This window comes from Hypanus sabinus, chromosome 16 (assembly GCF_030144855.1).
Source record: "Hypanus sabinus isolate sHypSab1 chromosome 16, sHypSab1.hap1, whole genome shotgun sequence".
Lineage (NCBI taxonomy): Eukaryota > Metazoa > Chordata > Chondrichthyes > Myliobatiformes > Dasyatidae > Hypanus > Hypanus sabinus.
Genome location: NC_082721.1, coordinates 4,338,586 through 4,626,943, shown reverse-complemented (window position 1 = coordinate 4,626,943; position 288,358 = coordinate 4,338,586). Strand labels below are relative to the sequence as shown.

At 42.2% G+C, this 288,358-nt stretch overlaps 2 protein-coding genes across 12 annotated transcripts; one reads left to right on the top strand and one right to left on the bottom strand.

The window, feature by feature from the left end:
- Positions 1–98,147: 98,147 nt before the first annotated feature.
- LOC132405960 (leucine-rich repeat and immunoglobulin-like domain-containing nogo receptor-interacting protein 3) lies at positions 98,148–270,283 on the bottom strand. Of its 11 annotated transcripts, none has more exons than XM_059991001.1 (4): positions 269,673–270,283; positions 205,493–205,529; positions 199,627–199,757; positions 98,148–104,583 (listed from the first exon to the last, which is right to left on the bottom strand). In XM_059991001.1, the coding sequence occupies exon 4, from the start codon at positions 104,569–104,571 to the stop codon at positions 102,727–102,729; it is 1,845 nt and encodes a 614-aa protein (XP_059846984.1). In that variant the 5' UTR covers positions 104,572–104,583; positions 199,627–199,757; positions 205,493–205,529; positions 269,673–270,283; the 3' UTR covers positions 98,148–102,726. The 11 variants fall into 11 exon arrangements, with proteins under 11 accessions (XP_059846984.1, XP_059846981.1, XP_059846978.1 ...); XM_059990998.1 differs by lacking the exons at positions 205,493–205,529; positions 269,673–270,283 and adding exons at positions 219,235–219,320; positions 219,424–219,441; XM_059990995.1 differs by lacking the exon at positions 205,493–205,529.
- On the top strand, positions 105,315–106,475 carry LOC132405774 (general transcription factor II-I repeat domain-containing protein 2-like). The gene is made up of 2 exons (XM_059990785.1): positions 105,315–106,087; positions 106,173–106,475. The coding sequence occupies exon 1, from the start codon at positions 105,481–105,483 to the stop codon at positions 106,081–106,083; it is 603 nt and encodes a 200-aa protein (XP_059846768.1). The 5' UTR covers positions 105,315–105,480; the 3' UTR covers positions 106,084–106,087; positions 106,173–106,475.
- Positions 270,284–288,358: the final 18,075 nt, after the last annotated feature.

Sequence of the window (288,358 nt, the reverse complement as noted above, 5' to 3'; positions counted from 1 at the left end):
TTAGTGGAGAACATTCTGAATGGTTTAGTGGAGAACATTCTGAATGGTTTAGTGAAGAAGATTCTGTATGGTTTAGTGGAGAACTTTTGGAGTGGTTGATTGAGAATATTCTGACTGATTTAGTGGAGAACATTCTGACTGGTTTAGTGGGGAACATTCTGACTGATTTAGTGGAGAACATTCTGACTGGTTTAGTGGAGAACATTCTGACTGTGTTAGTGGTGAACAATCTGAAAGGTTTAGAGGAGAACATTCTGACTGTTTTAGTGCAGAACATCCTGAATGGTTCAGTGGAGAACATTCTGACTGGTTTATGGAGAACATTCTGACTGGGTTAGTGGAGAACATCCTGACTGGTTTAGCCGAGAACATTCTGAACGTTTTAGTGGAGAGCATTCTGACTCGGTTAGTGGAGAACATTCTGAATGGTTTATGGAGAACAATCTGAATGGTTCATTGGAGAACATTCTGATTGGTTTAGTAGAGAACATTCTGAATGGTTTATGGAGAACACTCTGAATTGTTTAGTGGAGAACATTCTGATTGGTTTAGTAGAGAACATTCTGATTGGTTTATGGAGAACATTCTGACTGGTTTAGTGGAGAACATTCTGAATGGTTTCTGGAGATCATTCGGACTGGTTAAGTGGAACACATTCTGACTGGTTTATTGGAGAACGTTATGAATAGTTTATGGAGAACATTCTGAATGGTTTAGTTGAGAGGATTCTGAATAGTTTAGTGGAGAACATTCTGAATGGTTTGGTGGAGAAGATTCTGAAAGGTTCAGTGGAGAACATTCTGACTGGTTTATTGGAGAACATTCTGAATGGTTTAGTGGAGAACACTCCGAATGGTTTATTGGAGAACATTCTGAATGGTTTAGTGGAGAACACTCTGAATGGGTTAGTGGAGAACATTCTGAATGGTTTAGTGGAGAACATCCTGACTGGTTTAGTGGAGAACAATATGAATAGTTTATGGAGAACATTCTGAATGGTTTAGTGGAGAACATTCTGATTGGTTTAGTAGAGAACATTCTGAATGGTTTATGGAGAACATTCTGACTGGTTTAGTGGAGAACATTCTGAATGGTTTCTGGAGAACATTCGGACTGGTTAAGTGGAGCACATTCTGACTGGTTTATTGTAGAACGTTTTGAATAGTTTATGGAGAACATTCTGAATGGTTTAGTTGAGAGGATTCTGAATGGTTTAGTGGAGAACATTCTGAATGGTTTGGTGGAGAAGATTCTGAAAGGTTCAGTGGAGAACATTCTGAATGGTTTATTGGAGAACATTCTGAATGGTTTATGGAGAACAATCTGAATGGTTCATTGGAGAACATTCTGAATGGTTTAGTGGAGAACATCCTGACTGGTTTAGTGGAGAACAATATGAATAGTTTATGGAGAACATACTGAATGGTTTAGTGGAGAACATTCTGATTGGTTTAGTAGAGAACATTCTGAATGTTTTATGGAGAACATTCTGACTGGTTTAGTGGAGAACATTCTGAATGGTTTCTGGAGATCATTCGGACTGGTTAAGTGGAGCACATTCTGACTGGTTTATTGGAGAACGTTATGAATAGTTTATGGAGAACATTCTGAATGGTTTAGTTGAGAGGATTCTGAATGGTTTAGTGGAGAACATTCTGAATGGTTTGGTGGAGAAGATTCTGAAAGGTTCAGTGGAGAACATTCTGAGTGGTTTATTGAAGAACATTCTGAATGGTTTATGGAGTACAATCTGAATGGTTCATTGGAGAACATTCTGATTGGTTTAGTAGAGAACATTCTGAATGGTTTATGGAGAACACTCTGAATTGTTTAGTGGAGAACATTCTGATTGGTTTAGTAGAGAACATTCTGAATGGTTTATGGAGAACATTCTGAATGGTTTAGTGGAGAACATTCTGAATGGTGTATGGAGAACATTCTGACTGATTTAGTGGAGAACATTCTGACTGGTTTAGTGGAGAACATTCTGACTGTGTTAGTGGTGAACAATCTGAAAGGTTTAGAGGAGAACATTCTGACTGTTTTAGTGGAGAACATCCTGACTGGTGCAGTGGAGAACATTCTGACTGGTTTATGAAGAACATTCTGATTGGTTTATGGAGAACATTGTGAATGGTTTATGGAGAACCTCCTGACTGGTTTCGTGGAGAACATACTGAATGGTTTAGCGAAGAACATTCTGATTGGTTTAATAGAGAACATTCTGAATTGTTTATGGAGAACATTCTGAATGGTTTAGTGGAGAACATCCTGACTGGTTTAGTGGAGATCATTCTGAATGATTTAGTGGAGAACACTCTGAATGGTTAAGTGGAGAACATTCTGAATGGTTTAGTGGAGAACATTCTGAATGGTTTAGTGGAGAACATTCTGACTGTTTTAGTGAAGAAGATTCTGTATGGTTTAGTGGAGAACTTTTGGAGTGGTTGATTGAGAATATTCTGACTGATTTAGTGGAGAACATTCTGACTGGTTTAGTGGGGAACATTCTGACTGATTTAGTGGAGAACATTCTGACTGGTTTAGTGGAGAACATTCTGACTGTGTTAGTGGTGAACAATCTGAAAGGTTTAGAGGAGAACATTCTGACTGTTTTAGTGCAGAACATCCTGAATGGTTCAGTGGAGAACATTCTGACTGGTTTATGGAGAACATTCTGACTGGGTTAGTGGAGAACATCCTGACTGGTTTAGCCGAGAACATTCTGAACGTTTTAGTGGAGAGCATTCTGACTCGGTTAGTGGAGAACATTCTGAATGGTTTATGGAGAACAATCTGAATGGTTCATTGGAGAACATTCTGATTGGTTTAGTAGAGAACATTCTGAATGGTTTATGGAGAACACTCTGAATTGTTTAGTGGAGAACATTCTGATTGGTTTAGTAGAGAACATTCTGATTGGTTTATGGAGAACATTCTGACTGGTTTAGTGGAGAACATTCTGAATGGTTTCTGGAGATCATTCGGACTGGTTAAGTGGAACACATTCTGACTGGTTTATTGGAGAACGTTATGAATAGTTTATGGAGAACATTCTGAATGGTTTAGTTGAGAGGATTCTGAATAGTTTAGTGGAGAACATTCTGAATGGTTTGGTGGAGAAGATTCTGAAAGGTTCAGTGGAGAACATTCTGAGTGGTTTATTGGAGAACATTCTGAATGGTTTATGGAGAACAATCTGAATGGTTCATTGGAGAACATTCTGATTGGTTTAGTAGAGAACATTCTGAATGGTTTATGGAGAACACTCTGAATTGTTTAGTGGAGAACATTCTGATTGGTTTAGTAGAGAACATTCTGAATGGTTTATGGAGAACATTCTGAATGGTTTAGTGGAGAACATTCTGAATGGTGTATGGAGAACATTCTGACTGATTTATTGGAGAACATTCTGACTGGTTTAGTGGAGAACATTCTGACTGTGTTAGTGGTGAACAATCTGAAAGGTTTAGAGGAGAACATTCTGACTGTTTTAGTGGAGAACATCCTGACTGGTTCAGTGGAGAACATTCTGACTGGTTTATGGAGAACATTCTGATTGGTTTATGGAGAACATTGTGAATGGTTTATGGAGAACCTCCTGACTGGTTTCGTGGAGAACATACTGAATGGTTTAGTGGAGAACATTCTGATTGGTTTAATAGAGAACATTCTGAATTGTTTATGGAGAACATTCTGAATGGTTTCGTGGAGAACATCCTGACTGGTTTAGTGGAGATCATTCTGAATGATTTAGTGGAGAACATTCTGAATGCTTTAGTGGAGAACACTCTGAATGGTTTAGTGGAGAACATTCTGAATGGTTTAGTGGAGAACATTCTGAATGGTTTAGTGGAAACATTCTGACTGTTTTAGTGAAGAAGATTCTGTATGGTTTAGTGGAGAACTTTCGGAGTGGTTGATAGAGAATATTCTGACTGATTTAGTGGAGAACATTCTTACTGGTTTAGTGGAGAACAGCCTGACTGGTTCAGTGGAGAACATTCTGACTGGTTTATGGAGAACATTCTGACTGGGTGAGTGGAGAACATCCTGACTGGTTTAGCCGAGAACATTCTGAACGTTTTAGTGGAGAGCATTCTGACTCGGTTAGTGGAGAACATTCTGAATGGTTTATGGAGTACAATCTGAATGGTTCATTGGAGAACATTCTGATTGGTTTAGTAGAGAACATTCTGAATGGTTTATGGAGAACATTCTGAATGGTTTAGTGGAGAACATTCTGAATGGTGTATGGAGAACATTCTGACTGATTTAGTGGAGAACATTCTGACTGGTTTAGTGGAGAACATTCTGACTGTGTTAGTGGTGAACAATCTGAAAGGTTTAGAGGAGAACATTCTGACTGTTTTAGTGGAGAACATCCTGACTGGTGCAGTGGAGAACATTCTGACTGGTTTATGAAGAACATTCTGATTGGTTTATGGAGAACATTGTGAATGGTTTATGGAGAACCTCCTGACTGGTTTCGTGGAGAACATACTGAATGGTTTAGCGAAGAACATTCTGATTGGTTTAATAGAGAACATTCTGAATTGTTTATGGAGAACATTCTGAATGGTTTAGTGGAGAACATCCTGACTGGTTTAGTGGAGATCATTCTGAATGATTTAGTGGAGAACACTCTGAATGGTTTAGTGGAGAACATTCTGAATGGTTTAGTGGAGAACATTCTGAATGGTTTAGTGGAGAACATTCTGACTGTTTTAGTGAAGAAGATTCTGTATGGTTTAGTGGAGAACTTTTGGAGTGGTTGATTGAGAATATTCTGACTGATTTAGTGGAGAACATTCTGACTGGTTTAGTGGGGAACATTCTGACTGATTTAGTGGAGAACATTCTGACTGGTTTAGTGGAGAACATTCTGACTGTGTTAGTGGTGAACAATCTGAAAGGTTTAGAGGAGAACATTCTGACTGTTTTAGTGCAGAACATCCTGAATGGTTCAGTGGAGAACATTCTGACTGGTTTATGGAGAACATTCTGACTGGGTTAGTGGAGAACATCCTGACTGGTTTAGCCGAGAACATTCTGAACGTTTTAGTGGAGAGCATTCTGACTCGGTTAGTGGAGAACATTCTGAATGGTTTATGGAGAACAATCTGAATGGTTCATTGGAGAACATTCTGATTGGTTTAGTAGAGAACATTCTGAATGGTTTATGGAGAACACTCTGAATTGTTTAGTGGAGAACATTCTGATTGGTTTAGTAGAGAACATTCTGATTGGTTTATGGAGAACATTCTGACTGGTTTAGTGGAGAACATTCTGAATGGTTTCTGGAGATCATTCGGACTGGTTAAGTGGAACACATTCTGACTGGTTTATTGGAGAACGTTATGAATAGTTTATGGAGAACATTCTGAATGGTTTAGTTGAGAGGATTCTGAATAGTTTAGTGGAGAACATTCTGAATGGTTTGGTGGAGAAGATTCTGAAAGGTTCAGTGGAGAACATTCTGAGTGGTTTATTGGAGAACATTCTGAATGGTTTATGGAGAACAATCTGAATGGTTCATTGGAGAACATTCTGATTGGTTTAGTAGAGAACATTCTGAATGGTTTATGGAGAACACTCTGAATTGTTTAGTGGAGAACATTCTGATTGGTTTAGTAGAGAACATTCTGAATGGTTTATGGAGAACATTCTGAATGGTTTAGTGGAGAACATTCTGAATGGTGTATGGAGAACATTCTGACTGATTTATTGGAGAACATTCTGACTGGTTTAGTGGAGAACATTCTGACTGTGTTAGTGGTGAACAATCTGAAAGGTTTAGAGGAGAACATTCTGACTGTTTTAGTGGAGAACATCCTGACTGGTTCAGTGGAGAACATTCTGACTGGTTTATGGAGAACATTCTGATTGGTTTATGGAGAACATTGTGAATGGTTTATGGAGAACCTCCTGACTGGTTTCGTGTAGAACATACTGAATGGTTTAGTGGAGAACATTCTGATTGGTTTAATAGAGAACATTCTGAATTGTTTATGGAGAACATTCTGAATGGTTTCGTGGAGAACATCCTGACTGGTTTAGTGGAGATCATTCTGAATGATTTAGTGGAGAACATTCTGAATGCTTTAGTGGAGAACACTCTGAATGGTTTAGTGGAGAACATTCTGAATGGTTTAGTGGAGAACATTCTGAATGGTTTAGTGGAAACATTCTGACTGTTTTAGTGAAGAAGATTCTGTATGGTTTAGTGGAGAACTTTCGGAGTGGTTGATAGAGAATATTCTGACTGATTTAGTGGAGAACATTCTTACTGGTTTAGTGGAGAACATCCTGACTGGTTCAGTGGAGAACATTCTGACTGGTTTATGGAGAACATTCTGACTGGGTTAGTGGAGAACATCCTGACTGGTTTAGCCGAGAACATTCTGAACGTTTTAGTGGAGAGCATTCTGACTCGGTTAGTGGAGAACATTCTGAATGGTTTGGTGGAGAAGATTCTGAAAGGTTCAGTGGAGAACATTCTGAGTGGTTTATTGGAGAACATTCTGAATGGTTTATGGAGAACAATCTGAATGGTTCATTGGAGAACATTCTGATTGGTTTAGTAGAGAACATTCTGAATGGTTTATGGAGAACACTCTGAATTGTTTAGTGGAGAACATTCTGATTGGTTTAGTAGAGAACATTCTGAATGGTTTATGGAGAACATTCTGAATGGTTTAGTGGAGAACATTCTGAATGGTGTATGGAGAACATTCTGACTGATTTATTGGAGAACATTCTGACTGGTTTAGTGGAGAACATTCTGACTGTGTTAGTGGTGAACAATCTGAAAGGTTTAGAGGAGAACATTCTGACTGTTTTAGTGGAGAACATCCTGACTGGTTCAGTGGAGAACATTCTGACTGGTTTATGGAGAACATTCTGATTGGTTTATGGAGAACATTGTGAATGGTTTATGGAGAACCTCCTGACTGGTTTCGTGGAGAACATACTGAATGGTTTAGTGGAGAACATTCTGATTGGTTTAATAGAGAACATTCTGAATTGTTTATGGAGAACATTCTGAATGGTTTCGTGGAGAACATCCTGACTGGTTTAGTGGAGATCATTCTGAATGATTTAGTGGAGAACATTCTGAATGCTTTAGTGGAGAACACTCTGAATGGTTTAGTGGAGAACATTCTGAATGGTTTAGTGGAGAACATTCTGAATGGTTTAGTGGAAACATTCTGACTGTTTTAGTGAAGAAGATTCTGTATGGTTTAGTGGAGAACTTTCGGAGTGGTTGATAGAGAATATTCTGACTGATTTAGTGGAGAACATTCTTACTGGTTTAGTGGAGAACATCCTGACTGGTTCAGTGGAGAACATTCTGACTGGTTTATGGAGAACATTCTGACTGGGTTAGTGGAGAACATCCTGACTGGTTTAGCCGAGAACATTCTGAACGTTTTAGTGGAGAGCATTCTGACTCGGTTAGTGGAGAACATTCTGAATGGTTCATTGGAGAACATTCTGATTGGTTTAGTAGAGAACATTCTGAATGGTTTATGGAGAAGACTCTGAATTGTTTAGTGGAGAACATTCTGATTGGTTTAGTAGAGAACATTCTGATTGGTTTATGGAGAACATTCTGACTGGTTTAGTGGAGAACATTCTGAATGGTTTATGGAGAACATTCTGAATGGTGTATGGAGAACATTTTGAATGGTTTAGTGGAGAACATTCTGACTGGTTCATGGAGAACATTCTGACTGGTTTATGGAGAACATTCTGAATGGTTTAGTGGAGAACATTCTGAATGGTGTATGGAGAACATTTTGAATGGTTTAGTGGAGAACATTCTGACTGGTTCATGGAGAACATTCTGACTGGTTTAGTGGAGAACATTCTGATTGGTTTAGTGGAGAACATTCTGACTGATTTAGTGGAGAACATCCTGACTGGTTTAATGGAGAACATTTGGAATGCTTTATGGAGAACATTCTGAATGGTTCATGGAGAACATTCTGACTGGTTTAGTGGAGAACATTTGGAATGCTTTATGGAGAACATTCTGAATGGTTCATGGAGAACATTCTGACTGTTTTAGTGGAGAACATTCTGATGGGTTTAGTGGAGAATATTATGAATGGTTTGGTGGCGAACATTCTGACTGGGGGTTGAATCACAGCCTGGTATGGAGGCTTCAATGCACAGGATCATAAGAGGTTTCAGCAGGTTGTGGGCACTGCGAATTTCATTAGAGGCACAACCATCAGAGATCCTCACCACCCAGGCGGTGATCTCTTCTTACTGCTGCCATCAAGTAGAAGGTAGAAGAGCCTCCGGTCTCACACCACCAAGTTTGAAGAACAGTGACTCCCTCTCAACCATCAGGCTCTTGAATAAATGGGGGCACTACACTCACTTGTCACATCCTCGAGATTTTCCCACAACCAATGATTTCACTTTCAGCACTTCTTATCTCATTATCTCATGTTCTCATTATTTATTGCAAATTATTGATATTTACATTTGCGCTGTTTGTTATCTTCTGCACTGTGTTTGATCTTTCATTGACCCTATTATAGTTATTTTTTTTCGGTTTGCTGAATATGCCCACAGGAAAATAAATCTCATATGGTGGTCACCTATGTGTATTTATATATATATACATACATACACACACTCACATATATATATCTATGTACTTTGATAATCAGATTTACTTGGAGCTTTGAGCCTTCCTGCCATCTTCCAGAGGCACTCCATGAAGAAGGCAGCATCGATCACTGAGGACCTTCATTGTTTGGGATGTTCCCTCTTCTCATTACTACCATCAGAGAGGAGGTAGGTGCATAACTGTGAAGGCCCACGATCAATAATTCAGAAACCGATTCTTCCCCTCCACTATCAGATTTCTGACTGAACAATGAACTCACGAACACTACCTTGTTATTCCTTCTTTATCCACTACCCTGTACTTATTTATTTCTGTGACTTATAGGAATTCTATGTAATGCCGCCGCAAAACAACAAATTTCTCACCATGTACTGTAATCAGTGATAATAAATATGATTGTGATTCTGAATGGAGTTAAAGCAGTGTGCACGAATGTATAAATTACTCATTCGCAAATAGTGTTTCATATATGGGATACCTCCTACTAACTATTAAATTGTCCTGCTGGTGTGCACTTCCAATAGCCTCTGATAATCAAGTCCAGCTCCTGGTCTTTACTGAGCCCAGCAGAACTGTTTCTACTGATAGGAGAATGGCAAACGGATGCCTCAAATCCAGTCGCTTTGGGCAGATGGGGCTCATCAGCCACAGTTGGCAGCTCATCTGGGAGGAGGGAAACTCTGATCTCAAACCACCACTGCCTTGTAGCTATATCCACTCACAGGGAAGGGTTTGGGAGCAAACCCTGAGGAGGAATCTAGGGCTGGAGTCCGTAAGGCAGTCCTATGTTGAGTCCAACAGTGACTGGCAACTCCTGCGACATGGCTGCTGCCAAACTGTATCAGTCTCTGCCGTTCCTTTGGATTTATCAGCTGTGTGGAGAGGGGAGTATGGACAACAGCTGCTTCTCACATTGTTTATCCCTGGTTGCGTATCAACCAGTGTACGCATGTCTGTGTCTGTGTGTGATGTCTGTGTGTGTATGTCTGTGTCTGCAAATGAATGCCTGTACCTGTCAAAGTGTGTGTGTGTGTGTGTGTGTGTGTGTGTGTGTGTGTGTGTGTGTGTGGTTGTGTGTAAGTGGAGGGATGGGTGACTGTGTGTGCCTCTGTGTGTGTGTGTGTGTGTGTGTGTCTGTGTGTGTGTGTCTCTGTGTGTGTGTGTGTGTGTCTGTGTGTGTGTGTATGTGTGTGTGTGTCTGTGTCTGTGTGTGTCTGTGTGTGCATGTGTGCTCTGTGTGTGTGTGTGTGTGTCTGTGTGTGCATGTGTGCTCTGTGTGTGTGTGTGTGTGTGTGTGTGTGTGTGTGTCTATGTCTGTGTCGGTGTGTGTATGAATATCTGTGTCTGCAAATGAAAGCCTGTGCCTGTCAAAGTGCGTCTGTGTGTGTGTGTGTGTCTGTGTGTGTGTGTGCGCGCATCTGTGTGTGTCTGTGTGTATATGTGTGTGTGTCTGTGTGTCTGTGTCTGTGTGTGCTCTGTGTGTGTGTGTGTGTGTCTGTGTGTCTGTGTCTGTGTGTGCTCTGTGTGTGTGTGTGTGTGTGTGTGTGTGTGTGTCTGTGTCTGTGTGTGCTGTGTCTGTGTGTCTGTGTCTGTGTGTGCTCTGTGTGTGTGTGTGTGTGTGTGTGTGTGTGTGTGTGTGTGTGTGTCTGTGTGTGTGTGTGTGTGTGTGTGTGTCTGTGTGTCTGTGTCTGTGTGTGCTCTGTGTGTGTGTGTGTGTGTGTGTGTGTGTGTGTGTGTGTGTGTGTGTGTCTGTGTGTGTGTGTGTCTGTGTGTGTGTGTGTGCGCGCGCGCGCTCTGTAATCCAGAACGACCCGTGTTTGGAGTACTGCCTGTACTGCCCAGTTGGTGAAGTGAAGTTCTCAGATGGGGATTGGATAAGCACTTGTGACAAAATAATTCCCGAAGCCACTGGGAAAGAGAGGGGAATGTGCGATGAATAGCTTTATGCCCTCAATAATCCACTAAGCTTCTCCTGCTCAATAACAGTCCTGAGTTTTCACTCTGTGTCTCTACAAATTCCCATCGATGTGGTGCTTTTCACTGCAACAGTTTTCTCAGCCTGTGTACACTGGGAAGCCAGTTCTCCATAAAATAAGCTCTTCAGGAAATGTCTGTTAGCCTTCAGGGTCTTGTACTAAATCTTTAACATCAGCATGCCTGCTGTGTTAATGTGCTTCTAATTAATTCTCTTGAACATAATGTTCCATTGTCCACAACCTTGACAAAAGTTTCACAAATGTGCTTCCACATAACGCTCTCCAGATCTGACTCTCTGTGCGTATCATCAGACTAATTATCAATCAGGTGACAGAGCTTATTTGCTTCATTAGCCACGCCATTCCAAAGTCAGTACCTGGACACTAAGGTCCACTGGTGTGGAGCATCAATGTGTGGATGAAAGAAGAATGGACATAGGAGGGAAACGTTAGATTGATCTTGGAGTAGGTTACAAGCTCAGCTCTGCATTGTGGACTAAGGGCCTGTACTGTTAATGAAGTGAAATTTCTTTCAGCTTCCCATTACTGCGCCTCTACCTACCCAACCCACCAAGCACATTTTGGGCCTGTGATCAAGGTAGAACATAGAGCACAGAACATGGAAGATTACAGCACAGGAACACACTGTTCGGCCCAGAGTGATGTGCCAAGCCATTTAAATTAGTAATCAACTGGCCAACTAAAGTAATCCCCTCTGCCTCCCCAACATCCCTTTCCACTTCCCTCCATCTTCCTCACAGTCAGTGTCTCCAGCGTATATAGGGCTTTGGTCTCCGGATCCCAGACGGAGACCCTGGCAGCTGTCCAAAGCTCAGGCATTCCCTCACCTGGGCCAGCCCGGGATTGCTGCACAGCGGGAGAGCTCCCTGAAGTGCCGCCATCAGTGCTTGCTCCTGGTTCTGCTGAGTTGTGTTGGGCCACTGTGGGGTTATGCTGTACTGTGGCGGGCCGCTGGGAGACCAGTGGTGGTTGTTGCTGTGGCTGCCCGGCCCGTTTCCTGGAGCTGCCCCGCCGGAGAGCCATGGCTTCAGCACCGAGGTAGAGTGTTGCCCCCCGACACATCCACATGGGCCACCCGGCAGCACAGCAGGCCCAGCCCGATGATGCAGGACTCCCGATTGTCGGTGAGCTACACCTCATGGTCTGCTGACTTCTCCCCAGTGTGACGTGCAGCCGTTGCTTCCGCCAACGGCCCCTGCTCAAAACGCCACTCCAGCACCGCTACAAGGGCCCTGTAGTCAGGCTGCTCTGCTGGCGTTAGGTCGATTCACCACCATCACTGGAGGGAGGGTGGGCTCCATCATTGTGCCATGCGGCAAGTTTTACTTGCGCCAGGTAAAACTTCAGGTGGCTGGCATTGTTGTATCTGGGGAGCTAGAGAGTGGACCTTGTGGAATTAATAGCTGGGCCCCGTTGGTCCTCCTCTTTCTCTTTCTCTGGTGACACATTGCCCGTCCTCCAATGACTGTGGTGTCTTGGGTTCCCCTGCGAGGAAGGTGAGTGAGGTGCTGCACTGTGTCCCCTGGGTACGCTCACCTCATTGGAGTTCCCGGCAAGGCACAATGCTCGGTCCCTGGGTTCTCCCTTCGGCTCGGCATCCCATCTTCAGGAGTCCCGGCCCAGGGGTGTTGGGGAGGCATACTGCTTGCTCCCTCGACTTGTTCCCTGGTTCTTAAGGTGCTCCCTCCATCGCTGTTGATTTCTAATCCCTCTCCTGATACCTATGTCATTCAGTCCACGATTACAGATAAGAAAAGCTCGTTTATCGGGACTGCCGGTTTTATTTCAACAAGCACATTAACACACAGAGTGCCATCGCTCGGTGAGAACCAATCCAGTCACATACAGAAGGGGAGGTGATTATTACACACTCCGGTTACAGTCAGGGTGACCCCCAAACACTCAAGCGAATAACTGTATAACCCAAACAAAAATATAACAAATGAACTGGAACATTCCTGGGATGAGCTGTTACCCACTACCCTCTCCAGAGCTCCATAATATTCACAACATTATTCAAATATTAATGCACAACATCCTTCCTGCTTAGCTATAAACTCCAACTCAATAGAGAATGCACCTCAACTATATACACAGTACACTATATAATACAACCACTATAATGACATCCACAGCATAGTAAATTTTAATTTGTCCCCTTCAGGCCTAAAGATTTAATTGCTGTGGAGAATTTCTTACTCCTGTGGGATAGTGTCTCTTCTGACAAGGTGGTGGGGGTGGGGTCACTCTGCAAAGCACGTGAGACTTGTGGCTGTGAAGGTTCTCTGTTCTCCTCCATGCTGGCTGCGGGATTTGACTCTGGGTCTGCAGGAGGAGGTTCTGACAGCTCTGAACACCAGTCTTTGAGAAGAGCTGCTCAGCACATCAGCAGTGCGCGAGGCTGCAGTGGAGGCTATTGGGAACACCTCCGGCCACTACTGCCCACGAATGGCCTGGCAAAATCCACACGGATCCCCTGCCGGGGGAATGCAGTTCATTCTCCAGGATAGGGTGGCACTGCTCTTGGCATCTTCTGGACACGTTGGTATCCAAAGCAAGCTGCTCAATTGACTGATCTATCTCGGGCCACAGGACAAAGGTTTGAGCCAATGTTTTCGTTTTGACCATGACTAGATAACCAGCATGTAGCTCCTCCAACACTTCAGCTTGGATGGTACGACTCTCATCTCCCACATAAAAGCAATGCCACCGTTGGGATTTCCTTATGTCCCTAATGTATCTGCTTCTACCACTAGACTGGTTCTCCCCGTGACAGTGTGTGTTCCCACCGGCTACTGCGGTTTCCTCCCACAGTACGATGACATGCTGGTTGATAGTTTAATCGGTCATTGTCCCGTGATTAGGCTGGGTTTAAATCGGAGGGGCGGGGGTGGAATTGCTGTGTGGTGTGGCTCAAAGGTTGAATCTCAACAAATAATACTAAATTATTTAATATTTAATAATAGGTGAGGAAGGAAAATGGCGGCGTGACGCAGCGCGCGCGGCCTCTCCAGAGAATGGACATCTGTTCCGTGTTAAGTAGGGGATCCGTGCACAATCCTGATTTGATGGAGGCAGATGTGACAACGTGGAGGAACATTTGGAGAAACTTCTGAAATGCCCGCTTTGCTGCCGCTGCTACTGTGCAGTCCGGAATCTCCGGAGGAGAAGGCCTCCGAGACCTCGGCTTTGCTTGTTTCGGTGGCTGGGACGAGGTGGAAGGCGCTCGGCAGAGGATGGCACTCAGGAGGCTGTATCGGAGGGGCTGGTCGGAGGCTCGAAGTTTTCGGACGGACTCAGAGTCTGCTGTGGTCGGGTGCTTCCGAGGCATTGGCGGTGCCTGGAAGTTTATGGCAGGGAGAGTTCTCCCGTTTGCTGCCTGATTGGACTATTGGCCGATTAGAGTCAATCGAGACTTGAGACTTTTAAACCATGTCGATGGTCCGCATTTATCGAATTACGGTATTGTTTTGAACTGTATGCTATAATGATGTGGTTTTGTCAGTGTGGGTCTTGGTTTGTTCTTTTTTAAATTTTGGGATATCACTCCCGAGGAACATTGTATCATTTTTTAATGCATGTATGCATTTCTAAATGACAATAATCTAAATATAAATAAATAAATGTCCAAGGCGCTGTTGAACTATGCTAGGTCCATTGATCATGGGGCCCCTCTGTCACAGTGCACACTGGAGTTACAAAACATTACAACATGCAGACAGCTGCCTCGAGCCACAGGTGAAAGCTGAGTGTCCAGGTGGGTCCAAAGGTGAGTGAGTTGCCCCAGAAAGGGCACGGCAAGCCCCTTCACCAGGGCACCCCATACACCCTACACTGAGGTAAAACAACAGAATAAAACGTAAGTGTTGCAGAGAAAGTGCCGTGAAGACTGAAGATAATGTATAAAGTCATTTAAATAAGCTAAATGCAGAAAGGCATGGTAAATCCTTCCTCCATATGTAGCTACTGGAAAGGACAGGGGTAAAGGGATCTGTATGGAGTGAAGAGAGCTAATAAGATCTTTCAGGACCTAACTGTCTAGTTACAGGAAAGTTAGGCTGTTTCAACTTCCACACTAGGACTTCCATTTGAAAAAATGTTGTGGCTGATTTGTTTCAGATTCAGATTTATTTATGGAATGTACAATGAAACATACAGTGAAATGCATCATTTTCATTAACAACCAACACAATGTGATGGAGGCAGCCCTCAAGTGTCACCACACAGTCCTCCAACCCCAGGACAGGCCACCTTCAGCAGGTTTGTGGATTTGCAGACAAATGGGCTTTGACTTCCCCAGTGGACTCACAGATCTAGACCACCGCAGACTTCTGGACTCTTGACTGACCTTTGAACTTTGATCTTTGGTATCAATGCCAAGATTTACTGATGACAGCGAGGGAGGATCCTGGATGAGAACACTGATCACTAGGCCTCAATCTCCATATTCACCAATGACAGGACTCCAAACACAGGCCTCAAATTCCAGATATGTCAATGACAAGACCCCAAACACTAGGCCTCAAACTTCAGATTTGCCAATGACAGCCCAAACAGAAGGGCTTGAGCTCCAGAATTGCCTGATGACAGTGTCCCAGACACTGGGCCTTGAACCCTGGTCTTACTGATGTGCTTACCTTGGGTTACCTCATATTTCCAGGATAAACCAGGAGCTATATCGGGAGAGGGGATCATTTGGGTAGAAAACAGTGTCTTATTGAGTCTGGCCTTACTATGGGCCTTAAGTTTTTGTCACTGAGAGTTGGAATTCCATCGATGAGTTTCTATTACATGTGATTGGATGTTTTTGATTCTAACAGAAAGGATGCAGAGAATTTGAGACTTCAAGCTCAATTGTAGAAGACTTTAGCCAAAGAGTAGCAAAACTGTGGAATTCATTGCCATGGATGGCAATGGAGGCCAAGTCATTGAGTATATTTAAAGTGGAGGTTGAAAGGTTCTTGATTAGTTAGGATGTCTTGATTAGAATGGGATTGAGAAGGAAAATAAATGATGGAATGGTGGAACAAACTCAAAGGGCCAAATGCCTAATTCTACTCCTATGACTTATAGTCAACAGTCAAAGTAACAAACCCATGTCTAAGTCCTGAAGATTCAAATGGGCAGTAGAACAGGATGCATGGAATAGGCTCCTTCGACCTGAATGTTTTTGTTTCATCTCAGTACAGATTGTATCTGGAATTTAAAGTCAATTAAACCATTGTCTTTAACACAGCAAGAAGAATACCTTGTAGATAATTTCTAGATGACAAATTATAAAAGCCATTAACTCCAGTGTCCAGTGCTCCTGAAGCAGCCTCCTCTAGAACGGTGAGACCCGTCGCAGCACCACACCATCTGCCAGAAGTGGAAATTCCCAGAGACCAAACCTCTGAATTCCCATTCCCATTCCGATACGTCATGGTGAGGCCACCTTCTTTGTATATTCTGTCTGGGTACCCTCCAACCTGATGGCATGAATATTGATTTCTCCTTCTGGTAAAAAAAATTCACTCCCCCCCCCCACTTTCTTTATTCCCCACTCTAGCCTCTTGCCTCTCCGCACCTGCCTATCACCTCCCCCCTGGGTCCCCGCCTCCTTCCCTTTCTCCTATGGTCCACTCTCCTCTCCTATCAGGTTCCTTCTCCAGCCCTTTACCTTTCCCACCCACACAGTTTTACCTCTCTCCTTTGAGATATTCTCCTTCCTCTTCCCACACTTTTTCATTCTGGCATCTTCCCCTTCCTTTCCAGTCCTGAAGAAAGGTCTCGGCCTGAAATGTTGACTCTTTTTTCATTTCCATAGATGCTGCCTGACCTGCTGAGTTCCTCCAGCGGTTTGTGTGTGTAATAAATTATGGCATATTTTCTGTATTGATATTAAACCTGATTTTGAATCTGTTTGCCTTCCTTCCTCCTTCATCCTGACACCACACAAGGCAAGGTATCTGAAGGGTAGGCAGCCTTCCTGATGTTGCTTCAAGTCGTTAAGCTGAGAGTGAGATAATATGAATTAGAGGTTAAACTGGGATAATTTCACAGATCTCTGTCACTAACCACAACAGGCTTCACGATTCAGTGCTGGAAAAGCAATATGACCAGAGCTAACTGTCTATATCAGATTTAAACCAAACTGTGGTGTGATTCCAGGATCTTTAAAACATTTCTTAATTTATGAAGCTGATTAAAGCCAGCAGATGAATCAAACCATATATTTTATTTGCTTTGGTTTCAAGTCCAGCAGCTATTGAGGATATGGATCTGAAAGTAAACTGATCTGACACATCTCCAGAAGGTAAACAGTTCCCTTTGCCCTCACCGGATTTGTGATTGGCCTTAAACTTTTTGATTAATTCTTCGGCCCACCTATCAATCTAACCCTTCCTTCCCATACTGCCTTCCATTCTTTTACCATCCATATACCTATCCAAGAGTCTCTAAAATGTCCCTAATGGATCTACCTCTACCACCACCCTGACAGGGCATTCTATGCACCCACCGTCTCTTGTGTAAAAAAAATTCATCTCTGACAGCCCCCCCCAAACTTTCCTCAGATCATCTTAAAATTGTGCCTCCGCATTTTAGTCAGTTCCATCCCAGGAAAAACTCTGTCTATGCCTCTTACCATCTTCAACGCTTCTATCAAGTCACTTCTCAACCTCCTTCGCTCGAAAAAGAAAAGACTTAGCTCACTCAAACTATCCTCATAAGACACGCTCTCCAGTCTAGACAGCATCCTAGTAGATCTCTTCTGCATCTTCTCTAAAGTTTCCACATCCTTCCTATAACGAGGCGACTGAAACTGAACAGAATATTAATTGATCAATAATAATTTTTGGAGATCACCTGAACATCAAATAGAAATATGACAATGAGTCTTGTTTTTGCCTTATTAAACCACGGATGAGCTGAAAGGCAGTAAATTTGAAATGCTTTTCAAGGAGTGCAGAGCCAGTGTTCATAGAGAGGGGAATGGAAACAATAACTAAATGTTAAATTTTCATTCAATGTGACTGAAATAAAAGACAAACATGATTTACCATCTTCGCACATCTGGAATGTCTTGCTGGAAGAGATTCAGTGATGCATTAGTGACAGTGCCAAAGCTACATAAACATCCTTTCTTGGCCGAACTCCCAGTGGCAGCTTGACTCGACTGGACTGTCTACAGCAGGAGATCAGCTCACAGATGAATTAACCTGCAACTGACTACAGCCAAGTCAAGACAGTAAAGACAATGTTTTTCAGAACAGATAGAAAATGAAAGGAAATGGTGAAATAGATGAGTATATCATGGCCATGGAAGGAGATGCTGTAACTGGCTGTGTGCCTCTGGATTCTGTACTGGGTGGAGGCAGACCTCTCCCATTGGAGTGACCCTCCAGTTTTCCCTCAGTGGAAGATAAGCTGTATTGCGTTCATCCGCAGCTGCATTGTGCGATATGAGAAACTGCAGCTCATCTGTTCTTGCAGAAATGTGTCTCCAGTACAAAGGTTCAAAGGTTCATTTTGTACGCAGAATACACCTCTGAGATTTGTCTTCTCCAGGGAGCCATGAAACAGAAAAACCATGGACGACATTGCAAGAAAAGACATCAACCCCCCCACCCCAATAAAAAAGAAACAAAAACTTGCAAGTCCCAAACCCCAACCCCCAACCCCTTCCCTGGCGCTAAAAGTAGTATATTGCCCAAGCAGAAAATAAAAACAAAAACAATACCATCAAATCCCTTTGCCCTCTCTCGCACAGAAAAAAAGCTAATGGATTGTCCACATGGAAAACACCAACAAAAACATAAACCCCCAAATCCCCAACCCTTCCCTCACACAAAAAAACAGCAAATCACCCATCCGGAAAACGATGGCAAGAACATCAAACCCCACCGCCATCCCCCCACCCCAACATGCCAATCAGCAACTTGAAAAGAAACACAGAAAACTGAAGGAGACCAATGTGGCCTATCATCCTCACCAATAATCACATAAATCTTATAAACCGTCATATATAATCACACCAATAATCACATAAATCTTCGTTAACATCGCCTGTCAGCATTCAGGAAAGAGACTGCTTGAACACAGGCCTTCCATAGAGAGCAACACAGCGGCAAGGCCTTCTGGAGAGAATGACACAATGGCACGGCCTTCTGGACTGTTGGTACTGTGTTTTGTACCTTACCCCCGAGGAACACATTTGGTTAGCTGTATTCATGTACACTCAGACCCCACTTAATGCTCAGGATGCGTTTCTCGGAGGTGGAGTGCTTTGTAAATCAGCGCTACACCGGGTCACTATAACATTTCATGTGTGCCTGACTAAGAAAAATCAAACTCGAGATATATGATTTATTGTTTTATTTATACACTAATTCATGGAGTTACAAACATGCAAACAGGCCTAATCTGTACATCAGTGGAGCAGCAGCAGAGGGAAGTGGGTGGCAGTTACATCTTAGATGGAGGGCCAGACTGTGGATCCACCTCGAACTTTGGCTTCTTCTTCAAGTAGGTATCAAGATTTGACTACCTTTTCTTAGATTGCCTCTCATGAAGCAGTTTTCGGTAGCAGGGAATCATGTCGAGAACACCTCTCTTTGCCTTATTGCTTTGCTCCCAGACAGGATCATTATCGATGAACTGGTCCATGATTTGTGTGATCTGGTGACACTAGTGCTGAGGAAATTTGAGGTGAGGTTTCTTGCTGGTGTTTCCTCTTCTCCATCCATAAGGACATAAGACATAGAAGCAGAATTAGGGCATCTGGCCCATCGAGTCTGCTCTGCCATTCAATCATGGCTGATCCTTTTTTTAATCTCCTCCTCAACCCCAGTTCCTGGATTTCTCCCCATAACCTTCAATGCTATGACCAATCAAGAACCTATCAATCTTTGCCTTAAATACACCCAACAACCTGGCATCCACACCTTCATATGGCAACAAATTCCACAAATTCACCACCACTTGACTAAAGAAATTTCTCTGCATCTCTGTTTGAAAGGGCACCCCTCTATCCTGAGATTCTGCCCTCTTGTCCTAGACTCTTCCACCATGGGAAACATCCTTTCCACATCTACTCAGTCTAGGTCTTTGAACGTTCGGAAGGTTTCAATGAGATTCCCCCTCATCCTTCTTAATTCCAGCGAGTACAGACCCAGAGCCATCAAATGTTCCTCGTATGATAACCCTTTCATTCCAGGAATCATCCTTGTGAACTTCCCCTGGACCCTCTCCAATACCAGCACATGTCTTCCTAGATGAGGAGCCCAAAACTGTTCACAATACTCAAGATGAGGCCTCACCAGTGCCTTATAAAGCCTCAGCATCACATCCTTGCTCTTGTATTCTAGACCTCTTGAAATGAATACTAACATTACATTTGCCTTCCTCACTGTTTAGAAAATAGTCTGTACATTTATTTCTACTACCAAACTGCATGACATTGTATTTCATTTGCCACATTCTTGCCCATTCTCCTAATCTGTCTAATTCCTTCTGCATACTATCTGTTTCCTCAACACTATCTGCCCCTCCACCAATCTTTGTATCACCTGCAAACTTGGCTACAAAACTATCCATTCTATCATCTAAATCATTTATATACAGCATTAAAAGAAGTGGTCCCAACACCGACCCCTGTGGAACACTACTAGCCATTGGCAGCCAACCAGAAAAGGATCCTTTTATTCCCACTCACTGCCCCCTACCAATCAGCCAATGCTCTAACCATATTTAGTCAATTTCCAGTAATACCATGGGCTCTGAACTTGGGAAGCAGCCTCATGTGTGGCACCTTGTCAAAGGCCTTCTGAAAGTCCAAATATACAACATTCTCTGCATCCCCTTTATATATCCTATTTGTTATCTCCTCAAAGAATTCCAACAGGTTCATCAGGTAAGGTTTTCCCTTAAGGAAACCATGCTGACTTTGTCCTATCTTGTCTCGTGTCACCAAGTACCCCACAACCTCCCCCTTAACAATTGAATCCAACATCTTCCCAACCACTGAGGTCAGACTAACTGGTCTCATCCGTGCTCTCAGATTCATCCAGGATGTGTTGCTTTGCCAGTTCTTGAAGTTCCTGGGCTGCCTTGCTGTCTGCACTAGCTGCTTCACCAGATGCATATGCTATGGAGGTTACTGCGCTGTTTAAATTTATCAAACCAAACTCTGCTGGCTGTGAACGTTACCAACGTACCTTCTTCTTCTTCCTGAACATGCTTCCTGAAGAAGCTTCTTGCCTTTTCCATTATTATCAGCTGGCTCAGGGGCATGTTTCATTCTGTTTGGTCATCCACCCAGATATTGAGACTATTTCCCGTTTTTTCAAGCAAGTGGCTCCTTGAAGGAGCCACCTTTGTTCATGATAAGTTTGAGGTCATTGTTGCAGAACCTTTTAGTTTGTCTGTGTTTTTTATAATTGTTCTGGTCATTGATGTAGCCAATTTCAAAGAAGCGCCAACGTCATGGTCAACAGACGGTCACCAGCTTCCAAAAGCCATATCACCTGCAGTTTCACAACCATACTATTGATTTTCCTGGACATCTTAAACGCATTACGCTTACTGGAAGTTGCAGGTCACTTTCCAGACGTTACAGGTGAAAAAATGGAATAAATTGGCAACAGAGCAACAACGTTTACACGCACACGAGAGGCAGTGCGTGAACTAATATGTGATTGGCTGTGAGTGGCTCAGAGTGTATTAAAGCACTCTCATTGGCTGATTGAGTGTTTACTGTAATGGTGGCCACTCCTGAGAAGTTTTAAGTGTTGTTTAGAATGATTTTTTGTCATTTAAAAATAAATTCAATAAAGAATTGAATAACCACGTTGTAACAAATCAGAGCTACGCAGTGTCTGAGTGCATGTGTATATTCATGTAAACATCCTGTCAAAATGGCGCCAGTCAACGATTACTTCGGCCACATCTTCCAGATAGTCAATCATATCAGTTTTTCTACATCTCCTACTTACTCTTTTAATCTTAATTTTGCCCAGTCACGACAACATGCGCGCACTCACTTTCAGATATAGAGGTATTCATTTTAACAGCTCGCAAAACACTGTCAATAAGGCTTTACTCTCCTCAGAGTCTGATTGCCTGCACTCTCACAGTACATTCGTAGCAGGCCTCCAGCGGGTAATAGAGGATTTTCTCCCAGGAGCTTTCGCCCATCGTCCAAATGTGATTTGTTTGCTAAATTATGTTTTAAAAGTCAAGTTTCCAAATATCACTCCGCCTCTTCCCACTTGAAAGTTCTTCAGCAAATTTTGCATTGCGACAATACACACAGGAAATGCCAGCTTCTGTATTGCATAAATATTTCTGGTAGCTGCATGCTCCTAACCTTATGAGCTTTTGCTGAAGCAGTTTCTACTGTTTCATTAAGCCATTCTGCTTTAAATGAACTAACAGTTCCTTTGTGCTTCATGCCCTTTGCTTCTTTAGAATTTGATATGGTGCATCAATAAGTTCTTCAATAAAAACATATAAATAAGCGAATTCTAAAATTCACAGACAAATCATCGTAAATTCCATGTTGTCAACACCACCTGCATCAGGAACCAGAAAAGGAAACATGATTGTGTATGATCATGAAATATACTTAATGTGCCAACGAGGTAGAAGATGACAACCTTTTGTTCACAGTTTTAACTCTTTCGTGTGCTGGTAGCAAAAGACGTGTGCACGCACGCACACACCTCGAAGGAAACATTTGTCGCTTCCCTTGGAGAGGCTGCTTGGTCCAGGTGCTTCCGGACGGGCCATTGGGACCCAATGCTCTCAGAGATGTTATCGAAATTCTGAAATGAATGGATTGGACTGTAGTTTGTATTGGCTTCTTTCAGTTCTGTGTTTTTTTTTTGTGTCCTTGCCGTTTCTTTCTTGTTGCTGATTGGTGGGCTAGGTTTGGGTGATCTTTTCATTTTCGTGCAAGGGCGGGTTCGGGGGTTTGGGGTTTGTGAGTTTTTGTGTCTTTTTCTTTTTGTGTGAGTTGGGTTGGTATCTTTCTTTCAACTACTTATATTGTTTATATACTCATGGAGTTATACAGGGACAGAATCAGAGTCAGATTTACTATCACTGACATAAACTCAATGGCCACTTTATTAGGTACACCTGTGCACTTGCTTGTTAATGCAAATATCTAATCAGCCAATCATGGCAGTAATTCAATGCATGAAGTTCACGCAGACATGGTCAAGAGGTTCAGTTGTTCAGATCAGACATCAGAATGGGGAAGAGATGTGATCTCAGTGACTTTCACTGTGGAATGATTGTTGGTGCCAGACAGGGTGGTTTGAGTATCTCAGGAACTGCTGATGTGCTAGGACTTTCAGGCACAACAGTCTCTGGAGTTTACAGAGAATAATGTGAAACACACGATAAAAATCCAGTGAGCAGCTGTTTTGTAGATGAAAATGTGTTGTTAATGAGAGAGGTCAGAGGAAAATGGCCAGACTAATTCAAACTGACAGGAAGGTGACAGTGACACACATAACCACATTTTACAACAATGGTGTGCAGAAGAGCATCTCTGAACACACAATGTGTAGAAACTTGATGTGGATGGGCTACAGCAACAGAAGACCATGAATATACACTCAGTGGCCACTTTATTAGGTACAGAAGGCCACTGAGTGTATCTTAACTCCCAATTCAGCAATAAGTACAAAGAATTTGATTGCGAAAGAGCCTGCAATACTTATTGAGGAAGAGAGTGTCTGTGAAAATGCCTTTCCAAAAGTGGCCCATCTTACATGCACCCCTATTTAAGCAGCTAGTGCTTAAGGACAGGAGCATCTGTTAGATCTGGGGCCCAGTTTCCTGTTCTTTTCTAACAACACATAATCAGATGGGAAATTAGAAAAAAAAGAAAGGCATGTAGATATGGAGGTAGGTAAAGGAAAAGGGCACAGATTGAAGGAAAAAGATTGAGAGGGGATCTGAGGTGGGGTAACCTCACCGAGAGAGTGGTGAATACCTGGAACACACTTCTTGAGAGAGAGTTGGAAGGAGATTTGCTCACACCATTTAGGAGGTATCTAGACAAGTAGCTGAGCCACCCAAGCTTTGAAGGCGATGGGCAAAGTGCTGGAAGGTGGGATTCTTATGGATGAGTGTTCCCTGATCGTTGTTGCTATGGTGTGTAAAGAAACATGCTTCTATGTTATAGTTCTCCATTTAGTAGACAGTTTAAATGGTTTGGCACAGACTAGATGGGCTGAAGGGCCTGTTTCTATGCTGTACTTTTCTATGACTCAATGACTCTAGGTCTCTGGGTGTGCAAAATTTAGTAAAGGGCATATAGCATGGAGAAGGATGAGGCTTTTCATTTTATTAGGGCTAATGGCAAGCATGGAGATTTTTTAAAATGTGGAGGAATATTAATTATTGGTGTTAGGGACAAATTGGATATTTTTATAGAGAAAACAGAAAATTAATGTGCAGATATTGAACAGAAGGCAAATATAATGGCTGTTATTATAATGTAGCTGGGTTGAAGAATAGGAAACTCATTTTACTTACGCAAGCATTTAGGGCAGCAGTGGAGGCCGAGTAGTAACCATTATGTTTTGAGCCAAATAGTCACATCATGGTGAATGGTGTATACACTTCATAGTAGAATCTGCATCAAGAGTTAAATATACAAGATGGCACCAGTGACCAATGGTAACGTTCTGCAGACAGTTCACAAAACTACTTCTGCTTCTCCTTCTTCTTTTAAATATTATTCTGCTACTAATCTGTGCATGATTGGAGTCCATAATTTACATTCTGATAATCTCTTTTTTGGCCAAGTGAGCGACCTGGCGTTTTTCCTGTCTCCGAGAGAACTCAGCACCGTTGAGACTGGCGTGTGGGGCCTAATGGCAAAGTGAAAACCCATGATTGGCTCCAATTCTCAGCCACTTCACCAATTAAAGTGATTGAAATTAACGAGAACAATAGAGGACGGCATCTGACTGGTGTCCCTCTCCCTCTCGCTTGATGCTGCCAAAGGCAGGTACAAGAATCTTGGGTCTCGGGCAAGGTTTGTTTGGCGCAGTTTGTGGATTGGACTTGTTCTCTGAGGGCTCTGCAGTTCATGTTTTATGTGTTTCTGGTTTCTCGTTACTCCTTTTTCTCATTGCTTCTTGCACAATTTTGATCGAGGCGGACTGGCTCTGTAGCCTGCAGTCAATGAATGACACAGCGCTAAACTGAACGGAACTGAACGTTCACGGGCAACACACACGAAATGCTGCAGGAGCTCAGCCGGCCAGGGAAAGAGTAAACAGTCGATGTTTTGGACGGAGACCCTTCGTCAGAACTGGAAATGAAGGGGAAAAGTCAGAGAAAGAAGATGGGGGTAAGGGAAGAAGAAGTAAAACGTGGCAGGTGATGAGTGAAAGCAGGGGAGGGTTTGAATTAAAGAGTTGGAAGTTGATTGGTGAAAGAGATAAAGGGCTGGAAAAGGTCTGATGGGAGAGGACAGAAGACCATGGAAGAAAGGGAAGAGGGAGGAGCACAAGAGGGGGGTGTTGAGCAGTTAAGGAGATAAGGTGAGAGAGGGAAACAGGAATGGGGAAAGGTGAAGGGGGGTGGGAAAATTACCGAACGTTCGAGAAATCGATGTCCAGGCCATTGGGTCGGAGGCTATCCAGATGGAATACAAGGTTTGCCCCCTAACCTGAGTGTGGCTGCATTGTGGTAGTTGAGGAAGCAATGGACAGACATGTCGGGGAGTATCAAGGAAGTGACGTATGAGCAATGAAAATTATGACTGAGAAGGTGCTCAGGAAGCTTAATGGTCTGAGGGTGGATAAATCTCCTGGACCTGATGGAATGCACCCTTGGGTTCTGAAGGAAGTAGCTGGAGAGATTATGGAGGCATTAACGAAGATCTTTCAAGATTCGATATGTTCTGTTATTGTACCGGATGACTGGAAAATTGCAAATGTTACTCCACTATTTAAGAAGAGTGGGAGGCAGCAGAAAGGAAACCATAGACCTGTTAGCCTAATATCAGTGGTTGGAAAGTTGTTGGAATCGATTGTTAGAGATGAGATTACAGAGTACCTGGAGGCACATGACAAGATAGGCCAAAGGAACGGAAAATCCTGCCTGACTAACCTACTGAAATTTTTTTAGGAAATTACAAGCAGGGTAGACAAATGAGAGGCAGTAAATGTGGTGTTCTTGGATTTTCAGAAGGCCTTTGACAAGGTGTCACATACGAGGCTGCTTAGCAAGATAAATGCTCATGGAATTATAGGAAAGTTACTAGTGTGGGTGGAGCATTGGCTGATTGGCAGAAAACGGAGAGTGAATAAAGGGATCCTATTCTGGCTGGCTGCCGGTTACCAGTGGAGTTCACAGGGGTCAGTGTTGGGACCGCTGGTTTTTATGATGTATGGCAATGATTTGAACAACGGTATTAATGGATTTGTGGCTAAATTTGCTGATGATACAAAGATAGGTGGAGGAGTGGGTAGTGTTGAAGAAACAGAGAGCCTGCATAGAGACTTAGATAGTTTAGGGGAATGGGCAAAGAAGTGGCAAATGAAATACAATGTTGGAAAGTGTATGGTCATGCACTTTGTGGAAGAAATAAATGGGCAGACTATTATTTAGATGAGGAGAGAATCCAAAATGCAGAGATGCAAAAGGATTTGGGAGTCCTTGTGCAGGATACCCTAAAGGTTGACCTCCAGGTTGAGTCAGTGGTGAAGAAGGCAATTGCAATGTTGACATTCATTTCTAGAGGTATAGAATATAAGAGCAAGGATGTGATGTTGAGGCTCTATAAGGCATTCGTGAGACCCCACTTGGAGTATTGTGTGCAGTCTTGGGCTCCTTATTTTAAAAAGGATATAATGACATTGAAGAGGGTTCAGAGAAGATTCACAAGAATGATTCCAGGAATGAAAGGGTTACTGCATGAGGAACGTCTGGCAGCTCATGGGCTGTATTCCCTGAAGTTCAGGAGAATGGAGGGGGGGGGGGATCTCATAGAATCATTCCAAATGACAAAAGACCTGAACAGATTAGATATGGCAAAATTATTTCCCACAGTAGGGGAGTCTAGGACAAGAGGACATGACTTCAGAGATGCGGAGAAATTACTTTGGTCAGAGGGTGGTAAATCTGTGGAATTTGTTGCCATGAGTGGCTGTGGAGGCCAAGTCGTTGGGTGCATTTTAAGGCAGAGATAGATAAGTTCTAGATTAGCCAGGTCATCAAAGGGTGTGGGGTGAAAACAGGGGAATAGGGATGACTGGAAGAATTGGATCAGCCCATGATTGAATGGCGGAGCAGACTTGATGGACTGAATGGCCTACTTCTGCTCCTATATCTTATGGTCTTATGGAATAGAATGGGAAGTAGAAATGAAATGGGTGGCCACTGGGAGATCCTGCTTTTTGTGGTGGATGGAGCGAAAGTGCTAGGCAAAGTGGTCTCCTAATCTACGTCGAGTCTGACACCACACCAGGAGTACCAGGTACAGTAGACGACCCAAACAGACTCACAGGGGAAGTGTCACCTCACCTGGAAGGACTGTTTGGGTCCCTGAATGGTAGTGAGGGAAGAGGCGTAGAGGAAGGTGTAGCACCTGTTCTGCTAGAAGGGATAAGTGCCAAGAGGGAGATCAGTGGGGAGGGACGAGTGGACAAGGGAGCTGCATAGGGAGTGATCCCTGTAGAAAGTGCAAGTGGAAGGGAGGGGAAGTTGTGCTTGGTGTGGGATCTCAGTGGAGATGGAGGAAGTTCCGGAGAATTATGTGCTGGATGCGGAGGCTGGTGGGGTGGTAGGTAAGGACAAGAGGAACCCTATCCCTAGTGTGGTGGCAGGAGGATGGGATGAGGGCTGATGTGTGCGAAATGGAAGAGAAGTGAGTGAGGGCAGAATTGATGGTGGAGGAAGTGAAGCCCCTTCCTTCGAAGAAAGAGGACATCTCAGTTGTTCTGGAATGAAAAGCTTTATCCTAAGAGAAGACTCGGCTGAGACAGAGGAACTGAGAGAATGGGTTGGTATTTTTATAAGTAACAAGGTGGGAAGAGGAATAGTCCAGATAGCGGTGAGAGTCAGTGGGTTTATGAAAGTTATCAGCAGGTAGACTGTCTCCAGAGATCGAGAAAGGGGAAGTGTCGAAAATGGACCAAGTAAATTTGAGAGCAGGGTGGAAATTGCAGGCAAATTTGATGAAGTTAATGAGCTCAACATTGGCGCAGGAAGCAGCACCAATGCAGTCATTGATGTAGCGCAGGAAGAGTTGGGGCATGCTGCCGGTGTAGGTTTGGAACATAGACTGTTCCATGTAGCTGTATAAAAGGCCGGTGTGGCTGGGACCCCTGCCAGTGCCCTTGGCTGCACCTTGTTTTGAAGGAAGTGAGCGGAGCCGAAGAAGAAGTTATTGAAGGTGAAGACCAATTCTGCCAGATGGAGGGGAACTGGCTGCATCTGCTGTCCAAAAAGAAGCAGAGAGCTTTAAGGCCCTTCTGATGGCACATGCAGGTCTATAGGAACTGGACATCCATAGTGAAAATGAATCGATCGGGGCCAGGGAATTTAAAGTCATTGAAAGGATCAAAAGCGTGTGAGGTGTCACGGATATAGGTAGGAAGGGACTGAACCAGGGGGATAAAACAGCAGATACAGTATACAGTAAGGTTGGTGGGGCAGGAACAGGCAGAAACAATAGGTCTATCTGGGTAGGCAGGTTTATGGATCTTGGGTAGGAGGTAGAGATGGGAGGTGTGGGGCAAGGGGACTATGAGGTTGGTAGCAGTGGATGGGAGTGTCCAAGAGTTGCTGGCTAGACTGTTTTAAGGACCTTGCAGTTTGTTGGTCAATATTGTGTGTATTATTTGCTCGCTTTTTCCCATTTGCGTGATTTGTTCTTTTTTTGCATGTTAAGTAGGTCATGTTTTCTTTCAACCGGATCCATTGTGTTTTTTTGTTTTGTAAGCATCTGTGGAAATTAAAATCTCAGGATTGTATACTGCATACGTACATTGATAACATGTGTACTTTGAACTTCGAAATCTGTACCCTTCAACATTCTGAAAAGTTGTGAGGTCCAGACCTGAAATCGTGTTGTCTAATCTCATGGGTTAACCAAAAGTATATAGACGCAGAGAAATATCAAAGAAATCATCGATACCAGTTTCATTTAGAGCATTACATCGTATCCTGTCTTTCTTTGGTCTCGGAGTTCTGCTGCCTTCCTGTGCCGTTAATTTATAGTGTTTTAAGTGCCTGAAATTACTATCTTAACTAAAAGCCAAATTATTTTGGTGCCTGTCTGCAGTTTGGTATTTATTGTTCACGCATGAATTCATCTGAGCACTGCTTTCCTTCAGTTCGATTCCTTTGTTAAAACTGGAATATCGATCAGGATAATGGCTTTAGACATAAGGCAGAAACAATTAAAAGGAAGTTAAGAAATTCAGTACTTTCCTAAAAGTGGAAAGGTGACATTTACCTTTTCCATCTCATTTCTTTGTCCTTTTGAGGAAATAAACAATAACGACCAGAAGAAAAGGTGTGGGGTATAAATGGGCAAATCTGCAGCAGGAAAGAGAATGCTCTCAGATCATAAGATATAGGGGCAGAATGAGGCCACTCGGCCCATCGAGTCTGCCCTGCATTTCATCATGGCTGATCCATTTTCCTCTCAGCCCCAATCTCCAGCCTTCTCCCTGTGTCTCTTAAAGACCTGACTGATCAAGAATCTATCAATTGCTGTCTTAAAAATACCCAAATGGCCTTTTCATCATGTTGTGCAGAGATACTCTTCTGCACACCTCTGTGGTTATTTGAGTTACTGTTGCCTTCCTGTCAGCTTGAACCAGTCTCCTCTGATCTCTCTCAGTACCAAGGCATTTTCGACAACAGGACTGCTTCTCTCTGGATAATTTGTATTTTTTGACCCAAACTCCAGAGATAGTTGTGCACGCAAATTCCAGGAGATCAGCAGTTTGTGAGATACTCAAACCAAACCCTCTGGCACTACAGTCATTTATTCCCCATTCTGATGTTTGGTCTGAACAACAACTGAACCTCTTGGCCATGTCTGCATGCTTTTATGAACTGAGTTGCTACCACATGATTAGCTGATTGGCTATTTGCATTAATAAACGGATGTACAGGTGTATAAAATAAAGAGGCCATTGAGTGTAGTTTTTGCCTAAGTGCATCTCCCTTTGGGAGTTTCTTTGCACATTGCATCCCCACGCACATTGAACATCGATGTAATGCCAATCGATGTAGATGACTAAGAATTAGCCAGAATCGGCTCTGAGCACACCAGCTCTGTGACAGATATTTCACATGTGTTGCAACTGTTTTAAATCCTTTTCTTGTTGACCTGCTGAAAATAAACCAAAACGCTGTGACGTAACTGTGGTGTAGGAGGAAACTTCAAGGTCACACAGAGTAGGTGTTTGAAACGGCAGAAGTTCAAAGTTCAAAGTAAATTTATTATCAAAGTACATTATTATCACCATATACAGCCCTGGGATTCATTTTCTTGCGGACATTCACAGTAACTACAACGAAACACAATAAACTCAATGAAAACTTCACTCAACAAACATAGACAACCAATGTGCAAAGACAACAAACTGAATTTTTAAAAAGTTAATAATAAATAAATAAAAATTTAGTATCAAGAGTATGAGATTGTAGAATTCTTGAAATTGAGTCTGTAGGATGTGGAATCAGTTTAGTGTTGTGTTGAGTGAAATTATTGAGTGAAATTGGGTTCAAGAGTCTCATCCAATCAGGTTTCTATTTTCCACCTTTGTTTACAATTGAATTCCAGTTCTTACTTAGAGCACGACTTTCATCTTGGTTAACATTCTTTTTCTCTAATTTTATTTCTATGGTTTCCTTCACCAGGCAGCCCCAAAAGCCATTGACAGGGCACAATAGTTTTGTGCCATCGAAGTCAATCCCACAGCCATTGTGAATGCAATGTTCTGCTTTTGCCGATTTCTCCGGGTAACCCAAATGGATACACCTCCTGTACTCCCTGATGTGGTTTTCCACTGTGTGTCCCGTCTAAATAATATACACTGCTCTGCCTTCACGGGAAATCATGTAAGTGCCAGCGTCTTGAGTCCCAGGTCATCTTTGACCCATATAAGCCTTGATTTGAGCTTCCTTACAGGTTTGTGGTATTAATCTGGTATTTCTTCAGAATCCTGGTGATCTTCTCAACTCCCTCTATACCTATGATGGTGTGGCTAGGTATAGCTCAAATACCATCTATAAATTAGCTGATGATACACATTGTTGGTAGAATCTCAGATGGAGATGAACAGGTGTACAGGAATGAGATATGCCAGCTAGTTGAGTGGTGTCACAGTTACCACTTTGCATTCAGTGTCAGTAAGATGAAAGAGCTGATTGTGGACTTCGGGAAGGGTAGGATGGGGGAACATGAGCCAATCTTTATCGAGGGATCTGAAGTGGAAGGAGTGAGCAATTTCAAGTTCCTGGGTGTCAAAATCTCTGAGGATCTAACCTGGTCCCAACATATCGATGCTGCTATAAAGAAGGCAAGACAGCGGCTATATTTCACAAGGAGTTTGAAGAGATTTGGTTTGTCACCTAAAACACTTGAAAACTTCTATGGATGTAAACTGTGGAGGGCATTCTGACAGGCTGCGTCACTGTCTGGTATGTGGAGGGAGGGGGTGTGGCTACTGCATAGGACTAAAAGAAGCTACAGAAAGTCATGAAATTAGTCAACTCCATCTTGAGTATGAGCCTCCATAGCATGCAAGACAACTTCAAGGAGCAGTGCCTCAGAAAGGCACGTCCATTATTAAGGAGCCCCACTACCCGGGGCATGTCCCCTTCTTATTGTTACAATCAGGAAGGAGGTGCAGAAGCCCTAAAGCACACACTCAGCAATTCAGGAACAGCTTCTTCCCCTCTGCCATCCGATTCCTAAATGGACATTGAACCCATGAACACTACCTCACTTGTTTGTAATAAATATTATTTCTGTTTTGGCACTTTTCAAAATCAATTTAATATAGATATGGATAATTGATTTACTTATTTATTTTTTCCTTTCTATATTATCATGTACTGCTGCTGTGAAGTTAACAAATTTCATGACACCTGCCGGTGATAATAAACCTGATACTGATTCTCAAATCCAGGAACTGATTGGACTAAATAAATACACTTAATTTATTTATTGAGACATTAATGTGGAACAGGCCCTTTCTGCCCAGCAATCCACCCATTAACTTCAGCCTAATCATGAGACAATTTACAATGAACAATTAACTTACTAACTGGTACAGCTTTGGTCTGTAGGAGGAAACCCACGTGGTCATGGGAAGAATGTACAAGCCCCTTACAGACTGTGTGAGAATTGAACTCTCAACTCCGAAAACCCAAGCTGTAATAGCACACGCTAAGTAAATATTTATTTGGTTGAAAGAATTGTGGCACGCAAATTAAGGATTAAAACATAAAAGTGGCAGGATGCATGTTGCTGAAGGTATTTAATTAAAGGTGTAAAGGATGACTACAGATTGCTTTCCTATCTCTAATTGTCCACAGAAATGAAGACCAACATTTGCCATCGCCCATTTCTTTGTCTGTCCCAGGGACATTTCGAGGACATAGTGGTGGGTCAAATCAGTTGTTAAGGAAGTAGATACAATGAATTATTGTAGGGGGGAAGAGACAATAGGCACAAGATTTGTCTTGAGACTCCACTGTAAAACCTGAAGAGAGATTATTACTCCATTCAGGGCAAGGTGACAAAACAAACTTTTGAAAGGATTAATGCATGAGGCACATTTGATGGCTCTGGGCCCCTGTTGACCATTTGTCAATGGAACTAGGTTGGGAAACTCACTACACAACTTGTAATTAATCAAAGCTTGCATTTTATTGTCTCAGCACAGAAAACAAAATAACTATGTTGACCCTGGACCATCAACTCAGAAGATGAATTCTACTGTTCCGTCTGTACTAATACTCACTCCAGCAAATTCTCCAATTTATAACACTGAAATTGATCCATTGGCCAGATGACCAATCCTCTCTTCTCCCAGCCTCTGCCATGGGGGTACTTCCTTGAGATTCTATGGAACATAGAACATAGAATAGTACAGCACATTACAGGCCCTTTGACCCATAATGTTGTGCTGTCCCTCAAACCCTGCCTCCCATATAACCCCCCCCCATCTTAAATTTCTCCATATACCTGTCTAGTAGTCTCTTAAACTTCACTAGTGTATCTGCCTCCAACACTGACTCAGGCAGTGCATTCCATGCACCAACCACTCTCTGAGTGAAAAACCTTCTTCTAATATCCCCCTTGAACTTCCCTCCCCTTACCTTAAAGCCATGTCCTCTTGTACTGAGCAGTGGTGCCCTGGGGAAGAGGCACTGGCTGTCCACTCTGTCTATTCCTCTTAATATCTTGTACACCTCTATCATGTATCCTCTCATCCTCCTTCTCTCCAAAGAGTAAAGCCCTAGCTCCCTTAATCTCTGATCATAATCCATACTTTCTAAACCAGGCAGCATCCTGGTAAATCTCCTCTATACCCTTTCCAATGCTTCCACATCCTTCCTATAGTGAGGCGACCAGAACTGGACACAGTACTCCAAGTGTGGCCTAACCAGAGTTTTATAGAGCAGCATCATTATATTGCGTCTCTTAAACTCTATTCCTCGACTTATGAAAGCTAACACCCCATAAGCTTTCTTAACCACCCTATCTACTTGTGAGGCAACTTTCAGGGATCTGTGGACATGTACCCCCAGATCCCTCTGCTCCTCCACACTACCAAGTCTCCTGCCATTTACTTTGTACTCTGCCTTGGAGTTCTCTGGAGTTCTCTGGAGTTATCGCTGATAGCGCAATCAAAATATCCACTTTTATATTCATTTCTTACCAATTCAAATATTGCATTCCAGTGTCATTGGCTGTAGGTCATGTGACTGATCTTTAACACCTCTTTATTGGCTCTACTTCAGACCAGCATCCGTGAATGCACTCTTCTCAACAAGTGACAATCGGTAATTCATGGCTCTTTGTTCTCATTTAGCAAAAAGCATGATTCACACAAAATAGATACTGACTCCAACAGTCAAAAAACAACATGTTATATCCAATCAAAGAACATCTCACCAATATCTTCTTATTCAGAAATGATCTTGTCCAGCAAATTACCTGAAGCATCATGATGTCTTCTTTAAAACTCTGATCAAACCAAACAACTAACACACTAATGGAAGATGAAAAACAGTTCCACAAAATGGCAGCCTCCACCTTCAAGCACATGGCAGGAGCAAAGAAATTGATCTCTCTGCTTCCACTGTCCTTGATTCATTTGAGTTCAACATTTTCTTCCATATTTTGAATCCGCCATGGCCAACACCCGGACATGAAAGGGATAATTTATGGGGAGCATTCAATGGCTCCGGGGCCAGGAATAAAAGTGTTGACACATGAGGAGCCTTGGATGGCTCAGGACCTGAGAATGAAAGGGTTAATGTGTGAAGAGTGTTTGAGGCTCTGAGTCCAAGAATGAAAGGGTTGACACATGAGGAGCATTTGATAGCTCTGGGCCTGGCAGTTAAAGGGTTAATGTATGAGTAGTGTTTGATGACTTTGGACCTTGGAATGTAAGGATTAATGTATGAGGAGCATTTGTTGGCTCTGGGCCCAGTAACAAAAGGCCAATGTATGAGGAGCCTTTAAAGGCTTACTCAAGTTTCGAAGAATGAGGACCAGACAGCACAGTCTCAGAATAGAGGGACATCAATTTAAAGCAGAGATGAGGAGTTATCTCTTCAGCCAGAGGGTTGTGACTCTGTGGAATTTATTACCACATATGTCTGTAGAGGCCTGGTTATTGTGTATATTTAAAGTGGAGGTTGATAGGTTCTTGATTAGTCAAGGTGTCAAAAGTTGCAGGCAGAAGCTAGAAGAGTGGGGTTGAGAGGGGTAATAGATCAGCCATGATGGAATGGTGTAACAGACTCACTGGGCTGAATGGCCTAATTATCCGCCTATGTCTAATGGTAAAATGGTCTAAGAGAAGCTTGCTAATGTTAGGGTGATTGATAATTAGTCTGCAGGTGGTGGGGTGGGAGTGCAAAACAAAATAGACATTATCATTTCATAAAGACAAGAGATTCTCCTGATACTGGAAATCCAGAGGAAAACATACAAAATGCTGGAGGAACTCAGCAGGTCAGCTAGTATCTATAGAGAGGAATAAAGGATTGACATTTTGGGCTAAGACCCTTCATCACCACTGGAAAGGAAGGGGGCAGAAGCCAGAATAATAAGGTGGGTGGAGGGGAAGGTGTATAAGCTGGCAGGTGATAGATGAGACCAGGTGAGGGGGAAGGTGAATGTCGGGGAGGGGGTGAAGTAAGAAGCTGAGAGAGGAAAGATGGAAAAGGTAAAGGCCTGGAGAAGAAGGAATCTGATAGGAGAGGAGAGTGGAACATGGGAGAAAGGGAAGGAGGAGGGGCACCAGAGGGAGTGATGGGCAGGTGCAGAGAAGAGAAGGGGTAAGAGAGGGGAGCCAGAATGAGGAATAGAAATTACCTTTTTTGTGTCCCCTCTGATATTCTTTTCAACATGTCATCCATTTGATACTGCTCGCTTTATGTATAGGGAATTAATGGTCACTGAAAGAGCAAGCCCTGCACCTGGATACTGAGTTACTGAACACCATGGTGTCAGGGAGGACATCTTGTCAATGCAGACGGACAGTGGTGAAGCTGCTGCACAAACCAAGTTCAGTCCTGACCACCAGCGCTATCGGCACAGAGCTTGTGTCCCTTCCTGGCACTGTGTGGAGGAAGTTCAAAGTACATTTATTATCAAATTGTGTATACATTATACAACCTTGAGATTCATCTCCTCACAGGCAGCCACAAAACAAGACACCAAAAAGAACTCATATATACAGTATAAAAAAGACTACCACTCAATGTGTAGAGAATAACAATCGCATCATGCCCATAAAAAAGAACTCATAAAAATAAAGGAATAAAATAACCCACAAAAAAAGAAGATTGCTGAATACCTAATGTACAGAGAAAAAACACAGCATGCAAACTATATCTGTGAACAAATAGCATTTCTGAACTGGAGTCCACAAAGAGAGTCCCATAGTTCAGCGCAGAGCAGAGAAAACATCATGGAGCAGCAATCTGAACCGGCAGGACCCTCGCCTCAGACCCCAAAACTCTGACCTTTTTAATTTGGGCCAGCACTTAAATCTTCATCTGAACATCAGACTCAGCTGCTTTGATTCGGCCTGTGCCTGATCTTTCCAATTTGGCATGGCACTTAAATTTCTGTCTGAACATCAAGTCCAGTTGCCCCGATCTTCCCTGATGCTTGGACCCCACTGCCTCAACTAGGCCTGCAACCAACTCCTCTGATTCGGCATGGCATTTAAAATGAGCAAACCTCAGATCTACCTAGCTCTTGGGGACATGCCAACGCCTCGCCTTGCTCGGTTCTGCCACATCAAATTGACTCCAAACCTTATGGGAAGTTACCTACTATTACTTATAATGATGGATCAGAAAAAAATGTGATTAACAAAGTATTTATTATTTGTTTTCCTTGTTTCATTAGCCACCAGGAAGAAGTTGCTGAGGTTCACTAGTGCCATTTTGGACTGGAAGTTAGACCGTAAAACCATAAGACACAAGAGAAGATCATTTGGCCCATTGAGTCTGCTCCCCATTTCCATCATGGCTGATTTATTATCCCCCTCAATCCATTTTCCCTGACTAATTAAGAACCTTCCAACTTCTTCTTTAAATACATTCAATGACTTGGCCTCCACAGCCGTCTGTGGCAATGAATTGCGCAGATTCACCATCCTCTGGTTGAAAAATTCCTCCTCATCTCAGTTCTAAATGGACCCCCTTCTATTCTGAGGCTGTGCCCTTTGGTCCTAGTATCCCCCACTATAGAAACATCTTCTCCATATCCACTCTATCTAAGCCTTTCAATATCCGATAGGTTTCAATAAGATCCAACTCTCATTCTTCTAAACTCCAGTGAGTACAGACCCAGAGCCATTAGATGCTTCTCATACATTAATCTGTTCATTCCTGTCATCATCCTAGTGAATCCCTCTCCACTGAGTTCCCTCAGAGTCAGTGAGAAACATGTCATCTGCTTGATATTGAACAATATCAAGCCCACATCATAAGATTTAAAGAATAGCTTCATTTGTCGCATGTGCATTGCAATATAAATGAGATGTGCCATTTTCATCAAATCAAACCAGTGAGAGTGTGCTGGGGACTTTGCCATGCTTCTGGCACCAACATAACATTCTCACAACTTACCAACCCTAAACCGTAGGTATTTGGTACATGGGAGGAAACAAGCATACCAGAGAAAATGCACAAGGACATGGGGGAAGTGCAAAAACTACTCATGGAGATGACAGGAAGTTAACCCCTGTCTTGCATCTGACGCCGTAAAATGTGATGCTACCATGTCAAGTTTGCATTTTCTTTCTGGCACTGCGCGGGGTTCACTCAGTTTGAGGGAAAAGCGTACGCTGGAAGTATATGAGAAGCAGGCTGTCTATTCGGTATTGAATTGAAGTTCCTCTCAAACCCACACCATCTCACCCGCAGCCCGGAATCAGAGGCACAGATCTTACAGTTTTGCAATACAGTCACATCTTTCAGTTACCTTGCAAATGTGGCTAACTTTCTAACTGGGAGAGATTGTCATCTTCTTGTATAAATGTACAGAAGCAACATCAGGCTGAAGTGTATAGAAAATCAGTCTTTTTGGTCTGTTATGCCTGTGAGACATTCGGATCTTCCACGGGGAATCTGCTGCAGCATTCCCTGCAACTCAGCGTTCTTTTACTTAGAGTTAAACAGAAGCTGAGATGGAGGTGTACAAGATTATGCGGGGCATTGATAGGGTAAATGCGAGTAAGTTTTTTCACTGAGGTTGAGTGAGACCATAGAGATCTCTATGACTGGAGATCATAGGCTAACGTGAAAGATGAAATGTTTAACAGGAACATAAGTATGAACTGCTTCACTCAGAGGATGGTGAAAGTGTGGATCTTCGTGCGATTTACTTATCTCAATCAATCAATAAATAAACAAATCTTCAGAGTTTCTTCTCCCAGGTAGTTAATCTGATCAACTATTCTAGTCAGCTCCCACTCCCCTCTTTTGTCCCTGTCACTGCCCTGTAAACACTTTAAACCACTTTTTATAGTGCAGCTTACACTGTAAATAAATGCTGGTGTTTATGTATTTATACAAATTTTATTCCCTATATGTACTTCTAACTTTATATAATTCTTTATTCTTTATAATTGTTGAATGTTGTTTTTTGTTGCATGTCACACCCTGATCAACACACCACAGCAGCTTCCTTATTATGTGTAAATGTCTATGGTGAATAAAATTAATCTTTAATAGGTGAAGGGTGAAAGGCGAATCGTTTAAAAAAATGTGAGGTGGAACTTCTTCGCCAGAGAGTGGTGAGAGTGTGGAACAAACTGCAGGAGGAAGAGATGGATGCAGGTTCAACTGCAACATTTAAGAGGATTTACATGGATGGGAGGGTCTGGTCCAGTTATGGGTTGATGTGAATACGCAGAATAACAGTTAAGCATGGACTAGATGGGCCAAAGGGCCTGTTTCTGTGCTGAGGTGCTCTATGATTCTGATGCTTAGAAGAGCATAGTGAACAGTTCCTAAGTTAATAAAATGCAGCTTCCTGAAATATGCACCACAGTCTTTATTCAGGTAAGCCCACTTCGACACTTGGAAGCAAATACAAGTAGAAAAATTAACGATTTCTAAGAATCTTATAATTAATAATCTAGGAGTAGTCTCATTACAGATTGGTCAAATCTATATCAGTAAGTTCACATTCATATTTAAGTTCAGGTTTATTGTCAGTCATCCACGCGTACGTATGTGCAAAGGTAGTCTGCTGTATGACAGGAGAACTGTGCGAAAGAGTCTTTAAAGTGGAAGGGTTGTTTCACTGTGACATTTCCTCTCCCGGGTCCAGTGGTACAAGTATTCATCACAAACTGGGGTCTTCCATGGTTGCATTGGGTGACCATGACTTTGTCTGTGCATCATCATGCCCTTCGCTCTCCACAAAGCATTGCAGAACCACCTTCCTGGCCATTGTAGATCTCATCCACCCAGTCCACCAGAGCTGACTTTGCACACTAGGACAGGGATGTCCCTATCTTATCAGGGTATGAGGCCTGTCTGCTACTCTTATCTGGGTTAGCCTGCCTGTCAATGCGGTATGCCATGATATGGGTGCTCTCACATGCAAACAGCTACTCAGAGCCATGGGTAAGGGCCGAGTGTCCAGTGGGGACCAAAGGTGAGTGAGTTGCCCAGAATGGACACAAGAAGAACTTTCACCAGGGGTGCTACCCCTCCATGGACTCCCCATACACATAATGCATGTATACAATTAAATAAAACAATGTCCTTCCGGGACAAAGATGCAAAATAAGTACTGTATATCACCTAGAGCAATAAAATAATAATATTAACAGATAAAGAAATAATCTGTAGAAGCACCAGCTGATATAAAGTGGATATATGACATAGAGATAAGTGTACTGGTGCTGTCATGTGTAATTAGGAAACAGGAATATTTCTTTGGAAACTAGTAAGAAATCTTATGTGTTAATAGAGTAGAGTAGATGAGTATATTGTGTATATTAGTAGTATATTGGGTTCAATTCTGGTCACATCATTATAGGAAGGATGTGGAAGCTGTGGAGAGGGTGCAGAGGAGATTTACCAGGATGTTGCCTGGTTTGGAGAACAAGTCATATGAAGAAAGGTTAGCAGAGCTGGGACTTCTCTCTTTGGAGTGTAGAAGAATGAGAGGGGACTTGATAGAGGTCTACAAGATTATGAGAGGCATAGATAGGGTGGATAGTCAGTTTCCCAGGGTTCCAATAGCAAACACCAGAGGGCATATGTACAAAATTAAGGGAGGGAAGTTTAGGGGAGACATCAGGGGTAAGTTTTTTACTCAGAGGGTTGTGAATGCCTGGAATGACTTGGAAGGGATGGTGGTGGAGGCTAAAACATTAGGGGTATTTAAGAGCCTCTTGGACAGGCACATGGATGAAAGAAAAATGGAGGGTTATGGGGTAGTGTGGGTTTAGTACGTTTTTAAAGGATTATATGGGTCGGCACAACATGGAGGGCTGAAGGGCCTGTACTGTGCTGTAGTGTTCTATAGTTCTATGGATCCAGTGCTGAATTGATAGCACTGAGTAGGTAGCGACTGGTTTGAAAACAGCTGGTCTTTCTAATGTACTGAACAGGATCAGAGAAAGCCGCAGAGAGTTGTAAACTCAGCCAGCTCCATCACGGGCACTAGCCTCCCCAGCATCGAGGACACCTTCAAAAGGTGATGTGTCAAAAAAGTGGCGTCTGTCATTAAGGACTCCCATCGCCTAGGACGTGCTCTCTTCTCATTGCTGCCATCAGGGAGGAGGTACAGAAATGTGAAGACACACACTCAATGCTTCAGGAACAGATTATTCCCCACCACCATCACATTTCTGAATGGACAATAAACCCACAACCACTACCTCAGTATTTTTTGTTCTCTTTTTGCACTACTTATTTTATATATATATACAGTATATAATTCTTATTCTAATGTTAGCTTTTTTATTATTCCACATTGCAATGCACCGTTGCTGCAAAACAACAAAAGTCAAGACATATGCCAGTGATATTAAACCTGACTCTGATTGTGAAACAGATGTTGATTGCACTGTGAATCATCTGCGAGAAGTATTGTATTTGATTATGTGAGTTCTCCGCAACTTGCAATCAGTATAAGCTTCTTTTGGAGAGGTTGTCATGGTTAATCTGAACTCAGGCACAAACAATATCCCTTCAGCTGTGAGGGCTTTGTCACAAATTTCCTTCGTATGGCACAGGAGAGAGCTGTCAGAATCAGAATTTCCAGAATCAGATTGATTATCACAGACATATGTCCTGGTGCCCCTCCTCCTTCCCTTTCTCCCATGCTCCACACTCCTATCTATCAAAATTACTTCTTCTTTCTTTATTTTTCAATCTTTTTATTAAGTTTTAAAAACATATAGATGGCAATCATAATAGTACAAAGAGAGTGGGATTACATTATTGGTAATTAATACATGTAAATATAAACTATAGGTAACACCAATATAGTTGACCTCCCAAACTCTTAATACAAACATGATATGAAGAAAGGAAAAGATGACAAAAAACCCCAAATTGAAAAATCAAAAACAAAGTAAAGTAAATGGAACTAAACTAAACTGAACAAAGCTGGGCTGTTTTATTATGTTGGATATAATCACTAATGTCGTCAACTCCTCTACCTATATTTAAGGTTAATACAAAGGAATCAGAAAAGGTCAAATTTCATTCTGTGAAAGTATTGAATAAATGGCCTCCAAGTTTCTTCAAATTTACCAAGGGATCAAAAGTAACACATCTAATTTTTTCTAAGTTTAAACAGGATATGGTTTGGGAGAACCTTTGAGATGTAGTCGGAGGATTAATCTCTTTCCAATTCAATAAACTGGATCTTCTAGCTATTAATGTAGCAAATGCAATCATCCAACAAGCTCAAGAGGGTAAATCCATCATTGGTAAACCAAAAATTGCAGTAATAAGATGAGGTTGTAAATCAATATGCAAAACTGTAGAAATAGTAGAATTCCTCCATCCCTTTATGTTTTCCATCTATCACCTCCCAGCTTTTCACCTTCCCCTCTCTTGGTCTCACCAATCACCTGCTACCTTGCAATTGCCCCCCTGCCCAACCTTCTTATTCTGGCTTCTTCCCCCTTACCTTCCAGTCCTGATAAAGGGCCTCAACCAAAACCATCGAAACATTGACTCTTTATTCCTCTCCATCCCTTCTCTTCTCTCCTGCCTATCATCTTCCACTGGTGCCCTTCCTCCCCTTTCTCTCATGGTTCACTCTCTCCTTTAATTTGATTCATTCTTCTCCAACCCTTCATTTTTTCCACCTTCACTTCCCAGCTTCTTATCTCATCCTCTCTCCCCCACCCACCTGGCCACCTTTCACCTTCTAACTTGTCCTTCTTCCTCTCTGCCCCTCCACCACCTTCTTATCCTGCATCTTCCCTCTTCTTTTCCAGTTCTGATGAAGGGTCCTGGCCTGAAATGTTGACTATTTATTCATTCCCATAGCTGCTGCCTGAGCTGCTGTGCTCCTCCAATATTCTGTGTGTGTTACTTTGAATTTCCAGCATCTGCAGAATTGCTTTATGTCATGAAATTTGTTGTTTTGCAGCAGCAGTAGAGTGCAGTACATAAAAATGCTATAAGTTAATGATAAAAAATATGAAAAAGAAATAAACAGTTGAAAAAGAGAGTGAACCTCCAACCCACCCATCTAGCCTAATCACCGGGCAATTTATGATGACCATTTCATCTACTAATGTCTTGGGACTGTGGGAGGAAAATGGAGAACTCGGAGGAACCCCATACATTCTCTGGGAGAGAATGCACAAATTCCTTACAGACAGCGCAGACAGCTCCCAACTTCAACGCCAAGTTGTAATGGTGTTGTGCTAACTGCTACGCTATTGTGGCTTTCTGTATGGCCTCTTCTGCGTGAGCTGGTGCATTTAATATTTTGTGAAGCTGTATCCCTCACAGAACATCCTGTTTTACCCCAATGGATCTTTCACTAAAACATCCCAGCAAGTTCCTCACAGTGTGCTAGACTGAAGATTCAGTCCAGATTATGACTTCTTACTGCCTTCCCGATGCAGAGCTGAGAGGGCTGCAATTGTGCCAAGCGGACACAGAGCCAGGCTGTGATACAGCAGAGACCGTGTTCATGTCTGCAGTGTGGGGGTTGGGGGGAGTGGTTCACAGTAACCACACGGAAAAACCAAATCCTAATAGTTAAATGCTAGAATATTAGGTTCCCATGAGGAAAATTAAAGCAAATATCATTATTTCCTCCTAATGTGTACTTTATGCTTCTATTTATATATTTAAATTCACTGTTGCTTTAACTTGAGAACCTCTCTGCATTTCTGCTGTACCAAAACCTCGACTCAAACAGCCACTGCCGTTTGCAGCCAGTGTTGGAAACCCTCTACCTGCCTCCAGCAATTAATTTTCTGAACCCTGTTTTGAGCAATTGGTTACAAAGCAGGACTCTTTCAATTTCAATTTCCTGTCGCACACTTTTATTCCATAGTAGTAAATATGTGGTTGTTTCAGATTTGTTTATCACATGCACATTGAAACATGCATGTGACATTTGTGACACCTGAGGATGTGCTGGGTCACTACATGTTCCAGTGCCAACGTACACATTCTTTGCCCTCAACGCTCAGCAGAACAACACAGAACACAACAAGCAGCAAAACACGATCAGCAAAACAGGTCCTTTTACTTCTTTGAACCCTCCCTCACTTCCGCCCACACAGTATTCCAACTCCAGGACAGGCCTTCAGGACTAGGCTTTGCCTTTCAGACTTCTGATTGGCCTTTGACTTCCAAATGACCTTTGACCTTTTGGCTTCTGTAGTACCGTTAGTTTATGAATGTATCAAAAACTGCCAAGAGGATTACCAGAGTCTCCCTCCCCCTATTTGTGACATTAACTGGGAGCATTGCAGATGAGGGGCCCAAAGCTTTGTTCATGATCCCCACCACCCTCCCTGGGTGGTGGTTGGAGATGCATCTCTACCAATGGAGGCATAAGTGCTCCTTCCCTCTGCCAGCCTGCAGATCACCCTTGGTCAAGGTGTAGCACCTGCTTAGCCCCCAGTCAGGGTCACATGAAGCCATGGGAGCTGGTGGTGGATGATCGTATGAGCCGCTGGTGCATATCACAAGTCCTGGTTATACGACCACTGGCACCAGGCAGATGACGGCAAAACACTTCTGTAGAAAGAATTTGCCCAGAACAAACATGGTCATGAAAGCCCATGATTGCCTATGTCATATAACACGGCACATAATGATGATGCCCACTCCTCCCACAATCTCTTTGACCCATCACCATCTGGAAGGAGGCACCAGAGCATCAGGACTAGAACTGCCAGACTGGGAAACAGCTTCTTCCCTCAGACTGTGAGATCAGTGATACCCTGTCACCACCGAGGTCTTGTCACTTGGACAGCGAGCTGTTTACTGTTTACCTGAGCTGAACACTCCATGCATTTTGAATGATGTTTTATTAACTTATTTGTAGTAATACAGTGAACTGGGGTTAATTCGGACACATTGGGACCAGTACATTTTGGCTCAATTAAGTGGCTATTCCAATTAGCCAAATATCCATGGAAATAGTTAAAAAGGAATAATTAAGCAGCTGCCCCAGTTAACCAATGGCCCAATTAACCAGAATCCACTGTATTTTGTTATGTGTTGTGTGAGATACATGTTGTGTGGGTACACCATGGTCCGGAGGAATGTTGTTTTGTTTGGTTGTATATATGTAGAGTCACATGACAATAAAGTTAAACTTGATACAAGATTTAAAGCCAGACCAGTACAGGAGACACTGGGCTCAAACATCCTTACATTTTTCAAGACACAAGGCACATACTCCTGATATCTGTGTCTGTGCATTGTAAACAGGGAGAACGTGCGAGGTTAGGAAATGTCTGTTTATTCAGACCACAAGACCACCTTGAATTTTTAGGGTTTTTTTTGATGTTGTTAAAGTCTCTCAAAATGCTTCCTTTAAAAAAAAGGCAGAAACCCAGTCCACAATGCCAGGGAGTCTGGCTCTCTGGTGTATTATAATGATTATATGGTGTGATATGACATAACTGAGTGCAGCAGAGGTTGTGTTTGTAACATTGAGGGTTTTTAAGTAGAACAGAATTGTGCATAAACCACATGCAGTTTCCCAAAAGAAAACCTTATTCATAAACGTAATTAATTCAACATGGCTCATGTTCTAAATACATCTTTGGCACTAATGAATATGTAAAGAGCTTTATTGCAGCTTAATGCTGGGCCGGTGGGTATTCCTGCTCCCAGTGGAGTCCCTTTTTAGAGGGGCAGATTTAACTTCAGCTGACAATGCCTGCCACACAGGGTTAGACCCGTCAGCTATTGCAGTTATTGAGATCAGGATCAGAATGAGATTCTGCCTCCAATTCAGATTCAGGATCAGAATCGGAATTGGAGTAGGACTTCGATTCGGATTCGGAAACAAAAACGAATTAGGATCAGAATCAGAAACAGGTTTAATATCATTGGTATATGTTGCAAAATTTGTTGCTTTGCAGGATTCTATCTGTTGGCTTATTTATTTATTTCCCCTATTTAGTTAATTGATTAATTTTATTAGAGTGAATTCATTTTATTTAAAGAATTAAAATTTGATGAATTTTATTCAATAAAATAAACATATTTATTTAATTATTATGAAATAAGATTAGGATTAGGATTTGGAAACTGGTTTATTATCACTGATGTATGTCATGAAATCTGTAGCTTTGTGCAGCAGCACAGTGTAATACATAACATATCCTGTAAGTTACAATAAAAATGAAGAAATCATGCAACAGAGGAACAGTGAGTGATATACAGGGAGATGATAAGATCGATAACCATAGCCATGCTGATCAATATCTGAATGATCATTTGCCAGTGTTGTAGGTCCAGTTCTGGGAAGCACTCATTCAAACAATTTGAGTCCCACTTATCCAAAATTCCCAAATCTGAAAACCTCCGAACTCTGAAATCTTTTTCGAGTACTGACATGTTGTCACAAACGGAAAAGTTCGACGAGGCGCTGGGAAGGTTCCTGGGTGATGTGCAAGTCTCTGTGCACCACGGGCAGGTCGGAGAATTGACCTCACGGAAGTAAACTGAAGTTAATGAAAAGCAGAAAAGCACTACATAAAGTGAAAAATGAAGCGCTCTCGTGATGCATTGAAGGAGTGGATTTGTCAGCATCGGAGTGAACATATGCCACATAAATGTATGCTGATTATGAAACAAGCTAAGATCTATCACGGCAAACTGAAAATTGAAGGTAATTGAGCAGGCAGGTTGCAGAAATTTTTAAAAATTTGTGGTGATAAAGTGTCTGCTGATCACGAAGCAGCAGAGAAATTCAACGATGAGTTTGCCAAGATCATCGCTGATGAAAACCTAACACGCTGAATGGCAGTGTGTACCAGTGTCGGATGAACAAGTGTAAGACAAAGACTTACTGATAACACGTAGTCAGGAATGATGACAATCATGCTATCTCATTATAAATTCCAAATCTGAAATCTGAAACACTTTGTTCTCAAGCATTTTGGATAAGGGGTGCTCAACCTGTATTATGACATATTAGATGTTGTCAAGTAAGTGCCATTTCATCTTGGTGCTCTATCAATATCACTCATATATAAATTTGAAGCAAGTAAAATAAGTGTTAGAAGTTTTGTTTACAAAATATCTAGATACGGAAAGGAGCGGGACCACAATGATTGTTCTTTGCTGAGGATTTGCATACAATTTGATTGCAATTAATTTATTATATTTTATGACAAGTTGATCCTTCAATTTTTGGTGAAGATCCTTGGAACACTAAAGGTGAGAATGTTCAACGGTGACTCAGTTTCTCTGTGAAAACAATCTGGTCCACATAACCCTATTCAACAAAAAACATTTTCTGCCAAATGTCTAGGCTCTATAAAAAATTTAACTTGTATTGATTTGAATTTACAATTTTGAGTTCTTGATGCCCTGAATTATCCATTTCTCACCTTAAATAGAAACTAGAAGCTCTTCACCAAAAATTATTTACTATAAAACAAAAACAATGAAGATAAATAAATAAAATAAAGCACATGGCTGATTGGAAAATGGAGGGCTATGGGGGAAGGAAGAGTTAGATTGATCTTAGAGTAAGGTCGGCACAGCATCATGGGCCAAAGGGCCTGTAACAGAATTAGAATCAGAATCAGGTTATTATCACCAGCATGGACATGAAATTTGTTAACTTAGCAGCAGCAGTTCAATGCAATACATAATTTAGCAGAAAGAATAAATAATAAATAAAAATTTTAAAATAATAAACAAACAAGCAATCAATTACATATATTGAATAGATTTTAAAAAATGCAAAAACAGAAATACTGTACTGTATATTAAAAAAGGTAGTGTCCAAAGATTCAATGTCCATTTAGGAATTGGATGACAGAGAGGAAGAAGCTGTTCCTGAATCGCTGAGTGTGTGCCTTCAGGCTTCTGTACCTCCTTTCTGGGACTTCGCTCCTTGAAGATGTCCTGGGTAGTTTGTAGGCTAGTACTCAAATGGATCTGACTAGATTTACAACCTTCTGCAGCTTCTTTCAGTCCTTTGCAGCAGTCCCTCCCTCCATACCAGACAGTGATGCAGCCTGTCAGAATGCTCTCCATGGTACAACAATAGAAGTTCTTGAGTGTATTTGTTGACATGCTAAATCTCTTCAAACTCCTAATAAAGTATAGCCGCTGTCTTGCCTTCTTTGTAACTACATTGATATGTTGGGACCAGGTTAGATCCTCAAAGATCTTGACACCCAGGAACTTGAAGCTGCTCACTCTCGTCACTTCTGATCCCTCTATGAGAATTGATTTGTGTTCCTTTGTCTTACCCTTCCTGCACTCCACAATCAGCTCTTTCATCTTACTGATATTGAGTGCCAGGTTGTTACTGTGACACCATTCCACTTGTTGGCATATCTCACCCCTGTATCTCACGCCCTCTCGTCATCACCTCAGACTCTACCAACAATGGTTGTATCGTCAGCAAATTTATAGATGGCATTTGAGCTACACCTAGCCACACAGTCATGTGTCTACAGAGCAGTAGGATAAGCACACACCCCTGAGGTGCACCAGAGTTGATCATCAGTGAGGAGGATATGTTATCACCAATCCACACAGATTGTGGTTTTCCTGTACTATACTGTAATGTCCAATGTTCTATAGTCTAAGATGTTAATTTTACATTTCAGTGAACACTCTTTATTGCTTCGTCAACTACCTTGGAAATTCATATTTATGAAATCATCCAATACTATCCCGTTTGTTCAGAATCAGAATCAGAACTATGTTTAATATCACTGGCATATGTTATGAATTTTGTTATTTTGTGGCCGCAGTATATTGCAATGCATAATAATAAAACTTATAAATTACAATAAGTATATATAAAAAATAAATTAAATAAGTTATGCAAAAAGAGATGAAAAAATGGTGATGAAGTGTTCATGGGTTCATTGTCCATTCAGAAATCTGATTTCTAAGGGTAAAAACCTTTTCCTGAAATATTGAGTGTCTTCATGCTCCTGTACTGCCTCCTTGATGGTGGTAATGAGAAGAGGGCATGTCCAGGGTGTTTGGTGTCCTTAATGATGGATGCTGTCTTCTTTTGGCACAGCTTTTTGAAAATGTCCTCACTGTCAGGGAGGCTAGTGCCCATGATGGAGTTGAATGTGTGTCTGCTCCTTTGTCTTATAGTCTTATGGTCTTCAGGCTTCTGTGCCTTGTCCCTGTTAGTAACAATGAGAAGGGGGTGTGGATTGGGTCATGGGGGGGGGGTTTAATGATGGATGCCATCTTTTTGAAGCATTGCTTTCTGAAGGTGTCCTCAATACTATTTCAGCTCGAGGTGTTGAAATTTGGTGTTCAATTCCGGCTTTCTCCTTAAGGACTCTGTATGCCCTCCCTTGTACAGAAAAAGTAATATATAACTAACTACTGACAAATCTTTAATCCCATTTGAGTTTGTCATCAAAGAAATTGTTCAAACCAGGGCAGAGTGATAATAAAGTGGTACCTTTACAGAAAAGAATTAACGTAGTGACCCGGACAAGATAACATCATAGGCTGAATAAAATGAATCTTGTGTGGTTTACAATCATGAACATTTTGAGCTGCTTTGTGTTCATTAAGCTCGTATTTATATTTCATTTAAATTCTAAAAACAAAAAAGATAAAATCCAGAGATTGGTTTAATAAGAGCACAGGCTGACTCCAGTCAGAGACAGAATCAGGTTGAATATCACTGACATATGTCGTGGAATTTGTTACCTTGTGGCAGCGGTACATTACAACACAATAGAAATTACCATGAGTTGTTATAACAAATATAAAAATTAAACAAATAGTGGAAAAAGAGAACAAAAAACTGTTCAGGGTTCATAGACCATTCAGATCCTTAGGTGGTGTTGGTTGTTAATGCAAATGATGCAGTTCTCTCCATGTTTTGATGTACATGTGATAAGTAAAACAATCTGAATGTGAATCGGGAGCTGAGTATCCTGTTCCAGATCAGGCAATGGGCTTCTGTTGGTCAGAGTCGACCATAGATGTTGCATCCTAGCTGTCTGTGTTTGGTACACAAGCCAGTGGGCGGTAGGATATGGAGAGCAAGCTGTGGTCCATGCAGCAGGCTCCCCCTCTCCACGCAGCTGATGGGGACAGCAGAGACCAATACAGTGGCATTGCAGGAGTTACCTGTCAGTGTTGAACTCAAAGTAGGACAGCCTTAGGAGCTCCAGCTCTGGACTTTCCTTCAGAGTTTACTCCCGAAGCTTTCCCCAGTTGTGGATACAGCCGGAAGGGAGCAGAGGTTTGAAATCAGAGGCTTTCTTCTCCTTGATGAGCTGCCAACCACGGCTGATGAGATCCTTCTGCCCGGATCTGGATCAGAGATACAGGAGATAATGAGTAGTGCCAGGCAATAACTCTGCTCTAACCTGTGAATCTAGTTTCAGCGCAATGTCTGAAGGCCACTGTACTATGCTGCATGACAAACCTAAGCAGTCCAACATCTGTGAGCAACATCAGAAACCGTAAGCTGCAGCCGTACAAGCTTGTACCCCAGAGCAGGGCCAGGGTTGCTTTGCTCATGATTATCAAGATAACTGTGGCCCATATCTCCAGTTCAATTACAGTAATCTTCAATATTATCCCCAAATTAAAGAAAAAAACACATTTCAAACATTTATGGTTAACTGAGAACCCAAATTAGAGTGAGTGGTTCAATCCAATATTTTATCTTTTAAGTTACTTTTTAGTAAAGATTTTAATTTTGTTAAATTATAGTTTTTGACAAAAGGCATATATTTTGATTTTCTCCAAAATTTGTAACAGATATTTCAGAGTTGTAACTGCCTGATGAATCAGGTCCGGTTGATCTAAAAATAATCCATAATTCTGGAAAGAAACTTCATCAAATGAGAGAATTCTACATTTTCACAAACCATCGCATATGAGGAACCATTCCTGTTTTATTTGTTTATTGAGAGATACAATGTGGAATAGCCCCTCCTGGCCCATTGAGCCGTGTTGCCCAGCAACCCCTGATTAAACCATAGCCTAATCACAACTTACAATGACCAATTAACCTACTAACCGGTACGTCTTTGGACTGTGGGAGAAAACTCACACTCTCCACGGAGAGGATGTCGGAATTAAACTCTGAGCTCCAATGCCCCAATAACTGCTGCACCACTGTGGTGTCCAAGGTGCTGCTCAGGAGGTTTCATTTCCCCTGATGTTGCTTAATAGCATCTGCAAAAATTGCACCTTTTAGAGCAGGGCTCCTTAAACTGGGGTCCATGGACCCTTCAGGGGTTTGTTTATAGAATCTAGGGGGTCTGTAAATCTAATGTGCTAATAAAGAAGCACATACATTACAATATCACAAATTTGTCTTTTAAATATTTTGGTAACTCTATTTCAATAGAATTGGTTTCTTTTGTAATCCCAGATACTTTATGTTATATATTTAAATATGTTATTCTGAGAAGGGTCCATAGGTTTCATCAGACTGACCAAGGGAGTCCATGACATAAAATAAGTTTATGAACCCCAGTTCTAGAGCATATCTAGCTGCCAGTTGGTCCAACTGGACCAACTATGTATGATAGGTCTGGAAGGAGTTGAGGTTAGTTGAGGTTGGGGCCAGAATGTGTCCATAGTGCTTCTGAGATTGACACATTTAATGTGCCAGTCAGGCCAGACATGGTAAGAATTATAAGACCACAATCTCGGGTTGGCTGCTTCTTGTGCATGTTCAGGTCAAGTCTGGGCACTCAAGAAGGGCACTGCGGTAGAGCAGCCATTAGTACAACACTATTACAGCACAGGGTGTCAGAATTTGGAGATCAATTCTGGTGCCCCTTTATTTGAGATAAAGCAATGAATAGGCCCTTCCAATCCTTCAAGCAACACCACGCAACAACCCTCGATATAATCCTAGCCTAAGCACAGAACAATTTACAATGATTGATTCACCTGTCCTTGGACTGTGGGAGGAAACTGGAGCACCTGGAGAAAACCCACACATTCCATGGGGAGGACATATAGACTCATTACAGATGATGTCAGAATTGAACTCCAAAGTCCCAAGCTGTAATAATGTTTACTAACCACCATGCCACCATGGTGCCCCTCTGTAAGAAAGTTAGAATGTCCTTCCTGTGTGAGCATAGTTTTTCACCAGGTGCTCTGGTTTCCTCCCATATTCCAAAGAGGTACCTGCTAGAAGGTTATTTGGTTATTGTAAGTTGTCCTGTGATCAGGCTAGGGTTAAATAGATGGCTCATTTGGCTGGAAGAGCCCAATCTCTAAATAAAAAAAATAAACATAAATAAAAGTTCAAATTCGACTCAGTAAGACATCGCTGGGTAATGTACAGTAGTTAAAGAGGATCTGTAGCTAGTTATGTCAATCGAATCTATTCATCAAACCAAGGCTTTGAAAAACAAATTACAGAGCTCATAGTTCACGCTTCATTAAAATGTGAGATTTACAGAATTTTGTGTTTGAACATACTGGAGGATTTCTGGTGGAGGCAGCATTATAATTCATAAAAGATCATAAATGGATTTGTGTGGTCTGCTAGCTTCCTAATGCACAATAAAAAGTACAGCAAATGTTCCTTTGCACAAATATTTATCGTTTTGTATTATACTCTTTTTTTCAGCTGGTTTCTCAGTTATATCTTTATCCTCCTTTATCTGAACAGTTGTAGCTTTAGACAATGGTGAAGTCCTGAAATTGAATGAATGAACTGAATTGAATGTGTTTAGTTCAGATGTCTGCAAAGTGCATATATATTTCAGCCGCTGAGCTCACGCTCCCAGTCATCTTCTTGTTCTTCTTAAGCCCATCACCCGTACTGGGGAGTAGGTCACCAACAGCAGCTCACCAGAGTCCCTGGTGCTGGGCTGACAAAAGATTGATCAGCCCTTTGACCTCTGCTTTCACCACATGACAGAGACCGTCGAGTTTAAAGAAAGGCAGAAAATGGAAGGATTCACAGGTTCGTACAGAGTGGTACCGAGTCATAGTAATCATATAAAGGCAGAATGGTTGGCTACTTTGGAAAGATGAATTTCACAATAGATAACTTGATTTTGTATAGTGAACAGGTTGGGCAGTATTTTGAAGCAAATGAAATAACCAATGAGAAGCAAGTATCGGTTTTGCTGAGAGCATTGGATTTTAAAGATATATAGTTTGCTTAGTGGTTTGACTGCTCCAACCAATCCAGCTGAAATGAGCTTTGCTGCTATTGTGAAAGTAATGCAGGAACATTTAGAACCAAAACCATTGAACAACACTCTAAGTTTCATAAATAGAATGAAACAGGACATCTATTTTAGTGTGGGCTTACTGATGTACTAAGAGATTGTTTTTTGTGGAATCTTATAAGAAAGCATTCAAAAATGGCTCCTAACTGAAGCAGGATTCACATTTAACAGAGCAGTTGAAATTGATATTCCATTCTCACACGACACCAGTGAGGAACTGGGTTGTCCATAGGGCTGCAAAGCTGCACTCCAAAGTTATGTGTCTTCCAAGCCATTCTTGGAGATATCTGATAATGTTGAGAGTGACACAGACTGGATAGCCTTAAGATCTACAATGTACAAGCTAACAACAGACAAGCAATACACCAGACAGGCATCCGTTAGTCTCCAGAGATTAGTCTCCATGTATTTGCGCCTTGGAAAGATTCCAGGACACAGGCCTGGGCAGGGTTGCATGGGAGACCAGCAGTTGCCTGTGCTGTAAGTCTCCCCTCTCCACACCATCAATGTTGTCCATGGGAAGGGCAAGGGCCCATACAGCTTGGCACCTATGTCGTCGTGGAGCAATGCGTGGTTAAGTGCCTTGCTCAAGGACAAAACACACTGCCTTAGCTGAGGCTTGAATGAGTGACTTTCAAATCACTAGACCGATGCCTTAACCACCTGGCCATGCCCCAACACTAATACATCAGAAGTGAATGGTAAATTAATTAAAATGGAATTGGACACTGGCTCAGCTGTTTTAGCCATTCCACAAAATGATTTTAAAGATGATGACCTGAAGCTGCAAATATCCAACAAAGAACTTCTTTGGAAGGGACATTTGTAACAGTGAAATATGATTACCAAAAAGCTATATTGAGCTTGTATATGGTAAAAACAGGAGGACCAGTATTGGGGGGACGTGATTGGCTGAGACAATGACAACGTGATTGGAGATCCATCTTCTATTTGCGTGATATATCCCCTGTAATAGAGTCAACTGAAATCGAATTAAGAAAGGGACTGGATGATGCCACAACTGCCTCCCCGCTGTATACCATGAACCGTTGCCCAGCAGTGTCTCTGTGCCTCTGCTTGGAAAGCATATTGGACCAAGAGAGGATAATACTGCTCAGAGCAATAATGAAAAGGATGAAAACTGGTCTGATTACCTGATTTTGTAGATATCTGACAAAGCTTCTGATATGTTAATCAGGCAGTTACTTGCAAAATGTGGCTGGGTTTTGAGCTGGAAGAGAGCTCAAGGAGTTCCAGAAAAGTTGCAAGCATTCGGCTTTTGTGGGTATAAAGAACCAGAATCTACTCTGTGTGCATTAAGGATATCGCATGAACTTCAAGTGGGAGGAAAAAAGCTGCTTGTAAAAGTAGATGCAAAGACCAAAGCTCAGCTGGATGAAAGGAAGGCCAAAAGGAAAGGAGGCAATGGGGATGCAAAAACAGGGGATTTGTCAGATGATGTTGTGGATGAGGGAACCAGATCGTAAAGGAAACAATGGAGGGGTGAATAATAGAATACTCCCAAGATCAAGATACACAAACTAGAAAGAAGAAAAATGAAAAGGAAGAGAAGGATGACATAAGAGCTAAGGAAATGGAAGAGAACAAATGAGACCTAATTTCTTGGGAAATTAATAAACTCAGATATACTCACAAGAAACTAAAAGAAGAAAGAGAAAGGCAAAAAAAGAAAGACAAGAATTTGAAGGGAAAGAAGAGATAAAGAGAAATAATGTGAGCAAGAAAGAAAAAGGCATGAAAAAGGGAAGGAACCTGAGAAAGAAAAACAGTGGGAATGAGAGCCTGAGTGGGACTGTGACAAGGATTGTGAGAGAAACAAGGATAAGGAAAAGGACCGCGATTGAGAAAGGGATCAAGAGTGAGATAAAGAGAGAGAAGGAAGCTGGGACTGGGAGAGAAGCAAGGATTGAAGTAGATCCACAGAGAAAGGACAAGAAAAGGAGAAGAAAGGTGTCCCGCGCTGTCAAAACCGCTTCCTGCAGTCATCTCCTGCAACCACAACGGAGGAGGCCAGGGAACCTGAGATAGCTTTCACAGCCACGTGTCTCACCTGCCAAGGAGATTGTCCCCATCTTGTCAGGGAAGAGTATTTCACAAGAGTAAGAAATCCCCCAAGAGTGTTAAATCTTTAGGCCTGAATGGGACAATTTAATATTTACTATGCTGTGGATGTGGGTACAGTAATTACCGTATGTAGTATTCTTTATATATAGAATAGTTGTACAAGTTGAGATACATTCTATATTGTGTTGGAGTTTATAGCTAAGCAGGGAGGAATGTTGTGCATATAATAACTCAGTAATATTTGAGTAATATTGTAAATACATTGTTTGATTAAGCATTCTGTGTTGTTTACATAATGCATTGCATTGCACTGTATACCTTTGCATGTGAAAAGTACATAAATAGCATAGTTCATCACGCCACTGCATGATATGTGCATGCCTTGTTTAAAGTAAAAATGAAGTTAAATTGTTATTACCAGCTTCATGTTTTTCTTCTAATTAGTTTTTATGTTCTGGAGTTACATAACATAGCAGACTTTGTGTGTCTTCTAGACAAAGATCCTTCTCCCAGGGTAAAGTGTTCGGAGATTCCATTGCATTTCTTTTCCTCTGTTTCTTTATGGGATGAGGTTGCTAGTCCTATGACCAACCTTCTTTTTGCAGCTGAACTTGGGACCGTCCGTTGTGGAACTCATGTTCCCAGTGACAGCAACATTTTCAGGAGAATATTTTTTTACCAACCAGTTTACCAACCTCAAATGGATTAGTGCCATATATACTGGCATGTAACATTACATTCTTATAAAGAAGAACTTCATTTGTCACATGTACATGAAAACGTACAGTGAAATGTGTAACTTGTGTCAATGGCCTACACAGTTTGAGGATGTGCTAGGGGCAGCCTACAAGAGTTACCATGCTTCTGGTACCAACGTAGCATGTGCACAATTTGCTAACCCTAACCTGCAATGTGGGAGGAAACTGGAGCACGCAGAGGAAATCCACACAGCGATGGGGAGAATGTAAAAACTCCTTACCGCGAGCAGTGGGAATTGAATCCTGATTGCTGATTACTGACAACGTGAAGTGTTGCACTAACTGCAATGCTCTCCACTGTGCTAACGAGTGCTGGTGACTGCAGGGCCTGTTCCTATGCTGAACTGAAGGTCATATGTTAAGGGTGAAAGGTGAAATATTTAGGGGGAACCTGAAGGGGGAGCTGCACTCAGAGATTGGCGAGAGAGTGGAATGAGCTTACAGCAGAAGTGGTAAACCTAAATTTGATTTCAACACTTAAGAAAAACTTAGGTATGTACATAGACGGTAGGGTATAAATTGAGGACTATGGTCCAGGGGTGGGTCAGTGAAACAAGGCAAAACTACAGCTCTGCATTGTCTAGTTGATGACAACATGACTCTATCATTCCACCCCACCTCGGTCAGGAGTGCAATTAGAAGTTCATTTTTCAAGCTAAATGCTCAGCCGATTGTAAGTATCCTTTTAATTCACACAAGCTTACGTCAACTGTTTTCACAGTTATCAGACCAATTAGGACATTCTATTTATACGATGCCCAGTATTGACCTAGAAACGTGACACTACCAGAAGTTTACCAGTTTTAGGATAAAATGGGCATTCATCCCAATATAAGCTGCCGAAAGAGAACTTTCTCGATCTTTAATCAACCTGTATAAATCATTTGTCACTTTAAATACTTTATAGTCATTACTCAAGTTTAAAGCAAGTTGATCAATAGTTGAAAAGAAGTTGCAAAGCTCAGCAGCTGTTCAAGAGGACGGTGTAGGAAACATTTTCTGAATGAGAAAGAATGGAATAAGTTATGAGTTTGTCATCAGCCTGCATGAGGACAGATTGCTCAGTGCTTGCGGGACTCGTTACACGGGGACTTGTCACATCAGTTACATCACACAAGGACAGGTTATGTAATGACACATCATGCGACTGATGGGCACTAATCAAGTTGCTTGTTAATCTCAGGGGACAAGGTATCGTTGTGGAGAGAGTGCAACTGCATGGCAGATAATAGCAAATTATTAAAGGTCAGCTTCAGTGTCCACAGAGCCCACTCCATCTGCTATTTCCCATTATGTATTTATTTTAAATCAATTAACATTTCCATGAATATTAACAGAAGTGTCTGTGCCCTAACATTGACCAATACTGCATCTGCTCAGACTGTGCATTATGTCCAGGAAAACCATGGGAAGTCAAGGTCAATCAAAGTAAATTTATTATCAACGTATACTCAGTACCCACTTTATTAGATACCCACTGTAGCCACAGAGTCTATGTTCATGGCCCTCTGCTGCTGCAGCACATCCACTTCAAGGTTTGACGTGCTGTGTGCTTAAAGATACTCTTCTGCACACCACTGTTGTTGACATGTGGTTATCTGAGTTACTATCACCTTCCTGTTAGCTTGAACCAGTCTGACCATTCTCCTCTGACCTCTCTCAGTAGCAAGGCATTTTCACCCACAGAACTGCCATTCACTGGATGCTTTTTGTTTCTCACACCATTCTCTGTAAACTCTAGAGACTGTTATACGCTGTTATAGGGCTGTCTTACGCAGAGAGATTGGAGAGATTGGGCTTGTACACGCTGGAATTGAGGAGATTGAGAGGGGATCTGATTGAAACGTTTAAGATAATTAAAGGATTTGATAGGATTGAGGCAGGAAATATGTTCCAGATGTTGGGAGAGTCCAGTACCAGAGGGCATGGATTGAGAATAAGAGGTCAGTTATTTAAAACAGAGTTGAGGAAGAGCTTCTTCTCCCAGAGAGTTGTGGAGGTGTGGAATGCACTGCCTCGGAAGACGGTGGAGGCCAATTCTCTGGATGCTTTCAAGAAGGAGCTGGATAGATATCTGATGGATAGGGGAATCAAGGGATATGGGGACAAGGCAGGGACTGGGTATTGATAGTGAATAATCAGCCATGATCTCAGAATGGCGGTGCAGACTCGAGGGGCCGAATGGTCTACTTCTGCACCTATTGTCTATTGTCTATTATGTGTTAAAATCCCAGGAGATCAGCAGTTTCTGAGATACTCAAAGCTCAATTATTACATGCTGAAAGTCACTTAGATCACATTTCTTCTCCTTTCAGATGTTTGGTCTGAAGAACAACTGAACCTCTTGACCATGTCTGCATGCTTTTATGCATTGAGTTGCTGCCACATGATTGGCTGATTAGATATTTGTATTAGTGAGCAGGTGCACAGGTGTACCTAATAAAGTACATTGAAATTCATTTTCTTGCAGGGATTTATAAGAAAATAAAGATATAAAACAGAATTTATGAAAAACTATACATAATAAAGACTGACAAACAACCAATGTGCAAACAAAAAGTAACACAGAGAACATGAGTTGTGGAGTCCTTGAAAGTGAGTCTGTAGGTTATGGAATCATTTCAGAGTTGAGGTGAGTGAAGTTATGGTTCAGGAGCTTGATGGTTATAGGATAATAATTGTTCCAGAACCTGGTGATGCGGGGCCTAATCCTTTCTTTAATAAGCTTTTTAAGTATTCTTTTTATGTATAACAGAAGACACTTCACCAATGGAGAGGTGTAAAAAATTATAAGAATCAGGTTTATTATCACTGACATATGTCATGAAATGTACTGTTTTGCAGCACTGGTACAATGCAAAGCATAATAATTTTTTTAAAAAACTGCAAATCACCATAAGAAATATATTAAAATATTAAATGAAACAAGTAATGCAAAAAGAGAGCAAAAAAAGAGGAAAGATTAGTGAGATGATATACGTGGATTCATTGACAATTCAGGGAGCTGATAGCAGCGGGGAAGAAGCATTGAGGCTTCTGTACCTCCTTCCTGATGGTAGCAATGAGAACAGGGGATGTCCGAGGTGATGCAGGTCCTTAATACTGGATGACGCCTCTTTGAGGCAGTGCCATTTGAAGGTGGCCTCGTTATGGGGACCCGTTTCCTAAGGCCAAGTTGCTGCTCACCCTATTGTCACCTTGTGGGACAGCTGGGGGCAGAGAGGCCTGGATGGAGCTTCAAGCTGCAGAATCTGTATGGGCTAGTGCAGAGGTCGGCAACCTGCGGCTCCAGAGCCACATGCGGCTCTTTGATCTCTGTGATGCGGCTCCCCGTGGTTTGTTAGCTTTTGAAATGTAATTCGAAATTTGAAGATTATGGTGATCTTGTACAATATGAAAACTTTGCGGAGACACCGTTTCCTGGCACATCCGAACCGGCTCACAATTAGCCACCGTTCCGGCTAAGGGAGATAGCCTACGGGGGTTTGTGAGTACGTGTCTTTTGGAGCATCCGCGCCCACGGGGACGGGTTGAGGGAGGCTTTAAAGCAAGGCTGTTTAGTTTGAATAAAGTTACCTTTGACTGCAGTCTTTATTTTAGCGCTGAGTGTAGCGCTACACCGCTACAACGTGTTTTTTATCGCTATTAATATACATCACAACTGCCAATGCCTGACACCCACCAGTGCGCGCTTTCTTTTAATTCTTCGATCCAAGGTAGGCTACCTATGTAGTAACCTTCAACCCAACGTCTTTTTTTCGGAGTTCAAAATGTTTTTGTTGCATGCAGAAATGTAATTTCGTTTTCTCTGCAAGAGTTCATCAATTTCAAAAATGCAACACATTATAGTTTGTTTATACATAGCATAAAGGCAAAAAAAAACCCGTTGTATGCAGTGTTATTTCATTTTGTGGCTCCCAGTGTTTTCTTTTCTGTGGGAAATGGGTCCATATTGGCTCTTTTAGTGGTAAACGTTGCCGACCCCTGGGCTAGTGGAAGCAAGGTATGGGCCATCACCCTCCATTAACCCAATCAGTTCAGAAGGTACTTTTTCCATAAACCAAAGCTGTACTGTTGTCCATACTGTCAAATCTATCACAAGCACACATCGCTTTCTGCTCCATAAGCACATTAGATATGTGTTTTTGATTTCACTCGGCTATTTCAAAATAAGATATTCAGGATTCAAGATTGTTTAATGTCATTTTCTGCACACAAGTGTAAAGGAGAACAAATTAAATTATTACTCCAGATTTGATGCAGCACAAGAAAAAACACAAATGGTAAAGAACACAGCAATAAAAAAAGAAAATCACAATAAATATAAATATGCAAGATAGCATACATATGTAGATTGATTGTATGTCCATAAAGTGACTGACAGGAAATGATAACATAGTGGTGGTTAGGAGTATGAAGGGGTAGGTTAGTGGGTGGAGGTGTTGATTAGGCTTATTGCCTGGGAAAAGTAACTGTTTGAGTCTGGTGGTCTTGATTGCTAGATGATAACATCATTACTATGAGAGTCATAGAACACTACAACAGAGAAACAGGCCCTTTGGCCCATCTAGTCCCTGCCAAACTGTTATTCTGGCTAGTCCATGGATCTGCATGTGGACCTTAGCCCTCCATCTCCCTCCCATCCATGCATTTATCTGAACTTCTCCTAACTGTTGCAACCAATCCTTTATCCGTTACTCCTGCTGGCATCTTGTTCTAAACTTGCACAATGTTCTGAGTGAGAAGTTTCCCCTCTGGTTCCCCTTAAACATTTCATCTTTCTCACTTAACTTTTGAACCTTCATTCTAGTCTCACCCTACCCCAGTGGAAAAAGCCTGCCTGCTTTTACCCTATCTATGCCCCTCATGATTTGGTTACCTCTATTAAGTCTCTCCTCATTCTCCAACAATCTAGTGAACAAAGTCTTAACTTATCCAACCTTTCCTCAGTCCCAGAGTCATCCTTGTAAATTTCCTCACCAGTAATGCCAGCAACCCTCAGCACCCTTTTAGATAATTAGATAAAAGTCAAGTTTATTGTCATTTAATTATGTACATGTATATTTATTCAATGTCAGTATGAAATCACTGCCCTTGTATTATCTGCCAAGGAGGAGTAATTAGACATGATTTGGGTGCCACAGTCACGTATTGGTTAGTGCAATACTATTAGATCTTGGGATGTTGGAATTCAGTGTTCATTTCTGGAGCTGTCTGTAAGGAGTTGGTATATACTCCCCATGAACATGTGGGTTTCTTCCTACAGTTTAAAGACATACTGCTTAGTAGACTAACTGGTCATTGTAAATCATCCTGTGATTAGGCTAAGGTTAAATCTGGGGGTTACTAGGTAGTGCAGCTCAAAAGGCTGGGGTGGCTTATTCTGAGCTATATCTCTAAATCAATAAATAGATAGACATGTCCTTAATTTCAGACCACTGCATTAGACCATGGGTGAATCTTTCAGTCTGGCTGTCTTTCAGTTTATTTCTCGTTTATTAATAGATGGAAGGAAACTTCATCAGGTTCTGTCATGTTTGACTTCGTCCTCATCCTCACAGATCTAAAAGTTTGGGATTTAGAACCGGTAATCCTAAACTCTTTATTTTAAATTCTTAAAACGAAAGATGCTTATCCTCAGTTTTAATTAAACAGCAAGTGACCTGATTATCAGGGAGCCGTGTCGAAACCAAGGTTTAATTTTGTTTGCAAGCATCCAAACAGCTGATCATCTTGTAAAGCTGACAACATGCTTGCAGGATAAATGAAATTCACTAGCCTTTAATAATGGAATTGTAGTCCCATATACCTTTGATTCATCTTTACTGGCTGTCCTGCGTTTAGTAATGAGAATCATCAGACTCTTTCCTATGAATGGCAGCCTGTTTCACTTTTTCCTGAACATCTGAAATCAGTTAACTTATCCTGGCTCTTAACAGGAATGGCAAAACAAATAGAAAACTAGTAGACCATCTTCCTGTGATGCAGTATATTTGACATTATGTGAATCAGTAGTCACAGAATTGTTCTAACATCTTCTGTTATAAATTACAATGAAGGCCTAAGAGACAGGTGTCCAGTTGTGCCAAAAGGCAAAGCCCATAGCAGCAACTTCAACTAATTATCCACAACATTTACAATTTAAGCTTATCAGAAACAATCATCCAAGAGAAGTTACAACTGTACGCTGGTACGTCAATTCCACATCAGATTAAAACAAGGTTTGCTTATTCATCAGTCTTGGCACAGCTGAGATGTGGCTGGATCTTGTTTAGTCACTATTTTCCCATGTCTTTGTGGCACAACTGCTAATCGGATACAGATCTGCAATATCTGATCTTCGGAAGGAAAACATTTCCAACTGAGAAGTTGGAACATGCATTAAAAGCACAGTAAAGTGGTGTGACATTAGTGTATGTGCTACTTTTACAATCTCCCCAGGGAAGATGTTCTGTTGTGCAAGAACCTCAAGTTACTTTTAATGATAGAACAGGAGATGATGCAAGGAACTGGCCCTATTGGGAGTGGAGGTTGAGGCAAGTGCCAACTGGCAAAAGGGGAGTGGAATTCGGAGCTGCCAGTAGCAGGGTCATTAACGACTGATCTAGATTGTGTGCACATGGAAGGATGCTTCTAGTAGAGGGCTTATGGGGCACAACCTCAGAACAGAAGGATGTCCTTTTAGAAAAGAGATGAGGAGGAATTTCTTTTGCAAGAGAATGATGAATCTGTGGAATTCATTGCCACAGGCAGCTGTGGAGGCCAAGTCTTTGAGTATGTTTAAAGTGGAGCTTGATAGGTTCTTGATTAGTCAGGGTGTCAAAGGTTAAACCACAAGGTCATAAGACATACAGCAGAAGAATTAGACCATTTGGCCATCGAGTCTGCTCCACCATATCACCATGGCTGACTTATTATCCCACTTAAACCCATTCTCCTCATAACGTTCAGGTTACAGGGAGGAGGCAGGTGAATGCTGTTGATAGATAAACAGATACTTTATTGATCCCAAAGGAAATTATACTGTCACAGTAACATTATACGTGTTATACAAAGATACAAATATTAGATGAGAAGTAAGGAAGAATAAAAATTAACTTAACCAGAATAGGATCCCTTTATTCCCACTCTCTGTTTTCTGCCAATCAGCCAATGCTCCAAGCATGCTGGTAACTTCCCTGTAATCTCATGGGTTCTTATCTTGCTAAGCAGCCCAATGTGCGGCACCTTGTCAAAGGCCTTCTGAAAATCCAAGTACACCACATCTACTTCATTCCTTTTCTCCACCCTGCTTGTAATTTCCTCAAAAAATTGCAGTAGGTTAGTCAGGCCGGATTTTCCTTTCAGGAAACAATGCTGGTTTTGGCCCATCTTGTCATGTGCCTCCAGGTACTCCGTAATCTGTTTCCTTTCTGCTGCCTCCCACCCTTCTTAAAGAAGTGTTTAAAGGAGGTCATATAAGAGTGTTTGATGGCTTTAGTCCTGTATTCATTAGAATTCAGAGGAATAACTTCATTGAAGCGTATTGAATGGTAAAAGACCTTGATAGCGTGGATGTGGAGAGGATGTTTCCTATGGTGAGAAGACGCAGCCTCAGAATAGAGGGTCATCCTTTTATTCTGAAATTTTTCTTTAGCCAAGGAGTGGTGAATCTGTAGAATTCCTTGCCACAGGCTGCTGTGGTGGCCAAATCTTTATGAAAATTTAAAGCAGAGTTGATAGATCGGTCAGAGTATGAAGGGGTATGGGGAGAAAGCAGTAGATTGGGACTGAGAGGAAAATTGGACCAGCCATGATGAAATGGTGGAGCAGACTTGATGGGCCAAATGGCCTAATTCTGTTCCTACATCTTACAGTCTTATGGTGTCATATGATGTAGGTGATCATGATCTTTCCATGACCATGATTGCTCTTGGCAAATTTTTCTACTGAAGTGTTTTGCCATTGCTCTCTTTTCAAGATGGATGACCCCAGCCATTATCAATATTCTTCAGAGATTGTCTGCCTGGTGTCAGTGGTCGCATAGCCAGGACTTGTGATATGCACCAGCTGCCTCATACGACCATCCCCCTCCTGCTCCCATGACCATGACCAGGCCAAGCAGGTGCTACACCTTGCCCAAAGGTAATGTTCAGGGAAGGAGAACCTTACAACATCCTCTGTTAGAGACGGATCTCTACAGCGCCATCCAAATACTCCCCATCATATCTTTAAAAATCTTGGTCAACTCAGAAGAGGAGTAAAGGGATAATTCATGACATTAATTACTTCAGTTATCAGTGGTCAGCAGTCTGTGCAAGTTGGAAATAACCTCCTCACTGACAATCAATGCTGGTGCACCTCAGGGATGTGTGCTTAGCCTACGGCTCTACTCTCTCTACACCCTGTGACCCTGTGACAACTCAAATGGTATCTAAAATCTCACTACTGACACAACTGTTGTCCGCAGACTCACCGATGGTACCAAGGTGGCAAAAAGAAGTGAGATAGATCACATATTTGAGTGATGTTGCAACTATAACCTCTTATTCAATGTCATTAAGTCAAAGGAATTGATTGTGGACCTCAGGAAAGGGAAGCCAGAATACACACCTGTTCTGACTGAGGGTCAGCAGTGGAAAGGGTGAGATGTTTCAGGTTCTTGGATGTCAATATCTCAGATGGTCTACCCTGGGCCCAACATGCTGATACAATTATCAAGAAGGTACAGCAGCAGTTATATTTCATTGGGATTTTGAGCTGATTTGGTACATCTCCAAAAACTCTTGCAAGTTTCTACAAATTTACCATGAAGACCATTCTGACTAGCTGCAGAGGAAGAATGAGCAACCGTCTTACAGCGGCAGAATTCAGCCTAAGTCACTGGTGCTGTAATATGCTAACCACTATGCTACTGTGCCACCATGTTGCTTGTGGACCCAACAACAACATGGAAAGCAGCCTCCTTTCCATGGTCTCAGTTTACACTTCTCACAGCAGACAGGCTAATCAAAGACCCTGCCCATCCAGACATTCTGCCTTCACTCCCCCCACTCCAATGGGCCAAGGAGCCTAATTCTGCTCCTATACCTTATGGTCTTTGGGAGCTATGGTTGCGTAGTGGAAAGCAGAACGCTAATACAACCTGGAGCGTGGGATTTCGGAGGTCAATTCCAATGTCCTCTGTAAAGAGTTTGTATGTCCTCCCCGCGAACTTGTGGGTTTCCTCTGGGTGCTCCAGTTTCCTCTCACAGTCGAAAGACGTGCCAGTCCATAGGTTAATTGGTCTTTGAAGACTGTCCTGTGATTAGACTAGGGTTGAATCAGTGGGTTGCTGATGGTGTGGCTCAAAGAGTCAGACAGACTTGTTCTGCGCCATGTCTCTAAATAAATAAATAAGTAGACATGCTTTCTAAGTTAATTCACACCATCCAATGGGAAGAAGTCTCTGACTATCTACCCTAACTATGGTTCTCATATATCTCTATCAAGTCTCCTCTCAGCCTCCACCATTCCAGGAAAACAATCCTAGTCTATCCAGTCTCTCCTGAAGCTCAAGCCATCCGATGGTCTCACAGCATTAAAATTCTCCTCAGGATCATTTGTTGTGTGACAGGCAGCGTGGAAGGTTTCACAATGGGCATGGGGGGACTTGTACTGCATTAAAACTCCTCACTATGTTCTAGAAGCATCTCCAAGAACACCCTGCAGCAGGGGGCCCAGGAATGAGATCCTTCTCACCACCTTGCCTCTCTCTTCAAACGCTCGGACCCAGACACATAGACCTTGGATGCAGCATCACTCGTTTCCTGTTCAACAATAAACTAAGGGAGGGCAGGAGCAGGGGAGGTAATATCAATGGAGCACATTGCGTCTGAATGGGATGCACCATGCATTTCCCATGGGCCTGAGGAAACAAGGGAAACAACTAGACTCGGGTGACAGAAACGAAAGCCCTGACCATGGACCACCATGATGGCCTGTTGATTACCAGGACTGGCTGATGCTATATTTATATATATATTTTTTTTAATATATATTTTTGGATGGCAAAGTGGAGATACATCTCTACTAAAGGAGGCGTAAGACACTCCTTCCCTCCACTACCCTGCAGGTCACCTTTGGGCAAGGTGTATAACATGTTTAGACCCCCGATCAGGGTCAGGTGAAGTCATGGGAGCAGCTGGTGGATTGTTGTATGAGTAGTTGGTGCATATTATAAGTCCTGGTTATGTGACCACTGACACTAGGCAGGCAATCTCTGAAGAGTATTGATAACAGCTGGGGTCACCCATCCTAAAAAGACGCTGCCCAGAAGAAGATAACGGCAAACTACTTCTGTAAAATCTTTGCCAAGACCAATCATGATCATGGATAAGACCACAATCGCCCATGTCATGCTGATGTACCTCCTGTACCTAATAAAGTGGCCACTGAGTGTATAAATGTTGTCTTCTACTACTGTAGCCTATCCACTTCAATATTTGACATGTCGTGCATTCAGAGATGCTCTGCTGCCCCACTGTTGTAACGTGTGGTTATTTGAGTTACTGTCACCTTCCTGTCCCCTTGCACCAGTCAGGCCATCTTCTCTGTCCTCTCTCATTAACAAGGTGTTTTTGCTCTTGGACCTGCTGGTCAGCTGATTTTTTTGTTTGTCACACCATTCTCTGTAAACTCTAGAGACTGTTGTGTATACAAATACCAGCAGATCAGCAATTTCTGAGCACCCTGTTTGGCACCAACAAACATTCCACAGTCAAAGTCACTTAGATCACATTTCTTCCCCATTCTGATGTTTGATCTGAACAACAACTGAACCTCTTGACCATGACTGCATGCTTTTATGCATTGAGTTGCTGCCACATGATTGGCTGATTAGATATTTCCATAAATGAGTAGGTGTACAAATCCTTGAAAGTAAGTTCATAGGTTGTGGAACCAGTTCAGAGTTATGGTGAGTGAAAATTATCCACTCTGGTTCAAAAGCCGCATGATTGAAGGGTATAACGGTTCATAATCCTGACGGTGTCTTCCATCTCTCCTGCCTGATGGTAGTAGCAAGAAGACAGCATGGTCTGGTTTGGATGGTAGGGATCCTTAACGATGAATGCTGCTTTTTGTGGCAGCACTCCATCAAATGTGCTCAATGATGGGGAAGTCTTTGCCTGCGATGGACTGGGCTAAAATGAAGAAGGGAGGCAGACTTCCTTCCCTAGTGGGTAGTCATACATCAGATGGGATAATTTTAATAATCTGAGGATTCACAGTCACTGTTACTGACACTAGTTTCTGATAATTGAATTGTTTAACTATGTTATTATTCCCTAAAAGTCCTGACAGGTCTCCCACCCGATGAGCCTTTAGATTCATCACCCAATAAGATAGCCACTACAGTACTGTGGCTCAGATGGTAGTAAGGTCACGCCCTCTTCTCACTGCTACCATCAGAAGAGAAGTACAGGAGTCTGGAGCCACACTCAATGTTTCAGGAACAGCTTCTTCACTCCACCATCAGATTTCTGAATGGACAATGAACTCGTCAACACCACCTCACTATTTCTTGCACTCATTTTGCAGTACTTATTTATTTTTATATATTTCTTCTTATTATTTATAGTATATATTATGAATTGCACTGTGCTGCTACCACAAAGCAACCAGTTTCACAACATATGTCAGTGATGTTTCCTGACTCGTGAAAATAACATACTAGATCAAGTCTACACAGTTTCACAACATATGTCAGTGATGTTTCCTGACTCGTGAAAATAACATACTAGATCAAGTCTACACAGTTTCACAACATATGTTAGTGATATTTCCCGACATGAGAAAATAACATACTTGACCAAGTCTACACAAGTATTCCAGGAGCATTCAAACCAACCCCTTCTCCACATCTAGGACAATCAGACCATATCTCCCTCACACTGAGCCCAGCTTACAGACCACAGACCTGCAGAGTAAAACAAGACAGTCCTTGTGTGGTCTGAGGAAGCCACCTCAGTGCTACAGGACTGTTTTGACAACACAGATCAGGGCTTGTTTGCAAAGGGAGCAGACCTGGAGGAATATGCTGGTTCAGTCTTGGGAAATATGAAATTTTGCACGGAAAATGTAAAAACACAAAAGACAATTAAGGTGTTTCCCAATCAAAAGCCGTGGATTAACAGCAATGTAAGATTCAGATTCAGATTCAGGAGACAAACAAGCCTACAGTGAAGCACGGGGGAATCTCTGCAGGGGCATCAGGGATGCAAAGCGCAAATACAAATTGTGCATTGAAGATCAGTTCAATAACAACAATCCCCGCAGGATGTGGAAAGACATCAAGGTGCTGACAGACTACAAAACCAATAATCTGCTGCCAGATGCTGAAGCCACACTGCCTGATGTCCTAAACCAGTTCTTTGCCCGCTCTGATACTCAGAGGGAGGAGGCTGCTCCACTCATCAACCCACCTGACGATGAGTCCACACTGGTCCTCAAGCAACATCCGGTGAGATCCACCCTGAGGAAAGTGAATGCAAGTACGACAGCCAGCCCAGACGGAGTGCCCGGCCGAGTACTGAAAGCACATGCCGACCAGCTTGCTGAGGTGTTTACAAGTATACTTAACCTCTCACTGTTCCAACATGCCTTAAAACCTCCACCATCATCCCAGTGCCCAAAAAAATCAGCTGTGAAGTGCCTGAATGACTATCGCCTTGTAGCGCTGACACCCATAGCCATGAAGTGCTTTGAGAGACTTGTGCTCTCACACATTAAGGCTACAATCCCACCTGATCTAGACAAACACCAGTTTGCCTACCGGGCAAACCACTCCACAGAGGATGCAGTCACAACAGCCCTCCGTATTGCTCTGACTCACTTAGAGGAACCGAATACTTATGTGAGGATGTTGTTTGTGGACTTCAGTTCTGCATTTAACACAGTCATCCCCCATGAACTGGTCAGCAAACTGAACACTCTTGGCCTTGGTTCCTCCCTGAGCTCGTGGGTCATGGACTTTCTCACAGACCGACCACAGCAAGTCAGAGTTAGTAAGCACACCTCCACCACCCACATCTTAAACACAGGTACCCTGCAGGGCTGTGTGCTGAGCCCTATGCTCTGCACACTCTTCACACATGGCTGCACCCCCATCTACACCTCCAACTCCATAATTAAATTTGTAGACGATACCACAGTGGTTGGCCTGATCTCGGACGAGGATGAAACAGCATACAGGCTCGAAGTGGATCATCTGATGGAGTGGTGTAAGGACAACGACCTGGTCCTTAACACTTCTAAAACAAAAGAGATTATCATTGACTTCAGGAGGTCAAAGGACAGAGTACACAGAGTGGAAAGTGTGGAAAACCTAAAGTTCCTTGGAGTTACGTTGACAAAACAGCTGACATGGACCACCAACACCTCGCCGACATGGACCACCAACACCTTGCTGACATGGACCACCAACACCTCACTGACATGGACCACCAACACCTCGCTGACATGGACCACCAACACCTGGCTGACATGGACCACCAACCCCTCGCTGACATGGACCACCAACACCTCGCTGACATGGACCACCAACCCCTCGCTGACATGGACCACCAACACCTCGCTGACATGGACCACCAACCCCTCACTGACATGGACCACCAACACCTCGCTGCTTGTAAAAAAGACACAACAAAGATTCTTCCTCCTCAGAAAGCTGAAACAGGACAAACTCCCACAAAAGCTATTGCTTAACTTCTACAGAAGCACAATTGAAACCATCCTGACCAACAGCGCCACCGTGCGGTATGCCAGCTGCTCAGCCGCTGAGTGACAAGACCTGCATCGCGTGGTGAAGGCGGCCCAGCGAATTGTCAGGATGGAGCTCCCAGGACTGGACACCATCTATTCCAGCAGACTCAGGAGGAAAACAATCAGCATAACCAGAGACACCACACACCCTGGCCACTCCTTGTTTGACCCACTGTCGTCCAGCAAAAGGTTCAGGACACTAAAAGCCAGAACAAATAGACTGAGGAACAGCTTCTACCCCAGAGCTGTGGCCTCCATCACACCACTTCCACAGAACAATGACTGAAACTGTGAGCACAGGCATGCACACACAAGGACTCAAATACTTGCACTAATGGCACTTTGTGCATTACTGTGATATTCTGGTGCTGCTGCAACTTGTTTTCTGCTACTTATCTATTTAATACTGTTTTTCTATCACTGTCTTGTTTTTATCTACCGCTTTATTTAATTGCCTGAGAAGAAGCCAAACAGAGTTTCATTTTATTTATGTATAATGACAATAAAGATCATTCAATTCAGTTCAATTCATATTAAACCTGATTCTGTTTCTGATTATTTTGGTGCCAGTAACCATGGACCCATGGTAGTCAAGCAAACAACACATGGAATATCAAACATCAATATTATTCAATTTAGTTCCATTCATAATATTAACAATAACAAATAAATAAGCAATAAATATTGAGAATATGAGATGAAATGAAATATGAGAAATGTGAGTCCATAGGTTGTGGGAACAGTTTAGTGATGGGGTGAGTGTAGCTATCCCCTCTGGTTTGGGAGCTTGATGGTTGAGGAGTAATAATTGTTCCTGAACCTGGTGGTGTGGGTCCTGAGGCTCCTGTACCTTCATCCTGATGGCAGCAGTGAGAAGAGAGCATGGGTTGGATGTTGCTTGGTGTAGATGTGCTCAATGGCAGGGAGAGTTATATCTGTGACAGACTGGGCCAATTCTGTTCAAGGGCTTTGGTGCTTTCATATCAGGGCGTGATGCAATTATTCAATATACATACCTCTCTACCACATATCTATTGAAGTTTTTCAAAGTTTTAGATGACGTGCTAGACCTTCACAAACGTTTAAGAAAGTAGAGATGATGCGGTGCTTTCTTTCTAATGGCACATTTGCTGAACCCATGACAGAACCTCTGAAATGATAACACCGAGGAGTTTAAAGTTGGTGACCCTCTCTCCCTTTGATCTCCTGATGAGGACTGGCTAATGGACCGCTGGCTTGCTCCTCCTGAAGACAATAATCAGCTTCTTGGTCCTATTGATATTGAATGAGAAGCTACTAGTGGCACCCCCATCGAGACTTTCGGTCTCCCTCATATGTGCTGATTCATCACCACCTTTGACTCGGCCTTTGATTGTGGTGTCATCCACAAATTTAAATATGTCCTTGGAGCTGTAGTTAGCAGCACAGTCATAAGTGTAAAGTGAATAGAGTAGGGGGCTGAGCACACAGCCTCATAGAAACATAGAAAACCTACAGCACAATACAGGACCTTCAGCCAACAAAGCTGTGCTGAACATGTCTTTACCTTAGAAATTACCTCGTGTTACCCATAGCCCTCGATTTTTCTAAACTCCATATACCTATCCACGAGTCCCTTAAAAGACCCTATTGTATCTGCCTCCACCACCGTCTCCGGCAGCCCATTCCATGCACTCACCACTCTCTGCATAAAAATACTTACCCCTGACATTTCCTCTGTACCTGCTTCCAAGCACCTTAAAACTGTGCCCTCTCATGCTAGCCATTTCAGCCCTGGGATAAAACCTCTGACTATCCACACGATCAATGCCTCTCATCACCTTATACACCTCTATCAGGTCACCTCTCATCCTCTGTCACTCCAAGGAAAAAAGGCCGAGTTCACTCAACCTATTCTCATAAGGCATGCTCCCCAATCCAGGCAACATCCTTATAAATCTCCTCTGCACCCTTTCTATGGTTTCCACATCCTTCCTGTAGTGAGGCAACCAGAACTGAGCACAGTACTCCAACTGGGGTCTGACCAGGGTCCTATATAGCTGCAACATTACCTCTCTAGTTTTCCCCATTATCCCCAGTTTTCTGTTCCTGGGCACTGGTGATTCATACCAGGCCATAATGAATCTGATCTTTTAATCGGATAACTGATATATTGTTTGTCAGTGCCAGTGGTTAGATCATTTTTTTTCACAGAAAGGATTTAAAAACAAGGAAAAGTGCAGGATATACGGATAGAGTTTTGTTGTCTGTCTTCAGACTGACCCACAAGCTGCATTGCTTCAGCGGGCATGGTTACAACATGGGACTGTTATCAACTGCAAGATGAAACCAAGCAATATAGATGACATCAAGGCTTCACTCCCTGATGCGTTCAGTGCCATTTATGCTCACTTTGACCCTCAAAAAATGGAGGCACCTTCACAATCTCCCACACACCCCGATGATCCAGTGATTTCAGTCTCTGAGGCTGACAAGAGAACATCTTTTACGAGGGTGAACCCATGGGAAGCATTGGCCCAGATGGGGTACCCGGCTGAGGTCTAAAGACCTGTGCTGATCAGCTGGCTAGAGTGTTCGCTCATATCTTTAACCTTCTGCTTCAGCAGTCTGAATTACCCATCTGCTTCAAGTAGAATTCACTTACACTCGTGCCTAAGAAGAACGTGATAAACTGCCTCAGTCGTATCACTTGCATCCACTGTGATGAAGGGCTTTGCAAGGCTGGTGATGAAACGTAAGAACAGCTGCCTGAGAAGTGACTTGGATTGGCTCCAGTTTGCCCACTGGTCAATAACATAACAGATGCCATTCCATTGGCTTTTCGCTCAACCCGACCATCTGGACAACAAAGACGCATACATCAGGATGCTCTTCATTGAGTACAGCTCAGCATTCAATACCATCACCCTCTCAGTACTAATCAATAAGCTTCAAGTACTTAATAAGCCTCAGCACCTCCTTGTGCAACTGGATACTCCGTTTCAAACAAGAAAAAATTTGCAGATGCTGGAAATCCAAGCAACACACACACACAAAATGCTGGAGGAACTTACCAGGCAGCATCTCTGGAAAAGAGTACAGTCGCCATTTCGAGCTGACATCCTTAGGCGATACATCCTCAAAGGGTCTCGGCCTAACACATTGACTTACTCTTTTCCATAGGTGCTGCCTGGCCTGCTGGATCCTCAAGTCTCTCACTTGCAGACCCCTGTCAATTCAGATTGGTAACAGCATTTCCTCCACAATCTCCATCAGCACAGGTGCAGCATGAGACCATAAGATATAGGAGGAGAATTAGGCCATTCAGCCCATCGAGAATGCTCCACCATTCAATCATGGCTGATCCTTTTTTCTTCTCCTCAACCCCATTTCTGAGCCTTCTCCCTGAAACCTTTGATGCCATGTCCAATCAAGAGCCTGTCAATCTTTGCCTTAAATACATCCAACGACCTGGCCTCCACAGCTGCATGCAGCAACCAATTCCACAAATTCACCACACTTTGGCTAAAGAAATTTCTCTGCACCTCTGTTTTGAAAGGGTGCCCCTCTATCCTGAGGCTGTGCCCCCATGTCCGAGATTCTCTTACCATGGGTAACATCCTTTTCACATTTACTCTGTCTAGGCCTTTCAACATTCAAACGATTTCAATCGGATCCCCGTCATCTTTCTGAATTCCAGCGAGTACAGACCCAGAGCTATCAAGCGTTCCTTGTATGATAAATCTTTCATTTTTAGAGTGAACCCCTTCTGGATCCTCTCTAATGCCAGTACATCATTTCTAAGATGAGGGCCCCCCCACCTACAAACTCACTGTCAAGGACTCTACAACTCATCTTAGTTTTACTTATTTATTATTAGTTATTTGCACTATTTGTCTTCTTTAGCACATTGATTATTTGCCAGTCTTTGTTTATGTACAGATGTTCATAAATTCCATTGTATTTCTTTAATTTCTGTAAGAAAATGAATCTCAGGTTTGTATAAGGTGATATATATACACACACACACTTTAATAATAAATTTGCTTTATTGTTGACTTTAGACTTTGAGGATTTTAAAAGAAAACTGTGTCCTTAACACAATGTTCCATCGATATCTGAGCTTCCTAAACCAGCCCGCCCTCAGCAAGAGGGGATGTTTCCTGTGGTTTCATCTTCACCACCCCTGGTAACACAGTAGCTGTCCACATGGACATCTGTATTCCACAAAATTGTCAGCAGGACTTGTCTGTTCTCTGGTTGATGTGGAGGATCCCATGGCACTAGATCACATGAATTGCATCCAGTGTCTACACCAATATTCATTCATCAAATACACTCATAAGCAATGAATTATCTGGCCATTAGCACATTGTAGTTTGGCTGCTAGGGTTTCCTGTAATCCATTCATGCCTTTCCTGTTAAATACTACTGAACACTTTGTATAGCGATGTAGGCCTTTCTTGTCCCATGTTGCCCAGCACCATTTCCTCTGGCTGTTCTGGTTTCCTCCTATAAAGATGTATTGTTAGTGGGTTTGCGATGTTGGTGCGGAGAAATTACTTTAGTCAGAGGGTGGTAAATCTGTGGAATTTGTTGCCAAGAGTGGCTGTGGAGGTGAAGTCATTGGGTGTATTTAAGGCAGAGATAGATAGGGTCTTGATTAGCCAGGGCATCAAAGGGTATGGGGAGAGGGCAGGGGAGTGGGGATGACTGGAAGAATTGGATCAGCCCATGATTGAATGGCAGAGCAGACTTGATGGGCCAAATGGCCTTCTTCTGCTCCTATATCTAATGGTCTGAAGCATGGCAACACATGGGATTTGTCCCCAGCACAATCCTCCACGATTTCATTTGATGCAAACAATGCATTCCACTGTGTGTTTCAATATTTCAATGTGAATTTGACAAATAAAATTAATATTTTCTTTCCTTTGAATAGAAACATATCAAAATGCTGAATATATGTAATTATTGACAGGGGCTTACACTTATACAGATTTTACAGAAACATGACCCCAGGATGACATCTCATGCACCATTAATCTTCAGGCCATGATACTCAGGGACTTGTGGTAATATTACTTTTATGACCTTATGTGCTATCATAACTATATGTGCTGTGTGTGACTGTAGGTGCTGTGTTTATGCACCGTGGTTCCAAAGGAACAATATTTTGTTTAGCAGTATGCATGTGTATGGTTGAATGACAATTAAGCTTGAACTTCAACTCAATTATTCTGACATTTCATTTTTTCTTCCCTGTTCACTTTCTCTAAACAGCACAAGTTCAAAGGTGGGCTTCTATTATACCTGTGCTATCTAGAGGAAGTTTGTGTCAAAATGAAGTGAAGTCTGAAAATGTCATTCCAAAAGTAACCCTCAGCAGGTTCATGGTCCACGTGGAATAGCCCTAATGTAAGGACGCATTGCCTAAAAGGGGAAGACAAGAGGCCAGAAGGATAAATGAAAACAAAATGGGAGAGTAATGACTGGAATTTCGAAAAGTTGTTAACAGGCCACCAGTTTTAAAGATGAGCTTTATTTGTCACATGTACATCAAAGCATTCAGTGGAGTGTATTGTTTCAGTCGATGACCATCACAGTCTGATGCCCATAACTCAATAACCTTAACCCGTACGTCTGTGGAATGTGGGAGGAAACCGGAGCACCAGGAAGAAACCTATGTGGTCATAGGGAGAACGTTCAAGCTCCTCACACACAGTGCAGGGGATTGAACCCAGGTCGCCGGTCGTGAAGTGTTATGCTAGCTGCTATGCTACTGTGCCCCCCGCCCCAGAGACTAGCGAGACGGAGCATGAGATGTCATTCTTCTCGTCCGTATCTCGCTGCACCTTGTTGTGAGAGGAGGCTGCTGATGTGAGAGTGGGGAGGGGATTTAAAATGGCTGGCCACCAGGAGATCACGGCCGCTGCAGCAGTGGAGACAGAGGGTGAAGTAATTTTGTATTTCATATTATCAGAGCATTGCTTGTGAAAATAAGTCAAATATTTCAGCTCAGCTGAGAAGCCAGCAGATGCCCTTGTGTTTCAGTGCATGGTCTGTGCTTGGGCTGAACCAACACCAGTGATAGGCACTCCGCAGCTGATGGATCCTGGCTGTGGAACTGATTCCCAGCCAAGAGAGGGCAGTGCTTTCCCTCTGCAAATGAACTAATGTTAACTCACCGTAAGCTCCCAACAATTTCACACAAATTGTTCATCAATATATACTGTATTGTGGTGTACAACTTACTTACCAATTACTGCTCAGGTCTGTAAACTGAGATTAAATCATCCGTATTAAATTATTTTCTCAGGAGTGCTCAGAACGGACTATCTCACCTGGTCCCTCAACACCACCACTTTGGTAAAGGAAGCACAGCAGCTTCCTGAGGAGATTGAGGTGAGTGAAGCTCTACCCCCCTCCCCACCCCTCCACTACCCATCCTAACCAATTTTTACAGGAGCACCAGCAAGAGTGTCCTGACCAAAAGCATCACCTCTGGTTCAAAGTCAGAGTACATCTTTTATCAAAGTATGTATACTACATCAAACCTTGAGACTTATTCCCTTACAGGCAGCCACAAAACGAAGAAACCCAACAGAACCACTTCAAAAAGAGACAGTCAAATATCCAATGTGCAGAAAAAAAAACAATCATGCAAATGATAAAAGAAAGCAAATAACATTCAGAACATAAGTTCAAGAAAGTGAGTTCACTGCCATGGAGCCAGTCATCACTGCAACTAATTCAGGAGCCCGTTAGTTGCAGGTCACAACCTCAGTTCAGTGCAGTGACAAGTAAACCTTGTGGATTAGTGAGGCCCTTGTGGATTAGTGAGGCCCTTCCCTTGCCTCCAGTCCCGACACCAGGCCCTTTTCAATCTGGCCTGGTACTTAACTCAGCCAAAAAGTGGGTCGTTCTTCTCTCTTGGACCTGGGCCCTGCTGTTTCAATACACTCTTGGGCCCAGGCCTCACTGCCTCAGTTCTGCCTATACTTGATCTTTATGATTTGGCCCAGTGCTTAAACTGGGCAAAACTTGGCTTGTTCCTTGCTCTCAGACCTGGGTCCCACTGCCTCGACTCAGCCTCATCTTGGTTCTGTCATGTCAAATCGTCTCCAAGTCCATACCAGCTACCAAACATTGTCTTGTTCCCCGCTTTCGGGCACAGGCTCTGGGACCTCAATTTGGCCCATACACACCTCACCACAATTTTGCGACTTCAATTCACACCTCAAAAATGGCAGATCATGCAGGAAGGTCAGAACCAGAACTCCCAAAGGGAAGGTACAGTCTATTGATTGCAGGGATCTTTTGCTGAACAAGTGAGATTAACTTTGTAGTTAACAGTTGTTTGTGCTGTCAGTAATTCATCACTGTGCTTCACTAGAAGCATCTTAAACTGGTCTGGTGTTGGAATTGCAAGGCATCCGATGGCAAGACCCTACAAATAATTGTGAGGTTTGCTGCCAGGATCGTTGGGATATCTCTTCCACCCGTTAGAGATAGTTATCAGGTGTGCTGCACACACAGAGTCCCTTAGCACTGTCACTGATCCCTCCCCCTCCTCCAATAGTCCCGCTGGCCCCCCTACCATCAGGCAGGAAGTACCGTAGCATTAGAACAAGGAGTATTAGGATGGAAAACAATTTCTTCCCCCAGGCCATAAGGCTACTGAACTCCCTGCCACCACCCAGGTCTCATCACGTATGAAGTGCCAGTAGCGTTATACTTTTTTTACTTTTTTAACCTGTGTCCTAAGTGCACACTATTATTTGTTAATTTATTTGTGGTGATATTACTTCATGTGTGTGAGTTTCATGTACCGTGTTGTGACCCTTGGTCTGGAGGAATGTGCTTTTGTTTGGCAGTATACATGTGTGCGGTTGAATGACAATAAACTGAACTTGAACTTGAACTAACCTTTCAACAATGATCACTTCTCGCTTTCTGTTTACTCTGATGTGTGATCTTTTACTTAACTAGATGTCCTACAAATCCTTCTCCTGTGAGTCTCACCAGAAATACTATACCCCAGGCTAACCACAGCTGTGCATGAACATCTCATTCTAAGCCTGCATGTGCATACTTTGTCTCACAATTATGAAATCACAGCTGCTCCCAAGACAGTACGTGTACACTGATTCTGGCCTGCGATCAAATTCAAGTTTGAGCTCAAGTTTATTGTCAGCTGACCGTACATTTATACATCCGATGAAACAACATTCCTCTGAACCATGGTGTACCCACACAACATATATCACACAGAGCACATTCAATAAAATATTACTACAAATATAATCCAGAATGCCTGTGTACAACACAGATAAACAGAAAACAGCTCACTGTCCCAGTGATTCGACGCTGGTGGTGGCATCATCATCATTATGTGCCTTGTCGTATGACATGGGTGATCATGGTCTTTCCATAATCATGATTGCTCTTGCCAAATGTTTCTACAGAAGCGGCTTGTTGTTGCCTTCTTCTGCCCAATGCCTTTCCAAGATGGGTGACCCAGTCACTATCAATACTCTTCAGAAATTGTCTGCCTGGCATCAGTGGTCACGCAACCTGGACTTGTGATATGCACCGACTGCTCATATGACCATCCACCACCTGCTCCCATGGCTTAATGTCACATCGATCGGGGGCTAAGCAGGTGCTACACCTTTCCCGAGGGTAACCTGCAGGCTAGTGGAGGGAAAGGAGTGCCTCACACCTCCTTTGGTGGAGGTGTCTCTCTGCCCCACTACCCCTCGGTGGTGACAGGGTATTCATTAGTCTCGCAGACTGAGGGAAGAAGCTGTTGCCCAGTCTGAGTCCTAGTCCTGATGCTCCTGTACCCACTTCCTGATGGTAGTGGGTCAAAGAGATTGTGGGATGGGTGGTAGGAACCCTCAACAAAGCTCTGTCTACAGTGCTCCCGGTAAATGTCACAAACAGGAGGGGAGCGAGACCTCACTGATCATTTTGGTGGTTTTACTATCCTTGGTAGGGTCTTTCAGCCCATTACCTTGCAGATTCACACAATGACGTGCGAGTGTGTTTGAGCGTACCTGAACCCTTACCGTGAGAGTCTAGGATCAGAGGGCACAGTCTCAGAATGGATGGATGTCCCACTAGATTTGAGTTGAGGAAGAAATTCTTTAGCCAGAGGAAGGTAATTCTGTTGAATTCATTGCCACAGATGGCTGTGGAGGCCAAGTCATTGGTGAAGGTCGATGGGTTCTTGATTTGTCAGGATGTCAATGATAGGAGAATGGGGTTGAGAGAGATAATAAATCATCCAGGATTGAATGGTAACGTGGACTTGATAAGCTAAATGGCCTAATTCTGCTCATATGGTCTAAAGGCTCCCTGTGGGGACCTGATCTCAGACCCATTGTACCCACAGGCACCAAACCAGTGGATGTGCCCTGGACTGATGCCTTTCCTGCTGAGAGCTTCAAATGGCTCCAGCACAAACCCAATGTCAGTGGGTTTCCCAAGCACTGGTCTGCAGTTTGAGAAGTTTCTGTGTGCCGTGGCAGCACAGCAGTTAATGCAACGGTATTGGACCTCAGGGTGCTGGAGTTCAGAGTTGAGTTCCAGCATCCTTTGTAAGGTTCTTGAACATCCTTCCCGAGTGCACAGGGGCTTCCTCCCACAGTCCAAAAACATACCAGTTAGCAGACTAAGTAGTCATTGTAAACTGTCCTATGTTTAGGCTAGGATTAAATCGGTGATTTCTAGGCAGCACGGCTTGAAAGACCAGTAGGCCCTGTTCTGTGCTGTATCTCTAAACAAATAAATAAACAGATGTTTCCAGAAGGCGAGAGCTCCAAACTCACACAGCGAGAGAAAATAATTCACCACACCTCTGACTTAGATGGACAGCCCCTTTTCTTTCAAATAGGAACCTCCTATTTCTAGACTCCCCCACAAGAGGAAGCATCCTTCCCACAGCCACTCTTCAGCATCCAGGTTCTTTAGCGTGAAAGCACGAGCCTACCCACGTTCAAGAACATATGTACAGAACGGTGCTGGAAAAAGGGCCAGAGACATCATGAGGTATCCCACCTACTCTACTCAGGGACTGTTTGTCCCACTCCCATCAGGGAGGAGGCTATGTCGCATCACCAGACTCAAAAACAGTTACTTTCCCCAAGCAGGTCAACACCACTAGCCCACCCCTCCACACCCCCCATCACTACCTTATCATTCCTGTCAGTCACATTATGTACAGACACTCCTGTGTCTAGCGTCACTTTATAAATATAATATCAAAGCTATCTTATGTTTAGTATTTATATTTATTATTCTTTTTTATTATTATGCTCTTTGTCTTATTGTGATTTTTGTCCTGCATCACATCTGGAGTAACAATTATTTCATTCTCCTTTATAGATGTTTATTGGGAATGGCATTAAACAATCTTGAATTTTGAATTTCAGATCGATTGCCCTTCCTTTAGCCTGAACAGGATAATTCTTCACCAGTGAAAGGTGTTCACAATTTACAACAAATTGGTTTTAATTCAATTTTGGCAGTAAGTTACACTCTACAGTATATGTACGGATTAGATTTGGAGCTTTGTGTGCATTGCAACATTAATCTTCTGCATTTGAAATTTATTTTTACCGAATCTTTTTATTTTACATTTGGTAACTTTAAACTAACTTAATTCTCCTGTTGTTTGGTGATGTTTCATTTAACAGAAGAATGTTTGGGTTCGAGTTCAAGCTGATGAGTCGGTGATACTCTAGAACTAGAATGGAAGTTAAGCTCTTATAAAAGACAGGAAAGGGTTAAATAATCTGAAATGAGTCAAAACAAAGACAAGAAAATTCAATGCAGTATATTGTAACATAATTTCACAGTTAAGCAGGGCAAGGCAAGGTTATTGGGCGTGAGTTGGAATAAAATTTAATTGGATAACATCTAACTCTCTGTCCCAATCCCTTCCAGTCAGATTACCAATCTCTCTTTACTTTATCATGGATGTAGATAAAGCCATTCTGTATTACCATCATTGGAGAGGAGGTACTGGAACCTGAAGGCATACACCCGTCCACCATCAGATTTTTGAACGGACAATGAACCCATGAACACCGCCTCAATATTTTTGTTCTCTTTTTGCACTACTTGTTCATATTTTAACATGCTGTATATTTCTTATTGTAGCATAATCTTGCACATCTTTACATCTTGCACTGTACTGATGCCACAAAACAAGACATTTCATGACATATGTCAGTGATAATTAACCTGATTCCAGTCTGATTCTGATAATACTCATAAGCAATTGTGAGCAGTTTCAACCAACTGGGAGTGCATACCTTGCATAAGCTCTCATGGTCCAAGAACTCATCCTACATAGTCAGGAAAACTCACCAATGCCTCTGCTTTGCGAGGAGGCTGAAGAAAGCTGGACTACACACATCATTCTACAGATGTGGAAGGTGTAGGATCAAAAAGTCTAGAGTTTCTATGGGCTGAGCTAAGAAATGGCAAGGGTAAAGGATCCTAATGGCAGTTATATACAGGTCTTCGAACAGCAGCTGGGATGTGGATCACAGATTACAGCAGGAGATAGGAAAGGCATGTCAGAAGGGCAATGTCATGATAATCGTTTAACATGAAAGTGGATTGGACAAACCAGGCCAGTACTGGACCTCAAGAAAGAGAATTTGTAGAATGTCTAAGAGATGGATTTCAGAACAGCTTGTTGTTGAGCCCACTAGGAGATCATCTCCTCTGGATTGGATGTTGTGAAATGGTCCAGAGTGATAAGAGAGGTTAAGGTTAAGGAATCCTTAGGGGACAGTGATCACAATATGATCCATTTCACTTTGAAATTTGAGAAGGAGAAACTAACTTCCAATGTGTCGGTATTTCAGTGGAATAAAGGAAATTAAAAACATAGAAACATAGAAAATAGGTGCAGGAGTAGGCCATTCGGCCCTTTGAGCCTGCACTGCCATTCAGTAGAATCATGGCTGATTATCCAACTCAGAACCCTGTACCTGCTTTCTCTCCATACCCCCCGATCCCTTTAGCCACAAGGGCCATATCTAACTTCCCCTTAAATATAGCCAATGAACCGGCCTCAACTGTTTCCTGTGGCAGAGAATTCCACAGATTCACTACTCTCTGTGTGAAGAAGTATTTCCTTATCTTGGACCTAAAAGGCTTCCCCTTTATCCTTAAACTGTGACCCCTCGTTCTGAACTTCCCCAACATCGGAAACAATCTTCCTGCATCTAACCTGTCCAATCCCTTTAGAATTTTACACGTTTTAATAAGATCCCCCCTCAATCTTCTAAATTCCAGTGAGTAAAATACAATGGCATGAGAGGGGAACTGGCCAAGGCTGACTGGAAAGGGACATTATCAGGAAGGACGGCAGAGCAGCAGTGGCTGGAGTTTCTGTGAAAAATGAGGGAAGTGCCAGACAGATATATTCCAAATAAGAAGAAATTTTTGAATGGAAGAAGGACACTACCGTGGCTGACAAGTGATGTCAGAACCAAAGCAAAAGCAAAAGAGAGGGCATACAAGGAAGCCAAAGCCAGTGGGAAGATAGAGGATTGAGAAGCTTTTAAAAACTTGCAGAAGGAAACTAAGAAGGTCATTAGGAAGGAAAAGATGAATTATGAAAGGAAGCTGGTGACTAATATCAAAGAAAATATTAAAAGCATTTTAAGTATATAAAGGGTAGAAGAGAGTTGAGGGTAGATATAGGACCAATAGAAAATAATGCTGAAGATATTGTACTGAGAGACACAGAGATGGCAGAGGAAATTTTGCATCAGTCTACAGTGTGGAAGACATCTGCAGTATACCGGACATTGAAGAGTGTCAGGGAAGTGAAGTATGTGCAGGGAAAATTATGACCGAGAAGGAGTTCAGGAAGCTTAATAGTCTGAGGGTGGATAAATCTCCTGGACCTGATGGAATGCACCTTCGGGTTCTGAAGGATGTAACTGGAGAGATTGTGAAGGCATTAACAATGATCTTTCAGGAATCGATAGATTCTGGCATTGTAGTGGATGACTGGAAAATGTTACTCTGCTATTTAAGAAAGGTGGGAGGCAGCAGAAAGGAAACTATAGACCTATTAGTCTGACATCAGTGGCCGGGAAGTTGTTGGAATCATTTGTTAGGGATGAGATTACAGAATACCTGGAGACACATGACAAGATAGGCCAAAGCCAGCAGGGTTTCCTGAAAGGAAAATCTTGTCTGATTAACCTACTGCAGTTTTTTGAGGAAATTACAAGCAGGGTGGACAAAGGAGATGTAGTAGATGTGATGTACTTGGATTTTCAGAAAGTCTTTGACAAGGTGCTGCACATGAGGTTGCTTAGCAAGGTAAGAGCCCATGGAATTACAGGAAAGTAACTAGCATGGGTGGAGCACTGGCTAGTCAGCAGAAAACAGAGAGTGGGAATAAAAGGATTCTATTCTGGCTAGCTGCCGGTTACCAGTGGAGTTCTACAGGGGTTGGTGTTGGGACCGCTGCTTTTTAAAATGTATGTCAATGATTTGCACTATGGGATTAGTGGATTTGTGGCTACATTTGCTGATGAAACAAAGATAGGTGGAGGAGCAGGTAGTGTTGAGGAAACAGAAAGCCTGCAGAGAGACTTGGAATGGGCAAAGAAGTGGCAAATGAAATACAATGTTGGAAAGTGTATGGTCATGCACTTTGGTGGAAGAAATAAATGGGCAGACTATTATTTAGATGGGGAGAGAATTCAAAATGCAGTGATGCAAAGGGACACAACTTCAGGATTGAAGGACGTCCATTTAGAACAGAGATTCAGAGAAATTATTTTAGTCAGAGTATGGTAAGTCTGTTGAATTGTTGCCATGAGCAACTGTGGCCAAATCATTGGGTGCATTTAAGGCAGAAATAAATAGGTTCTTGATTAGCCGGGGCATCAAAGGATATGGGGAGATGGCAGAGGAGTGGGCATGACTGGAAGAATTGTATCAGCCCATGATTGAATGGTGGAGCATACTCGATGGGATGAATGGCCTATATCTGCTCCTATATATTATGGTCTTATGGTCTTACATGCAGTAGAGAGCATCCTAACAAAATGCATCCTGCTTGGTATGTGATGGGCAAGAAGGCTCTACAATGGATCATCAAAACCGCTGAACGTATCACCAGCACCAGTGTACCCACCATCGAGAGCAGTTATACAGAAAGGTGCCAGAGAAAAGCCAGTAACATCATAAAGAATCTCACCCACCCTGCTCATGAACTGTTAGTCTCACTCCCATTAGTGAGGAGGCTATGTAGCATCCACACCCGGACCACCAGACTCAGAAACAGTGACTTTCCCAAAGCAGTAAGGCTGATCACCCACTAACCCACCCCTCCACACCCCAACCTCCACTACTTCATCATTTCCTGTCAGTCACATTATGTACAGACACTCCTGTGCCCAGCGTCACTTTATAGACAGACAGTCTATGTATATAAGCTATCTCACCTATTTATATTTGTTGTGTATTTTATCTTATTGTGTTTTTCTTGTGCTGCATCGGATCCTGAGTAACAATTATTTTGTTCTTCTTTACACTTGTGTATTGGAAATGACATTAAACAGCCTTGAGTTACACCCGGGAATCTAATGGTTTGTCAGTTTTTTCCTAAACTTATTGAGCTTTGGAAAGAAACCCAGATGGATTAGGGAGGTGGTGAAAGGTAGAAATGAATTCCGTTTAAAACTCCTTGGTAATGAAGGAAACAACTCCTGCCGTCTCCTGAGCTCAGGCCAGTCATTCGACACTCCTTTCTCCTTTGCTGCACTCAAAATCACAATGAAGATTAAGGAAATATGGAAGTCATTTACAATAGGGAAATAAATCACAAATACAAAGAAGCTGTTTGTGTTCTACACAATATTAATTTTGAGCTAAAAATGTCTGTAATCTACGGGTTTTCATCTCCTTGAGGAGGTTGTAATAGCTGGGGAGACTTTGGTGGGGAAAAACTCCCATTGCTTATTAAATGCTCCCTGTGGCGTGTATCTCAAATAGCCTCTGACAACCAAGTCCAGCTCCTGGCCTTCACGTGTGGCTTAGCTATTAAGTGACAAGTGAGGTTCATTGTCATTTAACTACATGCACGTATATTACGTTTACAATGTATATAGAAATGTTTGAACCATGGTGTAAAGCACATAGCACACAATAACTTAAGAAGATAGGGATAAAATCTACAGATGAATCACAGATAAATAACAAACTGAAGTGTGTTAGTATTAAATGATGTAAGTTATAGAACTAATTAACCAGTGACACTTCGAACATGATGCTACCGAGAGTTCAGGAGCATAATGGTCTGGGGGAAGAAATTGTTTCCATCCTGACTCTTCTTGTCTTTATGCATCACAGTCTCCTGCCTGATGGTAGAAAGTCAAAGAGGATGCTGGATAGATGGGTGGGATCCTAAGGGCCCTGTGTATATAGCGCTCTTGATGGTAGGGAGACCCCTATGATCCTCTCGGCCGTTCTCACAGTCCTTTGTTGGAACCTCAGATCCAATATTTGACTGCTCCCATACCAGGTGGAGATGCAACTTGTCAGGACACTCTCAATGGTGCTCCTGTAAAACACACTCAAGATGGGGCTGGGGAGCCTTGCTTGCCTCAGTCCTCTTAGGAAGTGAAGGAGCTGCTGACCCTTCCTGTTCAGGGGTGATAGTAAGTGACCAGATGAGGTCATCCATGTTGTGAACTCCCAGGAAGGTGGTGCACTTAACTCTCTCTACGAAGGACCCACGTATTCACAGAGGGAAATGGTTTATCTGCACCTTCCTGGAGTCCACAATGATTTCCTTTGTCTCCTTCACATTCAGGCTTGGGTTGTTCGACTCAACCAATCCACCAGCCACTCTACTTCCTCTCTATACTCCATCTCATCATCATTCTTGGTAAGGCCAACCACTGCTGTGTCACCCACAAACTGATGACACAGTTTGAGCTGGATCCTGTGACACGGTCATGCGTCAGCAGCGGGCTGAGCACACAGCCCTGAAGAGCATTAGTGTTCAGCGTAATGGGATGAGAGACATTGCTGCCCACACTCTCACATGACACACTGTGGCCTCCAGTATCCAATTGCAGAGGGAGGTGTTGAGACCAACGAGGACAGTTTCCCCATCAGCTTCCGGACTGTGATGGCATTGAATGCTGAACTGAAGTCTATAAACAGCAGTCTGCCATATGAGACCCCATTTTCCAGGTGGGACAGGACAGGAGGGCTGAGGCTATTGTATCATCAGTGGATTGATTTGAGCAATAAGTGAACTGGAAAAGGTTCAGTGTAGCCGGGAAAAGGCTTCAATTTGCTCCATAACCAACTGCTCAAATCATATCATAATTATTGATGTTAATGCCACTGGACGATAGTCATTTAGGCAGGCTACTGTTGCCTTCTTTGGCACTGGAATGATGGTTGCCACCTGTAAAACCAAGGGGACAATGGATTGTTCGAGATAGGTGTTAAATATATCCGTCATCACCTCTGTCAGCTGGGCCGTGCAGTCTCCAGACTCGACCTGGTAATTTATGAGGCCCTGCAGTTTTGCCTCGGTTGACTCTGGCCAGGGTCTCCCTCACCTCAGCTTTACCCAGAAAGTATTTGCTCCCCTGGGGGAAAGGGGGTGGAATTATTTCTACTGATCAGAGAAAGGGGCAAAGGTGGGCACTGGTGCCTTAAAACAAGCCACTCTGGCCAAATGGAGACCGTCAGCTGTGCTAGACAGCTCATCTCGAAGAACACAAACACTAATCTCAAACCTCCTCTGCCCTGTGGCAAAACCCACACGTGGGCTTTGGAAATAAACCCCGAGGAGAAGTGCAGAGCTGGAGTTCCTAAGGTAATTCTATGTTGAATTTCACGCCGACTGGCAACTCCTGCAACACAGCTGGCATTAAACTATACCAGTCTCTGCCGTTCCTTTGGATTCATCGACTGTGTGGAGAGGGGGAGTCTGCTGCACAGGCAACACTTTACTCTCCATATCAAACTGCGAGGACACAGCATCCATGGTTGACCCTGACTAACGGAGGACCTCACACTAGTCAGCTTGGAGAAGAGTTTATGAAACTTGCTGGTGACACCAAATTCTGTAGATCCTGGAATCTGAGCAAAGCAGAAGATGCTGAAGGAATTCAATGGGTCAAGCAGCATCTGTACAGGTGGGGAAAGAGATGCTTAATGTTTTGCAATGAGGCCCTTAACCTGGATTGAAAGATAGAAGTGAAGTAGCCAGTATATATAGTTTTGCAGTCCAAATGATGGTTCTCAACCCAAAATATTGACTGTTCATACCCTCCACAGATGCTACCTGATCAACTGAGTTCCTTCAGTTCCTTTATGCATTTCAAAATCAGGCTTAACATCAGGAGCATATGTCATGAAACTTGTTGCTATATAGCAGCAGTACAGTGTACAGTACAGTACATAATAATAAAAGCTGTAAATTACAATACAGAGTATATATTTAATGGTTAAATTTAACAAGTAGTGCAAAAAGAGAGTAAGAAAGTAGTAAGTTAGTGTTCATGGATTCATTGCCCATTCACAAATCTGATGACAGAGGGGTAGAAGCTGTTCTTGAATTATTGCCAACATGAAAGTATCTTTTCTTTTTCCAAGTGATTATTTCTTACCGAATACTTTGCGTGGTGATATCATCAGCCTCAGGAGGAAGAATGAAGATGTTGAAGAAGGCTGTAAGCCATCTGACAGGGGGATAGAGATCCCGGGCCTAGAACCATAGTTCAAATATCCTACAGGATTCTGCCAGAATAGGAATAGGATTTCAGATTAAAATGGTTGGACACTGGGAAGACGTGCTGGTGGTGGATGGTGCAGATGTACTTGATGGAATAGTCCCCCAATTTACAACGTGTCTCACCAATGTAGAGGAGGCTGCACCAGGAGCACCAGACACAATGAACGACTGCAGCAGATTCGCAGGTGATGTGTTGCCTCACTTAGAAGGACTGCCTGGGGCTCTGAGTGAAGGTGAGGGAGGAGGTGTACTCTTGCAGGGATAAGTGCCGGGAGGGAGATTAGTGAGGAGGGATGAATGGACAAGAAAATCGTGGAAAGAGCGATCCCTTCAGAAAATGAAGTGTGGGGGTATGATAAATATATGTTTAGTGGTAAGATCTGTTTTGGAAGTTGTGGAGGATGATGTATTGAATGCAGAGTTTGATTGGATGGTAGGTAAAGACAAGAGGAATTCTATCAGCATTAAGGCAGTGGGAAGATGGGGTGAGCAAGGAGGTCTGGGTATGGAGGAGGTGCAGTTGAGGGCAACATCAGCAGTGCACAAGATTTCAAACTGTGCAAATACAAAAAGAAACCAAAATAATAATAATAATTAAATAAATCATGACTATCAAGAACATGAGATGAAGAGTCTTTGAAAGTGAGTCCATGGGTTCTGGGAACAGTTCAGTGATGGAGTCAGTGAAGTTGAGTGAAGTTATCCTTTCTGGTTCAAAAGCCTGATGGTTGAGACCTTTCACCTGGACTAAAAGATTAGAGCTGGTATATATATATATATTTACAAACCAAATTGTTATCTATTCATCAATGGAACTATATTAGGAAATACATTACACAACTCATAATTAATTGAAGCTAAAACTTTATTGTCTCTGTACAAACATCAAAGTAACTATGTTGACCCCAGGCCACAAACTCAGAACATGACTTCTGCTGTTCCCTCTGCACCAATACTTTTCCAGTTTATAACAGTGAAATAGGGCATCTTCATTGGCCAGACAATTGATTCTTTTTTCTTCCAGCCTCTGGTGGAGTGTTCTTCATTTTGGTGGAGGGTCTCTGGAGAGAGTTATTGCTTTCTTGTGATATAAAAACTAAAGATAGAAAAAAGCATTCCTTACCAGTTGAAATGTTTCCTTTCAGTGCTGTTGGCTATGGGTCATTTAGCTGGACCCTGATCCAGAAGTGACAACTGGCAATTTATGGTTCTTTGTTCTCTTTGACTCTGACTAGTTTTAAACAGCAAACCAGGTAACACAGATCCTGAATCTAACGAGATTACTTCTACAAACCTGCCATTGTAGACAATACACAACTTTTCTCAGAATGATCTTGGGTTTAGTAGGTCAATAGCAGATTCTCCTTGTATCCATGTTCAATTACTCTGATTAGAGTACCCCAGAGCAAGAACCAGTTCTCAGAAAATTCACAAGATGAAGTCACAGAGCAGCTTCACAAAATGGTAGCCTCCATCTCCTTCAAACATGTGGCAAGAACAAAGATAACCAGCTTTGCCTGACTTTTTGTCGGATACGTGGAACAGTCTACGTCCAAGCCTTCACTGGTGTCCGTCTCTCACTTTTCCTACGCTACATCAATGACTGCATTGGTGCCGAGATCATTGACATTATCAACTTTGCCTCCAACTTCCACACTGCCCTCAAATATACCTGGCCATTTCCAACCCCTCCCTCCTCTTTCTCAATCTCAGTCTCTGTCTCTGGAGACAGCCTATGTACTGACATCTATAATAAAACACTGACTCTCACAGCTACCCGGACTAAACCTCCTCGCCCCCCATACCTGTAAAAACACCATTCCCTTCTCCCAATTCCTCCATCTGTGCCGCATCTGCTTTCATGATGAGCTTTTTCATTCCAGAAAAAAGGGGATGTCTTCCTTTTTCAAAGAAAGAGGCTTCCCTTCCTCCAGCATCAGCACTGCCCTCAACCACATCTCTTCCATTTCACGTACATCTACTCATACCCCATCATCCTGCCCCCTCAAGGGATAGGGTTCTTCTTGTCCTTGCCTACCACACCCACCAGCCTCCATATCCAGCACATAAATCTGCAGAAATCATGCCATCTCCAACGGGATCTCACCACTAAGCACATATTTCCCTTCCACTCTCTGCTTTCTGCGGGGATCACTCATTATGCGACACTTCTGTCCACTCATCCCTCCCCAATGATCTCCCCCCGGTACAGTGCTTATCCTTGTAAGCAGAACAAGTGCCCCTGCACCTCCTCCTTCTCTACCAGTCAGGGCCGCAACCAGTCCTTCCAGAACAGTTCTCGTTGCAGTTCATATTAGCCTCTTTCTGTCTGCAGTATGTTTTTTCTGATATTCTCACCCATTCTTTCTTGTTGCTGATTGGCGGGCTAAGGGGTCTGGGATTTGATGCTCTTGTTGCTGATTGGCGGGCTAAGGGGTCTGGGGTTTGATGTTCTTGCTGCTGATTGGTGGGCTAAGGGGTCTGGGGTTTGATGTTCTTGCTGCTGATTGGTGGGCTAAGGGGTCTGGGGTTTGATGTTCTTCTTGCTGATTGGTGGGCTGGGGGTTTGGGGTTTGATGTTCTTGTTGCCGATTTGTGGGTGGGGGAGTTGGGGTTTCAGGTCCTTGTTGTTTCTCCATGTGGGTGATCTGTTAGTTTTTGTGTGAGGGAGGGGTTGATTTTATTTTAATGCTATCTGGAGAAGAAATATCTCAGAGTTGTACTCTGCGTAAATACTTTGATAATAAATTGAACCTTTGAACCTTTGAACAAGAGCTTTTGCAGGTTCTGGCAAAAATGGCAGCCTGACTTCCGATCCTGAATGCAAAGTGTGCAAAACTTTTAAACACCCTCCCAACGGTCCAGGTCACATCTGTCAATCATTGACACCATGTTCCTATGGCCAAGGCTGAGGCTGGCGTCATTGGCCTTAGATTCAGCTGCCATGGACGCAACAGAGCCAAGGTCTGAGGCAGGTCAAGCAAAGGCCCCACCCACTACAGGCTGTCCATCATGCTGCATGAGGTGGAGCTTTGCTGTACCTAAACAAAACTGAGGGTCATTTGAATAGTGTAGTCTATCAATTAAAAGTTATTAAAATTGGAATAAATGAAGGTAGTTACAGAAAATGAAGTCATTTAAAGAAGCATGGAACAAACAATTGGGATTATGGCCAATATGAGCAGGCATAGCTTTACGGTGATTGGAGGAGAATATAAGTGGAATGCCAGAATACCAGAATACCAGAATACCAGAATACCAGAATATAAGTGGAATGCCAGAGAGTGGTGTGTGTGTGTGTGTGTGTGTGTGTGTGTGTGTGTGTGTGTGTGTGTGTGTGTGTGTGTGTGTGTGTGTGTGTGTGTGTGTGTGTGTGTGTGTGTGTGTGTGTGTGTGTGTGTGGAACATAATACCGAAGTGGTGGTAGAGGAAAATGTGTGCAGAATCAACTGGAAAATATGAGCAGAATTGGGTAAAAATAACTTATTTTGCTGAGGAAATGACAGCTCTGAGTTGGTGTTGGTTTGCAATGATTGATTTTATTTTCAGAGATCTTTTCCCAGTGCGGAAGTGGCTAATATGCAGGAATGTATACAGAGTATGTGAGAGGTGGGTTTTTTACACAGAGGATGGTGAATGTGTGGAATGCCCTGGCAGGGGTGATGGTAGAGGCAGGTACGTTAGGGATATGTAAGAGCCTCTTAGACACACGGAAGACAGAGAAGTGGAGGGATCTGTCTCTCTGTGGCCAAGTGTTACTTTGGGCATAAAACTTATCTTTGAAGGAAGTGCTCTGCAGCACATTTGGTGTTGCAAATATCGTGAAGGGACATCTCGTGGTCAGGTCTTACAATTACAGATAGATAGAACCCAGCATGGCAGGGTGTTTCCATTGAACCTGCCAGTAACAAACTGAGAAAAGATGAGCTCCAGTTTAATGTGCAGAAAGGATCAAGGATTAACTGTAGGGCACCACCATTGTACAGCAATTAATGCAATGCTATTACAACTCGGGGTATTGGAGTTCAAAGTTTGATTCCAGCAGACTCTGTAAGAAAGCTTGAATGTCTTCTCGTGCACACGTAGGTTTGCTCTGGGTGCTCCAGTTTCCTCCTAACTTCCAAAGATGTACCAGTTAATTGGACTTTGTAAATTGTCCTGTGGTTAGGTTAGGGTTAAGTCAGAGGCTTGCTGGGTGGCACGGCTCTTGGTCCTGAAGGGCCTGTTCTGTGCTATATCTCTAAATTTAAAAATATATTCGCCATATACATTTACATGTATTAGGGATTTGCTGTGGTGTGTTGGACAGGGCTCAGTACGCAATGAAAAACAACAAAATTCAACAATTATTTAAATGTAAAGTCAGAGATTAATGTTTAGATATGGAATAAAATGTGCTTAAATACATAAATATCAGCATGTACTTACAATGTAAACAGCATTATAAAAAGTGGTTGGAAGTGTTTATAGTGCAGTGACAGGGGTAATAGATAGAGGGGGAGGGGGACAACTAGAAGGGTTAATCAGATTAACTGCCAGGGGGAGGGGGCAGGAGAAAGTCTCAGATGGAGCGAAGTTTTTGTTTTAATAGCCCTGTAGCACTTCCAGGGGGAGATTTTAGAAAAAAAAATGATTTGCATCTGCTACAAAAATATACAAGATGTTTAGTAACAATAGCACAAATTACAATGGAGAGAATTTGATGGAAGTACCTTTTAACTTGTCAATATTATAAAATGTGTCACCTTGCATCAAGCAAATTCCTGAGTTGATCATGAAATAAAAATAGTGTGCAATTTAACAAAGCGCCAAATTGGATGTGTGATGTGTTTAACAGGACCCTTTCTGTGGTAAAATGGACTGAGGAAATCTGAAAATGTAGTGCATGGATCTATTTCTTTTTAAAGCAATAGCCACCCCACCCCCAGCACTATGTATTGATCTGCTATCTACGCATGTGCTTGTTTTCTCTCTCTCTCGTGGCAATGTGAATGTTAAGGCCATCTCCCACGTGCGTGCTCTTATTTAATTGATATGTAATTGTGCACAGGCACAATAAACTAGAAATGAGGATGGGATGGCTTTAACTGGTGATTCACATTGCAATGAGAGGGAGAGAGAGAGAACAACACACAGGCATAGATAACAGATCAATATGTAGTGCTAAGTGGGGAGATGCAGGAAGCAAAGAATGACCTGACATTGTCAAACGTCCATGCAAGGATGGCCAGTTCATGGTAACCATATGTTTCCAGAGCTCTCTGCAAGATGAGACCAACTGTTGGTATGTCAAAGAAAGCTGATGTGTGGATCTTGTGTAGTGGTTCCCTTTAACCTGCACACCAGAGTGTTAGAGAACCTGTATGAAGGACACTTGGGTACAGACAAGATGAAGGGTCTCATCCAGAGCTACATGTGGTGACTGGGAATAGATAGACAGGTTGAAGACTTGGCCAAAAGCTGTTGGGATGCCAAAAAGTTCATAAGCACCCCTACAGGCACTGTTACTCCTGTGAGAGTGGCTGTCGTCACCTTGGCAAAGAGTACCTATTGACTTTGCTGGGCCTTTCATGGACTCCCAAATTTCAGATTGCTGTGGATGCTCATTTGATGTGGCCTAAGGTCATACCAATGAAATCAATCACCTCAACAAAGACTGTATCTCCACCCTGAGGACTATCTTTTTCTAGAAATGGCTTACCAGAATAAATTGTGAGTGCAAATGACCACGATACATGTCAGCAGAATTCCGACTGTTTATGAAGAAAAATGGCATCGGAGATTTCAAGTCAGCATCTCACCACCTAGTAATGAATGGATTAGTTGAAATACAAGAGCAGGGATGTGATGCAGAGGGTTTAAAAGGCACTGGTATGGCTTCACCTTGAGTATTGTGAATAGTTTTGAGCTCCACATCTGAGAAAAGATGTGCTGACATTGGAGAGAGTTCAGAGAAGGTTCCCAAGATTATGATTCAGGGAGTGAAAGGGTTTTCATACAAAAAACGTTTAATGGCTCTGGGTCTGTACTCGCTGGTATTTAGAAGGATGAGGGGGGATCTCATTGAAACCTTTTGAAAGTTGAAAGGTCTAGACAGAGTAGATGCGGAAAAGATGTTTCCCATGGTGGGGGAGTCTAGAGCAAGAGGGCACAGCCTCAGGATTTAAACAGAGATGTGGAGAAATTTATTTAGACAGAAGGTGGTGAATTTGTGGAAATCATTACCACAGGCAGCCGAGGAGGCCAGATCATTGGGTATAATTAAGGCAGCGATTAATTGGTCCTTGATTGGACATGGCATGAAAGGTTACAGCGAGAAGGCTGGAGGTGAGGCTGAGGAAGGGAAAAATGGATGAGCCATGGTTTCATGGCAGAGCAGTTTCAATTGGCCAATGGCCTATTTCTGTTCCTATGTCTTATAGTCTTATGGTTCATCCAAATCTTCAAGAAGTCCATTAAAGTTATGGATAAGGAAGACATTTTTCTACAGCACAAGGTGGATAATATCCTTTTTGTGTATCAGAACTCTGTTTGTGCAACAACAAATCAAACACCTACAATGCTGTTCATGAACAGGAATCTGAGATCTCGTATAGACCTCCTGAAACCAGACCTCCGGAGGGAAGTGCAGAAGAAAGAGTTCAGCCAGTGGCTGAGTAAACCAGCAAGGAGCTTCAAGATTGGACAGGTAATTCATAATTACCGAGAAGACAAGGATAACTGCAAGATCTAGAGAACTGATGTACACAGTGGATGTTGGAGATCAGATGTGGAGATGTCATGTGGACCATAAGGTCTCCAGACTTACCCCTCAGTGATGATCATGTCACTGACATCAATATGACACTGGAAACTGAGGACGTTGTCTTATACAAGACACCTCAAGCTGTTGACCTTTGGGCTGAGACCCTGATGAAGACCAATCCATAAATGCTGCCTGGCCTGCTGAGTTCCTCCAGAATTTTGTATGTGTTTTGCTCTGGATTTTCAGCATCACCAGAATCTCTTATGTTTTTCAGAAAAAAGGAGATTTATTAGACAAGATGCAGAAGAATTCAAATCTAACAGAAGGAATGGATCAGTATTGCTAATGTTAAGATAGCTCTCTTTGTATATGTTCAAATAAATGATGATGATTGAGGATATTGCAAACATTAAAAGTGAACAGATGCAGCTGGTGATAGAAAGAGGGCCGAAATTTTCTCTGAAGTGTTTGACACTGTCACCATGGCATCAATGCAGGAGACTGCAAACCCCTATAATTCAGGCTAGCCCTCCTGGGGACATGAATCAGATTCTGAGAACCCAGAGAATGGTGTGATATTGGTAGAAGATGTGGCAGAAGTGGGTGTACAGAATCTAGACCCTAGACTTGATAGCGTATCTTCTGGAACTGTAAAGACTTTGGAAACTGAGACTGTGAGTGCTGATACAGGGTCAGATGTTGGTCGTCTTCCTGTTGCAGCACCCCTCAGGAGTAAAAGAGTCAATGCTGGACAGCACTCCAATCCACATCACCAACCAAGGTCAGTCCTAGATGTGGTCTCCATAACTCCTAAAGCAGTTTCACAGATACTGGCTAGTCTAAGTTCAGTTCTTGGCTAGTCTGAGATCCCTGTGCCTCAGGGATCTGTTCGGGGACCCCTACTCTTTGTGATTTTTATAAATGACCTGGATGAGGAAGTGGAGGGATAGGTTAGTAAATTTGCTAATGACACAAAGGTTGGGGGTGTTGTGGATAGTGTGGAGGGCTGTCAGAGGTTACAATGGGACATCGATAGAATGCAAAAGTGGGCTGAGAAGTGGCAGATGGAGTTCAACCCAGATAATTGTGTGGTGGTTCATTTTGGTAGGTCAAATATGATGGCAGAATATAGCATTAATGATAAGACTCTTGGCAGTGTGGAGGATCAGAGTGATCTTGGGGTCCGAGTCCATTGGACACTCAAAATTGCTACGCAGGTTGACTCTGTGGTTAAGAAGGCATACAGTGCATTGGCCTTCATCAACCGTGGGATTGAGTTTAAGAGCCGAGAGGTAATGTTGCAGCTATATAGGACCCTGGTCAGACCCCACTTAGAGTACTGTGCTCAGTTCTGGTCGCCTCACTACAGGAAGGATGTGGAAACCACAGAAAGGGTGCAGAGGAGATATACAAGAATGTTGTCTGGATTGGGGAGCATGCCTTATGAAAATAGGTTGAGTGAATTTGGCCTTTTCTCCTTGGAGCAATGGAGGATGAGAGGTGACCTGATAGAGGTGTGTAAGATGATGAGAGGCATTGATCATGTGGATAGTCAGAGGCTTTTTTCCAGGGCTGAAATAGTTGCCACAAGAGGACGCAGGTTTAAGGTGTTGGGGAGTAGGTACAGAGGAGATGTCAGGGGTAAGCTTTTTACGCAGAGAGTGGTGAGTGCATGGAATGGGCTGCCAGTGGTGGTGGTGGAGTCAGAAACGATAGGGTCTTTTAAGAGACTCCTGGATAGCTACATGAAGCTTAGAAAAGCAGAGGGCTATGTGTAAAGCCTAGTTAGTTCTATGGTAGGGCCTGTATTGTGCTGTAGGTTTTCTATGTTTCTATGTTTTCAGAGAAGCAGTTAATGAGGTTAAAATTAGTAATTGAGGGTGTCAAACATCGACAGTGCTTCTCCTTATAGATGCTGCCTGGCCTGCTGTGTTCCACCAGCATTTTGTGTGTGTTAATTAAGGGTGTTTATTTGTATTCAGGGGAGAATGTAACCAGGTGACCATTGAATATTATCTTTTGTTGTTAAAAGTGCACTTATGTATTCACCATGGTAATGCTAAAATAGCTGCCTGTGGCTTTAAGAGAGAACAATGATGTCAGATGCAAACACCGAGTAGAAAGCAAAAGTTACAATGTTCTAGAACAAACACAAGGAAATCTGCAGATGCTGGAAATTCAAACAACAACGCACACAAAATGCTGGTGGAACACAGCAGGCCAGGCAGCATCTATAGGGAGAAGCGCTGTCAACGTTTCAGGCCGAGACCCTTCGTAGGACTAGAAAGTCTAGAAAGGACTAGAAATGTTCTAGAAAGCTGAATTTGGAGAGCTGGGAGCTGCTTCTCCTGGGCCTACTGGTTGTATGATGAGAAAAGGTGAATAATATTTGGTAATATCCATGTAAACTTGTTTATGGTTTGTTTGTAAATTTAGAATATCTATAATTTGACATGTTTTACATGTGGATGCTTTAGATTTTCATGAGGAAGGTATCGGCGTTGGATAACGTGATTGTACGAGTTTCTTATCGGCCTTGTAGGTTAGTCTTTCTAGTAATTTAACTGCAAGGCAACATTGTTAAAGTTTTTGTAAAAGTTTTATTTGTCTTACTTCATTGTTTCATGACTGAATGTGAGTGTAATGAAATAATGTGAATGTGTTAACCTCCGTTCATGTGAGCAAGAGGAGAAGTCGTTTCAGCGTCTAAGTTAAGCATGTGTATGCCAAAGTGAGGTGTATTTATTTATATTTTTGATGTTGTGTATAAGGTACAGAGATGGTGGGATTCTAAAGTTATTTGTATTGTTTTTTTAGATTGCCACTACTGTATTGGTTTTGTATATTTTGGTTTGTTTATTTTCATACTGCATACATAACTAGTTGATACTCAAGTGTGTGGACCAAAATCGAGCTAAGATTGTCACAGCAGGAACTGATTTTTTTCAAAATCATTTTGTTGTTTTTATCTCGATATTCTCTTTCTGCATTAAAACATCTAAACCAGACAAAGCAATTAAAGACCCAAGAAAAGTATTTATTGCCCTGGGTGTATATTTTTCCCAGGCTACAAAATTTGGTGCCAGGCGTGGGGTAACTCCGAGCCAGTTTGGACGGTTTTTGATTTTTGTATGCAGTACATAATATGGTGGTGGTGAGGAGCAGGACAGCTGTTCCCATGGGACGGGAGGAGAGCCTGGCACTGCGTGAAGACTGTGGTAGAGCCTTGAGGCCAGGTTGGGACATCACAACCTGACACCAAGATGTAGAACAGCGACAGTGATCCAGAGCAACTGTCATTGTTTTTTTTCTGCAGGAGATGACAGCAAACACTTTTCCAGACTTGTTGTGAAGACTTTGAGTTTCACGATGTTATGTACAGAAGATGAACAAGCTAAAACTGATTTGAATGAACAAATTAGAGAGTTGCGTAGTAGGCATGAGGAAGCCATGGTGTCTATAGATAAATTAAGCAAAAGGTCCTATGTACATGTTCCAAGGGAAGGACACATTATTAATTGAGATACAGAACGGAGTAGGTCCTCCTGGCCCTTGGAGCTGTGATGCCCAGCAACCCTCAATTTAACCTCAGCCAAATCACGGGGCAATTTACAATGACCAATTAACCTATTAACTGGTACGTCTTTGGACTGTGGAAGGAAATTGGAGCACCTTGAATAAACTCTCATGGTCATGGGGAGAACATACAAGCTCCTTGCAGACAGTGGCAGGACATTCCAAAGTCATGCGAGTTAGGATTGGTGAGCTGTGGGAAAAGACCTCCAGGTGAACGGAGAAATAATTTGTGAAATTCCTCAAAATGCGAGAGGATAAAATGCAACATCTGCACTAACTGGTGAGAATCCCTCGGCCACGTCTGCCCAATATCAAGCATGAGATTTATGGCATTAACCCACCCCCAGTTTATATGAGAAATTAGCCCAGGGGGTCAAGAGTTCAGCCTTAATAGTCAAAAGCCTTAACTGCCTCCCAATTTAGCAGCCATCCGCCACATGGAGTACCTCCTGCTCCACGTTTGCCATGACTCTTCAGGCCGTTTATTGGCCTCATCAGATTCTGCAGGACCACTGAGGCAAAATGGCAACAACTCATCCTCTGACTCAAGAGACAATTTAGGAAGGAGATGTAAAATCCATGCCCAAAACCTACAGATTCACTTTCAAGGGCCCTACAACTCATGTTCTCATTATTATTTATATCTAATAATAATAGGAAGAACTTATTTATAGAGCACTTTTCACACAGTTAAGAGACTAGTGGCCTCCCTCTACATATCTATCTTCTGTCTGTCCATCTATAATTTGCCCTCTCTTGCACATTGGTTGTTTGTCAGTCTTTATAGTTTTTCACAAACTCTGTTGTATATCTTTATTTTCTCACAAGTGTCTGCAAGAAAATGAATCTCCAAGTATAACATGGTGACATATGTGTACCTTGATAATTATTTTGACTTAGTTTTCTAAGTGTGCTACAGGAATTTAATCTGGCAGCTGAAGGTATGCATGCATCATGTAGTTTATTGTTACCCTTCAGAGCTCTCTGTACCAATAGGATGGAGCATTCCATGCCTGTGTAGTCACGTCCGACCATTATCCGGGCCTCCACATGTCTACAATATTTGTCACATATTATTAAGTCACCTATTTTCCTTTGGTTCAATCAAAATAAAAGGCAAAGTTATGTCAGACTATTGAAAACACTGCATTTTATTCATAACAGTGCAATTAATTCACAATGATGCTTTATCGCACAATTAATCACCAGATGTTCCCAGAAATTAACCCATGTCCAGTTTACAGAAAGAACTACAGAATCCAATGGTTTAGAAAAAATAATAATCATTTTGTGTGACGAGTAATTTATTTTTCAAAAAAGTTTGCTCTCCTGTTACATTTTTACATATTTATATAGTTTGAACAAGTTTTGAAACAAAACAGATTATTGCCATTCGAGTTGGAAGCACAGGTGACATTGCAGCAGCGCTCGTTATTGATGATGTGAAGACCTCATTACTCTAACACGTTCATACCGCACACATTTGGCAGAACCACAGATATTACAGTGTATAAAAATGGTTAATTCTATCTAGATATTCCAGAAATTCATTCAGTCGAAAAACAGATGAGGATAAATGATTTAATTAATTCCAATATTGTTATTTTCAGCGCTATCTGAAAGCTACTTCGAAAGTTATATATTTTTAAAGCATTATGCGTCTGTTCACCTTAATATTTTTGTACTTTTTATCAATGATATATTCACACTATTTCTTCTTTTTCAAATTTCACAGCTTAAGTTGTTTCCTTACTTTTCATGTTGTGATTGGTGACTCTGGCCTTGTGCTGGGTAATCAGAGAATCCATAAGGGACAGTGGAAAGATATGGTGCCAATGTGCGCAATGGAGTTGGTGTACTTGGGCTAAAAGATCAGTATGAGCACGGTGGGCCAATGGACTGATTCTCTTCTCTACAAATCAGTAACACACTGAGGTTGGCTAATGATGAGGGTGGCCTCCTTTATGCAACACAAAAGACTGAAAGGCCTGGATGGAGTGGACATTTCCAATAGTGGGGTTTTCTAGGACCAGAAGGCATAGCCTCAGAATACGGGGACATCCAGTCAGACAAGAGATGGGGAGGAATCTCTTTAGCAAGATGGTGGTGAATCTGTGGAATTCAGAATCAGAATCAGGTTTGTTATCACCAGCATGTGTCATGAAATTTGTTAACATATCACATACGGTCATGGAGGCCAAGTCAATGGAATATTTAAAGCAGAGGTTGATAGGTTCATGGTAGGTCAGGGTAACAGGGGTTATGGGGTGAAGGCAGCAGAATGGGGTTGAAATGATAATAAATCAGCCATGATTGAATGGTGGAGCGGACTCGATGAACTAAATGGCCTAATTTTGCTCCTGTCTTTTGATCTTAGGGTCTTAAGACTAGGTGATCTTCAGCTGACTGCACATTGCAGCAACTGGCCAATTTATAGAATTGGATATGCATTCCTAAAGTTCCACTCTGAATCTACTGGTAGGACGACGACCAATGTTGGTAGCCTCTCCCAGGACAACATCCCTATCGTTGAGCTTTCTAACCAGACTCTGCTGAGCAATGGGGCTCCCCGTGACGGCCCAAGGTGGTGCATAAGTCTTCAGGGTGGCACCGAGAACATCGAGTCCAGCGTTAATGGCAAAAGGAGCACACTGATGCCACACTGCCACCCATGCAGTTCACCTGCCACAACTGTGGCAGAGTGTGCCCTTCCCTCAGTCTGGAGTGGAAGTCAATTATCCTCCATCACAGGAGAAAACACCATGCCTAGAAAAACTTTTCTATGTTAATTGAAAGAATTCTATCTGCTCTGCTGCATTTGGCTGGTGGAATGACAGGCTGGATGGCCAGGAGCTGTACTTTCATTTTTCATGTCACTCAGAGACTTGGACTATTGTGTGCTCTCTCTCGCTATTTGGCCCCAGAGAAACACTGTCTCCTTTGGCTGTATTCATGTATGGTTTAATGATAATTAAACTTGTTTTGATTTGACTTATCTATAAACAGAAGGCAAAGATAGATCACATTGTTTTACAGATGTTCAAGCCATCCTGTGCGCATGGCACAGAGGATGCCATAGCTGGGCCGTAATGTTCAGTTCATTTGGTCATCTGTAGCCCGTGAATGCTTCAGGTCTGTCACACAGATCCAAGCCTTAACTTTTCAGCTTGGGCCTGATTCTGAGCTAACTGTGGGAGATCGGCCTGTCTACTCCCGCCAGTATCAAACACCCCAACCTTCCCACTGGAGGGTTTCCTTTAGATCTTCTGGTTACTTGTGGCTTATGATTGTTCTGGGTCAGTCATGCAGATCCAGGCTTTGACCTGATTCTCTGCTAACTAAGGGAGACATGGCTAGTTCATGGCAGACAGTGCCAAACACCTCAACCTTCTGACAGCAGGTTTTCCATGTTCTGTTTTGTGTTGTTGTTCCTTGTGTTATTCTGTTGAATGTTGTAGGTGTGCTATGTTGGCCCTGGAATGTGTGTCGATACGTTTCAGGGCTGGTTGTTAATGCAAACAACACATTTCACTGTACGTTTTGATGTACATGTGATAAATAATTCTGATTCTGAATCCTGTTGACACCCTGGTTGCTGTTTCTAGGTTCGGTTCTCTGATCATTTCTCAGATGCTTTCCTACCCCCAGCACAACCTAGATGCATTAATCTTCCAACTCCCAACTAAAATATGTCCTCAACTCTTTAAATTCCTGCCTGAAGTCCAACACTGAGTTCCCCTCACTCCCCTCCAATGACATCCCCCAACCCCATCCCTCTAATTAAAGGCCTTTCTAGATGGGAGCAATTTCCAGCCTGAGCCTGCTCCAAAGCTACAGCATCATCAATAATGCAGGTTGGCTAATATGAAAGTCATGTTAGCCACCCCAAACATTTTGAGCATCTGCAGAATCTCGTGTTTATGACTTATTTCTGAGTTATTTTTTCCTGCAGTGAATTGTGTCCCATATGACAAGCTAGTCAGTTTTAAAGATGTATTTGCTTATTAGAGTATAATACTGTTTCAATATTGTGCGCTGTGTCTGTAAAGTGATGCGGAATTGATGGAACATACATAATAGCTTTAGGTGAAAGTTTTTTGATGAATGGGGAGCGGGAGGTATTTGTGGCGAAAGCATCTGAAAGACTCTGCAAGCCACTGGCAAAAGCTTAATATCTCAGCTGGGACATTTTTACAAAACAATAAAAACATTAAATTAAACAGTTTTGCACCTATTGCCATGGTAACATTTTGCTTGTCCCTTAAGATAAAATAAAAGGTCTAATTCAGACAGCTGACAAAGATTTATCTATTCAAAAAGTTGAGAATGGATCCTTATTTAAATCCAAATACAGTCAGATTTAATAAAAATGCAGAAAGAAAGTGTACAGTTGCATTACTTTCTGGTAACGATGGAACAACATGAGCAAGTTATCCATTTGATTGCCTGTTGAAGGAACTTCAAATTGAGATAATCATTGAAGTAGCATTTCATTATCGAAGGGGAGAATTAACTGAATTTTATCTCCAAGCAATGCTTCCAACATCTTTCCATCTCCCAGAGGAAGTGACAATGGATTCTCAAGGCCATGGTTGGCAGTATTTAGGGCCTGTACTTGCTTGTCACATGGAGATTATTTGTCCGAATAATCATCTGAATATTCAGTCAAGTAATACAGGGTGATGGATAACTAGAGGAGGATTCATTACTGGACTTTTTATGCTTCCTGGGCTTATGACGTTAGTTGGAAAGGTAAATTACCTGGATGGGATGCGTGGACAATGGATGCCATTGAAACTGGGCTTGAAGGGGACCCATATTGAAGAATTACCTTGCCGTGCTGACCAGCATTGGCCAACATCTGGTTGGGAGCAGCCAGCTTTTCCAGCCATCTGCCTGACTTGAGCACTTGGCCTGGGGTCTGTACGAATGAAGAGCCCACCACCACTCTCCACCCTTGGGCCATGTCTGACTGTGGCAGGCAGGCCCCAACAGCCTCCTCTTGTCCGGCCTGCACAAGCAGACACCTCCCAGTCTCCAGCCAGCTCACAGGAGTCACCTGCCACTTGTTCCCAATTCATCACCCGCAGCCTATTTAAACCCAGCTCACATCCACAGTCCTTGTTCACTTACACAAACCAGCCAGCCTCAACCAGTTGCTCCTAGCCTTCAATGTCCTTGTTGTCTTAAACATTCATTCCAGCTTGTTTAGTAGCCCCTCACAGCTTGGTATTTTGCAGTTTATTATCACGGTGATCCCTTACTGCTAAATCGTTTCCACTGCTCTGCATCTGGGTCAAGATTCTTCTAAGTTTCCTAACACCTTGTGCCTCAAAGCAATCGCTCAAAGGCGCTGTGTCCCACAGAATATCATCACCTTCATGTACAACCCGGAGGAACAGGAGTAGTTCTGCACAGTCCCCCTTTTAGTACATTCAAATTCAGTCACAAGTTCATTTCTACCCAGATGTGACAGAAAATAACTAATTTTTTTTTCAAATCAAGTTGGTGCCAATGATTGTGACAGTCTGAATCCATTCCGGCACTGAGTGACTATTTACAGCATGCATTTCCAGCTCTCTGAGCCAGAGTAACCCACACAACGCACTGTAGATTATGCTTATTATTTGAACATTATAAGCAAACGTCTGCATGAATCAGATGATCAACCATCTTATTGACCACAGGTAAACGTATAACCAGAGGGGTCCCAGCAACGGCTTATATCATCTTCATATTGAACTTTCTGGCACCTCCTTGTCCGCCACTGACTGTCGGCCCGTCCACCTTGCGAAAGGAGTACTCCACTGTGAAGTTGTTCTTGTGGTGCCCTCTCCCTCTGCTCCACACAAACAGGATCAGAAAGCAGAAGAGCACCACGCCCAGGAAGGTGATGCAGCCCATGGCAGTGGACACCAGGATGGTCTTCAGGTCCAGGGTAAACTTCAGGAGCACCTGCGTGTCATTGAGGGCAGTCTCGTTGAACTCTGGGAGGGGTGAGGTCCGGTTTGCATACAGGGATCCATCCGATCTCTGGCTCTTCACCGTCAGCACTGCGAAGGACGTGTCATTTCCGCCGGCGTTGCTGGCAATACAGATATGGGTGCCGCTGTCGTGCAGCTGGACGAAGCGAATCTCCAGGGTTCCTCCTGGCAGGATGGTGGCTCTGCCGTTGCTCTTGCTAGTGATCATCCTTCGCTGGGGAGACACCCACATTATCACTGGCGCCGGCTCCCCGTCCGCCCGGCAGGTGAAGTAGACCGTCTGCCCCTCGCCTGCCGTCACCCGCTGTGGTGTTCGGTCCCGTATTTTGGGCTTTTGGCAAGTGAAGTAGTCATGAAGGGCGGACTCCTCAAAGTCATTCAGCTGGCTGCCCTGGATGTCCGCTGGGGAGGCGCACACTGGCTGTTTATGGTCGAAACTTAGCGTTTTCCTCTTCTGCAGAAGCCACAGGAGGCGGCAGTCGCAGGAGAGGGGGTTGTTGTCGAGACGTAGCACAGCCAAGTTGGCCACCGAGTGCAAAGCGCTCTCTTCCAGCGTTGCCAAGAAATTGTTGGAAATGTTCAGCACTTGGAGTTGCTTCAGCCCCAGAAATGCATGTGGCTGGATGGTGGTGAGCATTGTACTTACCAAGTACAAGTGTTGAAGCCGGATTAAGTCACGGAAGGATCCAGATTCTATGGTGGTGATGGGGTTATAGGACAAGTTCAACAGCTTGAGATAGACCAGGTTTCTGAAGGCTCCGGAAGGAACGGAGGAGAGGTTGGTGCTGGTGATGGAGAGATACGTGAGGTTCAGACCATATAGGGTGGTGGGAGTTATGATCTCCAGAAGAGGCCAAGAGTCGATCTCCAGTTCCTTCAGGTTGTAAAGCTTCCTGAAGTTCTGCTCCTCTAGGAAGCTGATGCTGAGGTAACGCAGCCGGAGGGTGCCCAGGTTCTCCAGGTAGGAGAGGGATTCGGCAGAGATGGAGGTCAGGTTACACTTCTCAATGGTGAGCTGTTCCAGGCCGAGCAGGCCACTGAAGGCCCGCTGGGAGATGTAAACCAAGTCATTGTCACCCACCTCCAACTGCTTCAGGTTCTGCAAGTCCTGGAACATGTGGTCCAGCAAGATGACAATCTTGTTCTCACTGAGGTCCAGGCGGGTGAGGTTGGTGAGGCGCGAGAAGACACCGGTGGGGATGAGCTTGAGCTGGTTCCCCCGTAGTTGCAAGGAGCGCAGGTTGAAAAGGTTGCTGAAGGCGCCGGGTTCTATATTGGTGATGATGTTCTCACTCAGGTCAACCTCTTCCAAAAGAGGGAACGTCGACAGGTCACCGGAGCTGATACAACGAAGCCTGTTCTTGCTTAGGTCCAGGACTTTGGTTTCAATGGGAATACCTTCTGGAATGGCAGTCAGCCGCTTCCTGTGGCAAACCACTGACTTGATCTGGGGGGCGCACTCACACCGCGCCGGACAGCTGACGGTCGAACGTGTGACCAGAACCATCAGGGCGAGACCCAGAAACTGCTGGCAACATGATGACATGGTGGAAAACATGATGTTACTGGCACAATCTATCATTCTCCCATGTACCTGCGTAGAAAACACACACAGACCTTAGTGAGGGATAGGCATGCTTGATCTACACTTCATAAAGAGCTAAAATTTATAAATGCAGTTGGTAAAGTTCCACCTTCCCAAGAACATTCTGGTGCAATTCTAAGTGCTATCATAGAAAGCATTCTCAAATCTGCCGTTACAGTCTGATTGAAAACCACAGTGAACTGTCAGGTCAGCAGAAAAGGTCATTGGCTGAAGCCTACCATGACTGCAGGACAAGAACTGGGCAGGAAAAACCATTGCAGACACTACTCACCTTGAAAACTGCTTTTTCCAAAAGCTCCCTTCTGGAAAGTACTACAGGGCTATTAAAGCACAAATAAACCATACTATCTTAATAGTTTGTTCACCTAGGCCGGGGGTCGGCAACCTGCGGCTCCCGAGCCATTTGTGGCTCTTTCACCTCTGTGCTGCGGCTCCCTGTGGCTTTGGGAAATAATTGGTCAGTATTTAATTAAAATGTATTTTATGTTAGTTTGTTAGCTTTTGAAATGTAATTATGGTGATCTTGTACAACCTAAGTGTAGCGACACATTTCCTGCCACATCCGAAACGGCTCACAATTAGCCAGCATTCCGGCTAAGGGAGATAGCCTACGGGGGTTTGTGAGTACGCATCTTTTGCAGCATCTGCGTCCATGGGGGGCTGGGTTGAGGGAGGCTTAAAAGCAAGGCTGTTTAGTTCGAATAAAGCTATCTTTGACTGCAGTTTACTGACACCGCTACAACGTGTTTTTATCGCTGGCTGTCCAGACGGAAGGTGCTGAAACGCTTTGTCGCGTGTCTGGAAGAAGTGAAAACTTTCCTGGGCAGCAAAGGGCTCACCTTTCCTGAGCTGGAACAGCCAGAGTGGCTGGAAAAGCTACACTTCATGGTAGACATGACAGCGCACCTGAACACGCTGAACACAGCTCTTCAGGGGAAAGGACGTACAGCCCTGCACATGTTGGAGGATGTTTTGGCATTCGAGCGCAAGTTGACAGTGCTTGCCAGAGATTTACAGAAAGGCACTTTGTCTCACTTCCCCAATTTGAGAGAGTTCAAACAAGGTCACGACATGATAATTTCGGAGTATTTACATTCTGCAATCATCGCAATGCAAACATCGTTTGGGAAACGCTTCTGTGAGTTCAGAGAGGAAAAAAACACATTATCCTTCCCGGTCACTCCCTTAAGCATCGATCCTTCCCTACTGAATACGACTGCATTGGTAGGTGTGAGTCAGCCTGATCTTGAGATGGAACTGGCCGTCATAGCCGACAAAGACATATGGGTGTCCAAGTTTAGACGCTTGACAGCAGACCTTGAAGATGTTGCCCGTCAGAAGGCCGTTCTTGCTCAGAAACACAAATGGAGTGATATTGAAAACCTCACAGATGACAGCTTGCGATCCTCTGTAAAGATGAAGGTGACATCATACAGCCCTGATGTGCAGACGCTGTGCGCTGAGGTCCAGGAGCAGAAATCCCATTAACCAAGTATGATAAATATTTTAATTGCCTATTATTTTACTTATATTCATATTTTTTCATTGTTCAGTGAAATAGTCCTTTCATTTTTCAGGATGACAGCTGGCTGACGTTATTTTTGGTTTGCTGCTGGCGGAAAATTTAAGTTCGGCGTTTTTCATAAATACAAGAAGGACTCAAATAGACATTGAATATTTTACTTAAAAGTAACTTTCAACCCAACGTCTTTTTTTCAGAGTTCAAAATGTTTTTGTTGCATGCAGAAATGTAATTTCGTTTTCTCTGCAGGAGTTCATCAATTTCATAAATGCAACACATTATAGTTTGTTTATACATAGCATAAAGGCAAAAAAAACATTGTATGCAGTGTTATTTCATTTTAAATGTCAAACGGGTTTTGCGGCTCCCAGTGTTTTCTTTTCTGTGGGAAACGGGTCCAAGTGGCTCTTTCAGTGGTAAAGGTTGCTGACCCCTGACCTAGGCTGTCAATCTGTCCAGCCATCATAGTTAACCACCACCCGACTTTATTTCTTCCCACCCAACCCCCCCATTACCTCTGTCACTGCAGTACACTGTAAACTACTTTTTATAATGCTGTTTATATTGTAAATGTATGGTGTTATTTATGTATTGATGCACATTATATTCCACATCCAAACATTAAACTCTACCTTTAATTTTTTATGTTATTATTTGTTCTTTATAACTGTTGTTTGTTGAATGTTGCACCCTGACCAACACAGCAAATTGTTACTACATGTAAATGCATATGGCGAATAACATTGATCCTTGCTCCCCGAAACAGAGCAAGCAGGCAAATTAAGCAGGACAGAAACACAAGAGAGATGGAAGATGCTGGAATCTGTAGCAATGGAACAACACAAACAAAATGCTGGAGGAACCCAGCAGGTCAGGCAGCATCTGTGGAGTGGAATGAACTATCGCCATTTCAGGCCTAACCCAAAGGTCTTGCAACCAAAAAGTCAACTGTTCATTTCCCTCCATAGATGCTGCCTGACCTTCTGAGTTCCTCCAGCATTCCAGCATCTGCAGAATCTCTTGTACCTGCAGGAACTCAACAGGTCAAGCAGTGTTTCTGGAGGCAGAGAGGAAGTCAGTGGAGACCTTGCAGTAAGAGGGAACCAGGCCCTTGATATCCTTTTGCTCTTAATATATCTGTAGAAACCCTCAGGATTCTCTTTCATCTTGCTTGCTAGAGCAACCTAATGCCTTCTTTTAGCCCTCCAGATTTCTCTTGTATTTCTTATACTCCTCAAGTACCTCATTTTTTTCCTGCCTGCCTATACCAGCCATGCACCTCCCTCTATTTCTTGTCAAATCTCATCTTGAATGCCAAGCTACTGAACCTTCTTGATCAACTTCCTATGCAGATCTTGTCGACGGCCTTGCTGAAGTCCCTGTAGATAACATCCACTGCCTTGACTTCACAAATGTTCCTGGTAACTTCCTCAAAAAGCTCTATAAGATTGGTTAGACACGATTTACTACACACAAAGCCATTTTGACTATTCCGAAACAATCCCTGTCTATCCAAGTACTCATATACCCAGTCTCATAGAACAGCTTTGAATAACTTTCCCACTGCTGATGTCAGGCTCACTGGCCTATAATTTCTTGGCTTATTTTTAGACCCTTTCTTAAACAACAGAACAATATTAACTCTCCTCCAATCCTCCAGCACTTCACACGTGGCTAAGGATGTTCTATGTATTTCTGCTGGGGCCCCAACAATTTCTGCATTAGCCCCTCCCACAGAACTGAGAGAACACATTGTCAAGTTTGGGGATATATCCTCCCGAATTTGCTTCAAGCCAGCAAACACCTTCTCCTCTGTAATCTGTATAAGGTCCATGACCTCACTGATATATTCCCTCATATCTATAGTCTCTGTGTTCATCTCCCAAGTAAATACAGATGCAAAGATCCACTCAAGATCTCCTCCATTTCTTTCGGCTCCAGATTACCATTCTGATCATCTAGGATCATCCACCGAGGAGTGTGATGGAACAGAGGGATCTGGGAATATAGATCCATATTTCCCTGAAAGTAGCATCACAAGTAGTTAAGGTTGTAAAGAAAATGTTTGGTACATTGGCCTTCATAAATCGATAAACTGAGTTCAGGAGTTGGGATGTTAAATTGAAATTGTATAAGATGTTTAAGAGGCCTGATTTGGAGTATTATGAGCAGTTTTGGTCACCTACCTACAGAAAACAAGATTGAAAGAGTGCAGAGAAAATTTACAAGGATATTGCTGGGACTTGAGGGTCTGAGTTATAAGGAAAGTTTGAATAGCTTAGGACTTTATTCACTAGAACTTAGAAGAATGAGGGAGATTTAATTGAAATAAACAAAATTATGAGGGGGTGCCCATAGGGTAAAGGCAAACAGGCTTTTTCCACTGAGGTTGGGTGAAACTACAACTAGAAGTCATGGGTTAAGGGTGAAAGGTGAAATGTTGAAGGGGGACATGAGAAGGAAATTCACAAAGTGAGAGTGTGGAACCAGGGCAAGCGGTGGGCATAGGTTTGATTTCAATATTTAAGAAAAATTTGGATAGGTACTTGGATGGGAGGAGTGTGGAGGGCTATGCTTCTGGTGCAGGTTGATGGAACTAAGGAGATTAATGGCTTGGTACAGACTAGATGGGCTGAAGGGCCTGTTTTCCTGCTGTAGTGGGTTATGACTAAGAATCTAAATATAAAATTCAGAGTAATTTGCACAAAATAATTGGAGCAGGAGTCTGAAAATAATTTTAGCAGCATAATTAAATTCTTACTTTGGCCTCATTAAAGATAATTGGAGAATGTTCTGCCATTGACATATTTAGCTTTTTTTGCTCCCCAAGGACTCAGGAAACATAATGGGTTTCAACCTCTGTTAAAAGAATAAGCAAATCCAAATTATAAACCCAAGGGGTTCTGCAAATGCTGGAGGAACATCAACTGTTAATTCCCCTCCACAGATGCTGCCTGACATGCAGAGCTCCTGTGTATTGCTAAGGAAGTCCAGGAATTTGTTGTACTCTTTCAATTTGTGTTTTATATTCTGTGTTTTTTGCTGATGGGTTTGTTTTGGTGATGGCTTGATGTTTATTTTTTCTTTGAATAGGTTCCACGCTTTTCTTTGTTTTGTGGCTGTCTGCGGGAAGATGAATCTCAGGGTTGTACACTGCATACGTACTTTGATAATGGGTGTATATTAAACATTTTTGAACTTTGAATTCATTGTTCTGGACTCTGTTGACAGAAACTCTGCCTGCCCAAAGTTGTCATTCAGATTCTCTGTTGCCTGATGCTTAACTGGGTCTGATCATGAAGGATTAGTGTTTAGACAGAAGCCAGTCATAGGGGCTGTGCCTTTCACAATATAACTGAGTCACATGGGCGGCTCAGGAAATAGCAGAGCAAACATTTCACAGAAAGTAAACTCATACCCAGCTTTGTCAGCTGTCAAGCTTTTGGAGGACTTTGGGATATCATTGACATTTAGAAGAATTCAGAATGAATTGAATTGAATTGACTTTATTTCTTTCATCCTTCACATACATGAGGAGTAAAAATCTTTATATTATGTCTTGTCAAAATATGCAAAGTGCAATTTATAGCAATTTGTAATAAATAGCATGTACAACAGGACAGTCAATATAGCATAGAAATATAATTGTATCAGTGTGAATTAATCAGTCTGATGGCCAGGTAGAAGAAGCTGTCCTGGAGCCTGTTGGTCCTGGCTTTTATGTTGCAGTACCATTTCCCGGATGGTAGCAGCTGGAACAGATTGTGATTGGGGTGACTCAGGTCACCAATGATCCTCTGGGCCCTTTTTTTTGCACCTGTCTCTGTAAATGTCCTAGATAGTAGGAAGTTCACAACAACAGATGCACTGGGCAGTCTGCACCACTCTCTGCAGAGTCCCTGATTGAGAGAAGTACATTTCCCATACCAGGCAGTGATGCAGCCAGTCAGTATGCTTTCATTTATGCCCCTGTAGAAAGTCCTTAGGATTTGGGGGCCCATACCAAATTTCTTCAATTGTCTGAGGTGAAAGAGGCGCTGTTGTGCTTTTTTCACCACACAGCCGGTGTGTACAGACCACGTGAGATCCTCAGTGATGCTGTTCACCCTCTCAACCCCAGATCCATTGATGTCAATAGGGGTGAGTCTGTCTCCATTCCTCCTGTCTCCATTCTCCTTTGTTTTTGCGACATTGAGGGAAAGGTTGTTTTCTTGACACCATTGTGTCAAGGTGATAACTTCTCTGTAGGCTGCCTCGCTATTATTTGAGATAAGGCCATTCAATGTAGTATCATCAGCAAATTTAGTTAGCAGATTGGAGCTGTGGTTGGCGACACATTCATGGGTAATGAAGAAAGCATTTTACATTTGTTTATACTTGATATAAATATTATTTATGAAATTCTCAAGACATTTTAAACATAGGAATACAGGTCCATAATTTATTGAAAGTGGAGACACAGGTCAATAAAGAAAGCTTTTGGCACATTGGCCTTCATAGATCAAAGTTTTGAGTACAGGAGATGTGATGTTACGTTGAAGTTATATAAAACGTTGGCAAAGCCTAATTTGGAGTATTATGTGCAGTTTCGGTCACCTAAGGTTGAAAGAGTACAGAGAAAATTTACAAGGATGTTACCAGGACTGGAGGTCTGAGTTATAAGGAAAGTTTGAATAGTTTATGACATTATTCCTTGGAACATAGAAGACTGAGGGGAGATTTGACAGAGATATACAAAATTATGATGGGTATAGATTGGGTAAATGCAAACAGGCTTTTTCCACTGAAGTTGAGTGACACTACAACTAGTGGTCATGGATTATTGGTGGAAGGTGAAGCATTTAAGGGAAATATGAGGGGAACTTCTTCAGTCAAAGGGTCATAAGAGTGTGGAACAAGCTGCCAGCACAAGTGGTGCATGCGAGCTCAATTTCAACACTTAAGAGAAGTTTGGATAGGGGTATGGAGGGCAATGGCCCAGGTGCATCTATGGGAGCAGGCAGTTGAAATGGGAAAAGGCCGGCAACTGGGGTTGAGGAGGAGATAGAAAAAAGAATCAGCCATGATTGAATGATGGAGCAGACTCAATGGGCCAGATGGCCTAATTCTGCTCCTGTCCTATGGTCTTATGGTCTAAATGCTACACCTGCCCATTCATTTCCTCCTTTACCTCCATTCAGGGACCCAAAAAATTCTTCCAGATCTTTCAGGGTTGTCTAATGTAACTGGAAGCTCCTGATGTAGCCCCTTCTACATCAGTGAGACCCAGTGTAAACTGGGGGACCACTTTGTCGAGCATCTTTGCTCCAACTGCCAGGAGTGTAGTTTCCTGGTGGCAACTTCCTATCCTCGTTCCTTTCATTTCCGTTCTGACATGTCGGTCCAAAGCCTCCTCTTGTGCTACTATGGGGCCACTCTCAGGCCAGAGGAGCAAAGCCTCATATTCCATCTAGAAAGCTTCCAACCTGATGGCATGAATACCTTTCCTGGTGCACCTCCTTTCCTTTCTCCCATAGTCCGCTCTCCTCTCCTTTCAGATTCCTTCTTCTCCAGCTCTTTGTCTTTGCCATTTCCACCTAGCATCTAGGGACATTCCAGAGCTTGGAATTCAATTCTGCAGCCATCTTGTAAGGAGCTTCCATACATTCTTACTGTGGAATGCGTGTGTTTCCCTACATGATCCATTTCCTCCCACAGCCTGAAGACATGCCAGGTGGTGAATAGGTAATTGTAAATTATCCCATGATTAGGTTAGGATTAATTGGAGTCATGGGGTTGCATGACTCAAAAGGCCAGAAGGGCCTATCGCTAAATAAGTAAATGATTAGAGTTAGTGAGTTGTGGCATGTTATGGAAACATCGCAACACTTGCAGTTTGCCCCTGTGTTGGTCATTGACGCAAGTGATGCAATTCATGGTATGTTTTGATGTAACGTAACAAAGAAAGACAAACTTTAATCTTTAACTTTAGATGGAGTTTTATCCAGTTAAGCTGGGATATGCAATACATCATGAATGACAAGGTCAGGAAGTGCAGAGGAACCAGTCCGGAGGAGTACAAGTCGAAAGAGCAATGCAGGTGGATAATGTGGTTGAGAAGCTAGGTAGGATGCTGGCCTGCATCGCTAGGCAAATGAATGCAGAAGCAGGGAGGGTAGGCTCCAACTTTATAAACATTGGCCCAGACCTCAGTTGGAGTGCCACATGCAGCTCTGGTCACGACGCTGCAGAAAAGATGTGATAGCACTGGGGAAGGTGCAGAGGAGATTCACCTGGATGTTGCCTGGGATGGAGCAGTCCTGTTATGAGGAGACACTGAAGCAGCTGGCTCTGTTTGTTCCGGTGCAGTGGAGGTTAACGGGAGAAATGACTGAGGTGCATAAAATTATGAGGTGTATAGACAAGGCTGACAAGAAATTACTCCTCAGCTCAATAAACCTAGTAGACATGGACCCAGAGTAAGAGGCAGGAAATTTAGAGGCATCTAAGAAGGACCTTGTTCACCCAGAGAGCAGTGAGTAGCTGAGACACACTGCTGGAGACAGCAGTGGAAGCAGATTCAATTACAGCAGATAAGAAGTGTATACATGAACACTTTAACCATCTGGGTGTACAGGGCTTGGGCCAAGGTGTTGGAAGATGGGATTAACATTCAAGTTCAATTCCAAATTTATTGTCATTCAACTGTACATATGTATACCTTCAAATGAAACAATGTTCCTTCGGACCAAGGTGCACAATACATATAACTTATATACACACCACATAAAGAAACATTGCCACAAATAAATTAACAAATAATAAGATGCATTTATTACACAAATTGAAGAGTAAACAGTATAACGCTACTGGCACTTCATGTGAGGTGAGACCTTGGTGGTGGCAGAGTGTTCAGTAGTTTCCCGGCCTGTTTCCCATCCGAACAGTTTGACCTAACGTTATGTTATCTCTTGCGTGATGGTAGGGGGGTCAAAGTGATCGCTGGACAGATAGGATGGGATGGGATGACATGAGTGCATTGGGCCGAATGGCCTGTGCCTGTGCTGTATGATTATGGCGCCATAATGTGCCTTTTGCTTCGCCTCTTGCAAGACGCTGGTAAAGAAGTGCAGTGTAGCGGTGTCACCTCCAGCAGACCAGTCACCAGCACCATGCTAAGATATGCTCCACCCATTGCTTATCATTGTCCCACCAGTGAGGAGTTAAAGTTTACCAGGCTCTCTCTAGTTGGTTGGACTGTTGGAAGATTAGCATTTTATTTATTTATTTGGAGATACAGTGTGGAATAGGCCCTTCCGGCCCTTCAAGCCATGTCACCCAAAAAACACGGACAATCCTGATTTAACCCTAACCTAATCATGAGACAATTTTCATTGACCACTTAGCCTACGTGGTTTGTTGTTGGATTGAGGGTGGAAACCGATGCACCCAGAGAAAACCCATGCATTCCTCAGGGAGACTCCTCACAGTGGATGCTAGCATTGAACTCCAAACTCTGACACCCAGAGCTGCAATCGCATCCCACTAACTGCTGTGCTATCGCGCTGCCCCATATTAGTGCTTGCTGTAGATCCAAGGTTACGTAATTCGCTTTTTGAAGAGGATTTGTCAATTCAATGTTAAGTGGTCACAAGAAACAGAATAATGCCTATACTGTACATCAAACAGCAGATAGGATGTTGTAAACTCACTGCACAGGAATGCAGTGCCCCAGGAACCCAATGTCCACTTTATCAGGTACACCTGTACACCTGCTTGTTAATGCAAATATCTAATCTAAATGTGACAGCAACTTAATGCACAAAAGCATGCAGGCACGGTCAGGAGGTTCAGTTGCTCAGACCAAACATCAGAATGGGGAAGAAATGTGATCTCAGTGACTTAGACCATGGAATGATTGTTGATGCCAGGCGGTTGGTTTGAGCATCTCTGAAACTGCTGATCTCCTGAGATTCTCACGCACAGCAATCCCTAGAGTTTATGGAGAATGGTGAAAAAAACAAAAAAAAATCCCATGAGTGAGTGGCAGCTCTAAGGAGGAAAATGCCATGTTAATGAGAGAGGTCTGAGAAAAATGGCCAGACTGTTTAAAGCTGATGGGAAGGTGACAGTAACTCAAATACCTACACCGTAGAACAATGGCATAGAGAAGACCATCTCTGAATGCACAACGTGTCGATCCTTCAGTAACAGATGACCATGAACATACAGCTGATAGGATGATGTGAATTCAACACAAAGGTACACACAGGGACACAGGAGTACAGTAGGTCAACACCACAGTGAGAAAATGCTTTTCAGGAGAATGAGCTGTGTGCTAAACTCAATTGCACTCAATAAATCACAAGTTTCTGGAATTTACATCACTAATATGGAAGATGTTTTATAAAATGAAAATGAAATAAAATTTTGCCTCATAAAATTCTATTCCTTAAGGACTATATCTTTTAATTCAGCAGCAGTTTATTGTAGATCTATGGTTATAAAAGATATCTTCAAAGAAAATAGCACATTAAAAAATACATGTTAGCCAACTGGGAAATTAATCTACTAAATGTCTTTCAAACAGCTCCACTAGGTATTTGGTATATTTTTATTAATTGCCTGGCAAGAATCCTGAGGCATTCAGTGAATATCTAACATGACACACAGGCTGGATTTCAGTCTTCATTTGAAAGGCATCTGTGCGGTTTGACTGGAATTCTAAATGAAGGAAACAGACACACAAACTGCTGGAGGAACTCAGCAGGCCAGGCAGCATCGATGGAGAGGAGTAAAGAATCGGCTCTTCAGGCCGAGACCCTTCATCAGGAACTTTCCTCTGGCATTTTGTGCGTGTTACAATGGATTACCAGCATGAGGCGGTTTATTCCACTCATGCCCTATTGTATTCAGATTACACGTGTGCTCTTCCATTTGGTCATCTTGTTTGGATATTGGCTCTTCTGATTCGGGCCATTTCCAGTAACATTCCCTGGTAATTACCTCAAAGGATGCAAAATACATGTAAACCCCATAGTTTCTATGAACTGGAATAGGTAAGTTATCAGCACAAGAGATTCTGTCGAAGCTGGAAATCCAGAGTAACACACACAGCAAGTTGGAGGTACTCAGCAGGCCAGGCAGCATCAATGGAGAGGAATAAACAATCAACGTTTTGGGTTGAGACCCTTCATCAGTGAAAATGAACATGGAAGTTAATTTGTGCATGATTTACCTGGCTATATTGGGTCTTTCTGACTGCTGGGTATTTCAGGCTTTGATAATCTGCTGTCAAAATGTTTAAGGGGAGAGAGTCATAGAGTCATCAAGAGATACAGCATAGAAACAGGACTTCAGCCCAACTCGTTCATGCTGACCAGTGCCTACCTGAGCTAGTTCAATTTTCCCAAGCTGTGCCAATCCCCTCACAACCGTTCCTATCCATGGACCAGTCTAAATGCCTTTATGTGATGTATTTGTCTGCACCTCTGCCACTTCTGGCAATTTGTTCCATATTCCCCCTCCCTCTGATCAGGCCTGCTTTAAATCTTAACCCCCTCATTGCAAATCAGTGCCTCTGGCTTTAGACTGGCCTACCCTGAGGAACAGACTGACTATTCACCTTTACTATACCCCTCAAGATTTTATAAATCTCTGTCAAGGTCACTGTTGTGCATTTACTACTTCAGTAATATTTGAGTAATCTTGGAAATATATTATTTGACAAAGCATTCTTGTTCATTCCAATAATTTTTATGTAATTGCATACACCATCACACTACCATGTGATATGTGAAATCTATTGAAGCGGCAGGGCCTGTGTCTGTGACCAAGGAATGACCCTAGGTTTGGACGATTTACACACCAAGTCAGATTGGAAAGGTCAGGATATCGGGGCCAGAGGAGGGGGATTAGCCAGTTCAGCTCGCTGCCTTGTGAGGTCTACTCGTCTCTGCGCAGAACTGAGACTGCAGCCCGCAACTAATGGGTTTCTGTGGACTCACTTTCATGAATGACAGCTCTAAACGCTGCTTGCTTGATGTTATTGTTTGCACAGTTTTTTCCCTCTGCACATTGGAGTTCAATGGTCTTCAAGTCAAGTCGCTTTATTCTCATTTCGACCATATCTGCTGGTACAGTACATAGTAAGAATGAGACAATGTTTTTTCAGTACCACGGTGTTACATAACACAGTACAAAAACTAGACTGAACTATGTAAGAAAACAACACAGAGAAATAAAAAACTACACTAGACTACAGACCTACCCAGGACTGCATAAAGTGCACAAAACAGTGCAGGCATTACAATAAATAATAAACAAGATAATAGGGCAGTAAGGTGTCAGTCCAGGCTCTGGGTATTGAGGAGTCTGATAGCTTGGGGGAAGAAACTGTTACATAGTCTGGTCGTGAGAGCCCGAATGCTTCGGTGCCTTTTCCCAGACGGCAGGAAGGAGAAGAGTTTGTATGAGGGGTGCGTGGGGTCCTTCATAATGCTGTTTGCTTTGTGGATGCAGCGTGTGGTGTAAATGTCCGTAATGGCAGAAAGAGAGACCCCGATGATCTTCTCAGCTGACCTCTCTATCCACTGCAGGGTCTTGCGATCTGAGATGGTGCAATTCCCGAACCAGGCAGTGATGCAGCCGCTCAGGATGCTCTCAATACAACCCCTGTAGAATGTGATGAGGATTGGGAGGGGGGTTGGGAGATGGACTTTCCTCAGCCTTCCAGAAAGTAGAGACGCTGCTGGGCTTTCTTTCTTTGCTATGGAGATGGTGTTGAGGTACCAGGTGAGATTCTCCACCAGATGAACACCAAGAAATTTGGTGCTCTTAATGATCTCTATCGAGGAGCCATCGATGTTCAGTGGGGAGTGGTCGCTCTGTGCCCTCCTGAAGTCAACAATCATCTCTTTGGTTTTGTTCACATTCAGAGACAGGTTGTTGGCTCTGCACCAGTCTGTTAGCTGCTGCACTTCCTCTCTGTATGCTGACACATCATTCTTGCTGATGAGACCCACCATGGTCATATCATCGGTGAACTTGATGATATAATTGAGCTGTGTGTTGTAGCACAGTGGTGGGTCAGCAGAGTGAACAGCAGTGGACTGAGCACACAACCCTGGGGGGCCCCTGCGCTCAGAGTGATGGTGTTGGAGATGCTGCTCCCGATCCGGACTGACTGAGGTCTCCCAGTCAGGAAGTCTAGTATCCAGTTGCAGAGGGAGGTGTTCAGGCCCAGTAGGCTCAGCTTTCCAATCAGTTTCTGAGGGATGATTGTGTTGAATGCTGAACTGAAGTCTATGAACCGCATTCAAATGTACGTGTCTTTTTTGTCCAGGTGGGTTAGGGCCAGGTGGAGGGTGATGGCAATGGCGCTGTCTGCTGAGCGGTTGGGATGGTACGCGAACTGCAGGGGGTCCAGTGAGGGGGGCAGCAGGGTCTTGATGTAGCCTCATGATGAGCCTCTCGAAACACTTCATGATGATGGATGTGAGTGCAATGGGACGGTAGTCATTTAGGCAGGACACTGAAGATTTCTTTGGCACAGGGACGATGGTGACGGCCTTGAAGCACGTTGGAGTGGTGGTGCTGCTCAGGGAGATGTTGAAGATGTCAGTGAGAACATCTGCTAGCTGGTCTGCACATCCTCTAAGCACTCTACCAGGATTATTGTCTGGTCCAGAAGCCTTCCGTGGGTTGAGTGACCAGAACTACACACAATACTCCAAGTGTGGCCTCACCAATAGCTTGTGCGGCTATAACATGACATCCTATCACTTAACTCCAATGAAGGCAAGCCTGCCAATTATCTTCTTCACCACCCGCATTATGCATGTAGCACTTTCATGGGAAATATATACCTACACTCCTAAAACACCCCATGTCCCTGCAATTTCCTGTGAAAGTCCTGCCTTGGTTTAACTTCACAAAATCCAGCTTTGCACTTATCTGAATTAAATTCCATCTGTCACTCCTAGATGACCTAGGTCATGTTAAAACATTAGCCAACCTTCTTCATGTTCCACCACACCATCAGTGTTGGTGTCATCTGCCTTGTCACATTCTGTATCCAGTGAGACCATAAGACATGGGACTTGAATTAAGCCATTCAGCCCAGTGAGTCCTCTCCGCCATTCCATCACGGCTGATTTATTATCTCTCTCAACACCATTCTCCTGCCTTCTCCCCATAAACTTTCATGCACATCAATCAGGAACCCATCAGCCTCTGCTTTAAAAATACCCTCCTGGCTTTCCTAGCCATATGTGCCAATGAATTCCACAGATTCATCACCCTTTGGTTAAAGAAATTCCCTCTCACCTGTTACACTACACATAGTATACTGAACTAGAGAAAAAAGGAAAAGAAAATGCAGAATCTAGTGTCTTACAGTCTGAGAATTCCAATGTAAAACAGTGAACAATTATAGTAAATATACTGATTGGATCTGTTCGGGACAGATCTCCCTCCATTCTTGCTTCTAGCATCAGGTGGAAGGTGCAGGGATGCTGGGTCCTACATTGCCAACTTCAAGAATAGCAGTTGCCCTACAACCAGGACCAGCATGGTTGGCTTCACTCATCGCCACACTGAACAGTTTCCTTCCGGGAAATCTGCAGCTCATGTTTCAGTCTTACTTGTTTGCTTTTGTTTAATTATGTACATAATTTGTCATCTTTCAAATGTTTATCATTTCTTGTTATGTGTGGCTTTTCACGGATTATATTATATTTCTTTATTGTATAAAGAATTATATTGTAGGTGCTACAAGAAAGTGAATCTCACAGTTGTAAATGGTATGTATAGTTTGATTAATAAATTTAATTTGAACTTTGAACACCTTGCTCTGAATAAATGAAAGATTACAGAATGTTTACAGCATGGAAGGTGGCCATTCAGCTATCAGGTTCATACTAGCTCAATATTAGCTAGTATTAGTTCAGGTTCATAGTAGCCATCCAGCCAGTCCCCATTTCCCCACCACCCTTCAGCACCTTTCCTCACACACCCAGCTCCATTTAAGCTCTGCAGTAGAATTTGCCTTGATTGCTGGGGGAGTACAGAATTATGAGGGACATAGATAGGGTTAATACAGACAGACTTCTTCCCCTCAGTTTGTGTCAGACGAGAGCTAAAGGTCATGGGTTAAAAGTGAAAGGTGAAATGTTTAAGGAAAACCTGAGGGGAATTGCTTCACTCAGAGGGTGGTGTGAGTGTGGAATGAGCCACCAGTGGAAGTGATGCATGCGAGTTTTATTGCAACATTTAAGAGAAATTTGGATAGGTACATGGACGGGAGAGATGTGGAGGGTTATGCTCTAGGTGTAGGTCGCTAGGACTAGGTAGAGTAACTGTTTGACATGGACTAGATGGGCCGAAAGGCCTGTTTCTATACCGTAGTGTTCTATGACTCTATGACCCTGGTAATCTAGACCAAAGTCAGAAAATTAAATTTTAAAAAATTTAGACATCACTAAGTCCCTGAATGAGCCTCTATGGCTCGGTTATTGAATTGTATCGACGAAGAGAAACTTTATGATTTCAAAGCTGTTGTTGATCTTGAATCATTCAACATTGTGTGGTTAAAATTCCGACTTGATGCTCTTTGAACTGGTAATAATCAGTTGTTTTTCTGAATTAATACTCTCAGTTATTAATAATTGGAGCTTAAGAGACCCCAATCCTGGTTCAGCTGAAGCATTTTTATTGACATTTTGCTGAATTCTTTTATCAGCTGTAAGTAATGGAGTCAAATACTCGAAACAACATTTATGGCATGTTTCCTTAGGATGCTTCTGTGGAATGAGATTGGAACATAAAGCTATCATATAAAATATAGTCTGGCTTGAATAAGGATGAGCAAGTGTGTTCGGGTGGTTGGAAATGCATTTGCTCATTCCCTGGTTTATTAATCTGACACACATCACTTAGCTTGCTGTTGGCAACAATACATTGTTTGTACGTAGAGTTAGTCTATTGCACAAAAATGTATAACTGGAATAGTAAATCACCAAATGGACGATTGGCACAATGATAGGACAACTTCACAGACATTGTGAATGAAACAGCACATCAGACAAGCACCTCCACATAATCCTGATACTTATTTATTTAAATAAATAAATCAGAATCAGGTTTATTATCACCAGCATGTGATGTGAAATTTGTTAACTTAGCAGCAGCAGTTCAATGCAGTACATAATCTAGCAGAAGAAGAAAATAATAATAATAATAATGTAATAAATAAGTGAATCGTTTACAGTATACAGACAATAAATAGGTTAAAAATAATGCAAAAAACAGAAATACTATATATTAAAAAGGTGAGGTGGTGTTCTAGGGTTCAATGTCCATTTAGGAATCAGATGGCAGAGGGGAAGAAGCTGTTCCTGAATCGCTGATTGTGTGCCTTCAGGCTTCTGTACCTCCTACATGATGGTAACAGTGAGAAAAGGACATGCCCTGGGTGCTGGAGGTTCTTAATAATGGACACTAACTTTCTGAGACACTGCTCCCTGAAGATGACCTGGGTACTTTGTAGGCTAGTACCCAAGATGGAACTGACTAGATTTACAACCCTCTGCAGCTTCTTTTGGTCCTGTGCAGTAGCCCCTCCACACCAGCCAGTGATGCAGCCTGTCAGAATATTCTCCACAGTACATCTATAGAAGGTTTTAGGTGTATTTGTTGACATACCAAATCTCTTCAAACTCCTGATGAAGTATAGTCACTGCTTGCCTTCTTTATAACTGCATCAATATGTTGGGACCAGGTTAGATCCTCAGATACCCAGACACCCAGAAACTTGAAACTGCTCACTCTCCCATAGAATGCTTAGTTAAAGACTTTGGCTACATTTCTATGCCCAGTGTGGTGAATCTGTGTGATTCTTTGCCACAGGCGGCTGTGGAGGCCAAGCCTTTGGGTATATTTAAGGCAGAGGTTGATTGGTTCTTGATTAGTTGGGGATGAAGGGATATGGAGAGAAAGCAGGATTTTGGGGCTGAGAGGGAACTGGAACAGCCATGGTAAAAAATCAGAGCAGACTTCAATAGGTTTCAATAAGTTCAGAGAAATACATACAATATATATCCTGAAATTCTTTTTGATGGGCTGAATGGCCTAATTCTGCTTCTTCATCTTATGGTCTTATGGTTATGAAATATAGAACAAAAGAAAAACCAAAGATTTTGTATCAATGGTGACAGGAACCTTTTAATGGAAAAGGTCTTACAATGAAGTTCCTGCTTCTATTTTTTTTGTCTTTACAGGCAGTATAGGCCCTCTTGGCCCTTCAATCCACATCGCCCAGCAGTCCCTCCCAGTCCCTCCCAGCCTAATCATGTGACAGTTTACTGCAAAGCATTAACCTACTAACTAGAATGTCTTTGGACTGTGGGAGGAAACTGGAGTACCCTGAAGAAACCCACACATTCCTTGGGTCTGTAAGCACAGACTCCTTCCAGATGATGTTGGAATTGAACTCTGAACTCTGAATTGAACTCTGAATTGAACCCTAGTGTCACGCTACTACTAGTACTTGTGCGTATGACAAACACGAACTTAACTTTGACTCTGATAGAATATAGAACAAAAGATCATTCAGCTCATGGATAGGCCCTTTGGCCCACACTGTCTTGGCTAAACATGGTAGATGATACAAAAATGGAGGGCTAAGTACAGTTAAATTGATCTTACTGTAGATCAAAAGCTCGGCACAATGTCGTGGCTGAAGGGCCTGTACTTATTTTTTATTTTAAAAGTATAGACAGAGTAGGTCACACTTTCCGACAAATCCAATTGGCCCTAATCGAATCACAGGACAATTTACAATGACCAATTGATCTGCTGGGTATGTCTTTGGACTGTGGAAGGAAACCAGAGGACCCAGAGAAAACCGAAGCACTTCACATGAAAGACATACAGAGATTCCATCCAGAATGATGCCAGAATTGAACTCCGAACTGCAATGCCTGGAGCTGTAATAGCATCACACCAACTGCTACACTACCAAGGGCCTGTTCCTTGTATTATGTTTTGTCATGCTTTGGAGTGCTCTCCAGGGGGCGCCAGAGTCACTCCTCCTTGGAACAGATCCTTCCCTCAGGCTGTGAGACTAACAAACACTCTAGCACCACCACGGTCTCATCACTAGGACAGAGTGCTGTGCACTCTGCTGTTACTGTTCACCTGCACTGCGTACTACATGCATTTTGAAATATATTTTATTAACTTAATGGTGGTAATATTTAGCTTTATGTGCTGTGTGTGATATGTGTTTTGTGGTTGCACTGTGGTCCAGGGGAACATTGTTTCATCAGTCAGATGATAATATACTTAAACTTGAAATGCTGATCTTTCTTCACAAGAGTTTGAGTAATCCAAATGCCATTAGATTGTAGTCATGTTCACATAAAGTATCACTGCTTTCCTACTTTTGCTGTGTCTATTGTGTCTGCTGCAGTCACATTTAAACTGCTGGATACCAAACAAATGCTGGCGTTAAACACTTAAACAAATCGCCACTGACTGTTACAAACAGCAGTTAAGGGGATTAGATTCTCTGTAGTATGCATCAGCATTTTGAAATCTGTCTTTGTGCTTCTGCTCACATGAAGAATTATTACTTTTAGATCAAGGCAACCCAATTTTTAAGTCACTTGTGACCCTTGAAGTTGCATCTATTTAGTTACTTACAATGTAAGTGTTAAATTCTACTTGATTATAATGAACTTGAAGCGTGAAGGAATCTTACAAGGGGGAAATATCCAGAACTCTTGAGTAATCTTTCAAATATGCGCAGAGTCATTGGATAATTAGTGAAGATAATGATTCACAACAAACTCCTTAATGATTATTCTGTCCTGAACAGTTGGTAGAAGCCGAACAGGACTGCAAAACCACATGATTGACTGAGAGACTGACACAATTGGAAGGCCTAAATAGGGTGAGGAGGATGTTTCCTGTAGTGAGAAAGTCTAGGGCCAGATGACACAGCCTCAGAATAGAGGGGTGTTCATTTAGAACGCAGATTAGGAGGAATTTCTTTAGCCAGAGGGTGCTGAATCTATGGAATGCCAGAGTCTGCTGTGCAGGTCAGGTCACTGGGTATTTAAAGTAAAAGTTGATAGTCAGGGTGTCAAAGATTACGGGGAGAAGGCAGGAGAATGAGGTTGAGAGGGACCATAAATCAGCCATGATGGAATAGCAGATAAGTCTCCATGAATCAAATGGCCCAGTTTTGCTCCTAAGTCTTATGGTCTAACCTTTCGTAATAACTCAGATGAATACATCTTTATCGCATTACTGGCAAGATGAAGAATCATAACTGAGATAAGAGGGCCAGAATCGTTAACTTTTATCTCCATCTGAAATTTAAATTGACCCCAAGAATCGAATGCAGGATTACTGAACCAGCTCTGAAAGGCAATAACATTCCTGTCCTAGAGTGCATCTTCCTGACTAGATAATGTAAATCTTGTCTCCTGAAGAAAGTAGCAGGTCAGGGTAGATGTGATGAGATTAATTAATCTTGATTCCAATCCCTGTTAGTGGAAGCATAGGTCAGCCAAGTAACCACTCTCTGAAACAGCACAAAACATGTGATTTATAGCAATATGACATCATAGGTACATCTCTTAGAAGGCTTGTGCTCTTCTAGAACTTTGATCAAAACCACAGGAGAAAGTGTAGAGGTTAACATGGGGACGTTCCGAAGTTCAGAGTTCAATTCCAGTGTAAAGATTCTCTTTTTTTCTTCCTCATGGAACGCGTGGGTTCTCCCCGGATGCTGCGGTTTCCTCCCACAGTCCAAAGATGGACCGGGTAGGTTATCTGGTCATTGTAAATTGTCCGGTAAATCCAGGTTCTGGGGGTTTCTGGGACATCCTGGCTCGAAGGGCCAGAAGGGTCTACTGATAAAAAAGTAAAGGATTCAAAATACAAATAAATGATATAGCAGACTCAAAGCTCAGAGTATATTTACGATCGAAGTATGTATACATTATACTACCTTGAGATTTGTCTCCTAGGCAGCCACAAAACAAGAAACCCAAAGTGCCCATTAAAAAAATCCAGCAAACACCCAATGTTCAGAGAGAGAGAGAAAAAGCAAATCATGTAAACAATGAAAGCAAGCAAATGGCATTCAGAAGGAATGCGTATCTTTCGAACTGGGGTCCAGGGGTGGGTAGTACCTCTGGTGAAGGGGCTTGTTGTGTCCATTCTGGGGCAGCTCACTCACCTTGGATCCCACCGGACACTCAGCTCTCACCTGTGGCCCCGAGTAGTTGGCTGCATGCGACAGCGGCCACAGCCCGGTACACGGCTTTAACAGGCAGCTGAGGGTAGCAAACGGCTTCATACCCCAGTGAGATAGGGACATGCCTGTCCTGGTGTGTAAAGTCAGCTCCGGCGGACTGGGTGGATGGGATTTACAGTGAGCTCCAACAGCCAGGAAGGTGCTTCTACGATGCTCGGTGGAGAGCGAAGGCATGACAGGGCACAGAAGGAGTCATAGTTATGCACCACAACCAAGGAAAACCCCAGTTTGTGATGACTACTCATACCACTGGAGCCAGAATTCCGAGGATGACCGAGTGGAATGGCTTTTCCACACAGATTTCCTGTCATCGTTGCACACAATGCACAACCGCCATATCTTTCAAACTCTGCAGGAGAGTTAGTGATGTTTAAGTAATGTGTAGCATTACAAAACTTTAAAGCTTCTGAAACACTGTTCAGTTACTAGTAGAAACAAAAGATTTTCATCTTTTTTTGATTTTTCAGCATGATCTTCCATCTACTAATCCACTCCTCCCCTGACGAGCTATCTTAACTTGTTTTTAAAGTTCTTGATCTTATCAAACATAAATTCACCTCAGAAAAAGAAGGAAATTTCCTATGATTCCCTCAATGAAAATAAATGGGGAATTGTCAAATAGCATTTATCAGACAAATGGTAAGGAGTGAAACAAGCAAAAAGCAGTAATTTACAGTTAGGAAAACTCAATTAGATCCTGAAATATGCAGCAGGGAGAATGGAACACTGATCCCAATCAGGATGAGTGCTTGTGAGGTACTAATAACATTGCGCTACAAACAACCTACTGGAAGAACTCAGTGGCCAAGCAGCATCTAGGAGAGGAAATGAATTGCTGAAGTTTCAGATCATAATCCTGCATCATGTGTCCTGATGAAGAGTCTCGGCCCAAAATGTCGACTGCTTGTTTGCCTCCGTGGCCGCTGCCTGAACTACTGATTCCCTCCAGTAATTTTTGTTTGCTACTCCAAATTCCAGAACCTGTGGTACTTTTTGTGTCTTCATCATGTGATGTGAAATGTTGCCAATTCCTTTCCCCCCTCACACGCTGCTCTATCCGCTGGTTTATTTATTTATTTTATTGGCGATACAGTGTGGAACAGACCCTTCTGGCCTTCCATTCACACTCTACAGCAAGCTGCTGTTTTAACCATAGCCTCAACATGTGACAATTTACAGTGACCTCTCCTATCAGGTTCCCCCTTTAACTTTTCCTCTTTCACCAATCAACTTCGCAGCTTATTATTTCAGCCCCTTCCCTAAAGCAGAAACACCTTGTTAATGAGAGAGGGCAGAGGAGAATGGCCAGACTGGTTCAAGTCGACAGGAAGACGACAGTAAATCAAATAACTACGCGTTACAACAGCGGTGTGCAGAAGAGCATCTCTGAACACACAGCACATCAACCTTGAAGTGGACGTGCTGCAGCAACGGAAGACTACAGGCCACTTCATTACATACAGGAAGCACTGAATAAACTGGTCAGTGGGTGTACGTGGAGGCTCGTCCTCCCCAGTATTACTTAACAAGAGATCTGCGTCACAGGCAAATGCCAGCACTAATTTAGTACACTGGGGATACTTCCAGTTTCTAAGTAACGAATAGTCATGATTGTTCTTCCCTTGTGACTACTTCTTACTGGGAAATTCTGTCTACTGGGATTAGCAGTAATAGTCGCTCATGTCTCACTGCAAATCGTCTTTGCTATAATTAAATTGGCCTTTCACTACATAGCAATCATCTCTTAGTAATAAGCTTTTCCCCAGATCAGGATCATCTTTTTTTCATTTTTGTCTATTTTTATGGTTTCTAAGAATTGTAGGTCATCACTTGTGTGAATATTTTCTTAGTTACTTTAGCCAACTATTTTCTCAAAACTGGATTTATTATAGATAAAAATAGTGTGGCAGGGTGGAGATATGTCTCTGCCAAAGGAGGTGTAAGGTGCTCCTTCCCTCCACTAGCCTGCAGGTCACCCATAGGCAAGGTGTAGCACCAGCTTAGCATCCCCCACCCCCACCCCTGCATCCTGACCAGGGTCACATGAAACCATGGGAGCAAGTAACATAGAAACACAGACAACCTACAGCACAATACAGGGCCTTCGGCCCACAACACTGTGCCGACCATGTTCCCACCTTAGAAATTACCTAGGGTTACCCATAGTCCTCTACTTTTCTGAGCTCCTCGTACCTGTCCAGGAGTCTCTTAAAAGACCCTATCGTATCTGCCTCCACCACCATCATCGGCAGCCCTTGCACTCACCACTCCGCGTGAAAAACTTACCCCGACTTCTCCTCTGTGCTTACTTCCACAAGTCCAGGTTATATGACCACTGACACAGATAATCCCTGTAGAGATGAAGAAATTTGCAGATACTGGAAATACAAACAGCACACACAAAATGCTGGTGGAACGCAACAGGTCAGGCAGCATCTATAGGGGAGAAGCACTGTCGACGTTTCGGGCCGAGACCCTTCGTCAGGAATCTCTGTAGAGTATTGTTTCTGACTGTGGTTCACCCATGTTGCAAAGATGCTGCCCGGAAGGAGGCAATCGCAAGCCACTTCTCTAGAACAATCATGGTTGTGGAAAGGCCACGATCGCCCATGTCATACCAGTTAGCGCATTATGAACGAATAGGTAAAAAGGCAATCTAATTTATTAATAGTAACCACTTTAATCATTTATACCAGTATAAATTAAGTGATAAGATTTCACTTTTTTTTAACTTCACAAAAGAGTAGTGTTAATAGCCTATTCACAATTACTGTTGACAAGGTGATGAAGAGCGAACTTCTTGAACCTTAAGGGTCTTGATGAAGGGTCTTGGCCGGAAGCATTAACTGTTTATTCTTTTCCTTAGATGCTGCCTGACCTGCTGAGTTCCTCCAGATCTGTGTGTGTATGTTGTTGTTGGCTTTGTATTTCATCCTGAGAACATAATGACAGGAGTTGGCTAGTTGTCTAGTCCTCAGATGAAATCGCTGTAGCGATGGAGCTGCCTCTAAGATACAACCCAACCTGAGTAAAATAGACGGTTAGATAACAAGATAGGGAGTTTGTTGTGATGATGTCTGGTGCAATGGCACTTCACCAAAGAAAGAAAGTTATTAATTAGTAAAGCCCCAAAGTGCAGTTCTTTAACTAAGCAATTATACCTTTAATGAGAAAGTTATAAAGTATGCATTTTCAGAGGAATTTACAGTTAATTGACTTTGCTGATGCTTTCTAAATAATTAAATTTTACTACTATTGGCTAATTCAAGACCAGCAGTTATTGCAGACCTTCATTAAAACAAGGAGCAGGAATCAGCAGAGTTCCTCGGTTGAACAGCACAGAACAGGCTTTTCGGCTCACTGTGTTGTACCAATCTTCTAATATCAATCTAACCCTTCCTTCCCATATAGCCCTCCATTTTTCAATCATCCATGTTCTTAAATGCCCATAAATCTACCTCTACCACCATCCCTGGCAGCAAGTTCCACACCCCCACCACTCTCTGTGTAAAAAGCTACCTCTGACATCCCCTTGTACTTTCTTCAGTCACTTTAAAATTATGACTCCTTGTGTTAGCCAAAGAGTCTCTGGCTGTCTTCTCTATCTATGCCTCTTAGTGTCTTATACACCTTTCATCCTCTTTTGCTCCAAAGAGAAAATCCTATGCTCCTAGGACATGATCTCCGATCCAGACAACTGATAAATCTCCTCTGCATCCTCTCTAAAGCTTCCATATCCATCCTATAATGAGGTGACCAGAACAGAATTTAGTTGGGGAATGAAATCTGAAGAAATGAGATAATATATTGATTAGTCTCTGTTCGCAAGGTTTTAAGAATACTTCCTTCTTCCCCAGGAAGGGAGGGAGACAGAAACTGTTGGCTAACTAGGTGGAGCATCATGTTAATGTGGTGGTTAGCTTGATGATGCTACAGCTTGAGGCATTGCCCATATTTCTTTATTCTCATAACATACATTAATCTATTGATCTCAGCTCTGAGTAAAATCTATGACTCAGGTTCCAAAGCCATTGAAGGTAGAGAATTCCAAAGCTTCAATGCCCTCTGAGTGAAGACATCTCTCCTTGTCTCAGTCCAAAATGATATATCTCTTCTTCTTCAACAGTGACCCCTGGATTTAGACTCCTCCCCCACCTGCTCCTATGGCTTCGTGTGACCCTGATTGGGGGGTGTTGGATAAGCAGGTGCTACACCTTGCCTAAGGATGACCAGTAGGCTACTGGAGGGAAGGCGAGCCTTATACCTTCCTTGGTATCTCCACCCCATCACCCACTGAATTATAATATTGGTTAAACAATTTAGGAAAATAATGATACATTTATTGTTGCTATATTTGGTAACAAATTATTATGTATCTTATAGAAAGAAAGGAATTACCTCCAGCATTGGAACAATGATAATCCTAACTCCATTTTTCTGCATTAGATTGCATACTCATGGTCACTTAGACTGTGAACAGATCAGTCTAAATGTTAGATCATACTTGATGTTAAAAAGACAGCATACAAGAATTTTAGTTAAATAGTTAAGTGATTTCATTCCTGCTGTAGCTAATAACTGTAATGGCATCCTTCGTTACCGATAGACTTCAATTCCACAGACTTTAGAGATATAGAATGCTATCATATTTGTTTTGTGTAAATGTCAGACTGTAACCATTAACTATGGTTATGCACAATGCACCACAAGTATCTTTCAAATGGTTTCAATTCTTAATGATACTTTCTGCGACTATAACAGTTTCCTGATCAACTCAGAGAAAACTAGGCAGGACCATAATAGATGTGTGGACAGGTATCATGACACTGGGATGATAGTGTAGTCGATTGCTCGAAGGAATTATTGTTGAATACACTCAGTGGCTACTTTATTGGGTACACTTGTACACCTGTTCGTTAAGGCAAATATCTAATCAGCCAATCATATGGCAGCATCTCAATATATAAAAGCATGCAGACATAGTCAAGAGGTTCAGTAATTGTTCAGACCAAACATCAGAATGGGGAAGAAATGTTTTCTAGATGACTTTGAAAGGGGTAGTTTCAGTATTTCAGAAACTGCCCATCTCCTGGGATTTTCACACACAACATTCTCTAGAGTTTACAAAGAATGGTGCGAAAAGGGAAAAATATCCAGTGAGTAGCAGTTCTGAGGGTGAAAGCACCTTGTTAATGAGAGAGGCCAGAGTCTGTACATTCTCCCCATGACCACTTGGGTTTCCTCCAAGTGCTCCAGTTTCTTCCCACAGTCCAAAGATGTAAGTTAGTTGGTCATTGTAAATTGTCCTGTGATTGGGCTGGTATTAAATCGGGGGATTACTGGGTGGCACAGCTTGAAGGGCCTGATGGGCCTAGTCTGCACTATATCTCAATAAATAAAAAGAATAGAATAGTCAGACTGGTTCAAGGTGATAGTAGCTCAAAGAATCATGCATTGCAACAGTCATGCGCAGAAGACCATGTCTGATCACACAGCCTTGAGGTGAGTGGGCAGACACTGAACATACAGTCAGACGTCTCTTTATTAGAACCAGGAGCTGCCTAATAAAGTGGCCACTAAGTGTAGTTGAGGTATTGCTTTTAACTTTCCAAAACATTTTGGATTCAAGTAAGATTCCAGTGAATAGGAAAAAAAATAGAGCGAATGTAACCCTTAAAGAGAAAGCAGGAAGCTGCTGACAGTTAGCTTACTATATGTCAAATTGGTAAACTTATATATTGTTTTTTATAATTACACAGATACAGTGAAAAACTTGTCTTATGTACCGTTCATGCAGATCTATTGATCACAACATGCATTGAGGTAGGACAAGGTAAAACATTAGCAATGCAAAATAAAGTGGAACAAGTACAGAGAAAACATAATTGCCACAGACAGTAATGTGCCAGGTCTTAACAAGGAAATGGTCCATCTTATTATTCTAGGGAACCATTCAATAGTCTTATAACAGTGGTGTAGAAACTGTGGGATGGCTAGGTGGAGATACGTTTCTACCAGAGGAGGTGTAAGTTGCTCCTTCCCTCCGCTAGCCTGCAGGTCACCCTTGGGCAAGGTGAAGCACCTGCTTAGCCCCCGATCAGGGTCACGTGAAGCCATGGGAGCTGGTGATGGATGGTCGTATGAGCAGCTGGCGCAGATCACAAGTCCTGGTTATGTGACCACTGATGCCAGGCAGACAATCTCTGAGGAGTATTGATAATGGCTGGGGTCACCCATCTTTTAAGACACTGCCCAGAAGGCAATGGCAAACCACTTCTGTAGCTCTGTAACCCCAATCTTACAGCTGGCACTGTGAAGCATAGCACTAACTGCTACACTAATGTGCAGCTGTGAAGTTAAACTTTGATCATAACACAGTGCCAGGGTATTGTCTGGGACATTACTTCAAGTTCAAGTTCAAGCTTTTGTCATCTGACTGTACATATATGCAACCAGGTTGCACACACGAAACATATAATCACACACAACACATATTACCCCATAAATAAGTTAATAAAACACAGTTCAAAATGCATGTGGTGTGCAGCACAGGTAAACAGCTCGCCGTCCTAGTGACGAGCCCTCGAGGGTGCCTGCATATTCATTAGTCTCACAGCCTGAGGGAGGAAATTGTCACCCAGTCCGGAGGTCCTAGCCCTAATGCTCCTGTACCTTCCTGATGTAGTGGGTCAAAGAGATTGTGGGATGGGAGGTAGAGGGCTCTTCATCTACAACAGTCATATTGCTCTCCTTACTTAAAGAAGGGTGATAATATTCTAATAAAGTATCATTGATGTGAAATATTAACTCTGTTTCTCCCGACAGATGCTGAATATTTCTAGGTTTTCTGTTTTTATCTCATACCTTTACATCAACAGTGTTTTTCGTTTCTGTTTGTGGTTTAATTCACTGTCGCTTTCCAGAAGTGTCCACCCTAATATTTCTCTCTCCCCTTTTGTTTGACACTCCCATTTGTCAGTATTGCCTTGTTCACCCTCCACAGTTTGTTTCCCTTCTCGGTTACGATAATGTTTCGAACCCAGTCTTGTTTCCACAGCCACGTTTCTAAGCAAATGCTCTGACATGTTAATGATTGTCAAAGATTCCTCCCTTCTGGCAGGAAGTACTGCAGCATTAGGACAAGGACAGTTAGGGACCAGAATCGGAATCAGGTTTAACATCTCCAACTTGCAATGCAATGCATGATAATAGAGGAAAAAATGTGAATTCCAGTAAGTTTATCCAGTGCCTATAAAGAGTATTCATCCCCCTTGGAAGTTTTCATGTCTTATGATTTTAAACATTGAATCACAGTAGATTTAATTCAACTTTTTTGACACTGATCAACAGAAAAAGATGCTTTTGTGTCAAAGTGAAAACAAGATTTCTACAAAGTGATCTAAATTAATTATAAATATTATAGCGATGTGCTACACTCAGCGCTGAAATAATGACACACAGTCGGTAAGTCATTTCGAGACTAGTTTATTCAAACTTCACGGCGCTGGCATTTAATCCCTAGTGCCCGCCCTCTCCAGGCGGAAATGACATCAGATGTGCATTACCAAAGTCTCCCCCTGCATGCTGGCTATTTGTGAGCTGGTTCGCCTACGCAGAAACTGGATCGCCACATAACCCCACCTTCCCAGAAGCGGCGATACACCCCCCAATGTCTACAGTCTGGATCAGCCTCTGTTTGGGAGGTCTGCCTCTGCGCCGTGGTGCCTGAACCTTGACCGGCTGCGCCAAGTCCTCATGGGCTGGCTTGAGTCGGTCCACCGTGAAAACCTTCTCTTTCCCCCCAATGTCCAGAATGTACGTGGACCCGTTGTTGTTGATTTCCTTGAACGGCCCCTCGTACGGCCGCTGTAGCGGTGCTCGGTGTCCGCCCCTTCGTACAAACACAAACTTACAGTCCTGCAGGTCTTTGGGTACATGGGTCGGGGTCCGTCCATGCTGTGAAGTCCGTACGGGGGCCAGGTTGCCGAGCCTCAAGCATAGACTGTCCAGGACTGCTGCGGGTTCTTCCTTTTGCCCCCTTGGGGCTGGTGTGAACTCTCCTGGGACAGCCAGGGGTGCTCCGTACACCAACTCGGCCAACAAGGCGTGCAGATCCTTTTTGGGTGCTGTGCGAATTCCAAGCAGGACCCAGGGAAGCTCAGGCGGGCCATGAGAGCTGACTTCAAGTGATGGTGGAAGCGTTCCACTAGTCTGTTCGACTGTAGTTGGTAGGCAGTAGTGTGGTGCAGCTGTGTTCCCAACAGGCTGGCCACAGCTGACCACAGGCTGGAGGTGAACTGGGCGCCTCTGTCGGAGGTAAGGTGGGCCGGTACCCTGAAGCGTGCTACTCAGGTTGCGATCAGTGCTCGGGCGCAGGAATCAGCAGATGTGTCGGTGAGCGGGACTACCTCTGGCCACCTTGTGAACCAGTCTACCATAGTTAGGAGGTACCGCGCTCCTCGGGACACTGGTAGGGGGCCCACGATATCCACATGAATGTGGTCGAACCTCCGGTGGGTGGGTTCGAACTGCTGCGGCGGGGCTTTAGTGTGCCGCTGCACCTTGGCTGTTTGGCACTGCGCGCACGTTCTGGCCCATTCACTGACCTGATTGCGAAGTCCGTGCTACACGAACTTGCTGGAGACCAGCCAGACGGCTGTCCTGATAGATGGGTGCGTCAAACTGTGTATGGAGTCGAAAACTCGCCGCCTCCAGGCTGCCGGGACGATGGGGCGAGGTTGGCCGGTAGCCACGTTGCACAGGAGGGTCCTCTCACCTGGGCCTACGAGAAAGTCCTGCAGCTGCAAACCCGAGGCTGCAGTCCTGTAGCTGGGCATCTCAACGTCTGCCTGTTGCGCCTCCACTAGTGCTGCATAGTCCACCCCCAGGGACAGGGCCTGGACAGCTGGTCTGGAGAGTGCGTCTGCCACGACGTTGTCCTTCCCCAAGACATGCTGGATGTCCGTCATGTACTCGGAGATGTAGGACAGATGTCGCTGCTGGCGAGCCGACCAGGGATCGGACACCTTCGTGAACGCGAAGGTCAACGGTTTGTGGTCCGTGAACGCGGCGAACGGCCTGCCTTCTAAGAAGTACCTGAAATGCCGGATTGCCAGATACAGTGCCAACAGCTCCTGGTCAAAAGCACTGTACTTGAGTTCGGGTGGTCGTAGGTGCTTGCTGAAGAACGCCAGGGGTTGCCAGCGCCCCTCGATGAGCTGCTCCAGCACCCCACCGACTGCTGTGTCGGATGCGTCCACCGTGAGGGCGGTTGGAACATCCGTTCTGGGGTGCAACAGCATCGCAGCATCTGCCAAGGCTTCCTTGGCTTTAACGAAAGTGGCCGCGGCCTCCTCATCCCAAGTAATGTCCTTGCCTTTACCCGACATCAGGGTGTACAAAGGGTGCATGATATGGGCTGCTGAGGGGAGGAGACGGTGGTAGAAGTTCACCATACCAACGAACTCCTGCAGGCCTTTGACTGTGTTGGGCTGGGCAAAGTTGCAGATCGCGTCTACCTTGGCAGGCAGAGGTGTTGCCCCGTCTTTGGTAATCCTGTGGCCCAGGAAGTCGATGGTATCGAGACCGAACTGGCATTTGGCCGGGTTAATCATGAGGCTGAAATCACTCAGGCGGGAGTAGAGCTGGTGGAGGTGGAACAGATGCTCCTGGCAACTTCTGCTGGCTATAAGGATGTCGTCTAAATAGATGAATGAAAAGTCCAGGTCGCATTCCACCGCGTCCATTAGCCGCTGGAACATCTGTGTGGCATTCTTCAGGCAGAACGGCATTCGGAGGAACTCGAACAGGCCGAACAGGGTGATAAGTGCTGTTTTGGGGATGTCTTCAGTGTGCACCAGGATTTGACGGTATCCCCGGACGAGGTCTACTTTGGAAAAGATTCTTGCCCCGTGCAGGTTTGCTGCAAAGTCCTGTATGTGCGGCACAGGGTAGCGGTCTGGAGTTGTAGCCTCATTCAGTCTGCGGTAGTCGCCGCATGGTCTTCAACCCCCAGCTGCTTTGGGCACCATGTGCAGGGGGGAGGCCCATGGGCTGTCGGACCTCCGTACGATCCCCAATTCCTCCATCCTCTTGAACTCTTTTCCGGGGGGGAGCCTTCGTGTGCGAGCGTGGAGGGGCGGTCCCTTGATCGGGTTGTGGTGCTGAACCCCGTGAATGGGCATGGCCGCTGTGAACTGCGATGCCAGAATCGATGGAAAGTCCGCCAGGATTCTGGTGAATTCGTTGTCCGACAGCGTGATGGAGTCCAGGTGTGGGGCCGGCAACTTGGCTTCACCCAGGAAGAACGTCTGGAAAGTCTCGGCATGTACCAGTCTTTTCCCTTGCAAGTCGACCAGCAGGCTGTCAGCTCACAAGAAGTCCGCCCCCAGGAGTGGTTGGGCCACCGTGGCCAGTGTGAAGTCCCACGTGAACCGGCTGGCGCCGAACTGCAGCTGCACTGTGTGGGTGCCGTAGGTCCGTATCATACTGCTGTTTGCGGCCCTCAGGGTGGGTCCTGGCTTCCTGTTGTGGGTGTCGTACCCCGTCGGGGGCAAGATGCTGATCTCCGCTATGGTGCCGACCAAGAAGCGGCGTCCCGACTGTTTGTCCCAGACGTACAAGAGGCTTTCCTGGTGGCCAGCCGCCATAGTCATTAGCAGCAGCTGGCCCTGGCCTTTGCAGGGCCAGCGACAACGGCGGGCTTTTGTGCCCCACCGCTGGTGGTAGAAACACCACTGTTCACTGGCCTCCTCACTCCTGCCTCTGTGTTGTGTGCGCCCCCCTGCCGGGCCTGGTCCGGTGCGTTGTTGGGAGCGTGGTCTGGTAATCTGACCGACGGACGCCACGCTCTCCCTCTTGGCTTTCCACAGCACATCTGCCTGGGCTGCCACCTTCCGGGGGTCTCTGAAATCTGCATCGGCCAGCAGCAGATGTATGTTCTTGGGCAGCTGCTCTAGGAACGCTTGCTTGAACCTGAGGCAGGGCTTGTGTCTGTTGGCCAGGGCCAGCATCTCGTTCATCAATGCTGACGGCAGTCTGTCTCCCAAACCGTCCAGGTGAAGCAGGCAGGCACCCCGCTCACGCCGTGAGAGGCCAAAGGTCCCAATGAGCAGCGCTTTGGATGCTTCATATTTGCCTTTTTCCGGGGTCGACTGTATGAAATCCGCAACCTGGGCGGCTGTCTGCTGGTCAAGGGCGCTCACCACGTGGTAGTAACGTGTGGAATCAGAGGATATCTGCCGAATCTGGAACTGGGCTTCTGCTTGGCTAAACCACACGCGTGGGCGCAGCGTCCAGAAAGTCGGCAGTTTCAGCGAAACTGCGAGAACAGATGAAGAGTCGGTCACCTTTGGTCCAAATCCCGTTTGGACCGTCGGGGTCACCGATGTAGCGATGTGCTTACACACAGCGCTGAAATAATGACACACAGTCTGTAAGCCGTTTCGAGACTAGTTTATTCGAACTTCGCGGCGCTGGCATTTAATCCCTAGTGCCCGCCCTCCCCGGGTGGAAATGACATCAGAGGTGCATTACCAAAGTCTCCCCCTGCGCGCTGGCTATTTGTGAGCCGGTTCGCCTGCGCAGAAAGTGGGTCGCCACAATATAAAACACAAAATAATTGATTGCATAAGTATTCACCCCCTTTAATACGACACACCAAATCATCACTGGTGTAGCTAATTGGTTTTAGAAGTCACATAATTAGTTAAGGTAACACATACACAATGCTGGAGGAACTTGGCAGGCCAGGCAGCATCTGTGGAAAAGAGTATAGTTGATGTTTCGGGCATTGACTCTTCTGCAGGACTGGAGAGAAAAGGATGAGGAATAGATTTAAAAGGTGGGGGGAGGGGAGAGGGAAACACAAGGTGATAGGTGAAACGGGGAGGGGAGGAGTGAATAAGAGAGCTGGGAAGTTGATTGGTGAAAGAGATACAGGGCTGGAGAAGGAGAGGACAGAAACTCATGGAAGAAAGAAAAGAGGGGAGGAGCACCAAAGGGAGGCAATGGGCAGGCAAAGGAGAAAGGGGATGGGGAATGGTGAAGAAGAAGGGGCTATTGCCGGAAGTTCGAGAGATCGATGTAAATGCCATCACGTTTGATGCTACTTAGATGGAATATAAGATGTCGTTTTTCCAACCTGAGAGTGGCCTCATTGTGACCTTGGAGGCCTTGGGTTGACATATTGGAAAGGGAATGGGAATGGGAAGTGGAATTAAAATGGGTGGCCACTGGGAGATCCAGCTTCTTCTGGCAGATGAAGCATAGGTGCTCGGCGGAGCTGTCCCCCAGTCTACGTCGTCTCACCGATATACTGGAGGCCACACCGGGAGCACCAGACTCAGTATACGATCCCAACAGGTGAAGAGTCACCTTACCTGGAAGGACAGTTTGGAGATCTGAATAGTTGTGAAGGAGGACGTGCAGGGGCATGTGTACTTGCAAGGATAAATGCCAGGTGGGTGATCAGTGGGGAGGGATGAATAGACCAGGGAGTCAAGTAGGGAGTGATCCCTGCAGAAAGCAGGAAGTAAGGGGGAGGGAAAGATGTAGCTGGTAGTGGGATCCAATGGAGGTGGTCGAAGTTCCGGAGAATTATGTGCTGAACGTGGAGACTGCTGAGGTGGTAGGTGAGGACCAGAGGAACCCTATCCCTGATAGGGTGACAGAGGATGGGTTGGTGCCAAACTGCACCAGTCTCTGCCGTTCCTTTGGATTCAGCAGCTGTGTGGAGAGGGGGAGTCTGCTGCATGGACAACATCTTGCTCTCCTTGTCATACTGCCCTGGCTTGTGTATCATGTAGACAGCTGGAATGCATCCACAGTCGATCCTGACCAATTGACGGCCGCAGATGTGCATCTGAGACCAGTGGTGCTGGCACATTAAACGAATTGATTTCCATTCCTGGTATAAATGGGTTTTGTGACTGCTTCATTTGCTAGTGTTTTATTTTTGAGTAATGCGTGTCATTTCTTTTTGAGCTTGGGGCATCAGATAAATGGGATGGGAAAAGTGGTAAGCTCTCTGATGACGAACAGTCAGGGCTTGATTAATTGAGTCTCATGATAATGACAAATTATCAGGGAGAAACTGCCACCTGCCTGTTGTTTGCATTTGCACCTGTCGTGTTCTTCAAGAACGTCTGCTTGGCCTGGCAGTTCCGCTGTGAGCTTGGGAAATACTTTAGTCAAAAATTATAAAAGAGAAGGACTCCCAAATGTCAGCACCAGGACACAACTTCCTTCCTTCCCACTCCAGAAGATCAAGGAGAATAAAGGAGGGGATTAGATAAAAAGATGTTTATGACAAATAACAAATTAGAAATTAGATTAGCTTGATTTGTCACATGTACATAGAGGAGAAGGCGCCGTCTGTGCCACCTCAGCAAGGCTGTGCTGTGGGCCTCCTGCAGGCATCGCCACGGATCTGGTGCCAAGATAACATGCCCATAATTTACGAACCCGCATGCCTTTGGAATGTGGGAGAAAACCAGAGCACCCAGAGGAATCCCACACAGTCACAGGGAGAACGGACAATCGCCTTACAGGCGGTAGTAGGAATTGAACCATGAATGGAGATCACTGGCACTGTCATACGTTATGCTACCATGCAGGGCAATGATACAGGAAGTCTGTGGTTGGGGTTGGGGTTGAGGTGTTTAGAAACCGCAGGAATGAAATTTAAAAAGGCATTTATTATGTCTTAACAGAGTTTCTTATCATTAATGAGCAGAGGGATCTTGGGGTCCGAGTTCATAGCTCCCTGAAAGTGGCTAATAAGGTAATTAAGAAGGCATATGGCATGGTTGCCTTTATTAGATGAGGCATTTAATTCAAGAGTCAGGAAATTATGTTGCAACTTTATAAAACTGGTTAGGCTGCATCTGCATTATTGCATACAGTTCTGGTGACACCATCATAGGAAGAATGTCAAGGCTTCTGAGGGGGCGCAAAAGCGGCCTACCAGGATTTTGCCTGGACTAGAGGGACTTACTATAACAAGAAACTTGGGTTCTTTTCTCTGGAGTGGTGGGACTGACGGAAGATCAGACAGAAATGTATAAGATTATGAGAGATGTAGATAAAGAAGACAACGGTATCTTTTTCCCAGGGTTGAAATGTCTAATAACCAGAGGGCATGTATTTAAGTGAGGGGGGTAAGTTCAAAGGGGATGTGAGGGGTAAGTTTTACACAGAGAGTGGTGGGTGTCTGGAATTCACTGCTGGGCGGAGGGGATGGTAGATACAGAAACATTAGAGACTTCAGAAATGTTTAGATAAGCACATGAATGTGAGGAAAATGGAAGAATATGGACATTATGTGTATGGGAGGGGATTAGTTTAGTTGGCCACTTGATTCCTAATTTATTTGCCTGGGCAGATGCTGTGGGCTGAGGAACCTGTCCCTGCATTGTACTATTCCGTGTTTGATGTCATAGAGAGGGCAACAGAAAATACTGCCATGCAAAATCAAGGGAAAAAAAAGATTTTTAATAAATATGTAAAGGAAGTATTATGAAGCTCATTTAAGATGAGATAGGTCACTTGAATGTGGAGACGGAGGATATGGTTGTAGCTCCAAGTGAATACTCTGCATTCATCTTCTTGAGAGGAAGGAGTGATGCATTATCATTAATAAGGAAGTGTGTTAGACAGTAGAGAAATATCATCACTGCCATCATTACGTGCTGTGTCATATGATGTGGATGATCATAGTCTCACAACCATAACTGTTCTTGCCAAATTTTTCTACAGAAGTGGGGTCAGTGTCTTTACAAGATGGGTGACCCCAACCATGATCGATACTCTTCGGAGATTGTCTGCCTGGCGTCAGTGGTCGCAGAGCCAGGAGTTGTGATTTGCACCGGCTGCTCATAAGCCCATCCACCACCTGCTCCCGTGGCTTCATGTGACCCTTTTTGGGGGAGGGGGCTCAGAAGGTGCTACACCTCACCCAAGGGTGACCTGCAGGCTAGCAGAAGGAAGGGGTGCCTTACACCTCCTTTGCTAGAGATGTATCTCCACCCCGTCACCCCAAAGAGAAATATACCCCTATAAAAGCAAATAAATTTCCAGGCCTGATAAAATATGTCACAGCTCTTAAAATAACTGAGGAAGGGGAATAATGGAGGATTGGATTGGTCTATCATTTTCCAGTGAGCCCAACCTATGGACTCATTTTCCAGGGCTCTACAGCTCCCAGTATTATTTATTACTTACTTAACTATTATTATTATTTTGTTTTTCTTTTTGTATTTGCATAACTTGTGTCTTTGGCACGTTGCTTATTTGTTCACCTGTGTCAAAATCAGAATCAGAATCAAGTTTAATATCCCGACCACATGCCATGAAATTGGTTGTTATGCAGCAGCAATAGATTTCAATACATGATAAAAAAAAACTGCGAAGTACAGTAAGAAGTGTATATATACACTGGCGAGTCCTGGGTACTGGATACTGTGTATAGTTCTTCTTTGATTCTATTGCCTTTCTTTATATTTACTGTGAATGCCACAAGGAAATGAATGTATATAGGGTGACATATACAGCAGAGACTTCATAATGAATTTACCTTGGACTTTGAACCTTGATCTTTAGCTTGATCATGGTGCCAAAAGTGGTACTGTTGTGTGAAAAGGAAGAAAATAATCAATTAAATGATGTCGGCCCAGCAAATTTTTGGAAACAATGCTGAAATCGTGGTTGAGGGAAGGTGTTGTCTCGTGCTCTCTGGATTGGTGTGTTGCTGATATAGGCATCAACATAAATACACTGGCTGCCCTTGTCTGCTCATATACCTCTGTGACTGATTACAGTCACCATCAACCTGAACAAAAATTAATCTGACGTATCAGAGACACTTCAAGCTGTTTGTCATTTGTTGCAGCTCGGATTAATTCTAAACACCTGCAGATAAATGAGATTAATTGCATTTGCTGACACCTAGATTTGAAGAGTATAAGCAATAGATATTCCAAGCCTTTGGAATTTTCTGTATTTGGAATTATTTTTAGATCTTTAGAGAGCTACAAGAACCTGTGGTGAGAGGAAGATCAGCAATCCATTGTGACAACTTACAATGGCAAATTAACCTGATAATTGATACGTCTTTGGACTGGGGGAGGAAGACAGAGCTCTGGGAGGAAACCCACATGCACATGGGAAGGAACGTATGAACTTCTTACAGAGGATGTTGCAATTGAACTCAGCACTCCGACGTCCTGGGCTGTAATAGTGTTGTGCTAACCACCACACCACTGTGGTTTAGGAGCCTTAAGAGAGAAGATTTTAATTCTGAATTCAATATTTAAAATTTTATTCTTTGGACAGTATACATGGCCATGCTTTAGAAACTCAATGGATAGGTTCTCTGATGCCAGATATGCTCAATGTTGAGTGAATGACATTTGTCACAGCCTGGCAATGTATCATACCCTGGTTTTGCTGCGAGTAATATTCCTTTGGGTTTCCAATATCTGCAGAATCTCTTGTGATTATGCTACATTAGGTCAGGAGTTGTGAAAGGAATACTCCCTTACAGACTGAAGGAAAGCCATGAGTGAAGTGCAACACAGACAAAATGCTGGAGGAACTCAGCAAGTCAGGCAGCATCTACGGAAATGAGTCAGCAGTCGACGTTTCAGACCGAAACCTTTCTTCAGGACTGAGAAGGAAAGGGGAAGACACCAGAATGAAAAGATGGGGGGGGGGGGGGGGAGGGGAAGGAGGATAGCTAGAAGGTGTTAGGTGAAGTCAGATTGGTAGGAATGGTAAAGGGCTGGAGAGGAAGGAATCTGATAGGACAGGAAAGTGGATCACAGGAGAAAAGGAAGGAAGAGGGGACTCAGGCAGATGTGATAGGCAGGTGAGACCAGAGTGGGGAATGGAAGAAGCATTGACGATGGTTAGCGCTCAGACACCACCATCAAACTTTAAAGTTCAAAGTAAATTTATTACCAAAGTACATATATGTCACTACACAAAGCCCTGAGATTCATTTTCTGGCAGGCATTCACAGTAGAACAGAGAAGTACCATGGAAAAAATGAAAAACTACACACAAGCAAAGGGTTACAAACAACAACTGGGCAGGAGAAGTCAAACTGCTCAAATAATTAAATAAATAAAAAGATAATTAACAAACAACAAGTAAATAGATAAATAAATAGATGGGTAGATAGAGTAATAGATAAAATCAAAAATTCAAAATATACTTATTATCAAAGCACATATACAGAAGGCAGCTCTGTGATTTGTCTCCCACAGACAGCCACAAAACAAAGAAACATCATGGAACCCCTTCAAGAAAACATCAAACACCCAACATGAGAGAAAAAAATACATCAAATTGCACAAACAGCGAAATGTGAGCAAGCAATGCACAAAATATCAAGCATGAAACCAATATTCCATTTAGTTCAGCTCAGCTCAGTGCCGTGCCGCCAGCCAATGCAGGCTGCAGGGCCACTCTTCACCCACGTGCACATCAATCGCACTGATCAAACACAGGAAAAAACAGTCTGTCCACTGGTGAGTCCAATGGTTGTAAAATTAGCTTCAGAAGACTTCTTCAATGAAGTCCTGGGACCTGGATGATGGACTTCTGATAACGACAACCAATTCTCTTCTCCAAATACACTCAATGACCACTTTATTCTGTATATCCTGTATCTAATAATGTAGCCATTGAGCATATGTTCATGGTCTTCTGCTGCTGATGACATTTTGTGCATTCTGAGATACTCTTCTGCATACCACTGTCGAAATGTGTGGTTAATTGAGTTACTATCTTCTTCGTGTCAACTTTGTGACTCCCTATCTTGTTATTTCACGTTCTTGTTATTCGTTACTATTTTCTTATATTTGCATTTGCACAGTTTGTTGTCTTCTGCACTCGAGTTGATCATTCATTGATCCTGTAATAGCTACTATTCTATAGATTTCCTGAGTATGCCCATATGAACATGAATCTCAGTGTAGTATATGATGGGATATATGTACTTGGATAATACCATTGTCTTGTAGCGGTGTGCTACACACAGTGCTGAAATAATGACACGGAGTCGGTAAACTACAGTTAAAGAAGATCTTATTCAAACTTCGCGGCTTCGCTTTAAAGCCTCCCTGATCCCGCTCTCCCCGGGCGCAGATGCTGTAGGGGGCACATACTCACAGTCCCGCGCAGGCTTTTCCCTTTGTTGGTGAAGCAGACCTGGCGCCCTTTTGGGACTGGCCTTTGTGCTGGCGCACTGGCTATTTGTGAGCCAGTTCAAGTGTGCTAGGAAGTGGGACGCCACAGTCTGTAAATTTTGGAAACTTTTGTGCAAGAAAATCCCAGGAAATCAGCAATTTCTGAGATACTCAAACCACCCTGTCTGGCACCAACAATGATTTCACAGCCAAAGTCATGTAGATCACTTTTCTAAACAACAACTGAACCTCTTGCTTTCATGCATTGAGCTGCTGCCACATGATTGGCTGATTAGATTTTTGCATGAGCGAGCAGATGTACCTAATAAAGTGGACACAGACTGTAATATTCATCCAGGAGTATGACTCGTGACTCCAAGGGCAGCAAGAACTATCAGAAGCCTTCACTGAGTCTTTTTTGTATTGTATGTGACAGCAGTCACAAAGAATTGATCATGTTTTTCTCTAAATAACAACGCAGCACTCTCCCCTTCCTCCTTATCCAACCTGCACGTTATTTATCTACACTGCTGCCAGTATGTGTGGCAACTCTTGCTAGCTGCTCCCAGCATACTCTCCAATTGTTTTTGTAGTTAACATGAGCAACACACTTCACTGCATGTTTTAACCTGCATGTAATCAATAAATCTAATCTAATCTACTTAACTAATCTCAAATTTCAAAGCTCATATATGTCACCATGTACAACCCTGAGATTCATTTTCTGGCAGGCATATTCAATAAATCCAATAGCCATAATAGAAAGACTGCACTAACAGGTATGTTTTCAAGAATGAGCAGTTTGTATCTATTGCCTGCTTATCAAACAAATTATTGGCATTCTAGACAACAGAAATAAGCTAGTCAACACATCCAGATTTAAGAATCAGAATCAGGTTTACAATGCAATACATAATATAGAAGAAAAAAATAATAATAAATAAGTAAATCAATTACAGTATACGTATGCTGAATAGATTCAAAATCGTGCAAAAACCAGAAATAATATCCTAGCGGGGAGGTTTGCTCGGTCTACAGGGCAGACTTTAAACTAGTAAGATGGGGGGGGGGGGGGGGCAGGAATCAATTTGAGGAAACTATGGGAGAGGAGGTTAGTTCACCAGTAGAGCAAGTAAGTAGACAGTGTGTGAGGGAGGAAAGGCAGGTGATAGAGAAGGGATGCGCTCAGCCCGAAGATGTAGGGGAGAAGAAAGAAAAGGATAATAAATTTGAATGCATTGTTAGGGATGAAAAGAGAGGAGGAGGTGGAGAGTATCTTAAATGTATCTATTTTAATGCTAGGAGCATTGTAAGAAAGGTGGATGAGCTTAAAGTGTGGATTGATACCTGGAATTATGATGTTGTAGCTATTAGTGAAACATGGTTGCAGGAAGGGTGTGATTGGCAACTAAATATTCCTGGATTTAGTTGCTTCAGGTGTGATAGAGTAGGAGGGGCCAGAGGAGGAGGTGTTGCATTGCTTGTCCGAGAAAACCTTATGGCGGTGCTTTGGAAGGATAGATTAGAGAGCTCCTCTAGGGAGGCTATTTGGGTGTTGAGGAATGGGAAAGGTGCAGTAACACTGATAGGAGTGTATTATAGGCCACCTAATGGGGAGCGTGAGTTGGAAGAGCAAATGTGTAAGGAAATAGCAGATATTTGTAGTAAACACAAGGTGGTGATTGTGGGAGATTTTAATTTTCCACACGTAGACTGGGAAGCTCTCCTGTTAGGGAATGCGATAGGTCAGCTGACAGATGTATGTGTTGGGGAGCACTTCGGGTCCAGTGATCACAATAGCATTAGCTTCAATATAATTATGGAGAAGGGCAGGACTGGACCTAGAGTTGAGATTTTTGATTGGAGAAAGGCTAACTTTGAGGAGATGCGAAAGGATTTAGAGAGAGTGGATTGGGTCAAGTTGTTTTATGGGAAGGATGTAATAGAGAAATGGAGGTCATTTAAGGGTGAAATTATGAGGGTACAGAATCTTTATATTCCTGTTAGGTTGAAAGGAAAGGTTAAAGGTTTGAAAGCACCATGGTTTTCAAGGGATATTAGAAACTTGGTTCGGAAAAAGAGGGATGTCTACAATAGATATAGGCAGCATGGAGTAAAGGAATTGCTCGAGGAATATAAAGAATGTAAAAGGAATCTTAAGAAAGAGATTAGAAAAGCTGAAAGAAGATACAAGGGTGGTTTGGCAAATAAGGTAAAAGTAAATCCGAAAGGTTTCTACAGTTATATTAAAAGCAAGAGGATAGTGAGGGATAAAATTGGTCCCTTAGAGAATCAGGGTGGTCAGCTATGTGTGGAGCCAAGGGAGATGGGAGAGATTTTGAACAATTTCTTCTCTTTGGTATTCACTAAGGAGAAGGATATTGAATTGTGTAAGGTGTGGGAAACAAGTAAGGACGTTATGGAACCTATGACAATTAAAGAGGTGGAAGTATTGGCACTTTTAAGAAATTTAAAAGTGGATAAATCTCCGGGTCCTGACAGGATAATCTGCAGGACCTTGAGGGAAGTTTGTGTAGAGATAGCAGGAGCTCTGATGGAGATCTTTCAGATGTCATTAGAAACGGGGATTGAGCTGGAGGATTGGCGTATTGCTCATGTGGTTCCATTGTTTAAAAAGGGTTCTAGAAGTAAGCCTAGCAATTATAGACCTGTCAGTTTGACATCAGTGGTGGGTAAATTATCTGGATAGACAGGATCTGATTAGAAGTAGCCAGCATGGATTTGTGTGTGGAAGGTCATGTTTGACAAACCTTATTGAATTTTTTGAAGAAGTTACGAGGAATGTTGACGAGGGTAAGGCAGTGGATGTAGTCTATATGTACTTCAGCAAGGCCTTTGACAAAGTTCCACATGAATGGTTAGTTAAGAAGGTTCAGTCATTAGATATTAATGCTGGAGTAATAAAATGAATTCAACAGTGGTTAGATGGGAGATGCCAGAGAGTAGTGGTGGATAATTGTTTATCGGGATGGAGGCCTGTGACTAGCCTCAGGGATCTGTTTTGGGCTCAATGTTGTTTGTAATATACATAAATGATCTGGATGATGGGGTGGTAAATTGGATTAGTAAGTATGCCGATGATACTAAGGTAGGAGGTGTTGAGGATAATGAGGTGGATTTTCAAAGCTTGCAGGGAGATTTATGCCGGTTAGAAGAATGGGCTGAACGTTGGCAGATGGAGTTTAATGCTGAGAAGTGTGAGGTTCTACATTTTGGCAGGAATAATCCAAATAGAACATACAGGGTAAATGGTAAGGCATTGAGGAATGCAGTGGAACAGAGAGATCTAGGAATTACAGTGCATAGTTCCCTGAAGGTGGAGTCTCATGTAGATAGGGTGGTGAAGAAGGCTTTTGGAATGCTGGCCTTTATAAATCAGAGCATTGAGTACAGAAGTTGGGATGTAATGTTAAAATTGTACAAGGCATTGGTAAGGCCAAATTTGGAATATTGTGTACAGTTCTGGTCACCGAATTATAGGAAAGATATCAATAAATTAGAGAGAGTGCAGAGACGATTTACTAGGATGTTACCTGCGTTTCAGCACTTAAGTTACAGAGAAAGGTTGAACAAGTTAGGTCTCTATTCATTGGAGCGTAGAAGATTGAGGGGGGATTTGATCGAGGTATTTAAAATTTTGAGAGGGATAGATAGACGTGAATAGGCTGTTTCCATTGAGAGTAGGGGAGATTCAAACGAGAGGACATGATTTGAGAGTTAGGGGGCAAAAGTTTAAGGGAAACATGAGGGGGATTTCTTTACTCAGAGAGTGATAGCTGTGTGGAATGAGCTTCCTGTAGAAGTAGTAGAGGCCAGTTCAGTTGTGTCATTTAAGGTAAAATTGGATAGGTATATGGATAGGAAAGGAGTGGATGGTTATGGACTGATTGCGGGTAGGTGGGACTAGGTGAGATTAAGAGTTCGGCACAGACTAGGAGGGCCGAGATGACCTGTTTCCATGCTGTGATTGCTATATGGTTATAATATATGTATTAAAAAAGTGAAGTAGTGTTCAAGGGTTCAATGTCCATTTAGGAATCGGATGGCAGAGAGGAAGAAGCTGTTCCTGAATCGCTGAGTGTGTGTCTTCTGGCTTCTGTACCTCCTCCCTGATGGTAACAGTGAGAAAAGGGCATGCCCTGGGTGCTGGAGGTCCTTAATAATGAATGCTGCCTTTCTGAGACATCACTCCTTGAAGATGTCCTGGGTACTTTGTAGGCTAGTACCCCAGATGGAGCTGACTAGATTTACAACCCTCTGCAGCTTCTTTTGGTCCTGTCCAGTAGCCCCCCCCCCCCCCCCCACCCGACCAGACAGTTATGTCCAAGTATTCTTTCCCAGTACTCACCAGGTGGAATGCATTGATATACTGATAGCTGTCAGTCTTATGGATTTGAGGGAGAAGGTCTGTGTCTAAACTTCGATGACACGATACAACCATACAACAGGATTTCAAAGTAGGAAGTAAAATTTATTATCAAAGTACGTACAGTAATGTGCACATATATAAGACCATAAGGTATAGGAGCAGAATGAGGCCATTTGCCCATTGAGTCTGTTCCCTCATTTCATCATGGCTGATTCAATTTTCCTCTCTGCCCCAATTTGCTGCCCTCTCGCCATATCTACTGCCTTCTTCCCGTATCCCTTCATGCCCTAACCAATCAAGAATCTAAATAAATATAGAATAAATAGCTAGGGTGCCTAAGACTTTTGCATGGTACAGTATTTGTCAATGTGGAGCAGAACGTAAGTTTGTGAATCTGGCGGGAACAAAAGATGTTGTGAATGGCGAGGGTGGAATGCCACGGGAGTGGTGTGGGACAGGTGGTAGAGAAGGAGTGCCAGGGGCTGAGGGTGGTGTGGGTGCAGACACATCCAACTCTGAGACTGGTCATTTGATTCCAAGCAATTGTTTTATTGATCATTACAGAATGTCTTCTGATGCTTCCTGCTCCCTTCCCTCTCCCTGCCCCTTTTCCCAACCATGATTCCTCTCCTCTGGCCCTCTTCCCACTCTCAATCCACAATAAAAATCAAAACCTGAAGATGAAAGAGAAATTTTAAGAAAGGGTGGTGGGATCTGCCTGTATTTGCAATAATCATGAAAGAGAAGTTACTTTAGTAGCTTGTGAGCTTTTTCAAGTTAGAAAAGCAGAATAAAAGGGGATCTCATTGAAACCTACTAAATATCATAAGGCCTAAATAGAGTGGGTTGCTAAGGTTGTCATAGCCGGGGGTGCACCAAACGGTGTGCAGCTCTACCAGCCTCTAACAACTGTCCAACTCTTGGCCTTCATGTATGACTTAGCTACTAGGTCCAGCAGAACTGTTTCTACTGACAAGAGAAGGGGCAAAGGCATCTCAAAACCAGTTGCTTTGGGCAGGTGGGGCTCATCGGCCTTGGACAGCAGCCCGCCTAGGAGAAGAAAAACTCTGATTTTAAACCTCCGCTGCCTTGCGCCCAAACCCACCCACGGGAAAGGCTTCGGGAGGAAACCCCGAGGAAGAAATCCGGAGCCGGGGTCCCTAAGGCAGGTTGATGTTGTTTACAACTTCACTCTGACAGCCTCTGCGATGACACTGGTGCCAAGTTCTATTGGCGCTTGTTCTTCCCTTGGACTACATCAGTGATGTGGAGATGGGGAACCCACTGCATGGGCAACAGGGGTTTTTCAAATCTTTTCACCCTTGAGAGGACACAGTCCACCAGAGGCACAAACCCATGATCCCCTGGGATCAATGGCTGACTAGCAGAGATAGAGTGGATGTGGAGAGGAGGTGGGGAAGTTTAGGATCAGAGGGCACAGCCTCAGAATGAGGACATCCCTTCAGAACAGAGGTGAGAAAGGATTTCTTTAGCCAGGGAGTGGCGGATCTATGGAATTCATTGCCACAAATGGCTAAGTCAATGGATATATTTAAAGTGAAGGTTGAAGGGCTCTTGATTAGTCAGAGCATCAAAGGTTACAGGGAGAAAGCAGGTGAATGTGGTTGAGAGAGATAATAAATCAGCCATGATGGAATGACAGAGCAGATCCGATGGGCAGAATGGCCTAATTCTGCTCCAATGTCTTATAGTTTTGCGGACTTGCATATTGGAACATTCGACAAAGAGGTGAAATAGTTTGTTTACTGCAATGTAGCGAGAAAGTCTGTGAGCAGAAAGAGTAACACACGTGTCATCCAAACAGATGTACCGTCTGCCACAGTTGCTTGGGTAAATGAGTGGAACGACAGCCAGATGTGGTTTTGATGGATGAATGAATAAGGATACCCTGGAGGCAGAGATACATTCACAATGGAAAGGATGGTCGGCTCCAAATGGCAAATTCAGGCTCTCTGTGACGCTGAGCATCGCGTGGATGTACGTGATGAAGATGTTTGCAAACAAAGAACTCAGTCAATATTAGATCCAAAGACCTTGATGTGCCCACAGCATGGTAAATTATAGAAAGTTTTATGTAAAAAAAACCTTTTCATCTGCATCACCCTAAAGAATCAGAATTACGTTTAATATTTTCAGCATATGTCATGAAACTCGTTTTTGTGGCAGCAGTATAATAAAATACACAATAATAGATGACAAAAATAAGAATTACAGTAAGTATATATGTATATATTAAAGTTAAATTAAATAAGTAGTGCAAAATAAAAAAATTAAGTAATAGGCAAAGTTAACCGTGATCTCACTACCAGAAAATAATAACAAATAAGGAATTTTTAAAAAACTGTGTTTGTTTAGTCTTTGTTTGCCAGAGAAAGCCTCAGACAGCGTTACTAGTGATAATGTTAATTAAAGTCACATGCATTTACATGACCAAATGGCAAATAAATATTGCAGGACAAAAGAATTGGTGATTGCTTAATTTTCACCTTATAAATTATTTTGTAAGACAGCATGAATAGAATTATGCTTTCACATCTCTTGTGGTGGAGTGCAGTGGACCACACATAGCATGTCAATAAATGTAATGAATGAAGAAAACTTGATAACCAGAGAATCTAAAATTCATTATTCTTCTGAAATAGCTGCATCCAACTGCTGTGGTGGCAAAATTCCTTTATGCACACAACTTGCCTTTTTCATTTAATTTCATCACATTTCCTTTTAAACATGGTAATCTTTTCCACAATATTGGTTGTTCTGGTGTCCGACAATAATATATTTCAAATACTAGCTATTTTCCTTTTTATAGCTGCCTGAAGCTATTTAATCTGGGGAATTAAAGACCATTCAGAATAAAGCTGTGGGCTATAACTTTCTTTCTTTCTAAATCTTTTTATTAATATTAGTAATATGGACAGAATACAAATGATATATTGATAAAGAAATTACCAACATATAAATTCCATTACATATGAAAAAAAACATACATAATAGTTACAATATAAATGAGTTTACCAAAACATAAGCCATAAAATATATGTATGAACATAATAAGTCTAAATATTTCATAATATATGATATAAAAAAAACAGAAAAAAGAAAGAAAAAAACCAAAAAAAAATATAATGCCAAACTAGCTAATCTAATCTAATAACTAATATAGAAGAAAAAAGAAGCAAAAAAAAAAGAGAGAAAAAAAAAAGGGGGCTGTTTATAATATCTCACAAAAATAAGTATTCATCAATGCCGTCACTTCCGGTCCTCTCAAAATACATAAGCTAAAAGCTGGGAAATCAAATGAACTTGGCACAGGGTCATATTACATCATATGAAAATGTTGAATAAATGGTCTCCATAACTTTTCAAATTTAATAGAAGTCTCAAAAGTACCACTTCTAATTTTTTCTAAATTTAAACATAACATAGTTTGAGAGAACCAATTAAATACAGTGGGAGGATTAATTTCTTTCCAATTCAACAATATAGATCTTCTAGCCATCAGAGTTAGAAATGCAATCATTCGACGGGCTGAAGAAGATAAATGCAGTGAGTCTAAGATTGTTAAACCAAAAATTGCGGTAATAGGATGAGGTTGTAAATTGATATTCAAAACCGCAGAAATAATATCAAAAATACCTTTCCAATATTTCTCCAAAAATGAACAAGACCAAAACATATGAGTTAAAGACGCAATTTCAGAATGACATCTATCACAAATAGGACTAATATGAGAGTAAAAATGAGCTAATTTATCCTTGGACATATGGGCCCTATGTACGACCTTAAATTGTATTAATGAACGTTTGGCACATAACGATGATGTATTAACTAATTGAAGAATTCTATCCCAATTCTCACTAGAAATACTAAGACTAAGCTCTCTTTCCCAATCCTTTTTAGTCTTATAAAGAGGCTCTGAACGTATCTTCATAATTATATTATAAAGTTTTGAAATAAGCCCTTTTTGAAAAGGGTCTAATTCAAATAAACTCTATAAAATATCTGAAGGTACAAAATTTGGAAACGTAGAGAGTACAGAACTTAAAAAATGTCTAATCTGTAAATATCTAAAAAAATGAAATCTAGGCAAGTTATATTTGTTGGATAATTGCTCAAAAGACATGAAACAATTATCTAAAAATAAATCAGAAAATCTTAGTAATCCCTTAGTTTTCCAAGCCGAATAAGCTTGATCTATAATGGAAGGGTGAAAAAAACAATTAGATACAATAAGACTATTTAAAACGAATTGAGTCAACCCAAAAAATCTCCGAAATTGAAACCATATACGCAAAGTATGTTTAACTATCGGGTTATCAATTCGTTTCGGCAATTTAGAAAGAGCAAAAGGGAGAGAAGTCCCTAAAATAGAACCCAGAGCATAAGCTGATACCAATTTAGTTTCTAAACTCACCCAACAAGGGCCAAAAGATCCACCCCCATCTTTCAACCAACATAACAAATATCTAATATTAACTGCCCAATAGTAAAATCTGAAATTAGGTAATGCTAACCCGCCTTCCTTTTTTGTCTTCTGTAAATATGTTTTACCTAACCTGGGATTTTTATTCTGCCATATATATGAAGAAATTTTAGAGTCAACATTAGTAAAAAAAGATTTCGGGATAAAAATTGGTATAGCTTGAAAAATATATAAAAACTTAGGTAAAATAACCATCTTAATAGCATTAATCCTACCTATTAGGGATAAAGATAAAGGTGAACACTTAGTAAACAAATCTTTAATCTGATCAATTAAGGGTAAAAAATTAAATCTAAATAAATCTTTATGGTTTTTTGTGATTTTGATCCCTAAATAAGTAAAAGAGTCATTAACTAATTTAAAAGGCAAATTTCCATAAATTGGGACCCGTTTATTCAAAGGAAACAATTCACTTCTATTAAGATTTAACTTATACCCAGAAAACTCACTAAATTGAGCCAATAATGATAAAACTGCTGGAATGGATTTCTCTGGGTTAGAAATGAATAGTAATAAATCATCTGCATACAAAGATTGTGGGCTATAACTTTGTTGAAGGCACATAGAAATATCATAAAGTGTGGAAGAGAGCAATTTGTATTTCGTATGCTGTTTGTAAAATTAAAGATGAAGTAATTTCAGAATCAGAACCAGGATTAATATCACTGGCATATGTCTTGAAATTTATTGTTATGTGGCAGCAGTAAATTGCAATACATAATAATAGAAAAATATAAATCACTATAATGGTAGTGTTCATTCAGAAATCTGATGGAAGAGGGGAAGAGTCTGTTCCTGAAATGTTGAGTGTGTGTCTTCAGGCTCTTGTTCCTTCTCATTGATGGTAGCAATGGGAAGAGGCTATGTACTAGGTGATGGGGGTCATTAATGATAGATGCCTCCCTTTTCAAGCACTGTCTAATATAGTATTAGGTTTCGATTTACTTTAAGATTATACACACTCAGTGGCCACATTATTAGATACATTTGTACACCTGCTCATTAATGCAAGTATCAAATCAGCCAATCATATGGCAGCAGCTCAATGCATAAAAGCATACAGACAATGTAAAGAGGTTCAGTTGTTTAGACCAAACATTAGAATGGCGAGAAAATGTGATCTAAGTGACTTTGACTGTGGAATGATTGTTGCTGCCAGACAGAGTGGTTTGAGCATCTGTGAAACTGCTGATCTCCTGGGATTTTCATATACAATAGTCTCTAGAGTTTACAGACAATGGTGTGAAAAATAAAAGAAAAATCCAGTGAGCAGCAATTCTGTGGGCGAAAATGCCTTGTTAATGAGAGAGGTCAGAGGAGAATGGCCAGAACGGTTCAAGTTGACAGGAAAGTGAAAGTAACTCAAATAAACATGTGTTACAACAGTGGTGTGCAGAAGATCATCTCTGAATGCAAAGTATGTTGAATCTTGAAGTGGATGGTTTACAGGAGCATAAGTCTATGAACATTCACTCAGTGGCACTTTATTAGGTACAGGAGGTACTGAATAAAATTGCTGCTAAGTGTTGTGGAAATGTACTTCACTTGTAGTAACAAAATGGCATTTTTGTCTGTAACAAAATGGAACTTATATTGTACCAGAGTGTTTTGCTACAAGTGTTTGCTAGAATCTTATGCCAATGGACCTTGAGTACATGACAAAATGCAAAAAGACAAGCAGATTCAGTTATGAGAAGAATTCCAAGTACACTAATTAAGCAGACTAACAGAAAGCACCCTGGCCTTGAACTGGCATGGGTAGATAAAACTTGTGTATAAAGGACAGAATATGTTGTTTGTTTTTTTGAAGCTATCACTTGCTCTGGTGCAGTGCTGGTCTTCCCTTACAGCAAGTAAAATAAATGTGCTTATGATTGATGCATTCTGAGGTAATTGTTGTTTGTTTTAAGATGTTGTGAAAAGGTGTCAGATGTTGTATTAGAGAGCAGTCAAGTAATGGTATATTGGTGCAGCTCCTCTCTGTTTTTGGTTTTAGGTTTTGATCTCATTTTGAACTAAACTATTTAGGAACCACGGTGGCATATTGGTTAGCATGCTGTTATTTCAGCTCAGGGCATTGGAGTTTGCATTTCAATTCCAGCATCTCTGACAGGATTTTCTACATCCTCCCCGTAGAATACATGGCTTTTCCCAGATGCTTTGGTTTCCTCAGACAGTCCAAAGACATAGGTTAATTGGTCATTGTAAATTGTCCCATGCTTAGGTTAAGGTTAAATCAGGGCTGTTGGGAGTTGATGGGTGAGTGCGGTTTGAAGGGCTGGAGAGCCTATTCCATACTGTATATCTAAATAATAAATAAATAATGAGATTTTTATTTCTTGCATCGCAGGAGTGAATGAAATGGCTATCAATGTGCTTGAAACCCACGTCAAGGATCAACTTTATTCATCATATACAATTATATGTTGATCAGGGTGCAACATGCAACAAAAATAGCATTCAACAGTTATAAAGAATAAATAATTATATAAAAAGTAAGGATAAAGTACAGATATGGAATAAAATATGCATAAATATATAAATACCAGCATGTATTTCCAATGTAAACAGCATTATAAAAATGGTTTAAAGTGTTGCCAGTGCAGTGACTGGTGACTGGCATAATGGATGGTGGGGGGGGGGGGTGAGCTAACTAGAATGCTTGATCAGATTAACTTGCTGGGAAAAGAAACTTTTAAGATGACATTTTCCAGAGTAGGTTACATGGTTGGCACAACATTGAGGGCTGAAGGGCCTGTAATGTGCTGTAGATTCCTATGTTCTATGGCATGGAAATTTTTTGTTTTAATAGCCCGATAGCACTTTTCAGAAGGGAGCATTTGGAAAAAGCAGTTTTCAGGCTGGGTAGTTTCCACAATGATTTGTCCTGCCTGATTCAATTGTCCTGGACTGCAGCTGATGACCTATTCTGCTGACCTGCCAGTTCACTGTGGTTTTTGTACACTGTGAGAGGACACTGCGCCAAACCAGACAGTCATGGCTGATGTGAGAATGCTCTCTATGATGCCAGTGTAGAATTGTACCGGAATATTCTAAGGAAGATAGAATTTTTACCAACTTAACAAAGGACTACTTCCACAAAACAAATGCATAACCATTCAGTGCCTCACATTAAGCTGGTTTAAAGAAAGGAGGAAAAGAGATATTTGCTCATTAGAGTTTCAGCAAGGTATCTTGACAGATGATTGGAATGAACACTGATATGCTGAAGGCATCAAGTATGAAACAGAAAAATAAAAGCATAAATTCAGTTCCACTGGTTTTTCAAATCTCTCGGGGAAAATCGATCAGTGGCAAGGCTTCAAATCTGTCATTTGATTCTAGATCCTGTTGTTAAATGGAACTGTTCACTGAAAAGCAGAACTGCTAAAACTTTCCAAGTAATATATATGATTTACTATTTTTAATTCTTTCACCAGTTGTGACTGTGATTGATGAGGTCACTGTTAATTGTTTCTTTCTTTTTGGTTTTGATCTGACCGTTTGTTGGATTGCTTCAGAAGGTAATTAAAAATGAATGACATTTTTTGTTCTAACGAGTGCAACAAGTTTTCTCCACCAGATCACAGAACAGGAACATAGTCCAGCATTACATGAACCCTTCGGCCTATGATGTTGTGCCATACTATATAAACCATAATCAATCTAACCACTACCTCCTACATAACCCATAACTCCCATTTTTCTTACATCCATGTGCCTATCTAAGAATTTCTTAAAGGTCATTAATATATCTGCGTCTACCACTACCCTGGCTGTGTGTTGCAGGCACCCGCCACTCTCTGATTAAAAAGTCTATCGCTGACATCTTCCCTAAACTTTCCTCCAATCACCTTAACTGCATATCATCTGGTATTGGCCATTGCCACCCTGGGATAAAGGTTAAAAGTTCAAAGTAATTTTAATATCGAAGTACCTATATGTCACCATCCTGAGATTCATTTTCTTGCAGGAATACTCAATAAATTTATAGAATGGAGGGGACGTCACATGATGACGTAGGATCGAGACGCTGGAACCTAGCTCTCCCATAAAAAATCAATAAATTAATGTTTAAGTGAAGAAAAGTTAGTCAATACTTTCTAAAAGTTACTTATAAACTACTCCGGATTGTTTCAAGTTATGCCTCACAAACAGAAGATGAAGAAAACTACTACCGTGAAGACAACGCAAGTTGGAACAGAATAAAGGCCCACTTCTGCCAAAGAACCGCTGGCTCAGGTACATTATACCACCAGCGATACAGAACAGGAAACTGTGGCAACATCAACCATTTCTAAAGAAAAGGACCAACGAGAACTGCGCAAACGTGAAGGAAGGAGCATGCGCAAACGGGAGCAACCAGAACTACAAATCCCAGTTACGACTGAAACCGAAAGTGAAAGTGAATCTGAGGGAGAGTCAGATTCTCTGGAAAAATCAGATGAAGATGGAGGTAAAAGTCTTTCTGGAAATATAGGAAAGACTTTGATGCAAATAATGCGTAAATTAGGCGCATTAAAAGTAATCAAAAGAAAAATGACAAATATGGAGATGATGCTTGATAAAATGACAAAAAGACAGGAAAAAATGGAAAAGAGAATCATAGATTTGGAAATTACAATGGAAGACATAGTTGAAAGAATGAATAAAATGGAAAATGATACTACTGCCTGGACATCAGAAAGAAAAGAATTTATGGAAAAAATTGATAAGCTTGAAAATTTTAGTAGACGAAACAATACTAAAATTGTTGGACTTAAAGAAGATATAGAAAGAGAAGATCCAATAATTTTTATTCAAAAATGGATCCCTGAAAAATTGGAAATGGAAGGAGAAACTCTAATTGAGATTGAAAGGGCTCATAGAGCCTTAAGGTCAAGACCTCAAGCTGATCAAAATCCATGATCAATTTTGATAAGGTGCTTAAGATACCAAGATAATGAAAAGATCCTGAAGGCGGCTGCCCAACGTGCCAGAAAGAGAAACGGGCCATTGATGATAGCAGGGAAGGCAGTTCTTTTTTATCCTGATATAAGTTATAACCTTTTGAAGAGAAAGAAGGAATTTAACCCAGCGAGAAAAGTCTTATGGGAAAAGGGTTATAAATTTATAATGCGTCACCCAACAACACTGATAATTTTTTTGGAGGAGGGGAAAAGAAGATTTTTTACTGATTATCGAGAAGCGGAGGAGTTCACACAAAAACTTCCATCTATTCGCTAATTACACATAGAGACTTACAAGCGTAATGGATTAAAGATGAAGATAGACAGTGAATGGAAGTGATAGACATTTAAGGATGATACAGGGGAGAAAAGCAAAATTTCAGAAATACTAATTGAGAATAGTATTTTTTTCTTATATATATATACTTTTTTATGTTGCGGGGGGGCTGGGGAGCTTTGGATCGGTTACTGCGGGATTCACGTGTGTAATCATGGCGATTGCCATGACCTGTACAACAGAGGGGGGTAATGTTGTGTTCCTTTTTTTTCACAACATTAGTAGGGGGGTATTTTGTTTTTTCCTTTATACTCTATTTTTCTTCTATCTTTCTGCCTGGATGATTGGTGGGGACGCACATAGCAACATGGAGAATTTTAAAAAGATTTCCCAAGATGCCACGAAAGTTGAAAGATTAGGTATTATTATAGCTTGGAGTAACATAATTAAAAATAATGACTAATTTACTGAATTTTTAAAGTTTTAATGTTAATGGGCTTAATGGACCAGTAAAAAGAAAAAGAATTTTAACATACATTAAAAAAATGAAAACAGATATAGCTTTTTTTACAAGAAACACGTTTAACAGACAAAGAACATCAGAAATTAAAAAGAGACTGGGTTGGAAATGTTATTGCAGCTTCATTTAATTCAAAGGCGAGAGGAGTTGCAATTTTGGTTAATAAAAATTTACCAATTAAAATACAAACCGTATTAATTGATTCGGCGGGTAATTATACACTGTAAATTTTTTTGGGAACTATGGACTCTTATGAATATTTATGCACCAAATGAAAATGATGTAAAATTTATACAAGTTTTTTTTGAATTTGGCTAACGCAGATGACAAAATATTAATAGATGGAGATTTTAACTTTTGTCTAGATCCAGTTTTAGATAGATCAACAAAGGTTGTCACAAAATCAAAAGTAGTAAAATTAACTCTATCATTGATGAAAGACTTAAACTTGATTGATATATGGAGAAGAATTAATCCAAAAGAAAGAGATTACTCATTTTATTCAAATAGACATAAAACATATTCAAGGATAGATTTTTTCCTATTATCAACGATTATTCAAGATAGAGTGAAAAATGTGGAATGTAAAACGAGAATATTGTCAGATCATTCTCCTTTGATAATGACAATGATAATGACAGATAAAGAGGAATCAATTTATAGATGGAGATTTAATTCAATATTACTAAAACGTCAAGATTTTTGTGATTTTATGAAAAAGCAGATTCAGTTCTTTTTAGATACAAATTCATATTCAGTTGATGATAAATTCATATTGTGGGAAGCAATGAAGGCATAATTGAGAGGTCAGATAATAAGTTATACTTCTAAAATTAAGAAGGAATATATGATAGAAATAGATCAATTGGAAAAAGAGATTACAAAATTAGAAAAAGAATCTCAAAGAAATATGACAGAAGAAAAATGAAGACAACTTATTAATAAGAAGTTACAATATAATACACTCCAGACATATCGAACAGAAAAAGTAATTATGAGAACTAAACAGAGATATTATGAACTAGGTGAAAGATCACATAAGGTCCTTGCATGGTAGTTAAAAACAGACCAGACTTCTAAAACAATAAATGCAATTCGAACAAGAGTAAATAAAATTACTTATAAACCTTTAGAAATTAATGAAACTTTTAAGAATTTTTATTCTGAGTTGTATAAATCAGAATCACAAAATGATAATGTCAAGATAGAAAGGTTTTTATCATAAATAACTCTTCCAAAATTAAATACGGAAGAACAGAAGGGATGAGATATGCCTTTTACATTGAAAGAGGTCGAAGAAGCCCTTGGATCACTTCAAAGTAATAAATCTCCAGGAGAAGATGTTTTTCAGCCTGAATTTTATAAAAAGTTTAAAGATTTATTAATTCCTCCTTTTATGGAGTTAATACATCAAGCGGAAAGAACGCATAAACTTCCAGAATCTTTTTCGACAGCTATTTTAATAGTATTGCCAAAAAAAGATAGAGATCTTTTAAAGCCAGCATCATATAGACCTATTTCTTTATTAAACACTGATTATAAAATAATAGCAAAAATTTTATCTAACAGATGATCTAAATACTTACCAAAATTAGTACATATGGATCAAACAGGATTTATTAAAAACAGACAATCGGCAGATAATGTAACTCGGTTATTTAGTATAATTCATTTGGCACAAAAGAGGGAGGAAATGAGTGTGGCAGTTGCTTTGGATGCAGAAAAAGCATTTGATAGATTGGAATGGAATTTTTTATTTAAAGTATTGGAAAAATATGGATTAGGAGTATCTTTTATAAAATGGATTAAAACCTTAAATACTAATCCCAAAGCTAAAGTAGTGACAAATGGTCAAATTTCAACACCATTTCAGTTAACAAGGTCAACTAGGCAAGGTTGTCCATTATCACCTGCTTTATTAGTGTTGGCAATAGAACCATTAGCTGAATTAATTAGAATGGACCCAGATATTAAGGGTTTTAGAGTTAATCAGGAAGAATACAAGATTAACTTATTTGCTGATGATGTTCTGCTTTATTTAACAAACCCATTGCACTCGTTGCGTAAATTATCCTATAGATTAGAAGAATATGGGAAAATATCAGGTTATAAAATAAATTGGGATAAAAGTGAAATTTTACCTCTTACTAAAGGAGATTATAGTCAATGTCGATTAATAACTCAATTTAGATGGCCGACAAATGGTATAAAATATTTAGGTATAAGAGTTGATAATGATATAAAGAAATTATATAAATTAAATTACTTACCATTACTGAAAAAAATTCAAGAAGATCTTATTAAATGGATGGTATTACCAATAACATTAGTAGTTAGTAAATAACATGAATAAATACCATAAAAATGAATATATTCCCTAGACTACAATACTTATTTCAATCATTACCAATACAACTACCTCAGAAGTTTTTTCAAGAGTTAAACAAATATGTGAGGAAGTTTCTTTGGAAAGGTAAGATGTCAAGAATATCGTTGGAAAAATTGACATGGAAATTTGATCTAGGAGGGTTACAACTTCCAAATTTTAAGAATTATTATAAAGCAAATCAACTTAGATTTATTGCATCTTTTTTTGAGAAAGATAGACCGGCATGGATTAGAATAGAACTAGATAAAATAGGAGAAAACGTACCAGAAGATTTTATATATAAATGGGAATCTAAATGGATACGGGAAAAGAAAGAATCTCCTATATTAAAACATTTGATTGACTTATGGAATAAGATAAATGTTGATGATGAGACAAAGAAATCTTTATTAGCAAAGAGATCTTTAATTCAAAATAGACTTATTCCTTTTACAATGGATAATCAACTTTTATATAATTGGTTTCAAAAAGGGATTAGATATATAGGAGATTGTTTTGAAGGAAGTATATTAATGTCATTTGATCAATTAAAGAATAAATATAAAGTATCAAACAATACTCTTTTTTGTTACTTCCAACTAAGAGCTTATTTAAGAGAAAAATTAGGTCAAACAATGTTATTGCCGAAATCTAATGAAATAGAAACTTTAATTCAAAAAGGAAAGATTAAAAAATTTATCTCTTGTATGTATAACTTGATTCAAAAACAGGCAATTAAACAAGGAGTCCATAAGTCAAGACAAAAATGGGAAAGTGACTTGAATATTAAAATTGAAGAAACAAATTGGTCAAGACTATGTCTTGATAGTGTGACAAATACAATAAATGTCCAGTTAAGATTAGTGCAATATAATTTTTACATCAATTATATATTACACCACAAAAAATAAATAAATTATACCCAAATTTATCCGATCAGTGTTTCCGATGTAACCAAGAAATCGGTACTTTTTTACATTCTACTTGGCCTTGTTCTAAAATTCAACCTTTTTGGCCAAATTTAAGAGTTTTATTGGAACACAACTTCCACATAATCCAATATTATTTTTACTAGGCGATTTTGAAGAGATAAAACCGAGACCCAAATTGAATAAATATCAGAAAGAATTTATAAAAATTGCATTGGCAGTAGCCAAAAAGGCTATTGCAGTTACTTGGAAATCGGATACATACTTAAGTATAGATCGTTGGAAGAAGGAAATTTATGGCTGTATTCCACATGAAAAAATTACTTATAATTTAAGAGATAAATATGAAACATTTTTGAAAATGTGGCGCCCTTATTTACAAAAGACAGGATTAAATATATAGGTGCTCTGAAGATGAAATAATTGGTTATTTGGGGAAAGAAATAAATATATATACTAAAGTTATTACGAACTCCATGGAGCATGTGGGGATCTTCCGATATCCAGGCACTCTTTCTTTCTTTTTTCCTTTCTTTCTTTCTTTCTTTCTTTCTTTTTTTTATATATAGGGATGTTAGGGGGGAGGGGTTAAGGGGAGGGGGGTAGGGTATATATTTTTTTTCATATATTTTCTTTTATTTCTGTAATTATTTGAATAAAAAAAGTTTTTTAAAAAAAAAACAATAGCAGTATGTGAAGACCCGGCCTGGAGTTCACCAGCATTTTGTGTGTGTTGCTTGAATTTCCAGCATCTGCAGATTTCCTCATGCTCAAGGCTAGAATGTACTTTTGTATATTTTGTTCATGGTTAGGAAGTACTTGATATCTGCAGTTTGGCCAGCAGACCATAATCCCGTAGGCAGCCTGCTGAGCTCAGGAAAATTAAATAAAAGTAAGCTGTCAACCAAAAAAATAAAAATAAAAAAATAAATCTATAGAATAATAACCATAACAGAATCAATGAAAGACCACTCCAACTAGAGCATTCAACCAGTATGCAAAAGGCAACAAACTGTGCAAATACAAAAAAATTAATAATAAATAAATAAGCAATAAATATTGAAGAAGTGAGATGAAGAGTTCTTGAAAGTGAGTACATTGGTTCTGGGAACATTTCAATGATGAGGCAAGTGAAGTTGAGTGAAGTTATCCCCTTTGGTTCAGGAGTCTGATGGTTGGGAGTAATAACTGTTCCTGAACCTGGTGGTGTGAGTCCTGAGGCTCCTGTACCTTGTTCTTGATGGCAGCAGGGAGAGGAGAGCTTGCCCTGGATGGCAGGGGTCCCTGATGATAGATACTGCTTTCCTGCAACAGCGTTTTGTGTAGATGTGCTGAATGGTGTGGAGGGTTTTTCCTGCGATGGACTGGGCTCTACCCATTACTTCATGTAGGATTTTCCATTAAAGGGCACTGGTGTTTCCATATCAGGCTGTGATACTCATTATACTCTTCACTGCGCATCTGTAGAAGTTTGACGAAGTATTAGATCTCATGGCAAATCTCTACAAACCTCTGAGGATATAGAGGCACTGCTGTGCTTTCTTTGTAATTGCACTCACATGCTGGGTGCTGCCTGTCCAACTAAAGTGACTTTTATAGCAGTTTCATGGCCAACATCACTGACAATGGACTTTTGGCAATGTGGGCTCCAAATGTAATTCTGAGTTAATGTGAATTTAATTAAGAAATAAGTAGATTATGTCCTGATGAAGGGTCTCAGCCAGAAATATTGCCCGTTTTCTTCCTCGCCATTGATGCTGCCTGACTATTGAGTTCCTCTACTACTTTGTGTGCGGTATTCTGGATTTCCAGTATCTGCAGAATCTCTCATGTTTATAATTAAGAAATAAAATGTGTACACTTCTGCACTATTAGTTCTCGTGCTAATGCTATTGGTCTGCAGTTTTAAGAGCTGTGGCAAGTTCAGCTCCAGAAAAAAAGTCATCAGAGAAAGAAAGATAGGGCTACAGTGGCCCAGTGGTCAGCGTGACACTGTCACAGCTTGGGGATTCTGAGTTCATTTGTCTTTTCATCCAGCCCATGGAATGCATGGTTTTCTTCGGGTGATCAAATTTCTTCCCACAGTCCAATGGCATACTGGTTAGTAGGTTAATTGGTCATTGTAAATTATTTCGTGATTAGGCTAGGGTTAAATTGGGGATTATTGGACGGTATGGCTCGAAGAGCCAAAATGGCCTGTTCCATGCTTTATCTCAACAAAATATTCGCAGGGCAGTGCACATCCAGTTCACAGAGTAGCCGAGGTGACTCAGAGAGGAAAGGTATATAGGACATGGGCAGAACATTTGCAGGATCTTCCATGAGCTCTAATTGCAACCTGTAGGAATTAGAATGTCCACATGCATAGTAGCCATTTCCATTCTTTCTCTTTTGTTCAAGGTCGGGCGACCCATCTAACACTCATCTGAAAGTTATCAACCACACACATTAGCGGTTTCAATGCAGCTTCTACCTAACCAGCTCTCTGGGACAAGAACCAGTAAAATGGGTGGAAATTTCTAATCTGATGTTCCTGGGATATTGTTTCACTGTCTTTATCAATTTAAAAATACAGCTCGGTAGCAGGTCATTCCACCCAATGAGCCCACGCCACCCAATTACACCTATGTGACCAATTAACCTAGCAACCCATGCATCCTCGGAATGTGGGAGGAAACTGGAGCACCCCAGGAAGCCCACATGCTCACAGGGAAAACCTATTGTCTGCATACAAACAGTGGCGTAATTGAGCCTGGGTCGATGGTGTTGTAATAGGGTTATTCCAGCAACTACATAGCCCCGTCTTACACCCATGTAAGATAGCGCTCCTTTATCTATACGCCTGTTCTGTATGGTTATACATTGTGCTCAGTACGTACAAGAAGGGTTAAGCATGTTGTTGGTTGAGAACCAGTAACAAAAATTGACAAGCTCTCTAACTAGAGAACAACAGTGACATAATCTGAATTAATAATGACAATCAGCAGCATTTTAAAATAGGAATTTGGCCTTGCTGTGTGATAAATGTTTGGTTTATTCAATTTCATACGTTTCAAAATGGGGATTTGAAATCACAAACTCCAAATTAGAAGGTCAGTCACACAGCCACCAGACAATATGACCCACAGTCAGTGCCAAGATTCAGGTCACAGTTGGGATCTGGACTGAGCCGCACATCCAGGAGCTGCTTTCCTGGACAAATTCCAAGACTAGGACATTAGCTGGAACTCTATATGCTTACACGAGGAAATCTGCAGATGCTGGAAATTCAAGCAACACACACAAAATGCTGGTGGAACACAGCAGGCCAGGCAGCATCTATAGGGAGAAGCACCATCGACGTTTCAGGCCGAGACCTTCTCCCTATAGATGCTGCCTGGCCTGTTGTGTTCCACCAGCATTTTGTGTGTGTTGCTTTATATGCTTTCTCAGTTTCCATCCTTGAGAATAAAACATATGGTAAATTGATAAAAGTGCTCATTTCAAAAGCTTCTAAATGGACTATGGCATGAAATATACAATCAATGTACTGAAAGAAATGTTGCTCTTCTGTGGCTAGAAGAGGTGCAAAGTGTTCAAGTTTAAGTTAAGTCTCATTCAAACGTACCCATGAGTACAGCCAAATGAAATAGCATTCCTCTGGGACCAGAGCGCAAAACACTGTACCAACAATTATATACAGCACAAGGCATATATAGCACAATTAATTACGATAGCCGCAAACATAGTCAAACAAAAAATAATAATAAAAATAATGTAGCCCAAGTCAGCAAGTGTCACAGCCTGAAGACCGATGGCGCATAAATGTAATCTTGGAGCCACATGTCTTCAAGAACAAGCCTGGAGCAGTTCCTCATCTCTCGCAAGTGCAGTTGCAGACTAACACAATCCAGTTTCTCTTCCACCGAGTGGTCACTCAGCTTGTCCTTGGTCATTCCCTTGGGACTGAGCATGACCGCTCCTGGCTGTGGACTGATAAGAGCAATAAAGAACCACAAACTCTTGCACTGATGGGGCAGTGTCAGAAGGGGAGGGGATTGGATGGTATGGGAGGTTACTGAACAGACAGGGCAAAGTGCAAGGCTAGTGATGCCTGACTCCAACACTATTTCTTGACAGTAATGTATTAATCCAGAGTAAAACAACTTGTGTGGGAATAGATGAATGGAATAAAAGTCAAATTCCAGGAATGCCGTGAATGTCTTTCATCTGCAACACTGACAACTTTAATTTACCTTTTGGGAAAGTTATTGATTCTGAAATGATCAAAACTTGATTTAGTATTCTTTCATGTGCTTTCTGATTGCTTGCTAGATAGTAGTTTATTAATTAACTAATTAATTATCGTGGGCTGGTTCCTTAAAGTTGTCATAGCTGGGGGTGGGTGGTGTGTGTCTCAAATAGTTCCTGACAACCAAGTTCAGCTTCTGGCTTTTACATGTGGCTTAGCTACTACCCACAGTGAAACTGTTTCTACTGACAGGAGAAGGGGAAAGGTGGGCTTCTGGTGTCTTAAAACCAGTCACTTTGGGCAGATGGGGCTTGTCAGCCATATATGGCAGATCATCTAGGAGAAGGCTTCAGGAGTAAACCCTGAGGGAAAATCCAGAGCTGGAGTCCCTAACGCAGGACTACGTTGAGTTCAACACTGACTGTCAACTGCGATGCCACTGGTGCCGTTGGTGCCAAACTGTATCAGTCACTGTTGTTCCTTCATCAGCACTAGAAATGAAAGGGGAAAATGGGGGAGGGGACAGAGGACAAGCTAGTGGTGATAGGTGATACCAGGTGGGTAGGAGAGGGGAAATGAAGTAAGAGGTTGTGAAGTGATAGGTGGGAAAAGTTAAAGGGCTGGTGAAGAAGAAATCTGATAGGAAGGAGGGTGGACCATGGGAGAAAGGGAAGGAGGAGGGGCACCACTGGGCGGTGATAGGCAGGTGAGGAGAAGAGGTAGGAGGCCAGAGAGTGAAATAGTAAAGAGGGAAAAGATTACCAGAAGGAGAAACCATTGTTCATGGCCATTAACAAGATAATAATCTTGGCAGTTCAGTAATACCAAGCTATTTTCATATTATACCACCAGCAGATTTAAAAGAGTGAGAGAGCAGCAGGAATTGGAAACTGCCAATGGATTTCTGAATGGACATTGAACCCATGAACACTACTTCACTACTTTTTTTTCTCTCTTTTTACACAATTTATTTAATATAATGTGCTAATGTGTATATCTAGTTTTTTTGTTATAATGTATTGCAATGTACTACTGCCACACACCAACAAATTTCTTGACATACTGTACACCTGTGATATGAAATCAGATTCTGAGATTACTGTTAGATCAGCCATGATCCTATTAAATTTGTAGCAGTTTGCACAGTGCTTTTACTGCTTAGTGTGTCGGAATTCGCAGTTCAATTCCCACATCATCTGTAAGAAGTCTCTGCACGTCCTCCTCGAGGGATGCGTCGGTTTTCTCCAGGGGCTCTGGTTTCCTCCCACTGTCCAAAGACATACCCGGTAGCCAAGACTGCCACGATTAGGTTAAAGTTAGATCAGGTTGTGGTGTCGCTGGAAGGGCATGGCCGGAAGGGCCTTCTCTACACTCTATTGCTAAATAAATAAATATTTGAGGGCAATTACGAGGGGCCTTCTCCTGCTTCTAAGAGTTAGCTTGTTAATACTAATAAAAACCTTTTCTAGGCTCAAATATTGATCATAAACTCAGCAGGGTGATAGAATCATAATGCACTTTAGAATATGTATGCTTTTTTAGCATTAATTTCCAGAGGACTACAGTATAAAAGATAGAATGGGATGCTGAGGATTTATAAGGCATTGGTCAGACCACATTTGGAGTATTGTGATCACTTTAAGCAAGATGAGGTCCATGAAAATGATCCTGGGAATGAAACAAATTATGAATTAAGAGTGTTTGATGGCTCTGGGACTGTACTCACTGAAGTTTAGAAGAATGATGGGGGGGGCAGAGGGAGGCGAAATCTCATTAAAACCTATCAAATATTGAAAGGTTTCCAATGGTGGGAAGGTCTAGGACTAGGGAACATAGTCTCAGAATAGAAAAGGTCCCTTTTGAACAGAGAATGAGAGGAATTTCTTTAGCCAGAGAATGGTGAATCTGTGGAATTCATTTCCACAGGTGGCTGTGGAGGCCAATACATTGGGTACATTTAAAGCAGAGGTTAAATAGCTTCTTGATTAGTCACAGCATCAAAGTTATAGAGAGAAGGCAGGAGAAAGAGGTTGAGAGAGAAAATAAATCAGCCATGAACCAATAATGGAACAGACTTGATGGACCGAATGGCCTAATTCTGCTCCTATATCTTATGGTCTTATCATCTTCTTAAATGGAGAGTGATTTAACTTTATATTTTCTTAGATATTGATATCCTTCTTGTGCATTAAAATAGTTGTCAGTTTATGAGGGTTACTGAGACAAGTTCATGAGAGAAAACCTCCTGTTCCAAGTTTTACAAGAATTGATTGCAATATCCATCAGCTTCCACTTTGAACTAGGGCCTGTGATCAGCATTGGTCACTTGTCCCAGATCACTTATGTAAGCTCTTTCACTTCTTATGATACACACCCTAACTCGATGGAGTTCCACAAAGAGTTCCGTAGGCATTCTGTGTGTGTAAAGACAAGATCTGATTGGCATATGTAAAGCAATGAAGTTATTATACAAGATTTGTTCATGTGTGCTTAGATTCTTTTCTGTAGAGAAGTGCTCACATATGAAGTGATGGAGTAATGGCCAATGTACACCATTCACGTGCATCTTGCATATAACTATAATGAATTATGAAAACAAAGAATACTTATTCAAACTCTATTTACAATAATGCTCAAATATTACTGAGATATTAAATACACTACAATAATTCGTTTAAACCGGGAACTCAACAGTTCAAGAAACACTCGTAGGAGGAAAGGAATTGTCGGTGCTTTGGAACAAATTTCACGATATACAGTTTTCTGGTGATATTATACCTGATTCCGATTCTGGTTCGAGATCTGATACAGGTTCTTCAAAAATAGCAAAGTAAGTTTATTATCAAAGTATATACAGTATATGTCGCCATATACTACCTTGAGACAAATTTTATTTGTTTATTTATTTATTGCGCTACAGCACAGAATCTGCCTTTCCAGCCCTTTGAACTGCACCACCCATCAACTCCCCAATTTAATCCTGGACTAATCACAGGACAATTTACAATGACCAATTCACTCACCAGCCAGTATGTCTTTGGACTGTGGGAGGAAACCGGAGCACCTGGAAGAAACTGACATGGTCATGGGAAAAGCGTACAAGCTCATTATAGGCAGCAATGGGAATTGAACCTCAGTCACCTGTACTGTGAAGCATTGTACTAACCATTACACCACCATGCTGCCTCATTCTCTTGCATGCAGTCACATCAAAGCATCGCTTTATGAACATACAATCAATCTCTGTATATAAGATACTTTATGCATTTATTGTGTTTTCTCATTATTGCATTCCTTATTTTATTGTGCTTTTTTTGTGTTGCTTCGGATCCGGAGTAACAAGTATTTCATTCTCCTTTACACTTCTGTACTGGAAATGACATTAATCAATCTTGAAGTTTAAACGCCCAACAAAAAACAATAAGTATATATCAAGAGGATGAAAGAAAGAATCTCTGAAAGTGAGTCCATAGGCTGTGGGGACAGTTCAGTGCTGAGGTGAGTGAAGTTGAGTGAAGTTATCCCCTCTGGTTCAAGAGCCTGATAGGTGAGGTGTAATAATGATTCCTGAAATGTCAACAATTCCTTCCAGGCTTTATCACTAATTCCTTCCCAGGGAGATTTAATTTCCAGCACCCCCCCTATAGTTAATTGGTTAGAATAGGCACGAGTTAGTTTATGCACAGATAGCATTCAGGCAAGCATCAAAAGCTTTCTCTTTGCCCTTTATTCATACACAGTAGAGCCAACTGAGCTTCGGCTGTTCCAATTTCATATGTATTTATGTTCATATTTTTCATCATTCCTTGGTGTGTCCAGGGACAGGCTGCACCTCTGCCAAAGGAGCTTGTCATGTCCAAACTGGGGCAGCACTCAGCTCTCACCTGTTGGTCCAGGTAGCTGCTTGCATGCGACAGAGGCTGCACCCTAGCCGACAGGTGGGTTAACTGGTTGAGGAAAGTCAGTGGACCCTATCTCCTGGTGAGACAGGAGCCGTCATGTCCTACCATGTGGACTGGGTGGATGAGATCTACACTGAGATCCAACAGCCAGGAAGCTGGTCCTGCAATGCTCTGTGGAGAGCAAATGGAATGATGCTACACAGGCGAAGTCACTGCAGCCAAGAAATCCCCAGTTTGTGATGAATACTTGTACCACTGGACCTAGACTTCCAAAATCAAGAGAGTGGAAATGCCCCAGAACAATAGCTGCTCTCGTTTCCAATTTCCCCACACAGGTTTCCTGTCATTTTTGAGTACAAAGAACAACACCTATCAGTTTTCATCAGGCCATCTTCTTATTGGCCAAAAGGCAAAAAGCAGAAGAGCCTGATCTGAATATGTATGGCCAGATGGCAAAGGAGAACGGTCAAAACCTCTGCCTCCGCCTGTTCCTGTGTAGAACACCACTCCACCTCGCCCCCTCCACTGGGATTGTCTGTTCCTGTGTAGAACACCACTCCACCTCACTCCCTCCACTGGGATTGTCTGTTCCTGTGTAGAACACCACTCCATCTCTCTCCCTCCACTGGGATTGTCTGTTCCTGTATAGAACACCACTCCACCTCACTCCCTCCACTGGGATTGTCTATTCCTGTATAGAACACCACTCCACCTCGCTCCCTCCACTGGGATTGTCTGTTCCTGTATAGAACACCACTCCACCTCACTCCCTCCACTGGGATTGTCTGTTCCTGTGTAGGACACCACTCCATCTCTCTCCCTCCACTGGGATTGTCTGTTCCTGTGTAGAACACCTCTCCACCTCTCTCCCTCCACTGGGATTGTCTGTTCCTGTGTAGAACACCACTCCACCTCACTCCCTCCACTGGGATTGTCTGTTCCTGTATAGGACACCACTCCATCTCTCTCCCTCCACTGGGATTGTCTGTTCCTGTGTAGAACACCTCTCCACCTCTCTCCCTCCACTGGGATTGTCTGTTCCTGTGTAGAACACCTCTCCACCTCACTCCCTCCACTGGGATTGTCTGTTCCTGTGTAGGACACCACTCCATCTCTCTCCCTCCACTGGGATTGTCTGTTCCTGTGTAGAACACCTCTCTCCCTCCACTGGGATTGTCTGTTCCTGTGTAGAACACCACTCCACCTCACTCCCTCCATTGGGATTGTCTGTTCCTGTGTAGAACACCACTCCACCTCACTCCCTCCACTGGGATTGTCTGTTCCTGTGTAGAACACCACTCCACCTCACTCCCTCCACTGGGATTGTCTGTTCCTGTATAGAACACCTCTCCACCTCACTCCCTCCACTGGGATTGTCTGTTCCTGTGTAGAACACCTCTCCACCTCACTGACCTCCACTGGGATTGTCTGTTCCTGTGTAGAACACCTCTCCACCTCGTTCCCTCCACTGGGATTGTCTGTTCCTGTGTAGAACACCTCTCCACCTCTCTCCCTCCACTGGGATTGTCTGTTCCTGTGTAGAACACCACTCCACCTCACTCCCTCCACTGGGATTGTCTGTTCCTGTGGAGAACACCATTCCACCTCACTCCCTCCACTGGAATTGTCTGTTCCTGTGTAGAACACCACTCCACCTCACTCCCTCCACTGGGATTGTCTGTTCCTGTGGAGAACACCATTCCACCTCACTCCCCCCACTGGGATTGTCTGTTCCTGTGTAGAACACCACTCCACCTCACTCCCTCCACTGGGATTGTCTGTTCCTGTGTAGAACACCTCTCCACCTCACTCCCTCCACTGGGATTGTCTGTTCCTGTGTAGAACACCTCTCCACCTCACTGACCTCCACTGGGATTGTCTGTTCCTGTGTAGAACACCTCTCCACCTCGCTCCCTCCACTGGGATTGTCTGTTCCTGTATAGAACACCTCTCCACCTCGCTCCCTCCACTGGGATTGTCTGTTCCTGTGAAGAACACCACTCCACCTCGCTCCCTCCATTGGGATTGTCTGTTCCTGTATAGGACACCTCTCCACCTCTCTCCCTCCACTGGGATTGTCTGTTCCTGTGTAGGACACCTCTCCACCTCTCTCCCTCCACTGGGATTGTCTGTTCCTGTGTAGGACACCACTCCACCTCACTCCCTCCACTCGGATTGTCTGTTCCTGTATAGAACACCACTCCACCTCACTCCCTCCACTGGGATTGTCTGTTCCTGTGTAGAACACCACTCCACCTCACTCCCTCCACTGGGATTGTCTGTTCCTGTGTAGAACACCTCTCCACCTCGCTCCCTCCATTGGGATTGTCTGTTCCTGTATAGGACACCTCTCCACCTCACTCCCTCCACTGGGATTGTCTGTTCCTGTGTAGAACACCACTCCACCTCACTCCCTCCACTGGGATTGTCTGTTCCTGTGTAGGACACCATTCCACCTCGCTGACCTGTACAGGGATTGTAACACGTGAAGCTGGACATCGCAGTGAGAACAGAGTTAAGATGCATAAAACAATCACAGTGGATTGTCTCCAGCCAATGCCTCGTGGAGGTGGCATGGTAGCGTAATGTTTAGTGCATTACTCTATGGTGATCATTTATCAGGGTTCAATTCCTGGTGCTGTCTGTAAGAAGTATATATGCTTTCCTCATGGTGCTCCAGTTTCCTCCCACATTCCAAAGACGTATGAGTTAATAGGCTAGTACATTGCAGGCATGATATACTGAGGCCGGAAGCAACCTACTCATTTGGTCTAGCAACACAGGTAGCTTAATTAATTAAATAACCTGGTGCCAATAACACAATGTCAATATTTAATTAACAGATTTAATCCCATGAGAAGTTGTTTTGCATGTTTTGTTATTTCCAGAGACTCTCCATTGTAGATCCAGAGAGGCTGTCTCATTCGAGAAACAACCGATGAAAATGCTAGTTCAACAGAACAGGCAGGCATAGTACTGATACGTTTCAAGGTGACTGTGTTACAAAGCAGTGCATGAGTACCAGATGGTCAGGGAAATCCTAAGGACGTTCTTTGATTTGCTTGACATTTTCTGGAGTGAATGAAACAGATATTGCGCAAAAGTTTTTTATTGCTCCCCTCTACCTGAAACATGTAGTTTTCAGGGATAAAGTGGAGTGGATATTTGGCATTGCATGATGTGAACAGTGAAATATTACTGTCAACAGAATAGATTTGGGGAAGGTGCTACATTTCATCATCCATCCACAATAAACTCATTGATCACTGAGAACCACCCTCCAGTGCAGGCTGCACGGCCGCACAGTAACAGAAATGCTCCTGTGCACATAGCCTTTTCTCCACGCAGCTGCAATTCTCTTTTTTAAAATGTTTTATTAAAGTGCTACCCAGTTTCCAGGCCGGGAAAAGTTTCTTGCCTAGAGCAATGGTTGTTCGTGCTGCTGAAAAAAAAGTTAGAGGGAATGCTGCTGAGAAGGCAGCTTCAAAGCTCAAAGTTCAAAGTAAATTTTATTATCAAAGTGCATATATGTCATATACAACCCTGACATTAATTTTCTTGGGAGCATACTCAACAAATATATAGAACAATAACCATAACAGAAAGAATGCAAGATCAACCGGAGTGCAGAGTGCATATGAAAAGAATCCAATCAGATAAATAAATAAACAATTAGTTGTGGGAACACTTCAATGATGTGGTTAGTGAAGTTATCCCCTTTGATCAAGAGCTTGATGGTTGAGGAGTAGTAACTGTTCCTAAACTTATTGGTGCAAGTGTTTTTTTCAGATAGCAGCAGTGAGAAGAGAGCATGTCCTGGGTGATGGGAGCCCCTGATGATGGATGATGCTTTCCTGTGACAACGTTTCATGTAGATGTTCTCGATGGTGGGGAGGGTTTTATCCATGATGCACTGGGCCACATCCACTACTTCTTGTTGAATTTTCCATTCAAGGGCTTTGGTGTTTCCATGCAAGGCTGTAATGCAACCTGTTAGTATACTCTCCACTACGCATCTATAGAAGTCTGTCAAAGTTCTATATGTCATGCCGAATCTCCACAAGCCCCTAAGGAAGTAAAGGTGATTCTGTGCTTTCTTCACAATTGCATTGACAAGCTGGGCCCAGGGCTGAAATAATAACACTGAGGAATTTAAAATTGCTGACCCTCTCCAAGTTTGATTCTCCAATAAGGACTGGCTCATGGACTTCTGGTTTCCTTCTCCTGAAGTCAATGCCAGTTCCTTGATTTTGCTGACATTGAGAGAGAGGTTGTTGAGCTTCCCTGATTTTAACACTTCCTGCAAGCCAAGGATTTAAATATCAGCCAGAATTCCTTATCGTGACTCTTTTGATGAGATTGTGGAAGGGCTACATAACTCCAAAAGAGCTAAATATACATTGAGAAATGTACATTACACTTCATCATATGCAATGTAATGAGGTGCCTGCTGTCTCTCACCAAATATTACCACTTTTCAGCTCCGTCAAGAGGCTGTTCTTGGGGCATGGCCAAGTGGCTTTGGGCTGGCAATCTGAAGGTCATTAGTTCAAGCCTCAGCCGAGGCAGCCTGTGTGTCCTTGAGCAAGGCATTTAACCACACATTGCTCCTGCACGTTTATAGCCCAGTGGCGGCGGTCGGTGCAGTATGGGCAAGACAAGACTTCTACTGAGTGTTCAGCCTCGTCCTACCACACTAACCAGAATTGTTCCTAGTGCTCTGGATATTATGTTATCAATGCTTCGCATGAATTCATTATCAGCTTGTCTGGTTTATGTTTTTCTATTCTCTCCTTTCACTTTACAATCCCCAAATCCAATTAACTTTCCTTACTCTAATGCACATCCTGCTCTACTCTCATTAACCGTTCCACTACGATCCCTCCCCCATGCTCTACTCTGAAGCTCGGAGTTTTCCCATTTGTATTCAAAAAGATTAGTTCTCTTTCCCTTGGATTTGTCTCCAATGACATTTGTTTTTGGTTGACAAGTGGAACGATGGTGAAGTACCTCACAACTTTTCTTTCTTTCCCTCGTAACAGATGCTAAAATTTGTTAAAAGGTTCAAAGAGCAATATAAAATACCCCTGGTGTTTTTAACATCAGGGTGACACTGTAACACTTTACAGTACCAGCAACCCAAGTTCAATTCCCACTACCGCCCGTAAGGAGTTTGTGTTTTCTTCTCGGAACTGAGTGGGTGTCCCGTTTCCTCCCACATTCCAAAGACGTAGCAGTTGGTAGGTTAATCGGTCATTGCAAATTGTCCTGTGATTAGGCTGGGGTTAAATTGGGGGATTGCAGTGCAGCGTGACTCGAAGGGCCGGAAGGGCCTTTTCCACGCTCTATCTCAATAAATAAATAAAACACCAGAGATTAAACGTCAGCAGGAAAAACTATCCTGTAACAATGGAAAAACTCCTTTTAGTTCCCATTAGTAATTAAGCAAGATGTCTCTGAAATTGTAAAGCACAGGAACAAGCCCTTCAGCCCTCACTGTTGCCGATCCAATTAAATTAGTGATCAACTGGCCGAATAAACTAATCCCTTCTGCCTACATAATATTCATGTTCCTCCATTTAACTCACATTCATCTAAACATCTTTTAAAGGTTTCAAATGTATCTGCCTCTGCAACCACTCCAGGCAGCCACCGCTCTCTGCACTCTCTGTGTAAAAAAACTTGCCCCTGAAATCTCATTTGAGTCGGCAGAGGATGTACATAGCAATATCATCGACTTTGTACTTAGCCTCAGTGATGTGTCCTATGGTTTTCATAAAAGTCCAGGAGCCCAGCGGGAACACCACGTCAACTATAATTACACTGTCACAATGCTACAAGTCATATTTATTACTTTGTTCAAAGAGATGGTTTCTTGGCTGAGAGAGACTTTCATCACAGGCATTGCAACTGAAAGAAAATCACATCTCTGCAGATGTAGCTTGGAGAACATTTTGACTGCTTGCATCACTGCCTGGTATGGAGGGGTCATGGCCCAGGATCGGAAAAGGATGCCAAGAGTCAGTTCCATTATGGGCGCTAACTTCCCCAGCAATGAAGATACCTTCAAAACGCAATGCCACAAAAAGGTGGTGTCCATCACTAAGGACCTCCATTGCCCTGGACATGCCCTCATCTCATTGCTACCAGCAGGAAAGAGGTGCAGGAACGAAGACACATACTCAGCAGTTTAGGAACAGTTCTTTGTCATCCCCATCAGACTTCTGAATGGACAATGAACCCATCAACACTACCTTACTCATTATTTTTTGCTCTCGGTGCACTACATATTTAATTTAATTGATATATATTGTATGCATTTCTTATTGTAATTTATAGTGTTTTGTTATGTAAGCAATGAACGGTTGGCACAAAACAACATATTTCAGAACATTGGAATGCCAACGATAGTAAACCTGATTCTGACTGGCTGCTCTCAGTATATCTCCATACTTACTGAGGACTCTAGGAAAGTGAAAATGATGTGCTAAATAAGGAGGAGAGACCCTTGGAACAGAATTTTATTAACTCTGAAAGCTATTTCAATAACCCTCAGTTTGACTCCTGAGCCCAATTAAAATTTCTATGACAAAGTGACAAAGGTGGGTTACTGGCACCTAGATGGGGCTCGTCATGGTGAGCAGCCCATCTAGGAGACGGAAAGCTTTGATCACACACCTCTGCTGCCTTGTGGTCAGGGGGAGGCTTTGGGAATAACACCAAAGGAAAATCCAGAGCTGGATTCCCTAAGGCAGTGTTACGTTGAGTTCAACACTGACTGGCAACTCCTGTGATGCTGCTGGTGCCAAACTGTATCAGTCTCTGCTGTTCCTCTGGATTCATCAGCTGTGTGGAGAGGAGCAACCTGAAGCATGGGCAACAGCTTCATCTCCATTTCCTGCCTTTGTATCATGTAGACTGGGATACAGTAGCCATGGCCAATGGAGGGCCTAAGAATTATTTTCAAACTCCAACTCAGATCTTGTTTTGCTCTTTCTTTAGGGTTTTGACCATTGCTGCTCACATTCCAGTTTCTAAAGAGAGTGTAACGATTATTAAGACAGACTAATTATTAAACAATAGAATAGAATTGAATTGAATTGACTTTATTACTTGCATCCTTCATGTACATGAGGAGTAAAAATTTTTACGTTGCCTCTCTGTCTAAATGTGCAATGTGCAATTTCTAGTAATTTATAATAAATAGTATGTACAACAGGATAGTCAATATAACATTGTCAGCACGACTTGGCCTGGTAGAAGAAGCTGCCTTGGAGACTGTTGGACTTTTTTCCCAGATGGTAGCAGCTGAAACAGTTTGATGTTGAGGTTACTCGGGTCCCCAATGATCCTTTGGGCCGTTTTTACACACCTGCCTTTGTAAACATCCTGAATAGTGGGAAATTAACATCTACAGAAGCGCTGGGCTGTCTGCACCACTCTCTGCAGAGTCCTGCGACTGAGGGAAGTACAGTTCCCATACCAGGCAGTGATGCAGCCAGTCAGGATGCTCTCAATTGTTCCCCTGAAGAAAGTTCTTGGGATTTGGAGACCCACACCAAACTCCTTAACCGTCTGAAAGAGAACTGTTGTCCTTTGAAGAACGCTGGGAGCCGTTAACTTTACAAATAATCAAATATCTGTGCTTGCATGTGAATAGCTAATCAAAATTCCAAAACTTATTTCTATTTGCACTCTTATATTTGGGACCAATCTGTAAGTGGGGCTCTACGATAGCATAGCAGTTAGCATGACACTATTACAGCTTGGAGCATTGGAGTTCAGAGTTCAATTCTGTTGATCTCTGTAAGCATGTTTGTACGTTCTCCTTGTGACCATGCGGGTTTCCTCTGGGTGTTCCAGTTACCTCCCACAGTCCAAAGACGTACTGGTTAGTAGGTTAATTTGTCATTGTAAATTGTCCTGTGATTAGACTAGGGCTAGGCCTGTTCCATGCTCTGTTTCTAAATAAAACTTAAAAATAAATAAAATAATGTTCACATTGGAAGCTACAACCCTCAACAATTTCTCCTTTGGCTCCTCCACTTCCTTCAAACCAAAGGTGCAGCCATGGGCACTGACATGGGACCTGGTTATGCCTGCCTTTATGTCAGCTACATGGAACAGTCTATGTTCCAAGTCTACACTCGTGCCACTCCTCAACTCTTCCTACACTACATCAACGACTGCTTTGGTGCTGTTTCCTGCACCATGCTGAGCTTATCCACTTCATCAACTTTGCCCCCAATTTCCACCCTGCCTTCAAACTTACTTGGTCTATTTCTGACATCTCTCTCCTCTTCTCCCCTTTCTCAATCTGTCTCTATCTCTGGAGCCAATCTATCTACCAATATCCTTTATAAACCCACTGACTCTCACAGCTATCCGGGCTTAGCCTCTTCCAACCTGTCTTTTGTAAAAGTGTTATTCCCTTCTCTTAGTTCCTTCACCTCTGCCACATCTGCTCTCAGGATGAGGCTTTTCATTCTAGAACATCTGAGAAGTCCTCCTTCTTCAAAGAAAGGGATCTCCCTTCCTCCATCATCAACGCTGCACACAACCACATCTCTTCCATTTCGCACACAGCTGCCCTCAGCTCACCCTCCGAATGCCACACCAGGACAAAGGGTTCCTCTTGTCCTCACCTAACACCCCACTAGCCTCTGCATCCAGCACATAATTCACTGTAACTTCCACCATCTCCAACGGGATCCCACCACCAAACACGTCTTTCTCTCTCCCCTATTTTCCACTTCCTATAGGGAATGCTCCCTAAGCAACTTCCTTGTTCACTCATCCCTCCCCATTGATGACCTTCCTGGCATTTATCCTTGCAAGTGGAAAAAGTGTTACATGTGCCCCTACACCTCTTCCCTCACTACCGCGCAGGGCTCCCAGTGAGCCCTCCTAAATATTGGTGAGGCCTGAGGTAGAATAGGAGACTCCTTCATTGAGAACACCTTTGATCCATCTGACAGAAAAAGTGGGATCTCTGGGTGTCCACTCATTTCAATTCTACTTCCCATTCCAATTCTGATGTCAATCCATGATCTCCTCTATTGCCATGATGAGGCCACCTCAGGTTGAAATAACAACTCCACATATTCCATCTGGGTAGCCTCCAACCTGATGACATGAACTTTGATTTCTCGAACTTCTGGTAAGTGCACCACCCTTTCTTTACCATTCCCAATTCCTGTTTTCCCCTCTCACCTTATCTCCTTACCTGTCTATCATCTCCCTCTCATTCTCCTTCCCCCTTTCTTCCATGGTCCTCTGTCTGCTCTTATCAGATTCTCCCTTCTCCAGCCCTTTGTCTCTTTCACCAATCAACTTCCTAGCTCCTTACATCACACTTTTCCTCTTTCCCGGTTTCACCCATCACCTGCCATGTTGCGCTTTTTTCTCTCCCCCCCCCCCCACTTCTTAGACTGGCTTATTTCTCCCTCCTTTCCAGTCCTGATGAAGGGTCTGGGCCCAAAATGTCATCTGATTAGTCATTTCCATAGATGCTGCCTGACCTGCTGAGTTCCTCCAGTATTTTGTATGTGTTGCACTAAATAATTGTGACTAGCGAATAGTGGAGCAGACTTGATGAGCCAAATGGCCTGATTCTGCTCCTATACTGTGTGGTCTTACGTAGGTTGTGGACAGAGTACTTGTCAGGTTAGTTGTTTTTCTGTTAGTAGGGATGGTTTTGGGATCGGAGAGGGTCAGGTTGTGGTTGGGGGACAGGCATGTGGGAGACTTAGAGGTTAGGTTGGACCTAGGCCTCAGTTCCATGTTCCATAATTGGAGCCCAGTGACGTAGGTGGGATGAGGGATATCCATGCTTAAAGTCAGACTAGCAGACTAGTGTGGATCCCACCCAAGTCTGGGAGTCATCGTGGGTTCCAGGATTGGAGATCTGAGTTGGCAGGAGGCATGAGGGCCAGAGACCCTGTAGATTCACAAGTCAGCAAGACTGGAACTCGAACCCTAGTGTTTGCGGTGCCATCATCTGTGACTCAAAGCCCCGCGTTTGCAAATCCACTGAAGGCTAGAGGACTAGAGATGGCCTGTCCTGGTGTTAGGGAACTTCTGCAAGTGTGTGTCTGTACGGATGTGAAGTAAGGGGGTTGTTTCACTATCTTTGTTTTGTTGATGTTACCTGTATGTTCTGTAGAAATGGCAGGCATGAAACGTTGGTGCTGGAATGTGTGGTGACACGTGTGGCTGCCGCTAGCACACCAGATTCAAGATTGTTCCTGCTATTCCCTGTACACCAGTGTAACAACGAACAAAGTAATTGTTACTCCGGATCCAATGCAGCACAACAAAGACACAAAAGGTAAAGAACACAATAATAAGAATAACACAATAAATATAAATACATCAGATAGTTTTTATTCATATATTGATTGTATGTCTATAAAGTGACGCTGGGCACAGGGGTGTCTGTACATAGGTGACTGACAGGAAATGATAAAGTAGTGGTGGTTGGGGTGTGGAGGGCTGGGTTAGTGGGTGGAGGTGTTGATCAGCCTTATTGCTTAGGGCAGAGGTCGGCAACCTGCGGCTCCAGAGCCACATGCGGCTCTTTGATCTCTGTGATGCGGCTCCCCGTGGTTTGTTAGCTTTTGAAATGTAATTCGAAATTTGAAGATTATGGTGATCTTGTACTTTGCGGAGACACCGTTTCCTGGCACATCCGAACAATTAGCCACCGTTCCGACTAAGGGAGATAGCCTACGGGGGTTTGTGAGTACGTGTCTTTTGGAGCATCCGCGCCCATGGGGACGGGTTGAGGGAGGCTTTAAAGCAAGGCTGTTCGAATAAAGTTACCTTTGACTGCAGTCTTTATTTTAGCGCTGCATGTAGCGCTACATCGCTACAACGTGTTTTTTATCGCTATTAATATACATCACCACTGCCAATGCCTGACACCCGCCAGTGCGCGCTTTCTTTTAATTCTTCGATCCAAGGTAGGCTACCTATGTAGTAACCTTCAACCCAACGTCTTTTTTTCGGAGTTCAAAATGTTTTTGTTGCATGCAGAAATGTAATTTCGTTTTCTCTGCAGGAGTTCATCAATTTCAAAAATGCAACACATTATAGTTTGTTTATACATAGCATAAAGGCAAAAAAAACCCGTTGTATGCAGTGTTATTTCGTTTTGTGGCTCCCAGTGTTTTCTTTTCTGTGGGAAATGGGTCCATATTGGCTCTTTTAGTGGTAAACGTTGCCGACCCCTGGCTTAGGGAGAATAAGTCTGATTGAATCTTGAATCCTTAGGGTGTGTTGGTTGTTAATGCAAATTATATATTCTACTGTATGTTTCAATGTACATGTAATAAGTAAATGAATCTGAGACAAACCAAAATATTGTGATGTTTTTAATTTAAATTGATCAGAGACAAGATCATCTCTGCATTCATTCTAGCTGTAGACCATACTGACACACAGAACCCCCGTAGCAGCTCTGCTCAAATTAAGCTGATTGGAGTTTAGAGAAAAGCTAAAGTTACTCCATACAACACACTTGCCATCTAATACCTCATCTGTATTTGTTTGTGGACAGCTTTGGGCAAGTGAAATAAAAACCACTGGGAAAAGTCTATAGGCTTTTCATATGGAGCTATTGTGTGATTGCTAAGCATGAATGGTTTTGTTAGTGCAGTCAATGGGGTTTCAATTACTGTACACTGGATATTATCTGGGCTGATTGCCAATAACTCTTCACATCATTTTATATACAATATTCAGAGAGCAGTGATATGTTTGAAAATATCTGCTGGCTTGAAGTAGTGAAATTCACTTGTGCCCAAGTATAACAGTATTTCTGTTTATAATAATATTCTACATTTTATATTAAATATTATAAAATTCCTGAGGTTGCCGTAGCCGGGGTGGTAGTGCAGATAAGCTCACACTACCGTTAAAGTGCTCCGACCCTAACCTCCTGTGACAACCAAATGCAACTCGGCCTTCACACGTTACTAGGCCTGGTGGAACTGTTACTACTGACAAGAGGAGGGACAAGGGCAGACCACTGGCGCCTCAAAACCAGTTGCTTTGGGCAGGTGGGGTTCATCAGCCTTGGACTGCAGCCACCTAGGAGAAGGAAAGCTCTGATTTTAAACCTCCACTGCCTTGCGGCCACATCCACCCATGGGAAAGGCTTTGGGAGTAAACCCCAAGGAAGGAGTCTGGAGTCGGGGTCCCTAAAGCAGTTTGATGTTGTTTACAACTTCGCTCTGGCAACCTCTGCGATGAAGCTGGTGTCAATTTGTGTTGGCGCTTGCCTTTGCTTTGGACTACATCAGTGACGTGGAGAGGGGAACCGCTGCACAAGCAACAGCCAGTTCTTCAAATCTTGATGCCCAGATTTGCACCCTGGGAGGACACAGTCCACCAGAGGCACAAACCCATTACACATTCGATGTTAGCAGGAACAATTGCGCTCAGTGTGGAGAAATGGTTTACCTGAACTGGTCCATGTCTTTAGTTGACAACCCTGTATTGCATTACTGTATCACTACTCCAGCAAGGAGCTGACCACATCTCCAAATGTTTTCCTGTGTATTTGTACAAAAGGGAAAACACGTCCTCATTGCATCAAATTGTAATCTCTAGAATTCTTTTGGGATGCAGTGCGCAGCTTTCCTGTTATGAAAGATTAGGATGTTCACTCCCAATGTGAAACTGTTACCAATCTGACAACATGAACATCAATTTCTCTGACTTACACTAAGTTCTTCCCTCCACCCCTCTTTTTCAATTCTCCAATCTCGCTCCTCTCTTACCCCTTCTCTTCTCCTCACCTGCGTTTCACATCCCTCTGGTGCTCCTCCTCCTTCCCTTTCTCCCATTGTCCACTGTCCTCACCTATCAAATCCCTTCTTTTCCAGCCCTTTACCTTTTCCACCTATCACCTTTCATCTTCTCACTTCATCTCCCCCTCTCCCACCTACCCCCTCACGGCTTCACCTGTCACCTGCCAGCTTGTCCTCCTTTCCCATTCTCCACCTTCTGATTCCGGCTTCTTCCCCTTTCCATCCAGCCCTGATGAAGGGTCTCAGCCTGAAACATCGACTGTTTATTCTCTCCCGTAGATGCTGACCCGACCTAATAAAGTTGTGGCGGGGTTAGGGTTAGTGGCGGGGTTAGGGTTGTGGCGGGGTTAGGGTTAGTGGCGGGGTTAGGGTTGTGGCGGGGTTAGGGTTAGTGGCGGGGTTAGGGTTAGTGGCGGGGTTAGGGTTAGTGGCGGGGTTAGGGTTGTGGCGGGGTTAGGGTTAGTGGCGGGGTTAGGGTTAGTGTCGGGGTTAGGGTTGTGGCGGGGTTAGGGTTAGTGGCGGGGTTAGGGTTAGTGGCGGGGTTAGGGTTGTGGCGGGGTTAGGGTTAGTGGCGGGGTTAGGGTTAGTGGGTGGAGGTGTTGATCAATATTACTGCTTGGGGAAAGTAACTGTCCTTGAGTCCGGTGGCTCTTGTGTGGATGCTACACAGCCTCCTTCCTGATAGCAGTAGCTCCAAACAGTCCTACCCACACTGTGACCATTTCAGAATCAACCCCATTGCTGTAGAACTGGAGTCACAGAGAAGTTTGACCAATGAATTAGCTAGTGCAAAAATTCATTATTAAGACCAATTTTTTTTGTTTTAAAAAATTATTGGCTGAATTTAAATTCCACAATTACCACAGGTGGATTTGTACTCATGTCTCTAAATTGTTAGTCCAGCCCTCAAATTAATTGATCTGGAAGGCCATCTACCTCATCACTACCTCTGAAACTTGGTTAAGTGCGGATACTTCAGATGCAGTGATACGACCAGAAGGTTTTAGATTTTCTGAATGGATTGAACCACAAATTCTAGGAAGGAAAAAGTGGCAATTTTTGTTGATGCATGGACTTTGAGTTCTGCTAACTTCATGTTCCCCTGATTTAGAACAACTAACGATGCCCTGGGAGTTCTCATCATCTATAGAACAGTAGCTATAAACAGGTTCAATGGACAACAAACTGTGCAAATGCAGATATAAATATATAGCAATAAATAACGAGTATGAAATAACAAGATAAAGAGTCCTTATAGCGAGACCATTGGTTGAGGGAACACCAGAGATAGAATGAGTGTAGTTCATCTCTTTTGTTCAAAAGCCTGATGGTTGAGGGGTAGTAACTGTTCTTGAACCTGGTGGTGTGAGTCCTGAGGATTTTGTGCCTTTTACCTGATGAGAAAAGTGCATAGCCTGGGTGTGAGGATCTTTAATGATGGATACTGCTGATGGTAAGAGAGGAGTGAGATTGGAGAATTGAAAAAGAGTGGGGGAGGGAAGAACTTAGTGTAAGTCAGAGAAATTGATGTTCATGCTGTCAGATTGGTAACAGTTTCACATTGGGAGAGAACATCCTAATCTTTCATAACAGGAAAGCTGCGCACTGCATCACAAAATAATTCAAGAGATGCAGCAACAGTCTATCTAGAAGTCCTTTCCACCTGAGAAATCCACTGTCTGGTTTTATTGCCCTTAAAGCGCAACAAAGCACCATAATTAAAGCAAGCCTGGGCTAATTTTGTCGTTTGGTTTGTGACTTTGAATTTGTAATGTACATGGCGCCCACTCAGCACACAGTATCTTCCAAAAGACCACCAGGTAGGCATGCATGCTTCAGTTCCCACTGCCGTCTCTAATGAGTTTGTACACTTCCTCTGGGTTTACGCCCACATTCCAAGGATGTTTGTGTTAGAGTTAGAGAGTTATGGGCATACTATGTTGGTACCGGAAACACAGCAACACTTGTGGGCCGCTTCCAGCGTATTCTCGGACTGTGTTGGTCATTGAAGCAAATGACTTATTTCACTGTATGTTTAGATGTAAATGACAAATAAAACTAATCTGTAATCTCCTCATCTTGAACAGTGACTGCGGTCCTTTGAAGAGCACTGATAATTCATTGGAGGGCCATGAGCTCCTTCATCACTTACACTGGAATGAAACGCACACTAGTGCACTGAGGTCAATTCGAATGAAAGACTGTTGCAGTGAACTGTAGCTAAGGTCTCTCTATAATAAAATCAAAAAATAATTTATCCACTTATCTCCAACAAATCCTCTGAGACCCAGGAAGATCTAGGGCACATCTATTTAAATATTGTAGCAACAATGCCTGCATGAGTTGTTAATTTCTGATCACATGTACAATTTACTGTTTGTCTTTGGTCAGAATTATTAGTATTCACAGTGTGATCACTCAGGTCAAGTATGATGCTCTCCTCAAGGGCTCTCTCTTTAGGACTTAAACCGGGATGTTAGGTGGATTTTCTTAATGGAGAAGGCCTTTGTTGACTTTGTTTAATATGGAGAGATAGCCACCACAAGATCCTGGACAGATTGAAGTCAGGGTTCAGTGGGATGGAATTTAAGTTCACTGGGGACTTCTCACTGCTGCAGCCTTCCTCCGCCTTCACTACTGTTACGATGTACCATCGTCTTCTGCCAGCTCCACCAGTGAGATCTTGGTTGCACTCTGTGTCTAGACCCTCTCCCTTGAACTTTCTGACATGGGTGATCTACCAGGAGCTAAATGCCAAACGGCATTGCTCTTAGGATCTCAGGCATCTCTAGCACAACAAGGTGAAGGAGCAATATCACCGAGTCAACCCCCTAATCCAGGTAGACAGCAAAACTATTAGGTTGCAAATGATAAGTTTAAAGTGGTAGGTGACTCAATTTGCTTGCTATCCTTGCACTTGTCACTTGGGAAATCTTCCTAATATTTTGCAATTGTATTTTTCATTTACATACAGCAAATCATTCGTAAAATCATTAAAATACCTGGGTGGAATAATACAGTTACAATTTTTGTTTTGAAAATTCTGATTGAGATGTACAAGGTGATAAAGAGACATAGATCAAACGGACAGCCAAAGACTTTCTCTCAGGGTGGAAATGACGATAATCAGAGGGCACACTTTAAGGTGATTGGAGGAAAGTATGGGGGGGTGTCAGAGGTAAGATTTTTATCCAGAGAATAGTGGGTGTGTGGAATGCCCTGCCAGAGGTGATGGTGGAGGCAGATACATTAGGGGCATTTATGAAACTCTCAGAATTAGAATCAGAATTTGTTGTTTTGCAGCAACAGTATAGTACAATACATAGAAATATTAAAGATTACAATTATATATACATATAGCCTGGATCAACTATCAGAAAACAAACAGCTCAATGCCCCACACATGGATCCTGGAAAGCCTATCTCTGTACAAGGTCAACAAGATACTAGAGACATTCATCAAGAACTCAATGGGCTGTTGGAGAACAATACTAGAAGTTAACCCAAAGCCAATAGCACAAGTGACCATCAGATGTGGAATATAGCATGGTGCTGCACTATCCCCACTGATGCTCTGTGTAGGCTTGAACCCCTCAGCCCGATCATCTCAGCGAGTGGTCATGGGTACAGGTTCAAGAGCGGAGTGACCACCAGTCAGCTCCTGTACATGGATGACATCAAGCTGTATGCCAGAACTGAAAGAGACACTGACTCACTAATTCACCTGACGAGGGTGTACAGCAGAGACATTGGGTATTATTTGGACTGGGAAAGTGCAGCCAGATGGTAGTGAAAAGAGGCAAACTCATCAAGACTGAAGGAGTTGAGTTACTGAAGGCCAGGTACCAGGTGTACAGGACAGCTACAGATACCTGGGGATCCTGCCAGTGCATGGAAGCCACGATGAGGACACAAGGAAGGCTGCAACATGCAACTACCTCTGAAGAGTGAGACAGGGCCTAAAAAGCCAGCTGAATGGGAAGAACAAGATCAGAGCCATCAATATGTTCACCCTACCAGGCATCAGATACCCAGCCAATATAGTGTGCTAGCCAAGGAACAAACTGGAAGCTGCTGACATCAAGACCCGGAAACTATTAACAATACATGGACGATTCCACCCAAAGGCCTGTGTTGAGTGACTGTACACCCACGGGAACAGAGGAGAATGAGGATTTGGAAATGTCAAGGCCACAATCCTGGAAGAAATGCGAAACATCCATGAGTATGTCAGGAAGACGGCCCCTAAGGATGTCCTGCTAGGAGAATCCCTCGGACAGCAGGCCGAGGATATGGAGATGGAAGCAGAACCAGAGGACCAGAGGCCATGGCAGGACAAGCCACTGCACGGGATGTACCATCGCCAGATATCAGAGGCGGCTGGCATAAGAAAGTCCCCTCAATGGCTGGAAATGGCAGGGCTGAGGCACAGCATAGTGGTGCTGCTCGGGGCTGCACAAGAACAATAAAAGCAAGTGTCTGTCATACCAGACAAGGCCCAAGATGCAGACTGTACAAGGAATCCAGCACGTAATAGCATGGTGCAAGCTGCAGGCAAGGACAGCATACACTGAACGACACAACCAAGTTGTAGGAATTGTGTCCAGGAACATCTGCACTGAGTATGGATTGGACACTGCCAGGTCCAAATGGGAAACACCCGAGAAGGTAGTGGAGAATGACAGAGCTAAGATCCTGTGGGACTTTCAAATACAGACTGAAAACCAGGTACTGGCCAACCAACCAGACACAGTAATACTGGACAAGGAACAGAAGAAAGCAACAGTAACAGATGTGGCAATCCCGAATGACAGGAACATCAGGAAGAAAGAATATGAAAAGCTGGAGAAATATCAGGGCTTGAAAGAGCAGACAGAAAGGATGTGGAAGGTTAAAGCCAGAGTAATCCTGGTGCTGATGGGGGCACTTGGAGCTGTGACATCTGGACTGTTCCAACAAATCCCGGGAACAACATCTGAGATCTCAGTCCAGAAGAACACACTACTAGGACCCAGCAAGGGTACTGACTGAATCCTCAAGCTTCCAGGCTTCTGGTAGGGGACCTGAGATTGAGGGGAAAAGACACATATATACTATCCATAAGGGGTGAGAGAAAAAAATATATAAAATATATTAAGTAAGTAGTGTAAAAAGAACAAAAATACTGAGGTGGTGTGCGTGAGTTGGTTCATTGTCCATTCAAAAATCAAATGGTGGAGGGGAAGAAGTTGTTCCTGAAACATTGAGTGTGAGTCTTCAGACTCCTGTACCTCTTCCTTGATGGCAGCAATGAAAAGAGAGCACAGTTGGGGTGATGGGGGTCCTTAATGATCAATGTTTCCTCTTAGCAAGACTCTTTTTGAAGGTGTCCTCAATGCTGGGGAGGTAGTGCCCATGATGGAACTGGCTGAGCTTACAACTTACTGCAGCTTTTCTCGATCCTGTGCGGTGGCACCTCAATACTCAGTATGTACTAATGGAGGGACAGACCAGTCAACATCACTCTGGATAAAGCTGGTTATGGTACATACAAAGAAAACAAAATTGCCAGAGTGTGTACAATTTGATCTCTAATCCAGAGGATGCAACTTGCCCAGATGGGAGATGGGGTAATGAAGTGTTCATGGGTTCATTGTCCATTTAGAAATCTGATGGCAGAGGGGAAGCAGCTGTTCCTAAAACACTGAGTGTGTGTCTTCAGGCTCCTGTACCTACTCGATGGTTTCAATGAGAAGAGGGCATAGCCTGGTGACAGCGGTCCTTAATGACCTGGCTCATGTTTTCAGTGTTATTGTCAATAAACGTACAGTCCAGTCATCCAACATAAAGGAGATGAGAGATATATTAATTCTAAAAAAGTAATGGTTTACAAAAGGGAATTAGAATTTGATTCACATTTAATATCGCTGGCATACATTGTGAAATTTGTTGTTTTGCGACAGCAGTAAATGCAATACATAATTATAAAAACTATAAATCATAATAAGAAATATATATGTGTGTATATACACACACAAACACATACACATTGATAAATATATAAAATTTATAAAAGCAGTACAAAGAAAAGGCAAAAATGAAGAAAAACAGTCAGGTGCTGTTCTCGGGTTCATTGTCCATTCAGAAATCTGATGGTGGAGGGAAGAAGCTGTTCCAGAAACATTGAGTGTGTGTCTTCAGTCTCCTGTACCTCCTCCCTGATGGGAGTGATGAAAAGAGGGGTAAGAGGGATGGCAGTTAAAAGTTAAGAGCATGGATGATAGAAAAACGAAGGACTACAGTATGCAGGAGGGAAAGGTTTATGTTCACAATATAGCCTCAAAATCCCACCTTGTGGTAAGTAGGCAACAGTTAATCATTACTCTTGTTCCAGAAAGGATTTTAATGTCATAGTCTGCAGCTTGAGCTATATTGGCTAAATGTGTAGATAAGAATGGATATTTTCAGAAGCTGGCTCAGCATTCTTACCTGGTACCTTAATCAAGAGACATTGAGTCTATACATCAAAGTACTGTCTCCTCTCCCTTAAAGCTCAAGTACATGGAGCCTTCTCACTTAGGAGATATTTTGTTCAGTTTGCTAATACTAACAAAAAGGTCAACGTGATTTAGAGTGATGACATTTCCAGTAATATTAGTGAACAGAGAAACATATCCCCATAAGTGTTGATAAAACTATTTTATATTTAAAGCTACCTTAAGGTCAAACTAAAAATGTAAAAGTCACAAAACAATAATGATCATTCCATGTCATCAATGATAATAAATGCCAATTCTCCAAGGTGCTTTTTTTTAGAAATGAGAATGTATATGAATCAAACTTGTTTAAAATGTCATTGTGATTCCTACCACCATGCACATCTACAAGGAGCACTGTCGCAGGAAAGCAGCATCCATCATCAAGGATCCCCACCACCCAGGACATGTTCTCTTCTCACTGCTCCTATCAGGAAGAAGGTATAGGAGCCTCAGGACTCACACCACCAGGTTCAGGAACAGTTATTACCCCTCAACTATCAGGCTCTTGAACCAGGGGAGGTAACTTCACTCACCCCAACATTGAAGTATTCCCACTATGAACTGACCCACTTCCAAAGAGTCTTCATCTCATGTTCTTGATATCTATTGTTTATTTATTGCAATTATTTTTTCTATTATTTGTTGTTTCATTGTATTTATTGTACATGCCTGCAAGAAATGAATCTTAGGGTTGTATATGGTTACATATATGCACTTTGATAATAAATTGACCTTAAACAAACTTTGAACTTTGATTTTATGTCTTTCCATTTTGAATCAACAATACATATTACAATAATTAAATTTACATATAGTTTGCATAAAAAAGTTAACAAATAAATAAACATGCAATTTAGTTTTAGCTTGATCACAAAGAGCTTACTCTAAAATTCAGAGAAATTTTAATAGTTCAGATCCAGAGACTTTGTTTGGTAATCGTGAGTGGAAAAAAATGATTAGATTCAGTCTAGACAATGAGTGTCCAGAGAGGCTGGTATATTCAATTGCACACATAATATTCTCATTTGCATAAATTCCTGCAGGAATTTTGACAGGATTCTTCACGTTTCCATGATTGTAGATTGAAGATTTGAAATTCAAGATTGTTTGTCATTTCCAGTACACAAGTGTAAAGGAAAACAAAATAATTGTTACTCTTGATCTGATGCAGCAGAGAAAAAACCACAATAAGATAAAGAACACAATAATAATAAAAATGCATTAAATTTAAATACATAAGGTAGATTATACACAGATTAATTCTAAGTCCATAAAGTGATGGTAGGCACAGGAGCGTCTACACATGTGACTCTGATAGGAAGTGATAAAGTAGTGGTTGTTGGGGTGTGGAGGTCTGGGTTAGTGGGTGGAGGTGTTAATCAGCCTTACTGCTTGGGGAAAGTCACTGTTTTTGAGTCTGGATGCTATGTCGCCTCCTCCCTGATGGCAGTGAGACAATCAGTCCATGAGCAGGATGTGGGGGGATACTTCAAGAATGTTGCTGGCCCTCTTCTGGCACCTTTCTCTATATACGATATGGCATTGATGGCGGACAGGCCGGTGCCGGTGATGAGTAGGCGATTTTGACTACCCATTTTTGAGTCTTCCTGTCACCGCAGTGCCGTTTCCAGACTGAGCAGATCCCTCCCTATGCCACAACCACAAATACTGACTTATATTTCACTCGCATATTGACTAAAATCGTTAGACCAGGTGAAAGAGGAGATACCTTTCTGCATGTTTTCTCGCTGGGTGTCTTTTGCTGCATTATACAAGGCAGTCCGAAAACTGAGGAACAACTCAGATTTCCAATAGTGACGGTGAGTGAACTTCAAATCAGACAGAAACTGCTTGGCTGAGTCAGCAGTGTGATTTATATTAGCATGCAGCATGGTTAGAGAGAACAGCAGGAATAAATAATACTCATAGTTGTTGCCCAGCTCTGTTGTTTTTCTCTCATTTGCAGTTATGACAAATATCAACTCTTTTCTCTTTTTACTGAGAGCTCCAGCATCGGAACTGTGGGCCTTTTATTTCCCCTTTCAACAGAGGAATATGATGCTTTTGTGGGAACAAAATAAACAATCATTGATATGCATTGAAATATATGCATTTAGTTTCAGGTTTAAGCCCATAAGATATATGAGCAGTTTTAGGCAATTTGGCCCATCAAGTCTGCTACCCTATTTCATCATGCCCCAATCCCCTGTTTTCTCCCCATATCTCTTCATGCTCTGATCAATCAATAATCTTTCAACCTCTGCCATAAATATACACAGAGTCTTTGCCTCCACAACTGCTTGTGGCAATGAATTCCATGGTCCTGATGAAGGGTCTTGGCCCAAAATGTCGACTGTACACTCTTCCATGGATGCTGCCTGGCCTGCTGAGTTCCTCCAGCATTTTGTGTGTGTTGCATGGATTTCCAGAATTTTCAGATTTTCTCTTGGTTGTAAGGACTCCTAAATCCTATTGTGCCTCAGTTATTGTGTATTATATCTCTATTTCAAAAATAGTCAACACTTTCATTTCTTCTACCAAAGTGCATGACAATATACTTTCCGACTGCCATCTGCCACTTCTTTGTCCGTTCTCCTGATCTGTCCCTTTGTAGCCTCACTATTTCTTCAGAACTACCTGCCTCTCCACCTACTTTTGTATTGTCTTCAAATTTTGCAACAAGGTCGTCAATTCCATCATCCAAATCATTGACATATAATGTAAAAATACTTATTCAGGTTGTCCTCCATTTCCTTATTCCCCATTACTACCTCTCCATTTTGTTATCCAGTGGTCTGAAATTCACTCCTGCCTCTCTTTTACACTTGATGCATCTGAAGAAACTTTTGGTATCTTCTTTAATATTATTGGCTAGCTCACTTTCGTATTCCATCTTTACCCCCTTAATGACTATTTTAGTTGCCTTCAGTTGTTTTTTTAAAAGTTGCCCACTAATTTTTGCTCTTTTATATGCACTCTGGCTTTTATGTTGGCTTTGACTTCTCTTGTTAGCCATGGTTTTGTCATCTTGCCTTTAGAATACTTCTTTATCTTTGAGATGTATATATCCTATTCCTTCTGAATTGCTTTCAGAAATTCCAGCCATTGCTACTCTGCCGTCATCCCTGCCAGTGTTCTTTTCCAATCAATTCTGGCCAACTCCTCTCTCATGCCTCTGTAATACTCTTTCCCTTTGTAATACTGTTACATCTGACTTTATCTTCTCTTTCTCAAATTTCTGGGTGAATTTGATCACTGGCTCCAAAGAGTTCTTTTACCTTTAGGTCTCTAATCAATTCTGGTTCATTGCACAACTCCCAATCCAGAACAGCTGATTCTCTAGTGGGCTCAACCACAAGCTGCTCCGAGAATCCATCCCATAGGCACTCTAGAAATCTCCCCCCTCCCTGCCAGATAATTTTGTGGATAATAGTTGTCTATCCTCTTCATCTCGACGAATGATTGCATTTGTTACACTAATGGCTAGAAGATCTATTCTATTAAATTAGAAAGAAATTAATCCTCCAACTATATTTCAGTGGTTTTCTCAAAACATTTCTTGTTTGAGCTTAGAAAAAATTAGAAGTGTTGTTTTTGACCCTTCAGTTAAATTTGAAGAAACTTGGAGACCATTTATTCAACATTTTCATATGAGTTGAATTGTCTTTTCCTAAACCTTACTTATATTATCCTTAATTATTTGGGTGGAGGTTCGGAGTTATTGGCACTACTGTATATGTACTTAACATTATTCAATGGCCCATGTTGGTTAGTGTTTTTTTTCTCTTTCTTCTTTTTTTTTCTGGTGTCTTTTTTTTTCTCTTTTTATTTCTTTGTTTATCAATGCTATGAGTTTGGGAGGTTATATATTTTTATTATTATATGAATGTCTATTTAAACTATTAATTATGTACTCTCAAACACTTTGTATTCATGTTTCATTTATGTTTGTTTAAAATTAATAAAAAGATTTAAAAAGAAAGGAATATCTGCTGCGTGCCAGGGGACTCAGGATCTTGGTGATCTTCAGGGACAGAGCTCGAAAAAAGCGACATAACGGACCTTTAATATCATAAACCAGCAAGTTGTCTGTTATGTCTCCCTGCTCGCTTGGAAAATGGAGACACATCTTCCTCCCTTATTCAGGAGAGAGAGAACCGACAGTATGTCGAATACCGGGTGAAACGCGAAGTCTTTGGGGTAACTGCAAGCCTGCGTCTTTGCTGTCGCTTTACTCACACTTGAGGCCTCGGTGGCGGTGCCAGTGGGGGAGGGGGGAGAGCTTGGGGGTGTGGGACTTCGGGGTTCTAACATTTAACTGTCATTCGTTCTTTGGGGCACTCTGTTTTCATGGATGTTTTGCGAAGAAAAAGCATTTCAGGATGTATGCATTTCTCTGACATTAAATTGTACCTTTGAAACCTTTCTAAAGATCTGATTTCATTTTTTACCAAGAAAACTGTCACCACTTCTGCCTTCCTGCCTGTCCTTTTATGTGTATCTTTAGACATTAAGCTCCCAGCTATAATCTTTCAGCCATGATTCAGTGATACCTATATCATACCTGCCAATCTGTAACTCAGCTGTAAGTTCATCTACCACATTCTATATACTGTGCACATTCAAATATGACACCTTCAGCCCTGTATTCACTCATTTTGACTTTATTCTGCTTTTATGTTGCAATTCATCTTGTTGCCTGCAATTTTGCTCTATCATCAGCCTCTCACTGTAAATCGCCTCTGTTTGTAAACCAGCTACCTCATCTTCAGCACAATCACTCCAGTTCCCATTCCCTTGTCAAATTAGTTTAAACTTTCCGAAACAACTCTAGCCAACCAGCCTACAAGGATATTAAGTTTATGTTTAAGGTTAAGTTGAGTTGTCATTCAACCATACCCATGAATACAGTCAAATACTTATTTTTTTTTAGGTAAAAATGTCTTCTTTTTTTTTTCTCTTTCTCCGCAAAGTTTCAGAGCTGACCAGAAGGATGTTTACTTTTTTCTTTTGGAATTTTATCCTTAAATGGACTGCCCAGCCCCTTTTTTTGTTTTAGGTTAGTTTAGTGTGGTTACATTAAATTTGCAGTCTTTTTTTTTGTATGAATTGCCAGGAGGAGTTGTGGTTCTTTGTTTCTATACAACAGCCCAATATTACATTGACATCACTTTGACAGTATACATCCCTTTCGTTGCTTGTACGTTTATTGTATTTGTATTTGATATAACTTCTCCTCTGATTTATATCTATATTTTTAAAAAATCAATAAAAAAGATTGAAAATAAAATGAATGAAACAGCATTCATCCAAGGCCAAGGTAGAAAATACAAAACCAATCATCATACTCAGCACATAGAGCACATATAATTGTGAAAACAGAAAAAAACATACAGTTACAAAAATAACAATATTAAAATAAACTATTCTGCCATCTTCTCACTTCCTTCGCATTCCTGAAGAACGGTCTCAGCCTGAATTGTCAACTATTTTTTCATTTCCATAGATGCTGCCTGACCTGCTGAGTTCCTCCACAATTTTGTGCTTGTTGCTTTGGATTTCCAGCATCTGCAGACTTTCTCACATAACTAATAATGTAGCCCCAGTCCCTGAGTGTCATGGCCTGTAGATTGATGGTACGTGGATGTTGTCCTGAAGCCACGTTTCTGCAAGAACCAACCTGCAACAGTTCCTCATCTCACATATGTGCAGCTGCAGATGAACATAATTCAGCCTGTCTGCCACTGAGCCATCCCAGTACGGAATCCAGTGGCATGCATCCAACTATGGTATCTCCTTCCCTTGTGGCTACAACCTGATTCATGACGGCCTAGTCCGCACAACAATTGAGTCGATGCAGCTCCCCTGCCGTCGATCTTGCCAACGAATGAATGAATTGGACTCGCGGTTTCTACACTTCCAATGTCCAATGCGGTCTTGTGATCACCATATTTAACTGATTAGCATTTCATTAAAACAGAGTCTGACAGTGGGTGTAACATTCTGCAGTAATTAACGAGAGTGAAAGGTGAACTCTTAAGGAAAACTTGAGGGGAAATTCCTTGACTTAGGGACTGGACAAGTGTGAAAGAATTGGCAGCAGAAGTGGTGGGTGCTGGTTCAATTGCCACCTGTAACAGGAATTTGGACAAGAACATGGATGGTTCAGGTACAGGATGATGGCAGAGTAACAATGTAGCACAGACTAGATGGGCTGATGGGCCTTTTCTGTGCAGTAGTGCTCTATGTCTTGACGATTAGTAATGCCCAGGCTAAAAAGTGAGATGTAGTTATTGAATGTTGCCTAACATATTGTGGATTATATGTCCGACATCGTGAACATTATTCATTCTTTAGTGCTCAAGAGTACAGTAAATTTCAACTTGTATTTAGATAACACAAGAACAGTATCCTAGTCAGTAGTTCACAGGAAATGTTGGCTGTGATTCAGCCTAATCCTTAGATTATTTTATACTTTTGAGAATCACAGCTTTTGAGAACCAGCTTGATATGGAATGATTTTCATCTGCCCATCGAGAGAAATCCTTGCGCTTTCAAATAAATGTCTGCCCAGGATATTGGAATGAGCATCAAGCTGATGCCTCATCTGGAATCAGCACTCTCTGTTCTGCACTGAAGTGCAGGGCCAAAATACATTCAGACACCAGGGAGAGTTGGATCAATGGCGAGACTGAGCCTTAGTGAATCAAAAATGATTCTTTAAAGCAAAAGTTGTAACAATTAAGAATTCAGGTTTTACAGAATCAGAATCAAGTTTAATTTCACTAGCATGTGTCATGAAATCTAATGTTTCGTGATAGTAGTACATTGCAATACATAATAATAATAATTTAAAGTTACAATAAGTATATATAAAAAAAAGAAAAATTGAATTAAATATGTACCATAGAACCATAGAACACTACAGCACAGTACAGGCCCTTCAGCTCTCAATGTTGTGCCAACCCATATAATCCTTTAAAAAAAAGTACTACACCCACACTACCCCATAACCCTCCATTTTTCTTTCATCCATGTGCCTGTCCAAGAGGCTCTTAAGTACCCCTAATGTTTTAGCCTCCACCACCATCCCTTGCAAGTCATTCCAGGCACTCACAACCCTCTGTGTAAAAAACTTACCCATGATGTCTCCCCTAAACTTCTCTCCCTTAATTTTGTACATTTGCCCTCTGGTGTTTGCTATTGGTGCCCTGGGAAACAGGTACTGACTATCCACCCTATCTATGCCTCTCACAATCTTGTAGACCTCTATCAAGTCCCCTCTCATTCTTCTACGCTCCAAAGAGAAAAGTCCCAGCTCTGCTAGCCTTGCATCATATGACTTGTTCTCCAAACCAGGCAACATCCTGGTAAATCCCCTCTGCACCCTCTCCATAGCTTCCACATCCTTCTTATAATGATGTGACCAGAATTGAACACAAGTAGTGTAAAAGGAGGGGGTAGTGTCCATGTGTTCATCGTCCATTCAGAAATCTGATGGTGGAGGGGAAGAACCTGTTCCTAATATGTTGAGTGTGTGTCTTCAGGTCCTTCTTGATGGAAGCAATGAGAACAGGGCATGTCGTGGGTGATGGGCATCCATAATGCTAGATGCTGCCTTTTTGAAGCATTGCCTTTAGAAGATGTCCTGAGTGCTGGGGAGGCTAATTCGCAAGCTGGAGCTGGCTGAGTTTACAACTTTCTGCAGCTTTTCCCGTTCCTCTCCAGTGCTCCTCCATACCAGATGAGATGCAACCAGCCAGAATGCTCTCCAGGGTTCATCAGTAGAAATTTGCAAGAGTCTTTGGTGACAAATCAAATCCCCTCAAATTCCTAAAGAAATATTATCTCTGTCGTGCCTTCTTTGTAATTGCATCACAATTATCTTTGTAATTGCATCACTATGTTGGGCCCAGCATAGATCCTTAAAGGTATCAAAACTAAGGAAATTAAAACAGTAACATATCCAAATTGTGAAATATTGCGGTTTGCTAATACTGTCTTCCATTGGAAATGGCAAAATAATCTCCATTGTAGTTGCCAAAACAAAAGGTGGGTCTGTCAATTCTAGTTCTCCCAGGCAGTTAATCTGATCAACCATTCTAATTAACCTCCCCCACGTCCTCTATCTATTACCTCAGTCACTGCACTGCAAGCACTTTAAATCACTTATTATAGTGTTGTTTACATTGTAAATACATGCTGGAATTCTTGTATTTATATACATTTTATTCTGTATTTTCACTTTAATCTCTATCTTCATATTTTATATAATTCTTTATTCTTTATAATTATCAGATGCTAGTGTTTTCTGTTGCATGGCATACCCTTACCAACACACCACCGCAAATAGCTAATACATGTAAATGGATTTGGCAAATAAAGTTAATCCTTGATCTTTAAGCTTTTTATTACCAATTTTATGCCTAAAGCTAAGCAATAAATTTCACTTCACTCAGCAGTCTGGAATCAGATTTACTCTTGAGGTTAAAATGGGCTTTGGAAAAAAAGCTATTAATTGTAACAGTCCAATTATTTTTAAAAGAAATTGGTTTATTTTCCCTCATGACAAATGCAACACAATGCCCCTCCACCTCCTGCTGAACCACCGTTCTGGGCCCTGAACAGTCCTTTCGAGTGAGGTGACACTTCACCTGCAAGTCTGTTGGGGTTGTCTACACTATCTGGTGCTCCTGATGCAGCCTCCTCTACTATGTTCTGGCCCATGGTGGAGTGAGGCACCACTTTGCTGTGCACCTTCACTCTGTCTCCAACAAAAATGGGATTTCCTGGTCATTATAATTGACCTTCCCATTCTCATTCTGGTATGTCTGTCCATGGACTCTCTATTGCCATGATGAAGCCACTCTTGGGTTAGAGCTGGAACAACACATACCAGGGGTGATTGATAAGTTCGTGGCCTGAGGTAGAAGGAGATGACTTATGCAGCTCTCGTTACATGCACGTGCAGTCAACTCTTTGAGTGAAAATGCAGAAAGTTTGAAGTTAGTAACTCATCAGGGTTGATTGATAAGTTTGTGGCCTGAGGTAGAAGGAGATGAGTTGTACAGCTCTGGTTACATGCACGTGCAGTCAACTCTTTGAGTGAAAATGCAGTAAGTTTGAAGTTAATAACATCTTCTACCTTAGGCCACAAACTTATCAATCACCCTGTGCTGTGGACCACTGCTGGAGGTCCAAGATGCCGACTTCTACAAAGAAGGGATCTGTATGCTCCACGACCGCTGGGCTAAGTAGGAGGGGACTATGTTGAAAAATAAATGTGCTAGGTTTTCTAAAATTGACTCCTTCTACCTTAGGCCACAAACTTATCAATCACCCCTCATATTCTGTCTGCATAGCCCCCAGTCTGATGGAATGAATATTGATTTTGCTAACTTCCGGTAATTTCTTCCCTCTCCCTCATCTCTCTTCATCCATTCACTATTGTAGTTACCTTCTCACCCATTCTCTTCTCCTCAGTGCCAATCACCTCGCTCTGGTGCCCCTCCTCTTTCCCTTGGTCCATTCTCTTATCCTGTCAGAATCTTTATTCTTCAGCTGTTTACCTCTTCCACCTATCACCTCCGAGCTCTTTCCCCAGGCGTTCATCATCCCCCTGACATGGTCTCACCTATCACCTGCCAGCTCCTTCTCCTCTCCCCATCTCTATATTCTGTCTTCTGCCCCCTTTTCCAGTCCTGATAAAGGGTCTCAGCCCAAAACATCGACTATTTATTCCTCGCAATAGATGCTGCCTGACCTGCTGAGTTCCTCCAGCACTTTGCATGTAACTCAGTTTCTTTTCCTTCCTTCTGACAAATACTTTAGTGGTAACTCGCAAACGTTGCTTGACTATATAATGAATGAAAATAAATTTTTTAGAATTTTCCTTTTCTCCATTCCTTCTTTTGATATTACTGGAGAAGGAATTGTTTTGTAGACTATTGTGGTGCTGCAGACATTAACAGAAGCAGGAACTTGCAGCCAGGATACTGATGCTAATCTTTGCATTGTGATAACTTGCTAATGACATAAATAACCAGGTAATTACAACCAATGCTTAATGAACTAGAATCTGCAATTCGATCTGGTTTTTAGATTTTATAGACTAATCTGAGACTATGTAGCAAGGTGAACCACAACAACATTAATCTGAAAAAAAACCCAGCGAGAACTGTCAAGGGCTGTCAGAATCTCAAGCCTGGAGTTTGACGTTGTGAAATGAATACAGATGATATTGTCACAGTGAATACTTCAGGAATAGAAAATATACTGAATTTTCTATAAATAGAAACCTGCTATAAATCACTTTCCCAAACATAATTATTCCAAAACATTATGCTGAATATTAATATTTACAGTGTAAATTTTGAGCTCATGAAATGCTTTTGTTTATTTTCAGTAGAGCACAACTGCCTACATTATGATGAAGCAATGATGCAATTTCATCGCATCCTCCTCGCTATCAGTCCTGATGTAAACAGATGGTGAGCTTCCAGACACTGTTGTTTTCACTGGCAAACATTCAAAGTGGAATAATTTTCAGACGGAGTTAATTTTAATGCATACTTGTGAGAATAGTTCTTTGGATCAGAATGATCTACATTTCTGTACCACGGTTAATAAACAACATCCCTGTGACCTTACCATACTTTACACCTCAATAGGTAAAAGGGTAATATTTAACTTCATTGTAAATTCAATGATTCAACTGAAATGCAGAACAATGTACAGATTGTTTGTCAGTCTTTATTTATTGTTTTTAAAAATTCTATTCGAATTCTTTATTTTCTTGTAAATGCCTGCAAGAAAAATGAATATTAGGGTAGCATTTAGTAATATATGTACTTTTATAAGAAATTGTACTTTGAGTTTGAGTTTTCACTTTGAGATGTACTAAAAATAGAATACTGGATGAAATATAATAACACAAATAAAGTTTCCTTTCCTTCTCCTCTTTCTCTATTCCCCACTCTGATTATTTTTATCTCTTCTCACTTGCCCATCACCTCACCCTGGGTCCCCTCCTTCCTTTCGCCCCGGTCCATTCTCCTCTCCTATCAGATTCCTTCACCTCCAGCCCTTTACCTTCCCCACCCACCTGGCTTCACCTACCACTTTTTAGCTAGTCTCCTTCCCCTCCCCCACCTGTTCATTCTGCCACCTTCTCCCTTTCCTTTCCAGTCCTGATGAAGGGTCTTGGCCTGAAACATCAGCTGTTCATTCCTCTCCATAGATGCTGCCTGACCTGTTGAGTTCTTGCAGCATTTTGTGTGTCATGCTTTGGATTTCCAGCATCTGCAAATTTTCTCGTGTTTTTAACACAAAATAAGATTGGTATCTAAATTACAGATTAGTTACTTTAATAATAATAAAATCGTTTAATTGTTTTCCTTCAATTCTGCAAACTTTGCGATTGAAAAATATTTGAAGGCTGGATTTTCTGGATTCCAGACTTGTAATATTGTGTTCATTAACACATGCCTTAATTATCTCCACAATGGCATCAGTACATTTTATCCTGCTTTTTTATGTTATTGGTGCCTCTGTACACACTTCTGCACTCAAATTTAATCTTTAGAAGTGTTAAATATTGCTCTGTTACCTCCAGGTGGACGTATTATCACATTCTGTAGTCTTCATGACAATGCTTTCCTTATCGTCAGCTGCTGCAATACACCCTGCTTTGTCCTTGCTCATGCTGACATTTGCTAACCACCTCGATATGTTTAGTCTCTGAAATGAAGACAATTTAGGGATTGTTCCTGGTCAGAAAAGTCAATGTAAAACAAAATAGTAATTCATGAAGATTAATTTTATTTTGCCACAAATTGATTAATTTGATATCTAAATTAAGGCAAACTGCATTTAAATTTTGTGTTTGCATTAATTTTACACACTGAGAAATGCATTCATTGTCAGTCCTATATAAATTACATTCACTATTTCAACAAAGCAGTTTGAGATTAAAAAATTACAGTAGATTATTATAATGAGGAAATGTACTAAATCTTACTGCAAATCTGCCACTGTGCAAATTCATACAATTTCATTGTTTTACAGGAAATATAAAAAAAATACCCTGAAGAAAGGTCTCAGCCTGAAATGTCAACTGTTTACACTTTTCCAGAGATGCTGCCTGACTGCTGAGTTCCTCCAGCATTTTGTGTGTGCTGCTTTCAAACAGGTATTATAGGCAGCATGAAAGCCAAATACCAGGCACTGGTACAGCAGTGCCACGGACAGAGGTGGAGGGCACGATGCGAGTCTATGGAAACAGAGTGTAGAAATTTTACTGGCTGCCCGCTCAGCAGAGCCTACTCTCTTCTTGGCATTAGGGGGTCTCCAAAGAAAAGAACCATCAAGACCATCACTGAGCCAGCCTCCAGATGGCTAAAGATCAAGAGGTGTGAGCCATGTTGTTGGGGTACAAACCTGGGCCTGATCAATCCTGGCTGGGCTGTCTGGGTGAAAGTGTCTGATGTTGAAAGATCTGAAACACCTGATGACCCCAGGTTTCTGGTGATGTGTCCCAGCATGTCCTAGGATGTATCTCAGCATCAGAGAACCTGAACACTTTGCCAAGTAAAAGGATTCCAATCAGGAGGTTATCTTCTTCACCACCTCCTCGGAATTACGCAAAAATAAAACTTTCCAAAACAAGTAACTTCCAGCTTTTCACATGAAAGAATCTCATCGCTAAACTACTCTTGCTGAAGGCATATTAAGCAAACCCAGGTAATCATAAACCCATTAGTGTACAAGCCCTGGAAAGTAACAAAATCCACAATGCACTGATGGGATGCCAGAAAAAACACATGGATTTCCAAAGACCATAATTCAGTGCTAACAATGCTCTTAATTTTCATGGGGCTTCTAGTTCATCCTTTCCAGAAAGGATGTGATAAAGGTGAAAGATTAGCTTTATTTTCCAGATGTACATTGAAACATACGATGAAATGCACCGTTTGTGTCAATGACCAACATAGTCCGAGGACCAACACACCACAGTTCCGGCAACAATATCGCAAGCCCATTACTCACTAACCCTAGCTATATGCCTTTGGAATGTGCCAGAGAAAATCCCACACGGCCAGGAGGAGAATGTTCAAACTCCTTGCAGACAGCGCTGGGAATTGAACCTGTTCACTGATCGCTGGCTATGGTACCAGCTCCATCAGCTACAGCAGAAGAGAAGCCATGCCTTCCCAAGGAGGAAGACAGTAAGAGATGAAATGATCACTATTTTTCAAACACTTATATCTCATTATGTTTAAGTCATTACTACTTCATTTCAATGAATAATGTCAACTATTGACATTTCCCAAAACAGAGGGCCAAATCCAACAATGTTGGAAATTGAATGCTGAGGTTGAAAGGGAAGTTTAATCTATATCTAAGAACATTTAAGAAATGCTTAGATAAGCATACAGATGATAGAAAAATAAAGGGTTATATGGGAGGGACATTGAGAATGATCTCAGAGAAGGCTAAAAGGTCAGCACAACATTGTGGAAAGAAGAGTCTCTACTGTGCTCTAATTTCTATGTTCTGCCTGCAGCTTACAAATTTGTGCTGCCTGTTCACTTTTCTGATCTTGGATCTGAACCAGGACATCATTATTATTGCTGACCATGAGACCACAAAACAACCGGAAAATAGAAGCTGATGTAATTTAAATAGTGAGACCATAAGACATAAGAGTAGAATTAGACAATTTTTCCCATCAGCCTTGCTCTGCTGTTGATCATGGTTAATTTATTTTCCCTCTCAAATCCATTCTCCTGTTATTTCCCCATAACATTTCACAAAAAGTATATCTTAAGTATACCATTTTGGATATTGTTGTGGGGGATGAACATCCAGGATTGCCATGGAGACCAGGTTACTGGCAGTGAACATGGGTCCATGGTGCAGAAGGGAATGAGGGAGAGGAGGGGAGTGGTAGTGATAGGGGCCTCCGTAGACATAGACAGGAGATTCTGTGGATGTGAATGGGACACCCAGGTGGTATGTTGCCTCTGAGGTGCCAAGGTCAGGAATGTCTCAGATTATACCCACGGCATTTTGGAGGGGAGGAAAAGCAGCCAGATATCTTGCTACATGTTGGCGCATGGCCTAGTGGATAAAGCATCGGTCTAGTGATCTGAAGGTCACTGGTTTGAGCCTCAGCTGAGGCAGTGTGTTGTGTCCTTGAACAAGGCACTTAACAACACATTGCTCTGCGATGACACCGGAGCCAAGCTGCTTGGGTCCTAGTGCCCTTCCCTTGGACAACATCGGTGGCGTGGAGAGGGGAAGGCTTTCAGCTTGGGCAACTGCCAGTTTCCCATACAACCCTGCCCAGGCCTGCACCCTGGAAACCTTCCAAGATGCAAATCCATGGTCTCACAAGACGTACGGATGCCTATTGGTAACAATGACATAGGAAAGAAAAGCAAAGAGGTCCTGAAGAGAGAATTTAGAGAACTAGGCAGAAAGCCAGGACCTCCAGGGTAGAAATATCTGGACTGCTACCTGTGTCACAGGCCAGTGAGGGTAGAAACAGGATGATTTGGCAGATAAATGTGTGGCTGAAAAACTGGTGCAGGGGGCAGGGCTCCAGGTTCTTAGATCATTGGGTAGGTTTGTTAGAGCAGTTGGGGACAGTTTAAACTAATTTAGCAGGGGGATGGGAACAGGAGTGAAGGGGCTCAGGATAGGACGGATGATAAAAAAGAATAGGTAGTATGCAGTCAGACTATCAGGAAGGGCAGGCAGATGATAGGACAAGACTGCAGCCAGCAGGGTGTGTATCAATGCATTAGGGATGCAGTATCAAAAAGTATAGCAAGTACTGTACTCAAAGAATGTACAGAGTATAAGAAATAAGGCGGATGATCTTCTTGCACTTTTACAGATTGTGGCCATCACTGAGTCATGGCTGAAGGATGGTTGTAGTTGGGAGATGAAAGTCCATTGTTATACATTGTATCAGAGGAATAGGAAGCTAGACGGGGGTGTGTGGCTCCGCTATAAAGAATAGCATCAAATTGGTAGAAAGATGTGATATAGATTCAGAAGATGTTGAATCCTTGTGGGTTGAGTTAAGAAACTGCAAGGGTAAAAGAATCCTGATGGCAGTTATATATGGGCTTCCCAACAGTTACTGGGATGTGGACTACAGATTACAATGGGAAGTAGAAAAGGAATGTCAAAAGGGCAAAGTTAGTCATGAGAGATTTTAACATACAGGCAGATTGGGAAAATCATGTTGGTAATGGATCTCAAGAGAGTGTATTGTTGAATGCCTATGAGATGGCCTTTTTTTGTCATTGAGCCTGCTAGGGGATTAGTTATACTGGATTGTGTGTTATTTAATGAACCAGGGATAATTAGGAAGCTTAAGGTAAAGGAACTCTTAGGAGACAGTGATTGCAATATGACTGAGTTCAATTTGAAATTTGATAGGGAAAAGGTAAAGTCTGATATAGCGGTATTTCTGTGGTGTAAAGAAAATTTCAGTGGTATGAGAGAGGAGATGGCCAAAGTAAATTGGAAGGAGATGCTGGCAGGGATGACAGTAGAGCAGCAATAGCTTGAGTTTCTGGAAAAAAATAAGAAGGTACAGGATAGATATACCTGTATTCCAAAAACAAAGAAATATTCATGTGGCAAAATAGTACAACCACGACTGACAAGGGCAATCAAAGCTAATGTAAAAGCAAAAGAGAGGGCGTACGACAAAGCAAAAATTAGCAAGAATATAGAGGATTGGGAAGATTTTAAAAACCTACAAAGACCAACTAGAAGAATCATTAAGAAGGCAAAGAAGAAATATGAAAGCAAGCTAGGAAACAATATCAAGGTGGATGGAAAAAGCTTTTTCAAGTAAAAGAAAGATGCGAGTGGGAATATAACCATTAGAAAATGAGGCCAGAAAAATAATAACGGGGGACAAGGAGATACCAGATGAACTAATTTGCATCAATCTTCACTGTGGAAGACAATATCAATGTCCCAGATATTGAAGGGTGTGAGGGAAGAGATGTGAGTGCAGTTCCTATTACAAGGAAGAAGTTGCTCAAAAAGCTGAAAGATCTGAAGGTGTGTAAGTCATCTGGACAAAATAAGCTGCACCCTAGGATTCTGAAAGAGGTAGCAGTAGAGATTGTGGAAGCATTAGTAATGATTTTTCAAGAATCCTTGGACTTTGGCATGGCTCCATAGGACTGGAAAAGGTCCACTCCACTCTTTAGAAAAGGTGAGAGGCAGCAGAAAGGAAATTATAGACCAGTTAGCCTGACCAAAGTAGTTGGGAAGAATGGAGTCAATTGTTAAGGATGAGATTAAAGAGTACTTGGTGACACAGGACAAAACAGGACAAAGTCAGCATGGTTCCTAAAGGGAAGATCCTGTCTGATGAACTTGTTGGAATGGAGATTACAAATAGGATAGATAGAAGGGATGCAGTAGATGTATATTTTGACTTTCAGAAGGCTGCAGAAGGACTTAAACAAATTAGGAGAATGGTCAAGAAAGTGGCAAATGAGAGACAGTGTTAGAAAGTACTTAGTCATGCACTTTGGTAGGAGAAATAAATAGGTAGACTATTTTCTAAACTGAGAAAATCCAAAAATCTGAGATGCAACTGGATCCAGGAGTCCTTGTGCAGAACACCCTAAAGGTTAACTTGTAGGTTGAGTCGGTGGTCAAGAAGGTAAATGCAGTGTTAGCATTCATTACAAGAGATCTATAATATAAGAGCAGGGATGTGATGCTGAGGCTTTATAAGGCACCATTGAGGCCTCACCTTGAGTATTGTGAACAGTTTTGGGTGCCTCATCTATGAAAAAAATATGCTGGCATTGGAGAGGGTTCAGAGCATTTTCACAAGTATGATTCCAGGAATGAAAGGATTATTATACGAGGAATGTTTGATAGCTTTGGGTCTGTACTTGGTGGAATTTAGAAGGATGAGGGGGGATCTCATTGAAACCTTTCAAATGTTGAAAGACCTAGACAGAGTAGATGTGGAAGGGATGTTTCCTATGCTGGGGTACTCTAGGACAAGAGGACACAATCTCAGGATAGAGGGGTATCCATTTATAACAGAGCTGCAGAGAAATTTCTTTAGCCAGAGGGTGGTGAATTTGTGAAGCTTGTTAGGTAGAGATCGATAGATTCTTGATTGGACATGGCATCAAAAGTAATGGGCGAAGGCCGAGGATTGGGGCTAAAGATGGGAAAAAAGGTTCAGACATGATTAAGTGGCGGAACAGTCTCATTGGGCCAAATGGCCTAATTCTGCTTCTTTGTCTTATGGTCTTATGACGTTCTGACTAATTAAGAACCAGTCAATCACTGATTTAATTGTACCCAATGACTTGGCCTCCACAGCTGTCAGTGGCAACAACCTCCGCAGATTCACCACCCTCTGACTGCTCGAGTTTCCTCCCACATCTCTAATAAGTGTAGTAAGATCAACTCACACAAAGTGTTGGAGAAACTCAGCAGGTCACGCAGTGTCTATGGAGGGAAATGCACAGTAGACATGATAGTGCTTATCAGCCAGTCCAAGTTCAAGTTCAAGTTCAAGTTTAATTGCTATTCAATCATACCTGAATACCCATGAATACAGCCAAATGAAACTGCGTTACTCTGGGGTCAAGGTGTAAAACATATTACCGACAGTCATACACAGAGCAAGATACATATAGAACATATAAGGTAGCAAGAATACAAGACCATAAGATATAGGAGAAGTAAGCCATTTGGCCCATCGAGTCTGCTCTGATATTCAATCATGGGCAGATCCAGTCATCCCCACACCCCTGCCTTCTCCCCATATCCCTTGATGCCCTGGTTAATCAAGAACCTATCTACATCTGCCTTAAAAAAATCCACTGACTTGGTCTCGACAGCCACTTGTGGCAACAAATTCCACAGATTTACCACCCTCTGACTAAAGCAATTTCTCTGTAACTCTGTTCTAAATAAGATATCAGTAAGATACAGTCACAAATATATATATATATATAATGTTGCAGAAATCTGCATTTGAACACACTATGGCTTGTCTTCTGCTGAGTAAACACTGCAGGGCGGCACTGATTCCAACGTGGACGCTGTGCCACACCGCCCCCAGTGGCTGGGCTGTCTACGGCTTCAGTATTCCATCCGCAGCGCACTTCCCCGTGTAAATACATTCCGATGTTTGTTGGATCTCACATTCACACTGTATAGACAGAGAGTAGCAGCTCAGCCCATTCAGGAAGAGGCGTACCTCAGGGTTTCCATTCGACACCAGAAAGAAGGCATGGTTAATGCTGGCACTTATAACCTAACAAAACCCTGTCTTCTCTCTCTGAACATGGAGCATGGAGCAGTAACAGGCCCTTAAGCCCAGAACATTGTGCCGATCCAATTACTAATCAAGGAGGCAACTGAACTAATGCCTCTCACATTCATGCGTCTACCTGTACATCTCTTAAATGTCTCTCATGTTTCTGTCTCTCCCACCACCCTAGCCAGCGCGTTCCAGGCAACCACCATTCTCTGTGTAAAAAAACTTGCCCTTCATATCTTCTTTGAAATTACCCCCGTCACCTTAGATGCATGCCCTCTGGCATTAGACATTTCAACCCTGGGGAAAAAGAAACTGTCTGTTTTCTCTACCTATACTTCTCATAATCTTTTAAACCTCTATCAGATCTCCCCTCAGCCTCTGCTGCTCCAGATAAAACAGCCCAAGTTTGTCCAACCTCTCATTATAGCACATGCCCTCTAACCCAGGCAGCATCCTAGTAAACCTTTCTGCACCCTCTTCTTCCTATTGTTTCCTGACAGGAAAGATTGAGATTAAATTGGTTTTCCTGCAGAAAACTGTTTAAAATATGCATTCATTGCAAATTGTAAATGCACAATATAATTGAAGCAAAGATGACAAATTAACAATTATTGAGCAATGCTCTTACAAAGACCTGAAAGAGACAGTGTATTTGGTTCTATTTTTGCTCCTTAGATTCTTATACAAGTCTTACAAAAGCTGTTCTGTCCAAATCCCATAATGACACACATTTATTTAGCTAAATGATGGATCAGAATCTGTTGATGCTTGAAACATTAGCAGGAAATGTGGCATGATGGTAACCCAGATTTAAAACACACTCAAGATCTCGTGAGATGCATAAAAATATCAGTAGAAGAATTCAAAGTCCAAGAGAGTGATCCATATCCAATTTCAAACCACAATGAGAAGGACAATATGAGGGCCCAGAAAAGTGGGTTACCTTGTTGTTGCATACGTCATCAGAGACCCCCAGAAAGAGGTACAGGTGCCTTAGGAGCCATACCACCAGGTTCAGGAACAGTTACTATCAGGCTCTTGGACCAGAGGGGATAGCTTCAATCAACTTTAATTGCCTCACCACTGAACTGATTCCACAACTTATGGACACTTTAAGGACTCTATAACTTCAGCTCTCTATATCTATCACTTATTTATTATTATTATTATTATTATTATTATTATTATTATTATTATTATTATTATTATTATTATTATTATTATTATTATTATTATTATTATTATTATCATTATCATTATTATTATTATTATTATTATTATTATGTTTTAATTTTTTTCTCTCTCTCAGCTCATGCTGATAAAACCTGAGGTATGAGCATAGCAAGGCATGCTCATTTGTCAATTGCTAGGAACTTTCAGACTATTCTAGTGGTGTTTAGCGTTGCAACTTTCTGAAGATTTACATTGATATTACTGTGTATCCCTAATTGTTTAATGCTATTGTGTCGTGCATTTGAGATGACACCAGTTGTGTATATTACTATTAGGATGATGCATACCCTGCTCATGTACCAAAGTCTTTCAATTTCCCCTTTAATAGCACATTACTGGTGTTTTTCACTTACTGATTTCTGTAAGTTATGAGCCTTTGGAATGGCTATATCTATTAAATAAGTTATTACTTGCTTATCCTGTATTATTACATTGGGACGGTTATTATGGATTGTTCTATCTGTTATAACTGATTGGCGATAATATAATTTGTGGTATTCTGATTCTGGAACTGGATCAGGCATGTATTTATAGTGAAGTGTGATTTCTTTGGAGAGGGACTTGAGGGAAAAGTTAGTTTAAAATCATCCCTCATGTTTCAAAGGATGCAGGGTCAAAGGTCAACTTTATTCACCACAGACATCTGCATGTTTCAGGATTTTGTTGTGCTGTGATGTGACATGCAGTCAAAGGACAACATTCAACAATTACAAAGAATAAAAAATATATAAAATTAAGTTAGAAGTACTGATATGGAATAAATACATAAATACCAGCATGTATTTACAAAAAAGCAGCATTATAAAAAGAGGTGGAAAATGTTTACAATGCAGTGCAGTGACAGAGGGTGGGGGAGGAGGAGACAAAAGAAAGAAATACTGCAAGTGCTGGAAAAATATGACAGAATATTCGGCAAATTGAAACAACATTTGTAATGGGAGAAAAGCAGCTAATTTTTTGATTTAATATTTAATTTTAATGATACAATCGATATGAAGAAAATCTATTTGTTTATTTGTGCAGACAGCAGTAACAATATGGAATTTTAGCTGTTCAAGTGAAGGAAACAGAGTCAATTCCAGCATTCAAAAGAGTACTAACTGGGCATTTGAGAGAGAATAATTTGTCGTAGTTGGCATGGCTTCCGTGCACCAATGACTCTTGGTTGGGTTTATTGTCATTCAACCACACACATGTATACCACCAAATAAAACAATGTTCTTCCAGACCCAGGTGCACAACACAGTGCATATAACTCGTACATGTAAAGTAATATTACCACAAATAAATTAACAAATAATAAGGTGCATTTACAACACAAGTTAAAAAGTAAACAGCATAACACCACTTGTGCTTCATAAATGATGAGACCTGATGGTGGCAGGGGGTTCAGTAATCTCACGACCTGGGGGAAGAAGCTGCTTCCCATCCTAACAGTTCTTGTCCTAATGCTACGGTACCTCCTGCCTGATGGTAGAGGGTCAAGGCGCACAAACAGGAGGGGTCATTGACAATTCTAAAGCCCCTGTGTACACAGCACTCCTGATAAATATTGAATAACCATTGAATGATCCAGCTTGGTGGTCTTTCATTAGTATTAATGAAAATTAAATACTGAAACATTGGTGAAGCTCTGAACTAATATTTCGTCTCTGTTTTTATGATGGTGGAGAAAGGCATGAAGATTTTGGAATGAGGGGAAATTGACAAGGAAATCTTAGTGATAGACTGCATTACAGAAGAGCTGATGGTTGACTGAGAACGTATGTGGATGGACAAATTTCTAGTTGCTGATCAAGTATATGTAGGTACACTGTGGAAGTCTGGAGAAGAAATTGTGGGAGGCATAACTGGATATTTGCAGCATTGTTAGCCACAGGTGGTCTGCTGATAGACTGGATGGCAAAGGTCACTTTCTTTTGTTACTACCTCCGGACGATTTTTGAATCGGGGCAGACTGCAAATAATGAAAACTGAACTGGCCTGAACTGTACTGAAATATACTTTTTAATTTTATGTCTTGTATTCTGTGTTTTCACTCATTTTTGTGTATTTTTTGTGCATGGGTGTGAGGGGGGGGGGGTTGATGGGTTTTTTTTTGAATGGATTGGTTCCAAGGTTCTTCGTTTTATGACTGTCTGTGAGGAAGATGAATCTCAGGGTTGTACACTGCAAACATACAGTACTTTGATAATAAATGCACTTTGAATTGAATATGGTGTCTTTATTTAAGTGGATCCGAGAACAGGATTTTTCTTTTCTATGCAAAGCTGGGCAGTGTCAATTGTAGCCACGCAGGTTTGGAAAAGTGATAAACAAAGTGATTGGAATATGTAAGAGGCAAGTGTGGATGTGGATAAAATTTAAAAGATCAGCAGCAGGCTGGAATGAGAGGCAGTCATGTTCATCCTCAAATATGATTTGGTAACCTGGATCAGTGAGATTGTTCTCAAACCATTAGAAGCAGGTTTTGAAGTTAAGGCCTAATAGCAGGGATGAACCAGTTTAATATGGCCAGCTCCTTCTTAAAAATTCAAGTTTACTAGGTTTTAGGACAGTCAATAAGTAAATTACTGTTGGAATTTTCTTCTGCTTGTTTTCTTCCTCTTCATCTTTTGCACTGTTTATTTATTTTGTACTTTATTGTAATTTTTACTCTAATTTAATAGCAATAAATAATGAGAACATGAGATGAAGAGTCCTTGAACAATGAACTCACTTTCAAGGACCCTTCATCTCATGTTCTCGTTACTTATAGCTATGTATTAATATTTGCTTTTGCACAGTTTGTTGTCTTCTGTACTCTGCTTGATCTGTCATTGATCCTGTTAACGTTACTTTTCTATAAATTTGTTGAATATCCCTACAAGAAAATTAATCTCATGGTTTATATGGTGACATATGTGCATTCTGATAATAAAATTTACTTTGAACTCTGCCAGAAAACAACAAATTTCATGACGTACGTCAGTGGTTTGAAACCTGATTCTGATTCACAGAATGGAGGACGGTGAGTGGATAGTCTGAACTACTGGCCCATTCTGATTCAGAGAGTGTGAGGATGGTCAGTGGATAGACTGACCAACTGGCCCATGATTCTTAATACTTTGACCCTTCACACCAACTCCTCCAGCAAGACATCCACAAAGGGAAAACAAGCCCCTCTTGAAACTCAGCAGGTCAGTTAGTGTCTGGGGAAGGAAATGGATAGTCAACGCTTCAGGTTGAAACCATTCATCTAGATTCCATCAGTCCAAACCCGGAATGCGGCCTGTCAATTTCCCTCCACAGATGCTGCCTGATCCACTGAGTTCATCCAGCAGCTTGTTCTTTTCATCTCCAGATTCTTGCACCTGCAATCTCTGGTTTCTCCAAGGTAAACACAATATCAACAGGATGAGACACCAACTAAAACTGAAGTTTAACTTTTATGGAATCAGAGTAACACAGTATGGAAACAGGTCCTTCAGCCCGTCTGTTTCATGCCACCCCCAGCCTCCCATCCAAGGCTCGTCTCATTTGCCAGTGCAAGACCCATACACTTCTAAACCTTTCCTCTCCATGTACAGTATTGTACAAAAGTCTTGGGCACATGTATATATAGCTAGAGTGCCTAAGACTTTTGCACAGCACTGTAGTTGTCAACGTGGAGTGGAGAGTGAGTTTGTAAATCTGGCAGGAACAAAGGATGTTGTGAATGGTGAGAGTAGGGCACGTGGGAGTATGTGCTAGAGAAGGGGTGCCAGAAATGAAGGGTGGCATGGATGCAGACAGTCCCAGCCCTGAGTCAGCAGGCAGGGTCATTTGATTGCAATCAATTGGTTTACTGATCATTACAGAATGTCTCTCTGGCTCTTCCTGCTCCCTCCCCTCTCCCAACCATGATTCCCCTCTCCCTGCCCCCTTCCCACTCTCAGTCCACAATAGAGACCAATTACTACAATACTGTGCAAAAGTCTTAGGCACCCAAGCTATACATATGTGCCTATGATGTTTGCACAGTACAGTACCTGTACAACCACCTTTTTAAAGCTATTATTGTATCTGTCTCAACCACTTTCTCTGGCAACTCATTTCACATACGGACTTTGTATAAAGAGAGTTGCCCCCCCCCCCCCCCAGGTTCCTATTAAATCATTCCCTCTTCACTTTAAACTGAGGCAATCTCGCTCGTCATTTCCCCAGTCCTGGGAGACTGACTGTGAACATTCACTCTATCTATGCCCCTCATTGGGACTGGAAAGAAATGGAACAGAAGTCAAAATAAGAAACTGGAGAAGAGAAGGAGTATAAACCGGCAGGTGATAGGTGAGACCAGTTGAGGGGGAAGGTAGGTGGGTGGGAGAGGGCAATGAAGTGAGGAGCTGGAGCTGGCTTCTTCCCTCATCCTTTCCCGTCTGGAGGAAAGGTCTCGGCCCAAAACATTGACTGTTTATTCACCAACATAGTTCCTGCCTGACTTGCTGTGTTCCTCCAGCATTTTGTGTGTGTTAATTTGAAGAAAGCTGAAATTTTCCAAGTGATCAGGCTGGTGTTTATCACTATGAAAGAGAAATTCTCATGTGGCACAGAAGCTGGCAGACACATTTCAAAGCAAAACAATTTTAACACTTCAAAAATAAATCCAACTCTAAAGGGTTTAAGATGCCTGAACATTTCAGGAACAGCTTCTTCCTCTCTGCCATCAGATTTCTGACTGGACAGTGAACCCATGAACCCTGCCTCACTATTTCTTTTCTTTTTCCTCTCTTTCTTTGCACTACTTATTTAACATATATAATGCATATATTTTCTTTGTTATTTAGATTTTTAAATTATACAATGTAATGAACTGTTGCCACAAAATAACAAAGGTATGCCAGTGACTTTAAACAGATACTGAATCTGAAGTAAATACAGGTTCTTTATGTTGGTGGGAAATCCTCAGCCTCTTTCTCTCGCATTAATTTTCCATTGTTTGTAATATACGTAAATGATCTGGATGATGGGGTGGTAAATTGGATTAGTAAGTATGCCGATGATACTAAGGTAGGAGGTGTTGTGGATAATGAGGTGGGTTTTCAAAGCTTGCAGGGAGATTTATGCCGGTTAGAAGAATGGGCTGAACGTTGGCAGATGGAGTTTAATGCTGAGAAGTGTGAGGTTCTACATTTTGGCAGGAATAATCCAAATAGAACATACAGGGTAATTGGTAGGGCATTGGGGAATGCAGTGGAACAGAGAGATCTAGGAATAACAGTGCATAGTTCCCTGAAGGTGGAGTCTCATGTAGATAGGGTGGTGAAGAAGGCTTTTGGAACGCTGGCCTTTATAAATCAGAGCACTGAGTACAGAAGTGGGGATGTAATGTTAAAATTGTACAAGGCATTGGTAAGGCCAAATTTGGAATATTGTGTACAGTTCTGGTCACCGAATTATAGGAAAGATATCAATAAATTAGAGAGAGTGCAGAGACGATTTACTAGGACGCTACCTATGTTTCAGCACTTAAGTTACAGAGAAAGGTTGAACAAGTTAGGTCTCTATTCATTGGAGCGTAGAAGGTTGAGGGGGGATTTGATCGAGGTATTTAAAATTTTGAGAGGGATAGATAGAGTTGACGTGAATAGGCTGTTTCCATTGAGAGTAGGGGAGATTCAAACGAGAGGACATGATTTGAGAGTTAGGGGGAGAAGTTTAAGGGAAACACGAGGGGGTATTTCTTTACTCAGAGAGTGATAGCTGTGTGGAATGAGCTTCCTGTAGAAATAGTAGAGGCCAGTTCAGTTGTGCCATTTAAGGTAAAATTGGATAGGTATATGGACAGGAAAGGAGTGGAGGGTTATGGGCTGAGTGCAGGTAGGTGGGACTAGGTGAGATTAAGAGTTCGGCACGGACTAGGAGGGCCGAGATGGCCTGTTCCCGTGCTGTGATTGTTATATGGTTATATGGTTATATTTATGATCCCAATACCACGTCAGAATTATATCGGTGATCAGCACCTTATGCTCCTGAGGTTATTTCTTCTCTGTTTCACTATCAACTTTCCTGTTATAAGTAAACCATGATACCTATTACCCTCCATCTCTCAGTAATAAGCAGCATTTGTCTCGCAGACATTTGGCTGTTCACTCCTCGTGGTTCTGTCTCATTGCTGCATCTTGCTTTGCTGCAGGATCCTGTCTCATCCGTGACAACAAATCCATTCCGGACTCAGATCACTGAATAAACAGCTACCCTGAGCACATTCCCTAGTCCCACCAGCAGATGCTGCAATCTAGAATCAGAATCAGAGTTAACATCACTGGCAAATGTCAGGGAATTTGTTGTTTTATGGCAGCAGTACATTACAATACAAAATAGTAAAACCTATAAATTATAATAAGTACATATGGGAAAAACAAATTAAATTAAATAAGCAGTTCAAAAAGGGAGGTTGGAAATGGTGAGGAAGTGTCCATGGGTTCATTGTCCATTCAGAAATTTGATGGCAGAGGGGAAGAAGCTGTTCCTGAAATATTGACACACACAAAATGCTGGTGGAACACAGCAGGCCAGGCATCATCTATAGGGAGAAGCACTGTCGATGTTTCGGGCCGAGACCCTTCGTCAGGACTAACTGAAAGGAACGATAGTAAGAGATTTGAAAGTAGTGGGGGGAGGGGGAAATACGAAATGATAGGAGAAGACTGGAGGGGGTGGGATGAAGCTAAGAGCTGGAAAGGTGATTGGCGAAAGTGAACTGGAAAGGTGATTGGCGAAAGTGAGGGTCTCGGCCCGAAACATCAACAGCGCTTCTCCCTATAGATGCTGCCCGGCTTGCTGTGTTGCACCAGCATTTTGTGCGTGTTGTTGTTTGAATTTCCAGCATCTGCAGATTTCCTCGTGTTTGCTCCTGAAATATTGAGTAGTCTTCAGGCTCCTGTATCTCCTTCTTGATGGTAGCAACGAGAAGAGGGCATGTCCTGGGTGACAGGGCGCCTTAAAGATGGATGCAACCTTTTTTCAGGCGTTGCCTTTTGATGATGTCAATGCTGGGAAGGCTAGTGCCTATGATGGAGCTGGCTGAATTTAAAACTTTCTGCAACAGTTTCCAATCCTGTGCCGTGCCCCTCCGTGCCAGATGGTGATGTAACCAGTTGTGTTCTTGGCTGTGTATCGTCAAGTTACACCAGCTGAAGGCAGAGCCATTCAGAATGATGAACACCCAAGAGCAGTGATAAGTTTGAGTCAATTATTGTATCCCACACTACATACTGTGTGAAAAGAAAAGTGTTGGAAAAAGGCCACACCCATGCTGCTCATGGACTGTTTGTCCCTCTCCCATCATGGAGGAGGCTACCTAGCACCCACACCAGGACCACCAGACTAAAATCAGTTACTTTCCCCAAGCAGTAAGGCCGATCCACACCTCCATAACCAACCCACCCCACTGCCACTATCCACATATCACCTAGCTTCACTTTACGTAGTCTACTCTCATCTCATTGCCATCACGCACACTCAGCATTTCAGGAACAGCTTCTTCCTCTCTGCCATCAGATATCTGAATGGACAATGAACCCATGAACACTACAATACTTTGTTTCTCTTCTTTGACTACATATTTAATTTAACTTTTAAAATATATAGATATAGTTCTTACTGCAATTTACTGCAATGCATCACAATGTACTGCTGCCACAAAACAACCATATGCCAGTGATATTAAACCTGATTCTGATTCTGATGTATATAGCAGTTACTTGTACGATGTGTTTCATAGGATTGATTTTTTATTTATATTTATTGTGTACTTCAAGTTTATAGTGTTTTTTATGCTGAATCAGATCCAGAGTAACAATCATTTCATTTTCCTTTATACTCGTGTACTGAAGAAAGATAACAAACGACCGTGAATCATGAATCTTACTTGCTTCATGTTGACTGGAATACTACTCATATTTTCTTATGACAAAAAAGAAGCCATTTGGCCCCTTGCACTTATGCTGTCCCATACCTGTTTCCCTCCTCTTATTACCTTGGAACCCAATCTCATTTACATTCCAAATTCTCCTACTACCCACACACAAGGGGTAATTTATAGGAGCTAATTTAAAGATTAAAGATTTATCCTTATTTTGATGTACATGTCACATGTACATCAAAATATTGAAACAATCTCAGAATGCATGCTTTGCGGCCACAGCCAACGCAGTTTGAGGATGTGCTGGGGGCAGTCTGCAAGTGGTGCCATGATTCTGGTGCCGGAATAACAAGTTACAAACCCTAACCTATACGTCTTTGGAAGGTGGGAGGAAACCGGAGCACTGTGTGGAATTCCAAGTGATCACGAGAAGAATCTACAAAACCCTTACAGACGGTAGTGGGAATTGAACCCTGACTGCAGATTACTGGCATCGTAATAACACAACTCTAACCTCTACACTACTGTGCCACCCTGCAAACTTACATGTCTTTCAGATATGGGACAAAACTAATTTAATTAAACGTGTCAGCTATGTGAAGGATTTGACAAGGTTTTGAGAGTCAAATCAGTAACAGAGTGATGAATTCCCATTAGCAACGTCAATGATGGAATTTGGATCTTTAGCTCATGAAGCACCTTCACTTAAAGTCGTAAAAATGCACTTGAGAATACCGAGTTCTGTAAGAACTTATCTGTTCTGGCTTTGTGGGGACACTTTTGAGGTGGGACAGTTTTCTTTTTGGAGGGACATCAAGCATATTCAGTACCATGTTAATGCAATTGTCCAGAGCACAGTTCCAAGCTGGCTTTTGTACTCGATGCATGCAACAAGATAAATAATGCTTGGTGGGCCCCTGTATCGAGGATGATGGTTCATCAGCATTCTGCATGACACAGCCTATCGCAATTTGAAATCGATGGAGATCTAGGCAGAGTGCACTGGACTAGTTTGTAAATTAAGGAGAATTTGAAAAAGAACAGATGCTGGAACATGAACATGAAACAATTTTCTGCTGTGATACATTGTCAGCCTATTTAGCAGAGATTGTTAAGGCATAATATGGACTCCTCACTTTTCTGCCAAAATATAAAATAGCAATCAGCTAAATTTACTTATCCTTGTAAATTCAGACTAGATGTTTGGGCTAATGTTGGGAAGATGATGATAGAGTTGATGGAGGATAGGATGGGAATAGTGTGGCTAATCCCACAATTACCCAGCGACAAGACAATAGAAATGGGGATAAATATCATAACTCCTCAATCCTGTCCAGTCCTTCACGACGATCATGGATGATCTCCCCTTGCTCTCTACTCCTCCTCATGTCATTTACCGCTTTCACTTATCACCTCTTAGCTTCTCACACCATTCCTTTCCCATTTCCAAATCCTCCCCTGCTTTCTCACCCTACCCCCTCACACCTGTCACCTGCCACCTTGTGCTCCTCCCACTTCCCTTGTTTACTCTGGCTCCGCCTCCTTTTTTCCAGTCCTGGAGAAGGGTCTTGACCAAAAACGTTGATTGATCATTCCCCTCCATGTGTAAAAGCTGGCTGTCTCACCTGCTGAGTTGCTGCAGCACTTCAGCGTGTGTTGTAACATATTAATGGACTTTGCAAACTCTCCGCATGTTACATTCCACAACCAGAGCACCACCCAAAATTCAGGATTGCTTAATATCTTTTCCGTGCACAAATGTAAAGAAAAATGAAATAATTATTACTCCAGCTCCAAAGTAGTACAAAAACACAATAAGTTAATGAAAACAATAATAATAAAAAGCACAATAAATATAAATACATAAGATAGCTGATATACCTAGCTTAATTGTACGTCCATAAAGTGACGCTGGGCACAGGAGTGTCTGTACATAAGATGACTGACAGGAAATGACAAAGTAGTGGTGGTTGGGGGTGTGGAGGGGTGGGTTAGTGGGTGGAGGTGTTGATCAGCCTCACTGCTTGGGGAAAGTAACTCTTTTTAAGTCTGGATTCTGGCATTGATGCTACGTATCCTCCTCCCTGATGGGAGTGAGACAAACAGTCCATGAGCAGAGTGGGTGGAATCCTTCATGATGTTACTGTCCTTTCTCTGGCACCTTTCCGTATATATGCCCACAATGGCAGGAAGGCTGGTGTTAGTGATGCGCTGGGCAGTTTAACTACCCGTTGTAGAACCGTTGTTTTATAAATTTTTCTCTGTGACTGACAAAGAGGGTTGAATACCATGAGCCTTTGTGAAATTTTTTTAAAAAGTTCAACTTAACATCACATTTAATTTAAATTATCAGTTTTTAAGACTCTTAACTATTTTTCCCATAAAATCATAAGCCAAGCGGTAACTTGAGTAGTCACTCAGGTGTGTGCAGAATATTCACTCAGTGGCCACTTTATTTGGTATCCCCTGTAGTTAATAAAGTGAATACTAAATACCAGTATATATTCATGGTCTTCTGCTGCTGTGGCCTAACTACTTCAAAGCTTGATGTGTTGTGCATTCAGAGATACTGCCGCCTTCCTGTCAGCTTGAACAAGTCTGGCCATTCTACTCTGAACTCTCTCATTAACAAGGCATTTTCACCCACACAACTGCCACTCACTGGTGGTTTTGCTTTTTATGTTTTCACACCACTCTCGTAAACTCGAGAGATCGTGTGTAAAAATCCCAGGCAATCAGCAGTTTCTGAGAGACTCAAACCACACTTCTGGCACCAACAGTCATTCCACAGTCAAAGTCACTTGGATCACATTTCTTCCCCATTCTGATGCTTGGTCTGAACAACAACTGAACCGCTTGAACAAATCTGTATGCTTTTTAGCATTAAGTTGCTGCCAAATGATGGCAGATTAGATATTTGCATTAATGAACAGGTGTACCTAATAAAGTGGCCTTTAAGTGTAGAACAGAACAGACCATTGCCTAATTCGTTTCTTCACTAAACATCAAATACTAATCTCTAATAGTAAACATGGGATTATGCAGATTTTTCAGGCAACCTATATTTCAAGGAATGGTAGCCTGATCAATGGTCTCTGCCCAAAACATTGACTGGTTATTCATTTCTATAGATGTTGCTTGATCGGCTGAGTACTTCCAGCATTTTGTGTGTGTTACGTTCAGATTATATACCAGTACCTTTTGATGCGGGGCTTCACAAATCAAAAAAGTTTAACCAAGCTGTGTCTGTTCAAATCTCATTTATATAAAGGCCAGGATATATTTCCTTGATATTTATTGAAGGCTAATATGAGGTAATGTGCGCTACTGCTGAACCGTTCTGCTTTTAAAGTGCAATACTCTAACATTTGCATCCAAAACCAATCAATAAGCCAACCTAATATAATTCAAGAAAAATTACTTTCCGTAATGCAAGAAAAAAAGGCTCAGACAGATGCTGACTATAAATAAGTGCATTATGCATCCAGATTAATATTCTCTTGTGAGTTCTATTAGTTAAATGACAGTATCGGTTCGGTCCCATGGTATGGTCAATATTTTATAATGATAAATGCAAAATAGGAATTCAATTTACAGACAAGAAATTACTGGCAATACATTGCAAAATTGCTTACAAAAGTTCCTTTCAAATTCCTTACATAAGGGGTCTGATTTAGATACTAACGGCGTGCCTAAATCATTTGTCATTAACTAATCAATCATAGCAGGTTAAAATAAAACCCAGATAGCGGGGTAATTTGATTTACTTATCACATTGTTCTTTGGTCTTTTGACTTCTTTCATGATGTTCCATGTCCCCTTGGGAAGGTGTGTGGTGAGTCGTCAACTGTACCTTAAGAACACACACAAAATGCTAGAGGAACTCAGCCGGTCAGGCAGCATCTATGAAAATGAATAAGCAATCAACGTTTCAGGCCACGACCCTACATCTGTACCTTAGTATCTGGTTGCTTGGTGCTCAGTTGTCTCACATACCTGCCACATTTCTGCTGGAGGCGTGACAGAGCCGTACCCAAGGCAAGTTCTACCTCTCCTGATTTAACATGGAACCTCTCTCAAGCTTGCAGCCTTAGCTCCTACAGCATCCTGCAGTCTGATCTTGCGCTGTTCCTGCGTGCTCTGACTTAACTCTTTAACTGACTGTGAACAGCAGGTCTCATGTTACTGATAACTTTCGGTGCATTAGCCTTTCTCTGCTCTGCTTTTTCTGATTCTCATAAAGTTCTACGACACGGAAGCAGGCTCTTCTGCCCAATTTATCCATGTTGACCAGGTTCCATGTTGGACTGTCCACATATTGATTAACAGACCTTCCTGGATGCACTTAACAAATTCAGCCCCTCTAAACCCCTTACACTAAGAAGGTCCAAGATTATATTAGGGAAGTTTAATGCCCCCATAACAACAACCTATATTTTTACACATTTTCTTAATCTGATTACATATCTGTTCCTCAATGTCCCGATGACTATTGGAGGTTCTGCAGTACAATCCCATAAGTGTGATTGCATGCTTTCTGTTCCTGAATTCTACCCAAACGGACTCAGTGTCTGACCCCTCCATTACGTCTCCCTGGAGTGCAGTTGTGATAGTGTCCCTGATTGGTAGTGCAACTCCACAACCTCTTTTACTTCCTCTTCCATCTTTTTAAAACTTTGAAAACGTGGTATATTAATCACCCATTCCTGCCCCTCTCTCAACCAAGTTTCAGTAATGGCCACAACATCGTAGTTCCATGTACTGATCCATGCTCTAAGTTCATCACTTTTACCTGTAATACTCCCAGCATCAAAATATACAGACTTCAAATTATTCCACCCAACATACCCGCTATTTCAGTTTTGTCTTTCAGTACCTTCCCTGACATCTGTCTTCTGGTCCGATTGTTCCCTTGCTGACCTAGGGCTCTGGATCCGGGCCCCCTGCAAAACTAGTTTTTGAGCTGTGCTCGCATTGAAGTTTAGTGGTGTGTATCGCTTCTCAGAATAGCATATGCTCATGTGGAGTGCTGAATGCTGTTTCCGTTGATGAAAATATATCCTAAGAAGTTTTATCTAACTGTTGTATAAATTTTTAATGTCTATTATTCCTCTTCCTCCTTCTGTCCTAGTTAGTGTTAATCTAAGCCATTTCGGGTGTACATTGTGTTTTCTGAATTGTGTCATTTCAGCTCTTATTTTTCTTTGTAAGTTTTCCAGATGAGTTTTGGACCAAGGTATTTTGCCAAACAATATTTTAATATTATTTTTATTTTCTTTTGTTTTGTATTTGCACAGTTTGCTGCCTTTTGCACACTGGTTATTTGACCATCCTTTGGGGTGAAGCCTTCCATTAATTTCTCGTGTTTCTTGCACTTACTGTGAATGCCAACAAGAAAACGGATCTCAGGGTTGTATATGGTGACATTTATATACTTTGGTAATAAATGTACTTTAAATTTGAATTTACTTTGAACATTAATGCAATCCTTTTTTACTTCTGTCTCCATAATATTTTATTTGGGGAGAGCATTCAGAAAAGCTTCAGTTTCCTATCTTTTTTCTGTCAGTATCTTAAACTTGCTCCTGGCATTTAATTTATTTTAACTTAGTTTTACCAGGAGATACAGCTCAGAGTAGGCCCTTCTGGCCCTTCGAGCTGTGCTGCCCAGCAACTCCCAACTACCCTGACTTAGCTCTAACCTAATCACAGAACTATTTATATTAACCAATTAACCTATGCATTAGGGTACACACTTGAATGCTCGCAGAAAACTCACACATTCCACAGGGAGGAAGTACAACCTTTCTTATAGAGGACACGGGGACTGAGCTCTGAGCTCTGATGCCCTGGGCTGTAACAGTGTCACACTAACTGCTACGCTACCGTGGCTCCCTATTTATTCAGATCAGTGAACATCAGTTAATGGGATGTGCAGCACTGTGTTTGTACTGTGCAGGCAGCTAGACCTGTGGACCATTGGTATAAGCACAAGAGTTTAAATCCCACTACAGCAATGTGGTATTTAAATTCAATTAAATAAAACTAAAAGTAAAAGGTAAACTAATTAATGATAACCATCAAACAATTGGAAAACCGATTCATTGAGAGAATGAAATCTTCACTCTTTACTAAGCCAGACCTATATATGACCCCAGACACACCAATTAAATTGCCTCTAATTAGCCTCTTCAGATAAAAAATTAAGGAAACAATAAATACCAGCATTGGCAATGATGGACACATCTAGTGGACAATTAAAAAAAGACATTTTGTATCCTCAAAGCAATTCCCAAGCGAGCAAATAACACACAGTGTGTTAAACATCAAACCATAGAGTCCTTGAAACAGTTCAGCTCAGTTCAGTTCAATCTGACACTGTGTTGTTCATTAACTGCAGCCACAGAGCCAGTCTGTCCCAATCAAAATTGTGCAAAATAGCAACAAAAAAGGAGTAACCAGAAACACCTGCAACATGAACTGCAGAATCCTCTAAAAATGAACCCAAGCTGATGGCAAGATGTAAGACCCTGGCACGTTCCTCTGGCAGCAGTGAGCAACGGGGAGAGGGAGATCAGTCAAATATAAGCAGATGTTCACTTTCTGCTCAGGTTTCTGAATAGTCCATGAACCCGTGTACACTATTATTATTGTTCTTTGTCAGTATAGATTCATTTTTGTAACTTATAGATTTTTCATGTCATTGCACTGTACTGCTGCCATAAAACAACAAATTTCATGTCATATGTCAGTGACAATATGGATAGGAAAGGCATGGAGGGTTATGGGCTGTGTGCCGGCCAGTGAGAGTAAGCGTTTGGCACTGACTAGAAAGGCCGAGCTGACCTGTTTCCGTTCTGTAATTGTTATGTGGTTAATAATTCTGATTCTGAATCCCCAGGATTAACTGAAAATACTTATTAAGTATTTAAACTTAATAGTTTAAAACATCATCAAATCAATTGGAGAATAACTGCAGAGAACTAGATAAACAACTGTGCAGTCTGTTGTTGAGAATTTCTGTCACGATATGCGCTGGCAATATCGGAACCCAAGTGCGAAGGAAAGACAGACTCTAATGTAGAGGCGGCAACAAGAGTTTGTAATCATTCCAAAAGAATATCGGTGGCTTGGCGAAGTCAGAGGTAACATTCTCAAAACTAGGACCCTGTGATTAGCACTAATCAGACATTCATTTAACTAATAAAAGTAACATGGAATCCCTGAGCCACATATACACCTAAGAAGCCTAAACTGAAAGCAGCAGGAAACCACATTACAAACAGCACATCGCTTGAGAAAAACACCAGGAGCTCGAAATGATTAATGTCTCTCGTTAAACAACAATTAACCAATTCAAGTGCTCTAAAAACCTCAGAGCTCACCACTCCCTAGCACCCCACCCCCACAGGCCAGAAGAACTCACTGCAATTCTTGTCTGTATTTGTTAATGTCTTATGAAAATGCTGTCATCGTACATTGAACTTGGGCTACATCCACACTACACCAGATAAATCCATAACCGAAGCATTTTCTCTTCGTTTTTCCCCTCCATCCACACTAAAATGGTGTTTTCGTCTCCCAAAACTGGAGCTTTTCAAAAACACTTTCCAAGGTGGATATTTTTGAAAACGCTGCTCAGGCAGATCAGTGTGGACGGGGTAACTGGAGAATTTTGAAAATGTTATCAGATGACAGTGCACTATTTTGTTGTTTTCTTGAACGCAACCTAACAATTTCAGAACAGACGGCAACGAGACTGAAGCCAGAAGAGTTAGAAATGTACTCACCAAATACTTTGACCCATAACTTACTGAATAAATAAGCACACTCACTTTGCCCTGTTTTCTGTCCTTGCTCGTATGAAGCTCTGGTACAGATTCACCTTGGTGTAAACTTCCAATTCACTGTAAGTGTTGTCACAGAACAAAGAGCACAGAACAGTACAGGAACAGGCCATTCGGCCCCCAATGTTGAGCCAAACCAGCTAAAATGCAAATCAAAAACACCCAAACACTAATCCCTCCTATCTACACCATGTCTATATCCCTCCATCTTCCTTACATCCAAGTGCCTATCCAAGAACTATTAAAAGCCTCCAATGTATTTGCTTCTACCACCACACCATGCATCACATTCCAGGCATCCACAACTCTCTGAGAAAAAACTTTCCACTCATACCTGCTTTGAATCTACCCCTCTCCCCTTCAATGACTGCCTTCTCATATTAGACATTTTAATCCTGGAAAATGGATACTCTCTGTCCACTCTATCTATGCCTCTGATAATCTTGTAAGCCTCTATCAGATCTTCCCTCAGCCTCTGGCACTCCAGAGAAAACAACCCAAGTTTATCCCTCTTGCGATAGCACATGCCCTCTAAACCAGGCAGCATCTCAGTAAACCTCCTCTGTTTCCTCTCCAAAGTCTCAACATAGTGGGGTGTCCAGAACAACATACAAGACTCCAGATGTGGCCTAACCAGAGTTTTATAAAGTTACAACATAGCCTCTTGACTTCTGAGCTCAGTGCCTCGACTAATAAAAGCAAGCATTCCATAAGCCTTCTTAATCACCATATCTATCTGTGTAGCCTCTTTCAAGGAGCTTGGATCTCAAGAGCTCTCTGCTCAACAACATGGCTAAGGATCTTGCCATTTACAGTGTATTACCCCCTTGCATTTGCCCTACCAAGGTGCAAGACCTCACATTTATCAGAGCTACACTCCATCTGCTATTTCTCAGTCCATATCTGCTGTAGTCATTGCCAATCTTCCACACTGTTCACAACTTTACCAATCCTGGTATCATCTGCAAACTTACTAACCCACCCATCTACATTTCATCCAGCTCATTTATACACATCACAAACAGCAGAGGTCCCAGCACAGATCCCTATGGAACACCACTAATTACCCACCTCCCCCTCAAATCAGTCCCTTCAGCTACCACCCTCTGTCTTCCATGAACAACCCAGATCTGAATCTAAACAGCAAATTTTCTGCGGACAAATTTTCTGCACTTTAATCTTCTGGATTAAACTCTCATGAGGGACTTCGTCAAATGCTTTACTGAGATCCATGTGGGCAATATCCACTGTCCTACCCTCACCAATCTCTCTCATCACATTGTCAAAACTCTGTTAAGTTAGGAAAGCATGACTTGGCACACACAAGGCCATGATCTCCCTGATTAGGCCATGGGCTCCCAAATACTCATGTATCCATCCCTAAGAATTTTTTCCAATAATTTCCCTACAACTGACATGAGACTCGCCAATTTATAGTTTCCAGGATTTTCCCTTGTTCCCTTCTTAAATAGAGATACAACATTAGCCACTCACCAGTCTTCTGGGACCTCGCCTGTGGCTAGAAAGGACATGAAGATGCTGGTCAAGGCCCCAACAATCTCATCTCTTGCCTCCTTCAATAACCTGAGGTAAATTCCAACAGGCTCTGGGAACTTATCCACCTTAATACTCATTAGGGGACCCCATACTTCCTGCTTCTTGACCTCTAAACATCCTAACATTTACTCTCAGTCTTTATTTCCATATCTTTTTCCTTATACTTTTTGTTTTTATAATTAAGGGCGTTGTTAATTGTGTAGAAGAAAACGGCTATGTAGTTACACTTTGATATTTTGGTTAGCTCCTTTGTAAAGGGGTGACAAGCCCGAGTGCTTTCTGGTTTCATGTTTAAAGAGCCAAACTGAGTAGGAGACGGAGGTGTAATGACGGAGGTTGTTGTATAGACACAACAAGCATTCAATAAGACTTTATTTAAAATTAGCTATAATTAAAAGTGTTGTGAAATTGAAAGGAAATTATTGACTTTGGTTGGGAGATTGTTTGCATAGAATAAAAGCATTGAAGTTAATGGCTATGAGCTGGGAAAAGGAGGAGGCCATTAGCGAAATCCCATGTGGTGGTGCCTCAATTATTCCCAATCATATCTTTAATGTACAATGTAACATAAAATCATCTATGCAAATTTGTTAATGAAAATACATGACATATCATTGGTGAATTAGCAATGTGTGGGGGGATAGCTCTTTTTAAACTTGCACAAAGCCTAGAAAATAGATGAGTAATACAAAAACAATGTGAAGTGGTGCATATTGATAGAAACACCAGCTGGGTCATTCTCTCTTCTCACTGCTGCCATCAGGTAGAAGGTACAAGAGCCTCAGGACTCACACCACCACATTCAATTACAATTGCTACCCTCAGCCATCAGGTTCTTGAATAAAAGGTGATAACTACACCCACTTGCCTCATCACTGAAATGTTCCTACAACCAATGACCTCACTTTAAGGATTCTTTATCTCATGTTATCATTGTTTATTGCTATTTACTTATATCTACATTCGCACAGGTTATCATCTTCTGCACTCTGGCTATTTACAAGAGCAAGGATGTCCTTTTGCATTTGTACAGGGCCCTGGTGAGACCACACCTAGAATATTGTGTACAGTTTTGGTCTCCAGGTTTAAGGAAGGACATTCTGGCAATTGAGGAAGTGCAGCGTAGATTCACTAGGTTGATTCCTGGGATGGCAGGGCTGTCTTACGCAGAGAGATTGGAGAGATTGGGCTTGTACACGCTGGAATTGAGGAGATTGAGAGGGGATCTGATTGAAACGTTTAAGATAATTAAAGGATTTGATAGGATTGAGGCAAGAAATATGTTCCAGATGTTGGGACAGTCCAGTACCAGAGGGCATGGATTGAGAATAAGAGGTCAATTATTTAAAACAGAGTTGAGGAAGAGCTTCTTCTCCCAGAGAGTTGTGGAGGTGTGGAATGCACTGCCTCGGAAGACGGTGGAGGCCAATTCTCTGGATGCTTTCAAGAAGGAGCTAGATAGATATCTGATGTATAGGGGAATCAAGGGATATGGGGACAAGCAGGGACTGGGTATTGATGGTGAATGATCAGCCATGATCTCAGAATGGCGGTGCAGACTCGAGGGGCCGAATGGTCTACTTCTGCACCTATTGTCTATTGTCTATTCTTGCATCGTTCCTGTTATAGTTGCTATTTTATAGATTAGAATTGTATGCCCATAAGAAAATTAATCTCTTTGAAAGACACTGCCCAGAAGGAGGCAATGGCAGACCAATTCAGTAGAAAAATTTGCAACGATCAATCATGTTTATGAAGAACCATGATTGCCCACATCATATGACAAAGCACATAACAAACAGTTAGAGTCTAGGGTTAAGGGTGGATTTATTCTTCGGTATATCTGTACCATTGTGCTGGGAAAGAAAGAAGGACTTGTAAAAACCCTTGTTAATCAATTCTGAAAACCATTGAGGAATACTTGATAAAGTAGTGTAAAATTAATCTGATTAACACTAACCTTGTAATACCAAAGACAGAATGAAGCGAAGGCAGGAGCAATTGATATCATCAAGGAAGAACAGAGAACTTGATTAGATTAACGCCTCTGGTGCAAAGGCATGGGGAAGTGTTTGAATAAATAAAACATATCTGTTTTTACTTGATCCTGCATGAACATTAAAAGTATATACATGGGGGAAACTCTGCTTGGCAGAATAGTCTCAGAGACTTCAGATTAATCGGTACTGCACAGTAAAGCTTCTCCTTACTATTCTGGGCTTCTTGATTTTATTTCACCTCTACAATACTCAGTGATGAAAGGAAATGTGACAGAAGCCTTCTACCTGTCAAGTTTCTTTCAAGGAATTACACACTTTTACTCCTAGTTCCTCATGTTCTGCAGCATCCCCAGGGCCCTACGTTTCACCCTCACGATTCTTCCCAAAATGCAGCTCCTTGTATTTATCTGAATTAAACTCTATTTTCCATTCCTCGAACCACTTACCCTCTGTAAATCATGCGAACCATCATTACTCTCCATAATGCCATCTGCTTTAGTGTCAACTTCAACATTGCTAATTGTGCTTTATATTTTTTCATCAAAATCTTTGATATAAATAATAAATAGCAATGTGTCTGGCATTGTACCCTGCAGAACACACTACCACAGACCTCCAAGCAACACACACAAAATGCTGGTGGAACGCAGCATTCCACCAGCATTTTGTGTGTGTTGCTTGAATTTCCAGCATCTGCAGATTTCCTCGCGTTTGCAACCACAGACCTCCAGTCTGAAAAACAACCTGCTACGATCACCTTGTTTCCTGAAATCAAATGAATTCTGTACCCAATTCACCAGCTCCACATGAATCCTACAACCTTCCATAATAGCCTACCATGTAGAACTTTATTAAGTCCATATAGAGTAGGAGTTCCCAACCTGAGGTCCACGGGCCCCTCAGTTAATAGTAAAGGCGCATGGCATAAAAGAAAGGTAAGGAATCCCTCATATATATTATATCTACTACCCTCTCCTGATCAACCTTCTTGCTTGCTTCCTCAATTACTTCAATCAATTGAATTTTTAAGGAGCTATAGTCCAATCTTAATAAAGTAATCTCCTTCTTATTTCTCAGCTCCACACATAATAGAAACATAGAAACATAGAAAACCTACAGCACAATACAGGCCCTTCGGCCCACAAAGCTGCGCCGAACATGTCCTTACCTGGGAAATTACCTAAGGTTACCCATAGCCCATTATTTTCTGAGCTTCATATACCTGTCCAGGAGTCTCTTAAAAGACCCTTTTGAATGCACCTTCACCACCGTCGCCAGCAGCCCATTCCACGCACTGGACAATAATTTCCTCATTGGACAATTCGTCAATAATTTCATTTCAGCCTTCTGCCATGGCGTTTTCCTTCATCAAAATACATTCTCCCCCCATTTACCTCTATCTCTATCTAGCCTATAGCACCTCTACCCTGAAATATTAAGCTAAAATTCCTGTCCTTCCGAAAGCCATATTTTTGCAATAATTATAATACCCCAGTTAAATGTAGCTATCCATCTGCCTTAACTGTCAGGTCTCTTGTATTGAAGTCCAGTCCTTCACAGGAAAAGCCCTTCCACCGTTGAACACATCTACAAGGATTGCTGCCACAAGAAAGTAGCATCCATCATCCATGCCCCCACCACCCAGGCCAGGCTCTCTTCCCTCTGCTACCTTCAGGCAGGAGGTACAGGAGCCTTAGGTCCCACACCACCAGGTTCAGGAACAGTCATTACTCTACAACCATCTGGCTCCTGAACCGGTGTGGATAACACTCACCTCACCTCAGAGCTTACCACAGCCTATAGACTCAATTTCAAGGACTCCACAACTCATGTCCTGTATTATTTATTTACTTATTTATTTCTATCACCTTTTAGCTATCCTCCTCTCTCTCTCCCCTCCTATTCATTCTGCTATCTTCCCCCTTCCTTTCCAGTCTTGAAGAAGGGTCTTGGCCCAAAATGTTGACTGTTTATTCATTTCCATAGATGCTGCCTGTCCTGCTGAGTTCCTTCAGCATTTTTGTGTGTTGCTCTGGATTTCCAGCATCTGCAGAGACTCTCATGTTTATATTTATTTATTTATCCACCTATTGACCTATCTATTTGTTTATTGTATTCCTCTGTAAGTGCCCACATGAAAACTAATCTCAGGGTAGTAATATAGAGAAATTTATGTACTTTGATAATAAGTTTACTTTCAACTTTGAACCTTGAAATAAATGCAATTCAATCCAACAGATTTACACCACTCCCCGCCATGTTGTTGACTGAGTTTAGCGTCATTCAATCCTATATCAACTTCCAGCCTTCATCTCTTTCACTTCTGCTGTGGGCCCCACCCACATACTCAGCTGAGCTCTTTGCAAGGCCCAGTGAACCCATAGTGGATGTGTAAGTGCTGACAGGGTGTGTTATGCCTTTTGGTCTGGGCAGCACTGCTGCATAATGTTAGCATAACAACTCACAGCACTGGCTATCAGTGATCCAGCTTCAATTCCTGCCACTGTTTGGGATCATTCTGGAGTTGGGGCATTATTTGGTGGCATAATTGGCGTGGTCTCATTGGGCCAGAAGGTCCTGTTACGGTCAATCAACCAGTCAATCAATTGCGGATTAACTAAAATGTGAACCAGATTCAGGAAATAAACCCTATTCAGAAAGTAATTTACAACTGATACTCAGTGAAACCATTCATTGGGTGGGTGTGGGACACTCTGTTTCTGTCCCATTGAAACTACATGAGGAAAGACAATAGATGAATAATTAGCACATTGTTTACTCCCTTCCATCGCTGGCAGGGTGGAGATATGTCTCTCCCAAAGGAGGTGTAAGGTGCTCCTTCCTTTTGATAGCCTGCAGGTCACCCTTGGGTAAGGTATAGCACCTGCACCCCACCCACCGCACCCCACAAATAATCAGAGAAACATGAAGCCATGGGGGCAGGTGGTGGGTGGTCAACAGTGCTGCTGGGGCATATCACAAGTCCTGATTATGAAGAGTATTGGTAGTGGCTAGGATCTCCCATCAGGTAAAGACACTGCCCAGAAGAAGGGAATGGCAAACTACTTCTGTAGAAAAAAAATTGCCACTAGCAATCATAGTCACGAGACCATGATTGCTTACATCATACGGTACGGCACATTATGATACTGATGATAGATGCTGCCTGACCTGCTGAGTTCCTCCAGCATTTTACTGTATATGTGCTACCCTGGATTTCCAGCATTGGCAGGATCTTTTTTGTTTAGTAAAGGTGTGTCTCGACCATTCAGGATGGATCTGCTTTGTCACTTAACCTTTCGTTGAATTGCATATCCCCTCAAAGCTGTAACAAGGGGCTATGTTTTAGACGTCTGACTTTTGGGAAAGACACTAGCAATAAATATTCAGAAAGGTTCAGCTATCTGGAATGTACTATCACTGTAAATATACAAATACATAAATTTACCTGACAATGTTCCAAATGTGGAAGTTAAATAGGTGATTATGGTCATTAGAATTGTAGTTAATTGTTTATTGTTATCTTTGTGTTGAAGAAGTATAGACATCACGTTATGAGAGTGAGATTCTCCTGGACTCACTCTCTCCTGGAAGGGTGCTGCATAATTAAAGGTTTTTTATTTTTCCCAGTTAGTTACCATAAAACTTTGTTCACAACTGCGACTAATACTCTGTTTGCAACAGCGACACAACACATCCAGCCAAGTGATAAGTAAATGTTACTCATTACAAAGCTGTGAATCCTCTGGCTTCAATAATGACTGCAATTTAATATTAATGATGTTCTAAATCCTCTTAATTTTTCAGGATACTGAAGTGAAGACTTTTTATTTTAATGCAATTCATTACGTTTATAAATTTAATGTAATTTCATTAGTCATGAAACCTGCAGCATTTAGTTCCAGCATCTGCAGATTCACTCATGTAGCATTCTTGGCTTCTCTTGCAATATGTTGCCTTTATATGTTGATGTTAAAAATGTAGTGAATTGCATTAAAATAAAAAGATCAAAACAGTTGATGCTCACAAGCTCTATAAACAATCTTCTAGCTAATTTTTGCCTGTTCAAATGATCTCTCGGAGATTAGATGCCATCATTACATTGTATTAAATCTTCTCTGTTGCAGTATGCAGAAAGCATAGTGTAGTGGTTAGCACAATGCTTTACAGTACTGGTGGGCCGGTATCAATTCCCACTGCTGCCCACAGGGTTCTCCCTGTGACCGTACAGGTTTCCTCCAGTGCCCATTTTTCTCCCATAGCCAAAGATGTACCAATTGATGGTTTCTTGGCCAAGTTTGTGGACAAATGAAGATAGGTGTAGTATAGATAGCTTTGAGGAGACGACGGAGGGCTTGGACAGGTTAGGAGAATGGGCAAAGAAGTGGCAGATGGAAAACATTGTCTGGAAGTGTATGGTCATGCACATTGGTAGAATAAAAGGGTAGATTTCTTTCCAATTGGAGAGTAAATTAAAAATCTGATCTGCAAAGGGACCAGGAAGCCTCTTTGCAAAATTCTGTATAGGTTAATTTGCAGATTGAGTACCTAGTGAAGAAGGCAAATATGATGATTGCATTCATTTCAAGAGGACTAAAATATAAAAGCAAAAATGTAATGTTGAGTCTTTATGGAGCACTGGTGAATATTGATATGAAGCATATTGAGCAGTTTAAGGCTTCTTATGCTGACATTGGAGCGGGTTCAAAATAAGTTTGCAAAAATGATTCCAGGTTTGAAAGGCTTGTCATATGAGGAGCGTTTGATGGCTCTGGGACTGAATTCTCTGGAATTCAGAAAAATGAGGGGTGACCTTATTGAGATCTATCAAATGTAAGGCCTCGATAGAGTCGATATGGAGAGGATGTTTCCTATGTCTAAGATCAGAACACAGCCTCAGAATAGAGGGGCATCCTTTTAGAATGAAAATGAGGAGGAATTTCTTTGGCCAGAGAGTGTTGAATCTGTAGAATTTGTTGCCACAGGAGGCTGTGGAGACCAAATCATAGGGTATATTTAAGGCAGAAGTTGATGGTTTCTTAATTAGTTAGGGCATGAAAGAATACGGCGAGAAGGCAGGAGATTGGGGCTGAGAGGGAAAATGGATCAGCCATGATGAACTGATGGAGCAGACTTGATCGGCCAAAGGGCCTCATTCTGTGCCTATAACTCATGGTCTTATCATTGGCAGATTAATTGGTCCTTGTAGTTTGCTCCATGTTTTGGTTTGGATTTAGTTGGGGATTGCTGGGTGGCCTGGCTTGCAGAGCCAGAAGGGCATGTTCTGCACTATATCTCAATTTCTAAAATGCATTAAAAACTACCTAAGCTTTAAAATATCCTTTAAGGCACTAACTAAAATTGGTTTATAAAACTCCACATCCATCTTAATCACTTAACACCAGCAGAGATCAGAAAGTTTATAAGCAAAGAACGTGGTATGAATTGAATCACTCTTTTTATAAACCAGTCCCAATAAGAATTACATTTTCAATTATTAAAACATTTTCAGGGAATAGCTTCAAAATATACACATTTATATGAGCAAAGTTGCAAATAAGGAAAAGAGCTTGATATTGAGATTGGCACCATGAGATTTACAGATAGTGGTTTAATCCTGATTGAGAACACCGGCAAACTGAACTTTCCAGAGATGCTTGCTGATAGTGTTTTAATCCTACATGGTAAACTTTCAACTCCAGTAAATTAAATTATTGGAACGAACCATCTTCCATGGACAGTATAGTTGCGTAAGGGTAGGTGTAATGCTATTAAATCAGGGTTCAAATCCTGCCTAACTGTGAGGAATTTGTTTGTTCTCCCTGTGACCATGTGGATTTCCTCCAGGTGCTCCAGTTTCAAAGTTCAAAGTAAATTGACTCAGTACATATATGTCACTAAGTACAACCCTGAGATTCATTTTCTTGTGGATATACTCAATAAATCTATAGAATAATAACCTTCACAGAATCAATAGATGACTGATAAGAGAAAATCTGCAGATGCTGGAAATCTGAGCACACACAAAATGTTGGAGGAACTTGACGCTAGAGCATTTACGTTCCATCAGTCAGAAAAGCCCAGTGGCCATCGATTTTAATTCCACTTCCCATTCCCATTCTGATATGTCCATCCATGGCCTCTTCCACTGTTGTGATGAGGCCACACTTAGGTTGGAGGAACAAAAATATTCCATTTGGGTAGCGTCCGACCTGATGGCATGAACATCGATTTCTCAAACTTCTGGTAATGCCCGCCATCCCCCTTCAAAATTTCTTATCCCCATTTCCCTCTCTTACCTGATCTCCTTGCTTGCCCATCGCCTCCCTCTGGTACTCCTACCCCTTTTCTTTCTTCTATGGCCTTCTGTCTCTTTCATCAATCAACTTCCCAGCTCTTAACTTCATCCCTCCTCGTTCAAGTTTCATCTATCACCTTGTGTTTCTCTCCCCACCTTTTAAATCTACTCCTCAGCTATTTTTCTCCAGTCCTGCCAAAGGGTTTCAGCCTGAATCGTCGACTGTACTCTTTTCCATAGACTGGCCTGCCGAGTTCCTCCAGCATTTTGTGTGTGCTGCTTCAATGAAAGACTGCCCAACTTGGGCGTTTAACCAGAGTGCAAAATACAACCAACTGTACAAATACAAAAAGAAAAATAAATAATAATAATAAATATTGAGAACCTGTGATGAGTCCTTGAAAGTGAGTCCATAGACTATGGGAACATTTCAATCATGGGCAAGTGAAGTTGAGTCAAGTTATCTCCTTTGGTTCAAGAGCCTGATGGTTGAGGGGTAGTAACTGTTTCCTCCCACATTTCAAAGAGGTACAAGTTATGGTTAATGAATGGTAGGCATGCTGTGTTGGCACTGGATTAAAACTACTCCTAAAATTACAATTAAAAGTACACTCAGTTTGAAACAGATATATTCAGACAAACTGACTAACAAGGCTTGTATGACAGCTGTGAAAAGTATGGAACTTGGCAACTCACCTGTTACAGAGACAGCTGGTAGGACACATGGTACAGTCAGAGATACTGCTGCCAGATTAAACAGGGGATAATGGTAGAAGTGGGAACAGCGGGGTCTTGACAGAGTGGATGTGAGGAGAAAGACAAAACTGGGATGTGAATGAGAAGACACCGTTTCAAATTAAGGACCGGTCATTTAAAATTAGGTGTATTGATATTTCTTCTCACAGAGGGTTGTGAATTTCTGGAATTCTTTGACTCACAGGGTATTGGAAGCCAGATCTTTGGAAGTATTTAGGATGGAAGTAGATAGGCTTTTAAAAGATCAGGGAACCCACGATAATGTGGAAGTGGCACTAAGTGTTGAGACCAGAGGGACATTGTTTTGTTCAATTGGACAGTACTGTGGAAATGTCTTAGGCACCCTAGGTTTTTAAATAGTTTCAGATGGCATGGTCTCTACACAGCCCTGATCTCCACATCATCGAGGCTGTCGGGGACTACCTGGAGAGACAGAAGCACGCGTGGCAGCCGATGTCTGCAGAAGGACTGGGGCGAGTTCTCTAGGATGCTTGGGACAAACTACCAGCCGATCTTTTTATAAAACTACATGTCTGTGTGTACCTAAGAGAATTGACACAGTTTTAAAGGCAAAGGGTAATCACACCAAATATTAATTTGATTTAGTTTTTTACTGTTCATTGTTCTATATATTAATTTTTGATATTTAGAAACTTTTCATTCCATTATTTTGAAAGTACCTTGGCTTTATAGTTTGTTTTCCATATGCCTAAGACTTTTGCACAATAGTGTATGTATGTACAGTCAGATGACTGTAAACTAGAAAATGAACTTGAACTTGACTTGAGTCCTGGAATGGAATAGCCACCATCATACTGAGTGATGGAGCTGGCTTGAGGGGCCTGGAGTTACTCCTATCCTTTGTAGGATAACAGAAGTTCAGCTTTATTTATCACATATACATCAAACTTTGAAATGTGCAGTGAAGTGCACTGTTTGCATCAAATCAGCGAGGATTGTGCTGGGGCAGCCAAAAGCATTCCAAAACTTACTAACCCTAACCCATACATCTTTGCAATGCGGGAGCTAAGCAGAGCAGCAGAGGAAACTTCATGTGGTCATGAGGAGAACATACCAACTCCTTCCAGACAGCAGTGGGAATCAAATCAAATCGCTGGCACTGCATAGCGAGTACGCTAACTGCTACACCATGCTTGTGTTTTTTACTTTATCCTTGAGGCAGAATCAAGAACTAGAGTCACTGCTGGAAAGTAATGAATGAAACACAGGGATTATGCAAATTCTGTTTCTATAAAGACTACCCTAAATGGAAGTGTTGGCAGGCAGAGATGAAGTGTGCCAAAGGTCCCACTTCCATGTTGGATGACTCTTATAACTCTAAAGTAGAGGTGGATGGCAAGTAAGGGGGGAGGGATGCCTACAGATGAAAAGCAGCAATCCAGAGCAATCCAGGGTAGTTTATTTTACACATATTGTTGGCTAGAGTTGGTAACCAATAATCAAGGAGGAAATAACCAATCATTTAGAAAATCTGCAAATGATGGAAATCCTGGGCAACACACACAAAACACTGGAGGAACTCAGCAGGTCAGGCAGCATCATGGAAATGAATAAACAGTTCAATTTGGTTAATAAGCTGTGGGCATGCTAAATTGGCTCTGGAAGCAATGCAACACCTTGGGCTGCCCCCAGCACTTCCTTGGACTGTGGTCGTTGATGCAAATGACACATTTTACTCTATGTTTCAATGCTTCAATGTGACAAATAAAGCTAATATTAAAATCTTCCTTTAGTATTGACATTTGCAATCCATTAAAATCTTTTGCTGACTACTATACCTGTCTAATCATTGTTCATTGAAAGCCTAATGCTGTCGAACCTTGCCAAATAAACCAGTTGGGATATTACCTCTAAAATGATTCATCGAAGTTCTGGAGGAGTAATGATACACCAATTCATTTTATTTAATTGCCATTGAACCATACATGAATACCCATGAATATAGCCAAATAAAGCAGTACAAAAAAGCTGGATGAACTCAGCAGGTCGGGCAGCAACCGTTGAAAGAAGCAGTCAACATTTTGTGTTGAGACCCTTCGTCAGGACTAAAGAATGAGGGGGCAGGGGCCCGATAAAGAAGGTGGGGGGAGGGTGAAAAACCAATCAGAGGAAAGATCAAGGGGTGGGGGAGGGGATAGGCAGGAGAGGTGAAGAAGGAATCTAAGGGGAAAGCACTATGGGTAGTAGAAGAAGGCAGAGTCATGAGAGGTGATAGGCAGCTGGAAGAGGAGACAGAGCGAAGGTGGGATGGGGGAAGGGAGAGGGAGGGAATTACCAGAAGTTGGAGAATCCGATGTTCATACCAAGGGGCTGAAGACTACCCAGACGGTATATGAGATGTTGTTCCTCCAACCGAAGTTTGGCCTATTTGGATATGTCCATATATGGCCTCCTCTACTGCCATGATGAGGCCAAACTTTGGCTGGAGGAACAACATCTCATATACCGTCTGGGTTGTCTCCAGCCCCTTGGTATGAACATTGAATTCTCCAACTTCCAGTAACTCCCTCCCTCTTACTTCCCCCATCCCACCTTCGCTCTGTCTCCTCTTCCAGCTGCCTATCACCTCTCATGACTCTGCCTTCTTCTACTACCCATAGTGCTTTCCCCTTAGATTCCTTCTTCACCTCTCCTGCCAATCCCCTCCCTGCTTCCCCTCCCCCACCCCTTGATCTTTCCTCTGATTGGTTTTCCACCCTCCCCCCACTTTCTTTATTGGGCCCCTGCCCCCTCCTTCTTCAGTCCTGACGAAGGGTCTCGACCCGAAACGTTGACTGCGCCTTTCAACGGATGCTGCCCGACCTGCTGAGTTCATCCAGCTTGCTTGTACGTCTTGATATGACCACAGCATCTGCAGTGTACTTTATGTTTACAAATAAAGCAGTGTTCCTCTGGGGCCAAGGTGCAAAACACAGAACCAACAGAGATACAGAGAAAAAGCCGCATATAGCGCAAATAAGATAGCAAGCACACCTAAGATATCAGTAAAATACAATTGCATGTGAAGTTCCAAAATATAGTCCAAGCCATGAGTCCATGAGTGTTACACCATCAACGCATTTCTAGAACAGTCCTTTCAGGAGGTGCCAGACTCAGCCTGTGAAATATGTGATTATTTATGCATAAGTTTGAAGACAGCTGTAAAGCATGGGAGATATCAGTAGAAACTGATAGCTACGTATCAATAAATCAAGGACACATTTAAAATCTTAAAGTATGTTGATGTTAATGTGACATTGCAACAAAGGTTCTGGTCTACAAGCACAAGCTGAGCAATTGGAATTCTTTGTAACTTATTAATACTAAAGCTACGGTGACCTACTTAGTGTATTGAGGTATGATATCTGACTAATCCTGCAAATTGACTAAGCCAAGCAGGCATGACTGAATCAGATAATGTAATTCCAGTGATGTCTGCAGGTGAGTGTCCAAGTGGCAGGGTGCTCCTCTGCCGTTTGTATAGAGAGGCCTGCCTTTCATCTGGCAAATTCAGATCCACTGTCGGGGGATGCAAAAGTGGCTGGAGGCTGCTGTCTGTGAAAAGGATCCTTCGGCATAGCTTCAGAATAGAGGAATGTCCCTTTAAAGCAGAGATGAAAGAGGAATTTCTTTATTTTATTTAGATACAGCATACTAACATAGGTGGAGGTGGAATTATCATGGTGCTAGATTGTGACTCCTTTGCATTCATCAATGAAAACGGCACAGTTTCTACCTTTGATGTCAGTCTTTTTCCCTTTCAGGGTGGATGGGGTTCTGTTGAAGACCCTGACCTGCAGCTACACTCAGACTTGTGTTCCTTGCAGTGGTGAGACCCACCCGCAGAGGCTCACAACCAGCTGCTTTTTGATATCCCAAGGACACAGACTAGAAGACAAGAGCACCTTTGGGTTTGCAAGGTTTTGCGGCCCTGTGGACGTGCCTTCGCAGGAGAGATCAGAGTATTGGGAACAGCGGACCAGCTATCGGTGGCAGTGTTCTCCCTCTCTCCTGTGTTGGGTGAATGATTAGCTCTTGTTGTACTGCAGGTCATGGTCTTTGTTGGGTTTGCTATTGCAGATGGAGGGTGTTGATGGATTTTTTGCGGAAGTGGGTGGGGGTGCGTGTGCCTGGGAAGGGGGAAAAGGGGGAGCTAAGAGGTTCTAATGTTGTAACTGGCTTTCATTCTTTGGGGCACTCTTCGGTTTTTGTAAACGTCTGTGAAGAAAAAAGAATTTCAGAATGTATATTGTGTACATTTTTCTGATATTGAATGGAACTATTGAACTATTAACAGGCCCTTCTGTCCCTACAAGCCTGTGCTGTCCAATACACACATGTATCAAATTAACCTATTAACCAATATGCCTTTGGATTGTGGGAGGAGTCCAGAGCACCAGGAGGAAACCCACACATTCACAGGGAGGATGTACAGACTCCTTACTGACAGTGATGGGAATTGAACCCTGGGTCGTTGGCTTTGCAAAACATTAAACTGACAATCATGCTACCATTTGCCAGATGGTAGCGTACCTGTGGAATTCATTGCAACAGATGGTTGTAGAGGCCAAGTCATTGAGTATATTTAAAGCAGAGGTTGATAGGTTCTATATAGTCAGGGTTTCAAAGAAGGCAGGAGAATGCATTTGAGAGGATAATAAGTCAGCCATGAAGGAATGGCAGAACACTCAAAGGGCCAAATGGCCTAATTCTGCTCCTATATCTAATGGACCCAATGGAAGAGTCATGCCTGACACTGCAGTTGCTAATTCGAGGCAGCTACTTTGTTGTTGTGGATCAGAGATGAGGCCAATTGCAAATAAAACAGAAACAAGGTTGAGGAAAACAGCAAATGCATTAACCCCATGGGATGAGCTTGCTCATCTGAGCAAACCTGCAGGAGAAAACCTCACTCAAAGATCAGTCAATATGGTATAAACTACCAGAGAGTGGCAGCATGCAGCTGGATAGGTCCCAAGACAGTAGGAATGAGATGTTCATTGACTGAACAACAGTACTGCAAACGGCCATAGGGAATTTGCTGTGAGGGTGAATGGATACCTATTTGTTTAATTTTACTGGTTCATAAAGTAATGTCAGAGAATGCATGTAGAAAGCTTAGACTACTTTTCCTGTGAAATCCGAGGTGTGTACTAGAGCCTGCTCGGCTGAAATCAGACAGACGGGAAGTGTGTCCTCGAGCCTGCTCGGCTGAAATCAGACAGACGGGAGGTGTGTTCTAGAGCCTGCTCGGCTGAAATCAGACAGACGGGAGGTGTGTTCTAGAGCCTGCTCGGCTGAAATCAGACAGACGGGAGGTGTGTTCTAGAGCCTGCTTGGCCGAAATCATACAGACGGGAGGTGTGTTCTAGAGCTTGTTCGGCTGAAATCAGACAGACGGGAGGTGTGTTCTAGTGCCTGCTTGGCCGAAATCAGACAGACGGGAGGTGTGTTCTAGAGCTTGTCCGGCTGAAATCAGACAGACGGGAGGTGTGTTCTAGAGCCTGCTTGGCTGAAATCAGACAGACGGGAGGTGTGTTCTAGAGCTTGTTCGGCTGAAATCAGACAGACAGGAGTTGTGTTCTAGAGCCTGTTTGGCTGAAATCAGACAGGTGGGAGGTGTGTTCTAGAGCCTGCTCGGCTGAAATCAGACAGACGGGAGGTGTGTCCTTGAGCCTGCTTGGCTGAAATCAGACAGACGGGAGGTGTGTTCTAGAGCTTGTTCGGCTGAAATCAGACAGACAGGAGGTGTGTTCTAGAGCCTGCTCGGCTAAAATCAGACAGACTGGAGGTGTGTCCTCGAGCGTGCTCGGCTGAAATCAGACAGACGGGAAGTGTGTTCTAGAGAAAGCACAAGCCTCGTTCACTGCAGTCATGGGCCACTCCTGCAGCTGAAATGTTGTTAGCCAAATGATGGTGAATCTGTGGAATTCATTGCTACAGATGGCTGTGAAGGCCAAGTTATTGGGTATATTTAAAGCAGAAATTGATAGATTCTTATTTAATAAGGATGTCGTAGGTTAAGGGGAGAAAGCAGGAGAATGCGGTTGAGAGGGATAATAAATCAGCCATGATGGAATGGCGGAGCAGACCCAATGGGCTGAAATGCATAATTCTGCTCCTTTATCTTATGGTCTTATGGTTTTGAGAAAGGCTCAGTAAACATGCGGATTGCATGTGTAGAACTATCCCACCTTGTTATCCTGCAGAAAATGTACCTAAGCATTTGCTGTCAAACATCAGCGACTGAAATGAGTGTTGCTACTGTTATGGTCAGAGTCATGCTCAGCAGATGGGGCTCATCAGCCGTGGTTGGCATCTCACCTAGGAGAAGGAAGACTCTGATCTCAAACCTCTGTTGCCTTGTGTCTATACTCACTCATGGAGAAAGCTTTGTGAGTAAACCCCAAGGAAATCTCCCGAGTTAGAGTCCCTAAGGCAGTCCTATGTTGAGATGAACATCGACTGGCAACTGCTGCATGGGCAACAGCTCTCCATATCATATTGCCCTGGCTTGTGTACTGGCTTGCCCATTGACTGGCAGTGCTGCACTCACAACGTAGACAGCTGGGACACAACATCCGACCAACGGAGGCCCTCCTCCTCCACAGAACTACTCAGCTTAATTGCAGGAGGATCCCTGTCTGCTCACAGTCACCTTCCCAAAGCAATTTAAAATGATAGTTGGAGAAAGGTTTACTTCTGCCTGCTTGGACTCATTCCACTCCACTCATCTTGTTCTGGTGTCTGCCCCCTTCCTTTCCAGTCCTGAAGAGTCTCGGCCCACATCATCAACTGGTTATTCCTCTCCATAGATGGAGGATCCAGTATTATTTCTTTTCTGATTGATGCATCTGTAAGATATTTTAATATTTTGCTTTATATTTCTTAATAATTTAATTTCATGGAATTGGATGCACGTCAGCTCTGCCAGGGTTTGCAGGCCATTATTTCCTACAAGACAAAACCTAACATCATACATGGCTGTGTTGCTTCGCTTCTAGATGACCTCAGTGCCTGCTATACATGCTTTGAAAAAGAGAATAAAACTACACCTGTGCAAATCCCTGCAGCACCTGGTGACCCTGTGATCTTTGTCTCAGAGGACGATGTCAGAACATCTTTCTAGAGGGTGAGCCCTCACTAGGCATCAGGCACTGAAGCTGTACCTGGTAGGGCATTGAAAACATGTGCCGACCAACTAGCAGAAATGTTCAAGGACATCTTCAGTCTCTCACCCCTGCAGTTTGAGGTTCCCACTTGCTTCAAAAGGGTGACAATCATCCTAGTGCCCAAGAAGGGCAAGCTGAGCTGTCTCAATGGGCTATCGCTCAGTTGCACTCACATCTACTGTGGTGAAGTGCTCTGAGAGTTTCATCATGGTCAGAGACAACTCCTGCCTTACCAAGGACCTGGACCCACTGCAATTTGCCTATCACCATCCTCAAGGTACACGAGTGTTGATTGTCTGCAAGGAGGTACCTCAAGGATATGTACTTAGTCCACTGTTCTACTCCCTTTGCAGCCACAGCTCAAATGTCATCTATACTTTTGCAGTTGACACAACGACCGTTGGCAGAATTTCAAGATGATGACAAGGAGGCATATAGGAGTGAGGTACATCAGCTGGTAGATAGTGTTGCAACGGCTTTGCAATCAGCATCTGCAAGATGCTGGACTTCAGGACAGGGAAGTCGATGGAACATGCACCAGATCTCAGGGATCAGCAATGGAAAGTTCAAAGTAAATTTATTATCTATTATCTAATTATTAAATAATTTATTATTTATTATATTTATTATAGGTCACCATATACAACTCTGATTCACTTTCGTGTTGCATACTCAATAAATCCATAATAGAATAATAACCATAATAAAATCACTGAACGAGCACACCAACTGGGTGTTCAATCAGTGTGCAAAAGGCAGCAAACTGCGCAAAAACCCAAGAAAAAAAAACAATAAATATTGAGAACATGAGATGAAGAGTCCTCGAAAGTGAGCCCATAGGTTGTGGGAATATTTCACTGATGGGGCAAGAGAAGAAGAGTGAAGTTCCCCCTTTGGTTCAAGAGTTTGGTGTTTGAGAGATTATAACTGTTTCTCAAACTGGAACAGTTTCAAGTTTCTGGGTGTCAACATTTCTGAAGATCTATCTTGGGTCCAACGTGTTGATGCTGAACCCGTTTTCTTCCTGGGCATCTCAGGGTACAGCTTGCTAGCCCTCGCTGGCAGTCTCCCAACTCAGCGCCAAGAAGCCCACCATTCTCCAGCCTCGTATATCTAGAGTATACACACCCCAGTCCCACCAAATCTGTGAGACTGGGCTGTCTCTCCCACCCAAGCCCAGTCTGTGTGAACGCTGTGGAATTTGCTGTCCTGTTACAGCTCGCCACAGGAAATAACAGTCTGCACACTACGTACAGTATAATTAAAGAAACTGTATTTATGAATATTAACTAAAGAGTTAGTAAAGAAAAGAAAGAAAAAAACAAAATGGGTCCATTATTATTAAACAGTCAAATGTGCACAGGTTGGAGCTCAACTCTTCCAAAAGTCATATTCACCGATCCTCAATAGACTCTGACACCTTGCTCCATCAAATCCGAATTGAATCCTGCGGCCTGTTTTCTCTAGTGTCTTCTCTGTTCACCTCCCGTCACACAAAGACCAAAGCCCACATAAACACTTCCCCAGCCTTCTCTCGATTGGATGGCTCGCACTCCGAAGTACCTGTGATCTTTAACCATAACCCAAACACTGCTTCCACAGAAAGACCGTTACATCAGATACTCTACAACGTTAGCAGTCAAACCTTTATCAGGGTGTTACAATGCAATTACACAATGGCGGCTGTATTTCATCAAAAGTTTAAGGACACTAGGAACAGGTATGTCAGCAAAACCATTTGCAAATTTCTTCAGAGCATTCTAATTTGATGTACTGCACAGGATCACAAAAAGCTGCAGAAACTTGTAAAGTCAATCAGCTCAATCATGGGCAGTAACCTCCCCAGCATCGAGGGCACCTTCAAGATGTCAGCGTCCTATATTAACGACCCCCATCACCAGGGTCATGCCCTTGTTTCATTGCTACCATCAGGAAGGAGGTACAGGAACTTAAAGACACACACTCGATTCTTTAAGAACAGCTTTTCCCCTTCCACCATCAGATTTCTGAACGGACAATGAATCCATGTACCCTACCTCACTATTTTTTCTCTCTTCTGGTGTTACTTATTTATTCAAAAATATTTCTTATTGTAATTTATAGTTTTTTATTATTATGTATTGCAATGAACTGATGCCACAAAACAACACGGTTCATGACATATTCCAGGAATATTAAACCTGATTCGGATTCTGATTTGTGGTTCCTTTTTAGTTTACTAATTGTGTTCTTGACTTTTCTAATCTCTTCACATTTTCTCTTATCCTAGACTCCTCTGCCGTCAGGGGATTTATTGTCTGCCCCCTTCTCCATTCACTGTCGCTCTTTTACACTGTTATTCATCCATGTGGTCTTGTAAGTCATAGAGGCAATGGGTCATACAGCCCAGAAAGAGGCCCTTCAGCCTCACCGATCCATGCTGACCAAGATGCCCTATTCAACATAGTCCTTTTTGCCAGTGTTTGGCCCTGAACCTTCTAGACCTTTCCAATCTTAATTATTGTTTTATTTATCTTAGTGTGTTTTTTATAAGCTGCATCGTATCCGGAGTAGCAACTCCTTTGTTCTCCTTTACACTTGTATATAGGAAATGACACTTAACAATCTTAAATCTTGAATTTTGAACCTATAATTACTTGCTCTAGACTTTGAAACTGAGCTTGGCTTGCTTTCCCCTAGCCCAGAGTTCCTACCCTGGGGTCCAAGGACCCCTTGGTTAATGGTGAAGTCCATGTCATAAAAAAGATTTCTCTAGCCCGAATCTGCCTGGTCCTGACTCACTGTCTAAATCCCGATAAAGAAAATGAGCCTCTCCACAGCCCTGCACTTGATCGCAATGGGAAAGGACAGCTGTAATTGAAGCATTCATGTGCAGTGTGAATTGACTGCTGAGGCACGTGCACGTGCGCGCGCGCGCGCACACTCACACACACACACACACACACACACACACACACACACACACACACACACACACACAGAGTCACAACTAATCACGGGCAATATATCTGTAACATAGCCGACTGAAAACTCCACCAGAGTTACCTTTATGCTCGCGTCTGCAGTTCAATATCTTTGGAACCACAATAAATTTATAACAGTGCTGAGAGGAAATCTAAAGCTTAATCTACTAAAGGTGAAGATGATCCTTTCAGATTTAATCTTACTGGAGGCTTGGGGGTAAATTAGCTCACAGACAGTGCTGGAAGACATGCTCTGCAACCTTCAGCGGTCCGTAATGATTAAAAATATGAATGACAGTTCTAATTTCAATGTATTATCAATTAAATCATAGCTATGAGATAAAAACAGTTTAACCTTTTTTTTTTGAAATGTTGGTATTACGTCTGGAAATCTATTAGAGAAGTGTGGCATGTGTAAATCTCCAGAGAGTTTGACTGCTTCCACAAAGTGACTCTACAATGAATTTTTATCACCTAAATGTGATTTCCCTTCTGTGGAAAGAGCAATTAAAGCTTACTCAAGGCATCAAAGGTTATGGGGAGAAGATTGTACAATGGGATTGAGACAGAAAATAACTCAGCCATGATGAAATAGTGGAATAGACTGAACAAACCAAATGGCCTAATTCTGCATCTGTGCCTTATGGTTGTATCTCTCTACGGTGCATCAATAAAAATTGGCGTGGGGCGACGGGGCCAAATTTCTTTAGCCTCCTAAGGAAGTAAAGTTCTCAGTCAAAGTGATGAGTGTATATACATTTCTATTGATTCTGTCACAATAGAGGCCACTCTCAACCAGGAACAACAACTTACATCTAGGCAGCCTCCAACCTAATGGCATGGACATTGATTTCTCCAACCTCCAGCAAGTTTTATACCCTCCCCTTATTGCTTCTTCATTTCCCCACTCTGACCCCCTTATCTCTTCTCCTCACCTATCACCTCCCAGTTCCTTGCATCCTTTCCCCTCCAATACCCCACTTGGCTTCACCTATTACCTTCTAGCTTGTTCTCCTTCCCTCTCCCACCTGCTTATTCTGGTATCCTCCCCTTCCTTTCCAGTCCTGACGAGGGTCTCGGCCTGAAACATTGACTCTCCATAGACGCTGCCTGGTCTGCTGAGTTTCTCCAGCATTTTATGTGTGTTGTTCTGGATTCCCAGCAGCTGTAGACACTCTTGTTTTCTCAGTAAAATCCCATTCCTACATCCCTAGCATGAGGTAACTAATGCCCCTGTCAGATGATTCATCTCACTACCTGAGCAGGAACACAATATCTAGTTGATTTGGGCATCGATTAGAAAACCAGCATTCATTGCCCAAGTAGCTAGCGAGCATCATAGGCTGATGAGACAGGGACACGCCTGTCCTTATGTGTGAAGTCAGTTCTGATGCACAGAGTGGAAGAGACCCACAGCGAGATCCAATGGCCAGGAAGGTGATTCTGCAAGGCACAGAAGAAGTCATGGTCATCCACTGCAACCAAGGAAGTCTTCAGCTGTAATGACAACCCATATCTCTGGACCCAGACCTCTGTGGTCAGGAGAGTGGAACTGCCCCATTGCAATAGCTTTTCCACTTTAAAAACTCTCCCACATGGTTCTTCTGTCATTGGTGGATATGACTGACATGATGCGGAAGGAACAGTGATAACTTGTAGTGGTTACTTATTGAGCTTCATCACATTGCAGTTGCCATTGCCACATCTGAGGGTCGAGATTGTGGATTTGGGAGGTGCTATCAAAATAACCTGAACAAGTAATAGAAAGCTACAAAGGAAGAAAAATTAACGTTGTCACATGTAGATCAAAACATGGAAACATAGTGTGAAATGTGTCGTTTATGTCAAATCGAATTAGCAAGGATTGTGTGGGGCAGCCGTAAGATTGCCACACTTCTGGCTCCAGTGTCGCAAGTCCCAACTCACTGACCTTAACACATACATCTCTGGAATGTGGAAAGAAAGCGGAGCACCTGCAGAAATCCACCTGGTCACAGGAGAACGTACCAATTCCTTTCAAGCAGGTGTGGGTATTAAACTCTGATCAGTGATCACAGGTGCTGATACATTAACTGTTATGCTACCAAGCCATCCCTTACACTAATGTGCCACCCCAAGTAATGATGGTATAATTTTGAATATGACACACTCATAATGTGACAATGGTGGAAACAAAAGTTTCAGGTGAAGAACGGGAAGTTTTTTCATGGATGAAATCAACCAAGCGGTGCTGGGAAAGCTTTAGGGTTTCAGGAGACGGTTAATGATTTGAGAACATCCAACTCTTGACCCACTCCTGTACAAAAGTATTTATTGGCTGGTCGAGTTCAATTTCAGATCATATCCAGGATATTGAAAGCAATGCTGAGGATGGAGTCTGAAGCCTGGATGTCCCAGAGCACCAGGTATGTGAATCTCTCCGAGCTCACTGGGGTACTTGAAGGCCCAGTGTCTGTGTGTCTGAGTCGGAATCCGAGTCTGCTGGAGGCTTGGCGTTAGAGTCCTGTCTATGTGCAAGGGTGGGAGGGAGGAACCGGGCTTGTTTTGCTGAGCATTGTGGGCACGTTATGCTGGCACTGGAATTACTGTTCCCTCTAAGATGAACAGATGCACGGCCGCACAGTGACTGAAATGCTCCCACCCACCTAGCCTTTGTTGTCGCACAGCTGGAAATGGACGCAGCCAGAAAAGTTTGCAGAACGTGAAAGATTTTCTTTGCAGTACTGCATTTCATTATACTCTTCAATTAATAAATAAAATCAAAGGTGTGATTTTTTTTCAATTATCATTCTAAATATTCATAGTATGCATATTTAAAAAAGTTAAGTGCCACGCAGTTTTCAAGCTGAGCAAAAATTTCCTGCTCAGAGAAATAGTTGATCCGCGCAGCTGTAAAAAAAAGTCAAAGGGAATTTTGGCTGGACTGTGTGACAACACTTGTGGGCTGCCCCCAGCACTGTATCAGGTGTGTTTGTTGTTTCAATGTACAAGTCAGCTTACAGAGAGGAGGTGCAGTGGCTAACGGACTGGTGCAGAGCCAACAACCTGTCTCTGAATGTGAACAAAACAAAAGAGATGGTTGTTGACTTCAGGAGGGCATGGCGTGACCACTCCCCGCTGAACATCGACGGCTCCTCGGTAGAGATTGTTAAGAGCACCAAATCTCTTGGTGTTCACCTGGCGGATAATCTCACCTGTTCCCTCATCACCAGCTCCATAGCAAAGAAAGCCCAGCAGCATCTCTACTTTCTGCGAAGGCTGAGGAAAGTCCATCTCCCACCCCCCCATGCTCATCACATTCTACAGGGGTTGTATTGAGAGCATCCTGAGCAGCTGCATCACTGCCTGATTTGGAAATTGCACCATCTCGGATCACAAGACCCTGCAGCAGATAGTGAGGTCAGCTGAGAAGATCATTGGAGTCTCTCTTCCTGCCATTACGGACATTTACACTATATGCTGCATCTGCAAAGCAAACAGCATTATGAAGGACCCCACGCACCCCTCATACAAACTCTTCTCCCTCCTGCCGTCTGGGAGGGAAAAGGCACCAAAGCATTCGGGCTCTCATGACCAGACTATGTAAGTTTCTTCCCCCAAGCTATCAGACTCTTCAATACCCAGAGCCTGGACTGACACCTTGCCCTATTGTCCTGTTTATTACTTATTGTAATGCCTGCACTGTTCTGTGCACTTTATGCAGTCCTGGGTAGGTCTGTAGTCTAGTGTAGTTTTTTCTCTGTGTTGTTTTTTTACGTAGTTCAGTCCAGTTTTTGTACTTTGTCATGTAGCACCACGGTCCTGAAAAAATCTTGTTTTTACTATCTACTGTAGTAATGGTCGAAATGACAATAAAAGTGACTTGACTTCATGTGATAAGTAAACTTGCATTGAGTCATAGAGTAACTGAGTTATAGAGTGTGAAAACAAGGAACTCTGTTACTTAGCACCCCTGCACGCATTCATCCTCAACTAAAGTTCAAAGATGTACCGGTTAGTAGGTTAATTGGTCATTGTAAACTGTCCTGCGATTAGGCTGGCATTGAACAGATAAGTTGCTGGACAGCTCATTGGGCCAGGAGGGCCCGTTCTGTGCTATGTCCCTAAACAAATAAAATAAAGAAAATAAAACATTTCAGAGCATTCAGTAAGCAGCATTCAGTGCTTTCACGTGTATATTTTAAAATAGATGCTTTCTCGGTCAGAGATGTTTTAATTCTAATTACATATTGCTTAATAAGGCAAACGGACCCGGTATGTGAGGGCATTCATAATTAGAAAGGTGAAAGAAAAGAGGATTTTGACAGATGACTAAAACACAAACTGTGTTTATCAGTTGAGAACAATAATAACATTGCAAAAGACCCAAGACTAGAACACATCGAACAGGCAAAGATCGAGTTAGAGCTTGAGCTTCATTATTACTTCCCTGACTCAGTTACTACTCTGGCATCTTTTCTGTTTATTCCATTCTGAAGGCCAAATAGAACTCCTCTCCACTCACCACAATCTCTTGCAGTGAAGTTACAAAGGATTAATGTCTGTGTGAATTCACAGCTGAGTAACCAGCACTCCAGTGAGAGTTATGAAGACAAATTATATTGCAAGTGGAAAAAACGTGGGGAGCATGAAGAGTTGTGTTTTCAACTTCTTCTCGTTACTCCCTGAAAGTCCTCATCAAAAGGATCTTGAGTCTGAAATGTTAAGTTTCTCTTTCTATGGATGCTCCCTGAACAGCTGAGTGTTTCTGTTTTAATGTGATCATAATTCAGCTCTCTCCACCTTTGTCCTCAACCCTCCCTTCCCTGCCTGATCTCACGATAGCATAGCAGTTAGGGCGAGGGGCGTTCTGGAGTATGGAGTTCAATCCAGCTCTGTCTGTAAGTAGTTTGCACGTTCTCCTCATGAGTTCTCCAGTTTCCTCCCACATTCCAAAGATGTACTGGTTAGGAAGTTAATTGGTCATTGTAAACTGTCCTGGCATTAGACGAGGGTTAGGTAGGTGGGTTGTTGGGTTGCATGGCTCATAAGGCCAGAACAGTTTGTTCCACTCTGTATCGCTGAATAAATAAATTAAACCCCAACTACTGTGACTTGCAATGAGAGAGATGAAGGTCCGGCCAAGCTTTGTCGCCAGTGATGTATGTGCACACACTAGAAATAATCCATTCCATTCTTGTTGACGGACCATGAAACATCAAAGGAAATGTAATGAGGCCCATCATTTTAGCAATTGAAAAATACTATTCAAGGTTGTTCAGTACACAATTGTAAAGGAGAACAAAATAATTGTTACACCTGATCTGATGCAGCACAATAAAACACAATAAGATAAAGAACACTATAATAATTTTTAAAATGCACAATTAATGTAAATTAATAAGGTAGCTTATGACCATAGCCTATTTGTATAACCATAAAGTGATGCTAGGCACAGGAGCATCTGTACATAAAGTGGCTCTGACTGGAAATGATAAAGTTGTGGTGATTAGGACTGTGGAGGGGTGGGTTTGTGGGTGGAGGTGTTGATTAGCCTCATTGCTTGTGGAAAGTAACTGTTTTTGAGTCTGGTGGTCCTGGCACGGATGCTACATAGTGGGACAAACATTCCAACAAATATTAAAAATCACACCTTTAAAAGCCTTTCTTTATAATCCAGCATTTATATGTAACAATGCACATTTTCTGTTATGAATGTACATACACTACAAATATCACATCACTCATCACAAAGAGTGAAGTTAACAATACGCTTGAAGCACCATCACTGTGTTAAAGCAAGAACTGTACTTTCAAATAACAATAGTTTCTTGTTGCTTGCTGTTACAGTCGAATAAATTGGATAACCTCAAGTAGTCATGTACACTGGAGTTAAACATGGAAATAAGCAAGCTACTCCCTTGATACCCAGTTCCAACAGTATTATCACTCATTAGGATTCATCGTGATTCACCACAGAGGAACAAGGACATGTGAAACACGTAAGGTTTCTGCATTCAGGTCTATATTAAACTTCTCAGGAAATGTAGTGTCTGCTCCATTACAGATTTAACAAATTACTGCCACACAACCTCTACGGAACTGAAAATTTATCTTATTTTTAAATGTGAATACCGAAAGGCCTAGATAGAGAGGGTGTGGAGAGTACATTTCCTATAGTTGGAGAGTTTGGGACTGGTGGGCACAGCCTTAGAATACAAGGACAGTGGTGAGGAGGAATTTCTTTGACCAGAAGGTGGTGAATCTATATAATTTATTGCCACATATGGCTGTGGAGAACAAGCTGTTGGGTATACATAAAGTGGAGGTTGACAGGTTCTTAATTAGTAAGAGTACCAAAGATTACAGGGAGAAGGCAAGGGAATGGGGTTGAAAAGGATAATAAATCAGCCATGATTTAATGTGCAGACTCAATGGGCCAAATTACCTAGCTTCATTCCTAGTCTTATGAATTCAAAATTTCTTTGAATTTAAATGAGATTGCAAATAATTTTCACTAACCCTTCCCTGTCTATGTTCTTTACCTCTCATTATTTCACTTTTTGCACATACTTGGCATTGCATTCACAAACTTATTCACCCTCCAGGGTTTTGTTGCTGGACTGCTCATTCATAATTCTTCAGTCAGAATAATAAAGAATGTGTTCAAAACATCCCCAGGTGACACAGGTCCAGGAGTCTGTGGAAGGGGCTCTGTGTTGGAATTGTTTTTGATTTCCTGTGGATCGCGGTGCCTAAACCCACTGAGAGTATATCAACAACAAGTGCTAGTGTAAATGATAGCTAATACCATCCATCATCCATTGAACATAAACCCCTTCTGCGCATGGAATATTAAGCTTGTGGCATAATGTTATTTTATCATTCTGGCACAGTAGCAGTTAGTGTAACATTTTACACCACCAGTAATCAGGAGATTGGGGTTCAATTCCTGCCACCGTCTGTTAGGCGCTTGCATGTTCTCTCTGTGACCATGGGGGTTTCCTCCAGGTGCTCCAGTTTCCTCCCACTGTCCAAAGTTGTATGGGTTAGGGTTCATGAGTAGTGGGCATGCTACATGGGCATCAGAAGTATGGCAACACTTGCAGGCTGTCCTCAGCACATCCTTGGACCGTCTTGATCATTGAAGCAAAAGACAATTTCACTGAATGTTTCAATGCATGAGTGACAAATGAAGTTCATCTTTAATCATTGTTTTATTGGCCACACCTTTCCTTGTAGGACCAGAGCAACGTCTTAATTATTGATTGGAGATAATGACAAGGTGAGCTGACACCCACACATTACCATAACTGGAACAATATTAAACATCTACATCCTACCCTTGATAGTTCATCAGACCTTCAAGAAACAGTCTGATGCTTCAGTTAGTCACTCTGAGTGTACATTTAGATGGTTTATATGTAATCCAGCCCACTGCCTATGAATCACAGAATCACAGCATCAGAAGCAGGCCGTCTCAACCTTCACTGTCTTTGTCAATCATGATGACTATCTATATTAATGCTATATTCCTGCAATGGGCCCATATCTCTCTAAGTCAGGGGTTCCCAACCATTTTTATGCCTGAAACCCCCATGATTAATTGGGGGCTCTATGGACTCCAAATTGGGAAATCTCTGTTCTAAGCCTTTCCTGTCTATGTAGCTGACTGGCAGCCTCTTAAGCAAGCACAGGGCAAGATTGAAATCATTGGGGATGAGAGCAGAAGAGATGTGGTGTTCAGCACCCATCTGTCTGCATTTGTCCAGTATCCCTCTCACTGATGCCAGAGGAGGGTGCCGGTTTGATCACCTCAGTGGCATGGCTCACGGCTCTGGGACTCTTTCGGGGAACTTTGCGGTTTGATATTTAATGACCTCAGCACTGAATGTGCTCTGCGGTTGTGGACTTATTTTTGGAGGATTTGATGATTCATTGTCCACATGTTTCTGGTTATTCTTTTTTGTTATTGGTGTGATTTGATTGAGGCACTTTTGCGCAGGAATGACTCTGTGGCTGAGAATTGCAGTCATTGACACAGTGCTAAGCTGAACTGACCCAGTGGCAGTCAGTTTCAGACCGTTTCAGGGGCTCTGTGGTTTGATATTTAATATTCTGTGTGTTATTTGCTCATTTTTTTCAGTTTGCACGATTTGTTCTTTTTTCCCACGTTAGGTGTTTGATGTTGTCCTTAAATTGGTATGTGATGTCTCTCTCTGTCTGTGGAAAGACGAATCTCAGGGATATATACCGTATGCATATTTTGATAATAAATGTTCTTTGAAACTTTGCGATTGTACCTGCTCGACCACTTACTCTTGTAGCTCATTCCAAATACCCACCACCCTGCATGGGAAAAATATGCTTCTCAGGTTCCTTTTAACCCTTTCTCCTCTTTAGAGCAACACACACAAAATTGTGGAGGAACTCAGCAGGTCAGGCAGCATCTATGGAAATGAATCAACAGTCGACACTTCAGGCTGAGACCCTTCACCCAGGCTAGAAAGGAAGGGGGGAGACATAGGAATAAAATGGTGGAGGGAGAGGAGGGAGGATGCTAGAAGATGATAGGTGAAGCCAATTGGATGGGGGATAGGGAAGAAGTAAGAAACTAGAAAGTGATAGGTGGAAAAGGTAAAGGGCAGAAGAAGGAAGAATCTGATAGGAGAGGAGAGTGGCTCATGGGAGAAAGGGAAGGAGAGACATCGGGGAGGGGATAGGCAATTGAGAAGAAGAGGAAGAGTGGGGAAAGGGGAGGGAGGTAAAAATTACTAGAAGGAGAAATCAATGTTCATGCCATCAGACTGGATATAACCTAGACAGAATATGAGCTGTTGCTCTTCTTACCTTAAACCTGTGCACTAAATTTTAGAATCTCCTACCCTGTGAAATAGACTGTGACCATCCAGCTAGGTTCTGTCCCTCATGATTTTATAGATATCCTCAGCTCCTTTACTCCAGGGAAAACAGTCCCAGCCTATCCATTCTCTCCTTACAACTCAAGCACTCCAGTCCTGGAAACATCCTTAATAATCCTTTCTGTACTCTCTCTTGCTGAATCACATCCTTCCTCTAGCAGAATTTATGAGGTGCCGCAGTGGCATTGAGGGTAGTGAGATGCTATCAGAGCTCGGGCATTGGAGTTCGGAGTTCAGTTACGAAGTCTTTTGTGAGGAATTCTTCCTGTGAGCATGTGGGTTTCCTCTGGGTAGTGCAGTTTCCTCCCTCAGTCCAAAGTCATTCCATTTAGTAATTTAACTGGTCATTGTAAGTTGCCCCTTGATTAAGCGAGGGTTAAATAGGTGGGTTGCTGGGTGACACAACTCAATGGGTCGGTAGGGTCTGTTCCTCACTGCATCTTAAAGTAAATAATAACAAGAACTACACACAATACAAAGGCAGATCCCCTAAAGTTTTATACTGTCGCAACTGATGACGGTAAGTATACATGTACAGCTGGGGAGCAGGTGGTGGATGGTCGTATGAGCAGCTGGTGCAGATCACAAGTCCTAGTTATTGTCCACTGATGCCAGGCAGTCAATCTCTGAAGAGTATTGATAATGGCTGGGGTCACCTGTCTGGTAAAGACGCTGCCCAGAAGAAGGCAATGGTGAACCACTTCTGCAGAAAAATTTGCCAAGAGCAAGTATGGTCATGGAAAGACCACGATCGCCCACATCATACGACATGGCACATAATGAATGAACAAAGTTATATGATGTGAATTTTGTTGTTTTGCAGCAGTAGTACTGAACAAAGGGGTAAAATTACTATTATAATGAAAAATGTCTTCTAAACGTGTGACTTGGCTAAGGCTAATTCATTGGGTTGCTGGGTGGTGTGGCTCGGTGGGTCGAAAGAGCCTGTTCTGGCCTTTATCTCTAAATAAATCAATAAACAGACAAACAAATAAATAAATAAATTTTGTACTAAGTTTGAGCTGATGAAACATCAATGGTGGTTAATTGATATTGTTTTCATATCTGGTATATTCAGTGGCCAGTGGTCTAAAGCTGAGCATGGCCAGGACGTCATCAACTGAACCATTTCAGCTTCTGCTCTTCTTTCTATTGAACCCCGATTCTTCTGCAATCTAAATGTTCTTTGGAGGTCAAGAATAAAGCTTAAAACTAGTTGCATGCAACAGTTTTATTAAATGTTGCATGAACAAAAAACAAGCAAGAGAGCTGAGAGAACAGAAGATAGAAAGAACAGTTATGGGAATCTCATCCTCAGACTAGTGATGATCAAATTCCAGTGATAACAATTAAACTGTAAAATAGCCAGATTCAAGTGGCTTGACACATGCTGCTGAAGACTAAGAAGGTTCCAGAAAAGTACAGAAGCATCCGTACTGTAATTCATGGAAAACTCACTGACAATTACATGTAAATAGGTGATTATATAAGCAAGCACAGGAAAGTTAAACTTTAAGAAGAACAACAATTTTACACCCTAATCCAACATTATTTCCATTATTCATGTTCCAGGTGTCAACATCTCTGAGGATCTATCCTGGGCCCAACATATCGATGCCGTTACAAAGAAGCCACACCAGCTGCTATATTTCATTAGGAGTTTGGGGAGATTTGCCAAAGACACTTGCAAATTTTTACAGATGTACCATGGAGTGCAGTCTGACTGTCTGGTATGGGGGTGAGGGTGCAGTACTGCACAGAATTGGAAAAAGCTGCAGAAAGTTGCAAGTTCAGCTCCATCAAAGCCAGTATCCTCCCAGCACTGAGGAATCCTTCAAAAGACCAATTCACATACACTACCTCACTACCTTTTCCTCTCTTTTTACACCACCTATTTAATTTATGCTTTATATATACACACATAGGATGACCACTGATTTTCCAGAAACTGATGGTTTGGCACCTCTTTTAACTCAGATGAAATTACGAGGCCAAGTATTGCTCACTTTTCATGAAACATCTGTAGATGAGGTGAATGCTGGCAATTCTGTACAGACATTTATTAAAGAATTTAACTTGAAGGACCTTCTTTGGTTTATTGCTTGAAGGTAAGAGAAGATAGAACCCTCAACACTAAAGAATAGCTGGCATAAGTTGTGGCCTGCCTTGATGCTGGATAATGTGTCTGAGGAAAAGCTTTATGATTTTGTAGGATTTCGTGTACCAAAGGAGAAAGTAGTTGTTTATGATTTGCTTGTGAATGCAAAAAGTGTAACAGGACCTGCTTTCAAAGCTATAGCAAGTAGTCTTGATGAAGAAAATCTACGTGAGTGAATGATTGTCGATGATGAAACACCTGTTGTGCATCACCTTATTGTCCTGGACATTATAGACTGTTCTGAATGCTGATTTAAAAACATTGCAAGTGATAAAGATGGCAGTGAGGATGATGAAACGGAAAGATTTAATACTGATAAGTTAATTGAGTTGTTGGGTGATTTAATAAAAAGGCTAGAGAAACGTACTTTTGTGGCAGAACAAGAGCTAATGAATTTTTATTTGATGCAAGAAAAATTACACAGGGAGAGATCAAAGCACATGAAACAACTCCAGCTGGATGAAATTAATAGATGGAGCTTAGAAAAATAGAGGGCTATGGGTAAGCCTAGGTAGTTCTAAAGTGAGGACATGTTCAACACAGCTTTGTGGGCCGTAGGGCCTCTATTGTGCTGTAGATTTTCTATGCTTCTGTGAAATGTTTAAAAAGATAACCGAGAAGCAATTTTCTTTGTAAGCACAGTAATTAATAAATTTAAGTTGCTTATTTAATAATCCTTTTAAAGCTTCTACAGTCAATTTCCGTTATCTATATATAAACTTACTGTAATTTTCAGTTTTTATTATTGTGTATTTCAAAGTACTGCAAACAACAAATTTCACAAATACAGTATACCAGCGACATTAATCCTGATTCTGATTCTCATTATTTCTCATCATAAGTTAATTATACTTCATTATTTCAAATCTATTATAATATCACCTCTAGGTTCTCATTTACTCCTCTTCCAGATCGCTGTTTCATTTGCATGTGTGATTTCTAACTTGAAGCATATCAGCTGATTCAGCATTCCAGTGATGTTCTTCTAGCCTAGTATGATGTTTATAAAAGGCCCAGCGTTATTTTCAATCACATACAGATGAATATATTTTACTAAATGACCTGGCTGTGCAGATGGAAAGTTCAGGTTTTATTACCATTCCATTGCTGGATTTCCAAACATTCTGTGAATGCAGCATAGTCTTAGTCAATGATCATCTCATGAATTATTTCTGGAAGTCCCAGCATTGGCCATTTTGAATATTCTAAAACGTGTTAATTATGTCCATCTGAACAATATGCTGAAGAGGTTTTTGCAGCTACAGAACGAACCTCGCACCTGCATAAGTGTAGCTTGGTCAGAAGTGGCACATGCTGACACAGGTCTTGGGCTGAGAACTGCCAACCAGCCTCCACCACATAAAGTCACAAGTCAGAGCATATCATAAACATAACAGATTCTGCAGATACTGGAAATCCAGTCCATCACACACAAAATGGTGGAGAAACTCAGCAGGTCAGGCAGCATCTGTGAAGAGAAATTACAAGTCGATGTTTTGGGCTGAGACCCTTCAACAGGATGCCAAATCCCATGATGAATGCTGGGGAGGCCACCATTGAATATAACCTCGCTCCCATTCAAGCTGTACTTGGATACTGCAATTTAATTTAAAAGCTGCTTAAACAGATACATGAGTACAAAAGGTTATCCCTCTCTCTTTATAGAGATACTCAATATTGAGGCCTGAGATCGACCATGGATGTTTTGTCTTAGCTATCTATTACATATGCAACACACACAAAATGCTGGAGGAACTCAGCAGGCCAGGCAGCATCTATGGAAAAAAGAACAGTCCATGCTTCGGGCCGAGACCTGACTGTTGCTTGGATTTCCGGTATACGTAGATTTTTCCTTGTTTATGTCATATGCAAGCTGGTACACAAGCCAGAGTACGATATGGAGAATAAGCTGTTGCCCATGCAGCAGGCTCCCCCCTTCAATGCAGCTGAAGAATCCAAAGGATTCACCAGAGTTGCCAGTCAGCATTGAATTCAGTATAGGACTGTCCAGGGGACTCCAGCTCTGGATTTTCCCTCAGAGTTTACTCCTGGATCCTTCCCCAAGAGTGGGTATAGCCGCAAGGCAGTGGAGGTTTGAGATCAGTTTTCCTTCTGCTAGATGAGCTGCCAACCAAAATTGATGAGCCCCATCAACCCAACGCAAATGGTTTTAAGACACCAGTAAACCACCTTTGCCCCTTCTCCTGTCATAGAAACAGTTCTGCTGGACTTAGTAACTAAGCCACACAAGCCAAAGGCCAGGAACCGGACTTAGTTGTCAGAGGCTATTTGAGATGCATGCAATTGGGAACATTTAATAGGTAGTGGGAGCCTATCCCCTGCATCTCCTTCCCCCCCCCCCCACCACCACCAGCCATTACAACCTTAAGCAACCTATTTAATATCAGTGTTTACATATTGAAGGTAACTTGTGAGTATTTTCAGAAGAATGGTAATTCACTTCAATAGAGTAAAACAAGCAGTGTTTGCCTCTAATTGCTGCGACTGCACAGACACACGCATTCTAACTGACAGCTTCACTATCTAGTGTGGAGGGGCCACTGCACAGGATCAGGAAAAGCTGCAGAAAGTTGCAAATTCATGTACCTGCTCTATCATTGGCAGTATTCTTTTTGGCATTGAGGATATCTTCAAAAAGTGATGCCTGAAAAAGGCAGAATCCATCATTAAGGACCCCCATTAACCAGCCACATGCCCACTTCTCATTGCTACCATTAGGGAGGAGGTACAGGAGCCTAAAGACACACGCACGGCATTTCAGAAACAGCTTCTTCCCCTCTGCCAACAGATCTCTGAATGGAAAATGAACCCATGAACACTATCTCTATTTTGTTTGCTGTTTTTGCACTATGTAATTAATTTAATTATATATATGTAGATAGGTATATTTCAACAAATGTCACGATATACACCAGTGATATTAAACCTGATCCTGATTCTGACACAAAACTGCTCCCTACTATCTTGAGGTCTCTTCTCCCACTCCTCAACCAAGGTGAAGTATCGCCTGTCACAGATCTCCTCTTTCTACTGACATTGACGTGACACATCCACCGGGCCACAACTGCCCGACAAGGAGCAGCTCTCTCACCCTCTCCTCTTCACTGAGATGGAATAAACTGCTCCTGTGTGGCTGCATCAAACAATGAGCGTTTTTTCCGTGCTATGCAAAGCAATACATTCCCCTAACACTCAGCCTGCCTCTCCTGGTGATCTTTATCTGAAGAGGACGTGTGACGCATCACCAGAATGTAAATGACTTGGAGATGTGATCAGTCAGAATGTTACAGTAAATGAAAAGTTAAAACAACAACTGCAGATATTGGAAACATAAAATGAAGACTGATCTAATCTGGGATCAGTGATCCAGCCATGTCAATGGATTAGCAAATGCAGATAGATTGGTGCCTCTGGCTGATATTTTTGTGTACAATCTGTGTGTTCGTATATTTTTAGCATCACAGCCCAATATATCAAAGCCTAGGGCCTCTTTCGTTTATCCAAGTAAGAATATGTGGAATATATAGTTACTATTCTATCTGTACTTTTAAATCTGGATGGCCTATAAGTATGAACACTGATCTGAACTGTGTTGAAATATTCATGGGGGGGAAGTGGGGGGTGATGTATCACAAACAAGAAAAACCTGCAGTTGCTGGAAATTCAAGTAACACACACAGAACTCAGCAAACCAGGCAGCGTCTACGGAACAGGGTACAACTGATGTTTCGGGCCGAGACCCTTCAGCAGGACTGGAGAAAAAAGATGGGTTTGATGTTTGTTGTTTTCTTCTTTGAACAGGTTGTTTCCATGGTTCTCCTTCGTTTTGTGACTGTCTGTGGGGAAGATGAATTTCAGGATTATGTACTACATACGCACTTTGATAATAAATGCACTTTGAATCTTGGCTCTTGAATATATACAGCGTGCAGAAGTCTTAGGTACATACAGTATATATAGATACAGTTCTGTACAGTACTGCAGTAATTTTATGTATTTCACTGTACTGCTGTCACAAAAAGAAACAAATGTCATGCCATATGTGAGTGATGATAAACCTGATTCTGATTCTGGGTCTCTACTGTGGACTGAGAGTGGGAAGCAGACAGGGAGAGGGGAATCATGGATTGGAAAAAGGGAACAGGAGAGGAAAGGGGTCGGGAAGCACCAGAGACATTTTATAATGATCAATAAACCAACTGTTAGGAATCAAAAGATCTTGCCTGGTGCCTGGACCCATGCCAGACAGGGCTGGGTGTGACTGGTCTCTATATACTTTTCAATCAGCTGCTTAGTCGTCATTACAAAAACTCACTAGTGATTTTGGGAGGAAATCTCGTCACTGATTGGTTGCATAGTGAACTTTGTGAATTGTGGCCTGAAATCAATTGTTTATTCCTCTCCACAGATGCTCTCTGCTCCTGGCAGCCAGCTGAGCCAGTCCCATTTGCCCGCACTTGACCTGTCCCCCTCTCTTCTCGTTTCCAGCATAAAGTGCAAGAGTCTTGGGTCCCACTGTAGGTTTTCACAAATAAAACAATAAGAGGTGGTTTATGTTTAAGAGAAAACTGTAACAATTCATTTATTGAATTCCAAAAAACTGAAGACCAAGTGTGGGAAAAGTACTTTATGTAATTATATAATCACGTCAAACCCACCTCGTAAGGTGAACCCCAACTCAATGCTGTGGACTGTCAATTTTGTGAATTTCCACCAATTACATTACCCTACACGGGCCCCCTAGAATTCACTAAAATTGGCAAACCAGCATTGTGAGCCAGTTTAAGGCGATCTACCAAAGCGCATTCAGGTTTCCCCCTCTTACCTATGATAAACGTTTTTTCTCTGCATTCCGAACTGTGGAGCAGCCTATTGTAAAGGAGATGCTGGTGTGCGTCATGGTGGATGAAAACAAATAGGTCAACAGGAACCCCTGAGTGCTGTACACCATGATAGCAGGTAGGAAAAGGTGCAAAGGAATTGGAAGGTATGTCATCCAGGTCAACAAAAAAGAAAATCTAAGTCTTTTAATACAGAGTCCATCAGAGTTGGAAAGTCTGAGCTGCATTTTTCAGCCCATACGGCATGTGCAGAAACAGAGTTATCACAGGCCCTGATTGTAGCCCCGAACAAGACTGATGTTGGCAAAAATTAACTTTCTGGCTAAATGTGCCAAAAGGACTTGGATGTGTGGACCAGGAACTGATCAGCAGTCATAGGTAATCACCAAATGAGCGGCAACCACCATTGGACTTAGGGACCACTTGGAGGGTGAAGCCCTGGAACTGTTCAACTGGTGCACAATGACAAGTCTTTCTATGTTGGCAAACTCTGCCAGCTTCTCAGGCTCCAGTCTACATGCACAGGCATGCATTGATGAGCCGCTTGTGTGAATGTCTCCTGACTGCAGTGGAGAATGTGGGAATTCACCCAGCAGTCAAGCAAACCCACATGCGGTGGTGCATGTGTTTGACAGTCATTGTGGGGAATTTATTGGGGAAGCAGGCTCATGTCCCAAAGTCCTTGATATCCACAAGCCAGCAGTTTTTAACATCCTTGGGCACTCAGGAGATCTGCATGGAGCAGAGGTCTAGCCACCTTAGCCAGGATGGAGTCCCACGTGTAACACTGCACACTGAAGCAGAGCGTCACCCGTCATGTCTGGATCTCGCTGCCCCTGGTGGCCTCATTGCTCTTTGCTTTCTCTCAATAGGCGATGCAGGCAGCGCACTCACTTGAGTACCCATGTCACACAGGAAGCATCACCCTGAAATGGTGTCCATAATGAGAAGGAGATGTCCCTGGCAGGTGGAAACCACGGTGTCCATAGGCCTCTGATGTTCTGATGCACTGGCACTGTTGAAGCTGCAAGGCAGTTGACACTTCCTAGTATTCCTTTTACTGCACTTTGTCTTCAGTATTCGTACCAGAGACAGTCTGGCCCAGCTTCATCTGAGCATGGACCATCGGCCATTTTAGCAAGTTCCCTATAGTCCTTCATGGGTGCACTAGCAAGGTCTATGCGAACTTGATCAGGCATTTCTGCATGAAGAATTCTTTAAAAATAAAACAAGGATGCTGATTTCCCGGGAGAACCAGCATGCGTTGCATTAGCTCCGAAGGCTTACCCTCACCGAGACCAGGTAAAGAGAGCAACTGTATGGCAAGCTCAGATCGTCCAGAAGTCTGTAGTGGGAGCGTTTTCAGTGATCGGCATCGTCCAGAAGTCTGTAGTGGGAGAGTTTTCAGTGATCGGCATCGTCCAGAAGTCTGTAGTGGGAGAGTTTTCAGTGATCGGCATCGTCCAGAAGTCTGTAGGGGGAGAGTTTTCAGTGATCGGCATCGTCCAGAAGTCTGGAGTGGGAGAGTTTTCAGTGATCGGCATCGTCCAGATGTCTGTAGGGGGAGAGTTTTCAGTGATCGGCATCGTCCAGAAGTCTGGAGTGGGAGAGTTTTCAGTGATCGGCATTTACCACGTTCAGGCGGGCGTTTCCAAATGACTCTACTGCATAGTAGAATCTGGTGTGGTCCACAGTGATTTCTCACAGCGTGGATTGTGCCTTGGTGTGAGCAAGCAATGTCACTTTGCTCTGAAAACTCCAGCAGTGTCAGAGCAAATGTAACACACACACGAAATGCTGGAGGAGCTCAACAGGCCAGGTTGCATCCATGGAAAAGTGTACAGTCGGCATTTCGGGCCAGAACCCTTCAGCAGGACACTGCAACTGCACAGGCCAAGGATCAGGATCACCAACATAGGGTTTCATAGATAAAATGCTGCGAGGTGTGCTATTATTAAGAGGAAACTGTAACAACTTATTTATTGAGCTCCAAAAAACCTGAACACAAAGTGTGATAAAAGTACTTTCCGTAATTACGTCATGCTGTCAGACCCGCCTCTTAAAGTGAACACCAACTCAATTCTGGTGGTTGTGAATTCTGTACATTACACTAAACAACACTGCCACGTTTAGGTACAGCTGTTGTCCTGCAGCATCTGGACCAATTTTCACTCCCCTCAGAGCTGAACTGACCTCACAGTCTGTGGACTCACTTTCAGGAACTCTGCATTTCCACCCCATCTATTGTGCTTACTTTGCACAATTTGTTCTCTTTTGAAAATTTGTTGGTTGTCAATTTTTGTTTTCTGTTGATTCTTGTGGATTCTATTCTATTTCTTTGTTTTCCTGTGGGTGCCTGCAAAAAAATAAATCGTGTTTGCGTATAGTGTGCATACTTTGATAATAAATTTACTTTGAGTTTTAAACACTTTGACCTGCTGAGTTCCTCCCACACTTTGTATATGCAGATCAAGTTTTCCAGCATCTGCAGAATTGTTGAGCTTTCTTTCATTGTCTTTTGCCCTGCTGCACCCTTTGGCTTTATTGCACATTGCAATGCCACCGAGGGTGGAAATACCAAGGGCAACAAAACTTACACAAGATCTGACATTGGCAAAGAACAACATGAACACAAAGCAGCAGCAGAACCATCTCACAGAGTCAGCCGATGAGCCACAGGTACAGATTAGGGCAAGTTAAGCTCTCCACTCCAGAGAGGAGATTAAGAGACATCTCATCGAGGAACTTAAAGCATTAAATTGTATGATAAAAAATTAATCTGAAGGATAAATGGGGTCAGTAGGACAAAGGATATACATTTACATTATAAACGCAAGAGACTCTGCAGATGCTTGAAACCCAGATCTGAAGAAGGTGCGCAGAAGATGGTTTCAGTAGCAATTTTCTCCCATTAATGGGTACAATAACAATACTTAAAACTCAAGAGATTCTGGAAATCCAAAGCAGCACACAATAAGTGTTGGAGGAACTCAGCAGGTCAGGCAGCATCTATGGAAATGAATAAACAGTCCATGTTTCTGGCTGAGACCCTTCTTCAGAACTGGAAAGTAAAGGGAAGATAACCAAATAAGAAGGTGGGGAGGAAGAAGAACAAGCTAGAAAGTGAGAGGTGAAGCCAGGTGGGTGGAAGAGGGGGAATGAAATAAGAAGCTGGGAGGTTATAGGCGGGAAAGGCAAAGGGCTGGAGAAGAAGGAATCTGTTAAGAGAGGAGAGTGGACCATGGGAGAAAGGAAAGGAAGAGGGGCACTGGGGGAGGTGATAGGCAGGTGAGGAGAAGGGCTAAGAGCCCAGAGTGAAGAACTGAAGAAGAGGGATGGGGGAAAGGGAAAAAAAACAGGAGGAGAAATCGATGTTGGGTGTTAATGCCTTCAGGTTGTCATAAACCTGTTTACATTTACATTGCCACAGGTGACTGTGGAGCTCACTTAATTCAGCATAGTTAAGGCAGAGTCTGATAGACTCTTGGCTGGTCAGGGTGTGAAGGGATACAAGGAGAAGGCAAGAGATTGGAGCTGAAAGGAAAAATGAATCAGTAATGATGAAATTGCGGAGCAGACATGATGGGCCAGATTCCTGTTTGTAATTCTGCTCCTATATCTTATGGTCTTATATTTCACAATAAAGTTAAAATAAAAATTGGTACTGTATTTTTTCCAAATGGAGATTAATATTTGCAATAATTATCTCCCAGGAGAGAATATTATGGCATGGAGACTGACAGGATGAGTGTGAATGACCATAGTGAGCTTTATATCCAATATGTGGGAATCAAATCCCTCCCTGCCTTTTACAGTGGAAACGGAGCTGGTTTTTTTTCCCAAATGTGGGCTTGCTCACCACACTGAAGGCATCGATCATTTGTACTGTATGTACACGTCAGGTCAATGATTTTATGATAGCGATTTAAAATGATTCATTAATTTATGTAAGAGAGAAATGATTCATATACAACAATGAACATTGGAGACAATTGTTTTCTGCCCCTGAGAGGGTAAGTTACACCTAATGTTTCTGAAGTAGATTAATTTAAAACTGCATCCGGGCTTATTCTGACAGAAACCCCTTGTTTAATAAAAAATACACTTCTCATTGTAGTATTTTTGATTAAGATTTTCAAATTAAACATGCCACTCTCTAGATGTTTATTTTTCAAATTTCCCTTTTTAAACAGTAAATATCTTCTAAGGCAGTAAATGCCTTCAGAATACCCCATTGCACAGAAAATGAAATTAACTCTTTTACTGTGAGAAAATCTGATTCCGCACACAGCACTAAACACATTCAAATTTTCCACAGAGGTTGGTCAGAAAGATGTTTATACCCAGACTGTATTTTTAAACAGGACCTGGAGCACTCCCGCTGAGAACATGCACTGCTGCTGCATGCCAGCCGGCAAAGGAAACCATCCTTAAAATTGAGTTGGTGGTGGGGAAGGCAGATGCAACGTTGGCATTAATTTTGAGAAGACTAGAATATAACAGCAAGGAGGTAATGCTAAGGCTTTCTAGGCATTGGTCAGACCACACTTGAGGAGTTTTGGGCTCCTTATCTACGAAAACATGTGCTGGCATTGAAGAGGATCCAGAGAAGGTTCACAAGAATGATTTCAGGAATAAAAAGTTTAACGTATGAGGGACATTTGATGGTGCAGGGCCATTCACCACCTACTTGTTGCTGAAGGGATTGATACAGCCCAGAGACAGATGGGAGATATTCCCTAAATTGTCTCTCTTGGTCAGAACCTTAGCATCTCCTCAGCCTCTTCATGAGACAGCAGCCCAGAGGAATTGCCACCAAGGAGGATGATGACTGGGATGGCTGAAGATCCCAAGAGCAGCCCTACAGCCACAGGATTCTCTGTCAGCACGAGATTTACCACCTCACCTTCCAAATGAACAGGGTCAACTCAAACTTACTGAACCATTCTGTAAATCATTGTGATCCTGTGGGAGATTGGAAGTGTTTAATAGAAGACAAAGTATCCTGCACTAAACAATAGCATATTTCCTGAGCGTTACTAACTAACGAATTAAGAACATAAGACCAGAAGACATAGGATCAAAATTAGGCCATTCAGCCCATTGAATCGGCTCTGCCATTCCATCGAGGCTGATTTATTATCGCTCTCAATTGCATTCTCCTGCTCTCCCTATAACCTTTGATGTCCTGGCTAATCAAGAACCCCTCAACCTCCACTTTAAATATACCCACGACTTGGACATAATTAATGTGGAATTAACTAGTTTCATTAACTAGAAGACCACTACCCAGTTTAGTAATGCCTGCACCAAGTCAGCACCACTCAGGGATCGACGTTACTGGCACCATTCTCAACATTCTCATACAGCACCCATGCTGATCTTATCCAGCCTATCAAGTGATAAGGGTCACGTTCAGAAATGCTGGCACACCCCTCCTGCATTCAATTGGAAGAAGATCAGAAATATTAGACTGCGAAAGCAAGGGAGGTAGGCTGTCGAATTTCATAGATTGGAAATTTCCTCGTGCCAATGATCACCACTCAACCAGCCGATGTATCTCGCTCCTGCTTACTTCCTCATCATCATCAGAAATTCTACCACCAATAGTTGTGTCGACAGCAAATTTATACATCTATAAATATAAAATAGAGAGAACAGAGCAGTGGACTAAGCACGCATCCCAGAGATGTGCCAGCGTTGATTGTCAGTAGGGATAAAATGTTATTTCCGATCTGCACGGACTGTGGTCTCCCAGTGAGGGAGTCAAGGATCCAGTTGCAGAGGGAGGTACAGAGAGCCAGGTTTTGGAGCTTGTTTATTAGAACTGTGGCTATGGCTGTGTTGAACACTGAATTGTAATCAGCAAACAGCAGCCTGGTGTAAGTATTACTATTACAATTGTTCAAGGCCAAGTGAAGAACCAGTGAGATCACATCCGATAGGAAAATCGCAGCGGACGACTCTAGCCGTGACCAACTTCTCAAAGCACTTCATCACAGTGGATGTGAGTGCCACTGGGTAATAGCCATTGAGGCAGTTCACTCTGCTTTTCTTGGGCACTGATATGATTGTCGCCCTTTTGAAGCCGGTGGGAACCTTCAACTGCAGCAATGAGAGGCTGAGGATATTTTTGAACACTCTCCATCAGGGCCTGGAGGCAGATTATAAACTAGGCTGTAGTCAGCATGGCTTCCTCAAGAGAAAATCTTGCCTGACAAATCTGTTGGAAATTTTTGAAGAACACCCTTAACAACATCCTTAACAATCGACTCCAACATCTTCCCAAGCACTGAGATCAGACTAACTACCTATAATTTCCTTTCTTCTGCCTCTGTCCCTTCTTGAAGAGTGGAGTGACATTTGCAATTTTCCCATCTTCCAGAACCATTCCAGAATCTAGTGATCACTATAAATGCCTCCACAATCTCCTATATCTTATGGTCTTATTGTATTTAAGAAATATAGCTCAGATTTAATCCTTGAAAGCTAGCTTGAATCATTGTGATTTTACAACTTGTCAAAGTTCAAGGTTCAAAGCAAATTTATTAACAAGGTACATTGTCATCATATACAACCCTAAGATTCATTTTCTTGTGGGCATACTCATAAAATCCAATAGTCATAATAGAATTAATGGAAGACTGCACCCAACAAGGCAGACAAGTAGTGTGCAAAAGAAAACTAAAAGAAATAAAAGTAATAGTAAATAAGCAATACATTTTGAGAATATGAGATGAAGAGTCCTCGAAAGTCGGTCCATAGTTTGTGGAAACGGTTCAGTATTGGGGTGAGTGAAATTCTTTGCTTTGGTTCAAGGGTCTTTTAGTTGAGACGAGTGGTGCTGCAGTTACTGCTATCTGGATGTTAGGATTGTGACAAAGTGCATTCCGAGCTTATTGCTTTGTCACCAATTACCATCAGAACACAGGTTCTGCTGAACTACACCAGAACTCCTCGCTCAGCAGAACTGAATGATCACCTTTAACAAGGCAGCTCACCACCACCTTTCCAGCACCATTAAAGATATGGAATAAATTCCACTCTTGTCAGTGCTGCCCAGATCCCAAACAGAATCTTTAAAAATATCCAATCCAACCCTAAGTTTCACGTCAATATACTTAGTATGTATTCTGTTGGTAATGGCAGGAAATTGTTCACATGTTAGTGGATTATTGATCTATCCGTGCCCAAGATACTGATGCAATTACAAAGAAGGCATGACAGCAGCTATATTTCATCAGGAGTCTGAGGATACTTAGTATCTCATCAAAGAATCTCACAAATTTCTGCTGCTGTACGATGGAGAGCATTTTAACTAACTGCATCACTGTCTGGAACGGAGGGGCCACTGCAAGGATCAGAAAAAGCTGCAGGAGATTGTAAACTCAGCCAGCTCCAACATGGGTACAAACCTTACTGGCACAGAGTACACCTTCAAAAGATGATGCCTCATCACTGAGGACCCTCATCACTCAGCACATGCCCTCTTCTCACTGCTACCATCAAGGAGAAGGTACAAGAGCCTGAAGACAGCACCCAACGTTTCAGGGATAGCTTCTTCCCTTCCACCGTCAGGTTTCTGACTAGAACAATGAACCTAAATACACTACCGCAATATTGTTTTTTATTCTCTTTTTGTACTACTTATTTAATTTAATTTTGAAAAATATATTTCTCATTGTAATGTATAGCTTTTGTATTATCATGTATTACAATGTACTGTTGCTGCTTAATAACAAATTTCATGACATTTGCCCGTGATATTAAACCTGATTCTGATTCTGATTTTGCAAGTAACACACCAATATTCGAAAAAATGTGTTGAATTGGTAATTTTTATCAGAAAACTATCTGAACTCTATCAGAACATTATTTTGGGAAACTTTTAGAAAATTGATAGAAAGCAATGTAGTACACAAGTTAATAAAAAGACAATTTGAAATAATCAATGATGTAACTATCCAGTTATACTTCACATTAATCTAATTGGCATTGATAAATTAAATCCCCATAATTAGCAGTAGTGTATCAAACACAATCCCAGTTCACCATCTGTCTTTCTGATGGAAGGAGCCTCACACCACTTTTGTCTGCATTCCTCTGTTGATCAACACTGACTAAAAATACAGATGAACAGTCATGACAGCTTGGAAAACAACATGTCAGCCAAAGTACTCAACATCCAAGCACATGCTCAACATACTAAACAGTATTGCAATCATCTCTGCTGATATACATTACCCAAGCACTGCTGGTAAAAAATATTTACTTCATTTAAGTTTTGTAAATTGACTTCCATCTTGCTCCAGCTGCAATTAATATCATTCACAAAACCAAAGGAGAAATTCTAATTAAACCCATAATCAAAAGTATTTAGACAAATATATACAAAGTGTTGAACTAACTATTTTCTCTGACATGAGGTAGAAAATATCTGTATAAGGGTAGAAAAACAAGAAGGATATCTCACAGTTTTGTACAGATGTACCATGGAGAGCATTCTAACTGGTTGTATCACTGTCTGGTGTGGAGGGGCCACTGCACAGGATCGGAAAAAGCTGCAGGAAGTTGTAAACTTAGTCAGCTCCATCATGGGCACCAGCCTCTCCAGCATCTTCAAAAGGTGATGCCTCAGAAAGGCGACTTCCACCACTAAGGACCCCCATCGCCCTGGACATCCCCTCTTCTCATTGCTACTATCAACGAGGAGGTACAGGAAAATGAAGACACGCATTCAACGTTTCGGGAATAGCTTCTTCCTCTCTGTAATCAGATTTCTAAATGGGCAGTGAAATCAAGTACAATATCTCAATAGTTTTGCTCTTATTTGCACTACTTATTTAACTTATATATCTTGCTATAATTTTTAATTATAATTTATAATTTTTTAATTATTCTGTATTGCAGTGCACTGTTGCCACAAAACAACAGATCTTACAACATATGCCAGTGATATTAAACCTGATACTGTTCGTTATCAACTAATAATGAAATAGAATAATACATACAGTTTTACATTCATATAATTAAAGCAAAAAATGCTATGATCTGGGAAAATAATAAAGTACAACATAGTAATTTTAATCAATTCAACAATCAATTGCAATTTATTAAAGGGTTTCAGCATTAGAGCATAAAATCTACTTGCAAAGTAAGTGTTTTTCAAATCTTCTATGTCATTTTAACAATCACCCTATCTGATTCAAGTAGTAATGTGCTCCACTGGGTATCTGGATGAGGTTTCTAATGCGGGTTAACACAAGATTGCAATACTCCGCGGTGATCTGAAATATTGCACTTTGAGACAGATTGCTGAAGACTCGCCTTGCTGCAGTTCACAGTACAGAATGCCCTGTGGGCTGCTGAAATATTGCACTTTGAGACAGATTACTGAATGCTCGCCTTGCTGCAGTTCACAGTATGAAATGCCCTGTGGGCTGCCGATATCGTTCAAATATTGTGCTAGTGATGGGAAATTAGAATTCAATAACATTACGTGCACTGCTTTTTTCATTTCTCCAGTAGGTGATATTTAATGTGTACATTAAAATAACAAAATAAGCGGATTTCACTTGTCTACGTTGCATCTGGAAGGACACAATGAGAAACAGGAGTAGCTATAAACATTAACACCGTATTCGAAGTCAATAGAAATGAAGCAGTATTTAACAAAGCATAATAACACTCACCCAGGCTTGTATTCATCCCCACAGTCCATACCGTTATCATTGCTTAGCTCCAGTAGCAGCTGTGCAGCTTTGGTCTAAGCTGCTGACCAGAAACAGACAGCGAAAGACTTATGGTAACACACTGAACAAAATAGAAGCTGAATGAATGCCTGTAAGGTACTTTTCATGTTTTTTTTCCTGCAGGCCAGTCAGCTCGCACTGCCTGCTGCTATTTTAGGAATGCAGATATATTTTGCTCATTTCGCTTTCCTTTGGGGACAGCTTATAGGGAAGAGCTGGTGTCCCAGAATCAACCTTCACTTCATCTGCTGTGAGTGATCAGTTTCCAGACAAAACTTCAATTTTAAAAGCTCTGACAGGCTTACATCTGTCAGAGGTGCTTAGAGAACCACTTGTCACTCAGTGGAGCCAAATGTCCCTGCCCTTTCAATTAACACCACAATAGAAAAAAGTCATTCTGTGCATTAAGATCCTCCAGCCTCTAGAGATTGTCTTTAATGGTTCGCTGGTACAATTTGCAGATCTTCGCAGGCAGCCATGGTGACTGACAAAGGCAACTCTAGTTCCGTGTGTGTCATATTCGCTGTTTGTCTGCTGGCTTGTTTGGTATCCGTCCTCTGCTGTAACCATTCCTGGTCTGTTGCCAAAGTTATTCCACGGACAGCAAATGAGCAGTCAGCATAGCAGCAGGCAGGCACAGAACTGCTGGTAATTTGAATAAAGATCTCATATAATGTTGCTTTATTTTTAATTCCATTCCCTTTTCAAAGGTGAGCTGGCCAGGTGAAAGGTCAGGAGAAAAGTATATTTCTCTTTTTTATATTTTATCCATCAGATAGTTTGTCAAAATTTTGCCTCAAAGACCTAAACAAAAAGGCCTTTTGTTCTATTGAAATCCTTGCCTCAGTTATCTGCAGAGTGGGGCCTGTGTACAGCCTTGCTTTGCAGAGATGGACCACATAGGAACTTAGTGGATCAGGCAGCACATGTAGTGGGAAACAAACAATTGGTCCGCACTGAGTCTATGTCAGGAGTTTGCAACCGGCGTCTACAGACCCCTTGCTTAATGGTATTAGTCCATGGCATAACAAAGGTTGGATATCCCTGGTCTAAGTGAAGGATCCTGACCCAGATTGCTGTCCATTTCCCTTCACAGTTGCCTCATGACCCACAGAGTTCCTCTTACTTATTTGCTTACTTAAGCCCATCGTCCCTAATGAGGCATAAGCCACCGAGCAGCTCACCCGAGTGTACGGAGACAGTCCTTCACATTGTCTCCAGGTTTAGCCCATTTCCTTGGAGCATCCTTGCTCTCCTTCTTTTCCTCTTTGGAGCTTCTGTTGGTGTTTCTGTAGCTCTGGGTTTTTACAGGATGGGGCTGCCCAACCTTATTCCTTTCACTGCCGGCTTTGAACATTTATGCTGCAGTTGCTGAGTTCCTCCTGCAGCTCTTTTCATCACTCCAGCATGTCAAAGCCAAAGCTGAGTTTGTCTGCATATGCACAAGCCCATGTATGCACAGTTGCAATGAAAAGCTTACAAGGAAGAACACAACTAAGTCAATCTTAGTGCGAGCTGCAGTCTCTTTTTCCACCTGTGTTGACCCTATCTGCTGGCATGACTTGGGTCACCTGATTCCAGTATCTGAGATGCTGGTGGAGAGTGTCAGGTCATGGCAGAATTCAGAATAAAAAAGCACAGGGAGGGGATGGAGAACACTCTGCCAGGTGATAGATGGGCATCACACAAAATGCTGGAGGAACTCAGTAGGTCAGGCAGTGTCTATGGAAAAGAGTACAGCCAACGTTTCAGGTTGAGACCCTTCTGCAGGACTTGCTAAGAGTCCTGTTGAAGGGTCTGGACCCGAAGCGTCAACTGCACTCTTTTTCATTGGTGCTGCCTGGCCTGAATTCCTCCAGCATTTTGTATGCGTTGCTTGGATTTCCGGCATCTGTGTTTGTTTCTCGTGTTTGTTTTATTTATTTTATTTAGAGGTACACCTTGGAACAGACCCTTTCAGCCCAATGAGCCACGCTGGCTGGCAATCCACCCATTAAACTACAATTTACCGTGACCGATTAACCTGCTAACTGGTACCGTGGGAGGAAACCGGAGCTCCGGAAAAAAACTCACACACTCACGGGAAGTATGCTCAAAGTTCAAAGTATATTTATTATCAAAGTTTGCATACTTTGTACAACCTTGAGATTCATCTCCTTACATGCAACAAAGAAACCTAATAGAACCTGTTAAAAAAAAAGGCCGCCAAGCACCCAATGTGAAGAAAGAAACGCACAAACAATAAATGTAAGCAAATAGCATTCAGATCGGATGTTTGCGAAAGTGAGTCCGAAGACACAAAGCAGGGCATCACTGCAGCCAAAGCACAAACTTCTGACAGAGGATGATCTGACACTCTGAGCTGTAATAGCACTGTGCTAACCACTACACTACCGTGGTGCCCCCTGCATTATTTCAAATGTTAGGATGATCTAAGTGTCATATAAGTGACTCTGATAAAATACAGATCTTTTGTTTGAAGTTTTGCAGCTGATAGCAATAGTCTACATGTACTTGAAGATGATCATGGTAATTTCCGAAGCATGAATAGAATCAGGCTCAGTAGGGATGAGTCACAAGGATGAGTGGTGCTGACTGCACTCTAACGTGCTCAGGGGAGCTGGAGAGGAGCAGACTACTAATCACCAATTCAAACCCAGCTTTGCAAAACAATGGGAGGAAAGAATGAGCTGGAAGCTGGAGGAGAGGATTCGAATCTGCTTTCCTATTGGGTGCAAGAAGCACAGTAGAGGGGAGGACAGAGGACCAGCTGACGATAAAAATTAAAAGGGGGAAAATAAGTAACTTAACACTCCATCAAGATCACTGTTAGGGAGTAGTTTGGAGTTATGTGCAGATAGCAGTGATCAATTTCAAGTTCAAAGTAATTATCATTCAACCATACATGAATACTGCTGAGTGAAACAGCCCTCCTCCAGGGCCAAGGTGCGAAACACAGCACAGAACCAACATTCACACACAGCACAAAGCACACATTGCACACATAAGATAGCAATAAAAATACAGTTACACAAAAAAATATAGAATATAGCCCAAGTCCCTGAGTGACATGCTGTCCCTGAGTGATCAGTAGACTGATGGAGCATGGATGTTGTTGGCAAGAACAAGCCTTCGGCAGTCTGCAGACCAAGCGAACACTGTGGGGCAGCACTGACAGGAGTGGCCTGAACTCCAGATTCCAAGCTGTAATAGCGTGGTGCTAACTGCTATTAATGGAAGATGTCTTCTCAACATCAGGCTACTCACTGGCAGGGTCTCAGTCCAAAACTTATTCTCCTTCATAGATGCTGCCTGACCTGCTGAGTTCTTCCAGCTTTTTGTGTGTTAGTCTGGATTTCCAGCATCAACTCAATCTCTTATGAGTCTGATTTGCTGCTCTCCGGTTTGTACATTAATCACAGCATGTATCACCTACACATGATCTCTCTTCAAATGGTGGATTGCAAGTCAGTTTATACAATTCATCATTTGAAATAAAACTACAGGTCTATCTGGATGCAGAGAAAAATCAAGACAATCAGTAAGGTTGAAGAAAAGTTACTTTTGAAAAATGGAAACATTTGAGAAATGCCTGTATTCATTGATGAGAGAAAATATCCCTAATTTACCTGCATTCTCTATGTTTTACAAGCAGCATGAAGAATGTGTGTGGTGTGTTGGAATTCATTAGTCGGGTAACGCTGCAGGTCTATAAAACTCCGGATAGATCACACCGAGGGTGCTGTGTTCAGTTTTGGCTGTCTCATTACCAGCATGATGACTGGGTTAGAGAGGGAATAGGTTGAGTGAGTGAGGTCTTTTCTCTTTAGAGTGAAGGAGGATGAGAGGTGCCTTGACAGAGGTGTACAAGATGATAAGAAGCATAGAATGAGTGTACAGACAGAAACCTTTCCCCTGAGGGGACATGACGAATATGAGAAGGCATAGATTTAAGGTGCTGGGAGGAAACCATAAGGGGGATGTCATGTCTAATCCTGATGATGGAAGAAAGCTGAAGAAGATGAATCAGCTGAAGATGATTGGACTTCCATGAGGACCTGCCGTGGCGGAGATACTGACCTTCATCACCCATTCAGTTTACGCACTACCATACAACACCTTTGACTCTCTGTGCAGAAAATACACCAGGAAATTGAAACTAGCTTGAAAAAATGTTTTGAACTATACTTTTCTTTCAAAGACCAAGGATAATTCTACTGTTTTCAATAATGGCTTCAGCTCCCCACTTATCCTTAGTCTTCAAATTGGAACTTATGACATCTTGATGTCAAAGGCAATCACTCCCAGCCTCGGAGTTCATCCCATCTCCCAAGGATAGGGCTTGGAGCAGTGATTGATTTATTATTAAATATGTGCCTATTGATGATATTTTGGCATCTTCTAGCATTTGACTGATGTTTAAAGTTCAGATTGGAGTAGAATTCCAATCATAGGTGCCCCCAGGATTGTGTACTGAGTCCCCTCCTTTACTCCCTTTACACCCATGTCTGTGCTGCCACACACTGCTCCAATCTGTTAATCAAATTTCCAGATGACATGACATTGATCAGCCTTATTTCTAGCGGTGACTAGACAGCCTACAGAGGAGAGGTTAACACCCTGACAGAGTGGTGGCAACATAACAACCTCTATCTAAATGTCCAAATAAACCCAAAAAAGCTGATTGAGGATGACAGGAGGAATGGAGAATGGCTCACTCTAATCAACATCAGTGGAACTGCAGTTCAGAGGGTGAGTTGCATGTTTCTTGGTAGACATATCACTGAAGATCTCACCTGCGATAAAAGCACAACAGCGTCTCTTCCACCTCAGGCGACTGAAGTTCAACATGAGTCCTGAAACCCTCAAGACTTTCTACAGGGAGAGCTTACTGACTGGCTGTATCACCACCTGGTACGGGAACTGCACCAACCTTGATTACTGGGCATTGCAGAGTGGCACGGACAGCCCAGCACATCTGTGGATGTGAACTTCCTTCCACTGAGGACATTAACAGCAGCAGATGCACAATAGACAATAGGTGCAGAAGTGGACCATTTTGCCCCTCAAATCTGCACCACCATTCTGAGATCATGGCTGATCATTCACTATCAATACCCAGTCCCTGCCTTGTCCCCATATCCCTTGATACCCCTATCCATCAGATATCTATCTAGCTCCTTCTTGAATTGGCCTCCACCGTCTTCCGAGGCAGTGCATTCCACACCTCCACAACTCTCTGGGAGAAGAAGCTCTTCCTCAACTCTGTTTTAAATAATTGACCTCTTATTCTCAATCCATGCCCTCTGGTACTGGACTGTCCCAACATCTGGAACATATTTCCTGCCTCAATCCTATCAAATCCTTTAATTATCTTAAACGTTTCAATCAGATCCCCTCTCAATCTCCTCAATTCCAGCGTGTACAAGCCCAATCTCTCCAATCTCTCTGCGTAAGACAGCCCTGCCATCCCAGGAATCAACCTAGTGAATCTACACTGCACTTCCTCAATTGCCAGAATGTCCTTCCTTAAACCTGGAGACCAAAACTGTACACAATATTCCAGGTGTGGTCTCACCAGGGCCCTGTACAAATGCAAAAGGACGTCCTTGCTCTTGTACTCAATTCCCCTTGTAACAAAGGCCAACATTCCATTTGCCCTCTTCACTGCCTGTTGCACTTGCTCATTCACCTTCATTGACTGGTGAACTAGATCTCTTTGCATTTCTCCCTTACCTAACTCTACACCGTTCAGACAATACTCCGCCCTCTTGTTCCTGCTTCCAAAGTGGATAACTTCACATTTATTCACATTGAATGTCATCTGCCAAGTATCTGCCCACTCACCCAGCCTATCCAAATCTCCCTGTATTCTCCTAACGTCCTCTTCGCATGTCACACTGCCACCCAGTTTAGTATCGTCAACAAACTTGTTGATATAGTTTTCAATGCCCTCATCTAAATCATTGACATAAATCGTAAAGAGCTGTGGTCCCAATACAGAGCCCTGTGGTACCCCACTAGTCACCTCCAGCCAGTCCGAGAAACACCCATTCACTGCTACCCTTTGCTTTCTATCTGCCAACCAGTTTTCTATCCATGTTGAAACCCTGCCCCCAATGCCACGTGCTCTGATTTTACTCACCAATCTCCTATGTGGCACCTTATCGAATGCCTTCTGAAAATCTAGGTACACAACATCCACTGGCTTACCCTCGTCTAACATCCTTGTTACACCCTCAAAAAACTCCAAGTCAAGCATGATTTGCCCTTGGTAAATCCATGCTGGCTCGGCCTAATCCTATTTCTGCCATCAAGATGTGCCACTATTTCATCCTTAATAATGGACTCAAGCATCTTCCCCACAACTGACGTTAGGCTAACAGGGCGATAGTTCTCCGTTTTCTCCTTCCCTCCCTTCTTGAAAAGTGGGATAACATTAGCCACTCTCCAATTTTCAGGAACTGATCCTGAATCTAAGGAACATTGGAAAATGACTACCAATGCATCCGCAATTTCCTGAGCCACCTCTTTTAGAACCCTCAGATGCAGACCATCTGGACCCGGGGATTTATTAGCCTTCAGTCCTACCAGTCTACTCATCACAGTTTCTTTCCTAATGTCAATCTGTCTCAATTCCTCTGATATCTTATGACCCTGGCCCATCCATACATCTGGGAGATTGCTTGTGTCCTCCCTGGTGAAGACAGATCTAAAGTACGCATTAAATTCTGTTGCCATTTCCCTGTTTCCCATAACAATTTCTCCCAATTCATTCTTCAAGGGGCCAACATTGTTCTTAGCTATCTTCTTTCTCTTCACATAGCTAAAAAAGCTTTTGCTATCCCCGTTTATATTCCTGGCTAGACTGAGACAATGAAGGCCTGGAAGATCATTAGGGACACCAGTCACCCCAACCATAAACTATTCCAGCTGCTTCCATCTGACAAATGGTACTGCAGCATTAAAGGCAGGACCAAAAGGCTACAGAGCAGATACTTTCTACAAACCATTAGACTTATAGTTCACATGCCTGGGCATTGCGACAAAGTCATAGCACAAAGATTTTTACTCCCTCAAGTTGTGGGAAGGATTTAAGATTTAAACAAGTTCAAATTCAAATCTCATCTTCTGGAATCCTGGGAACTTTGATGCTAGATTTGTTATTTTTTTTCTGGCTGTTATATATCACTTCCATTAATATTACAAAATAGTTTTAATTCACCTTTTTCTAAAGTTACAACACAGGTTTTCGGGTGAATGTACAATGTACAATGGGAATGAAGGAAATGGGTCCCATTCATCCAGATGCTAACTCGCTGGGATTTTCAAAATTAAAAGTAAATTTATTATCAAAGTACATGTATGTCACCATATACAACCCTAAGATTCATTTTCTTGTGGGCGTACTTAATAAATCTGTGGAATAATAACAATGACAGGATCAATGAAAGACTACGTCAACTTTAGCATTCTGCCAGTGCAAGTACAAAAGGAAAAAAAATAAGCGATAAATATTGAAAATATTGAGATAAAGAGTTCTTGAAATTGAGTCCGTAGGTTGTGGGAACAGTTCAATGATGGGATGAGTGAAGTTATCCCCTCTGGTTCGAGAGTCTTATGGTTGAAGGTGTTATGAATGTACCACAGCTCTGAGGGGCTGACGGGTGCGGGGTAGCCCCCTCCTTTGTGAGAACCACAAGATCACTGTTGGGTTAGGTCAGGGGGCCCAGGAAATGAGAGAGAGACGTGCGGAATGTCTCGTTTCCCCAGCGATGTAAAGCTACAGGACATGGCCATTGTCTCCGGAAGGCGAATTTGTGGATTGGAGACTCTGCTACGTGAACGCCCTCAGGCAAAGTGGGCTGGTTGAGGGAGAGATTGCATCACCCCCAACCTGATTGACATCTACGACCCTGTGAGTCAGGATAAAAGAGGGTCTGTAGGAACAGCCCCTCAGATGCACCAGAAGAAACGTTAAGCGACCACGTAACAGCAAGGAGTCATCTGAAGGAGGCCACGTGCATTCAGTTCCATTGCCTGAACTGGTGGCTGGAACCATGGAGAACTGCTTTTGGCTAACAACGGAGAAACCCACTCCCCTGACTCAACGGATTGGCATCATAAAAGACCTGGGCAAGTTTAAACCGCCTCTCTCTTAAACCCAAAACGCTGCAGCTTGAACGAACTAACAGTGACTGTTATATTTCCATCGGACAATACATTATCCCCTAGACAACGATAGAGCTATTTCTTATTGGTTATTATTATGCCCTTGCTTTAGATTTAATATTGACGACATATTATCTGTATGTTTGCATTAATCTTATTTTTGTGCCCCTTTATCAATAAATACTTTTAAAAATAGTACCATCAGACTTCAATGGACCTCTCTATCTTTGCTGGTAAGTGACCCAGTTACGGGGTTTCGTAATAAAGGGCAATAACTTCCTGAACCGGATACTGAGTCCTGAGCATTCTGTTACTTTCTTCCTGGTGGCAGCAGTGAGAAGACAGCATGGCCTGGATAGTGTGGGTCCATGATGAATCACGCTGCTTTTCTGTGACAGTGCTTCATGTAGATGTGCACAATGATGAGGACGTTGCCCGTGATTCACTGAGCCATATCTATGACTTACTGGAGGGTTTTCCTTTCAAGAACATTGGTGTTTCCATACCAGGATGTGATGCAGCCAGTAAATATACTCTCCACTACACGTCTATAGAGGTTCTTCAAAGTTTTAGATGTCATGCTGAATCTTCACAAACTTCCTTAGAAGTAAAGGTGCTGCCATGCTTTCCTCATAGTGGTACTTACCTGCTGGGTCCAGGACCGGTCCTCTGAAATAATAACATCGAGCAATTTAAACGTACTGACCCTCTCCACCTCTGATCCTCCAATGAGGACTGGCTCATGGACCTCTGGTTTCCTTTTTCTGAAGTCAATAATCAGCTCCTTGGTCTTGCTGACATTGAGTGAGAGGTTGTTGCTGTGGCACCACTCAGCCAGATTGTCCATTTCCCTCCTACATGCAGATCACTGTGGTGTTGTAGGCCGAATCAAACAATCAGATGACAATAACATCTGGCATCATGGTAGTATAGTGGTTAGCACAATACCAGGACCAGCGACCCAGGTTAAATTCCCGTCGCTGCCTATAAGGAGTTTGTACGTTCTCCCTGTGACTCTGTGGATTTCCTCCGGGTGCTCCTGTTCCCTCCCACACTCCAAAGACATACCGGTTGGTAGGTTAATTAGTCTTTGTAAATTGTCCCACGATTAGGCTAGGGATAAGTTAGGGGATTACTGGGCAGCGCACCTCGAAGGGCTGGTAGGGCCTATTCTGTACTGTATCTCAATGAATAAAAAAATAAATAAATTATCAGTGTTCTCTGGTAATTTGATTGGATTTGTCATGTTTTTAGTGGACAAGACATTCCTGGGGATTTTCCACCTTATCCACAGATAGCAGTGTTGGAATTTACCAGCAGAGATTAGTCAGAGGTGCTAGTAATTCTGCATTTCAGGTCGCGAGTGACCCAGCTGAATGTCTACTGGCCACAGATGTTTTACTTTATATATTGTTCTCAACTATCTGCTGACACCTGGCAGGGCAAGTCTGCAACCTGGCTTCTGAAATGGCACAAACCACAAGGGGGTGCCACAGTAGCATAGCAGTTAGCACGATGCTAATGCAGCTTGGGGTGTGAGAGTTTGAAGCTCAATTCCAATGTCCTCTGTAAGAAGTTCGTACATTCTTCCGGTAAGCGCATGTGCTTCCTCTGGATGCTCCAGTTTCTTCCCACAATCCAGAGATGTATCAGTTCATAGGTAAATTGGTCATTGCAAATTGTTGTACTTTCAGAGAACTGTGGACTTAAATCCCAGAGTCTCCCTTTTCATCAACATCTCTCAGTGCCCGATCATCTACTGTGTAAGTCATACTAGTATACAACTTTCCAAAATCCTTCACCTTACACTTGTCAAAATTGAATGCTATCTGCCAACACTCAGGTCAACTCTGTATGCTATTGTAGTCTTAGATAACCTTCTTCAATATCTACAAGATCACCAACTTCTGTTATTATTACCAAATTTACTATTCTGCAGTAACTACTGAGGGAAAGTAAGAAATGAAATTGTTTATCTGGTTGCAACAATGTTGAGGATAATATTTACAGTGATTTTACAGATGCCCATTGAAGATTGAAGAGATAGTAATCTATCCAACAGGACCTTGTTCACTTTAACCACAGGAAAAATATTGACATTATAGAAAAAAAATATAGATTCACTTAAATATTTCAGATGAGAAGGTTTAATAATGAAGAGAGGCTGGAGATACTGGCACACTATCCCTTGGCAGAATGAATGCAAAGTCAAGATTTAATAGTTTCTAAAATTATGAAGAGTTCTGATAGGTTAAGCATGAAATAATATGCTTCCATTACATAGGGAATCAGTGACAAGGGACCATCAATTTTAAAATGTCATTAATGTAGTAAGGAAAATGATTTGGAGATGTAATTGCTGAATGGACTTTCTTGGCAAAGAGAATGATTGAGGTCAAGCCTACAGAAACTTAGAGAGATCATGTGATAGTGTAATTAGTTATGGATCATTCTCAAATGGAGCTTTTGGTAACACAGTGCACAGTTTGAGATTTTTCTAGCCATTGGAATAAGCTGATCCTAAATGAGTTGGCTTGTTTTGTGAAAACACTAGCAGAAGCTTCAGAACAAAATTATTTTTTCACAATCATTATTCATACACTGAAAGAGACTAACTGGTGTGAGGTGACAAAGGCATTGAAGACAGTGCAGTGAATCAGAATCAGGTTTAGTATTACTGGTATATGTCATGACATTTGTTGCAATACATAATAAAAATCTACAGGTTAAAATAAAAACACACACACACACACACACACACACACACACATATATATATATTTGTTTTTAATTCATTTACAGCATGTGAGTGTCGCCAGCTAAGCCGGCATTTACTGCCCATCCCTAGTTGCCCTTGAGGAGGTGGTGATGAGTTGCCTTCTTGAACCGCTGCAGTCCCTGAGGTGTAGGTACACCCATGGTGCTGTTACGGAAGGAATTCCATTGTTTTGACTCAGTGACAATGAAGGAATGGCAATATGTTTCCAAGTCAGGATGGTGAGTGGCTTGAAGGGGGATTTCCAAAAGGTGGTGTTCTCAGGAATCTGCTGTTCTCACCCTTCTAGATGGTAATGGTAGTGGGTCTGGAGGGTGCTGCCTTAGGAACTTTAGTGTGTTGTTGCAGTGCATCTTGTAGATAGTACACACAGATGCAACTGTTCATCGATGGTGGAGGGATTGGATGCTTGTGGAAGGGGTACCAGTCAAGTGGGCTGTCTTGTACTGGATGGTGTCAAGCGTCTTGAGTGTTGATGGAGCTGCACTCATCCAGGCGAGTGGCAAGTATTCCATTACACTCCTGACATGAGCCTTGTAGATGGTGGACAGGCTTTGGCAAGTCAGGAGGTGAGCTATATGCCACAGGATTCCTAGCCTTTGATCTGTTCTGATAGTCATTGTTTTTTAGGGCTAGAACAGCTCAGTTTCCTGTAAATGGTAACTCCCAGGAAGTTAATAGTAGGTGATTCAGTGATGGTGATGCCACTGAATGTCAAATAACATTTGATTTTATTGTTATATATATTTAGTTCAATTTTATACATATATAGTATAAAATAAAATCAGATATAAGTAGTGCAAAAAGAGAGGAAAAAGAAAAAAAAATAATGTGGTAGTGTTCATGGATTCATTGCCCATTCAGAAACCTCACTGCAGTAGGAAAGAAGCCATTGCTGTAACATTGAGTGTGTGTCTTCAGGCTCCTGGACCTCCTCCCTGACAGTAGCAATGAGAAGAGGCATGTACCGGGTGATAGGGACCTTAATGATGGCATCGGCTTTTAAAGATTTGGCATGTCAACAAATACACTCAAAAACCTCTATAGTTGTACTATGGAGAGCATTCTGACAGGCTGCATCACTGTCGGGTATAGAGGGGCTACTGCATAGGACTGAAAGAAGCTGCAGAAGGTTGTAAATCTAGTCAGCTCCATCTTGGGTACTAGCCTACAAAGTACCCAGGACATCTTCAGGAAGCATTGTCTCAGAAAGGCTGCGTCCATTACTAAGGACCTCCAGCACCCAGGGCATGTCTCAGTCTCATGTCTCATATCTTGCTGATGCTGCACAGTGGGGTTTAAGATAGAGTAATAGGAGGATGGGGATCAGAACAGATAATGGAGTGATTGTGGAGAAAGATGTTACTAAGCCTACATACAGAGCACCTGCCCTGTCTCATTCCCTAATAGGAGATCAGGTATCACACACTCCCTCGTTGGGACTTCTATATACTGATTAAGAGAAGTTTCCTGAACAGATCTGACAAACTCTATCCCATCTAGTCCTTACAGCATGGAAGTCCCAGTCAATATGTGGAAAGTAAAAATCACCTAGTATCACAACCCTATGCTTCTTGCAGCAGTCTGCGATTGCTCTACAAATTTATTCCTCTAAATCCTGTGGACCATTGGATGGTCTATAATAGAATCCCATTAACATGGTCATACCTTTCTTATTTCTCATTTTTACCCATAAATCCTCACTAGATCTTGTGACATTTTCCCTGACAAAAACTGCCACCTCTCCTCCTCCTTTAATCCTGCTCACTCTATCACATCTAAAACAAGGAACGACAGAATACTGAGCCGCCAGTCCTGCCCCTCTTGCAACCAAGTTTCACTAATGGCTACAATGTCATAATTCCATGTGCTGATCCATGCCCAAGGCTCATCCACCTTTCCTACAATACTCTTTGCATTGAAATATACACAGCTCAGAACATTAATCCTGCTGTCCTTGACCTTTTGATTCCTGACTTTGTATGTAGGCTTAGTAACATCTTTCTGCACAATCACTCCACTATCTGTTCCGATCCCCATCCCCCTATTACTCTATCTTAAACCCCACCATGCAGCATTAGCAAATTTTCCTGCTGGGATATTAGTCCCCCTCTGCTCAGGTGCAAACCGTCCCTTCTGTACAAGTCCCAGCTTTCCTAGAAAAGAGCACAATGATACAAAATTCTGTAGCCCTCCCTCCTGCACCAATTCTTTAGCCATGTGTTTAAACTGTATGATCTTCCTACTTCTGGCCTCCCTGGCATGTATCACGGTTAGCAGTTCTGAAATCACAACAATGGAGGTCTCTCCTTTAACTTAACACCTAACACCCTGGACTCAAGATTCAGGGGAGAAGATTTAGGACGGAGTTGAGGAGAAATTGTTTTTCCCAGAGAGAGGTGAATCTGTGGAATTCTCTGCCCAGGGAAGCAGTTGAAGCTTCCTTACTAAATATACTTAAGAAGCAGTCAGATAGAGTTTTACATTGTAAGGGAATTAAGGTTTATGGGGAATAGGCAGGTAGATGGAACTGAGTTTACGGACAGATCAGCCATGATCTTATTGAATGGCAGGGCAGGCTCGATGAGCCGGATGGCCTACTCCTGCTCCTATTTCTTATGTTCTTAACTCACTTAGCAGAACCTCATCAATTTTCTTACCTATGTCATTGGTACCCACGAGGAGCATGACCACTGGCTATTCACCCTTCTACTTAAGAATGCTGTGGACGCAATCTGAGTTGTCCCCAGCCCTGGCACCTGGGAGGTAAGAAACCATCTGGGAATCTCATTCTTGTCCTCAGAGCCTGCTTTCTGCTTCCCTAATCAATGTATCCCTTATCGCCACAGCTCGCCTCTTCTCTCCCACTTCTATTCTGAGCCATAGAGCCAGACTCAGTGCCAAAGTCTTGATCACTGTGCTTTCCTTTGTTAGGTCAATCTCCCAACAGTACAAAGTGGTACCGGGTGTTAAGGGGAAAGGCTACAGGGGTACTTTGCACTGACAGCCTATCCACTTTCCCTGTCCTGACAGTCACCCAGTTACATATCCTCTGGACCTTGAGTATAATTACCCCCCTGTACATCCTGTCTATCAACCCTTCAGCCTCACAAATGATACAGAGTTCATCCAGTTGCAGCTCCAACTCCTTAACACAGTCTGTTAGAGGCTGCAGCCGGTTGCACTTCTTGCAGGTGTAGTTGTCAGGGACACTGGAAAATCTCCCTGCCTTCCCACATCGAGCATGAGGAGCTTTCCAATTTCCTGCTTAAAACATTAAGACCATAAATCTAGCATCCCCACTGCTCTAAGTATGCAGCACGAAAGAAAGAAAAGAAATAAATAAATAACAAAGAAATTTACTTATGGCCTGTGCCTCTCTTTGGGGAAGCCTCGATGAGCCAAAGCCTCAAATCCCCACTCTAGTACTGCTCCACTCACAGAACAGCCACTCTGCTTAAACCTAACTTCTTTTTATTGGCCCTTGTCAAGTACCTAATTATACACAATTCAATGTCTCCTTGGGAAGTGTGACATGCAAAATGTCCAGTCACAACAGAAAATCTGCAAATGCTGGAAATCCGAGCAACACACACACACAAAATGCTGGAAGAACTCAGTGGGCCGAAACGCGACTATACTCTTTTCCGTAGATAGTGCTTGGCCTGTTGAGTTCCTCCAGCATTTCGTGGGTGTTCCGTGCAAAGCTTGCCAACTGCCCGCTCACTTCTTTTACTCTCTCTCCCTCCAACCTATCCTATACATTTCCTGGTAGGAAATGTTATAGGTGTGATCATTAGGACTTGATTATTGATACTTTAGGCTGTAATGAATGCTGGAATTCAGCAGGATTACCTTAGATACAAGAGAGTGTACTGTTACTCTTCAGTATATAGTGAGAAGGGGAACAAAATGGTTGCTACTCTGGATCCAATGCAGCATAAAAAACAACACAATAAGCATAGTGAAGACAATTAATATAATTCTAAAAGTAATTCCTATAAAACACACCACACAAGTAACTGTTGGGTGTGGCATGGTGGTGGTAGTGTGATTGCTCAAGTTCAGTATGATGTTCTCCTAAGGGGTTGTCTACTGGTGGCTGTTGAGGCCAATCCTGGATCCACATGTTCTTGTGCAGTATGAGCAGGAGGAACTGCTTGGGTCTTTTAGTTGTTCAAAACTGTTCTGTTGAGTGTGGCCCTATATACATAAGATTAGTTTATAGAGTATATGAAGACTAGCAAAAGAGACAGCTGTATTGAAACGGCTCATCAGTGCGACAATGCCAAATCTATGTTTCTGTCATATTAAGTGTGTTGATAGCAGAATAATTCAATTTGAATCTGTACCGCTTTGCAGAGTTCCCTCCCACTCTTTAGTGGTATACCCCCAAAGCTTATCAAAATACCCTGACTTCATCTGTGGCTGGCTGCTTTCTTCCCCTCAAGGATTACTTGCTGCAACTATTTCACATACAGTTAATTGAGAACAATCAACAGAGATAAGAAAAAACAAATTACTGGATTAAGAAGATACAAAGATGAATGTGCCGATTTGTTAAGGCCCATGGGACTGCTCCATTGTTCCATGCAGAACAAGCAGGTGCAGCTGAACAGTTTTATCCAGGGGCACACAAAATGCTGGAGGAAGTCAGAAAGCCAGGCAGCATCTATGGAAAAGAGTAAACAGTCGATGTTTTGGGTTGAAGCCCTTCAACAGGACTGAAAAAAAAAAGAGTTGAGGAGTCAGAGTAAGAAAGTGGTGGAGGAAGAACCACAGGGTGATAGGTGAAACCGGGAAGGAAGTAAAGAGCTGGGAAGTTGGTTGGTGAAGAAAATACAGGGCTGGAGAAGGGGTAATCTGATTGGAGAGAACAGAAGGCCATGGGAAAAAGAAAAGGGGGAGGAGAACCAGAGGGAGGCGATGGGCAGGTCAGGAGATAAGGTGAGAGAGGGAAAAGGGGAATGTGGAATATAAGGTACTGCTCCTCAAGCCTGAATGTGGCCTCATCATGACAGTAGAGGAGGCCATGGACTGACTCCTGGCCTTGTGGATGGCCATGTCTGCGCCAGATGCGTTGAGCTGCAGCTCCTTAGGGACCGCGTTAAGGAAATGGAGATGCAACTTGATGACCTTCGTCTGGTCAGGGAGAGTGAAGAGGTGATAGAGAGGAGCTATAGGCAGGTAGTCACATCGGGAACTTGGGAGACAGGTAAGTGAGTAACAGTCAGGAGAGGGAAGGGCAAGAGTCAAAAGTTGGAGTACCCCTGTGACTGTCCTCCTGAACTATAAGTACTCTTGTTTGAGTACTGTTTGGGGAGACGGCCTACCTTGGGGAAGCAACAATGGCCACGTTTCTGGCATAGAGTCTAACCCTGTGGCTCAGAAGGGTAGGGAAAGGAAGAAGGCAGCAGTAATAGGGGATGCTATAATTAGGGGGTCAGACAGGTGATTCTGTGGACACTGGAAAGAAACACGGATGGAAGTTTGTCTCCCAGGTGCCAGGGTCCGGGATGCTGAAGGAAGGCAGTTGAGAAGCAGAATCACAAAGGTAGTAATCTTAGGATTACTGCCTGTGCCATGCGACAGTGAGTATAGGAATAGAGTGAAGTGGAGGAAAAATGTGTGGCTGAAGGATTGGAGCAAGGGGCAGGGATTCAGATTTCTGGATCATTGGGACCTCTTTTTAGGCAGGCGTGACCTTGAATCTGAGGAGGACCAATATCCTGGCAGGGAGGTTTTCTACAGCTATAGGGGAGAGTTTAAACTAGAATTGCTGGGGGTGGGAACTGAACTGAAATGGCAGAGGAAGGGGTGCTCATAAATAGAGAAAGCTTGTAGGCGGTGTGAGAGGAAGGATAGGCAGGTGATAGAGAAAGGATGTGCTAAGACTGATGGCTTGAGATGAGTCTATTTTAATGCAAGAAGCATCATGAACAAAGCGGATGAGCTTAGAGCATGGATCAGTACTTGGAACTGTGATATGGTGGCCATTACAGAGACTTGGATGGCCTAGGGGCGGGAATGGCTATGTAGAGCGCCAGGTTTTAGATGTTTCAGGAAGGACAGGGAGGGAGGCAAAAGAGGAGGGAGCATGTCAATGCTGATCAGAGATAGTGTCAGGGCTGCAGAAAAGGAAGTCATGGAGGGATTGTCTACTGAATTTCTGTGGATGGAAGTTAGAAACAGGAAGGAGTCAATAACTCTACTAGGTGTTTTTTATAGACCACTCAATAGTAAGAGGGGCATTGAGGAGCAGATAGGGAGACAGATTCTGGAATGGTGGAATAATAACAGGGTTGGTGTGGTGGGAGGATTTTAATTTCCCCAACATTAATTGGAATCTTCCTAGAGTGAGGGGTTTAGATGGGCTAGAGTTTGTTAGGTGTGTTCAGGAAGGTTTCCTGATACAATATGTAGATAAGCCTACAAGAGGAGAGGCTGTACTTGATCTGGTATTGGGAAATGAACCCAGTCAGGTGTCAGGTCTCTCAGTGGGAGAGCATTTTGGAGATAGTGATCACAATTCTATCTCCTTTACCATAGCATTGGAAAAGGATAGGAACAGACAAGTTAGGGAAAAGTTTAATTGGAGTAAGGGGAAATATGAAGCTATCAGGCAGGAACTTGGAAACATAAATTGGGGACAGATGTTCTCAGGGAAATGTACAACAGAGATGTGGCAAATGTTCAGGGGATATTTGCATGGCATTCTGCACATGTATGTTCCAATGAGACAGGGAAAGGATGGTAGGGTACAGGAACCATGGTGTACTAACACAGTCGAAAATCTAGTCAAGAAGAAAAGCTTACGAAGGGTCCAAATATACGGTAATGATGGAGATCTAGAACTTTATAAGGCTAAGCAGGAAGGAGCTTAAGAAGGAAATTAGGAGAGCCAGGAGGGGCCATGAGAAGGCCTTGGCGAGCAAGATTAAGGAAAACCCCAAGGCATTCTACATGAAGATCAAGAGGAAAAGACATGAGAGAATAGGACTAATCAAGTGTGAGAATGCAAAAGTGTGTATGGAACCAGAGGAGATAGCAGAGATACTTAATGCTTTGCTTCAGTATTCACTACGGAAAAGGACCTTGGTAATTGTAGGGATGACTTTCAGCAACCTGAAAAGCTTAAGCATATAGATATTAAGAAAGAGGATGTGCTGGAGCTTTTGGAAAGCAACAAATTGGATAAGTCGCTGGGACCAGACAAAATAAACCCCAGGCTACCATGGGAGGAGGGGGAGGAGATTGCTGAACCTCTGGCAATGATCTTTGCATCATCAATGGGGACAGTGGAGGTTCCAGAGGATTGGAGGGTTGCAGATGTTGTTCCCTTATTCAACAAAGGGAGTAGAGATAGCCCAGGAAATTATAGACCAGTGAGTCATACTTTATTGGTTGGTAAATTGATGCAGAAGATCCAGAGAGGCAGGATTTATGAATATTTAGAGAGGCATAATATGATTAGAAATAGTCAGCATGAATATGTCAAGGGCAGGTCATGCCTTATGAGCCTGATTGAATTTTTTGAGGATGTGACTAAAAACATAGATGAAGGTAGAACAGTAGATGTAGTGTATAAGAATTTCAGCAAGGCATTTGATAAGGTACCCCATGTAATGCTTATTGTGAAAGTAAGGAGGCATGGGATCCAAGGGGATCTTACTTTTTG

Excerpts from the sequence above, each read along its gene's own strand:
- LOC132405960 (XM_059991001.1), bottom strand. The coding sequence starts at position 104,571 with ATGATAGATTGTGCCAGTAACATCATGTTTTCCACCATGTCATCATGT.
- LOC132405774 (XM_059990785.1), top strand. The coding sequence starts at position 105,481 with ATGGTAGACATGACAGCGCACCTGAACACGCTGAACACAGCTCTTCAG.